The sequence below is a fragment of the Lytechinus variegatus genome, chromosome 13 (assembly GCF_018143015.1).
Source record: "Lytechinus variegatus isolate NC3 chromosome 13, Lvar_3.0, whole genome shotgun sequence".
Taxonomy (NCBI): Eukaryota; Metazoa; Echinodermata; class Echinoidea; order Temnopleuroida; family Toxopneustidae; genus Lytechinus; species Lytechinus variegatus.
In genome coordinates this window covers 22,857,727-23,146,084 of record NC_054752.1, presented here as the reverse complement: position 1 = coordinate 23,146,084, position 288,358 = coordinate 22,857,727, and the positions used below count along the sequence as shown (strand labels likewise).

The 288,358-nt window shown below is 36.8% G+C and overlaps 5 protein-coding genes across 6 annotated transcripts; 3 read left to right on the top strand and 2 right to left on the bottom strand.

The window, feature by feature from the left end:
* Positions 1-149,485: 149,485 nt before the first annotated feature.
* Positions 149,486-182,619, top strand: LOC121425880 (PDF receptor-like). Its single transcript, XM_041621965.1, has 11 exons — positions 149,486-149,603; positions 161,490-161,617; positions 164,987-165,090; positions 167,361-167,514; positions 170,324-170,477; positions 174,256-174,322; positions 175,487-175,559; positions 176,666-176,751; positions 178,208-178,394; positions 178,995-179,090; positions 181,638-182,619. The coding sequence occupies exons 2-11, from the start codon at positions 161,504-161,506 to the stop codon at positions 181,683-181,685; spliced, it is 1,083 nt and encodes a 360-aa protein (XP_041477899.1). The 5' UTR covers positions 149,486-149,603; positions 161,490-161,503; the 3' UTR covers positions 181,686-182,619.
* Positions 182,620-192,965: 10,346 nt separating this feature from the next.
* LOC121426275 (autophagy-related protein 9A-like) lies at positions 192,966-226,608 on the bottom strand. Its single transcript, XM_041622515.1, has 23 exons — positions 226,549-226,608; positions 219,182-219,502; positions 218,496-218,539; positions 217,781-217,845; positions 217,024-217,164; positions 213,669-213,804; positions 213,184-213,286; positions 212,519-212,618; positions 212,031-212,080; positions 210,498-210,582; positions 209,198-209,338; positions 208,366-208,428; positions 207,442-207,516; positions 206,475-206,584; positions 204,198-204,238; positions 203,636-203,770; positions 202,981-203,160; positions 201,058-201,141; positions 200,421-200,487; positions 198,524-198,612; positions 197,899-198,119; positions 196,667-196,823; positions 192,966-195,029 (listed from the first exon to the last, which is right to left on the bottom strand). The coding sequence occupies exons 2-23, from the start codon at positions 219,282-219,284 to the stop codon at positions 194,829-194,831; spliced, it is 2,391 nt and encodes a 796-aa protein (XP_041478449.1). The 5' UTR covers positions 219,285-219,502; positions 226,549-226,608; the 3' UTR covers positions 192,966-194,828.
* Positions 226,609-227,116: 508 nt separating this feature from the next.
* Positions 227,117-248,833, top strand: LOC121426788 (aladin-like). 2 transcript variants are annotated; one of them, XM_041623190.1, is made up of 12 exons: positions 227,117-227,176; positions 235,145-235,271; positions 236,166-236,349; positions 238,856-238,947; positions 240,172-240,317; positions 241,240-241,383; positions 242,376-242,496; positions 243,531-243,655; positions 244,257-244,490; positions 245,493-245,642; positions 247,415-247,499; positions 248,152-248,833. In XM_041623190.1, exons 2-12 carry the CDS (start codon positions 235,146-235,148, stop codon positions 248,299-248,301), a joined length of 1,557 nt encoding a protein of 518 aa, XP_041479124.1. In that variant the 5' UTR covers positions 227,117-227,176; position 235,145; the 3' UTR covers positions 248,302-248,833. The 2 variants fall into 2 exon arrangements, with proteins under 2 accessions (XP_041479124.1, XP_041479123.1); XM_041623189.1 differs by lacking the exon at positions 227,117-227,176 and adding an exon at positions 233,433-233,733.
* A 16,343-nt stretch (positions 248,834-265,176) lies between these two features.
* LOC121426348 (aquaporin-11-like) lies at positions 265,177-270,208 on the bottom strand. The gene is made up of 3 exons (XM_041622622.1): positions 269,609-270,208; positions 267,813-267,948; positions 265,177-266,199 (listed from the first exon to the last, which is right to left on the bottom strand). Exons 1-3 carry the CDS (start codon positions 270,062-270,064, stop codon positions 265,943-265,945), a joined length of 849 nt encoding a protein of 282 aa, XP_041478556.1. The 5' UTR covers positions 270,065-270,208; the 3' UTR covers positions 265,177-265,942.
* A 7,182-nt stretch (positions 270,209-277,390) lies between these two features.
* On the top strand, positions 277,391-279,516 carry LOC121425968. The gene is made up of 2 exons (XM_041622098.1): positions 277,391-278,672; positions 279,479-279,516. The coding sequence occupies exons 1-2, from the start codon at positions 277,391-277,393 to the stop codon at positions 279,514-279,516; spliced, it is 1,320 nt and encodes a 439-aa protein (XP_041478032.1).
* Positions 279,517-288,358: the final 8,842 nt, after the last annotated feature.

The following is a 288,358-nucleotide window of genomic DNA, read 5'->3' as shown; positions in this document are numbered from 1 at the left end:
TGGCATTTATATAGACTAAGTGGTTATAGAATTATAACCCGGATATCAGACGAATGCGATAGTGATGATAGTATAACTGGAAATTAGAGCGAATAGTACATGACCTTGATGGCAATTGGACAAAATGATTATTACCCGAACTGGTTGTAGACGAAATAGAATAAGACCTTGATGAGACCGGTAGTACATGGGTGAAGGCTGGGTTTCACGCGAACCCTCCCGCCGGGGTAGAGGAGTTCCGACACTGGCAAGCAAAACGACTGTTGTATCCCTTCTTCTGCTTTCGACAGCTATTTTTTTTCTAAAATTTTTTGCCACCTCCCAATATGTGTACCCCATACCACCTCCCTTACCCATTCCACCTCCCAGTATGTCCACCTCCCTATGCTCAAACGAGCCTACGCCTTTGATAGAGAAGAATCAAATGCAGACCAATTTTCAATTTACCAGTTTATCTTTGCACCCACAATCAGATTCCGCCTCCCAAACTCAGGTGACACACTGTTATGATAATTCAAGTCTGAAAAAAGATGTGTATCGTGTTCTGGTTCATCCACCACTGTTGACATTATGATGAAGACCCCTCCCCCCCCCCTCCCACCATGCCTCAGTCTTCACTCCTTTGTTGGAACGAAGTGAATGTCCTACTCACATATTAACCATGTCTTTTCGTGTGCGAGAAGCTGTCCAAAACTTTATCAACTTTAACATGAGAAAGGACAGAGAAGCTATAGAACTTGGCTCGTGCTCGCCCGGGGCTCTCATTATTAGGGTGATTTTCATTAGTCAGTCTTCGTCTCAATCTCTCCATCCCCCCTTAAGTATTGGAAAGTCGATTTAAAGTACATGGATACATAACAATGTAACATAGTGTAAAACATGACGGGATTGAAAGTACATAGCCATCAGATCATTATTGGCGTTGTGGGACAGGAAGAGGACATCGGGGGTCACAAGCTTGTCAACTTTGTCAACACTGAAAATAAAATTATTTACCTCGTAGAGCATGATACATAATGATTTATTTTCAATCATTTTGGGAATAAGCCTTTTGGATGGTGTGTGTACGCTGAGATTTCAACAAATATATTGTACGAGCCAAGTAAATCATTTTTGTATATGATGTAATTGCCGAAGTGATATTAATAAATGAAACAAATAAATATCACTTGAATTCAATTTTAATCAATTTTCGTATGTTTGCTTTTTCTTAGAACTTTAGCTCTATATGCAGTTTACCAATCTAAACTCGTAATTCAATCTTCATATTCTGTATACATGTACACCGATAAACAATCACCATAACACCCCCACAAATAATAATCATGATAATGGTAAATGAATGAATGAATGAATAAATAAATAAATAAACAAATAAATAGAAAAAGAGAGAGAAAAAGAAAGAAAAACAAGAAAGAAAGAAAGAAAGAAAGAAAGAAACGAAATAAAGGAAGAAAGAAACTAAATAAAGAAAGAAAGAATCAAATGGAAAAGTACGATTAACAATTTTTCCCTTTTTAAGGCAGCAACAAATTTTGACCGACTGTTTTTTTATTATATGACTTTGTAGTTGATTGAGTATGAATTTATTTTAACATAATCATGGAAACTTTAAATACAATTTAAATACATGTGTGGTTTTTCTATCAAGTGTACATGCAGTTTCTCAGTTTTCTAAGGCTTTGGCGTCCATGTTATTGGTATAATTATGTGCATGGAGAGGGATGTACATGTATGATTAGCTAATTTATACATTTCCTTAGATTAATCATTATCAAGCCATGTAGTCGATAATGGATCTGAAATTATTACTAATCGTTCCATACAAAATAATCGTGCTGTCTAGGACAATATAAAGATAAAAACAAGGGGGGTACAAAATAGGAAGGATTGGTCTCCAAAAATATTCTCAAAGTAACTTCGATTGTCTGTAATAAAAGCAGCAAACAGTGGTGGGTCCATGTGCAATTGCTGGTCACCGATGGCCGCTGTTCATTATTTATGATTTTCATCTTCATTTTCGCGCCAATATTGTATCGCCAGAAGGCAAACAATGGTCTAGCAACCTACCAAGTTCACATCATGCTAAGATTGCAGCCTGCATTCTACGACGTCATTTGCCAAACCAAGCCTGACTGCTATAAATTGGTAATAACCATCTTGGCCTTTAGGAGCCATCTTCTGATGGCAAAGATGGCCGGACCTTTAATATTGGAATAGCTAATAAATGATTCCCAAATCGCCGGCTGAAGATCGCAACGCCCACATAATTGGAGTGGCGAAGACCGCGCGTACTACTGAGCTTTGTTCGGGTTGGTTCGGCCTCGGAGAATACCGCAGGCAAGGTGACATTTCATCCGGAAAGATCGGCGGAAATCCAATCTCCGTACCCAGACTTTTTTTTCTTTAGAAAGATGCAATTCGCGTGCTTCGTCTCCCGTTTCATTGCGTTTTACTTCTAAATCTTTAATTTTCTGTGGGTATGGTTAACCGAGTGCATAATTCTATCAATGTTCATTCACAGTCGACATTCGTGTGCTTTTTTTTCGATTGGGAATGTGGTAATGGTTAGAAAAGGGCTGAGAATGCTTTACATTCGGTGCTTCAGAATTATTACAGAAGTTAAAGAACACGATGCAATGTGGTTTTACGTAGGATATTTTTTTCTTTAAATCGTTGTCATATTCAAACTACAAGTACATCGTCAGCGATCGCATCATAATACATTCATGGGATTAGTCTGAAACCTTTATAATTTCGAGGTCGGTTTAAAGAAGGGTCATTAGTGCGCATTTCATGATGTAACTATGAACATGGCCGACCTGAAAAGCTCTTCATGGTAGGTTTTGCTATTGATCTTCGCTGACTAATCAAGTTGCACTCAGCCAATCCGAAACAAGGATTCGCAGTAGCTTACAACAATATTGATTGGAAATCACCGACTTTTTGTTTCATTCAATGCTCCCCAGACCTTCTATTAATTCTAAACGGATATCGGTAGGCCTTAGGTGTAAGAGCCCCCCCCCCCCGCCCCCTTGTGATCCCGATGTCTAGAAGCGCAATAAGCCATTACTGTCTATCAGAAGAATTGAAGATCATAAGATATAAGAGTGTTGTCCATTACGTGTAGCTACCTGATGAATGGTGTCCTGTGATCATGTGCCAGTCCTCCTATCCTCAACATTGTATAACAGAGAGGGGGGAAAATAATGACAAATGAGAGGTATCTGAGCAATATTGTCGGCACTTTTGTGTCGGCCCATTAAGATTGTCCGCCTGATGAATGACTCTCCGGAATGGTTCCACTCGTTTCTGTGTGATCCAGATTTTTCCCCCTATTTTTTCATGGGTATGTCATTTGAATAAAAAAGTGACGCTCTAGGGCGATGATTACTCCATTTCGAATCGTAAGGTTGATATACATGAATCTACAGGTTATCTTGGACGTGATGTATACCTGCTATTTGGTAAGGTGTCATGCAAATGTCGTCATTGAAGATGTTCAATATTACGCAGACTTGATCCAATTTAACATGATTATTATTATTGTTGGTACATTTTATATTCTGTGCACTGCAGCAGACCATAAGGATTTGAAAAAATTGGTTATTCTAAATCGGCTTTAGTTGTAACCATGGACCTTGTAATAGGTCCATGTTGTAACTGACCAATCAAACTTAATTGATTTAGACGAAGGGGCTGTTGACCGATTGACAATTTGCTGTTCCTAAGAGCGCTGGCATCGATTTGTTGTCAGTACTTGTGCACCCGACGCGAGAGGGCAGTAGGAATGATGATTTAGTAGGTTTTACTTAGACTACGCCTCATGAATATTCATAGCATGAAACGTTCTGATGTATTGTTTTTCTGAACCATCGTGCTCGAATTGTGTCAGTGGCTCAATCAGAAAGCCAATCCTGCACTTGAGCCCATGCTGGACACAGGTTCGACTCTCACCTTGAACGATTTGTCAAAGATTGTTTTTATCAAAAGTAAGGCAAGACTCTAAAAATGCAAGTCAAAGATGTGTAATCTGATTCAAAGCCTCCAAAAAAACACATCGGATGCATCAAGTACTGACAAAAAGAAAAAAAAAATCGCGTCGGGGCAGTAACGAAAATACCCCTCACCCATCAACATTACCGTCATCATCGATATACTAATATTGGCATTACACCCATAATTCATACAAGTTATGTGACACGTATTGGACAGCTGAGAATTCGGAGTGGACAAACTGCCATGTTGCGTCTAACTGAATTCAAGGTATTTTTGTTATGTCATCACCCCATGACACGAGCGTCTTAACAGATTATTAACATTTGTAAACCAACGGCACGCGACGCCTCGAAATAGCACCCTTGCTGATACACGCATCTCCGGAATCCCGCCTTTGCTATGTTGGTGTTAATGGTCTCCCGATTCGCGATGCGACGTGTATATCAACATTTTATAGGAAGTTTCATTGCTCCAATATCGGTTAAGATAGACCAGTGATTCGAAAAACTTTTGGGGGTCGGTTAACAAACTAATATTGCATGGTGTGTCGAATTTTACCTGCTAGAATAAAGAAGCTCTTCGGATTGTCCGACCATGGACCATCTGCCATGGTCCGACACTGCGTGGAAGCACCGATTTTTTTGTTTCTTTTTCATTTTTTTTTATCTCCCCCTCATTTTCCCCATGGGAAGAACTGCACATGTTCAATATTTCATTGAGCATGCGGAGTTCTGCCAAGCATCAATAATGAAATAACCTTCTATCACGTGGGCGCCAACTTACCATTAATATACTCATGATTATTCATGGAATAACATATATAAAACAATAATTATATGATAATTCTTCGCTATGGGTAATCAGTAAAAATGTATTTATTGACACTGTAATTCCTTATCCCTCCCCCCCCCCCCCGATCCTTATTTATTATTTAGTCATACACCAGTTTTTTTTTTGTTCATTGTTTTCTCCTCGCTCTTCATCTTCTTCCTAAAAAAACAACAACTAAATAAATCATACATAATAGCCTGTTGATGGGCATCACCCTTTTCTGTCAACGTTTCATTTCTTCCAGTTTTGTACATGTTATAATTCAATGTTATCAGAGCTTGGATAATCTCTTGTCGGTATGGTTTTTTTTCTTCTTTTTTATTACAGAATAATGTATTCTCCACTTAATTTCCTGTATCCCAGTGATGAATTACTTCCTGTCTCCCTTTATTTAATAATTATGACATTTCGGTAAAAATTTTCCTGTCACTTTCTGCGTTAGGTTTCGAGTTTCATATTAAATATGAAAGTTGGCTTAACTTGTAAATGTCACCAATCGACATGTTTTCATTTCTTTGAAAAAAACAATGATCAGATGTTTCCTATATTCCGCTGTGCCTTCCTCTCTACGAATTTCAAACGTCTGAAAAGGTCGATATTAATAATATCGACCTTTTAATATTCGGCTTCCAGAATAAAATAACATTTTCTTTATTTTAACATTATGAAACCACTTTATTTTCAAACTTAATACAATTCAAAACAGATACAATACCAGAAAAAGTATGGATATTTTTACAATTGTAGTCTATTATCATATTTACGGTGTGTTGATAAACCATGTACCGTAGTAAATGTAGTCGGGATGTCATTTTTTTTGCTTCTGTATGAGAATAAAAAACAGAAAGAAAAATTTGTAAGTGTCCCAGTTAACGATGTGTAAAAAATATTTTACTAACATAAAGTGATTTTCGTTTCATCTCTTCAGAAGTTTATTTCATCGTCTATTATGTCAGCCACTATGGCTGATTAACCTAGACGTAAAATGTTTCCAAGGTAATACCAGCTTGGCGTTTACCAGCAAAAAAATGCCTACGGGAGTTACCACAAAAAAAAAACAGAAACAAATTGTATCCTTGGTTCCTCTGTGTTTTCTTTGTCAACCTATCCACATTGGCGTGATGGTGTAAACCTCCCAAGAGTATTCATATATGGTAAGGGAAATGAATAATGAAAAAGAGGGGTGATTTAAATATTCAACTGTCAGATTATTTTCGATCAAGCGGTATTTATCGATATAAAGCGTTGGACATAATCTACAACAAATTCACATGCATGTAGCCTTTCTGCCATCATATACATATGTCCATGTGTAACCTTGGTCGGCAAATGAATTTAAAAGGCAAAGTAAATGTGTTGACCACCCCCCCCCCCCCATGAAGCCACTTGATCGTTGATAGGTCACTAAATCACATTTTCCATGTTACTACAACACATTCATCAGACTTCGATATTGCCCGGCGCATACTATGCGATTCGTTGCGATACGAATTTCAAAGAAACTAATAACATCTAAAATGAACATTCCAGCTAATAAAGTCTTTAAATAATGGTAAGAATTACTGAAATCGAAACTCAGTCTAGTTCGAGCCTCCTAGTAGAAATGAAAGCAAATTCAATTTCAAATCTTAATGACGTCATCATCGGCTGCGACTTGGAGCCGATTTAAACTTTACTCTGACCACAGGGCTTACCGCGAAGCAAAATTGTGATTTTATTATCCATAACGTAATGCCGAACTTCAAAAAAAAATACATAATGCAAAATGTGATTTTTTATTGCGTCCCATCGGATGCAAATTTGCCCACCCCCCCCCCCCCGCCCTAAAAAATAATAAAATAAAAACGAATAGAAAAAGGGCATTTAAAAATCAAGAAATGAAAATGAAATAAATGAATCAAAGATAACATAGCAAATGATTAAATTACGAAAATACAAATAGGTAATTAAAAAGTGAATCAATAAGTAATTAATGATATACGAGAATGATAAGAATGAAACAAACAACATACTGACAATGAAAAAAAATGATGACAAGTTTAATGTCGTCACTCCTAAGCAAGATTTCGATTATCGGAAATACATTTCAAAATTTCGTTATTGATCCATGATGGAGAATAGTTCCTATAATAATCTTTTGTTTTACTGTTTGAATGGAACAGCGTAATAATCTGACTTTATCGTCAATTCTGCTTGGACTGATAACTGTATTTCATCATCTTGATAGTACTTTGATGTGTAATGATTCTGGTTGAACAGTTACAAAATATCACGGGAACGGTAACGATTCTGGAGATAATTTTGGAGTGTAGAAATAAGACGGATACGGAACGGATCGACTTGAGTATTCTGAGATTGGCAGGCTATTGGCAAAAGCAGGTCGCCATCTAAGCTAAACGAATTATCGTTTCTTTGTCATTCTTATTGACCTCATATGGTCAAGTGTGTAAATATGCCTTCAGGCAGACTTTTTTAAAGTGAATAAAAGTGGGAAGCTATGTAGTCTTGACAATCAGAAAACATTGTTATGGTTTGTGTAGAGATAGACGAGCACCACTATACAGTACAAAAAAAAACTACGACGAAATGAATATATTTTTTGGTTAATAGGGGTAGAATATATTATAATGTACTTCTGAAAAGAGAGGAAAGGAGATGACGGGAGCAGGAAAGAAAGCAGACGAGAAGGATATTTCAACTTTGTAATTGAGAAAGAACGCACAAATTCGAGACTGGAGAAAGATTGGGAGAGAGAAAAAAGTGAAAATCAGATAAAAGCATCATTTAATGTAAAAGGGTTGGCTGATGGGGAAAATGCTCCTCAATCATGAAACGATCGCTCACATTCTTTGGCACCTTCTAGATAGAAATAGGTTATAACAATACTACCAAGACCAAACAGTCATGACATTTAAGGATAAACTGTTAAGGCTTCGGGCTGCTTATACTATCATCTTTATCTGTTCATCGTAATGTTCCCCTGTTACCCGAAAGGGTTTACACAGCATGATTGGTATACATTTTAAGTCCTACAACTTGGGCGAACATTTTATTTTGTTTCCTCAGGCGGGAACATGGTTCTTGATTTAAATTTGGCACGCGAACTCTTTTTTTTTTGTCAGTTGCATTTCGTATATGCTTACAAAGATACTAGCATGTCTGCTTGCTTTATTGATGGCAGATTATAACCCCCCCCCCCCCTCTATATTTTACTGTTACTCATATTGTGTTTTAAAGACATGGCGTATTCGTGTAAGCTTATCATCAGTTGCTCGCAAAATCCTTTCATTATCTTAATTGTGCGGTGTCAGTTTTTTCTAGCTGGATGGGGTTACTGAAACTTTACTACGATGTTTATCATTATTTAATAAAATCAATGACGACTTACAACATTTGGGGGGTTGTGTTAACTATGAATTGAGAATGTATTTCCATATTTTTCTGCTGACCGTTAGTAAACATGTTTGTTATGGTAAGTGAACGTGAAAAGAGGGGGGGGGGGGGCTGCGGCTTCCCTATGTTTAATTTGAAAGGCCCGTAACGGTGTGAGATTCCGCTTCCTCCGCGGTAATTAAATAAGTTCCGGGTATTAAACGTAAATGGATACAGTGTGAATGGATGCCTTGGAAGAATAATTGAATTGGAATCGAGACAAGTGCAAACAATTTGGGATCCAATGTCAAATATTTAGCGGTAATACGGCGCAATGATTGTTTGCATTGCCGTTAAGGTATGCTGCGTGTGAATCTCTCACCCTAGAACGTCTCGCCTACCGCTGCCTTCTGGGTGACTTCAAAGACATCATTTTCCTCGACTTGCGTGCAACAGGAGCAATTCTGAGATTAATGCTGGGCGCTGTTATTGATAGTAATAAGCGGAATTTTCATTTTTACGTAATAACAAAGGAGGTGAGTGCCAAAGGGATGTGGCAAATACAGCCCTTCTTATAATGTTTTAGTAGTACTTAGAAGGGGGAGAAAAGGTGGGGAAATGGTATAAAATTGGTATGAGAGAAGATTATCGAAAAGTCATAACTTTGGGCCGTATAAATTTATATTGTTTATTTATTTATATAATCTAGAAACTTTTGAAAATATATACATGTATGTATGTGATACTCTGTGCCACCTGACAATAATAATGATTAATTTAGAAATATTCTAATATAAAAAGACAATCATCACAGTGTTTATCGATCAGGTTTTGGACATCGAATCTTTGTGTATTGAACAAGGATTTTTAATCTATCATTTTTACCCGATGATAAAGTAAACCACCAAAGAGGGAAACAAAATCAATTCATAAATAAAGAAACAAAGAACATTGAATTAAAAGTCAATATCTTGCAAAACAACAAGTAATTACAGTTATACACGGAAAGGAATAGTATAATACAAACAATTTTACAGTATTGCATCAAATCAATTCAAATTTACAAACTGGTTTTCCTTTCGAAATGACTATTTAGTCTCTTTATCGCTATAGAAAAGACGCCACTACCTCCGCATTCAGTAGATCTGCTCTGGCAGTCTCTTAATATCTAACGTAGATAGCGCCATCTTCTGGTAATTAATCGAAAAAGTTATTACGACACGGTTTAATACAGTGTGTAAAGTGCAGAGTCGGTTGATCATGTTTTCTAACGTACAGCTAGAAGCCGGGTCCTCTCTAAAGAACACAAGAATAAAGAACATTTTGAAGGCGCCGGATTCACTTGGGGCGGGAGGTACGGTCTTACCCCTTAAAATCGCATAAAAAATCAAGAGAGAGTAGGAGGATCCTAAAATGCCTTTATTTGGGAGTGGTGACATTATGAATTTCGCTTGTCAATTTTGTGGGAAGAAATGAACCCATTATGGAAAATTTTTGATCCACGCCCATTTTGCAACATAGAATGATTGAGCAAGAACGGCGTACATTGTTTATAAAGACTCAAACACACGGATACCTGGCAGGAATTTATTCCTTGAAACGCCGAGCTCTGGAAAGGCTGCTTGAGCTACAGCAATAAACTTCAATTCCTTTGGAAGCGCATATAGACGTTATTTGTAATGTGGTTTGCACTTTACAAAAACTGGCTATTATTATTATCATAATTATTATTATCATTATTTCACAATAAGAAAGGTTTTTTCTTCATTTATGTGCATGTTATAAAACATGGGGCAAGCCATCATGATCATTATTTTAAATATACATTATGGGCCTTCGTTTCATTTATTTCAAATACAGGAAATTTCCGATCCTAGCCATCTCTGACTTGTGTTGTTTTTTCATTTCTGTTATGTTTGTCTCCTTGTTGACCTTCCCCCATTATTTGTAAAATCATATGAGCTGCACTACCTCCCAGCTTCACCCATATTATAACGGTTACCTAAGGGGTGTGGGGTTCCTGAAAACCGATGAAAATATTCAAACAAATTTGATTATTCTGTCTGAATAAATATATCCATGATTGAATTTAATTTCATCTACTTCCAAAACAAGTACATCATAGACCGTACAAAATCACCCCTATTCTATAGAATATATCAAACATGACAAAGTCATATTAATGAAGGTCATCGATTTCCCAACACAATATTTGGGAAATTAATATGTAAATATTACCGATCTATCGAGCTCGTAAAGCATCGCAGTATGCTTTGTGTGGTATCACGGATGAGTACATATTGCCAGTTTTATGATGATGGATGACATGCCGTCCTAGCTATTTGGCAGTTCATTGGCGATAGTCATTTTCTATTTTGGGAACGCAAAAGTTGAAACGGCCCCACAATTCTGATAGTTTAAATGAGCATACCACAAATTAAAATTAGTTATATACAGTATGCATGCATAGTAGTTGAAGCAATTTATTGATTGATAGCAATAGAGTGGCGTACCTAGGGTTTTTCACAGGGGGTGTAAAAATGTCTGCCCAAAAATTTGACAACCAAAAATGTAGGATTTCGGACCAGAAAAAAAATTGACAAGCAAGTGTAAAAATATTATTATGGTAAGTTGCCGTTTTCTATTGTTGTGTTTTTTTACGTTATGCATACCCATATTGAAGGAAAGGGCAAGGGCAGTAGTATTGCATTTTTACATGTTTTAAACAGAATTTATAACACAGAAAAGCATCATTTAACAATCAACATGCCCCATTGCACAAGCAATGAATTATTTGTTTTACTTTATTTTATTTGTTCATTTTCTGTCATTGGGTGGATAGCCCTTTCAGCAAAGGGGAGTAAAAAAGAGATTCCCGAACATAAATATAATGTATATGTACAAACAATCATTGAAAAACAAGTGTAACATTAATGAAGAAAGATATTAACATAAAAACTGAACCAGTAATAAATTGATGCGGACGCATCATAATTTTCAATACACTTTTGTTTCCAAAAACATGGACTTCAGGCATATCTTGTTTAAAACCATGTAAAAATGAACGAGGAGGCGATATTCCGGATTAAATGTTTATTTGAACAATAATCATTTTGTCAGATAAAAACGGCAGAGTGGCAAAAAACTTACTTTTATGTAATTAAGATCCCGCCATCAATACAAAATCTTTAAAATGTCCATGGCATATTCTTACCCCTTCACGAAATACGAAATTTAAGAAACGTAGATGGAGGAAGAAATTAAATAGTTTAGAAAAGGGACTATTATTGGTTTAAAAACCTGTCAAAGTGCACAATAATTACACCACATAGGACATGGCACATGGGAATTTAAATGTTGGCACATTGCATGTCCTCACCAGAAAGACCTTTTAAAGAACACAGACACAACACACATAGTGGGGTCTATTCATGGTTAGATTCAACGTACTTAGTGTGCTTAGTAAATGAAATGATATAAAGAAATGCAACATTTAGAGAACGCATAATACACAAGGCCCTATCCACGGAGGATTATTCCATTGTGACTGGGGGTGCTGGGCATTGTCACAGGACCCCCAGTAACAAAAGATCATCCTCCGTGGCAAGGTGCATGAGCCTAATATGAGCCATGCTTTACCCATATTGGAAGCTCGAGCATCCACTGTGGCGTAATTCCTTCATATCGGGTACTCGTTTACTACACCTGTGTGGCAAATGTAAAAAAAATCATTTATTTATTGTAACGTATTTTTCATTAAATAAAATATGATAAGCCGAAGGCTGTTTTACATCATGGTCCTGACACACTCACAACGTATATACAAAGCACAATATTATCAAAAGGAGGTCATGTCAATGTAACAAAGATAATGATTCACAATAAAGAAAAAATGGTCCTTAAATCGTCTGACCTAGAAGGAATATCAAGAGAAAAGCGAAGAGAAGAAAGAGAAGAGAGAGAAAAAAAATATATATGGAGAGAGAGAAAAGAAAGTAAAAGAAAGAGAAAGAAAAATAAAAAGGAAGAGGAGGGGGGCTTAAGAATAAAAAAGGGTAATTAAAGAATAAGCATGTTTTATCATTAAAGGACAAATCTGAAATAATTGCTTTAATACCGACATTTAAAATTATCGAGATAATTTGCATTCTGAATATCGCCTGCATACTTGAAACAACTCTTAAAACGCCTTGCCAAAGGACACGAGCGCTGCAGTTGGATTTGAACCCCTGACCTTGTTGTTTAAACTGCCGGAACTTATCCACTGATTCACTACACCCATATGCAAAGGTCGGATGATGCGATCACCGGGTTTGAACTCGGGTGGTTAGACAGTTTTGACCTTAATGCCACTCAATAAAATACCAAAGCAGCGGTGAACATCCGACCATGTGTTTCGATTCTGTGGCAGCTGGACGTCGGGTTAGCATAAAGAGAAAAAAGAAGTTGAAGAGGAGCAGTCCCGCTGTGATGGTCGCATTGCTATCACGGTTCGTATACCATGTATACCATGAAATGCCATAATTATCGCAGGGGTGGTGGGATTTTATGTTCTTGACATCGAAAACAGAGCGATTAAAAAAGAAATCAAGAATTTTGCATATGCCTGCAGATGGTAACGTAAGAGATGCACAAAAAAAGTAACGAAATTTATAAAATTTTGAACTTTTCCGTGCATTTGCTCGTGAGACAACTACTCATACTTAAAAGTCCACCAGTGGCGTGAGAAGCGAAAACAGTTGAGGGGACCAGATATGGCGTATAGGGCAACAATTATAAAAAGCTGCGAGTGAGCGAAGCGAGCGAAGAAAAATTTGGACATTGTGTCACAAATATCAAATTTTGTGATAAATTTTTACATAATATTCAGGTAAAGAAGTATCATAATTATGGTCATGAAAAATGGAGGGAAAGCGCCCATAGACAACCCCCCCCCCCCCCGTCTGTATGACACTGCATAGAGCCAAACATTAACCCGAGGTTCAAACCTGACCTTCACCTCTATCCTATTCATGACCTTACTCTGAACCGAACACAATACACTATCACAACCTCAACCCTTGCCATTTATTGTATTTAGAGAAATTAGCGGATGAGCAATTTCACTTAGGGCAAATGTCGCGTAAAATGTGTTATTGTGGAATGCGATAAGAACTTTAAAAAACATGAAAAGTGAAGTGAAATGTAGAAGTAAAGCAAAGTAGCCTCGCTCGCTGGCAATGTCATCTAAATGCATCAGACAGGTGAACCTTCTTGGGAGAAATCGTTCATCCATACGACAACGTTGCAATCAAGAAGTAGATACTTCGGGGCCCCCCCCCCCCCGAAAAAAAAGGTTTCCATTACAAAATGCAGATCAAATTGGTCCCGAAGAATTTGAAAAGCAAAAAAAAAAAAGTTTTCACTAGAGATTTAGGGTCATTGTGGTAACAGTTTTCATTTTTGTCATATCTTCTAAAATACCCGGGGGTGCTGCCTTGTGAAAATAATACACGTTGCACCCCCCCCCCCCCCGCTTCCCAGGGCCATGGCCCCCAGCCTCCTTCTTCCCAAGCTCTAAAGGAGTCTCCTTCAAAATCCTTGTTATTTTCGTGGTCATAGTAATCTTGATTGTCAAGGATACCGAGTGTTAAAACTGATGCATTATTGGTATCTTCAGGAGACCTCAGCCTGTGGTTTTATTCATAAACACACTCAAGAATGGTAATACCACCACAGAATGAAAATGTTACAACCAAAGTTTTTAACACCCACTGAAATTACTACAAATTTAATATCGGAATAAAACGTTTCTTATTGGATTTCATCCATATAAAGCGGTCAATATCATAGATTTTGCTAAGCTGTGTATCAAGTAATGTCAATCACAAATTACCTCGTACGAGGACATTGGACATGTTGAATAACCAGAGATGGTCCTTGTACCGAACACCGAAGATGCATGATCACTTTTATTAAAAGATTAATTGCAACGTTAACCTACCTATTTTTTTGTTTCATTTATCAGGCCACAAAATAATATGTTTTCAACCTTAATTTTATTACAGTCATACCAATAAAATTAACTCCAAACTGGCCGACGATTATCCCATTCCAAATAGCGTAATCGGTCAGGAGTCCGATTCGTTACTGTGACTGTGGCATCGGACTGACCCACTGACCTACACGGCCAATAATCACGTATCCGACATCTAGATTAAAATCGAGTGCTTTCATTCTGTTAAGAAGTCAGATAACCTGAAATAGAACGATGCATCCCGGGATATCACGGAAGATTGCTCGAGATATAGAAACCCATTTCTTACTAAAATATATCCCAACTTGCATTGCTTCATCGAGTGAATATGCCGGATGAACAGTATGCTGAAAATCCTAGTGAGAAGGGCTTTCTAGATTTTTTTTCTTCAATGTCTCAGTTGAAATAATTTTGAAGACACTTTCGGTTTATAAGGAATTAACACAATACTTGAGACGGAGTTGGAATAAGAAGATGAAAAGGGGGAATGCTAAGAATGTATCAGATTCCCCCTCTTATGATGAGAAAAAATATTCATATCCTTTTCCTCCCTTTTACAGGTTCATGATGATTCTCAGTGACCATGATTGAGGTATCATTTTTATTGCCTATACAGATATAATGTAACCCCTTTCAAACGATAGGAGATTAATGAAAAAGGGATGTTTTTTCGCATGGAAAAAAGGGCTGTCAAAAGACATATGGGATCGAGGGTTGACAGATGTGTGTGGGGGCTGCGAAAGTATGCGTGTGTACCGGAAACGTGCACACAAAAGGTTTGACTACTAATAGTATGGGAACGTGAACATGAAAGGGTGATTCAAGGGAGAGAAAGCTGTACAACTTGTTAAAGAGAGAGAGAGAGAGAGGAAGAAGAAACCGGAGGAGAGCGGCGAACGAGAAAGAAGAGAGAGAGAGAAGGAGACGAGAAAGGGAGAGGGAGGCAGAGAAAAGAGGGGGTAAGCGGGGAGGTAGAGGAGGAGGGGAGGGGTGCATTGCGAGAGGAGATATATTCGGAAACAAGACTGGTTAAAAACACGTGTCAGATCACCGACTTGATATCCGCCTTTGAGTCGGGCGGAGGGTGTCATATTTAATATGGCCATGTGTATAACTATACGATGAAGTAGCTTTTCCCCGGAACGAGATGGTCATTTAACCACTCAACCGGTTTATATCAGGATGTGATGCACCAATTACACGCTTCGCCTAGTTTGCCGCCGCGAACAACCATAAAGGACTAAATAACCTTTTGACAGAAAATATAAGTGGGCCTATTATTCGGAAGGTGTTATTTGCATGTTTGTTAGGTTTCTTTGTTTTCCACTTTCACGTTCGTTGTTTTCAGCTGCTCTGTTGTCTTTTTAGAAATAAATACTGTATATAGATATCAATATCAGGGGCCGTCTAGTATCAGCAGTGAACATGACAAGGGGCACGTTTCGTGATGCTGTTCGGCAGTTTTGTACGACGTTACCGCACTGTAAAAACTGCGGTGTTAAAACTGACACCAATTGGTGTTAATAGAGGACAACACACTGAGGTGTTAAAATTACACGCTAGAGATTTAACATAACACCAAACAGTGTAAATGTAACACAAAAGGTGTTGTAATAACACCTATAGGTGTAAAACTAACACCACCAATTTAACACCGTGTAAAATAAGTGGTGTGGTCCTCTGTGTACACCGGTTAACACCACAGTTTTTGCTGTGCGGTAGCAAATACTTACGGTATATTAGACACACACCCACTTTTTTCCATTTAAGATATTCGGAGTGCATTTGTCATAGTTCATAACCTTAAAGATAAATGTCAGTTGTAGTAGTGATTGTAGAATTACTTCATTTAAATTACATTGAAATTACCACCCTGGTGGCTGTTTGTAAAGGCACTTAATGTGCAATAGGACTTTGGACGAAACCAAGTGATTGCTAAGAAATTCATGAAATTTGAGCACAATGTTAAGTCTTTTTGTCCTAACAGTAATAATGATCTGTTAAGCTGTAAATTTTGCGTTTAATGTTAAAGTTATGTGGTGGGTGGGTATGGGTGTCTCGGGTGAGAAAGAGAAAAAACAGAAAGAGGGCGGTAATTTGAGAAAATAGGACTAGAATGGGTCAGAGTAGTTATAGCAGTGATGATGATTGGTAAACGGGGAGCTATATCTTTTACAGGCACATCAAAAGTATTGGCAATCATGAACAACCACCGTCCGCTCTGCACATTACCATTTAACATCCGCGCGTCTTTGCAACGAGCGTACACCTCGCGGCGCCTCGGCGCAGCGGGAGGGATTGAAATAATAATTGGCGAACCAAGTGGCATTCAGCATTCGTAACGTGCTAGCTAGCGCAAGGAATAACACACAGTAATGCTCACGCCAGTTCGTAACCGGCGACTTTGCTATATGGTGGTTTTACGGAACGCCAAGTCGGGTTTCTTGTTCAACCAATATCGTCTTAGCAGCGTGCTTGCAGGCGTTTAGGAATCAATTGTCGCTCAGAGAGTATTTTCTTTACATGATCTATCGCTGGAACACTGTGAAATCGGATCGCATCGGGAAAAATAACATCATAGTATTTCTTACGATCTGTCATCTTCTTGTCTCGCTCTCGTACCAAAAGAAGTGAGTAAAGTAAGCCTGTCTAAGAAAAATGCAGATGACATTTTAAAAAGCATGCTTTGATAGCACTCTTCCCGCATTGCTTTACTGTGTTCATGGTATGTTGATTTTCTAAAGCAATTAGTGAAAATGTTTGGAAAAACTATCACCAAGAATCAAGAAAATAGTTTTTGTTTAAAAAAAAAAACAGATAAATTTATTCTTACCCTGTAAATCAACTTTGCCGGGTAGCAATAAAATTGTCTTTTACTCAAATCTCGTAGAAAAGAAGTGCAACAAAAAAATCCATACCAAAGTATGTTTCTTTCAAACTCTTTATAGTACGTGCTATGTTTTTTTTATATCAATTCCTACCGAGATTATTCTTCCAGTAAATTACAGTTACATGTAAAAAAGAAAAAATTATGGTCGGCTTTACCTCCTGACTTGATATATTTATTTGTGGGATACATCATTGCAATTACTTGAGTTTTCATTCCATTTCTGACACTTCCAGATTATTTCTTACTTCTATGCTACATAAAATATGTGCATGATCTTAAAAATTCCTTGATATTTTTACATTATTTAGACATTGCATTTGTAGAAAGATTCAGTTTGACGATTTATCAGTGTTCCCTCAGAGATAAAGTACTTGAAATAAAAATAGTACATCGGCTACTTAACATCACATTGCAACGTCTACACAATTATCTTTTTAAAAAAGTCTGCCTACCAATATGAAACAAATATGTTATCAGTAAATGTATAAGAACTGCAATATGGAGGTATATTTACGCCTAGACGATTTTTGAGTATGTTTAATTAATAAATAATATTTCATCGTTATATTGTGTTTGTATCTTATTGTAAAAAATAGTTGAAGCAAACATTATTTTTTGATATTCTATTCTGACCATTTGAATGATTGTAGGGGTAGTTGTACCAACGTCTACATCCACGATCGCGATGTAGTTTAAAACAAGATATCCCTTTATCTATATTAAAAAAAATATTCTTACTGGCCCTTTCCACATAATGTTGGCGTCATGACACTGAAAAGCGGGGGTGCTGAAGCTCCCCCAAATTTCCTTTGGAGTGCTGCGTGTATCATTCTCCATAGGCAACAACCCAGGTATTTTGGTAGATTTGTAAAAAAAAATATGTTACCAAAAAGATCTTCATTTTGTTGTGAAAACTTTAATATATATTTTTTTGCTTTCCAAATTTCCTCGGAAGCGGTTTGACCTCGATTGTGTCGTGATTTTTTTTTCAAATATACATCAGCACCCCAGTTAAAAAAAAAGATCGTTCCCAAGGCCCTGGCATGGAAGTATTCTATCAATGGGCGCTCCCTGTACATGGTAATCAGAATAATTAGAGTATGTACACTCTTAAAAACAAATTAGTCAAATTGACTAGATCAGTAGTCAGCTGGGAGCAACTGATATGGCAATTACTGATATTCACATTTCTGACATATATTCTAGTCAGAAATAATTTGTTCTGGTAAAATATGACTAGAAAATAGTCAAATATGACGAGAATAACAGTTGAACCCAGATGAACCTATTAACTAGTCATTTTGACTGATTGTTTTTTGAATTTACAGTATCATATTCTATACATTTTGTTATTTTCCATAGTTAATGATTATTCATAATGTATTTTTTCAATATTAGTGTTTGTGTTCTATTTTTTGTTTATATTTGAATGTGTCACCGTGTTTTATATTTGTGTTTGTTTACGAAGGGCCCCAACGAAAACCAGCTTGTCGCTGATTGAACTAACCTTCTTTAAATATTTGAGATATAAAAAATAAATAAATCAGAAATGATAATTAGTTATTAGAATAACCGAAAATTTAAAGAAATCATTAACTATCTCGTCAATTTTACGTCAAACGCGTCAAAATTAGTGAAAAAAAAAACGTTGGAAATTATGGATTTTCTTCGCTTGAAATCAAAATCAACAAAATTGACTGCCATAATCAAACTCGCCCCTTAAAATCCTCATTTCATAACGCCACTGGCTTGTCATTGCTCTTGAATATCCAAGTATCACTCGATGGAATCAATTAATTTCTTGGGCAAAGAGCGTCAATGAGGGACCTTAGGCTGAGATCAGTCAAGAATCAGTTCATTAAGCCCATCTCCAACAGAATGTATGTCAAACTAAAAGTGGGATGATGTTAGAACAAATGACCATTTCTTGCTGCAAAGGGTCGTGCCGTGTAATACAACGTGTTTTAATTGACATTGGACTACGTGAAGAATATTATGTGATTCACACAGTTAAAGGTCAAGTCCACCCCAGAGAAATGTTGATTTGAATAAATAGAGAAAATCAAACTTGCAGAATGCTGAATATTTCATCAAATCAGATGTAGAATAAGAAAGTTATGGCATTTTAAAGTTTCCCTTATTTTTCACAAACAGTGAAATGCACAACTCGGTGACATGCAGATGAGTCGGTTGATGATGTTCATCACTCACTATTTCTTTTGTTTTTTTATTGTTTGAATTATACAATATTTCAATTTTTAGAGATTTGAGAATAAGGACCAACCTGCCTGAACCATATATTATTAAATAATGCTAATTCCACATGTTCAGGGAGGAATTAATCGTTGTTTCACTTGACAATGTTTAGAAAATTAGAATATTTCATATTTCCTATAATAAAATACGAAAGAAATAGTGAGTGGGTGACGTCAGTCTCCTCATTTGCATACCGACCAGGATGTGCATATAACTGTTTTGTGAAATTAAGCGAAACTTTAAAATATCATAACTTTCTTTATTTTACATCCGATTTTGATGAAGTTTTCAGTGTTATGTTTGTTGGATTTTTCTCTTTTAATTCAAATCAACTTTTTGTTGGAGTGGACTTGTCCTTTAAATTGCTCGATTCTAAAAGTGTACATGTCCACACTGTGGATACTTCAACACTGAGTTTTTTCAAGGAGAGTTTCTTAAAAAAAACCGAGGACAAATCTAATAGATTGGAGCATTCATTGCAAAGGGAATATACATGTATATCAAAGGTAATATTGCATTTAATAATCTTTTAACATTCTGTTGAAGCCATTATCAAAAAGGGCATTTTTAACATTCAATACAATCTAAAATCATGATACCCTACGAACATTTTTTTAAACGACTCCGGGTGTTCGAACCTACAAGCTCTTGACTAAGCTTTCACGTATATAAACCACTGTACTACTTCGCATGTTCACGTAATAAAATAATCATCAATGAATACTTAACATTTTTGAATAGCCACACGTTGTTTATAGCGCACACACTCAGACCATGGCTAAACCGTAGCCAGCGTTCAGAATACGGCCACTTATTTCATATCTTCCTGAGATAGCTGTTGTGTATGCGATATGGATTTGTAAAAACACGGCCTACTCATGGCGAGGGGCAGTTTCATAAAACTGTCCATAAAGTTGTCCATTAAAATGTTTATGTCGATTATCCACAGGAATTCGACATGCCAAATGTTTTAGATTTCTTGATTGTATTACCTTATACCCATAGCGCAAACCATGGGAATTGGAAGTACGTTTTAATTTTGCCTTTAATTGTACATTGTGGTAAATGCAATCATTCGCGTAATGTTTTCTATAATCACTGCTGTGCTTTGCGGCCTTGCGCAAACATACATAATTGTCGCTGGGCTGTAATAACCCCGTAACTCTCAATGAAATTGAATTGAAGGCATCTCAGAAAGCAAATTTGATCCTTTTTCAGAAGTATAGCAATGCTGGCACCTCATGTTATTTGATTATGGTCCCCTAATTCATGCAGAAAACTTATGTGTCTAGGAAAAATAAGGTTTCAGTGTAGTCATATCTCTGCAATCAAACTTTATCTGAGCAGCACTGATGCCCTCATCCTTATTTTTTTCACTATTTTTATTTATTTTACATTTTAAGATTCTAAGTATTTTAACAGCCATTATGTCATTATAAGAAACATATACCAATAAACGTCATGGTTAAATAAATGTTATTTAAAAATTTGAAAAAAAATGGAAAAGGGATTTTTTTTTCATGGTCACAAGATTTGAAAATAATCATGAATTAATGTTAAATGCATGTTGACGGAATTACAGTACATCAAGCATAGCTTAGGAGTACTTATGAATGTGAAAAAAGGCATGGATTACCTGTTTTATCGGAATTTAAAAAATACATAACGTTGTCTAGTATTAATTGTCCAAGATTTGTCTAACTTTTTTTACTAATACACCTGTTAAAGGGATCTATTTTCATTTATTTATCCAACTTTGCTTTGCTTTTCTGTGCTTATCTCTCTTTTCAGATTCGGTTTGTCCGTGACAGATCAGGCATAGACTTGGACGAATTGCACAGTCCTCTTTCTCAGATTTCACCTGAAGCGGCTTCACAACTCTATCCGGACTAGCTCTGGTGTCCACTCCTGTCGTTTCAACTCTCCTGTAGGAGAACACCAGAATTTGTCTTCGTGTTTTTTTATATATATATACTGGATTTTTGTGTTGTTATCTGTTTTGGATCGTGGCGTAATACCTACACCAAGTACTTGAGGAACGATGGGAAAGGGCGAGGAATGCCTGAACAGCGTAGATTTAAATGGTAAGTGCCGAATGAAGTTTTATATATACAATCTTGTCTGACTGGTTGTCGTCATCAAGTTATAAAGAGCGCGAGCTCCCTATACCCCCCCCCCCCTCTCTTTTTCTTTCTCTATTTGTCTATCAATGTATTCTACTTTTGATGTAATGTAAGGATGCATTCTTCCAAATGTTTTGTTTACGTCTCATACAGTGTCATAGTTTTGACAGAAACCCAAAGGCGCGATATTATCCCACCGTAGACTGGATGACTACTGTTTCATTGGAGTTGTATATCAGCCACCGACTATGATCCTTTATCGCTCTCTTCTCCTCGTGTGTCTGTGAGTGTGTGTCTGTAACGGCTAATGTAGGGAGTATGTATCGGAATTCTCTCTATCTCCAACTCTAATACTCTTATCTCTCTCCCTATCTTCCTCTCACTCTCCCCCTCTCCCCCCCCTCCCCTCCCCCTCTTCTTTCTCTCTCTTCATCTTGGTATCTGACCCTCTCTCAATCTCTTTGTGTGTCTGCCTCACCATCTCTCCCTCTTTCTTTTTCATTCTCTCTGCCTTCCTCGCACACCGAGAAACTGAGGTCTTCTCTCTTGTTTTTGTTTATTTCCGTCTTAATGCTCTTCACTCTTCACGAGTGTTACTCGAATTTCAGCTCGTGTTGCTCTTTTTTTTTGGAGGAACGATGACATAAAAATACACACTGCCTACAGTGATTTGCCGGTGCACGGCATACACAGTGAAAATGCTGCTTAAAATGGTATACTATTCTGTTGAACTTTTCAGTAATTGTTTACCAGAATAAAAAAGTTTATTTATTAACAATTGAAATATTAATAGTTAAAGTCTGTTGTTGTTTTTCTCAATTTGTAAACATTATTTAAAATATTTCAATAACCATTTTAATGTTCCTTTTGTAAACTGCGTTGTATGACAATGTCAATCAGTGGTTTTACTGTGTAAATTGTCCAAAATGAGGAACAGTTGTTTGTTGTTGGGATATATTTAGTCCAACCTATTCGTAGTACATTGATAAAAATGTTATGTAAGATTGCAAGGATATTGTTCATAATTACTGTGATGGTGGAAAAACGTTTCAGTATTCTGTAAATTTCCAACATTTGTGGGTTTCCGGAGTAGAGCGATTGCCGTGCATTTTAACAAGTACCTCTGACAAAGTTGGTGTATTCCTGTTGAAAAGTGAAAAAAAATGTTGCGTGTGTGTATATTTTCTTGTAATTCTCTCAGGATGTTGACAGTGTCTGCATATAATTTCCAAAGTGTGATACATGCAATGATGTCAAATTCGATTATTTGAACATTTCGAACCGTCTATCACTTTTATGAGCAAGTGAATTCACATTGTGAAATCGAACATTCACGTGACTGATCATGTGCATAATTGCCTGCGCTTTGATGCTGTCTATCATATCATCACTTAATCAGGTGTTTGGACACACTGAAACAATAGTACTTTCTTTGCATCCTGAGACGTCCACTTAACACGAAATTATGCGTTTAATCAGTCTGTGCGATTGGTATTCGAAGAATCATTGTGGTTGAATGTTGTTTTACATAATAGGACATGACGTGCGTTCAATAAAACAAAATACGACCAATTACTAATTTCTGTCTTTGAGGGTCCAACTTATTCAATGAAATATAGATAATAGCAGGACATTTTTCCCCCCGAGGAGTGTGGTCGAAATCAAATTTGCATAATAGGACAAGCTACCTCTGCCCTGTCACGTCTGTGTTTGAATTATGCGGCTGTCTTTCGGTCTACTCAATCTTAATCAAGGCATTTCAGCCATGTTGATTTCTTTATTTCAATTATTACCACACCGCAGCGACCACACACTCGTAACTCATGCTCTTGAGTTTTATATTCACCATCTCGACTGTGCGGTTTCGAGAATGTCCGTTGTGAATAATAATCGCGTAACCGGAACCGGCTGCGAAAGAGAGAAAGACCATTTTTTTCACGTGTTCGAAACAAGTGAAACACAATATGGCAGGCATGTGGAGCAAAATAATGTAGGGATCTCCATATATGATTCTGGTTGGAATTTATATTTGATGGTAATCTTTGCCCTAGATGTTTCAATTACAGTTACCTATTTTCCCTTTTTTGTCACTCTATGTGCTTTTTTTTTTATCAAAATTCAATTAACATATATTTAATGTGATTATTTAATTTGAATAATGTAAGATCTATATGATAATGGTTGAAATTTATATTTGATGGTAATCCCTGCCCTAGATGTTTCAATTACAGTTGCCTATTTTCCATTCTTTTTGTCACTCTACATGTATGTGCTCTATTTTTTATCAAAATCAAATTAAGATGTAGTTAATCTAATTACGATACCGTAGCAAACGTTCGTTAAATTTCTTATTGTTACTGCCCTAAAGATGGTTGCGACGATTTTTTTTTGTTCAATGTTGAGTTAGATTTTTTGTATAAAAATTTTGAAGGGATGAATATGATTTCTCAGTTTGGCAAAGATAAATTGAGTAGCACTCCTTGATGGTAGGCCGCTAAGAGAAGAGAAGAGAGAAATTAGTGACAAGTAAAATCCAGAAAAAATATCGAACTGTGTTTACTGACTTGCCTTCCCGTCCCAAGTTATACAAAACCTTTTCGGATTCGTGAATGAACTTCAAGGCATGGGTAGTATTACATTTCGTCATGAAAAATCATTTTCCAATAATTAGCATCGAGTTGCACATAAATGAATGTATTCTTAAAATAAGATTCAGTGAACGTGATATCCTCTCTGCGTGAAGAAGAGGACGGATTATTTGGTAAAGGAACATGCCATTTAATATGTCTTTCTTCTCCAAAAGAAAAAAAAATCGAAGCAGAGATGAAGGTGGTTTCCTAACCATGCCGTTGTGGTGAAATAGGTGTCTTGATTCGTTTCAAATGCAGAGGCAATTTGAATGACGATATTCAAATGTCAGCAAATATCAGAAATATTCGGAAGATATACTGCTTACTGACATCCAAATCAAGTTACATCGTTATCTTAAAATTCAATTACATTCCATATTTTTGCTGGCTTGCTTACTTAATCATTATTTTTTTGGTGTATTTCTTACGTACTTGCTAACTTAGTTACTTAATAAAGTACCTACATTTTAATTCTTCCATGCCGGACCGAATACTGTGTCACACGTTGTGTTCAGGGAATGGACTATCTAAAGATGTGATTCTCACTCTAAAATGCTCAGATTTAACAGAGATGGCAAAGCGAAGATACGAAGACACACTTGGACACTTCGACAGTGTATATGTGCGTGTGTTTACGCATGCTCATAATATTGGACCATATGAAAATAAATATTCACTGTTACAATATTCAGATTCAACAGTGTCAAGCTGATTTCGTAATGTTTACCACACTGACACTATGTGAACAGATTGTGGGATACAGTTTGGGACACTTTATTCCATGTATGCAATTACTCACTATCTCAAAACTTATTTGCATAATTACTAACCTACATAAATTATATTTACTTTTCCAATCGATTTGTGAATATTCTCTCTTTTATTAGGTGAATACAATGTCTGTACTCTTTACGTTGTCCGGCGCGCACTTATTAAATTTACAAACTAAAATGAGTAATTATCCATGTCTTGTCTTCTGGTTACCCGCTTCCATCGATCAATGTTGTCAAATGTCTGGTTCAAAAACCCTTTATCCATCTTAATGCTCATCTGTCATTGATTGAATATTGCCCAGTTGATGCGTGGGATGAGAGAGACCGAGACAAACAAATCCGTTTAATGTCCTCCGTCATTTATTTCTAAACTTCATTTTTTCCCCTGAAATGTCAGGTTACATTCACTTCACGAGTAGACTGATATATAAAATAGAGGTATTTTACACAGTGGCGTACCTAGGATTTTCCAAGGGGGGGGGGGCGAGACTGGTCGAAAAATTTGAGAAGCAAAAAAAAGGTCTTCAGTCGTACCAAAAAAATTGACACAAAAAGGGGCTTCAAGCTCGTCAAGGGGGGGGGGGGCAAAATAGGTTTTCAAGCCCGTCAGGGGGGCAGATTGCCCCCTCTTCTCCCCCCCCGTAGGTACGCTAGTGATCTTACATGGAGGAGAGGAGGGGTGCGGAGATGGGGATGGCACCCTTCTTATCTTCCCAATGAAAAAAAAGAAAACTGAAAGAGGGCCAAAGGGGCAATAGAAAATAGAAAGCAGAAGCAACAACCGATTAAGACTGTTTCATAAAAATAATGCAAAATAGATTTTTCTTTAAGGACGCCCCTCTACACCCACCCCCCCCCCCCCTAATTCCCAATGAGACATCATGTTTCCGCACCTAAACATAGGCATTTTGATGACGGAACGAAACTCTTCATCTGCATGATGATAATTTGTTGGCATTTGATTTGCGATTGCGCCTGTGCCACTTACTTCTCAGGCTTGTAAGAACCTTACATTATTTTCATTTTTCTCGTTTGTCGTTTCATCTTCTGACAATAGCTGGCAGTCTAAATTGAAGTATACAAAATCATAGAAAATACACAATGTATAAAAACGGTATGACGCAAATGGCTGGTCAAGGCCAATAATATAACAATGCAATTCCTTCCTGTCTATCATATTTTCAAAAAATAATCTCCCTCGTTGGCCTTTCAGAATTTTAAACACGCAACGAGAATTTTACTTTCTATAGTTTCATTATTCCCCCTTCGTCAGTTCATTTCATTTAGGATTTATTATTGCATCACTATTGCTCTTAGAGCTCTTCGCTCACCCCCCCCCCCCCCCCCCTCTCTCCCTCTCTCTCTCTCTCTCTCGTCTATAACTGTCTTCCTGACATTTTCCCCTTTATCGGCAAGATATTACACTTTTGATGTTGTTTTCTTGACTATGTGGGTGTGTATGGATGTATGTCCGTCTGCCATTTTGTTCACCCACCCTCCCCCTCTCGCTACTTACATGTATCCCCTTCCCTTCTTTAAAGGACAAGTCCATCCCAACAAAAACTTGATTTGAATAAAAAGAAAAAAATCCAACAAGCATAACACTAAAAATTTCATCAAAATCGGATGGAAAATATGAAACTTATGACATTCTAAAGTTTCGCTTCATTTAACAAAACAGTTATATGTACATCTCGGTCGGTATGCAAATGAGGAACTGATGACGTCACTCACTATTTATTTTGTATTATCTTTTATGAAATATCTTTATTTTCTCGTCATTGTCATGTGAAATGAAGTTTCATTCCTCCCTAAACACGTGGAATTCCATTATTTTAACATTTTGTGCTTCAGACAAGGAGATCGTAATCGTCAAATTCTTAAAAATCGAAATATTGTATAATTCAAACAATAAAAAACAAAAGAAATAGTGAGTGCGTGACATCATCGACTCTCAAAAATTTGGATGTAACTGGCTCGTTCATATAACTATTTTGTTAAAAATAAGCAAAACTTTGAAATGTCATAACTTTCTTATTTTACATCCGATTTTGATGATATATTCAGCATTGTGCTTGTCTGATTTTTCTCTATTGATTCAAATCAACATTTTTCTGAGGTGGACTTGACCTTTAATAGGCTTTCACAATCGCTCTTGCGATCGCTTACGATCATTTGACCACAATATACAAATTATGTTGCACATAATCGCAACGGTTGTAAGTAGTCGCACTACCGATTTTGAAAGGGGCTTGAAATATCTTGCTATCTGCTACAGTATGGGATCTATTGGTATGTTATTTACCAAGCCACTTCGATCTTGTTCGGTTTTACAAAATATAATTGAATTTCCATGTTGAAATACGTTAGAGCCGGACATATAGCTGGATTAACGAAAAAGGATAGCAATGCATTTTTTCTCCTCTTTTAATTGTCTTCTTTCTTTTTCTTCTTTTTTTTCTTCTTCTTCGTCTTCTCCTCCTCTTTCTCCTTCTTCTTCTTCTACTCCTCCTTCTCCTTCTTCTCTTTCTTCTTCTTCTTCTTCTTCTTATTCTTCTTCCTCTTCTTCTTTTTTTTTCTTGTTTGCCTTCTAATTGTACTCTAATTTCACCATACTATATTTTGGTCTACCCAAATATTCAGTAAGAAAGCGTTTACTATTGCAACGCCAACACCATGTGTTTACTCTAGTTACAAGATGTTATGTTAATGATATTGGAAGTCCTTGTAATATCGGCTACATCAAAGAAGATTCCGTGAACCTTCAATATAGAGATAATTACTATTGAATATGTTGTAATTGGAATGCGGATTCTCATCTCCCTTTTTTTAACGTAGTACTGAGTAACCTTCATTGTATATGCCCTATCTTTATTACGTCGTTACATTGGAATTTTTTATATCTTAGTATTCTGAATTTTTTATTACATCAATATTGAGTGATTCTGATGATCTTTTTTTACCCAATACCTGTACAATAACAATCAATACATGTTTAAAGATGGGACACGCATTAAGCCATGAAATTAAACGTCCTTCTAAGAACTATTCCTGTGCTCTAAATTTTCTTCCAGAAATCAGCTCTTTTGAATCGTCGGTCTATTCTAATTTTCTTCAACCTCTCTCTTTCTTTTCCTTTCACTCCCTCTCTCTCAATCTCGGTTCCTCGGAGAGGACTTTAAGCCGTCGGTCTTCTGATTGCTTGCTTACAAACATTCACGCTTAATTAGCAGTCAGGTAAAAAAAAATCACAAACACCAAAACCACTCTCAACCAACCTCTAGTACACGTTATATTGGGTTAGAGTCCCCCTTTAAAGCTACTTCCCTGTGAAATCTACATTTTCCCAAATCTCCTTTTCTTCTATCCTTTCGGCGTTCCCCTCATACACAAAACCCCTTTCCTTAGCATTATTTTGCGTGTGTCTGCACAACGTGGAAAGCTGCCCTAAATGAGCTAAATGCGTCACATTACACAAGATTCTGGCGGTAAGACCATTTCCCGTTATGTACCAGATGTGGTGAAGGCATGTAGGTCAACGCTTCCAGTTACAGGCCCCTGGGAAGTGGTATTTCATTCAAATGGACCTGTTTTGCGGAAAATTCCATTTTTTTTACGTTGCGAAGTAATCATAACAGCATATTTGTAGGACAGTTTCATTCTTAAACCATGCTTAATGTGGCCATTTAGAGGAATGAAATGGTAGAAATTGATGTTCTTTTTTTGACTGGATGTACTTATAGATCTTAAAAATCTTGTTGCCGTGGTTAATAACATGTTTAGTTGTTGTATTCCCTCTTATCAGACACGGTATGAGGCAGGTAAATGAACTAAGAAATTTCCAAGAATTCAAAACAGCTCAATGTAGAAAATTCAGGGAATGAAGAGAAATAAGGGACAAAAATGCATATCAAACTATTTCAGAATGTCAATAGAAAGACGAATTGTTTTTCTTTTCATTTTACATTTCATCATCTATGTGCTAAGGTTCAGCACGCTGTATCCTTATCAAAGTTGAGTCCAGCTAATAGTCAAGTTAATAGTCAAGGTTAATCAACGTTTTACTTCAAATGAATTCATGAAAAAAATATATATTGTAAAAATGAACATCATTACAATCGAAAATATCGATTGACAAATATACTTTACTAATCACGCTGTTCGTTTTATTACTTGATTTACGTGCAAAGTTGATTCAAATCAAAGCATATACATATTTTGCATTTTTGATAAATCATTCTGCATGTATGTTGAGTTCATTGATGTCTTACCCTTGAGAGATGCAGAATATCGATTGATCTACTTTCTTAATCTCTTTGCATCGAGAAAACATCTTTGGAAATTCATCAGTCAAAGTATTAGTGCCGAAGGTGAAAGCTTGAAGCAAAAACATGTTCCATTTTTACTAGAATTCTCTTCCAAACTATAAACAGAAAAAGCTTAAAGGTATTGTTTAACTTTGTGAGCAGCCGATTTAAAAAATTCTCAAACCAAGATGAAACATATGTACAAGTGCATTTATTAGAACTAATAAACCCTGAAAACAACCATTATGGAGAATGAAAAGCTAAAACTACAAGGCAAACCCCGATTATGTAAATAGGCGTCTTATAGACGCCTAAATAGTACACATAAGTGTATGGGATGAAATTAAGATGGTGTTTCCGGTCACTTTATATTTCATGAATTTAGTATTCATCATTCCCATGGGATGACCTCAGAAAATTGTCAGAAAGAGATAAAAAATAGAAGGAACCATACATGATCTAATGATTTCAAACTTTCCAATGAGTGATATCACGGATCTTCTCTCTCTCTCTCTCTGTATCTATCTGTCTCCCTCTCCCACTGACTCAGAAAGAAGTTTTATTTTAGAATCATCACCATTCTCATATTCATGCTTTCAATTTTATAGGTATTCCCCAGATTGCCGAAAAACACCACAAAATGAGTAAATGCATTCATTCTTTTTATTTTACTCTTCCAAGAAATTGGCGTTGGCACTCAACATTTCTTATCACTGAAACAGGTCGATCGATCTTGACTGAGAATTCTTTCATAAAGAAATGTTTTCCCTGGAGAATTCAAACGTCACATTTGTTCTTGTCTGGAAAAAAATACTTGCCTGTGTCTACTTAATGAATGAGAAAAAATCACTCTTCATCGAAATGATGAGATTGTAAAATAACCAGAAATTATTTCAATGGGGCATCTTACATCTAGGTCAGCTTGAGAAAACGAAACCTCCAAGGGAATATTTCTCTAGTGGGGATATAAATTGCAATGTTATGAATGACATCCATGACATCCATTCATTTACAAACAAATGAATACTCTGCGAAAAAAGACAAATGGCATTCCAATTTCTTCGTAAGCAAAATTGTATACTACTGAACATGTTGAACAAGCAACATCTACATGTATATCCAGTATCATCGAGATGTCTATGGGCATAGCACGTAAAATCTACTCTAGATTTCACCTAAAGTAAAATATATATATTCCAAATATTTTGTTGTTCTCCTTCTCTCATTAAGATCAGGAAATTGGGTGTTTGTTGAGTAGGAAATCACCAAATAGCCAAGAAACATATTTTTGCCTTTATCTTTAGCCATTCAAACTTCGCTTTCTCCGTTGACCTAATGTTGAATAATTTTCACTTCAGACTATGCTAGAATGCAGTATCTGAAAGTCCAGCCGTCATATCAGAGTTTGATGACAAATTTGGGAATCTATAAAAGACATTTTTGTATAAAAATTAAACAGTGTAATAGCAAAATGTGTACATTTCGGCATAAGTGCCCCATCCTGATCATGCTATCCTTTGCCTGATTACACCTGAAAGTGCCTATTTGGTTTCTAAATCTGATATACATTGTAATCCGCCTGTAAACTGAGGAGGAAGTGTCCAAAAGAATAGAAATTGCCATTATTATTAACTAAATGTTGATAAATTTCATATCCGAGTAGGAATATATGCTTGAATGTATTATTCCGCCAAAGTAACTTCTGGGGAAAATTCCAACTATCCTCATAAGCTGATGAATAATTGACACCAGGGCCCTGTCTTACAAAAAGTTACGATTGATCCGATCGATCGTAACTCTATGGAAATCCATCAGTGTCATACTTTTTTTCTATGAAAAATTTGCACAATGCCATTTTTATGCAATGAGAAGCGCAGTGAATTTTCAAGAAAACAATGGATGCATGAATATACATAACAGCTGGAAAATATTTTGAACAAACGTGCATAATAGATGTTGATGTTGCTGGCCGTCCATATTTGCGATTGATCGGATCAATCATAACTCTTTGTACAACAGGGCCCAGATTTTCGAGTGGGATGTCATTTATCATTTAAAAGCTGTTCGATATCAGTGGCACCCCTGGACACGATGAGACAATTTCAAGTTGATTTTTGCGAAGATATTCAAGCTTTTGTTGAATATAGATTGAAAAGGGAGAAGAAAGGCGGTGGTGATAGCGACAAACTCTTATTAATCTCGCCTTTGGGTAATGAGAAAATGGTAATGATGGCTTATCGAAAACGCAATCGTCAGGACTCTTGTCTGGCACCTGAGATAGGAAAGCGATATACATGTATACAGAACGTTGCGTGATTTAACGCGGTTTTTTAAGAAATACTTTTTCATAGGAAAAGAATTAAAAATTAGGACAAGGAGGAGAAGAAATGTGCTTAGTAAATACATAAAACGCACATTCGTCATCCAGCTTAATCACATAACGTCATGTTTATTTTGTTCTGTTTGTAATTACGATTGCAGTTTGTAATTACAAGCTAACACTGAACGCAGGAACAATGTACATTTCATGCGAGTATTCATTGAAATACAAAAATAGTAATGCTGTTGCCATTGAATATTATGTCATTCGGAAAATCGTGCTTTTGCCGTGCAAAACTAGAAGCCTTTCCTGGGATTTACATTCTGTAGCGAGGATATCAGGTATCACTGGAACGACAATGGCGAAACTTTGCTTTATTTCTACATCTTCGCCAAGTATGGGCGGCGAATGGGGTATCTGGAAAAGACAGGGTCCGAGTATGTAACCCTGTGAAACGCCTCCCATCTCCTTGCACATTGAAGACGTAATTGTGCCTCGGACATGCTTCATGTGTGCATACACAATGTAAACATCAGCATGCCATTTATATCTGAGGGTGCAAAATATTGTTCCACATCAAAGATCCACCCTTTAAAATGCTACAAGCACACCAACGAAACCAACTCTAGACCGATACAACTTTTACGCAATTTCTTATGACAAATCGTCGGTCGTGTTGGGGCCCGCTAAGCCGGTGTGACTGTAGTATTCGGACTTGTGAATGCATGCCAGAGGGAGAATGAAATAGTTTGAAAGGGACTGATGAGTAGGAAGAAAGCAGATCAATGATATGGTATTATATGGAAGCCGGTGCAGCAGTAAGGGAAGCATTGTCTCAGTCACGAAGGAGAAGGTAATATGAGATGAGCTTAGGAGAATTTGGCTCCATCGTGCACCGACTTCATCAAAAATGTATACATTTCTTTTCCTCGTTTTATCTTACATTATCTCCTATCTCCTCCTCCCCCCCCTCTCTCTCTCTCTTTCTGGTTCTCTCTCTTCCTATTCCTCTCCCAAGTGTGGGTGCGATGGATGCTAGCTATGCATTCATGTGTGTAAGCAATTAAAAATATAAAATCAAAACAAGGGTTTCGAAATATGTTCCTCTATATTGTCAAGAGCCTATCACTTTTCTGCAATATGAAAGAAGTCTCATAAAAATGATGAACTAATATATATTTTAAATTCAAATAAAAAAGGTTAAACAATATGGATTCTATTAAAAACAACAACAACAATTTCAGATTTTACATTCGACATTGTTGCCACACCAATCTTTGCGGGATCAATAAAACATTCATCTGAGTAACGAATGAAACGTGTGCATCAAAGGTAAAAAGCCATAGTCATGGCTTATTCATCAGTATGCAAATAGCGATATATACCAAACTCAAAATCTGGTTTTGGTATCAGTGCCCATATATTGTAGTCTAATGCAGGTAAAGTACCTTCCTATTATTGAGTTCGATTCTGTTTTGTAGATAATACCTTCTTTTCGTATCCACTTTCAAGTAGATACTAATGAAAAGGACTCTTTTCGTCAACCCTCAACTGAACAGATGTAGGTCAAGAACTTACAAATAGAAAGGAAACGTATTTGTATTTGGATTATCTTGGCTCCGCTACACTGTCGTTGTGTAATATCGGTGTCTTTCATCAAACGTAATATCTTCTGCTTGAAGGATGTCGAAAAAGCCGTGCATCCTCTTTGTATTGGTAATAACTTTCAGACAAACAAAATTTATTCGAAAGAAATTGCCACAGGCACACCGGCAAATGTGTTGCCAGAACGACTAGATCCTTTGTGCTATTTCCAGCGAATTACCTTTGGTCGAATTGGAGTAGATCTCATGGTGTTGCCATATCACATTTGAGATTTTCTTGGCACGAACGTTCCTTTAGCTTCGTCAGAGGAATACATGAAACAAAATGGCAACCTATGATTCAATTCTATGATTGAACAATATTGTTTTCCCCCCAGTCGCCGATAAAAGTAGGTCAAATAGTTTGAAGGTTTAAGGAATATTGACCGATGAATATATTCCATATACATGTAACTCCGAAGACCACGTTATATTCGCAGTCATTTTTCGTGAACAGAAGTTGTTCTATAATATATATGATTTTCAAAATTGGAAATAAATTACAAAGAACTGGAGATGGCAGCGTGAAAGCTTTACTATTTAAAGAGAGTGGAAGCGAGGGCATCCTGGCAGGAGGAGAAAACGATGAGGAAATAGCAACGGTGGTGGGGAATATACATGTAAGTTGTTATAGGACAATTCCTCCGCTGAATATTTGTCTTCCGAGTTGGTTGGTACCTCTCATAGCTGTTCCCCCACCTAGGCTTGCTACCGAGGGAGCTTTTATCCGAAGACACATGGAGTATGTGTTTTAGGGAGGGTCGTCCTCATGGTGGGTTGTCGTCCCGGCCCAATGGGGTTACCCTGTTTCGGATGAGCATGATTCTGCCGTCCTGGTTCACCACAGTTCATCATGATGGCAAACTTTGCTTCTCTATCTATTTGAAATGAGACAGCTCTTTCAGCATTTCTCCTGAGTGAGGTGGAACTATGTTTGAATAGGTTAGCACACTGTTGCCATCACAGTTGGAACATGTACGGCATGTTGAACATGCTGAAGGTCAATTGCAGCTGATCAGAATTTCCCATAAACGCTACAGCTTTCTTAAGCTTTGGTTTAAACTATTTTATGAAAAATTATGCTCATGAACACAATTTGGTGATGATCGAGCACAGAGTGAGGCACTAGATTGCTTCATCTTCTCCGCAAGAGATTGATGGCACTGAGGTCATTGACTCATTGCGACCATCAGTAAATGATGCAGAAAAGTCCAGGATGAACCTGGTAATCAGCATGAGAATTAGCAATCAGTGGAGATCGTTCTGTTCAGTCAATCCAGAGAAATTCTGCCAACGAGCCTTTTCTGAACACCCATTTTAGAGCACCCCTGGGAACTGAAATTCAAGGATGCCTCGTCCATTGTCGTTATTCTCGTCACGTATTCTCTTCAATGTCTACATTCGGGGGCGGGGCGTAGGAGCAATGTCACCAGTAAATGCTACGGTCACACCAACGAAACAGACGAAACCGTCATTCGAAATAACGCATTACCTTTTGGTCGGTTTGCAGTCGGTGTCTCTGCTTCATGAGAGTTTACACACTCTATCCCCCCCCCCTTCTCTCTCTCTTTCCCTTTCTCTGCATCACCCCCCCCCCCCTCTCATTTCTACCCATCCCCTTTATACAACTATTTCGCTTGAAATCGCATAAAGCATTTGGAACACTTGTAATGTAAATTTGGGTCAAGTATTATGTCAACACCAATGTATGTGGCTGAACTGGAATATTGGTCATCAAAGGCGCCATCTGGTCAACTGAAATAATGGAAAATCAGAGACTGACAGTGTGTGACCTAAAGTGTCGAGAATGTACACACCGACAGACTCACACCGGACGACCGGACACATTTCCGTTACAGTGTCCGTCACGTGTTCTTTACATGTAGCCATCCTGCTGGACAGAACACACTATGTGGACCCAACTACAGCAGGAATTGACCGAACTCTTGTTCAGGTCGTCGGGGTTCTAGTTTCCAACAATCCCAATTCCTAGACTCTCAGCAGGTCTCCTGATTGCTAAACCAAAATAAATAACCTCTGTGAAGTTACATGTTTCAAAGTGAAAAGACGCAGTTTACTTCTGGTTGCTACTCTACTAACCTGTAACTATTGCTCTCCTATTATCAGACCTCCCAGACATGCCGGCCTCTATTACATAACACCCCAGGCATGCAGCTGAGTGCAAGACTTGAATCCCTTCTCCGTTCTGAGATAAGCCCTGATTTCCCCATGATTTGTCAATGTAAGGTCGCTTTAACGGCATGACGCTAATTTCAAATTGTTTTCCACACAGTGAACACAGTACTACAAGATACGATGTGTGACACACTGAGGTACATAGTGTTTTCGACAAGTCGAGTTTACGATTTCGTGTGGGATGCACCAAACGAACCTTGAGACTTGACTTTCCATACCTGTAGAACAATATCTAAGGTGGCCTGGTATGGCTGTTATAACTTCACGTGTTTAAAATTTTCTTTCTATTAAAGGTCAAGTCCACCTCAGAAAAATGTTGATTTGAATTAATAGAGAAATATCAGACAAGCACAATGTTGAAAATTTCATCAAAATCGGATGTAAAAAATAAGAATATTACGACATTTCAAAGTTTCGCTTATTTTTAACAAAATAGTAATATGAACGAGCCAGTTACATCCAAATGAGAGAGTCGATGATGTCACTCACTCACTATTTCTTTTGTTTTTTATTGTTTGAATTATACAATATTTCAATTTTTACGAATTCGACGATTAGGACCTCCTTGCCTGAAGCACGAAATGGTAAAATAATGGAATTCCACGTGTTCAGGGAGGAATGAAACTTCATTTTACAGGACAATGACGAGAAAATAAAAATATTTCATATTTCATATAATAAAATACAAAAGAAATTGTGAGTGAGTGAGTGATGTCATCAGTTCCCTCATTTGCATACCGACCGAGATGTGCATATAACTGTTTTGTAAAATGAAGCGAAACTTTAAAATGCCATAACTTTCTTATTTTACACCCGATTTTGATGAATTTTTCAGTGTTATGCTTGTTGAATTTTTCTCTTTTTATTCAAATCAAGTTTTTGTTGGGGTGGACTTGTCCTTTTACAATGAAACGGGAAACATATAACCAAGATTTGGTTCCTTGAACCTACGGGATCTTCGAACCTTCTGACGAACGGTTACTGGAATGTGGCAACTGTTCCCTCAACAACTTACCTGGTGTTTAGATCTAGAGGTGAAAGGTTCTCTGGTCCTCTTGAATGAAATCAGAAATGAGCCAAATAGTTGTTTCTCTCACAAAAATTTTGAGAGTATGGTGCTTTTAGGCCGCAAAGTAGAATTATACATCAGCTTCACAGCACTATTTAGAATACTCTTAATTGATCTTACTGAGTGTTTCACCTTGAAAATAAAGTTGAGTGTTATACACAAGCATTTACGTAACAAGATTTTTATGACGTTAGAAATGTTTGATAACTGAGTCATTCTGTCGAACACTTTTTCACTTTGATTAGTCATTAACAGTTAAAGATGTCTTCGGCAATCATCTGTAGATTTGTTTATGTTATTTCGTTTTCTTTATGTTTTCTTTAATGTGATTATTCATTTGGGTAATGCACCTTCAAGGACGTCACGTATCTCGCGTAGCGTTATGGAAATGTGTAGCTCAATTATGAAACATACGTGGCCTTGTGTCGTTACGTCTTCGGCCATGTTTCTTTCAATGAAAAAGAAATGTTACAAAACAGCGAATGAAATCATATTTCAGCCATTATGGACTCCGAGGTCAGGTAGACGACTACTTTACCATGATGGAATTTAGATTTGTCAATGGAAAAGGAAAAAAAATATAATATAATATAAAAAATAAGATGGAAAGAGAACAGAGTTTACGTCTTGGCGGTTTACGCCTTTTGCACGAATGTTTCTAGTCGAAATTGAAGTTGAAGACACGAGGTTGGCCATTCAAGAATGAAACTGAAAGCCCAGCCATTAGCGAATTTCCTGCTTTTGCGGGATAATGGGTCGATGAATGTGGTGTACTCAAAAACGTGGCATTTAGGAGCGAAATAATAAAGTAGAGACTGCCCAACGCAACTGACCTAAGGAGGTGCAAATGAAAATGAGAATATGTAACATGCGTGGCTGTAATCTATGAATACAAAAGAATTAACAAAGGAATAGATTTAAATCTGGTTTAGTTTTGCTTACGTAAGCATTTTTTCGGGGTTTTTTCTCCCCCCCCCCCTCTTTTTTGTACGTTATGCGTATTTTTGTTCTTCTATGTAAACAGAAAAAAACTTGAGTAGAACTAGGCAACTTTTGGATTTTGTTTCTCGCAGTATTACACTTGAAACCACAGCATTCTATTTCAGAGTCAATTTGACCTTGACCGTGTCACGGCATAAACTCCATTTAAAAAAGGATATTGTGATTGATTTAATTCTGTACAAGGGCACTATTGGCTTGTATCTACAACTAATTTAATGGGAACTTATATTCCATGTGATGGCTCTAGAACTGAGATCGCAGGCTTAAATGGTGTTGGGGTGAAAGAGTCAATTCCAGGACACGTTTGGCCTCAAGATGTTTGAGAATATAATGGATGTGAAATTATGAAACGCAGAAACATAGAGGCCAATCGACTGGTATATGTTACCGGTGCATAAGCGTTATCAAAATAATCTTCATGGAACGTTATCAAAATAATCCTCACGGCATATTTCAACTTTTGACAGTGATTCACATGACCCTTTGTGGCTGAAAGGGAGAGAAAATGAACCACAAAATCATGGCAGACGTGAGATGGGATTAGTGGGAGAAGTCAAAGATGACGCACGATTTCTGTCAAGTGTATAGTTATTTACGACAGAAGGCTAAGGTTAACTTACCTGTTTATTGTTGAGGAAAACACCCAGCGTGTATCAACAGTATCATTTATCATCGTTGACAATTGGTATTGTTTAGCAAGCTCCGTAGATATATTCTCTTTTAACTTGTTGCATGATCAAAGTAGAACGAAGACATAAATATTCTATATATGGAAGGTTCTTCACTCACCGTCCAACAGTTGGTAAACAATTGTAATCTACGAAGAGTTAAACTGGGTTACATCGGGTACGGTGGTTACATTTTATTTTATTGAGCTACATACATGTAAGAACGCAATATGATCATTCCCTTTATTTCTCGAGTTTGTGACTTCAGGTTATACCGTATTGTCCCGATATCGTTATGTTCTTAAGTGTTTAGTATTGAGGTAGTATGTAAAATGTTTCACGATGAGTTTGCAATTAATAACATTGCAGACGAAATTCTCACTCCGTATAAACGAGCGGCCAAATCAATAAACCTCAACAGGTGTTTATTTTTGTTTGCTTTTTTCACTGCTCTTGAGGGTGGGTTTGAACTGTCTCGAACTTTTGTAGCTTTTTTTTTAATAGTTGGTAATATAGGCTTACAAAACATCCCCCCCCCTTCATATATTATGCAAATTAATCATTTTATGGAATTGATCTAGCCACATTTCAATAATATTGAACAATATTTTTTGCATCACCATTGTCTGTTGTCCCGAATGCATTACATTTCCCAAATCATCGATAATCTTCCATACTGATCGTTTATCGCATCAGTCCTCATAATTTTATTGTCATCCTCCACAAATTGCTCCAAGACAGATCGTTCTAAATGCAATCACACGGCCGCTGCTCGTGGGTCCAGGGTAAAAAATGTAAAGGAAGGCAGCTGCTGTTTAAACTCTAATCTCCAACAAATGATTGCAAAATCAATTTTGTTCTTCTTCTCTGTATCCGCAAGGGGGATGATTCCACGGTGTGCATTTTAAATGTCACCGGTATGGGTGCTGGTAACATTATACAGAATCTTAATCAAGATGCGAGAGGATGATGAGTTGTTTGTTTGCCTTTTTTTGTTCCCGCCAAAAAAAAATTACCGTAACGATGATTGTTATGATTGTGTGTTATATTTGTTTCATCGATTAATGTATACTTTGAGAACAGTATGTAAAGGATCGACTGGTTGAGGATAACAAACAAAACATCCAATAATTCGTCAAGCTTTTTCGCTCAATATAACAATGAATAAAATTCAAATTGGACACTGAACTTAGAAAACCAGAAAAATATATATGATTGGGTATGGATGAAATGATATCAAAAATGGGAGGAATGGGAGTAGGGCGGAGTTACAGATAATGAAGAATGGAGTACCTTTCCAACTGAAATAGTCAGGCCATTCAATTTTGACTGATTGCCAAAATCGTTCATCATCATATAACATCATTTTGCAGAGTACATATTCATATTTTTGGAACAAATATGAATTGGACTGTCAGGTTTTATGACACGCGCACAATCAAGAACGCTGCGGAGGGGCATAGATCACATTAGGACTGTCATCGAGGACTTGATTGCCGCTCGCTCTTCTCATCGTACGTGAGCGTTTCGTCATCGTTATGAGTTAACTCGGCACATACACAACCTCATTATGGTAACGAAAACAGAATGGAGGCAGCTAGCCAAAACAAAGCTCTCTCTCAAATATATCGATCATTCATTCAAATGAAGTGAGATCTAGACGCATTAAAATATCCTTATTGGATCATTTTTTTAGTACTTTCGTGCTATGGTATTTGCAAATCCACCCCTTTACCCTCGCTCTCTCTCTCTCTCTTTCCATTTTTCTTCTTACATGTATTTTCTCTCACCACCTAGCTGCGCAATCTTCATCAAATATCACTTGAAAATATTGCAAGTTTCGTTTACTCTATGCTAGGAAACGTTAGAATGGGATTCCCTTTTGAATGTTTGCTTGTGACTTATAGTGGACTATGTTTGTGTGTTGTGCCTTACGTCAATGGTGGAAAACCATTGCACAACGACTTTAAATTTGGACCGAAGACACACAACGCACCACGGGCGTCCTCGGTACGCGAACTTATTACAGTCCCAAAGTAAGCCTATATGCTTATTTATATGGTGGTAAAGTCAAAAGTCGTTGATTTACATAAGATGTCCTCGGTTGTACAGTACAAGTTCATACTGATTATCGCTGTACGAGATTCATACTGATAAAAAAAAGTCCACGGTTGTGAACTGACAAATCATCTGAAACCATGTCCTCGATTTCAATCATAAATGTGTAGGCATGATGGCATGTGTGTGTCCGCGAAAATGAAAAAGTGAGAACGGAAGTAACATGCCTACCATGGTTTCATCTGCCATGAAACAAAATAAAGGTGAGCTCAAATTATGTTGTCCTTTCCTGACTAGCTTTTGAAGTGATTTTTGTGCTCATTCTAGCTAATATATTCTGAATTCGTTTTACCAAGGTTTGTGCCTTTTATCAAAGGCTTAATTTTTTTCTTATGCAATATGATGTATCACCTTGCATGGACTATATATGTAATGAATACGTCCAAGGACATTTTCTTACATACGGAAACAGGATGTGCATGATTCGTTTCATGTTTCGGTATTAAAGGTTATTACCTCTTGTTTAGAAGTACGACCTTTCCTGAAGGAAATAAAAACAAAATGCGATATGTGGTGAAGTAGGGCATTTAAGGCGGTGTAACATTTCTACTTCATTGATAGGTTAACAAAGAGTTTCACCCAATCCCCGAGCGTGAATCTAGCTTTTGCCATATTAAGGGGGAGGACAAAGTATTTTTAATCCACATTTTCGACGGCTTGAACAGCTAAAAGTTTCATGTAAGTGAACTGAGAGATTTTCTCATGTATTTCAGTTCAGATCCTTTATCCCTGTCTTTTTCACTTTCATTACGTCTCTTAACTTTCTTCTTCTTTTTTCTTCTATCCTTCTACTCTTTCCCTTTTCTATTTTGTTCCTTTTTTACGCCTCCGATAGGGGCGATCGCTACGTCCCCCTGGATCCGCGTTCGCCCCGCCCCCCCCCCCCCCCACCCCGCGCTACGGGCGGATGTGGTGGGAGTAGAACGGGTGAGGGTGCCCCGACGTACACCTGCTTAACCTTTACTGATTAGCATTATGAAACAGGACCCGTTAATCTTAAAATCAATGATTTGGATGTGTTGAGTGCGCTATTGATTGATCATAAAATTATTCTCGTCCTGTCCTCGGTTTCTGCGTACAGCGTTACAAGCAATGGATGGTGCTTGCTTAAACGCCATGCAGTCGTGTGATTCAGTGAGCAGCATCAATCAATTTCGAGATTTATTTAAAATTCGTATTTTCTTTAATACTAATCTATTTTTGATATGAACCAATCGGAAGCGCCGTAGTGTACCGGTTTTGACCGTTTCCTTGAAATCAGAGGGTCATGTGTTCTGATTCCATCATGGTACTTTGCCACTCTCACCCAGGTGCTAGTTGGGTACAGTTAGGAGACAACCGTCATTGTGGTTGGTTTAAGCAAGTATGCGCCTAATATGCAGACTTCTAAGAAAACCGTGAGTCCAATGACCGGGTAATAATAATTGTTAGCATTTTGAACATTCATAGATTGATATCGCGCTTTATAAAAGTCAATTATCTTTATCATTATTCAAGTAGTAGTAGTATAAGTAGTAATCGTCATTCTTTTTTAAAGACATTCTTAAATTCTTTTTTCTCCTATAGTTCCAATAATACATGCACGTGATAAACGTAGAGTAACTTGTTTTATACTTGTGTGTGACGCAACGAATCCGCATCATTCAGCTCTATCACCGTGAGCAGATTAAACACTTAAGTTTTTAAAAATAGAATGTTGAGAATTTGAAATGTTTGAGGCCGTTAAACCTTTCGCAAATAATTACTTGGTAATATAAGTATCAAATTACGATGTAGTCGCTTGGTATCAATGGTAACGGTCATGGTTGTTGGGCTATAAACATCAAATTATCATTTGAAAAATCTGGAGAGCTGCATAATGAAGGTTTTTCTCAAGCCTATGTTCGTCGAGAACCGAGCATGAAAATATGTAAATGCTCTTTATGTGTGATCACAGAAAAATTGATCAACAAAAATAGCAGTGATTCTATTACGACTTGTCTCATTTTAAACGTCATTGATCAGCACGGAGTATAGCATGATTTCCGAATTCATAACGTTTTTCCCATCAATATTCGTGCTCTCTAATACTTATTTATTCATTAATTTATCTATTTATTTATTTGTTTGTTTTATTTACCCAGGGTAGCCTGTTCAGTGATTGAAACACTGTTCCCAATCAGGGATTGGCACGAATGCCTATATCCATATAACAAAGATTATACACTTTATATAAGATATGTGAAATAGACATTATTACATTACAATATTATAATTAAATAATAGTATAATAATAATAATAATAATAGAGGTATATTTACCCAGGGTAGCCACTTCAGTTCCGAAAACTGTTCTCCCAGCGGGCCCTGCTGTTATTATTACCCGGCTAAGCTAGGCTACCTATTCAGGTGCACACAGCTTTTTGAGGATTACTTTATGAATAATATGAGAAAATTAATTAAAAACAGACTGGTATTCAGCAGGATTTCATTAGGAAATCAAGGGGGGATAGGAATGTAAATTTCTGATATATTCAGTTAAAGTTTCTGATGGGACTGCCATTTTGGAAAGAACACACTGTCCCACAATGTGTCACGTGATATGTTCACAGTGTGAGCCAGAATGTTTAAGGAAATCAAGGGGTTTGAACCGTCTGTGTTGGCTCATTTCATAACACTCTGAGCACAAAGAGTTCTTCTCAACATTGTTTTTATATGTCCTTAGAAATTTAAAGTAGAAATAAAAGCTGTCTGCTTTAATAGGATTTTGCTTTAATATTGGAAAAATCACATTCAAAGCTTACCTCACAAACGATGATTAATGCAAAATCGGTGTCGTTTACTGATCCTTATCAGATTTAACGCGTGGTTTGGGTTTCCATGATTACTTATAACGCGCAAAGAGAGTAGGGAAATCCCCATTTATTATCGGGTGTGACTCGCATTGGATTGTAATTTGGATATCAAGTAAGCTATTATTCAATCGAAATCTTATTGGTTTCTTCATAGGCACTTGACATTCTGTTTCATTCATGGAAATAATCGTAGGCCTGCTATCAATTCCCGGCAGCAAGTCGCAAAATTTAGAACTTATCCAGACTTTAAATGTGTAAATGCGTTTATTTCTATGAAAAGGATTTTTTGGGGGAGAAGTTCATGTAGAAGTGCGTATTGAAATAAAATCGCATGTACTCCCTTTTCTATCAAAATTGAGTTAGTTTTCGTTTAAAGACGAAGGTTTTGCAGACGGTTATTTGGAGAACGATGGAAATTGAGATGGGCATGAACTAATGTCACGCTCCAGAAACGTTGGTATGTGCTTACGGAGCACCACGCCAATCATTTTACATCGGTGTAAAATGCATGGTGCTATTTCAAATTCCATTTGTGTTTTTAAAACGCTTTGAGTTTGCTTTAAACACTTTTTGATATCGTGTTAAAACTTCAAACACCTGAGGAGGTGGTTCGCTCAACACACGGACCGGTCTTATTCTATGCGCCGCACACATACCTTTAAGCTACAGAAAAAATACTCCATGGCACATTGACAGTATTTTGGGCCATACCAACACGTATTAACACGCACACGCAAGATTAAAAAACGTGTGCCAATTTGTGCGCGCTTGACTTTTTGGGGGACTTTGAAGCGCTTCATTTGATTTTAAAAGAGTACGCTATTGCTCTATTTACCAACATGAAAAAACGCTATTCTTTTATTTTTGGTTAGTGTGATGTGTGATGAACGTTTGAATGTGTCAGTGATCTCTCGCCGATGTGGCGATATTTAAAAAAATGCAACGTTGTGACGGTAATATCGTTATGACAACTATACATGTAAAGAATGTCAATATATTTTAACATGTTTATTTTTAGGAATGAAATTTTAACCGGCTGGAGGACCAAATTACGTAGTTACGTTTGTGATAGTATTGTTGTTGTTTTCTGTATTTTCTAAATGATAATTAGCTGATAATGATTGGATGCCAATAGGTATTCGGAAACGAAATGAATATTTACGGAGCATGTAAAATTGTGTACACTTTACATGTATGTTTGTTTGTGTTTGTGTTTAACACTCAGTATACCCAAACACATGAAACTCTTTGAGATACGCTGTTTTATGAGGGTCCGGTAGCGGGTTTAGCACGTTAGCTTTTTTATAGAGGAATTTGAATGAAGGAAGGTGTTGAAAAGTGGTAATTCAACAGGGGCCAATATGCAATTGTGTGCACAGTGTTTTAGGATGCATGTACACGCTGATTACTATTCACGCCAGTGGCGTACGCAGGGGTGGTTAAAGGGGTTCAACTCCCCCCCCCCCCAAAAAAAAAGGTTGATAACCTATTTTTCTTTCTTTTTTGTCAACATTTTATTAGGCTTGCACCCCCCCCCCCTCCCTTTAAAAAATCGTGCGTACGCTACTGACCCACGCTTACACAAGCAGAGTATTGAATAAATTTGGGATACACATGAGGCTGTGGTAGATCTTGAAAGGAAAGAAAAAAAATTGTCGGGTTGTTTCATTAAAATATTTCCACTACAGAACACCAAGGTTTATCGATCGGTGCACCTTTTGATTTAAATATTTTCTTCGTTTAATCTTGTAATAGGGTAAGAGCGTAGACACGAACGAGCTCGGGTACATGCCGAATTGAATTATATCGATAAAACAGCGAACAAGACAAGTTTACTCAGAGCGCTAAGAGGTTGCGTATATCTCCTTCTTGAATATACTCTCGAAATATAATTGTTGTGTGGCGATGAGAAAAAAAAGCAGGGGAACCTAAATAAGAAGATGGATATGATCATGATGAAAGAGGAGAGATATTAATCTTTCTAGAGTATATTGTTCGATATTAATTGATATTCATTTGCATTACAAGCCCTCTCTAAAGTGCCACAGCTGGAATACACGAAGATAACTATTATGGAGCGCATGTTATATTGAGAGTGTGTGTTATTTGCGTGTGTGGGTGTGGGTGAGTGCTTGCGATTGCGGATAAGGGTGAATGCGTTAGCGTTGGTGCGTAAAGAGTAACAACATGAATGCGTGTGTGTGTGTGTGTGAGAGAGAGAGAGAGAGGGGGATAAACAAAGGCAGTGGGGTTATACATTCTGTCTTGTGTAGGTGACAGTTAAAAATGGGATAAAGTGTGTAGTAAATGACTCTAGAATTACAAATAAAAAAATGTACAATGATATAGTTCGACGATGGCCAAGGTATCAAAATACGAATTGTGGGGGGATCAGATTGAGCCATTGAAGCTTTTTCAAAAAGAAACATAGAGTGATGTCAGATTGGCAAGACGCGTGGTCTAGCCATGATTACGGAGTGGGATTATCATTCCATACATAGGACAGACATTTTGTAATCAAAACATTACAATGAGAGAACTAATGAAACAACTGCTCACTTCTTACACATCTAATGTACGTATCCCTTCTGTTGCCATGGCTACTACTAAAAAAGAAGAAAAGGAAACTCCAAGCATGTGTAAGGGAACGGTGCATTGCCGAAAAGGGTTCCAAAATGGCAAGACAACTGCTGCTCGAGGATGTGCCGTTGAGATAAAGAATTCCAATGTGGATTCGCAATAAGAGAGGAAAGCAAGAAAGTCAGATTGATTCATAGATTAGAGTTTGAGCGAGGTCCATTAGGATTCTAAAGTGCACAGTCTTAGCTATGGAATATAGCGACTATATCATTAGAGTTATGCATGCCTAAACGAACACATTTGCAGAGTTCTTTAGTCAGTGGCAGTTTGACCATCAAATATTAACTGCACGCACTACTACATCCGGCCGAGGCGCCGCGGGCGTAAAACATAGAACGGAAGCGTGTTCTTATCCATTGATACAATTTCGGAGGGAATGAAAGACTCCTATTAAAAGTTTCATCAACTTTACTTTCTCTGCTGATCTTTCAAGCAGGTTTTTTAATCCATTTGTGATATCTCGATGATAATGTAATGGCTATGTCAATACAGACTTTCTGAACAATGACGAATAAAGGCACCCTTCTGACCTTGTAAATATTTAGGACAACCTGTTTTAAGAGAAATCAATCGAAATATTTTACTATACCTCTCGTTATTTTCAAGGAACTTAAATGCTTAATAAGGATAATTACAGACTTGGATGCAAGCTAATATAGTTTAGAAATTACCCCCAAAGATGGTGGGTTCTCCAAACACAATTATGCCCAAGTTCGGGAGCATTTTTTTTTTCAGATGATAGATAACTTGTGTGGAAATCTGGAAGAAATCAAGAACTATAATTGGCAAACTATTTACCTGCCACGTGCTTCTGTAACAGAGGCGACGCCACTGGCAAGCAAGAGGTAATCACCACGCCTAAAACATTGTCAAGTGATAGATAAAGTAAAAGGAGGGAAACGAGAAAGAAACAAACGAGTGTGGTATGTATACTGCAAAAACAATACCAATTAGTATTAAAACGGCATCGGTTTAATTCCAAACTGGTGTTGTTTCAATACTTCTCTGGTGTGGACATAATAGATTCCGGGCACAATGTAAAACTATAGCATACTTTCAGAGATCAAAGCAAATTCTTACATTATACATCTGCACATTAGCCTTCTATCCAACGAGGATTTAATAGCATCTTTGACACTGTTGATTCGTCAATTTATATGCAAGATGTCTGCCTGGATATAGAAATATATTTATACATGTATATATTCATGAACATCGGGTATCGAGGTGACATGGTTCAAGAAAGGGTATGGCGGTTTCTTGTAGGGCATTCCAATGCATAATTGAATATAAATGTGCTTGATCAGAATGGCAGTATCATTTTAAGCAGGAAATCACGGCAAATTGGCATGAAGTTGTAATTGTGTTATCTGATCTGTGTTAAATCTATTGTTGAAATTTCATTGCATTATCATTTGCCATTATCAGTGGTGATTGTATAAACTTGAGGCATATTTTTACAGATCAATAATGATTCCAGACAACATGTTATTCACCAATAATAAGGAAAGACAGAGTTTCTTAAATGCTGTATCATTGAAAGCATACCCCTTTTCATATAACCTAATCTGACAAAACAACTAAATGTTTTTAGATGTTTATGTTAGAAAAACAACCAAACCATCTTATTTTTTACACTGCGACTTTCAGTGATAACATCTTGGGTGAAATGTAATTCATAGCGATTAGTACAAAAAAAATCAATATTTTATTTTGAGTTGAAACGTAAATTGTTTGCTTGCCTCATGACATTTATATTTAATAAAATATATCAGCCCTTAAATGAATGAAGACGAACGAAATATATTTACAGGAGCTTTGATATACATTTTAAAAAAGCCCTTAAAATATCCTTGAATGCCATTTCCTATTAATGCATACTAAAACATTACCTTGTGTTCCGTACTAGCCATGCTTGTGTCGCGCCAAGAAGTTGAAATGTAAGTTGGAAATGTGGTGCATGTCACAAAGTATTAGTAGAGTAATTTAAAGAAGACGTATGGTGGTAGGGAAAACAAAAGAAGGTATGTCCAGCATGTGTATTTACTTTGAAAGTGAACAAAATAACACGAGAATGTGATCGCATTTATTTTCATGATACATGACTGATACATGCGATTCTTAATTGATTTGGGCTTTTGGTTCCGATGGAAATGTTTTGAACGGTTGGATCTCAGTTGAAGTGTGTTTGTCACTGGGATAAAAAAAAACCCTCAAAAGTTCGCCAGAGTAGAAAGAAGGGGCGTTGATTTTAGACGGGAACGAGTCCTCAGCCCCTAATACTTTTTAGAAGAATGTTGGAGTGGTAGAGGATAACTAAACACTAAATCAAATGATGATGATGAGCCCCATCTAGTGAGAGAGGTGTGAAAGAAGCTAATTTCATCCAGGCATTCGAACCTTCTCTCAATAGGGACGGAGGGCTATGCTTCCGAGTGCCTACGACCCAATAATCGACTGCTACTTCACCAGGTCAAATCGGGCCACTTCGGTCATCGCTGAGGAAGTTTGCAAGTAGCCGCCGAAAATTTCGAGGTAGTTGTTTGAATCGGTTTTTGTGGGGTGTGTGTGTGTGTGTTCGAGACCAAAAGTTTCAGCCAGCACACTAGATGAGCTTTCACTTAAGTGTTATTTTGTCCTTGCAACGAACGTACTAGACCGAACATGAACCGTGTTTAGTACACTCTAAAAACAATTCAGTCAAAATTGACTAGTTAATAGGGTCAGCTGTGTGCAACTGTTATTCTAGTCATATTTGACTATTTTCTAGTCATATTTTACTAGAACAGAGTTATTTCTGACTAGAATACATGTCAGAAATGTGAATATCAGTGATTGCCATATCAGTTGCCCCCAGCTGACTACTGGTCTAGTCAATTTGACTGATTTGTTTTAAGAGTGTGTGTCTGGTCAGAAGGATGAAGACGCCTACTGAACCTGACTTGGCCGACTCTAGCCATTGCTCTTGTGTGAATCGCCCTTTTTAGTCGAGAGCGAATGACCTATTCTTTTCAAACTGTGCCATCGAAAAGTGGCATCCATCCACGCTGAATTATGGCCTACATTAAGGCATCATTTTAGACAATGAAACACGACAATCGAGGTCTGGAATGAAATATCTGTTGACAATTCCCAAGAACTACATTTGCTACTTATGATTAGTATGTACATCCGATGACGATTTGATGTCCTAGATACCTAGTCGAGGAGATATTGGACTTGAAATGTTGTTGTCATTCGACTTTGTGAAGTCAGTGAACTAGTCAGACCAAATATTTTTTTATTTCCAATTTTATTTTAAAGATTTACATTTTAACTTCCTAGATCAATAGTGGTAGTGGTAGAATGACACACTCGTGTTTCGCAGTTGGAAAGGGTTACATGGACGTTTTTACTCAATACCCACCCCTTGCTCTCTCTCTCTCTCTCTCACACACACACACACTCACACAAGCCTCTTCATTGTAAGGATGGAGGGGGCAGTTGATTTGGGTCTTTGATTTCTCAGGACCCAAAATAAAAAAAATAAAAAACGGAGAGAGTTTTTTTTTAACTGCCATTGATAGTGCACTTTGCATTATATGGTACTTGAACTGGCGTCCGAACCATAACTTGTCCGCTAGTTCACGAAATAGATGCACTGTTAATGCATCCTCATCCATCCCCCCCCCCCTCTTCCGGTTAGTAGGGTGAAATTTCCGCTTTGTCTTCCGGTCATTTCCAGTTGAGCAGCGTTACACCCCTGGTACCATGAAACAAACATTTGCTGATTTACTACCTCCACTATGTGTTCTTCAGTTACTCATCTTGCTTAGTTTGTCCGTAATTGACCTCCTGGCATGTATTCATTAACACGCACCTGCACAACGAAAACCGATATCGCTATCGATTATGTATCGATTTGGACAGCTGGCAGTTCCTTGGTATGGACGAGAAATCCATTGTAGCATGGCCAAGTGACATCCATAGTTTATGTACAGGAAAATGATAAGGGCCACGGGCATAAGCAAACTCCGTATTCATGGGATATGGCTGTCAAAAAATACGTGAAATTTTGACCCGAGGCAAGACTGGTCGAGTACGTTGTACTTTTGAAAATTTGGACGATGTTTGTAATGTGCAATAAAGTGTCATATGTCATATTTTTTTCAACCTCGTGTCATTTGCTTTTTATCATTAGGGTTTAGTTCTATATCTCTTGAAGATGTTTGTTAGATAGATGTTTCCCTTCCAGCAGACATGGCAGAAGGCTAAAAAGATTTCAGATTTTTACGAAAAGGAAAAAGGGTAGGGCTATTTTTAAAGTTTATAAACTTCAGTGAATCCCCCACCCTCTCTCTCTCTCTCTTTCCCCTAGTAATATTCAGGTTGAACTATCGGAAAGTTTCTTGTTACTCTTTGCGTTGGTAAAAGTTAAAGCTACAAAGCTCTCTGTACATGAACCTTACGATAAGATTAATATTCTTGAAATAACGTAAATACAACTTCATTAATGTAAATATTATGAGTAACATAATTCATATTGTGTCTTTTAAAGTGGGATTGCATTTGATATTGAGAATATTTATTTCTTGATGACAAGATATATAAAGTTACAATCAGATATTTCCCACATTAAGTCTGTTATGAAACCAAATTAACCAATCAAATTTTAACTCTCAATTTCATGGCTGTGTTTTATTGATGGTCAGGGATTTTGGAGCCGGCTGGCACGTCTATAGGCAAATGCCTTTGCTCTGCTCCAAAGAAAAGACACACTAAAAGACCCCTTTGCCTCGATGAAGTGCGCCACGACAAAGATCTATCAAGATCAATCAATGGACAACCAGATATTCAGAATTTGCAAGCAAACGAGACATTTCTGCCATTGCGTTAACCCTGATATGCCTGAAGACACACCAATAGCTGGTAATGATCGGAAAGTTTGCAGTGTCGCAGACAGTACCCAAGAGATAAGACCCCGGCGCCGCAACGGTGCCAGTCCACACCACTGACTTACAAACAGAACTAGAACGTGATACGGGTCTCATTTGCATTTTGGGGACATGTGATATTACCTCAATGACCACTAGCGTGATGCTGCACTTGTGTAAACCACCAGCGTCCCAGGATGAACCTCCTCCTGAGGAGACCCGACGATGTAGGCCAACTGGTTCGTTCCCCCAAGGCTGACCCAGATCGGCCATTTTGATTGTGTACCGAGTTGAAGGGGGTTTGTCAAGCTATCAAAAGGCTAATATGTTCGTAGATCGGGTAGCAGTCAAAACGGAATACTTTGCTTCCTGGGGTTGGGATAAATGAAGATGTTTAATAGCTCTGGCTGTCGGCGGTGGTGTGGCTGAGACTGTGCGATGACTTTTGGGCTTCTTGATGTCGGAGAAAAGGGCACATCAACATAAAATCAAATGAAACATTTCATGTCGTATTTGAACAGATTGTTGCAAACGTAGCTCGAGTGGCTAGGGTTGGGGCACACATAAAAAGGGGGTTTGGAGAGTAAAGATAGAAATGAAGGATGAGAATTATAAAATATTGTAGAAGAATAAGAAGATCAAAGAAATAAAAAGAGAATGACAACAAGAATTGCAATAATAATAATGACGACGATAATATTTTGCTTTTCAAACTAACATCAGCACCCCAGACAAAAAAAAATCTTCCCAGGGCCCTGCACCTCATTGATAACAGATCACCAAGCTAGGTTACAACTTACTAGAATATGCGTGGTCTACACTACCAGCAAAAGGGTATCAAGATATTGATTTTATGTCATCACTGCTTGTAATTTCATTTATCACATTGATTGATGAAAACAATATTTTGACATGTAACGGTGTAGCTTCTGTTGGTGGTATCAATGTCATGGAAGCGTGTACACAGTTAAAAATAGTTTAAACAGCGCTGTTTACTACGAGAATCCACAGGTGTGGTTTAAACATTTTAAAAAAATTATCTAAAATCTTAAAGTTTAAATTCAAATGTTTAATCATCAATAATTTACGCATGGTTGTTTAAGATTTCAAACACTTGTTTAAACTGTTTAAGCAACTACTGTGCGATTCACATAGTAAACAGCGCTGTTTGAATTATTTTAAACAGTGATAGAAGTTTCGTTTTTGTATTAAACGGGTGAACCAGAATAAAGATTTAACCGTCAAAAATTTATGCCCATATTTGAACTAGTTACACTAAAAAAAATATTCAAAGTGTACTATAAACCGTTTACTATTTTTGTTAGCCATAAAAATTATAATGAATACAATTCGAGAAAATTGTCGTCATGATTATGAAATGTATATTAAATGGTCAAAGATTATTTACATATCAGCTTGACGTATGGACGGATGCTATTGTGAAATACAAATCTACATAGTTCCATCGAAACCGTTATCCTTTTTTTACTTTAATCTGAGCTGACAGGCGAAGTCTGATCAGATTTCGTCTGCATAATTGCCAATCATTTTGCTCATAACACTCGCTTTGTTTGTGACCGTAGCCATAATACTGCGAGAACACGAGTCGATATTCCCCAGCAATAAACACAAGTAACATTACTTCAAAAGTCAGCTGCTTCCGTAAGGCTGATAAACCTAATTGACATTGGCAATCGATATCTGACAAATTATCGAAGATTGAATAGGAATTATCATTTTATTGAATTTGATTTGAGGCAGATTTCATAAACAATCTCATTGCATTTTAAAGCTGGTTGTTGTTCTTCATTAATTTTATTTCTTTTTCTGTAGAGTTATCTCTCAATTCGTACTTAAATAATACCATAAATTGCTCGCTTCGTATTTTTTTAGTAAAAATGTTTAAGCGGTTGGAATACTCAAGGTTTTTTTTTTTTTGGGGGGGTAAGTTGAAGATGTCTGCATTTGTATTACTTTTCTGTGTAGCACAACTAGCGGCTGAGATCTACATGTATGTGACATTGACATTACAGCTGTTCATAATGTCAAAACAATGTACATAATGTATAGATAAAAATTTATAGCATGCTTTCAATTATATCACAATTATTCATTAACTGATCCATGGTTAAACTCCTGATATAGCATCACTGCAATGTTTTGTAAGTGCCGGCAGATGACACGTGTTTTACGTCTAAACTTAGTATCATGTCTCATGATTGTTAAGTTGCTTGAACCCGATATAAAGTGGGACTCTGATATCAAAGGCTAGCTCCTCCTCTGGGGTACAGTCTGATTAGTGAATCATTGTGCTTACCTTGTCCGGGCTCTCGAGGATATTTATTCCAATTACCTCTTCAAGGAATTTACATCTCGGTTAATTAGTCCTTATTCCCGTCAGGTCTACTTGCCAAATTGCAGTCCACTACCTGAATTGGTACAATTAATTCTAGGAAACCGTAAGCATGGTTAGTATCGGGTCGAGCTCCTTTGAAACGCTTAACATTGACTGAAATATTCAAGGTGCTTTTGAAATGTGTAGCGAATGCTAAATGTTAGCGTTGAAATTGCTAAGGCGTTTATACCCCATTCGCACTCTCGGGTCTTCGGGTTGGGCAAGGTGGGGGTTTAGTTCAGACCTTGGCCGCTCAAACCAAGGTGAGAAAAAGTAGACAGCTTTTGACCCGCTAAAATTCAAGTTTATGACTCCCTGGCAAGTGCGTTTTTTAAGTGTTCTGTCATTTTGAGTTTGCAGTAATAGACATTCCCCCTCCTCAACAGCATACAGAGTCGTCATTATAACATGATGGACGTTTCAGTAAAATCTTACAGAGTAATCCAAACATGGTGATGACATTATTCAAATAAATCGTTTCATCTATCTCCTTATTGGATTTGCCTCTTCTACAGAATATTGATCTTGTATTGTAATCTTATTTAAAGTGATTGGTTAACATTGGTTTGACTTTTAAAAAATATGAGCTAGAAGGTGACACTTGTCACCTGTGTCTGTGATATGTTACAAAAATGAAGACCAGAAAAAATTGCGTTCGAAAATAATTATTTAGTGCTTCAAAAATTGAAATATAAAGTGACCGGAAACACCATCTTAATTTCATCCCATACACTTATGTGTACTATTTAGGTGTCTATAAGACGCCTATTTACAAAATCGGGGTTTGCCTCGTAGTATTAGCTTTTCATTCTCCATAATGGTTGTTTTCAGGGTTTATTAGTTCTAATACATGCACTTGTACACATGTTTCATCTTGGTTTGAGAATTTTTTAAATCGGCTGCTCACAAAGTTAAACAATACCTTTAACCCTTTACGATGTGTAGACTGTGAGAAAAAGTGTCGGCGGACTCTCTTAGAATCTACTTATAAATTCAAAATCACAGATTCTTGGTACATCCCTCCAGCATTCCCTAAATACAATGGCAAAGAGAAGGGGCATTTGATGTTCAGACATTGATAAGTACTACATAGAGGGCCTAGTTTCCGTGTAAACGTCCTTATCCTTTGCATCAAGATGACCACGAAGGAAGTGTCCCAACCAATAAATATTAATAAGATGTCTTGGTGAGGGACCGTCGGGGACTTGCGGGCGACCAGATTAACCGCACAATCTACCAGTCAGTGGGGTGTTGATCTTGACTGTCTTTTATCTCACCTGACCTTGAACGTCACAGGGCAGACAAAGTTGTCTAGGGCATGTAGGAGGAAGAGAGGTGAGGAGTGGATGCGATTGGGGAGGAGGGGATAGGATAGAAAAGCAGCTTGGAAGGCAGGCAAAAGAAATTAAGATGAGAAGAACAAAATATTGCCCTCACCCACTTTTAACAAAGCCGAAGGGATTTTAAAGCAGATGTATTTAAAGAAGATGTATTCAAAAAGAAATTATTCGATTTTAATCGTTTATTTTCTGCCTTTGTGTATCATTCATTAGTTCATATCGCACTCTAAAAAAATTGGATAAGAGTGCTTCATGAGGGTAATATTTGCCCAACCAACATTGGGCTTTTTGTTTCCAGTGTAATGACAATTTTGCCCATTCTATAGTAATTGCTGCGTACATCTATTTCTAAACCTTGATGGATAATAAATTACGCTTCCCGCATTAGGTAAAACACTTCCCCAAATCCGTTGAACAAATAATTACCCTCTTGGTGGTAAAATTTTTACCCAATATTTGTTTCAGTGTTTGGAATCGTAACCATTTACCCATACGATACCATTTTTTCAGAGGGGAAGGGGATAATAATAGTCCTAGATTAAAATATAACCTTTGAAATAAAATACATACACAACTTAACCTGCAAATTCCTTATGTTTATCTGTCTATCATCCATACCAAAAAAGGGACGAAGTTATTATTCAAAGAATAGGCAACGAAACTCCAATCATCCTCGACCTCACTGAAGCCTCCCAATTTATATATCTGGAAACCAAACAACATGGCGACATTCCGCTGATAAAGAAATTGAGTAACATGTAGTTGGATTAAAGTGACTATGATAGCTGGCCTCGGGTGAATTCAAGGAAAGTAAATGATCATGCACATGATGAAGATGGCAGGAGCCCTGGGATAATGGATTGAGTGATCAGAGGGCGAGGAATTATTTCCCGTAACCTTGGCCAATTAGTGACATTATATCTTAGTAAAAGTTACAACGCGTTCCAATGTTTTATTAATGTTCCCTTGACGTTAGAAAAAAAAAGCAACATGCATCTTAGAGCAAGTGTGACAGAGTTCAATGTTGAAATGTAGGTCACAACTTAGGCTATAACACGGAGTGAGGTAGGAGTATTAGTATTTTTGAGGGAAATCATTTTATACCATATATATAAATGTCACATTTTGTATTTCAGTTCTTGAAATCGAGTACCAGTTAGAAATTGTAACTAAACTAGTGATATATTTTAGGTATTTACTTCAAGGTAACAAAACCTTTTAAGCATTTCGACACATCAAACAATCATCTAATTAAAAACAAAAAGAGGAAATCTATGAGACTTTTCGGATTTCTAGAGACTGGATCGCCTTTCATTGGGAAAAACACATGGATAACAAGTCGCCATTAAGAGATGGCGGATCTTAAAAAAATATCAGAAAGAAGGCGAAGAAACCTATTACAAAGATTTGAATAAATTTAATAAGTTTACCGAATTTTCCGAAACTTGGTAAAATTTTGCTTTTCATTTCCATTAATATCTTGTATTATATATTCACAATGTTCTTTGCAGACGAACATAGCTTGAACGACAAAAACTTTTTACAAGTTTCGAAAGTATAGTTGCTTTTAACGTCTTTTTTCGCTGTAGGTTAAAATGCTTCATGTTTTCGTTCTTTGTTTCATAATGTTGTTAAGTTTTCTTTACATTTCTGTGCATGAAGCATGTGAAAAGCACCCTTTCTTTTTAGCTAGTTACCCGTGCTCGATTAAGCCGCTGAAAAGTTGGGGTGAAAAAGAACACCCTTGGGGCACTTCGAGACAAAGAGCGAGAAGTACTTAGAACATCGTCGATAGCTCAACATGCCGATAGCGCATCATTCGAAAGGCGAGGATTTTGAGTACATGCGGCCTTAAATACTCCCTCGATCTATCGTATTTCATTTTAATCACGTTTGGTTGGTCATAATGCGGGCTGGCATCTCACCATCGTTTATGTTAACGTATTAACGTAAAGTCGTATTAACGGACAGAGCATGTTCTTTCAAGATGTTTAATGCTCTTCCAAGAAATCAGGACCTATCATCGCAATTTCTGGGGGAAAAAAGATTGCATCATTTGAGGCATACATTGGGTGATAAGTTTATCAAGATTTCACTGCAATCACTACTTAAATCCGAATTTTATTGAATTTCGGTGGTGATTAAAATCCCTTTACTTTATTGTTATACACTGATGTCGATGATCCATGTAACCCAAGTTTTAATTATAGTACGCATTAGTGAGCAGCTTTCAATTTCTATAGGTCACGTTGACATGGTTGAGTTAAATACGCATCTCATCTAGGTCCTGTCCTGACCCTTCTTCTAAACGCATTGAATCGTTTCATTCGCTACGCTTCTCCTGTAAATTGTAATACCAAATCGAATTACGTGTACGGGAGTGCAGCCTTAGCCCTTTGCCAGTCTTTTCAAAGAATGGCAAAGGGGAAATACAAAGGACGAGAGTGAATTGGGATTCGATCCTCTATAACATTCCGGTAGATTGCAGTCGAATCTACTAGGGTTTTTTTTCATGATTATATCTCATATCTCATCGATGAGATAATGAGCAATATCTGCCACTCTTTAAGCTGTGAATAGAATAAATAATGAAATATACTGCTTACTTTAACACTTGGGGGAGCCCGTGTAGTGAGTGTACATTGGGGTATTACTACTTAGCACTTCTGGTGCTCAAATCACTGTGTGTCATTCCTCATTACACACGATTCTGTTTTTAGAATCCCGTGCGCCTAAAATCAGCACCCGAAGTACAGGAATTATCCTGGTTCTTTTGGTGCTGAATCAAAAGGTTTCATTTTTTCGAGTGTATATAATTTGCATTTGCTATCTAAAGTAGATATGGAATGACTCGAAGATAGGTCATCTTTCTTTTTTTAGAATGTTTTCATAATGTGATTGTTCTTAATATAGTCATGCAAAAACTTGAAATCGAATCCGGAAACAGACCTAGGCAAAATAAACAACACTTCAAGTGTCTGAAAAAAAAAATCGTCCTTGCTTACTTCTTTTACTTTAGTTTATATTACTGTTGATACGTCTTATACTACAAGTGATTTGCTTCTACTTCGTCTTGTACTTCTACTGCCTCCGTCTACTGGCCTCTGGCTCCTACTACTTAAACCACTGCTGCTACTACTACTACTAATACTACTATTACTACTTACAACAACTACTACTGTTATTACTACTACTACTACTACTATTATTACTTACTACTACATAAATAATTACTACAGCTAATTCTACTACTACTACCACCAACACTACTACTGCTAACATGACTACATATTCGTTGACATTCTCTTTTTTTTTCTCTCTCTGCGGCGATTATAAGGCGGATTATAACATGTATGAAGAACTTATCATTCTTGCTTTTGAAGTAGAATTGTGTCCCAGTTGGCAAAATGCTCGCTTTCATTAAGAGAAGAAGACGGGCCTATCTGACAAAGCACTCATTTAACAATCGGAATAAACAATAAATGAGACATTACCCTTGGCTCCGGATTGATGCACTAATGCATTGAGACGCCGCGCTAATGATCTCTGCGTGTTTTAAAGGAGCGCAAATTCGTTGTCTACGTCAGTACCAATTTGATATGATTCATCGCTGTGTGACTCGAGTCGAAAGGGTGCTTGGATCCTCTCAAGATGATGTTTTCAAGTTTATACCTTGAGGGGTGTCCCATCACCACGCCATCACCAACTCCCGATCAGCCTTGGCGAGATCGAAACACGCTTGAAAGGCAACAATAATATTTGTAAGGTGAGCGGAGAGGGACGGGGATGGGTAGAAATTTTTGATTTCTGCTCAACATTAGTACTAGTTGCACGCTTACGTATTCAACGATAAACGATTTTTGCTTTCTTAAGAAATAGTCCATTTTGTCAACCTTGAATGTTTTATACCTCAGGGAAGGCGTAAATTGACAATCGAAAAGCTCACGTCATGAGTTAGATTCGTGAAGTTTTGATCACTCCTGATATTTCGCCATTATCTCAACATTGCTTTGAAGAAAAAAGTTGAAATGTATGTATTCTATTTCTGCAAGTGCTTATAGGTAGGGAGTCACATTGCTTTTGACTCGTTAGTCTTTGATTAATTCTCCATGCCATTCACCTCGATTTTGCACACCTTTCCCTTGTTCTTCACGTCCCCATACCAACGAACCCGCTTTGCCTCCAGTTTGGAATGAAATCTTTTATATCTTTCAATCGTCTCACGTCCTTTGCCCGACCCAACAGTGCACTTTTCCTTCTGATCTAGTTGCCATCAGATACCTCTCTTTGCCTTGAACAGCCGATATCAATGATAAGACAAATCAGTATAGTTCAGCTTCCAGGAAGGAGGATTTTAAATGCCCTGGTAAACGGTGACTAAAGGGTCTACATCTAAATATTCTAGCTTTTCTTTCAAGTGTAAGCTTACAGGAGAATATCAATTTAAGTTGACGTTATGTGTTTTCGGGGTCACTCAATGACATGACATCTTTCACTAAATCTCAACTCAATACTCTTTGGACTCTGTAGTCTGAGACACCAACGCGCTGTCGACTGCAGGACTCTAACGCTACAGCCACACCTAATGAACCGACCCCAAACCTACCTATGGTATGTCACCAATGTTCATGTTAGTAATCACGTGATACCTTTTGTCGGTTTTGCCGGTGTGAATGTAGCATGATATGTCCGACGTTTAAAAATAATCTGGGACCCAGTAACACCAATGTTAGCGATTATTCGCTAGCCTTTGTGGTAACAATTCTGATTGGTTCCTAGTCAGTCTACTCAGCAAATTGCACATCCAAGGATGATCTTGATAGGCCATTTCATTGTACGATTAGTTTCTCACTTTTGTGTTACGGGGCCCTGGTGTTCTAGGCCGAGGACTGAACAAATCAACTCTTTCCGTCGTCTTTTTCTTAGACTGTTAAACAATATCAGAAGATGTCAAACATAAACATCTGTATTCCATTTGGAATACAGAATACAGTGTGTTTAAGACGAGGCAAAGGTGTAAGCTCTCAATCTATACAAAGATGTATGGACACTCTTGCGACACAGGTCCATAGAAAGTATTTCTCATTCGTTTCCAGGATGGGACCCTGCTGGCAGGTCGCCGGTTCCTTATTTGTCAGAGGTGTTTTCAACTGTGAAATCAACTTGGGGTTGAGGGCACTTATGTTGATTTCAGTTATAGGGGAACAGTGCAGACCCTCGCCCATGATGACAGAGAAAGATTTCGAGAAGTCGGGAAGATTTGTAGCTCATTCGAATTCCTTCCTCGGGACAGCCACAGCGGTAATATGTTAGCAATGTTTGTAAATGCATGTCGGAATACCTATGAGCATAGAACCATGCTGTACATTTCATCTGGTTTATATCACTAGTCACATTGAAAATGTACGCTATGTTTATGTGTCGCCATATTGACTTTATTTAAAACAGGTCATCAGTGCCAGGTGTCATGATTAAGCAAATCACACGTTGATATTGTACCGCGTGGCGATGTAGCAAATCATGTCCTGTTCCAAATGTTATAGGATAAACGTTTTAGTATTCAAAAGAATACTTTATGCAAGGTGTTTTAGGATGGACTACACGACGTATCTCATGCAAACACTGATAATTTTGAAATTTTTACTTTTGGAATTATTGATTTCAGTCTTTAGAATTATTGATTATAAAGTATTCGAATAACATCCATGAATGGTATTATATCATAATTGCCGATTTGCCGTTTTAAGAGCAAAGTAACCATCTGAGATATATCCCTTAATATTTTTTTAATAGAATAATAGAGCGAGATATACATTCATGTTTCTTTTTTTTTTGGCGAGGGCAGGAGATATGGCAAATTGTCAGAAAATACTTTCTGAATTGCTTTAACTTTTTCCATTATCGTGTCGCGACCATTCTGGGATAAGTTTGAATTTCTTGCATCTTTTTTATTTGATATTTACTAGATTACCATTTCGAAAACTTCAAATTTAAGACATGGTCTTTAGCCCCCAAAAAAGGAGATCTTAGCAAAGATCAACCGAAAAAAAATCAAATAACAAAAGCTATTCAGGATCAGAATAGTAATTATTCATTCGTGCCTCAGAGCCCGAGGAAAAAAAATTAATTTAATGGTAAAATAGAATCGTGACGTTTGATCTCCATATTTATCCTGTTCACGGGCTAATTTTTTTTCTTTAGAACATTGTGCTTCAAAGAAAACAAGAAATTTTTCGCATTAAAAAAGCGATTTAAACTACAAAATTCGTGATTTACTTGCGTATTGAAATGTAAGCCAGCGAAAGACATTAATATTGCATGTTGCTTTTGATCGCTTTATATCTGGTCGTCTAACCATTGAAAACAAAGAATCGATAACGAAATTTCTGCAGCTGGCGTTATGAAAAATGGATGTTAAATCGATGCACCTAAAATGATTCGAGGCTTGATCACTAGTAATAAATACTTTCTTGCGCTACAATAAGGCTTTAGAGTAATTGAACTTAATAAAAGGAATAAAACCTTAAAAGGGGCTTCCAAATTTGTTTCGAAAGAAGTTGTGAATTTCCAACTGTATTTTCGAAATCGATTGAAATAAGTTTTGCTTGTACATGTCACGTATATATGATAATATGGCATCATCCTTATTCTTCCTCATTCTAAAACACTCTACCTCTCTTTTCCTCCCCCTCTCTATTTCTTGTATAAAGTTTCGCTCTTTGGGATAACATTCATTCAGAACTTTTAATCGAATTCAATTCAAATCAACGTTGAACATTCCAGGTTTCCTGAAATATTTTCATTTTTACAGTTAATGCTGATGGAACTCTAATAAGATTATCTTCTTAGAACTGTGACAACAGTGGATGTACTTTTCATTTTGTATTTGGCAAAAAAAAATGAAATATTCGTTTTGTTACCGTTTTGAAGAGCTGGGGTCCGGGTGGGGGGGGGTCCAATGGCAGAATTGTAGGTTTGTACTATTTGACCTGACAACCCAAACCAACTTAAACCTTTTAAAAACACAACCCACACTAATAATCATCAAAATGAAATAAAATTATAAAGACTTGTCGAGACTGACACACATATAATACCCTTGATTGATTGCAGAAACTATGTGATGAATTTAGCTTCAAAGAAGAAGCAGAAAACAAATGTCGAGGTCTGGGATCCACTCAAGGATAATACGTCCCCGCTGAGCGTTCGCAGTGAACTTTCGAGCATTCTGAAAATGATTTCAAAACCAGATTGCCAGTTTGGCCTTTTTGTAGATAACCTTCTTGGACGATTTATAGTTGGTTTGGGAAAGGGTAGATGAGATAAAATGTTGGTGTTAACCAACTAACCTGTTGCTCTCGTTCAAAAAACGCATTAATTTACTAGCAAGGATTTTGCCAGGTTCTGTTCACCTCAGATCTTCTATACCAAGGTTTTATGAGATCACCATGCTATACCTACCTCTAGTATCATCCATAATTCATGCACTTCGCGACAAGTTATCTTGCCAGTTTTTGCTTGCAAAGATGGTGAATACTGCCGGGTGCTTCTCGTTGTGGGTTTATCTGGAATTTATCATACTGTATTACCGCCATATAGCTTACGGAAAATATTCGCTTCTCTCTGCAAACAAAGTTATATTATTCAAGGTGTAAATAATGAAAATAATAGCCACTTAAGCTCTTTTGAACTGTTCTCCAAGCGGTCCCTGCATAACGTGATATGTTATTATCACCTTTCTATATCATACCTCGAATACCCGACAAGGCAGACGGTAGTATTCCCGTCCATGATTCGGGCGCTCTACCACTGAGCCACCATGATGAGAATATAATGCACACATTATTTCAAAAGTGGGATGTGACAATTAATGAAGATACTGGTTAATAACAAAATGCATTTTGATGGGAGAGTGATTGCAAACATGATTTAGATAATCTTTAAAAATATTAAGCATTACAACATCAAAACAAAATACACACTGCAATCGATACATTGTATACGCACACACACCTACCGATAGCGTTTAATTACTTGTTTAAAAATGCAAATGAAGAGATTGGCATGTGATATGCATTTGGTGAACCCTTGACATTTAAGTGATTGAACATTTCGGGTTCACTTTTTTTCACCGGGGCGCGGTGGTAAAGAACTTATCAAATTAGCGATTCACAATTACTCCTTGCCCGTAGCATTCATTTAATATTGTATAGCTATTTTGTAGGTAGGGGGAAAAGTTGATCGTTATACGAATTGAGATACATTTATATTGAAATCTTAGTTTACATGAGTTGTCATAGAGTTTACATATCTAATTACCTGGAGATTCTTTGGGAAAAGACGGTACAAATTGTTATGAAATAATTTGAATGCCATTGAATTTGTGAAATGCTTAACAAAGTTGTGGAGGCTGCATTCCAGTGACTGACCTTTGCAAACATGAAGGTTGAATGAAAAGGGAATCGGCCTTTAAAAAACAATGTTACATTTTGCACGTCCGTATACAGATGCCAACAAACCTGAATCATCTTATGGAAAACTATAGTGATGTCTTCTGTCTCGACCGATGGTACACTTTACCAAGGCCTAACCAATTCCCCTCCCCTTCCCGAACTTTGTTTGTTCTTAATTATGATTTTATTTTTTGTAGTGTTATTAATATCATTATCATTTCATTTTTTTGCAATTTTGCATCTCTTAAAAAACTAAAATTAACATTTTGAATCAGCTTTAGACAGTCAAAGGTAAATATATATTCATTTACTAACAACAGCTTAGAAATAAACATCCCATTACTATATACCGAGGAATGCATCGTCCATACAATTTACAGGGCAGACAGACTACGACCTGTAAGCATCATTAGGAAAGTCCCAAGCACCATGATCGCGGTCTGTACGTAGAGTTAGCAAAACTCCTTCGAGTTCACTGACCCACCTCTCTGAATGTAACCTTCTTCTCTCAACCTACGACCATGCTCCAGTCACGGAAGAAGTCATGCACACATATTACATTAGTGAAAGGCCCCTGGCCCCATGACTTTGATTTTCTTTTCTATTTTGCGGCATTCAGGCTACGTTTGTGTTCTTCAATTATGAAACAAAGGGGAAGTATATAAGAGAAGGGGCATCTCTTTGGTTGAATCTGTTCTTATGACCGTCTGTACACGTGTCGTTCGTAACAATGTCAAATAATCCCTTCAAAACTGACACAGTAATTGACTATGTTTGATAGAAAGAGAATTGTTGCAATGACTTCTTGGTATAAAGACTCATACATGTAGAATATCAAGGAAAAATACTGTATGAAAATGATAAAAATATCATCGTCAATCAAAATGGAATTGAGGACTGCGACGGTTGAATCATTCTCCAAGCATCGATTGTATTCTAGCAGATTTGAAAGTCGCCTATACAATACGTATGAAACATTTGTTGAAATGATTTCTCCTTGCTGTATAATATCTTGACAATTGGGTCAATAATTTATATCCAAAATAGAAAATAAATCCCTTCGAAACTTTGGATTCGAATTAATATCATTATTGTTATTTTCATTCTGCATGTTGCACCGGCGCCTTTGTGGTAAATTAAAAACTAAAACATATATTCATATTCCGTATTACATTGCCATGATCATGATCGTTCGAAGGTACGCCTATACGGGCATTTCAGCCTAATGAAACATAGCTTGGTTTTATATACCATCTAACAAAATAACAGTGCACACAAATTTACAGATATAAATGCGAAGTTGTAAATAAGTAAAGGATAATGATGGATCACTCTATTCAGAGACATTGATATAATTGCTCCATTAATCATTGAATTCGAATACGCTGACTTAAAAAAAAAACAAAGAATTTTCTTCCTACTCCTAGTAAAATCAAACTCCCAAAACACAAGAAAATGCATGAAAGTAATTACTAAACAGATTTAATTATCACACAAAAACAAACGTTCTTAGTGTAGATGGTTAATCGTCGTGATAGGCCGGCACACACAATTAAGATTAACTTCTGCTGAAAAAAACAGTCCGTAAGATCGAATGCATCATTATATGAAGAGACAATATAAAATGTCTTGCTGTGTCAACCTGTCCTTCAAACATACCGTGTATATTGGAAGGATTACCAGGTGCGCTATATTGTAAAATTAGAAAGGAAAACGTTGGCGGATAAAAAATCAAATATCTTGGCATCCATGAGTTTTTACGACTGGAACACTAATCAGACGGGCGATAATGAAAAGAAACGAACAATGTTGGCCATGTTAGAAAATAATAAATAAATTCAAAAGTTAGAGTTTAATGCACCCCCTCCCCCAATCTCTCCCCTATCCCGCACTCTCTTTCACACACTTACATATACACCCTCGTATATATACCATGGACCTACTACACTGAAGTAGGTCCATGTATATACCTACACACTCGTACTATCTCTTTATCCTTCTCCTCTCTCTGCCTCCCCCCCCCCCACCTCCTCCCACCTTCTGTCTCTTTTTTTTCTCCGCCTCCCTTTCCCCCTCTCTCTCTCCCTCTCTGTCCCTCTCCCCCGAGATATGATATACTCTCTATTTCTAGATCTTCATCGGACGTATCAAGATCTCGACCTTTGAGTATACCTTAATGAAACGGAACGATATGTGACAGTTCCTTTCCTTGTTTGTCGTCTAGGAAGGAAGATATTTTTGAAGATCTAGTCGTCATTGTCCGATAGCCAAGATCCCCTGCAGCAAACCCCAAATTGATTTTTTTTTTCTAAACGGGGACCTAAAAATCCCTGACTTCTATTGGACATATTCAATGAAAGTCACATGCAAAATGTCAAGACGTGGCTTGGGGAGGAAAAAATCAAATAAGTGACATTCAAACTATTTTTTGTTCAATGTTGTTATTATTATTGTTTGATTTATAAAGCCTTATTCACTTGCTGACATTTTCATTATTTCCCCTTGAGGCAGTATTTGAAAGATATATATATAAACGATGATATTTTGTTGGTGTCTTATGCGGGAAATACTTTCGAATATGTTACTTGATTACAGGTGCAAAGATGAAAGCTGACGCTAACTAATTTTTTAAAAATGTAAGGTATATATATTTAAAATCACAGCTTTATTCGCATTCTAATCATTTCTGAGACATTTCGCTCATGTTCTTTGACATTTTTTTTTCTGATTTCTTATTTACCCTTCAAGTAGTGTTTGATTTTTCTCACATATGCCTGACATATCAAACAATATTGCAAACATAATTGTTTTGGGGGATTTTTTTTCCATATTTGCATATTCAAAAATTATGTTGAACGACCGTAGTTCTAAAGTTTTTATTCATCCAGGAAAATATCAAATAAGCAATGGAAATAAATTCTTGGCATCTTTAATTTGCGACAAAATGACTAAAGTCCAGTCGTGGACGATTATCAAGCTTTCCGAGGTGGCCCTTGACCACGTCTTCTGCCACTGGCACAGCAGTTTTATCATATTGAGCAAATGTATATTTTCATTCAAACTAGTGTGCTTAGCAAATTATATAGAAATTTATGTCATCTTTAATTAGCGACATAATGATTACAGTCCAAGGGTGGACGATTATCAAGCTTTCCGGGGTGGTCACTTGACTACGTCTTCGACCAGTGGCGCATACTTAATATCATGTTGAACAAAATAAGGTGTAGATTCAAACTAATGTGATTAAGAAATTACAAAATAATTAACAGATAAAAGAATGCCGACACATAAACGTGTGAAGAGCTGAATTGACATACGAAATTCACTCTCTTTGTCATTGGAATCCACTTGTTCATAATGTTATCGACGTTTCGTCCCTAGGGTTAATCCAGCTTTTCAATACAGCCACACCGGTGGAATAAATTCCAATCCTACCGATACTATATACAATTAGACACGTTGGAACAAACGTAAAAGCTACGGTTCTCCTAGTATCGTTTTCCTAGGTATGACCGCAGCCTAAGCCATGCTTACCCCCAAATTGAATGCAAATATTCTCGATCTAAGTGCACGGCACGGTCCTAATGCAAATCCCTTACATTAGTAAATCATTCTACCTGTTTGCCCAATGTAGGACGAATACTTAACTAACCTGGTCATATAAATAAATCAGTCTGTTTCACGTAATTTCTTGATCGAGTTCCCCCTTTTTTCGGGTCATAGGCTGCGATTGAAAGGAATGACCTAATGGATTGTACGCACCCTTATGATAACGAGAAGCTCAAACTAGGTCGGACTTGCCATTAGTCGCTTTCAACCGATAGAGTTGTCTCTTGGTGTTTCCATACCTTAGGCTTGAATCATATTATTCGAACTTGTGAATGAAATCAGCCCTATATACCTATGTCGACGTTTATTTGAAGAAATGAAATGTCCAATATTCACCAATTTCTTTTCGTTACATTGCTTCTTTACCGCTAACTGCAAAATTTTGTCAAGTTTATAACGCATTGCAGTGTAACATATAAGATATACGAGATAAATCTTAACATACGCACACGCACGCCGATGTATGTACTCCCCACACGCACACACAACCGCACCCTCACAAATCTAGTTTGATAAATATCATTTGACGCAGTAACGTTGTTTGATCAATATTTCATTCATTTTCTTTTTGAAAGCTCAAGCGCTCACACCCACACACACATTCTTATGTCTTATACTGTCATATACACTCATAATCGTACCTTAAAATTCTACCCGTATGTTTTAGTGAAATTATCTTTTGATGATTGATTGATTGATTGATTGATTGATCCGATTGAGTGATCGATTGATTGATTGATATATTGATCGATCGATTGATTGATTGATTGATTGATTGATTGATTGATTGATTGATTGATTGATTGATTGATTGAAGGACTGAGTGAAACAGAATTGCGCAATCCCGTGCTCCTGATTATAATGTTTGGCACATATATGCCAATGCTCAACTAATTGCTTCTTTGAAAGTTTCAAATTGTTATTATTTTGTAAGCCCTTCTCGAGTCATCCGTTTATTATGGAATGTATTTTTCTTCATATATACTACAAGCTTCCTGCATTGGGGCTTTTCACAACTTCTTTATTTGTTTATTATTTCATAGTTTGTACATGAATGTAGTCCTACCCTTGACCTTGATAACAGCCAGCGTCCAGAGCTTGTAATCCCCGAAACGAACTTAGCAACGTCAAGCAAAAAGCCAGTTAGTGATTGAAGAGCTTCAGCCATATCCCGACCGGCAGTTTCAGTTTTCAGGATTTTAACAGCCTCTGGACCGCACCCCTAATACCATTATCTCATAATGCATATTAGACGTAACGGCATATCAACTTTCCTGCGCCATAAGTGTCCAATTTATCACATATAGCCTATCTTATTATACGCTTCCTTAAAAAGCGGCAGCAGTGGTCCGTATTTGACGTAAACATGTTTTTGCTAAGAGAGTATGAGATATACGGTATCTATTTTGCGACTTCATTTGTTTGTCATTTCGTAAAAAAGCGTTTAAATGGTTGTAATTAAATATTTGCTCACTTTGCGAGCAATGAACTATAACACGCGTAGATAAATAGCCATAATACCCAGCAAGTATTGGATTACGACTCACTTTCCTTCATCGACCACACGCGCTATTTATTGAATGATAGAGCAAAAATACACTTTGTTTGTGACATCTTGTCAGCATCCATATCACCCCACCCCCACTCTCTCTCTCTCTTTATATATATATATATATATATATATATATTGTAAAGAAATGGATGAAGAGAACAATGGTAGACGTAGCTTAAATCAAGGTTCTCTTCATCCATTTCTTTACAATATTTAAATAAAAGAGTTGCCAAAGCTGTTGTACATGTATAGCTTCACACATTTATATATATATATATATATCCTTTCTTGCTGTAAATGTTCATTTAAATACCATTCGCCATATTTATGATTAATGGCTGTGTGCATTTGCAAGCTATAAAGGTTGCAACGCGGTTTAAGTGATCGCCTTATTATATTTATGGTAACCTATTTTATCTCTTTATTTCACGGTTTATTGTTTGATGTAGTAGACATGGTAGAAAATCTTTTTTTTAATCAATATGATTTCACTTTTCAAATTGCGAAATTCAAATTTAAAGAAAAATATCATGAACGTCGAGAAAAAACCTCCCCCAATATCGCTATATAGACGTCACAATCGTGTAGGACTATCGAAATCTCCCGCCTTTATAACCTATTCTACATCGTACTAATCCCAGGTTCGGTGGAAGTAATACCTTTCACTTTCCACCAATTTGGCTGCTTTCCTTGTACACCTCTCCTTAAATAGGCGATCCATTTATCCTAACAAATCTTGTCCCCATCGAAAACTAGTGATGGTCCTACTCAGACGGGTTTATCGCTTTCTTTCGTGTGCCTAATTCAAAGAGCGCGGCTTAAAATGCTTAAAAGCTTTTGGCGGACTGCCCCTTACAAATTGGATTTTACCTTATTTTAGTCGAGTTCGATGTGGAAAAGTAATAGTGACAGTTAAGTCTCATGAGGACCGATTTGCTTATGTTTTGAGTTTGCGATCTACTTTGGTGAGAAATTCCGGTTTTCACAAATCGACAGAATGAAATCGAAATGGATTGAGAATATCATTTTGGACTTTCGAATGCGAAACATCTAATTCAAGTCACTGAAGTTAAACGTCTTATCAAGCAATCAAGGAGATGAATATGTCAGCACACTGAGTATTTGGTTCAAATAGAAGAAAGGAGAATGAGCGACTGTCATTGATGAGGTTCGAGGTTCAAATTCTGTTCAGGTTTTTGGTATGGTGACGTTTAAAGATCTGTCACATACATAGATATCCATGTTTGATTGATAAACGTCTGTTAAAACTCAATTACGCACACACACAAATACACACCCATTCCCATACCCAACTAACACAAATAAACCATGTTTGTACAGCTACTTAGAAATCAAAGGAATTGTTCAGATTTCCGGAATTTCGTTCGGCGAACTGTAAGGGCAATATTGTCTGACTTTTATAAATAACTTGCAATTAACTTTTTTCAAAGATGCAAGGGGGCTGTGAACACTTTTATACCAAACTTACGTTTTTAATACGTGAGAGCAAAGTTCTAAATGTAAAATAGGAATTCGCTCAGTCAGTCATTTCTGGTAATGGGCATGCCCTTTATATAGCTTGGGACCATCTAAATACTTTGACACTTGATATTGATGATGGATTTTGTCAGCATCCTTTTACCTGTCCCGACCGTGATATTGGGCGGCGACTCGTCGGCAATTTCGGCTAAATCTCAAACGGCCCTAGCCTTTGGCATGGATATGACGAAAGCAGAATGGAGTAGCTGTTTTTATATATCCGAAGAAAGGAGGTGGAATGGATAAAAAGGGTCTAACATGCTTTTATTTAAGATGTCCGAATAGACTTCCATAGCAGTCATCAAAGGTTAAGTCCTCTGCTTGCTACTAAGTGACGCTTCAGTGTGTTTTTGTTTGTTTGTTTTTTGTCGAAACCACTATTTTATATTTATATCTATAAATACATATATATATGTATATATATATATATATATATATATATATATATATATATATAATAAATATATATATATATATATATATATATACCAGACTAATTACTGTGGATTAACGTGGATTAACTGTAAAGTGTGAACTAAGACTCGACTGATTTATTGAAATCACATTAATCGCCACATCACATCGTTAAGCCGTCTTATTTGTCCCATTACAGGCAATGTTGTAACTCTACCCCCGTAATTACAACGCAGCTTCATGATTTTTGTACGCGGATTACTGTGGTACTCGGACTGACCTTAGACCAAGGCTTAAAGCCTGTGTATAGCTTTGGTAAAGGGTCAATAATGTGATTGATAATCGAATATCATCTAATATGACAGTCTTACTGAAGCGTAGAGACCGTTAGATATTTTTCCAACTGCTCTTCTCTGAGAAAATTTCAAATATTCAAATCTTGGATATATAGCGCCCTCTCACGGCGATGCTTGTTTTAAATTTAAAAATGGGCATTCAAGCACTTATCTTATCAATTTCGTGATTAGATATCCAAAAGTTACAGGCAAAGAACATATCTTGAAAGTTTCAGCCCATTCCATGATTTGGAATAGGATTTAATTGAAAGACAAAAACACACAGATATTTTAATTTGATCGGGTGACCCGATCAAGTTAAATTTCCATGTAAAATCGCAAAATTTATCCTGTAAAACACATTTTCATTTCATATCCTCCACATCATAACTGTTATAGGGCATATCCATTCATATTAGCTAGCAATGAATTGGAATAGTGATAGGTGCATTTTGGTGGATTTACCAAAACTATACACAAGCTTTAATGATTTTCCCCCTAAAGTCCTTTGAACAAAAAAATCTACGCTGTTCTTTTTTTTTTAATAAACAAATAATGTTTCTTGTAGAAGCTAGAAAACTTTCAAAATAATATTTGTCAAGCGAATCAATCATTGTTTAAAGAGAAATGCCAGTAGTTGCAGTAAACACTTATTTCATGAGAGGTCTGTAAAACCAGGCTTAATTGTCAGAATATCATCGAGGATCTAGATCTGGTACAGTTACATAAACTGAACTTTGTGAAATCTTTAAATCTACGCTGAAAAATGTTCACACTGAAGATCACCAACCCAGATAGGCACACGTGGGACAGTGTATTATTATTGCTGGAATAAAGACCCAACGGAAGTGACCGAATCCGCGCTTATTTTGCTTATTTCTCAGCTATTACACAATTTCTTCCAGAATCCTTTGGCAAATATTTTTTATTCATACAAACAGACACTTGGGTTGTCATTATATTAGATTCTGTAAAAAGTCATTTTGAGATCGTTACCAAAACTGGAATTTATCTTTAAGCTTGTAGACAAAGATGTGGAGGATGTGTGAGGGTGAAACATTTATTGAAATCACTGGAGCAAGTTAAAAATGTACCGTCTTTTGGGGAGGATATGTTGATGAATTTCAATGAAATTTCTCGGTTTTAGTACACATTAACTTGTAAGTAAATTACTACATATATACAACGGCTTGCATTTTTCATACTTTAATAGAATTTCCGTTTGTCCAATAAATGGATCTGATAAAGTAGCCTCATAAAGTTATTATTAAAAAAATTTCATATTTGTTATTAGTTTATTTGGGGGGAAATGGTTTGAAAGCCCCCTCTCACCTGATTGGATGTAGGCGAACGAACGGTGACGAATGGGAAAATGTACGAAATGCCCGCGAATTCAACGAATTTAAATAAAATTTCCGTCAAATCATGCGATCAGTGATTATTGTCAAATTTTGTTAGCGAACGGTACTTCTTTGAGCAAAGTGTTGATAAAACCCAATCAGACGAACGAACAGTGAGCAATGGTTTGATATAGCGTGCGATTAGAAACGAAGACGAGGGAACAAACCGGTCCACTTGGTAAAAGCGCGATGGGGGACTATGCGCGACAATAACGCACAAACGATAAACGAACGCTTACCGCAGACTAAATAAGAAATGCGAATTCAAACAGATACATGTACAAAATTTCCGTGCGAATTTGAAAAATGACAGCTGTTAGTTCAGAAGGTGTACGAACCCAAACACGGAGGGTAAATGATTTACTATCAGTTACCACTGAAAACGATTTTTTTTAAATGCCTTTCGCCAGTCATCGCAAGACATATTTCAGACGATTCGGTTAGTTGCGAGAGGGCCTAAAGGTAGTTTTGCAACCGTGTTCTTTGAACGTAAATGATTAATTTCTAGATTATCTTATTGCTGGATTGTTTGAATCAGACTATGTAAGTGCTCCCATGAAAAAAAAATAGTTAAATGAATCAATATGAATTAATTAACAAAAAAGTATGAAAAATAGAGTCAAAATATCTCAACCAATTGTTTTTTTTTACAGATTCTAATTAAACATGGTTTTAATAACTTTGCAAAACTTACAATGCGATTCTACATCTAAATAATTCCTCGTCGTAACCACCAGATTTATTGCTAATATAATTCGAATCCGCTGATTATGAGATATCATAGTTACAAAGCCTTTCGTGATTACGATCTCAAGTGAAAAAGAAAATTGTCTAGACGTATCTTGGCCTTCAGCTGTATTGAGTGGATGATGCGGTTTTCACGCACGCCACCTGGGCTGTGAAGACGATCCGCCCCTTGTCTGAGTACATAGAATGACGTGATTCTACCGACATTTTAGGAGCAGACGATGCCGCAAGATGTCCCCGCGTTCCGCAGTCAACTCAGATAATCCCATGCAAACCGCGTAAACTTTAAAGGTAGGATCGTGGTCATTGACACCCTCGGACTACAACTTATTGAAGGTATTTTATAGTTAGTTTGTTTTTAGGTCAAAGACGTATGATGTGAATTTCAAAAACTTGATTGGATTCTATTGTTGAATAAAATGGAACACTAAATCAGTTTGCAATCATTGAAATAAGTGTGCAGAATCATTAAATTTAGAAATTTCGCTAAGTATGCAAGTTGGGCATGGTAGGTCTGTACTATGACATGGAAAGAAATGGTATTTTTTTTTCTTTTTCTTAGGATATTTTTAAGTTAATTATACAAGTTTTTAATGACATTCCACTCATCATTACTTATCTTTATTTTTCATATTCTTTACATTTTTGCTACTTGTTCCCTATTTAGTCTGTGATCAGGAATTCCTAGCTTTGAGAGTACTTGTGTTGGTTGCAATATATAATTATACTTGCTTATATAGCGCTTAATACTTACTTTGTCAGAAGTCTCTAATCGCTCTACAGTATATGCAGCATAATTAACCTGGCTTTAGCAGTGCAGCTTTTTGCGCGCTGCGTTTCAAGGAATAGATTCCTGCCAGGTACCCATTTACCTCACCTGGGTTGAGTGCAGCACATTGTGGATCAATTTCTTGCTGAAGGAAATTACGCCGTGGCTGGGATTCGAACCCACGACCCTCTGTTTCAGAGTCCGGAGACTAATCCACTGGGCCACAACGCTCCACTATATTTACTTTTTATGGATTTTTCATTAATATTCTTTAATTCCACAATTATTGTCGCCAAGCAACGCTGCCTATGTATTTTTAATATATTATTTTCGTCTCAGTCATTGCCTCAGCAGGCCAGCAGCTTTGAGTCTTTCTCAATCTGCATCAAAACTTTTACTTGATTGCTGTCTTACCACATTTTTCATCAGTATACATTGCATGCATGCATCGTGCATATATTAGGGAATAGCGAAAAATATTTCTAATGTAAATTGCTGAGTGGGAAAATCCCTCGTACTTTTTCGGGTTTTCATTATTATTTGGGGTTATGCATTATCCAAAGAGCGATGAAATTTGAGTGTTTTTAGACGTTTCCATCAATCACATCTTTTATTACTTCTCTTTAGTTTTTCAAGGCTCACATTATTTATTAAGTATTGGTTCATTTTGAAAAGGTAATCGTGATAACTGTAGGTATGCCCATAAAAAAGACGTTCTCCTATTAAAGTGATTATCCCCGATAGATTTCAATCATGGTTGAGAGGTTTCTTACTGTCTATGATTAGCGTCACGTTTTTTTTTTTTTGTATCAATAGGTTATCTTCTTTTGAATAGATCTGCCTTGAAGGGGGTCCCATTGGCGTCAGGTGGGCTTTAATTGAAACAGAAAATGAGAAAAAGATATCAGCAAAAGTTTTGACCAACATCCGTCAACAGCTGATAAAATCATTGTATTACAGTTTTAGTTTTTCCCCACTATTTTGAAGCATGCTCTTTATTTTTAAGAAATAATCAATATTTCAATGGTTTCATGATGCATGAATTGACCATGTTCGTAACATTATAAAAATGTGTCTGAAAATAAACGTGATGTTATTGTATGACAGTTGAGAACCATTTTCGCTACCATTGGATAGACCAATTCATTTCAATAAGCATTGTACAGGAGCCTTCCATAACCAACTGGCAGTCGGCTAAGTCTTATTTCTCATCACCCTATATCTCAGTTTTTGTCAAGAGTGAGAACTTCCCTTAGTGAAGAAAATATACATACATACAAAACATGATCGATATCCCGCGTATGATTAAAAAAATAGCTAAGAAATTTGAAAATAAGGTCCTTGAAAGCGCCCCTCCCCCCCAAAAAAAAATATATGTTTTTCTTTTTATAGCAACATGCATATATCTTCATGACAACGATAAAATGATTTGCGTCTAAAACCCTTAATAACACCCCTGCCATTCTGCTCGTTCAGTGCCAAGGCCCGGAACGCGATCAAGGGGCACCCCGCCTGGGCCCCGGGGGCTGATCGATAGCGCCACGGCGATATGGGAAATACGTGGGGATGTATCAATCAGAATGTGCCATCTATTATGCAGAATGATGTCCCTGCCTTGCCCTTTTAGGGGTTGGTTTGGGGATAAAGATAAGGAAGAGACGAAGAGCAAACATCTTTTTAACCGGCTGGTCTACTTTTTCCATCCATCCTTTACTAAAAATGCTAAATGTGTGAACAGATTTACAAAATACGTGAAATATGGTTAGCACTTGGATGGAGCCAAATAAATTTGTCTGCATAAGAATATTGTTCTGGTAGCAACAACCGCACTTTGGCAAAACATTTGCACTTTTTGTCGCTTTTTTTACAAAGTGGTGCGATTAATCCGACCAACCGCAGCTAGAGAAAGCCAACAACGTCAACCAATGCAAAGCGTGTTTGTTTCAAATGTTTTCTAGAAAATGTATATTTTTACATTCATAATTTTCTTGACAGTTCAATGTGCTTTTCTTCGTTTACGAAAAGAATATCGTGCCAATTTCCATACAGTTGAGGTTAATAGGATCAATCACAACTTTTGTAATACAGAACCTTGAGTATCCTGAATCTATCGTATACTTAAAGATAAATTCCAGTTGTGGTAGCGATCTCAAAATGACTTGTTACATAATTTGATATAATGACCACCCAAGTGTCTGTTTGTATGAATAAAAAAATGTGTGCCAAAGGGTTCTGGAAGAAATTGTGTAATTGCTGAGAAATTCCAGCAATAATAATACACTGTCCCACGCGCGCTTATCTGTGTTGGTGATCTTCAGTGTGAACATTTTTCAGCGTAGATTTCAAGATTTCACAAAATTTCAGTTTATGTAACTGTACCAGATCTAGATCCTCAATGATATGTTGACAATTAAGCCTGCTTTTACAAACTTTCTCATGAATTAAGTGTTCACTGCAACTACTGGCAATTCTCTTTAATTAGGGCATGAGGACCTGTAAACTCGTCAGATATTGGACAATATCCATTGACAGGTAAATATATTCATGACAGAAAATGTCAATCTAATGTAATGTAATATTGCTTAATCTCAGGTAGTGTTTGTAGTAAAGTCTAATGTAATGTATGCAATGCAATGCAAGCAATACAATGCAATGTAGTGCAATGCAATGCAATGTAATGTATCAGCAAACGTTTAGTGGTGTAACTAGGTGATAAAAGAACATTGTAGAAATTCATGCTGAGAGTACTTCTGGGTGAGATTATACGCTCCTGAATTATGATGGTCTCCTAAGACCCCCCATGTTGAAATGAAAATATTCTGAATGTAATATCCATAACATTAATGATACTGGGAACGCCGAGAACGGTCCGAACATCATGAACGTGCTAAATACAAACCACAGTATGTCCACAGCCGTGGGCTCATAATCCACATTCCCAGGTCTGTAAATAACTGATATACTTTGCTTCGAGAGTGACGCATCTTGTCCATGTTACAACCACTGCACTTGATGCGTAATGACTGAAATTACCCCTGTGCGACCATCAATTCATCTTCAAGAGGATATTCCAAAGATCATAGAAGATGAAGATAATAGGACCTGGGGAAAAAAAAGAATGGAAAATACAGCATGGCAGAATGAAGGGGAAAGCTAGAGATGTAAAAGAACACCCACAGAGATGAATAGACGGGGAGACATCTGCATGCATTGAGATGTGGAAAGAAAGAGGGAGAAAAGGGAGAGCGAAGGTAAGGCCGGGGTGAAAAGGAGTCAGGAACGTGCAGCACAAAATGCATGCTAGGAATGCCACAAGAGAAAAAGGGGGTAAATAATAAATCGTTTCTTCTTTATCATTCATATCCACTTGGTGACGACATTCGTCGTGGATTTATCACGCTTTTTCCAGTCATGTTCGTGCCATCTATACGTGTGAGCATTTCTTGTAGCCATAACTATTTGGAAAAAAGCACCGTGTAAAATGATGTTATCGTTGTACTGTTCTCGTGGGCCGAACATTGCAGTGGGGGGTTAATATAATATACAGTTTTTTTACCGTGTTTATATTGTCATATCGCAATTTGCTTTCATGCAGAAAACAAGAGGGTGCCGAAGAATAGAGGAATACTTTGTTTCCCATCGTTTTTGGATTATCAGCTCGACAGATTTCACATTCAGAATTACCGTTGAAGATACGTGTTCATTTATCACACACGCACGTGGGCGCGCGCGCACATACACACCCTCACACACACGCACTCACATAAAGATAACTTGATGTTATACCACCATACTTTTCCATACAACCCCAATTTGAAATTTGGATATGTGAAGAAGGCTTAAATCATATCGTCTTGCCCTCGTGTTAACCAATGCATCCTAGAGCTTCATCTGCCAAGTGCGCAACTGCAATGGACATCGGGCAAACATTGATTGAAAAGGGAAAACGTCAGCGTTCGGTGATCTCCTGTGATCAATATGGGCCTTGGATTAATAGAGGGGGATGCGGATTGATTACAGACTGTAGGGGATTAAAGGTGTTAGATATAATTTTGATAACTTTGGGGGTACAATAATGGGGATTAGTGTGGTATGCAATCACACAGACACATGAGAGTTGGTGGCGATTCATAAGCATATAGAGCATTATTCCGACTAGCCAAAGACAAAAAAGGGGAAACTGGGCCATTATTGTGCAATAATTTGAAATTGCTGAAAAAAAGGGAATTGTTATGTTTGTCAACTAATGCGCATTTTAAATATACTTATGTTATACAACCGTATTCGGCTACAAATGTATATAGTAGAGAAATCTATGAATTTTCCTTTTCGAAATGATACATGTAGAACCTCCCCACGGCACTTTCGCCCTTTGATAATATTGCCTCTCTCCATCCAAGTCTTCATTTGTACTAGCAGGAACTAATTTCTTTTTATGCATTCATCGATATTATACATCGACCTACTGCTTCGTATTCCACCTCTATCGCTAAGTTCACATCTAATTGAGATCGGATTATTTTTATTGTAACTTTTCCTTTTCACCTCTCAGTATGTTTTCTGCATGAAATTAAGAATATTGCACTTTTCACTACAGTCATTATGGTCAAATAACTTCCGCCATAATTTCTCTACCAATATGAGAAACGTCGAAAACGTAGCTGTCCTTCCAACTCGCTTGTTTCACATCTTGCATAGATGACACATACTAATGATCATACATTTATTTATCTTATTACACAAAGTATTTTATTACATTGATATTAATCTCTTTATCTTGGGTATCAGTGGACCTGAAAGAGAATGACAGGTACACTTATAATTTTATTTGCACGGAGAATCATACATTCGTCAAGCTCAAAACCTTGCTTGCTTGAAATTTATTTCTACGTTCCACATGTTCAACATAATACAACATAATCAATTATTACATAGATTTTACATATATATACATTTTAGACACACGTATCATTTACAATCTCTTTCTGAACATAAAAAAGTATATGAAAAATATTATTTATCTAAATTTCAGAACGCAGGAGACCGTCGTCATGAGCGACCTGCTTGAGGCAAGGATAATTTTTTGTAATTTTTTTGTTCCTACATTAAAAAAAACCATTCGTGCTTTCATTCACAATTATATTTGTTGACAACTTTATCACAAAAATATTAATAATATGAGGCATTGTCAGTAGTTTTCTTGATTGTTCGCTTAAACATGAATCCTTCTTGTCTCAGAAACAAGCAAAATGCGGAATCCTGCCCCAACCTCAATTCCTGGCTGAAAAAATAGAAATGTCATCACTGATGTGATTATTCCTTATGACAATTCAATCAACCATATTTAGTCGCTAATGATTTAAGTATTTGACAATCCAGGAATTGCAATTTATTGTAACTTCCATAAATCACGAATGGAAGTTATTGAATTATTTCATGTGGCCAGATAATAGATAAAACCAACTGATTGCGCGACGAGAATACGAATTACCCCCATAAATGTCAAAAATCGCATTTAACTGACTGATCCAGTATATCGGGAATACCAGCACTTTGTCAGCAATAAATCGAAATGACAGATTAAATGATACAAATGGGGAATTATTTTACGGTGTCAAATTGACGAGAGGAATTCAATAAATCATTTTATGGAGGAAATGGGAAATGGAAAAAAAGTCGGTTGTGCTGTCGGATTACGTTTAAGTCTGTAAAATTGGCATGTTCAATTGTGGCTACGACACCCGACCCATTGTCGATAGTTCTCCCCCCCCCCCCTCACTCTCTCTCTCCCTTTCTTTTCTGTCGGTCACGTTATCGATATCTCTCATCCTTATGATAAATTATTTTTATAACTTGAACTATACTGTACATTTCAAATGTCATATTCACTCAAAATCGCATTCTACAATGTAATAATGCACATTCATAAACGTTAATTAAACGTTAATGGAAACACCTTAGTCATTTTAAGATTGCTATTTTGTATCACGTCTTTCATTTTACTTGGGGGTGATATAATTCTTTTAAAGAAGTCACTTGCCAAAGGAGAAAACGGTATCATCTGAAATTATGTTATTTCACCATTCGTCTGCTGCTTCTGAAAAATCTCTCGATGAATTATACAAAAAAAAAACTCTTCTTTGATATCATGGTTGTATATTTTACAGTATCATCAGATCATTTTACTCGATAACACTTTTTTAACGTTCTGCCGACGTCTTTCACCGACCGTTTTGTAGAGGCAGCACTTGCGTTGTCCATTTGCAGTTAGCAGTATTCAACAACCTGCTCGAATAAATCCTTCTCGCTTACGAGTAATACGATTATACTTCCTTATTCTTTCTTTCAATCTTATATTCATTCCATCGAATGAATACCAATACATTGTGATAGAAAAAAAACTGTTCTCAGTGTCTGTTCCGAAGTGGCGCCAGGGATGCACTGGAAAGGATAGAAAGCTAAATAAACGCGAGGTGAGGAAAAGCGTGCATGGGCTAGATTTTCTTGAAGATTGGGTCGGATGACGCGCGCGAGAATATCGGAAACAAATCATTCTTGGTAATATTCATGTCACGTGACATTTCATTCAATACGACCGAACCGGTGCGCATTACACGAAGAGAAGCGCCGAACCGTCCAAATCCCGTTGTGCTCTTGGTTTAAGCTCGTTGATAGCCAAAACATGCCTGCTTGATAGTGTCGATATCGAATGGGATGGGGCGAATCGTCCTTTGTTTAATTGTTTAACTTTGTTTCTAGGTAACAATCCTCATTTCGTACACCATGGGGCTTCTCTCAGCCCCTCCCCCGTCTCTCTCTCTCTTTCTCCCTTAAGATCTGTTCTGAAATCGATCATATTACTATAAGAGTTTTGAAAACTTCTTTGTCCAGGAATCTTGGCAGAAAATATGTACACCCCATTGCTTGATTTCCTCCCCCGGGTAATGATGGATCCGCCTCTATATCCCCGTAAGATGCTTTGTTCCCCTACTTTAAACATCCTGGTCCCGCCACCGAGTCTTAACCTTCAACCACTATTGGGCCTACTGCTTGTTTTCTCGGCATCGATTGTTTCCTTTTTTTGCTTAGGATGGCCCTATACCTGGAATCACACCTGAGCTGTTTCTGGAATATTTCGTGTTCATGTGATGATGTACATGTAGTCACATAAATGTCTAGACTCCGCACACTTGGTTTCTTTCTTCTCAGACGAAGTTCAGATGATATCCTCTAACATTAATTGAGGTTATACCAAATATCTACTTTTTTTCACTGAGTCGACATATCCTTCGTATGATTTGGTATAGCCACTAATAATATCTAGAAATCTATATTATATGTAGTACCCTTTTCCAGGTGTTTTATCTGTAAAGGATACTCGCATTAGGATCATGACTGGAACGGTTTTAACATCTATTTCCAGGATTCATTTTTTTCAAGAAGGCCTTGGTTTTTCAAAAGTTTCTTAGAGTTAAGCAGAATTTTTCATATCCTTGTGATACATTTTCAATCTAACTTCTTTAGTTCGGAAAATATGCCATCAAATCTGTAATTGAATTCGAATCCGGAGATAAAAGTAAAGCATTGGTTTGCGGTTGTATAATCTAAGGTGATTACATAACATGAATACAAGATCGTTTCGCGATGACCTTCAAGAGTGTTAGGTGTATAATGAACAGTGATCTGATTAAGAGATTAAATCAGGCAAATGGAGACAATGAAAAGGTTAATGATGCTTTTTGTAGATGCATGCAATGGCTGAGAAGGTTATTATCTTCTAAGTTGAATGTCTGTTGCATTGTCTTGATCTTTGGCTTCTTTCGGTCTACCATTGTCAACCAAAACGAGCTATATTTCAAATATTTTCAAATATTATAAAACATTTCTTTTTTGATCGACCTTCCTTTTTCATTTTTAATTCGTCGTTAATTGCAACATTCATTTTATTTTAAAAAAAATCACTGACTACATGTCTGGTGTTGTCCTCATTAATTTATATGTGTATTAGGTACTATCAAATGTGATTCCCTTTTTTTACCATGTCTTATCAGAGGCACACCGACAATACCGGTTTTTTACGTTCTTTATTCAATTTTTGGGGGGTTAACAAGAGCACTACAAGTTACCAATAATGCATAAAATATTTCCATTTATTTGAAGGCAGGATAAAAGAGAATTGTACATTAAATGCCTTGATCACGGGCATAGGTGCCGCGGCCGGGGATCGAACCCCGGACTTTCTATTTATAAAATTGAATATAACACAATCGGACACATCTTCTTGAGTACTATCGTTGGTGTGTCCGTTACATACAATAGTTTCACGCCATGACCCCGTAACACAAAGGTTAGCGATATATCGTTTGATGAAATGGCCTATCACGATCATCCTTGCATGCGCATTTTGCTCAGTAAACTGGCCAGGAACCAATCAGAATTGCTCTCTCAAATTAACAATTAATCGCTAGCCTTTGTGTTACGGAGCCATGCAGGTCGCTTCATTCTTCTTTAATTTGTTTTACATAGTCCATTCCAAGGTCGTTTTTAGTTAATTTTTCTAATCCTATTCATATACTTCTGTTAATAACCTTGCACAGTGTGACGGCCAGGGGGTAATCATAGTCTTAATTGAATTGATTTGGCTGCTGAAATTAGTGTGAAGTCATTAATGTCTAATTGTGTTATGGGAAAGATGGCATTTACTTATGTTAGCATAGAATTGTAGTGAAAGTATCTTGATCGGGAGACATTGGATAAGGGTCATCATTCCATTCTCATTTAAAGCTTAATTCACGTGGACCGAATGCACAAAGTGTACTTTTAGGGCTGTGGTGAAATGACGCCTTGGATTTTGAATGATTATATCGCGTTCAAACGAAACCATTTGTTTTTAGAGTGTAGTCTTGTATTTACTACTCGTCTATCTTATTTGATCCAATCTTGCCACTCCCTTCTTTTTCACATTTGATTTGTTCTAATTTTTGTCAGTTAAAAACCATGTTTCCGAACAATAACACTTTGAAATATCAAATCGACCCATGACTTTAACTTAAACCTGATAAACCATTACATAGGGTACTAAAAATGTGTTCTCTTATTCAGGAAAACGTCAAAACTTGGGGTGATTCATTATAATTTAAACAAAAATGAATTTCCTGTCAGCGCCATATCATTCATTAGCTTTATCCCACCATCAAGAACTAAATAATGATAAATGCTAACATTAACATCTCTTTCACGGCTAACGCCGATTCGAATCGCCTTACAATTTAATCACAAATGGCTGTATTTCTGTTCGTTGTTTAATTGTAATAAAAGTAATCGTACGGGATGCATATCCATACACTCTACTTACATGTTTCAATGTAATAAGGGCATGGCGTTGTGATGGTATCCGTATACGAGGGATTGATTGCGTCTGAGCTTGGGCTAGGTGGTCGGATAGTGCGAATTGCGTCTACAAGCCTGATACGATCTGTTCAGTGTTTATATAGCAGGAAATATACACTGATGGAGAACAAGATTGGGCTGACTGACAGATTACACTAGTTCGGGAGCGGGAGAGAGAGAGTCTGAAAGAGGGAGAGGAGAAGATAGAAATAGAGGGGGAGACGGAGTACGCGTGTGAGGGTGTATGTGGGGTGCTTGTGTGTTAAACAAAAAAAATGTGTAAGAGAGAGAGAGAAATAGAGTGCACTTTGACGACGGAAAAGGACAAAAAGAATGCCCAAAAGTACCTAAGAAGATATGCAGCAGGTTAAGATACTAGTAAATGAAAGAACAATACAAATTAAATATTTTTTTAATGAAAAAGAAAGGAAAGAAAATAATAAATAAAGTAAAAAGAAATGAAGATAGAAAGAATTTAGACACTATACAAAAAAGAAAGCAAGAAAGAAAGAAAGGAAAGAAAGAAAGAAAGAAAGACAGAAAGAAAGAAAGAAAGAAAGAAAGAAAGTAAAAACAGAAAGAAAAAACGAACATAGAAAAAAAGAAAGTTAGGTATATAGATAGACAGAAATAAAAAAAAAGAATGAAAATATAATTTTACAAATACAGACAAACAGAATCAAAAGAAGAATGAGAGAAAGAAAGAAGGGAAACATTTTCGATCAAATCTCATGAATGATAAATCAGAATTGACTACGTTCCAGGATACTTCATGAAGAATTCAAAAACCAATATCCACTCTATTATTTTTTTCACCGCGTACATGGGGCAACAAAAGATTACATGCTTTATCTCTTGTGATATAATACAAATTGAAGTTTTAAGAATCTAACTTTCAGTAATTCCAATATAAGGCAAAATCAAATCTCTTTTCAAAGAATAATCGCTCGTGATAGGTCAGAAAAAAGTTCGTGATTAAGCTTAGCTTCAAAGATCAATCGTTTGCTATTTTTCTATTTATCAGCTTTTGCACAGATATCTGAAATGATAGTTTATCTGCATTTCTCTGTTATTGTCTTTATCTACATCCACTCTTTTTTTTCTTGCATTCATCCTTTCCTACATTCATTTTGTTTTCTTTCCATTAGTGTGAGATCGCCCCCACATGGCACATAGCCACAGGCATCGATTTTATATCAAGCGTTGTGGCGTATTTCATGAAAATTATTTCATAGAAATAATATTTATATTAATTGTGAAATATCTGAAAGTATGTCGCACACACATTTTTGATCTCTCCCCCGCGTTTCATGATTCTTTTTTTTCTTCACATCCATTAAGAAACATTGAAATATAAAGCATTCCATGCATTTAAATGGGCTTTGCATTTTCACTTGGAATCTTCTTGTCTGTTAACCACCCCCCCCCCCTTCCCCATATCCAATGTAGATTAAATGCAAGGTCGAATGATATCGTTACAGATTAAAAAAGAAGTGCCATATTATTTTGGGGTTGCCATGGATACTATCAACTGCTAAAATGGAATTCACGAATTATCACACTTTGTAGTCCAACTATCATTCGGCTTAAAAGAATAACAAATTCAAAGTGCCAGGAAAAAGAATGCATTGATATTTCAAATTTGTAAAACGTCTCATATATAATTAGCGAAAAAACGAAGAATATTGTTTGTGAGTATATTGAAAGAACATGATTTAGGCCTATGTAGCCTTAGGTTTGAAGAATTTTGAAGAAAAAAAATTGCACTGACGATACTACGTCGACTATTACTTTCACACCCGGGTTGTATATATGTTGGCGATGCATGGATATCATTATTATGTAAATGTATTATTAATACATTAAATGCACGTGTGTGGGTATGTCGTTAGTGTATAATACAGAAACATTAACATAATATATACAGATTAATTTATCTCAGCGACTGGAATTAAGCCTAGATTTCTTATTTGCCATGTTTACACGAGCATGCAAGACGATCGGAAAGTGTAAGTGACCTTTTGATAGCGATCGATACATCATGAAACGGTTTCCTTGGCAACAACGCTACAACTTTTGTGGTTTTCCCAATGCAATCCCCTGCTCCATTTAATGCTGACAGTTGATGGAAAGTTTAATCATCAAAATCATATAATTAAGATATTATCAATGAACGAATCTAATTATTTTTTTCTGACGAGCATTCGAATCTCAGGAGTGTTAATTGTAAAGTGAAGCTGCTTTTATACGATACGATAACTTACTGGGCAAAATAAGTTATCTCTGTTTATAAAAAATAGAAAGATGAATTAAGAATAGATTAAGTATCCATTAAAATATGTAACATATGACGAGAAATCCAATAGAAGTATAAATATATACATATATTAAGCAATAAATATTGTATATTGCACCGAAGTATATGCCTTTTGTACACATATATTACACAGGTTTCGAATAGTGAACATTGCATTTTCCATTATTATCATGTAAATTTGAGTAAATGAGTTAATCTGTACATATCATATGTTTTATTAGCCTATTTGATGGTATTTCTTTATTCATGATCTGGTTTCAATTGTAATATTAGTTTTGATACATTTTGTTGTGCAAGGTATTTCTATTTCCTTTATACTTCATATTTCCTTTCTCTTAACCGCTTAGAGGCAATTTGCGAATTTGCGGTATATAAAAAATTGTTATTGTTATTATATTATATTATTGTATGTGTGTGTGTGTGGGTGTGTCTGAGGGCGGAGTAAGTGGTGTGTGGGGTCTTGTGCGTGTGCATGAGTATGAATGTTTAATAAATATGTCCTTTTTCACGAGGCCCGGGTTCAAACAAATAAAGATGCTCAATTTATTGAAGTATAACTTGATAATGATGCACAACATTTGTATAGCGCCATATATCTGTCAAACTTCATTTGTCGTTTCTTTGATATCATTTCAGATTATATTTTTCGACAAAAACAAAATGTTTCCATCGAATGTCTCATCCTAACTTCACGTATCATGGTTGGAAGCTAGTATTTGGATACAATCGGGTCTATTCAAGAATAAACACTGTTATGAAATTACTAATAGTTTTCGAAATTGCAGCTAATAATGTTACAATTTTATTTTTATTTTTAAGCCTTTCATAAAGAAATGGCCAACATATACGATAAGACTCTAAAATTATAACACCCTTAATAAAGGAAAGGCCTAGACATAACATGTCAAACATCCCAGGTTAACTTAGAAAACGTGTAGTGTGTACCTGTTAAGTGCTAAATATGAGATTAATCTCCATTTTGTGACTGATTAGATTCACCAAATCAATTTTATGGTATCAGTCTCACCAAATATACTGACTGCGAACCAATAAGTTCTATTTCAATGAAGTAATGCAATAATTTTGATGGGTCTGGAGTCGATTTCTTCAGTGTGACTGTAACTTTGGAAGAGGTCCTAGTGATTTCATATCTAATGGAGATAGCTATTGTTTTTTATAACAATATAACGCTGCTGTGTGGTATGCAGGCACTTCTCCTACTGGCAGATGGTCTAATTCTTAACAGGTTTGGCATCATCTTGGCTTTGGATTTTGATACTATATTTGAGATGGTCTAATACTAAGAATGTATAACATTATCATGGATAAATCAACCTTGTTTGCTATTTTAGTAAACCGTTTTTATCCAACATTCCCCCAATCACTTTTTACAATACACTCTTGGTATGTCCTTTGGTGTATTTCACAGATATTCTAATTTCGCATTCGTCTTATTAGATCGGTTACTCTTGAGACTCGTCATTATCAACCTCATAGCAGTGATCATCATAATAAGCGTCATCACCATAATGGCCATCGATGTTATCATCATTGTCGTCATCATCATTTACAACGCCGCCATCAAAATCATCATTGTGTTCATCATCATCATCATCATCATTTTCATCATTATCATCATCATCATTTTCATCATCATCATCATCCTTATAACCAAAAAAAATCATGCACCATCCTCGTTCTATTTGTTCCCCGGTCCTGTGTTTGATCAGGAGTCTCAACGTGGGTATCATTGACCCCACTACCTTAACCACAAAGTAAGAAATTTGAACCACGTCGGTGAAACACAGGCTCGCGAATGGGATGACAGTTTTAGCCTTTCATCCAGGTAAGTATTCTACCCAATCTTAATGATATGTGGTCAGAATTATATCAAACGTCGATATATTTTACCAACTCTTTGATGTAAAACGCCATAAATGGTTTCAACTGTTTTGATCATCGTCCAATCGGTCCATTATCCGGAGTACCGCAACGGATGCAACCATAGCAACGATGTTTCTGTCAAGAAGTGTTTGATTTATTTACTGCGATCAGTTGTGATGGCTTTAATAAAAATTATAATAGCAATTGCCAGCGCGGGTATGGTCATTTTTTATGGCACGCTAAAGGTATAAGATGATTTTTTTAAGAACAAGATAGTCATTGGGCATTGTAAGTGGTGCTATTTAGTTCGACCACTTGGATGAACCTCGGACAGAAGTCAAGTCGGCAACTGACTGAAATACTCCCGCATGGAGTGGGGAAGGTGCTAACAAGTTTTAATAATGTTTGCGGGAACCCTGTCTGAAGAAACTAACAATAAAATATATATTTCACCACAAGAACATTACCACACCAAGTGTTCTGTACCAATGTTTAAATTCATGACGTTACTCCGGCACCCATCGATGTCTTTATAACCACTTTATAATGGATACCACGAAAATTTGGGTGTAATATTCATATATCTCTCTTCCAAGAAAACGAAGAAGTGTTATTCACTTCTTGAAATCAGATATTGTTTGACAAAAATATGAAGTATTTATGATACCAGGGGGTGTTTCACAAAGATTTAAGTATGACTTAGAGTCGCACTTAAATATCTAGTTGCGCGCAGTATAAAAGGCATAACCAACGAACGTAGAGGGCAGCAACACACAAGCGTGTTGCTCTAAGGAAGGTCAACTCGATACGCGCATGCAACTGAGCTGCGCGCATATTTTATTGTTCATGACAACGAAATCAAATGCCGATCAAATACAACAACAAATTAGTAGTGATCAAGAAACGAATATGAAAGAATATGACTACAACGATATCAAAGATAACATTAAAAAATATGTTGAAAGATATACATAAATATGAAAACATACTCTGATATTTAAAACCTTACAAATGCAAGTTTCAGAAAACTAAAATCATTACCAAATCGGCGATTGTTGTTATCAGCGATTTCACCAGACGGCTGAATTAGGTGATTTGCGCCGAGACGATTTTGTGACCACTCGCAAAGCATTTCGGGATTGAATATGTCCCCCTTATTTTCTCTGGGCTCTTCGCTGAACCCATCATCATTCTATGCTTAAGCTACATTATGATCCGTCGTCTGCTTAGATTTCAACCCCTAGTCTAGCACTGGTACTTGTTCTGCTAGGCGTCGATCAGCATTTATCTGCAGTCCATATAGGCCGTGACTCATTTATTTATTTATTTATTAGAGCAGGCAGCAATGCCAATGGGTATTAAAAAAATAATTCACGTATCTATCAGTAGTATGTTATCATTTCTTTTCACCATTTTCCCCAAAACTTATAAATTTAGAAATACATTCCAATCAGTAATAAGTGAAGTCTACATCTAACCTAGATCTTGATCATGTTGATCGATAGACCAAAAGCTTCAATCTCTGTATTTTGGTTGCTCTGCTGAACTGCGCTGGCTCACTCACCGATGGAGATTATAGTAAAATGTCAGAAATTGTTGAATAAATCCCCAGAAACGACGGTTATTCCGGTCTAGTTGATCGATAGACCCAAGTCTAAAGCCCTTTTCTAAAGATCTAACTTTATTTGTCTAACTAGACAAATGCTCTGACCAGTCTCGATCTGTTTGTTGAAGATGTTGTTCCCCGTGTTGTTCCAGACTGGATATCTAAGTAGATCTAGAATATATATAGATCTAGCACGACTTGTTGGTATGAGATAGTCTATGCAACAATAAAAAATACTAAAATAATAATAAACTCAAAACAGATGAATTCCACAGTGTCTTTATAGTATAGGACGCCTAAATCTAGACCATTTGAGGGTTGGTCCATGCAAGCTAAGTTTGGTTCAATTAAGGCCAGCCTGCATGGGCTAGCCGCTAGGAGGTTATGATTTTTTTAGTCCGTTAAATGCCTACACATACAGGATAAAGTCTAGATCTAGAACTAGAAGATTAAATGGTTGACAAGTTACCGTTAGGCCTTACCGTTAGCCATGAAATCTTTAAAATTCAGTTAGAAAATGCATAAAAAATAAAATCACGACGAGCTTAGTCACTTTGCTTTTTCACTTTCGAAATTTCTACAAAAAAAAAATACGCGTTCTGCCAGCCAAGCCCAGGCCATGCAGGCCCAGGAAAATTTACCAATTCTTGCAATATGGCAAACAAATTATGTAAAAGTCTTTGATTGCACAGAATCAATGGTCAAATTAAGATATGGATGCTATCTATCAAATCTACTTTCTGCCCAAAATCATAAATTAAGATGGTGTAAAATCTATCTAGCTCCCATTTCTTCTAGTCTAGTCCTAGCCCTTAGATCTAAGTATAACTAAGGTTAAGTCTAACGCAAAACGATGATGGCACTCTGCAAACGATGTAACATTGCAATCAATTTCCCAGAATTGGCTGATTTTTCTTAGAAATTATTGAAGAAAACCAGGGAAAATGTGAATAGGTGGCCGTTCAAGCTTTAATTTGGCTTTGGAAGTTTGGTTGCTCAATGATTATCGACCTTCGACGCGACGCAACGCCCAGCTGTGCAGCTCAGCAGCGCGCAGCCAATGCAATGCATCCGATGCATGGTGTTTTTTTCGCCGTCCATATTCTCGGACTCGAAGTTGAAATTTATACCCGGATTTCGGGGTTTCGGCGCCTTGTATTAAGATTTATAGACTTAAAAGTCAAATGCAAATTAAAATTTGAAATCTGACCTTGAACAATCATCGTTGATAAACATCAGCCCTGAAGCAATTGCACTTCAAATCAGACCAGGCAAATTAGACGTCATTGTGTATGTTGCTAGAAGATCTATGACAAGTCGACTGAAGCCCCAGCGCATCATCAACGTTACTAGTAGCTACGCGACCGGCCCAGACTCGGCGCACCCTGGCCAGAAAAATGACCTCTATTATTACGGGGGTTGTCTATGCATTTATTAGTGGTGCAGCGAAATTCAGCAGAGGAAAATAAGAGATAAGAGGTATCCTCGTCATAGACTTAATATTCTAAAATGAGAAAAAATGTCAAAATCATGATTATTTAAGCTAAATAATTTCTTTAAAAATAAAAGTAATATTTTTAATATTTCTACCTAGAATAACCGACCTAATAATTGTTCATTAAAAATATTTAAAATTAACAAATGAAAAAAAAATCAACTCGACAAATTTCCGAAAAGTCCCCCTTATTTTTTAGACTGGTCACAAAATTCGAGCGGAGTTGACCTTCCTTAGAGCAACACGCTTGTGTGTTGCTGCCCTCTACGTTCGTTGGGCATAACAGCTTTGGTCAGATCATGCCAAGAGGACGCGCACTTCTGCGTATTGATCAATACGATTGCGCGTTGCATATCATGTACGCGTCAACATTTAAGTGCGACCTAAGTCATACTTAAATCTTTGTGAAACACCCCCCAGAAGTGCAAGTTCGGCAATTTTGATAGAGATAGTTATGAAGATGTTGAACATGGTCATTGATCATGATGATGATGATGATCAGTAGTATGTACCAGTGTTGAATTCATGGTGTTAGTTCTGCACTCATTGGTGTCTATATATCCCCTTTAAAGTTGTTACCTCGAAATCTTTGGTGTAATGTTAAACTCTATGGTTTATATCAACACCTGAGTGTAAGGTCGACCGATGTTCTTCTCAACACCATATACAGTAGCTCTAACAAGGCCACTTAATAAGTAGGTAATGATTTGAACTTGAAATAAAAATTAGTTATTACTTTGATCATTGAAAATAATATTAAGTGTTACATAATTATTACGTCCTAAATGAGATACTTCTAAAGCATTTTTTAATATTACCTAGCCCCTTTGACTAAAAAAACAATAAAGAAATTGAATAAAGAATGGCAAAATTGTTCTAGGCTTCTCACGCTCAGTAGACGCAATGCAGCCCCAGCAACTCAAATTACAACGCTCATCGGTCTCAATGGCAAATTATTTTAACTTGAAACAGATCGTGTCCATGCAAATAGACTAGAGTGTACTTAACACACATTCAAGCATGACTGCATCACTTGCAGCGGAGGGTTTCTTACCAGAGATGTCGAGATGAGAGGAGTGCTATCTAGAAGCAGCTCCTCAGAGAGATACCACATAGGTGAGAGTGTCAGTCACTATTGTCTCTCGTGTGATTTGTGGTTTAAACGGTGGATTGTTTCCTGTATATAATCGTTCTCGACGCTCCCCCCCCCCCCCTTTCTCTCTTTCCAGTTCTTTCTTTCTTTCTCCTTCGCTCGTACACAAATAAACGCACACTCTATCACACACACCCACACGCCCATATCTTATTTTATGTCTGTCATTCTCTGTTTTTTTCTGTCCATCCCTCTGTTACCTTTTCTCTGCTATTGTCTCTCCCGCTCTTATCCTTTTCAAAATGACTGATATCACCAATGCCTCTTAGAACTCTCCGTATTTTTAATATCGTCCATCGATCCATCTCTCTGGCCATAAGGTAAATGTGTTTTATTCACTTGCAGTCATATATTAAAACTAAAATGTATTTATGATACCATAAGTGCAAGTTCGATAATGGTAATAGTGGTAGTGTTGATAATGATGATGGCAATGGTGATGATGAGGATGATGATGGTGATGATAATTCGTATGATGTCGATTGTGGTACCAATAGTGATCATAAATACAGTGATGAGGAAGAGGATGACCACGAGAACGGTGACGACAGTGGATGAGTGGTTCTTAGGAAGGCGATAGACCAACTCTTCAATCATCATCATAATATAAATGAGTTAATTTTGCCAGTTTGATCATAACGACAAAATAGTGATTGATAAGGACGAATTTGATGATCACTATCGTGACTATGTTCATGTAACCAAAACACATGCCAGCCTGAACTCTCAGTAACCATAACCAACCGCCCATAAAATGAAGATGAAGCACGTGGCTATGAAAAGCGTGAGGAGACCTCGACAATCAATTTAACGATGTCATCGACTTCGGACCGAGTAGAATTTTATTTCATTCCAAGCATCACCCAACTGTCGCAGCCTTCCTTTGCTCTTTATCTGCAAAGGAGTCATGCCCGCGGCCCCCGCTCCAGATACGTCGGGTGGAATCAACGGTTTACTCAAACACGTTAGACGGTATTCATCCACTGAGTCCATTAGTGCGTTTACCTGCTTTCATCCCATTCAGGTTTTTCATCGCTCTCACCTCTGCCCTAAACTATTCGGCCCGGGCAATTCGACCCCTTCACATTACACAATCGGTCTATTTCGTCATTGATGAGTTCTGTAAAGATAATTCCAATGGATTGGAATGGCGGCAGAATGGCAAAGTTTCAGTTTTTATGCAGAAGTCATCCCAAGGATTGAAATGGTCCGTTTGGAAATAAAAGTGTGACGAAAATAGTGCACATACAAAAGGATGTATTGCATAGCGGAGGAAGAAAAAGTGTGTGTTTAGCATGGTGAGAGAAATAAAAAAAAAACATATTGAATCTACAATATGAATAAAGCGTTTTGTTAAATGAGGTTAATCTGAAAAAGGGGGAATAAGAGGGGGTTTTAACCAGGGGCGTCGATCCATTTTTCAGATGGGGGGGGGGGCAAAATCATGAATCAACTTTCCAAAGGCGCTCGGCTCGATCACACAAAACAAACTCACACACACATATGCATATATATATGTGTGTGTACATATATATATAGAGAGAGAGAGAGAGATATGATATTTCGAGCTGAAAAAAAATAAGTTTAATGGACCTTTTTTATAATAAAGAACAAGCTATATATATATCCAACAAAAGATTATTGCCATTGGAATGGGAATTCTTTTGAGGTTTAGAACTCGCGACCACATTCACCTATTTACTCATGAAAAGTATAGTTTTTTGCGAGCGCGAAGCGCGAGCTGAAATTTTTTTGTAATCCAATCTGAAAAGTGGATTTTGAGCACGATTTTAGACGAAGAACGAGTTGTGTATCTCAATCTCGCTTGCTGATTTCTGTGTAACATTACAATCTTATTTTATTTTTAGCACATGCGGAATTTTGCCCCCCAATATTTTCATTGGTGGGGCGATCGCCCCCCCCCCCCCCCCCAGGATCGATGCCTCTGGTTTAAACATTAATTGGAAAAAGCGGGAACTGCACAGAAAGGGAAAATTAGTATACAGTAGAGTAGACATTTGTCATTGATAATGAAGCGAAATGAAAAGCGGGAGGGATAAGTGAAGTACCATTAGTATTACTGTATACACAAATAACTCACATACACTGTTGTTTGGAATAACTAATAGTTTGTGGTCAGTATTGCCATGGAGACCGATTCTTTAACAAATAAGTGGCAAAGAGAACACACGGATGTATTCTCTCATGGTTAAGGATTGTATGCAAGTAACAGATACAGATACTGCACAGAAAGGGAAAAGTAGTATACAGTAGAGTAGACATTGATAATGAAGCGAAATGAGAAGGGATAAGTAAAGTACCATTAGTATTACTGTATACACAAATAACTCATATACACTGTTATTTGGAATAACTAATAGTTTGTGGTCAGTATTGCCATGGAGACCGATTCTTTAACAAATAAGTGGCAAAGAGAACACACGGATGTATTCTCTCATGGTTAAGGATTGTATGCAAGTAACAGATACAGATACTGCACAGAAAGGGAAAAGTAGTATACAGTAGAGTAGACATTGATAATGAAGCGAAATGAGAAGGATAAGTAAAGTACCATTAGTATTACTGTATACACAAATAACTCATATACAATGTTATTTGGAATAACTAATAGTTTGTGGTCAGTATTGCCACGGAGACCAATTCTTTAACAAATAAGTGGCAAAGAGAACACACGGGATGCATTCTCTCATGGTAAAGGATTGTATGCAATTAACAGATACTGCAAACAAAATTAAAACGATTTCATATTCATATCAATTGTATTTATTCTTGGTACATGTTGCACTTCAGACATTTTATATCGATAATGTTCTGATTCTCAAATTATTTCAAAAACAATTCCAAAGATACAACGGTCAAAACCCCATAAACGTGATAAAAACCAAAATGCTATCAGACTCGTTATGCCAAATCAGTCTCCAAAAAAGAGCCAGTTAAAAAATAAAATGAGCTAGCCCATTTGAAAACAGTTTTTAAAATGCATGGTTTTTTTTCCTTAGTCCGGGTAATAATTATCTAACCATGATTACACGTTTCATCCCCATATTATTCAATTGTTAATATCTGATATCATTTATCACTGCATTAGATTCTGAAATACTTTTAACTGTTCAAATAATAAAAATGTATTTTTAATATTATTTTTGTTTCTCTCTTTCAAACTTTCTGTGTTAAACTTCATTTCATAATTTACACACTTCATTCTTTAGGGACTCCCCTAAACTCCATGATCTTATATCTATATGATATATATATATATATATATGATTGAGTGAAATATACTAAAAATGAAATGGAAACAAAATCCTGCATTTTAGTACCATTATTGACTGCGTCATAATCTGAAGACAACCAGGCACTTGTTTGTATATTTCGACAAAATTTCTTCCAATGACAAATCTGTATGCATTTCTTTTCTATTTCTGCTATTTTTCTGTATTAAGAAGGCTATTACATTTATTTGTGCAAAATGATAGACTTGTTTAATAAAGTTTTAATTTTAATCAATTTCAAATGTGATTTTTTTTCTGTTTCTATCAGTGTATCCTTTACTGAATACGTAACCTCTTTGTACAATTACATTTTCAAATTATTGATATCAGGATAATTTGATTTTTTCTGTTTCCCTCCCCTCCCCGTACAATCTCTCCCCTCCTTTCCTCTCTCTCCCTCTGTCTGTCTCTGTCTGTCTCTCTCTCCTGTCTTTTCAAATTATTTTTTTTATGAAAATGTGTTCTACTTTTCAGTGTTTTGCTCCATGGTACAAGTACTCTATGGTTTTTATTTCTGAACTAATCTAGCCACAAGTCCCCGTTCTTGCTCCCCCATCGAAATGCATAATTAACCTATCTAGTTTCCATAGACAATTCAGGCAGCTAGAGGGTTCAATTAAGTAATGGCCGAGAAAACGGTTAAAATGTCGGTTTATGTGGTGATAATGGTTTTTGCTCTTATCATATACCTATCCATAGAGCGAGTTGTCTTTGGTGAGTCCGTGTAGTGACGTGAGGACCAACCCTTCCCTTATAGGAGAAAAGTTGTGGGAAAAGGGCAATAGAAAAGTGTGTCATGAAACCCCTTCTCCCTCTTGAGTCAAATCAGGATGATATTAATGATTTTATTCGGGGTGTCTCTGTCGGTAAATTGCCAATTCGTCTACTGCCAGCTCGTCCACTCACCACATTATCTACCTTCATTTAGTCTTATGCCATTCCGTCCATTAACTTTTCGTCTAACAACCATTTGGTCCAATCATCACTTCGTCTAATCACCATTTCGTCTATTAGCATTTCGTCTAATAACCAGTTGGTCTAGTACCCATTTCCTTTCAACTGATTTTACTCAATTAACGTTTAAGCTTAATTAGACCATATGGTATATGGACTAAAGGGCTATTGGACAAAGTGGTTATTAAACGGAATGGCATGAGACTAAATGAAAGTAGACCATGTCGTGAGTAGACGAACTGATGATGGACCAAATGGTAGTAGACGAGTTAGCAATAGGACGAATAGGCATTAGACAAATTGGAAATAAACCTCTCTGTCACTCTTTAAAAAATACCCTCTCTCGTAAATCCTGCCCAGCACTTTATGGGGCGAACAACTTACCGCCGCCATGTGCCGTGCTTGCAATCAACTGAACACGTATCTCGACGCAGTACTTCTCTCTATTCTCTACAATCAGAAACGCCCTTTACCTAATGAATCTGCCCTCTTTCCAAATTACTTTCATCAAAGCACTGGATCAACCCACATTAGCATTTAACATGCCTACGTCCAGCTTAATTAGCAATATTAGCGTTCGAAATTGTATCCACAAACATAGAGAAGAATAACTAAACGTCTATTTTTCGATCAAAAAAGATCATTGGGGCTGGGGAGGCGAGTTAAATGATGATTGTTTCAGAATTGCTTACAAAGCCCATTAGTGTACTAGTCGAGAGTCGGGGCATAGCCACCCCCTCCCCCTCCCCCTCGAAAAAAATATAATGATTTTTGCAGTTGACATGGTTAGGGCTACTGTCTAATGGACGACACATTATAATGTGTGCCAATCGGCTTACATCGTTTACAAGTTTGCAATCGCATTTATCAATCGCATTTTGAAATAGTGTACACAGTCTCCTTTTTTCTTATTCTTTTCCCAATTGTTTGAAATTATCATCGAAAATCAAATTAAGTGCAGCAAATTCATTCTTTGTCCTTGACGTGCTGATGATGGCCTGGTGATTCAAAACAATGGCCTTCCAAGGCACTTAAGATAATGTAATTAAATTTGCCATTGTCGTTGTCCAATACGGTGATAACGGACGGCGGAATTCCCTAATCAAGAAAAGACTTCAAATATGATGATACGATTGCGATGTTCATCAATTTCATCATATTTATACCGCGAGGGATATTCGAAATAAAAAAAATGGGCAATTCATGCTAGTCCTATAATCGTTTTAAAACATAAACAGGGCTAAAGATATAGAGTTTATAAACATGGGGAGGTGTAGTAGAGGTACAAGGCTACTTTGACAGGGGCAAGACAGCGTGTCCCCCCCCCCCCCTCTCAATAGAATAGTATTATAATAGAGAGTATCTACCGCAACGATTACCCCAAAACATTTCACTTCTTGTTTAGTCTCATTTCTTATTCCTATTCTCTCTTTTTTTTTCTTTCTAGTCTTTCATTTAAGGGATGTTTTACATAATATGTTAACAGGGTTCGCCCCTTCCTGTCTTACTGGCTTATGAGGGGGAGAGGGTCAAATTATTGTGAGACAGATGGTAAAGAAGGGCAGGGACAGAGGCACCGAGAGAATGGTAAAATGTATATATATTCAACAAAAAGACTTTTACTATTACAGTGCTGTATCATACCCCCCCCCCCACCTTTCCTCGCGCCATGCGGCTATATAGGATGTTGCCATTTTGCGAGAGTTTTTAAAATGGATCCATAAAACGGAGAGTCAATCTGCGATGCCATATTAATGAGGCCGACCGGCAATACTCGCCCGTCGTTAGAAACTGAGCAATTATTTCTTCACGCCGACCATGCCAGGAGCCCCCGTTGACATTTTTCGTCATCGAGGTGATTATCTTTTTCCCCCAAGGGGCAGTATTCTATACCTCGCACGGACGCATTGTACGTGGTTTTCTTACATAACAAACATTCTGCATTCATACAAGGACTTGTTTATATGAAGCAATTATAATTGTGATTATGTAGTTTCCTCTGTAAAGCACTTGTCAAATGCAGCTATGAAAAGTTTAAACCATAAGAATAATATACCTATTAAAATGATTATCACCAACGTTTACAGTGTGGAATAAACTGCACGGTGTGCCAAATTGTAAACAACTTTTAAAACAGCGTTTTAGATGTGTCTTGACCTTTTGTAGTATCATTTTTCCTTTCCTATTTTCTACATATCTCTATGATGTTGGCGACATTTTAAATAAGAGGGATGTTTCATGACAATGCGTACACATAACCCCTAAATATCTTTTTTTTACCAGGGTATGATGCCATCATGATACAATGTGCAGGGGATATCACTTTCAAAAAATGCACTCCGAAAAAAATAGGGCGATATTCACGCATCCTGTAAAAATAATAATGAAACATCTTTAAATTTTGCGTCTATATTTCCACATATATATTTTTTTCTGTTTGGATAACGCAGTATCATAAATCTCCACTTAAACCGACTGCGTGTAAAGTGATACACGACATTGCATGTAGAGCCCTGATGTATTGCCTAGCTAAGGGTGTGATATTTGCCTCCTGACAAGTCTTTAAGTCTTCAATCCTCAAAGGAGTTCTCCCTCCCCTTCACCCTCTTCATTATTAAGCTTTCTCTACCTGTGTTTTTAGCACTCCTTCTCCCGTTCTCTCTCTCGGACTCTCCACCTTTCCTCCCATCCCCATCTTTTTTCACACACATCCCCTCTCTCTTCCCCCCTCTCTCTCTCTCTCTCTCGCGCACGCACATCCCCCTCTCCCCTCCCCCATCAATCCCTATGTACGGTCATGAATCATACAGTTCTTCGAAGGGTTAACGTATGCTTTTAACACCTAATATACTGTATCATTAACGTCATTTGTGAAAAGGTGTTTCCAGAGAATAAACTTGCCCCAGAAACAAAAACATAATGGAGGATTTTTTGTTCGTTCTTCTTGTCCATCCTGACACATCTCTCTTTCTCTCTCTCTCTCTCTCTCTCTCTCTCTTTATCTTTCTCCCTTTCACCTTTCAGTCAATTCTGCCTCTCCTCCCAATGCTTATTTCATAAGTTACCTAGGTTAACCGCCGGTGACAGTTTACTTAAGTGATCGATGCCTCGTAAGTGGACATGGCGATTTTTATTAAGTATCACCGAGGTACCAGCGGCTCTTGCCGCCGATCTTGCCTCGGGAGGATATTATTAGACAAAATGGGATCAAATGGAAATATAGTGACCTGGAGATCGCATTCGAGGGCCCTTTGTGTTACATATTCGCCGTCAATAGCGGCTAAATCTGAGTGGTCATCATTTTTTATAAAACAGTCAAATCGCATCTACTTGAACATGCCTTATATAAACGCTGTTGAATGCTTTATAAAGGAGATGACATTGTTTACATTATAGACATATCAAGAGGATATTGTCAATAATTAAAGGGGTGGTCCGGGCTGAAAATGTTCATAGCCTAATAGATAGAGTAGAATTCACAGAGCAAAATACTGAAAATTTCATCGAAATCGGTCTACAAATAATAAAGTTATTGAAGTTTAAAATTTAGCAATTTTTGTGAAAACAGTCGTCATGAATATTCATTAGGTGGGCTAATGATGTAACATCTCCACTTTCCGTTTTCTTATGTTATTACATAAAATCATATTTTTTCATTATTTCATATTTGTGTAGATAATATGTATCCCTTATAATAAAATAAGTTGCAGCAATAAATATCTAATGCATTAAATCAGTTGTCAATCGAATTTTTTAGTTCTTGGAGGAAAAAAAATGAATAAACCTATTTTCATGTAATGAAATACAAAAGAACAAGTGGAGATGTGGCATCATCAGCCCACCTAATGAATATTCATGACGACTGTTTCCACAAAATAATGCTTAACTTTAAAATTCAATATCTTCGTTATTTGTTATCCGATTTTGATGAAATTTTCGGCATTTTGCTCAGTGAATTCTACTCTACCTACTAGGCTATGAACATTTTCAGCCCGGACCACCCCTTTTAGTAAACCATTTTTATCATAAACAATTTGCTTATTCATTTTCAATTTGCAGCAACAGAAGTACTGTACAACTATTAATAGAGCTTGCAAAAAGTAAAAACAATGATGACCCGGATGTAAGAGGAAGACTGCAAGACTATGTTAAAGTGGTTGGTTAACATTGGTTTGACTTCTAAAAAATCTGAGCTAGAAGGTCACACTTGTCACCTGTGTCTGTGATATGTTACAAAAATGAAGCCCAGAAAAAATTGCGTTCGAAAATAATTATTTAGTGCTTCAAAAATTGAAATATAAAGTGACCGGAAACACCATCTTAATATCATCCCATACACTTATGTGTACTATTTAGGTGTCTATAAGACGCCTATTTACAAAATCGGGGTTTGCCTTGTAGTTTTAGCTTTTCATTCTCAATAATGGTTGTTTTCAGGGTTTATTAGCTCAAATACATGCACTTGTACACATGTTTCATCTTGGTTTGAGAATTTTTTAAATCAGCTGCTCACAAAGTTAAACAATACCTTTAAGGGGAGAGGTCGAAAAGAAAACACGTCCTCTCATTATCATTTCGATCTTGCTGCCGTATCTGGAAAATACACAACGCCACAAGAAAAAGACGAATTGAATAATAAACAAAGATATTTCTATTGAAAGATCCAATAAAACCGGAGCGCATTTCTTGGCTAAATGAGGATTTAATGAAAGCCATTTTCTATTCTCCGCCCCCCGTTGAGAACGAAAGCGTGTGAAATGCAATATTACCACTCCTAGTCTGGATGTCTTTTCACTTATCTATACCGAGGATAAAATCGACATATATCATTGGGAATTCACCATCAATATTGATGCAACGCCTGGTTGTCTCACATATAGCGCTTTCATATTTCATGTCACTGCGATATACATACTGTTCACACTCCAACAAAAGGTTAAACCGTGGTAAAATGGGTACATGCATGTTTGTTTGGTAAAATATTACCAAATATTTTGTAAATCTCAACGGAATGTTACATTGACTTCAAACGTGCATTTTGCCCAAAATAGAGGGCTAAAATACCTAGCAAACATGCATGTTCCCTTTATACCCAAATTGGGTAAATTTTTACTCTCTGCACTCTTAAAAAAAATCAGTCAAATTGACTAGACCAGAAGTCAGCTGGGCGCAACTGATATGGCAATCACTGATATTCAAATTTCTGACATATATTCTAGTAAAAAATAACTCTGTTCTAGTAAAATATGACTAGAATAACAGTTGCGCCCAGCTAACACTATTAACTAGTCATTTTTGACTGATGTGTTTTAGAGTGTATTATTAAGCCCTATTGTGTTTTTCTTTTTCTATACACTGCAAAAACTCCAGTGTTGATTAAGCACCAGCCCGGAATCTATATATGCCCACACCCGAGAAGTATTGAAATAACACCAGTTTGGAATCAAACCGATGCTCTTTTAATACTAATTGGTGTTGTGTAATCACATATCTGGTGTTAGACCAAAACTAAATTGGTGTTGTTTAACACTTCACTGGTGTGGATATATATAGATTCCAGGCTGGTGTTAAATCAACACCCGAGTTTTTCCAGTGTAGTTCTATCTGTCTATTACGTCCTTCAATCTATCTATAATCGTGTACATCTTGTTGACATCGTATTTCATTCCCATAGACATGTACAATCCAACCTTTGCATTGATTGATAAAATGTATTCTTTCTGAATATGACATGTCATAAAAACACAAGGTACGTCCAATGTTGACTTTGGGTCGTTGTTCGTTTATTTCGGGTATTGTTAGGTGTAATATCGGGATGTAAAAATAGGTCCATGTATATACATTTTAAAGAAACAATTTAATTATAAATTCAATTTGGCCAAGAGGTGAAATTCGGTTGGTCTTATTTTTTATATTCTTAATCATTATTTCATTTTTATATATTGAATAAACTATCATACAGTCTACAATGCGGTAGAATTTGGAATATATATAAATGTATAATAACCAATCAAATTATTTGTAGATAGATAAACCGAGATTTGGGCTCTTTCATGTTTGCTAGACCTTGTAATTTGACGTCACAACAAAATACGTGGCCTGTAATTATGATTCACTCTCGATCAAAAACGATCAATATTTTATTTCCGTGATCGAAAGACTCTTGCCACTTTACAGGAAATGATTTATGACACTCATGCACTATGATTTCCGGCATCTAACAGACACGTCATCTCATCTACCTGACATTTAGTCATATTTCATGCAACCGGTCATGTTTACAAGTTCTTTAAGTTTGTGTGAGAGGGTGGGTGGGTGTTTAGGTGTGTGTGTGTGTGTGTGCGTGTTTTTTTTTCGTCTTTACTTGTTTTTGATTAAGATTGTTAGGTTATAATATAATAGCTGTTGTTGTTGGTATAACTTTCTAATGGTCCTAAAACGAAACTAACGTGTACTATTTGACCTGTTTGGGGATCCTCGCAACCGTAAATCCTTATTTCTTACCATGTAATCCACTATACACTGAAACAGGTAAAACGTAAATAATTTTAGTAATAAAAAAACATATATGCGAATCATTATACTATATTTGGTCAACAAAGAACACACATATTCGTTCATTAAAATTATCCATCCCCTTCTTCATATTTTCTCCCAGCCCGTTTTCTAGCCTTATTCGTTTCTGTGTACAGGCATATGCCTCCACTGGTTTTTGCTTTTAGGAACTGACGACTTCTTCTGAAAACATAGCTTGTATAAATTCATATATTTTTTTTTACAAAATATACAACAATTTGCTTTTGTCTGAATTTGTTTCTAAAATTGTGAAATGTGTGAGTTGGGAGAAAATTAATATTTATATGAATAAGTATCAAACACATTTTTTATACCTAAGTATTGGTCAATTTCACTCGACCTTGCGTAAATGTAAATATGGTTATGTGGGGGAAAAAGAACGGGCACCTGCAGAAATTATATTTCATAAAAGTGTCGCTTCCTTTCGTAAAGCACCATCCAAAGTATCTCGGTGCACTTATGTGGCTCTAAATATCTAACTACAAGGTGTAACGGAAATTCTCAGATATCATGTTCTTGAATGAAAATTAAGCCTCGAAGCATTTTGAAGTTGGGGATAGGTCCAGAATTAGGTATGAAAAAAATGTAAATGTCCTGAAAACAGTAACCATGGTCATAGGAAATTGAAGATGTTATTGATGGTGTTATTTGACCATTAACCCCTCCGGGTTTTCCGCTTTCAACGTTTCCGTTGCCAAAAACAAGAAATAAAAATGATGGTGAAAGAAATGAAATGTTTTGTAATCGTGACCATGAGAGTGAAGGAGTGGCAGAAACACTTGGATAATGAAGGTTTCTTTTTTTCCCTGACGGCTATTTTTCATTCCGTATATTTTACGGTTTTCTTTTTTTAAACATTTTTTTATATTATTAAGCATAAGGGGATGATGATTTCTTTTTCCATCCTCATCCGCTCTTCCCAGTTAATCAAATAAGAAAAGAGAATATTCCCTGCTAAAAATATGTCAGTTTCTCATAGCGTGTTTTTTTTTTCTCAAATCAATTTCCACACTTTTCAAATACTGACATTTTAAAATTGAATAATGTGAACATCATATTCGTACAGTCCGATATGTGGACACACTTTAAGTACATTATGAACACACTATTAGTACATTTTGAACACACGGGGAACACACTGCTAGTACACTGTGGACACACTGTCAACACACTGTTAGTACCCTTTTAACACACTGTGAACACACAGTTAGTTCACTGTGAAAACACTCTGAGTACACTGTGGATACACTTTGAGTACACTGTGAATACACTTTGAGTACACTGTGAATTCACTGAGTACACTGTGAATACACTGTGAACACATTGGGAATACATTGTGAACAAAATTGAATGATGTGAACATCATATTCATACGAACCAATATGTGGACCCACTGCGACTACTCTGTAAACACACTGTTTGTACACTGTTGGTACACTGTGGACACACTGTCAGTACACTATGAACATACTGTTAGTTCACTGTGAAGACACTGTTAGTACACTATATGCACACTGCTAGTACACTTTGAACACATTGTTAGCACACTGTACACACACTTAATACATTGGGAGCACACTGTTAATTCACTGTGAACACACTGCTAGTACGCTGTGAACACACTGTTAGTATACTGTGAACACACTGTGAATACATTTGGGAACACACTGTTAGTACACTGTGAACACACTGTTAGTACACTGTGAACACACTGTAAGTATATTATGAACACACTGTTAGTACACTGTGAACACACTGTAGTACACTGTGAACACACTGTTAGTACACTGTGAACACACTGTTAGCACACTGTACACACACTGTTAATACATTTGGGAACACACTGTGAATACATTTGGGAACACACTGTTAAATCACTGTGAACACACTGTTCGTATACTGTGAACACACTGTGAATACATTTGGGAAACACTGTGAGTATATTATGAGCACACTGTGAACATGCACACTTTGCAGATGTCCTCATGAAGAAATGGTTTCACATTTTATAATATGGGCATTTTTACATTGTAAATCGTAATCACACATTGATATAGTCCACACTGCAAACAGACTGTGTGAAACTGAATGGAATCAAGACTGCCTATTTCGAGTAACTTAACTAGGAAATATTAAACTGATTGAATCATCACACTGCCAACACTGCAACACACCGTGTGAAACCCTAATGTTTCTAAATTTATTCTTACTTCTTTCTAGTAACTTAACTAAGAAATATGTAATCTCTTGAATGATATTAATAATAAGAAATCAATGTATTTGTTTTTTTCAATTACCATATTGCCATGTTCATCCTCGGCCTGCTGGAAGAAGCGCAGTTTCTCACATTTTTGTTTTCATAACGTGTTTACAGAGTGGATTACATGAATTTTTATTCACACTCTGATGATATGCTCGTATTTTAACAGTGTTGATGATGATTTTACACTGTGGACACCTCTACAATGTGAGTGTTTAAAGTGTATTCACGCAGACTGTGTGAAAAATGTGTCATTCACACTATCACAATTCAACAATGTAAAGGTGACTTTAAGTGTGTATGCTCACATTGTGTCCACAGTCCACACTGTTAATACACTGTGAACACACTGTGAACACAATATGAACATACTGTGAAAAAACTTTGAACACACTCTGTTCGACGTTCTGTGTGATACTGTGTATTCTCGGTCCAGAAGGTCGTATCAGTGTTAGAACAAAGCTTTGTATTTCATGTGAACATTGTCTATGTACTCCGTGAGAACATTCCCTGCAAATTGACTCATTTTCACGAAGCATCTTTGGAGCGCGCTATGTGTCTTGTCAGTATTGATTTTGTCATTGTGTTTCATCAATCTCATTCGGCCTATCGATCCGAAGCTCCAGTGATAGCCAAATCTGTGTTCATAAAGAATTTCTTTTTTTCATCAACGCGATCGTTTCGATGAATAAAAAAGAAAGAAGACATGATGGTGTCTACTGCATTATGAACATCATACCGAAATTTTTGACCTATATTATTATTATTCAGAATTAAGTATGTTGTCATTTCTTCATATATTTTTTTCCTCTTCATCGAATAGATGATATAAGATTTTTTCCTCTTCTCTGCTAAACTTGTAATCTGACGAAGAGTCGAAAGAATTGCTTAACATATGCGTTATAAATGTAATTTTCGATCTTGTATTTTTTTTTAAGTGAAAGTCTTTTTGCCATCGCGTTAGCGCTTCGCCCACTTTTTTACCAATGCCAATGCACTTCAATGAGACGAAATCCACAATTTTGTCCACTCTTCCATTTTCACGCCACATCGCTTCATAAACCCACAAACCACCACTCTCCAATGCACACTTGAACTATTCGAATTTTTCTGCCACTCTGCACCCCGGTCCCACCTAATCAACCTTATGTCATGTTCTTTCCCGTACCTCAAACTTGAACTGTAACCGTCTCGCTCAGATGCCAGTAGATCAATAGTTTTACCTGTATCGATCTGAGCTGGCATGGGGAATTTATTTCTCCATAACTTAATCGATTGGAACATAACGTATAAGTGGCCCTGTTAGATGCCACAAGAAAGGGAAAAACCTTGGCAAGCGATTTAATTTGACCTTGTTTATTTGGTTGATTGGTTTGGTTTTTCGAGGATAACTGTTGCGCGCTTCCTTCCTTACACTTTTCGAGGTTGGACAGGGATCATGCACACTAACTTTCTTAATTAACAAGTGTTCTTCACGACTTTGCTCTTCCCCAAGTACCCTAAGTAAAGTATAAACACGCGTCGATTAACGTGTAGGCCTGCTGCAGTTGTATGAAGTCTCTGTAATCAGGTTTGGTTCGAAAAGTCATTCCAGGGTGTGGCGACTGTTGGTCAAGATAAATAGATTGTGACATGTATATGGTGGCGCCAATAAAAGAGGCGCCAGAAAAGTCGATTGTAGTTTTTTACTTATTTCTTATTCAGTTACGATATATTTCTGGGGCCCCCTTCGTAAGGGGTTACAACTGTTGTTACTTTGCCGTTATGACAACTATCATGGTAGCCTTGATTTTGATTGGCTGCTGAGCCCTCTTGCCATGGTAGTTGCCATAATGGCATAGTTACAACAGTTGTAACTCTTTATGAAACGGGCCCCAGGTTTAGCTCTCTTTTGTTTTATAACATCATGATATCGGTTTATACCACTCTCTTTTCTGTTCCATCCTTCAGTCATCCAGCCCACCCCCTCCCTACCTCAGTCAAATCTTGCTCTCAACAAGTCTTAATGGCGTTACACACCGACGCACACGGTGCGATTACGCAGTCTTTTCGTCTCAGGGCAGGAAAAACACATTATAAATCTCGATGACGCAATATTGGATATATTAAAGAACAGTTTAAGGGGTATTGACACTGGGACGCCACAAATGATGATCGTCCGTCGTACAATATTTACCAGATATCCCAGAGGATCGATCGACGTGAAGTCGTGAAGAGAATCTCCAGGCTATTCTAATGTCTGTATTTATGCTGTCTTTGAAGCAGCAACCGTTTCGTCTATGAGAGTGTCCCGCCATTATAATATGTATTTTTTCAGTTCTAATGGTATTATTCTCATTAATGAATGTTCACGTTAAGTGTTATTATGTAGCTAAAGGCCATATGAGTTCAAATAAGTGTTATGAGGACAATGGTTATATTAGTTATATGCAACCCATTTTAAAATTATCAAAACTGCTTTCATATACCTACATATTATGAATCTACAGGGAAAATTCAATCATGGGCCATTGATAATGTAATTTCATTTATTTCAAATGCCTATAACAAAGAAAAAAGTACCGGCAAACCGTGTTGCTCAACAAAAGGCTACTCCATGTATTCCGTACTCCCACGCACCCACATAGTCCTTACACCATCACGACCCGGGCAAAAAGCAATTTTTCAAATACGCTTTACATCTTGTCATTGGCCCCTATTTAATTTTCCCTCGTCACATGAAAAACATTCACTCTCAATCTTACCCAGCAAAATATTGATTTAACTTGGAAAGACTCCATCATTTGATGCGAGTAATTAACCCCTGAGCACACACATCAACGGTGAAAAAAGAAGACTAGTTGAAAGTGTAAATATTGCAGTCTCCAATGCAAGAGAAGTCACCTGTTCGCCTTGCTCTGAGTGAATAAATGTTGCGGTGCACAGCCAAAACATTGTGCATGTATCATTAGAACATGCTACCTATTATTGTGAAGAGCACGTGGGGTATGACCTATATTTGGCAGTGTGAATGTGTCTGTCGTATGAGTCGGTATGTTTACATCAGTACTAGATCGCATGATTCTTTGTTTAGTGTACATGACGATACATTGTTTGATTCTTGTGTCATAAATAGGAAATGTCGCGCACAGGAATGTCTTCTGTTTTTTCTACGTTGGCAGTAGCAGGTAGCATGACTGTTTTGGAATGCATTTAAGCAATGGAGCGGGACAATTGAGTTTATGGGACTTTATAAAGTGAGGTGTTTGGCATATTTCTGTGTACGCCTACATTATATGAAAGATGTGGTATCCAATAGATTTTTGTTAGAAGAAATAACACTTGTTTATTACAACAATGCCCCCACCCCAGCACACCCTCAGCCCGCCTCTTTTAAAATGGAGATTGGTACCAAAAAGAGTATCAATCCGTATTTTGATGAAACTTAGAATATTCTGCGCGTTCCCAGATAGAGAAGTCATAAAGATTGCAATAAACTTGTTCATATTGTTTCTTTATAAGTGTGTTGTTTTGGAGAGGAAATGAGCGAAAATACTTCTTTGAATATTATTCCTATTTCTTACGTTTTTTTCGGAATGTAAGTTTTATATCTAATATCACAACGGATCTATTCGCTATTTCATAAGCTGTTATTTATTTATTTATTCATGTTTTCTTTATAAAAAAGCAGGGTAGTCCCATTCAAGCTAGAGGCCTGCTTTACAAGGGAGCTCTGCTCGTTCGTTACCTTATACGCGCTAATCCATCGCCAATGAACAATTTGGGGTACACCATTTACCACAAGAAAGGATCACCAGTCGTTCTTAAAGTCGCTCTTTAATTTACGAACAGCTTTATGAAACGGCCCCCTGGTAGAACAGCTTCGGTCTTGATGTCTGTCTTACGGGGTGTTGCAAGACACTTGTAATCGGTTGCAAGTCAATTTTACGTCATGAAATCAATCATAACTCTTACAAATTAATTGCAAACTTGGAAGGATCACTGGTCTGTCAACAAGAATGATTTTATTTGTTATAACCACATTTGATCAATTGTAAATCTGCAACTAACATTTTGCAATTGATTGCAAATATTTTTTTCCTGCAACTCACCCTTGCACAAGGGAGATTGCAGTTTGGGGTCAAGGATCCACATAGTCGTGTCAATGCATTGGATCGAATCATTTTAATCGTAACGTATAGTATTCTCCCACATATGGTAGGTCAATTACATCGACCCTCGCCCATTCCTACTATTGCCTTGGCAACGGGTCGATTTTTTAAAAAAAGGAAGGAATTCCATTGGTCAAATCAAGAACCTACCAGCTCTGACAGGTCCACGTTTTGACGGTTAAATAATGATTGGCTCGATGTAGTCTCATCGCTGGGGGAATTCTCATCCGACTGTTGATATACTTTTTCTATGAACACTGCATGCAGCGGCTGTTTTCGTTAGTTTCCTCCTTTGAATTGATTCATCTGAGATTCTTCTGCAATTAAGTTTGATCGACACTACGTATAGAAGACCAGGGTCCTTTCATTGCCAACTATGAAGACATCTTGAGACATATTATCACCTAAATGAAAAATTATTGAAACTCTCAATCAGAATGTATTAAAAAAATGACGGAGGCTAAATAAGAAACCTTTCAAAAGGGGCAATAATTTGTCCATATTTTATCAATCTTTCATTTTCAGATCAACTTATTGTGCAATCCTAAAATATATAGGTACATATTGAGGGTTCATATTATCGTTTCTATGAACGTATGGTTTAGAGGTCAAAGGCGCTTGACCAGACACCATCATGGAAGTCTATCAACGTTCGATCCGCCCGCTGCACTAGCCACGAGTAAGGCATATAACCAACAGTACTCCTTTATCCCACATCATTATGTAAATTAAAATGCCTTACGCACTGTTGGTAACTATATGTGCGCTTGTTTAAAGAAAATAAGATAAAATTGAGTGCGAATAGAAACAAATCTTTCTGCTTTGTGACGGTTGGTAAATCATGTCCGCCCTCTACCCTACACCTTATGAAAAAATGTGGAAAGGCTTTGGGTAAATATCAGACATGCGTCATGAAACTACATTTACCTTCAAAGGTTCATTTGGATTGCGAATGGGCTAGTATTACAGTAATAGTGTTAGTGTATGTATGTTGGTGTGTGAGGGCAATTCATTTATTTTAACTTCCTTTTCAGTTTTCACTTTCCTGTATTATTTACCAGGGTAAGGTATTACAAGTACACCTGTAATTACCTTTCCCCGAGTATCTTGACAAATCCCCTGCACTCTGCATGCATATCAATATACACCACCAGGTTAAAGCTCGGAGGATTATTGCTGCCAAATAAAAAAAAGAAATGATGCAAACGGGAAAAGGAGACAGGCATGCCTTATAAATATTACACATGTACTATTTTTCCTGGACTGTTACGAAACGGTTGCCATGTCAACCAGAGGCAATCATTTCGGCGAGGTGTTTTTGTATGCGATGAGTGACAACAAGTTTCTGTCATGGTCGGTTTTTCGAAATTGAATTAAAAAATTGATGAAGGCCGAAGTCGTAATTCCTGGAGAAGCATTGCAAAAAGTAGGAGTGGTAAGCCAAAGCCTATATGCTCTTGACAAAAAATGTAAAATTTTTGCAGGAAAACGTACACCAACAATCGAATCATTTGGCATGATGAGTACTGATTAATGGTATTAATGAAAAAACATAAAGTCAATCATTGATGACATTATTACTCGTAATGCATATTTTGATGCAGTGAGGAGATGCTATCATAGTTTGAGAAATTAATTATGTAAAGTGAATGGAAATTTATTAAATTAAAATTATCTCAAATAAAAGACGATTTTACTGTGCAGCGATTCGTATATTTCGATTAATATGAAAAAGCAATTTATCTATGAGAGGAATCATTCTAACATTTAACATATCCTTATGAATAGATGATGCACTGTCAAGCTTCCGTGTTGATGGTATGGGGCAGAAAATGGAATAAAGAAAGAAAAGGTGACACAGATTAAATAAATTTACATAGATCACGTAGATCAGGTAGAGATGAGATAGAGTGATGGAAACATTCAGCAGTTACTATCATAAAGAATTGATACGACCATGATGGCATGTTCCACCCTCACCATTCTGAGGAACACAAATCAAATACAATTTTACAAACGAGTATTCTTACTTCGTAAAACAAAAAAAAAACAGTATAAAATTCAGCATAAATGGAAATGAGTCCACTAAAAAGCAAAGCTTGTGAAGTGTAGATCCCCCTTGGAAATAAAGAAAATATAATCGACTTAATTTTATTTGCGTTTATATGCAGGAAAGAATAAATAGAAGGAACAAAAAGGTCGAAATCATATTGATGTAAACATAATTACAGAACAAGTGCAAAGCTATTAACACAAAGAGATCACCCCAAAAAAATAATAATAATAATTATAATAATAATAATAATAATAGTAATAATAATAAAATAAAAAAATAAAAAAAGTAAATGAATAAAATATGAAAATATACGCTGAGACGACGTCCCTCTCTTCCAGTGTGTTCGGATTGAATAGCTGACTCGATATTTGATGAAGAGGTATTATATAGTAATCAATTTCCGGAGCCGTTGATGAGCACGCTATCACTATCTTCAATTTATTATCGGTTCTTACCTCTATGTTCTCGTCATAATCCGATGAGTTTGGCTCTGTTTTTTTGCCTCAGTTAGACCAAAAAGAAACGATACCTGACCGATCAAAATGTATTGCGTTAGTTGCCATGAAATTATATCTTTCAGTTTGAATGCGGTTTCGTTGGGTTGACTGTAGCATTATCGATCCGTAAAGTAATCATCTCCGACCTCCGATGGATGCGCTTTCGTGCTCTTCTTCATTCCTTTAGCAACGGAGTATCAGGGTCGGAAATTACATTGCTCAAGTGGTAACGACCTCTGGTGGACGCCAGCTGACCTTCGAAAGAGAAGGGCGGTGGATGGAGCAAGTCACCCGAGAGTAACCCGATGGACACCCCTCTCCGACCGCATACTGTTTTGCGGTGAAGATGGTGATGGCAAATGACTTTATCAGTGATCGGACGTGTCGGGGGTTAAGAAAGAGGTTCTTGAGGATTATCGAACGAATAAAGATTTTTGTAACGTCGTTTTACTTGTTTATTTCATGTTTATTTCGAATTACTATACTAGAAGATATTGTTTTCTTATTTTATAAAAAAAAATGCTTTAAAGTTTTGAAACAGACAGGCTCAATTTGTATTTTTGTTATTTTAAGTATAAAACATTACTTAAAACTGTTGATACATTTATATATTTTAGCTGGTTCAGAATTACCGATCATAATAATTACTGGTTGTCCAGGCTTACAATGGTATTCATTCAAGTCTCCCACGCCCCCCCCCCCCCCCCCCTCCCTACAAATGCTGAAAATAAAGCATTCAAATCAAATGGTGCAGGCAAAACCTTTTAGTTTATATCAAAGCCTTTTCTCTCTTTCTCTCTTTTTTTCTTTTCTAGATTTCAAAAGTGTTTAGAAAGACTGCTAGCTGCTTTATTCCTCGTTCCTTTTCACCACTTCCCAGTCTCAGACTTCCCCGCTTTTTCCTCACAAGGCTCCTAGTCAATATTTTCTACCTTCATGTTTATTCTTAGCCAAAATCAGAGCGTGGTTAATTCGTAGAGAACATTTTTCCTTCTTCGTTTTCATTTAACACAAAGCTCCCTGGTATGAAATTCGATTAGTCGCTTGAATTTGGCCTTGATGCTTTCTCCTATAAATGTATATATAAAAAGAGTTAAGTCGCTGTCACACCTAAACTTTTAACAGCGTTTACCGACGTACGTAGGCTATGACAAGACGTTTTATTTCTCCCAATTTTTTTTTATTAAACAATAATTGCATTTTGATGGCAACACAAATGTTCTGTTATTTGAATACTGATGTTTTGTGTTATTAACAAAATGCAATTATCGATATCAAGAATGGAGTGTTCGATATCAAGAAATAAGAAACGGAATTAAAGGTGAAAACGACTGGCCATACGTATAGCACATCGGCGTGTGCTGGCTAAAATCAATGTGTGACTGCGCCTTCATAGAAGGACGTGCTGTAGAAATACGAGCTACTTCGACTTTATTCGCTTGCATAATTTGCATGCTCTTGCTATAACAAGACAACTCTCCCTTCGTCTTTTTATTCGCCACTTCTTCTACTTTTGTCACGTTTTTCATCGACATTAATTCAGTTAGCCATTCAAATGAATGAGTTGATTACTAAATAATATGCATACATTCGCGGTTGGAATGAAATTAATCGCATTAAGTTAAAACATAGTATTGTCGCCATATTGCATAGCTGCCATTAAATGTCTAGCTTTATAACGAATTTGATATTTTGTTGAATGGGTGTGCTGACTCTGCAAATAGGGCAATTGCTTGACGAGTGCTTTTAAGCTTTAGTTTTTAATCGATTATGGTGACACGTTTTCATGTTTATAACTATGGGATATACATGTATAGACTTTCTTACATATTAAAAAACACACACTTTCATCAATCAATCAATTAACCAATCCAAATTAAGGTTAGATGCACTGACTGCATTTGATATATATATTATTACAAATATGAAACGACAATACCGATTGGTTGCCGATCAGTGTTTTAAACAAAATGCGCATGCAACAGTAATCTTGATACTCTTTTCTATTCATCGATTGATTGCTTGTACACCTTTTATGTGTAACGGAGCTCATTGTACAATGTAGATTCGGAGAAAGACTTTTGGGCCACTATTGCCTTTACTATTACCTCTTGTAGTAATGTGGTGCTTTAGATCAGCGACGCACTACACTACTCAAGAACGCGGTAAATGCATAAAAAATACCCGTTAAATATCTAATAAGAACAGCTTGAGATCTTTGTCGAAAATTAGTGAATCGGAATAGCTGTCTCGTTTCGGAGCTGACGAAAAACTGAAAAAAATCGTTTGTCCAGCGTCAAAAACAAAACTGCTGTTTCGATTCACCAGGCTGGTTTTCGACAAAGGCTCATGGGGTGTTTTGGTCATTAAAGACATTTTACAATGCATTGTTTTCTTTGTTCTTGAGTTCGTTGTGCGAAGCAGAGCAAAGTCTCTTGTTCATAACAGCACGAGAGTTAAAAATAGTGTACATTACATGACATTGACAAACAACGAAAAAACCAGCATAGCCTATGCACCCTGATTCGAGAGTGGCAAATGGATAGGACGGCTATGCAAGATTGACAACTTACGGGTGTCATCTTTTTGATGAAGTCGAACATTCAGTGTGTATTCAGGCTCCCGGTTAGTATTAACTTTAACTTCAAATGGCTCTATTTTATTTGATTAGAATCCTTTCCACATTCAATTTACGGTCACGACCTAATTCCCCATTTCTCGTTGTCTCGCTTTTAACAGAGCTATATAATCTTCCATGAAGTTTCCCCCCACATTAACGAGGTGAATTGAATGAACCCTGGAGTTATCTGACCTAAATCTTAACAAAGGAGAAACTTAGTGCGTACTCGGTTTCTTCTTTCCTTGCAGAAGATGGCGTCTTTATCAAGTCTATCTGACGACATGCATTCGAGGTTCGTCAAGAACTTAACACCGGCTGACGAAACTCACACCCCAACGTACTTTACTTTGGACATTAATACGCACACAAACGTACATTAACCATCTAATGTGTCTCGATGTTTCAATGGTTAACAGGTCTATGCATTAGATAAATTGATGGAGTCGGTAGTAAGGAGAGTTGCAAGTTTTGATGCGAACGTTCCTTTTTCTTCTTGTACTCTAGTTTCGTCCTGAACCATCAAAAAGAGAATAATGAGTCAAAACCTGATAGTCCAAGAATCAAATAAAAAAACTAAAAACAAAAGATGGGAAGGGCAGAAGGACGACTTATTTCACCTTGAATGTAAATTTATTGAAAGTTTATGTAGGCATATGTTTTATTGGATCAAATAAAAAATCCAATAGGAAGGACGCCTTTACAACTAAGTGTTGGTGTCCTGTTGTTGTTGTTGGAGTTGGTGGTGGTGGTGTTGATGTTGTTGTTATCATTGTTTGTTGTTTCGTTATAACCTGTACTATCTTACAGTAAATTATACACCTGAGATCGTCATGTCTAGTCTGTGTGATTTTTTTAAATAAAAAAATCTAGATTCCAAGCACTGCGTGAAAGCAATTTTAACTGACCAGGATATATATGTCCCTTGAGTTGGAGAATAAATGAATAGATAAAAACATTAGACACTTGACATTAAAGACGGATATTGAAAATATCGCATTTCGACGCAGCGAAAGGTAAGCAGCCAATTTATGATACGAAGTGCGAAGGGTCTACGTTCCAAACGGTGGGCGACATTATGCCACTAAATACCCTAACCCCTCATTCGTACTTTCACCTGGCATCATGTAGTAGCATGAACTAGAACAGTGGACATCCAATCACACCTAACAGTGCAGAGGCACGTGATCGCCCTCAACTTGATCACCTGACATATTAGGTAGTTTTCGCACCAAGACGCAGAACGGCTTTAAGAACATTGAAAATGTAATGTCATAACCCCTTCATGATAAGGGGCAACGAAAACGTCTTTGACGAAAATAGGTGAATCAAAGCACACGAGTTTCGAGCTGGACTCTGGATAAACGACACATTTGCACTTTTTTGTCAGCTCTTAAACCAATCTTAGGTCTTAGGGCGAAAGTGTCCCCCCCCCCCCCCGGCATATGCGGCGGAAGCGGGGGGACGTGTCCCCCCCCTATTTTTTTTTGTTGATAACCTTTTTTTGTTTTTTTACTTGTCAAAACAAAGTGGTGGTCCCTCTGTGTGTTTTTTTTTTACTTGGGTTGTTTTGGGTTTTTTGTTATTTGACGGGTATTCCCAATGTATTTGCTGTATTTTTTATCCGTTCAGCATCATGGTAAGAACAATCTCAATTATGAAGTATCTGCGCCGCAATTAACAACCGGTACCTCAAGGCTGGCACGGAAGGGGGGCAGTTGGCGATCGCACCTACCCCCTATGACTACTTTAGTGTTGGAAAAATAGGGAGGAAAATAAAAGTGGAGTAAAAAAAAAGACAAATGAGTATAAAAAGAGAAGTACGTGTCGTGTAACTTTGTTACCCCTGTAATTCAATAGAAGGGAGCAGATGATGTCACATTTTAAACCGCCCCCTTCTACCCTAATAAAAACTTTCTAACGCCGCCCTTGACAATTAATTAAACGTATGTTGTACATGAACAAAAATGATAAGTCGAGACTAATTTGGGGAAAAGAAGCGGTCTGAAATAGAGTAATTTATCTCTTATGATACAAGCATAATCATTCCACAGATGGTTACAAGTCATACAAAACATTAAGTGCATAAGGATTACATGTATCGGTTAATTGTTAAACCAGTATGTAGTATTGTAATTTTCAATTTGAGATATCAAATTATATTCATCTAAGTTATCATTTCTGTATTCCACGTTTCTGTGCGTTGTAACGATCATTGTATTTTGTCGTGATGGGTAAACTTGTTTTTCTTAAAGCTTCTCATATTCATTTTTAAATTTAAAGATGCATATGCGACTTCGATCAAAAGTCTCGCCAATTGATTTAATGGTATCCCATACCTTCTCCAAATATCAGAGACTACACTGTACAGAAAGTTTGTTTGTTTAATATCTAGGTTTACGAAGAAAGTAAAGATCAACCCTACAGATATGAGTCAAAATTAATCAACCTAAAAGCTTGCTTTTCTTGTTAATAAACAAGTGCAAATGTTGTTAGAATTTATAGCTTCGGTGCCCTTCGATGCCTTCGTGTCGAAACCTGATATGAAAGATGGCCCCCAAACATTGCCCAGTTCTGCGGAACAAAATATGATAGCAATGATAATTTGTAAAATGAGAGGAATGGGATGAGTTGTTGCTTAACTAACCGAGAGTTTGACATGTCACAAATATTAGCGCAGCATCACAGGGGCGACACCGGAATAAAGGATAGGGGGTCAAACGGTGAGTTTGATATATTCAATAAAAACAAGGTATCGTCACCCTCTAGCCATTTACTCTTTCCTCCTTGTCTTTCTTGTTTCTGTGTTCTTTTTCTTTCTTTCCTGCAATTTTAGTATCGCTTTGAAAATCATATGCCCCCCCCCCCTTGCTGCATTCTCCCGAGGTTTTTTCTTTGTGGATCGACGCCAAATAAAAGGAGGTGATTGGGTGACAGAAGGGAACAAATAGGGTTGAGAAAAGCGGTGTAGATTACGGGCACTAGATGCAGGGGGTTGAATTAATGAGCTAAAACTTTTGAGGGCGGCTAGACCTGGCGAATAGGGGGAAACTTCTGAGAACCTGCTAGCGAGCAAGAGCATATGACCTTTTTATTACTGAAATCTATTTCTATATTTGTTTAATATCATCTTCAGAAAATAGTACCATATATTACCCCTTTTCTTTGTTTTTTCTTTCCTTTTCTTCGTGTGTTTTTCTTAGTACGCACGTGGTACAACTACCCAACAGTGGAGAAGAATTGTTTTTAGCAAAGAAGACGCATCAGCGAAGAATTTTTTTATCCCCGAAAGTTAAATATTAGATTTGTTTCAATCCCCCTCATGTATGAATTAATCAATCTGCCAATATATTTTTACCTTAAGGCCTGTTCCCACTTACCGACGGACACAAAACGTATTCATAAGGGAAAAGCAAAATTTCGGGGTGGCTGCATCCGTTTTCATCTACTCAAGACAATGGACAAAATGAGCGAACAATGAAATCATAGTGGACGGATGCTCGATGGATATAGAGCATATGAAATACGTATGCAAAGAGTACACTACGAATACAGAACGTTTTCCAAAGGATGCAAGATTCTTTTTCGCTTTACATCCTCTCTGCATCCGTAAGTGCAGTGGGGCCAAGCCTTAAACCACTACATTGACAAGGTTTAGACACATTTTGATTTATGAATGAAAATGTGGGAAAATGACGTAGCTGTAAGCGTGAACGTCGAAAGTAAGTGGTTATTATAAAAGATGCGGATTGCAGGGGAGCAGAATGCTGAAACGGGAACAGGGAGAAAGTGGGGTTGAGAGTTCAAATAAAAATGGGGAGATGGTATAAAAGAGGGGGTGCAGGGCGATGAACGTTATACTAAATGCGACATTCGGATTTTAATCATTCTGAAACAAGTCAAACTGAAATGAAAAGTCCTGACAAAGAAAAAGAAATGCCCTATAAATCCCGAATGATCAGACTGATGCATTCCCTGAATTGCAAAGATGACAACGCTAAAAGCTACGTGAATGAATCCTTAACCTACATTTGAAGTGGATATGTGGGACAACGCTGCGGCTTTCTGGGGGACTTTCAACATGAAAGGTTGAACATGTCCAGGGAAGCCGCCTTACCCTGAAATCAGAGAGCAAAGGTACTTAAATGAAAGTTAAATTTACCTTTGATTAGAGAACGTTTGCAGCCATCAGGTATAATGGATTGCGGTTCAGTATGAGTCGAGATGTCTATCATGATTATTACACGTAGGATCAACGTGGCTCTGAATTTTCTTGAACTGAATTGATATAACTAGCGTGTTATTATTTGATTGGAAATATGCAAGTAATAGTTATTATCCATAATCCACAAAAACCATGATTTATTGTTCGTTCGAAAAAGACATGAAACCCTGTCTGAACGTCAAACAGGGTAGTAGCAACTCCCATCTTTAACGTCTTTTGGTCTGACGCGGCCGGGTTTGAACCCCCGAGCTCCCGGTTGTGAGACGGACGCTCTATCAACTGAGCCAACACACCTGTATCATGCATGGTAATGGATGAATTGCATTTATAATACCTCAGTCACACCAACAAATTTGTCTCCAAATCAGCCGGTGGTACATCATTGGTAATAATTTAATTGTTGTGGTCGGTCGGGTTATAGTTTGACCGGTGTGACTGTGTCATCCATGATAAAAATGGCCATCATGTTGATTATGGTCATTAGAAAACTTCAGCCTGTAGTACACTAACAAACGTCGAAACTAAAACAAAAGGATCATTTTTTGTGAATACCCTATTTCGAGATTGATTCGTTTAATAATTTTAATCTAATTTGTATTGATCCCTTATATCGTTGTATTTATTTATGAACAGTATCAGTCTTTGGTCAATGATTCATAACCTCTTCTTCTGTTCCCCTGGCCCGTATTCCGAAGTCAGGTTTAACTTAAACCACGGTATAACTCTGTGCTAAAATTATACGGAGCCAAAACTTCTGTTTATATTGTGTATTTCTTATGTTGACTTTTTGGCTTCCTTTAGCTTTTATTATGAAGAAAAATACTTCAAAATACTTCCAAACACTTGAGTTATCATTCCCAGACAATTGTTAACAATTTGGGTTTCATACGAGTTAATAAATTGGATGTATACTGATTTGTGCCCCAGTTGGCTTTCGATAGTTAAACCACAACTTTAAACCAGGGTTTAATTTGAACCCGAGTTCAGAATACGGACCCCTGAGTCAACAATTTGAGAGAGAGCGTTTGCCCCGCGGTGCAGAACGCTTTTAAGAACATAGAAAATGTATTGTCTAACGCCCTTCATGACAAAGTCCAACCAAGAAGTTTGTCGAAAATTGGTGAGTCAAAAACAAAAGTTTCGTCCTAGAGGGTGTTTCATGAAAGTTGCCAGCACTGACTAAATTGTCGGTGCTGACAATTTCAGTGAACTCCTTGGTTTTTATAGGCTGTGCGGCACTTGCCTCTGACTGTACTATGGTAACTGTCGGAGAAAGCCAACTTGTCAGTGCCGACAACTTTCATGAAACGCCCCCCCGGACTCTGTATAGACAAATTACTTTATTTGCGATTTTTGTTTCGGCGACTCTGAAACTTAAGACGAAACTGCTGTTCAGGCTCAACAGGTTTCGATAATGGTTTTCTAGCTGTTCAGTGACATTGGACGGGCATTTTTGATAATTAATTGTGTTCTTGAAAATTACTCTGTGCCGCGGTGCGAATATTCCCTAATAACTCCCAATGTCACCCGGGGTTTCACTCCGCACCTTATAAGGTTGCCCAAACAAAAGTCCAGTGAGAGTCATGATTGTTTAAGTTTCTAATTGCCGATCTTTTATTTCAGATCCTCTTACATGTCTTCAGGAACCGATTCCTGCATACTACACACACATTTCAGCCATTGGGAATTTCCCTTGGCAGGTTGAAGGTCATGTCTACATGGACCCGAAGATAATCGTTCGATAATTCGCTTTACTTTCGATGAATTATTCTGCTTTTGCTTACCATTCGGAAGAGTGCAGGGACATTGCATTTGTACAAGGTATGCGTGATACAGTCACACTGTCAACGAAACCAACCAATGATATGCCTTGCGAAATATGCCATAGCTGTGATCGGTCCGGAGATGGTTTCGTTGGTCTGACTGTTGCCATTGAATAAGCCAAATGTTAAAAATATGATCGATCTATCGTTCCCTGTTCGCCTGCATTTTTGAACCGCCTTGGATTATTAAAAGTTTCGTAATGTTTTGTTTTTTCGACCTTGACTCTTTGCCCATAGGTTTACTTGATCGACACTTGAAATTGCGTGGTAATCCCTTCCTCCTTTTACTTTCTCTCTACTCTAACCCCCCCCCCCCCTTCAAGACATATAGGCCTATCTCCTTGCATTCACCATGTTCACGTATATGATGCTTTCCCCCTCTTCGGCTCCAACTCTGTCTGCACTCCCCCCCCCCACACACACACACACACACCTTCCATTCCTCTCTCTCTCGCTTTTTTTCTGTCCATCACTTTTATTTGCTTTTGTTTTCTTCTGTCTGTCCATCTTCCCGTTCTCGCCATAACTAAACGGCCTCACCAATTCCTCACCAGCCCTTATGCTTTTAATTTCAATCAATTTACGCGTTCATTGATAGATGAACCACTAGCACCTACTCCAGTTTCCAGGTGAATGCTCCATGATTGCTTTCTTTCCTTTTACTGGTTAAGTGATATTACTGACTTTTTTCATATATATAGGTTCTGAACCAATTCCGCTCCAATAATCTTCTTAATTACACATCGACCGCTTTATGCCAAGTTTTCATCATATCCCCGATTTTCCAAATAGGCAGGGTACTGACCTACTTTGCAATAGAAAATTCACCTAAAATGACAGCAGGCTTTATTAGTGTTTGATGAGGTCAATTGGGAGTGATAAGGGTATCAATGGGTAATTTACAAACTAAACTCGTCCTATGTTTGTTAACGTAGCGTACAAAATTAGAGTCATGAACTTCATAATACATGAAAGTGCAGTGAAAATTAAAAGGCTTTATCCTTGTCTACAAATGTAGACCCACATCTGCAGAGTGTGTGTCACAGCTGATTCAAGGAGTCGGCATAGCAGAGTAGGTCTACCGTGACTGCAAATGGCTCGCTTCGCTCGCGCTTTCCCACCTCATGATCCATTCAGAGTCTGCATAGAAGGCTAGCGTTATCCCACTTTAAATCTGACCCCGCCCCCATCCCCTCCATCCCTAACGTGAATTGGTTATTACTCATTAAAAGGTGGGCAAGTGGGGGCACATTTACTAGAGGAAGTATCTCTTCCATTCAGAGCTTGGCTTTATCTCGAAAAGATGGCAAATATCATGCCAAAGGCATCACGTGGATAATGAAAAAGACAATCTATGTTCTAACCAGTGAAGTTTAACGGCTTTTTAAAGGGGTGGGAAACGTTGCTAGGGTTGCAACTAAAAGTGGGAAAAGGGGGCTTTAATTTACAAATTGTATACATCGTGTTGACGAAGAAATACATTTGCAAGACCATTATAATTGATTGCAAATAGTTTTGTGAAACGTTATATCATGATAAACTGCCAGATCAGAATTTATTATATCATTGTCGCTTTTTTAGATTAGAGTCTAGATTTAAAAAAGGATTTCCTATGCCTAATTGTAGTATCCTTGGTCTTATTTATTAATTCAAATATTGATTTCTTAACCCATATTCTGTTGATACTGCATCGTATTGCTTTAATTGCTTTGTCGGTCTTTTCGTTTCATTATTTATTCTGTTGTTCTTGTCCTATTTTAAAAGGTAATTTATCACGCAAAGTCAAACATAGAGTACCTATCTATCTTTCTATCTATCTATATCTATCTATAGGTCTGTCTATCTATCCATATATAATTATGTCCGCCTGAGATCTGCATGTGTGTCTTTCTATTTAAGTCTTTATCTACAATATAGAAATTTATCCATGCATGATGTATCTATCTAACTATCTATCCATCCATCCATCTATCTATTTATTAATCTATCTCTCTAATTATCTTGCCGGGCATTTTTCAACATCTATATATTTATCCACCCATCTAGTTATTTATGAATCTATCTCCCTGATTTTCTTGCCGGATATTTTGCCTATTTCATCTCTCAGTTTTATCGAGATCTAATCCTACGCAATCATGAATAAATCTTTACAAATGACAGGTCGTAATTGTTCTGTCAATCTCCGAAAGTGAGCAAAGTTATACCTTGGGGTGCACTTGATATTTTAATCAAGACAGCACTTAAGGAACACTCTTTTTCAGGTATTATTAATCATAAATTTTAAGCTAGAGGCAATTTTCTATTCTTGCATAATGTTATTTTTACCAAATCCTCTGTGGGTTTTTTTTTCCAAAGGTCGACAAAAGTCAAACCATTTCATTTCTTTTACTTCATTCCGTATGTTCATTAAGTTATGCAACTTTAATAGTGTAAAATTGATGTTAATCTGTGAATTTGAAGGCGATTACCTCAAGAGTATAGAACAACTCAACAATAAATCTTTTCACAACTCAAAGATTTTTGAAAGATGAAAATTATATCATTAGAAATTGTGACAAATATAGGGTAATCAGCGGTCGTGGTAAGGTAGCAGGAATGCCAGTTTTCAGGCAAAAGCCTGAATTCAGGCTCTGGCAATTTATTTTCAGGCCATAGTTTCAACATTTGTGTGTACAAAATATTGTATTCTAGGCGATTTTCAGGCCCTCTGTTCAATTCCAACTGGCATCCCTAAGGTAGGTAATCCTAAAGCGAAAAGATTCGTGTTTGCACCCTACATGCACTATTGGCAGAGCCTTTGGTATGCAGTCTGGCACCCTTGTAGAAGGTTGTGCACACATGCACCTTTTAGTTCCTGTCTTTATCCAGGAATGCCATTCTGCACCACGAAGGTGCAAATACTCACCCTGTACCGTGTGTACGGTGGATCATCTAACCCTGCACCGTTTAAGGGGATCAAAAGTCACTTCAACCTGAAAGCTCCTGATTGCTCGAAGTTCCATCCAAAGGAATTCCCAGTACGTAAATTTATTTGAAGGGTGAAATATTGCACCATCCTATGTTGGTTTCTATTCCTACTCCGATTAGTGTTATTTCTTAACAAATGACTTAGTCACACTGGTAGCGTTGTGGCCCAGTGGATTAGTCTTCGGACCTTGAAACAGAGGGTCGTGGGTTCGAATCCCAGCCATGGCGTAATTTCCTTCAGCTAGAGATTTAACCACGCTCTGCTGCACTCGACCCAGTTGAGGCGAATGAGTATTTCTTGAACGCTTTAGCGCCTATCAATATGGCGGCTTAGCTACAGCCGGGGTAATAATATGATACCAAGTATCAAAGCGCAGTTGAGTATATATGCACATAGTAACTGCGCTATATAAATGGACATGTTATTATTATTAATGGGTGCATTTCGCGGAAAAACGTTTAGGGTCGAATTTAAAGTCATATTCTAATTCTTACTTAACTGGCATCTTATAATGGAGGGGTTAAAACAATATTTTGTGGGGGGCGAGAAGAAATATACACACAAATTATTCACAATTTTGAGAAAAAAGTAATATTTCATTCATGCAGAAAATATATACAGGTCAAATTATTTCAGGTCAGTTTGTTTGCAGCAAGAGAAAATTGGACCGTGAAGGAGTGACTCTTCGAGAAATATGTTCATCTTTCTATAATCTTAGCTTATAATGAATGTTGTATTCACCGAGAGTGTTGTGTAGTGGGGTTTATAGATGTGTTTTGATTTGGGGTATTATTCTTCTTATAGACAATGTTTCTTTTCATACAACTTTGAAAGAGTGCACCGATCCCATAAGGACCTTAAAACAACAATAGAGCGCATATTTCTACCGACCTTGGGAAAATGCCCAAACGCAATGCAGACATCGATCCAAAGGCAACCCCCCCCCCTCTCTCTCTCTCTCTCTCTCTCTCTCGCTCTCCCTCTCTATTACCTTCATTCTGTATTTTTATTTCCCCTCTCTTCCGCCTTCCCCTTGTGTAGAGCTGTTCTATGCCCTGGGAGGTAATGCATTAATTAAAGCTTTATTTACAATCCCAGCTATCAATCACGTGACGAAACTCTGCTTTGTGCTTCCACCAATTTGGCTCCAAGTACCCGCTCAGTCTACCTGTCTGTAGCGTCTCCCAGGGGCTCAGTGGTACCTGGAGGATTATTCATTAAAATTCTAAGAATAAATGGAGTTCATGATCAAGGGTGCTCATTACGGGTTTTACCGTCAAACCTGAAAATGCAAATTAAAAACTTGAACAAGTTCAGGGATTTGTATGCAGGTTTATTTTCCAACGTGATTCTCGGACTATATCTTAGGTCATTGAAAGGAGAACGGTGAGTATCAGCAGTTCAAACTGCAAAATTTATATGAATTTCTCCTCCGTTTCTATTCATCAATCTTCTTCTTTAACTGCTTTCATATTTCCTTCGAATTCTTCCCGAGTCGGCAAACGCTTGGTGGCTCCCATGACCTGTAAGTGGCATTGTTCAGTTAACAAACAAATAACAAGCTCTTAGAGAGGAATATTAAACAAAATAACAGAAGAGGATTACTTTTCTAAAAAGGGGAAGATACGCCCTACGATTGAAGCACTGCTCTATGTCAACTCCCCTGCAGTCATGATGGTTCTTTTGTTGTATGCAGTATTTTCATTGGTATCTTTTGACAGAAAAAAGTGTATCTCATTATATTCAGCAGATTAAGTTGTGTAATCTCATTGCTTTCTGTATGTGGGGGTGTGTAAGGGTGTGTTTTCTCGTACATTGCTACTTACACGTTGATGCTCATCATCTAAAGTAGATGTGAAGTAAGTACACATTTTTTTTTAACTTCGATCGAAACTTCAAATCGGGACATAGTCGATCAGTATTATCTTCCAATGATTTTTCACATTTAAATCAATTACTAAGGTATAGTACCTTGGGATTCATTTGAAGTCGGTCATTAATTTTCGTCGTTCTCTGAGACCAAACTTTTTTTTACATTTTAGTAATCATATATAACTCACACGGCAAATCCGGCGCGCAGTTGATAAATGTTGTTAGAAGGTCAGTCTCCTGGCAAAAGCTGTGATGAAGGCACCCTAAAATTCTAAGCTTCACTACATGATTTATACAAAGGCATGTGGTCATGTTTGATAACATTACGGACAAATTGAACGATGTGAATGTTTGGGAGTTCAATAGCCATGGCTATTTAAACGTGACTCCTTGGATATTTAGCATGTGAAGTGAGACTCCTCGCTGTAATGGAAAAGTCTCTTTAATCCCCATCACAAGCCTCGGAGTAGACATCCATTCTATATCATAATAATTGCGTAGGGGCCGGCTTAACAATTTCTGATATCTCATTTCACGCAGCCCGCCCCCTGGCAAAACACGTACCACAACGCGTCACCCTCATCTCCGAAAAATGTTGTTGAAATTATATGCAAACATGGATTGGTAATTGAAGATATGATTCCTATTTGCTTGAGCAAGGGTGTGTTGGAACGAAAAGGAGCAGTGGAAGCAAAGGAGACAGGGGCTGCGGGAGGGATAGGGGGTGATATTGAGATGAAAAGGGGAAGAAATGAAATAGAGAGGGTACTACGTCATGTCATCCCTTGTATAAAAGGCCAACCACGGATATGTATGAATTCCAGACCATAGTAACTTCTGGCAGCTATAACTTTGGGGAATCCATAGGAAAAAAAACAGTTTCATTGGGTTATGTAATAGGTTAGGTGAGTTGCTAGGTCAATGCATCGTTTAATGAACCATGCAAGCCCGTCCCCACAAGTAAGAAATAACCATATAAACAGAAACCGAACCCAATCAGTCTATAGATAATTATAATGGCTGCAATTGCAAATAATCTGAAAGAGAAGATAATGGGGAAATGAGAAAAAGCGCAGAACCGAGTACTTTGGTAGAATAGGACGGGCCAGAGCAAAGGAAATCAAACATATACTTTTTCGTGAGTTGAAGATAGCATTTCCACCAACATGGCTCACTTTCATTTTTGTAAGAGATCTGGAATGTCATATCCATGTTTTGATATCCTCTGTGAACGCATCGATTGGATCCAATGGATCAACAAGAGTCGGGATATTTTACATTTCACTTCACGTCCTCCCAAAATGCAAGAGTATCCAAGCAGGCGGCTATTCACCCTTCAATTTTGAAAACCATATTCGAATTCATTTATTCACATTTCATTTATTTCACATCTCTTTAAAACAGAAAACGGGGTATAGTACACAGTGAGTTAATGCAATAGAGTTAAAACAACCAAGACAGTTGTTCGATTTAAACCAAAAATAACAACAAAAACATAGAGTAATGAATGGGATGTGAGGGAGTAACAAAAAGCCATTGGCCTATCTAGGCTACTCCCTTTTGACATTCATTTCTGATGATAAAAATAACACTTATGAAAAGGAAATCCGAAAACACGGGGGTTTATGTATTTTTATGTTAGTACTTCTTGAACACTGTTGCCAGCAATTGGGGCTAATGAAAATCAGCCAAGAGTAACCGAGTAACTCACACCAAGATAACCGATTCCATACTGACTAAAGGTTCATTTATACGTTATATCGAATGGAATACCAACGTTCGGTTTCAACGATTCGACACGCATAGCCCTTGTGTGATTACCTGCTAAAATCCCCCACCGACACCACACATTACCAGCATAATATAAAACAAATTGTGATATCATAATGTTACTTGCCATGATTTAAGGAGAGGGGGTGAAGATCGATTAATGATTTTATCGATTACGTATTTGTTGAGGCTTGTAACGACACGTTTTGTATTAACTCATGGCGTATTCAGGTTTTTTAGTCGATTTTTTTTTACAAAGCTTGCTTTAAATCGCTAGGAAGGAGGATGTAAACCATTAGGAAGATTGGTCCTTATAGCAGATTGAGCCTGTCCCAAACAGGTTACTAATAAAATCTATTTCGCCCACTAGGACTCGGATAATCTTCATAGATCGCAACTACTGCTATCATTACGCAGCACTCTTAAGAACAATCCAATGCATTGTGATGTTGGAAGTTACGACGTCTTTTAAACTTAATACTCTTACCGTTATGAACAAATGCTTTCTAACACAAAGCAGTGCCATGAGCAGAACTCGACCTTAAACCATTGACCTTTTCTGACTCCTATTACTAGTGCCTATATAGTTTCTTAAATGCAAATTTTACCTTCGGTGCCAATTATACCGAGCTGGCTTTAATTGATGAGTTTGATATCCAGAGATATCGCAACAATAGTCAATTTCAGCGGTGATCACTGTCAGAGAAGATTGTATCAGTATTTAAGAAGTGGTGAAAAGTTCTGCTATTCTGAATGCTATCTTGTCCCTGTTTCTCACGAGAACAATTTAAACCATGTAAACGATCTTACCCAAGTGTGTGCTTTAATATATTGCCAGTTCGCAATGATTAATTGCTGTTCCTGTATATCTTCTATAAAGGTGAAACATTGAGGTACAGTCCCATTGGTGAAACCGCCGCCAGCCCGACGAGAGATATTACGTTATGACAAATGACATTTCATTGGTCGATTTGGATGCGGTGTTATTGATATGACTGTGGCATGAGTCGCCACCTGAAATCCTATACACTTACGTGTTACACGCTCCAGTGGGGCGGTATAGTGGTAACATCCCCGTGGGATGTGGGGTCTAAATCGTTTACGCGTTGTCGTGAATTCGTAATTTCTATCGACAGGTTACATCGTAATCACAACACTCTTCCGATTACATTGTCATACTTGTCACATGATTTAGTGTTCATTGTGATCTTCGTTGTTTGTGGGTGGCTTGCTTTATTTACACGAACTTTCTGTAAAGTTTCAAATTCTCTCTCTACCTTGCTCGTTGACAATCTGACAATTGAATTGGATTTTCGATTTGAATTTGTATTTCGATCTGAATTTAATACGAATTGGACTTTGAATTTGAATTCAATTTGAAATTTGAACATTAATATGAATTTGAATTTACAATTGAATTCGATTTAAACTAAAATTTTAGAATAGTTCCCTGTGTCTTGTATTTATTGTAATTATATAATATGTTGTGTATTCCTATGTGAAAGTGTATATAAATAGAATGAAAAAAAAGAATGGACGAGCAGCATATGTGAGAAAGCCTACAAGAAATTAGAAAATAGAAATAATGTCATTCCTTTTCTGGAATCAAAATTCATGATCGATCTGCATACTGGTTTTTTGCATCTTCGGGCCTCACTCATTATATTTCAAATGTTTTTGTATGATAACTAGAACACATCGCTTCAAGATCTATAAACCGACTGCCATTATCGCTTTCCGATAACCGCAATTACCACAGGAATCATTCTGTCCATAAACACCTTCTTTTCAAGTAGATCTCTCGAAGGAAGTAAGAAAAGTAGGTGGTCGAAGCACACATACGTGATGCATTAAAGTGCACATTCAACCACCATCAGAGATCCTGAAGAGGACTATAGCTCTTAAAATATATTATAAATACTGAAATCACGTCACAATTCTGTATTTGTCTCGTCAAATAATAATTCTGTTTCTGTTCCTGTTTATAGTAACTCCCGTAGGAACTCAGCAGGACAGCATTTTTTGCTGGTAAACGCCAAGCTGGTATATAACCAATTACCTTAGAAACATTTTACGTCTAGGTTAATCAGTCATGGTGGCTGACGTAATAGACGACAGATATCACTCTTGGGCCTTTTTATCAAAGTGGAGACAATGGCAGAGTTGGGATTCGAACTCAAAACCTTGCGATTATGAGTCCAATGCTCTAACCACTGGACCACCCGACCACACGAACATGTTTACGCATCCTGATATATCCCCCACTTTCATGATATGCCAAACAAGAAAGTCTTTATCTACAAGAAAGTCTGTACACAGTAGACAACTGTCCCATATTACTAAAAATTTGCATTCTCGTGTATGTTTTTTGCTCTGTATAAATCTAGGAGCAATGTGTTACGTAACCATTACAATTTAAAATGTTTAAAGTATTTCATAATTCTGTTATGTAGACACCTCTTCTAAAGTAACTTCACGAAGGTTATCTACTTGTTGTTGGTCATAAAATGAGACAATCTTCGTTTAGACAAGCTAAAGGAGAAGAAACTTAATTGGCTGTTCCTTTCATATCAGAACGAAGTGCCTAAAGATAGCTCAACACTAAAATGTTCGTGTGTTTATATTATGAATCGTTAACAGTTTAACCAGTAATGTTTAATATGTCATCGATAAACCCTTGTGTATTATAAAGCATGTCCCTTATCTAATATTTGCACAGATTTAAAGAGGTATCCTAGTTGAAGTTTAAGTACCTTCTCTTTGCCAACCATAATAGCACTCCTCACCATTTTCCCTTTGCAATCTTGTATTTTCACCTTCATTTATTCCTCTTCTCATATCTGCGTTGTCGAATGCATTACCCTATCCAATGAATTTTTCAAATCCTATTTCTAGAAAGTACCTTCTCTTTCAATCTTCATCTACATGATTTACGACCAAGACACGTGAAAATACATAATATATTGATATCACTGTCACGGTTTCTTTCACCAAGTGCATCATTTAATGTATTCCTTGGGTAAAAGATGAGCGGCCCTCCTCCTATTAGCAATGATTACCTGGTTAGAAGAAATCCAGGTGGACCACATATTGACCGGATGGGTTTCTTTGTTTTCCGTGGAGACTTCACTTCATCGATGTGATAGAATTTGAAATGGACATACCCATCATGGCCGTATTGTCATCATCGCTTTCGCCATCGACCCAGACCCTTCTCGGGCATGCTTTCGCATATCTATATTGCACATAACGATCAATACCTAATATTCTCAAAACATTTATGATTCATATAACTTGCAAGAAGAACATACAAAGGAGACATGTCAGTCAACATTTGTTCAGGAAATATTGATCATGGTGGCAAAGTCTTTGGGGTCCTTCTTTATGATTCAGTGTCCCAAAGCTGAAGTTCTTTGGTCAAAGAATGTTGATATCACGAAGTTAGGGATATGAAGGGGAAAATGTTATATTGTGCGTTTACCTCCGCGGTTTTCTCAGGAGAGGATTTAGGAAAAGTACACCCAACTTGAGAAGAAGTTTATATCACGTATTTGATATGCCCATGTTGGCCGCAATCCGTTAGACATGTTCGAAAGACGAGGGGATCGTTCGTGATCCATGGACACACACGGGGGTGGTAGGGGCAGGAAGGTGACATGTCTGAACTTCCCGCGTGTAACTTTAAACCGGTTTACATGGACATTTTATGACTTCCCTCCAAAATAGACTATTGCCATACTTAGGAGAACTCCGATCTCCCTGGTCAAACGTGCCTTTACCATGAATATCCGACACTTGACTGTTCCCCTGTCAAATAAAAATTAAGAATCTCTACCACAAAAGATGCCCTCCGCACGTGACGGTTGACCCGATTTTTAAGTATCCCAACTGATCCTTTATATTCTCTCTGGAAGGATTTTGGCGATCAAAGCGGGAAACCTGTTCCATGGACCAGCCTGTCCAAAATCTCATCTTACGATTATCCGGTAAATCAGAGAAATTTCCTCAAAAGCAAGTTTAAGTCAATGTGATTTACCAATACGCTTACCAATTCCAATTGCCAGCGATGCCAATAATCTTCGACGGGTCATTAACCTTACGCGAGATCAGTAACCACCTTATCGAGCGAAAGCAGACCTTTTGTGTCGTTTTTTCTGCTTTCGCACCTTACTCCTCTTGAAATGGGTTAACGAATAAGACATCTTACGAAACTATTTGCATGTAATAAATAATAACTGTCACTCTTGCCTATGCACGAACCAGAAATCCCTTTTTTACCAAAAACCTATGAAATAAAACTATCCCAGTGTAGCCTCTCAGACCACCTTTGAAAAAAGTTAAGTTATTTACTATTATGTTTCCATCACCTGCCTTCACAATTCATATCTCAGCCGAAAACATTAACCTATTATTTTCCAAGCTGATTTATCCATAGACACCTGCGGAAATTGTTGCAAATAGCACATACTAGCCTCAAGCTTGCAAAATACTACCGAAATTTACATACACCGGGGATCTGTATGAAAAAGTTATCGAATTTGATGATATGAACGATCTTGAATTATGAATTGAATTATGTTTCCAGATTGGAAGAGGAATAAGTAGTAGTGTATTGCAGTGTATTTTTTACATGATGGTCTGTCTAACATCTTACTTTGCCATAAAACAATTGGTCCAGCGTCTAAGTATAACTGCAACGAGAGAAAACAAGCGAAATTCATAAATCCATAATGAGCAAATTTGGGCAGCAGAGTAATAAACCCCGGTGGACTCCCAACAACTCTTTACGCTTTTCATCGATAGTTTTTTGGCACACATAACCACTTTCTGTCTTTCCCGCTTCAACCTGCTTTTACTTGGGTCTACGTGCCGAAGTCTAAATAGACCCTCCCTCTTGGGACATAAAGTGGGCGAGTAATGATAACGGATTACTTAGAGGTTTGAGGCTATTTTCCAACATTAATACAACCGTGACAGAAGAACGACTAGACAATTAACAGAAGAAAGGAAAGTGGCACAAGCTGGAATATTGGACTGTCGATCATCGAAAGCACGTCTTCTTCTGGAACCTTAATGCGTGGAATATGGACCAACGGCATGCTCAGAATTAAATCCGAATCCTTAACCGATATTCTCTGCTTGCAGATCGATATGCAGTCTCTCTCTTCGTCCTCCTTCATTTTCGCTCTTAGCCGTCTCTCCCTCTTTCTCTCTCTCACTCTCTCCTTTCTATATCTATCTCTCTCTTCCGTTCCGCCTTATCAGTGTCATCTTCATCCGTAATTCTCATTATACAAGTTATAGAGGTGTTTTGACTCAGTGGATAAGTCTCCTAACATTTATCCACAAGGTCCGGGGTTCGAATCCCACCGTAGTATACTCACATTCTTTGACTATGCGACGAGCTACAATTGCCACTCTCCATCCAGGTGACCGGTAGGAAGAAATTCATTGAATGCTTGAGCGCCTGATCAGGTAGCCGTGCTTAAGCAGGAGTAAAGGGTATAAAGCACTCGTAAATTCAACATACTTAATTTATAATTAATAGCCATATAAGGGTGGCACAATCGACCGTGGCCCACGTCTCCGCTTCGAACGTCAGTGTTTGTTGTTTAATTCCAGGTTGCTTTGTCTATTTTTCATTTTATTGCACGCCTCGCAATGTTTCTTATTTCCGTTCCCACTTCTCTTCTTTTCTTTCTCCCCTCCCTCCCCCAACCACATATCTCTGTCCTGTCTCATTCTCTATCTCTCTCACACACGCGCACGCTTTCTCTCCATCCCGTCCCGTCATGCCCTCCGCGCCTGCCTCGATTCGTTGCCACTGTAGTTTGATTACCACAATTTCCTTGTATAGCTTTCTTCACTCGTGGAGAATATAAACTTCGACGCGACCAAAAATAAAAACATTAAAATGCATTAGCCGCATTCCGTAATACGATACCTCGCCTCGATCGATATCGAGTGACTGGATCGTTTAAGACCAGGGCGCAGCGAGGGACTGTGTGACAAGAAGAATATGGAGAGTGGGGAAAAGTGCTTAGCATGTTAAGAATGAAAGCTGGCGCTTTTTTCCTTTCAGGTTGTGTATTTGTGAAAATACGGTTTTGCTGAAGGAAAACAGTGTACTATAGTTAGACAAAGGTGAAGACAAAGAAAAGAATATTTACTTTTGTTTGATATTATTGTAAGGTAACGTTTAAAGAGAGATGTTCAAGAATGCGGATTGAGAGAGGTGGGAAAAAATCAGGAAAACATGACAAGATATTGGATATGTTGGGCAGTCAGCACAATCTATTTCACATTTATGTTCGCTGATGAGATAACATTATGAACAAAAAAGTAGTCGTTATGCCATGTATACGCCGCCATTCTATATATGCGTGAGTTACCATACCCACGTGATAGAGAGGATACAACCAATATCATGTGAAAAAAAGGAATCAAGTGGAAAGTCGTTACTCCAAAATTGATCATGACATCTCAAACTAATTGGCACAGCCCCTGGTCGTCCCGGTGAAATTGTAATTTCGTATGAGGTTCATGCCGTTATTGCATGCGTTTACACAGACTCATGTATTCTTACTTTCACATGCGCACATCTACGGTGTCCTCACTTACATTATCTTCACCACGCACTCGTGCGCACAAAAATAGTTCATTTCTCACATCATGAATTAATAATGAGTTGACCCTACTCAAGTAGAGTGCTTTTCTTCAGCAAGAAATTGTGCTGCACTCAACCCAGGTGAGATGAATGGGTACCAGGTAGGAAGAAGTTCCTCGAATGTTAAAGCCGGGGTAATTATAGTAACAGGATCCGCTGGGGGAACAGTTTTCAGAACCGAAGTGGCTACCCCGGAGAAACATACCGTTCTTGTTATCATTATTATTATTGTTGCTGCTGCTGTTGTTGTTGTTGTTGTTATAAAATAATATTACCTGCTACATTCACGGTATTGTTCGGTCATGCTGGTAAGTTAGTACGCTGCCTTTGTCACATGTTTGTAGTCAACATGGTCAAAGTATGTTAAATACATCTTCAGACACATGTCGTGTATTATTGTGTTCAAAACTACTTTAAACCATGTCCCACATGTTATTATTAAGATGACCAAGAATTCAGCTGAAGGAGATAAAACCATATAAGTAAGCCCTTCCGTAACACCATTACTTTTTTACCAAAGAATTCAGGAGTTTACAAGTTTCCTGAATGTATCTTGTCGCCTATCTGTGGCACCAAGGGCCAAGAAAATACTCTGTGATTGGTTCCTTGAACAGGGTCTGGGGGGTTCGGTAACGTCTCAAATGATACTTTCCCTCTATCTCAAACAGTATCGAAGTGGACATCATCTTCCGCTTCGTCTCGATGACCGACGCTGCCAACATTCAAACCGCCCCTGAAGCGGTGTGCACTATTCGAGACCCAGGTCGTCAAGGGACATGTCCGGTGTTTGATGGCGGCAGAGAGGCCATGGCGAAGTGATACTCCGTACACTCTGGACCAAAAAGAGCGGTAGTCAATGAGAGCCCTTATCTAGGGATATCAATTACAACTTTTGATATTCCCTCCTTTCAATTAGCAGAACATTTAAGCTCACATCGACAACGTTTCCATTGTCCACATCAATGACCTCGTAAGAATTTAATGATCTCCTGCAGTTCCTATGTTCAAGGGCCACTTTCGAAATAAGCCGGTATTTTGCAAAATGCTACACTACTCAGACTCTTCAATATGAGCGTAATTATCCTCTCATCGATATAAAAAAAATCGAATGATATTGCTGTGGTACAAAAGGTTTCATCAAGATTGTACCTTCGTTTATAGATAATGTTGATTAAGGGGTATCACCCGTTAATCAGATATTAAATGCCAAAGCTTTACCCACGGTCTTTTTTGGACATCACATAAACACGGGAAAATGACAAATACATAGGTAACACACATGGGCATGACATTCTAGCACTCGATTCGCACTTGCATTCCTCAAGCCTAAGGGGTTGGGTTCATGTTAATACAATTAAGAAGACTTAAGTAACTCGTGCTGGTCGTGTACTTGAGGAAATATTACTACAAGGAACATTCGATCTGAAAAGGAATATTTGACCATGTTGACGTCGCTGTTCAGCAAGAATACAGTTTGGATGGTCGATTAAATTGTTAAACATGTAATACTAAAATGTGTGAATGGCAATCGTAGTAGGGTAGATGGAGTGCAGGGCTTGAAAGACAAGGGGCTTGATGTTGATCATGTTCATGATGTTGGTAATGATCAAGCGGACAGTGGGAATGTACCAATCTGCTTTCGGCTACCAACCATATCATGTCCAGATACATGTACCTCCTTGGCCCATTTATGACAGTCTAGGAGCCTTCCAACAACCGCTATCACCTCCCTTCGACCAGACGTCGGTCGTAACAAATACAGGTAGCTTTTCAATCAGAATGAACATTTTCTCCTTAAGGAATCCATGATCTCGAGGTACATGTATCTCTTTTTAAGATTTGTTTTCAGCTACTTCACGTCCCAGTTGCGCTTGAAATGTACCTCACTTGACTTCAATGTGGAGGATCTAGAATGTCAATTTACAACTTACTTGTTACTGACGGACTAAAAGGTGTTTGTAGACACCCGACATGCCAACATGTAGCCTATATCATACTCATTCCTAACACAAGAACTTAACAACAAACCTAAATAAACACCTTAGTTTTGCGCATGCGTTGAATACTATACTTGGTTCTGTTTGTTACATACCACGCACGCCAAGTTGTATTCAAAGCAGGACCAATGCGTGATATTCGTTCAAAGAGAAATTTCGCTTTCGGTATATATCAGTGGCGGATCCAGGCCTGGGGCACAATTTTCTAATGTAAATATGCCGTTTTTACACAAGTGTGCCCCCCCCCCCCACCTTTGAAAGTCATAGCATATTTGGGGATATGTCGCTCATACACAAGTGATGACCTCTTTCTTTTTTTCTTTTTTTTTACGTGAACGAAATGGCCTTCATATTTCCTCAAAATGCATGTTATAATCGCTTCAATGATTTGTATTAAAAATGAAACGATTCCTAGCTGATTGTCTTTGGATGTTCTTTTCCCGCCATTGTCAAGTGTGTAAGTTTAATCTTTAGTAGATATGAAGTAACTAGCATCATTTGGGTATGTCTGGCATAAGGGGCTTATTAGTTCTTTTACGTTTAACTTACCAATATCAAAAATTATTATTTCATTTACTGTGAATATCACTTTCCAATAGAATCTTTAAGTTTTGCCTATGAAGTTGTTCTTCACTGTTCCAGTTGTACACAAAAAAAAAGGCAGAACAAGATTGTCCAAAGGGTTTTCAAACCATGGCAGTATTATAATTAATGTTGATTGAAGTTTCATCGATTCTCAACACAAACAAATCACCTGTGTGAATGACCCCCTAAGACACGCTACACTTATGGCATGACTGGGTAAGTGTGTTAAGATTTTTGTTTGTTTCAAGTATGTTTTCGTAGCACCGCATCGTGGTAAACGACGACGTTCCCTCGGAATTTGCCACCTTGGTCTGTTTTTTTACTTAACAATGCACTTGTGTTACTACTGACTTAAGATAACCAATATCTCTTTCATTAAACTACTTCTTTGTAGTTTTTGATTCTAGAGAAGATTTTTTTTTCATTTCCAATCTTTTCCGCTTCATTTCTGTAATTTTTTTTTCATTTTTCCTCTCTTTCTCCCTCTCTGTTTTGTCATGATATTGTTTGTCGAAACTATCATTCCCGTTTAAACTTAGAAACCGGATCGTTTAACGAGGCAAGTTATCGCTATATTTTTACCAACAGATTCATTCCCTTTCGATAAGCATATCATATGCACTGGCCTTGCATATTACAGCAATTACGCATTACGTCAAAAATTAACTATACTAATTAATTATGATATAACTATGATATATCTTTTTTGGTTGATTGTAATATAGTGAGTAGGTATAAAAAGCTTGATCCCACTAGTATTCCTTTTCATCGTACAAAAGCTTTTTGATTTACGAATTGAATTTCATTGATCAAAGATATACTTTAACTATTTATTGCAGCGCAGGGAACCCATACTAAAAGCTTTGCTTTCCAGTGGTTTCCATTTTTTCATTTCTGTATATTATATTTTTTGTGTGTGTTTTGCTATACATTGTAACTTTTGTTAAATTTTGGAATGAAAAAGAATAAATGCAATCAATCAACTATAATTATGATAATTATCATCATGATAAAAAGTTGCTGATGATGTCGCTATTTTCATTCGTATTGTCCCCCCTCCCCCTCCACAAAAAATGTATTGGCTTCATATTATATCTCATTCAGTATAAACGGTATTTATGCTTTCCGGGGAGTTGGTCTGTACATGATTCGTAACTTACAGTAGGTAATGATGTGAATCAATCTTTTAAAATAAAATACCATTATTGTTTAAAAAAAATAATGGCAAAATACTTCGTGAAGATATCCTTATTGTTTCTAGAAAAATGCTGAAAGAAAATGCATGAGATCAAAGGAGAGTCAACTACTCCACTTAAGATCGGACTGAGATAGATTCTTAGCCCCCGCAAAAGTTAGAACCTTGTTAAATTGGCTACTGCCTCAAGACCGCTGAGAAACTTTTGTCTTTGAAGAATTACATTCAACTTTTGCCAGTGATGGACCACAAGTCCTGTTCATTGACTCCAGCATTCTGGGACTATGGATATGGGGCAGAGCTTTTGATTTCGTTTTGTGATATATGAAAGTGATATGGCAAGGAGCAATTGGGACCACCATGCCTGAGAATTGAGGATTTCTAGAATTGTTCTCGAGATGAAAGGCGGCTAGAATGTCATTGCATTATGAATCATTAGAGGCTTTAGAGTGTCACATTCTCTCAGCATGCACTTTCAATATCTTTTTCTTTTCTTCAAAGCATTTCATCATGAATGATTTAAATTACATGGGTGGTTACATTTCAAGCTCCATTTATTGCTCTCTTTCGCAAAGTTCTCAAAATAATTGACACCGCCATAGGTTTTTTTCCTACAGCTTTCTTGCCACCTTAAAGGCTTGGCTTGGAAGAGAACGTTCTTAGCGGTAGCGGCGTAATTCATCAGGTAGATGTTTAACTCTATCTTAAAGATGCCTTGTGCTGCTAACTCATGTTTGCTTGTTTCCTTTTTGGGGGTATCATGGCAACTTTTTTTTTTGCTTGAAATGGTTAAACCTCTAGTGCCGCATCAAATCTTTGTTTTATAACCTGTCACCAGATTAAAGAATTGGGGCATACTTTTGCTCCGCTCCACTTTCTATTAAAGCAAACGAATCAACAAGCAACAATACTAGCTGTCCTGTTATCTCTCAACATGCTCAAAGAACAGTATTACCTGAAGATGTTTTCTTTAAGTACATCTTTTTATGCCTTCAAGAGCAATGTAGCACATCTTTTGGACAGTGACATGTTTAGTTTCTCATTTTGTTTGATGGTCGAATGAGCAGCATTCACATTTTGAAGTTAAATACCTGGAGGTGCCATTAGACCTGTTGACACTTTGACAGAATTTTCTTCCTCGATGTGCCAATCTCTGGGCGTTTCTTTAAATGCTAAATGGTAAATGGAGTGCTTAGCATCCTAAAATGTCGGACGAATCAACTCCTCGACTTAATTCGAGAGGTGCTTTAGCATGACAATCAACGAGTCGGTGAATGGGTTTCCTTCTCATTCATGTTTTTGCACATATTTACGCATACTTCTTTATATTTTCTAATGCTTATTTCAATCAAATGAATTTTTGAAGATCCAGATTATGTTGGCCCACTTTTCTTATAAAAAACTTGCCATTATTTGTAAATTTGCCGGCAATGCCGATTAACTTTCTTAAACCTGTTCATTCTAGCTTTGGCCATACCTTGAACAGGTGGACTTGTGATCCTTTCCCATAGCAAAAAAGAATGTGATCAATCTTATTGGCAGATTGGCAACAGCAATTTTTGTTAATGCACATTTTATACAAAATTTTAAATCAATTAATAATGATTGGTTTTTATATAGCGCTGTATCAATCTACGACTGCTCAAAGCCCTTCACAATTATTTTTACCCGTTCACCGGATTCATAGCTTTTTGACAGCCTGTTAGGCGCATACTTGCTTAACCAACTACAATAACGGTTGTTTCCTACCGGTTCCCAATTAGCACCTGGGTGAGAGTGACAAAGTGTAGATTGGCGCCTGGCCAATGGACGCTAGGCCATGTTGGGATTCGAACACACGCCCTTCTGATTGCAAGGCAAGAGTCAGAACCGCTACACCGCGGCGCTTCCACAATCTGCCATATGTGCTTTTGGATGCCTATCTTGTATTAAAGGGCACTGATCTCCCATTTCCATCGTCAAAAAAAAAACAGTTTTATATCAAAGTGGTGCTTTATATGGTTAGGATTGGATTGAAAGTGTCCTTGTGACAATGTTTGTACCAGTCAAAAGTTACACACGGCGACCCGAGTTCCCAAGTAAGGGTTTTATTGTGCTCTCTGTCAACTGGATCATTTTCAACTTTTTGATTAAAAAGTATTTATTACAAAGCTCATTATACGTTTTAGCCTATGATGAGGAGGGCTCTCTTTTTTATTAGTGATTTCCGATAATATTAAACTTTGGTTAGGAAAATATGTACTTGCCATCAAACAATAAAAGCACTTTAAAAACGAGCCATCAATCTCCTAATATCATCTGAAATCGAGAAGATACAAATATTTGCCTGCACGTTGCTATATGGCGGTTGTCACACATCACAGAATACAGGCCGGGTATCAGAACACAAATTAGACTCATAAAACGCACCAAAGGCTTAATGAATCTCCACTTCCTCCGCCGTCAACATTAATTCTAACGCTGGTATCTCACATTTCATCAATATCGAGGGTGATTGGATGACGCGATGATGAAGGCTTTCGGTAGTGGCTGAGCTCGTGAGTAACGTGAGTGGGCACTAATCACTGTTGTGTTATTGGTGTATTAAGTTTTCATAAAGCCAGGTATGATTTAATCAGATCACTACGGATTGGATTTTAATTATGGTCCGGCCTTCCCGCGGGTTTTTTTTTTAGTAACCGCGCGCTGGCGTGCGGTTTTTTGCCATGTGTACCACAAGAAGTTGTGTGATTTATGGATGACACGGGCGGATCAGTACACTGTAGGGATGGGAAGGTGACCGAAATGATTCGGTGTGTTGGCATTTCTGAGTAATTATGATTATGGGAAAGAATGGGCGAGATAGGTATAGAAAGACTAATCATTTTTAAGGTTGGAGGAAGCAGGAGCAAATCTTCAATCTAAAAAAAGAATATGTAGTTGTTGTTTTAAGAAAGTTTCACTACCTTTAAGGACTTAATTAACTGCTTAGGGAAATTGTCACCCATATGCTTTAAAAAGGGAGCAATGATACTTCAAAAGGGGGCATTGTTCATGACATGGTAGTGAGAAAATATAAGACTTGTTGCCGAAGAATAGGGGCGCAAGCCCCTGTCACCTATCCCGGATCCTCGCTAAAACACAATGTCATATCGTCACCATAATATCGACTACTGCTACATCATTGCAATACAAAAATCAATTATTTCATCCCCCCTCAAAAGAAATAAGTAAATAAATAATAATGATGATAATAATAATAATTATAATATATAAAAAATTTTCTTGTCTACACCTGTTAATTAATTTTGAATAAAAGTGATTATATTGTTATTTGATTTTATGAAATAAAGTACCTTAGAAGAGGAAAAGATGAACAAATAATAATGATGATAATAATAATAATAATAATGAAAATAGTAATAATAATAATGATAATAATAATATTAAATATTGCATTTGGTAATCGTTGTGGAGTCAAGTTATTACTCCATAACAGTTTGAAAAGGGAAATGAATTAACAATTAAGTTATTCTCAGTTGTCTCTTCATAACTCTCCAAAAAGCAATTACATAGTCCACTGCTTGTATATCAAAATTCTTAAATAGTAAATCGATTTGGAGGTGCACCCAAGCGGAAAAACATGGAATTCTAATTTCCTGTATACACGTACATTTTCCTTCATTTTAAAGGTAAAAGACAGTAGTTACAGCAAACAATTTTTTCATGAGAAAGTCTTTTAAATCAAGGTTAATTGTCAAAATATTATCCAGAATCTACATCTGGTACATTATTGACAACCTATCTTTGTAAAATCATGATGAAATCTTGGCTCAAAATCAGTCATTCAGGAAAGCTTAAGTGGGACAGTGTATTAATACTGTTTTGAAAAATACCGGACATTCTGTGCCGATTTTGCTAATTTCTCAGCATTTACGCATTTTCTTCCAGAGCTATTTGGCACATATTTGCGATTTATACATACAAACACTTTCGTGGTAATTTAATTGGATTCTGACCGCACTCATTTTGAGATCGTTATACAACAACTGGTATTATCTTTCAGATTTATCTCACATATGTTGAAGCTTACATGTGCCTTTTGCAGTTTCTTACCACACTCAGTCCAAATTCAGAGCTAAATTTCCTCTCATAGCTCCCTCCTACACAAACTTGACGTGCAATTTGCGCGCCTCATTCGACGTAATGAAGATAATTTGACAAATCTGCGTTCATTATTTCTTTAATTGTCTCTGTTTCCTATATCATCCACCCATTACTAGGAGGAGGAGAGACAACGCAAACATTTATTATTCTGAGGTTGTAGGATCTATACTGTATCTTTAGATGCACCATTGCTGGCAATTTTCGGCTACAAAAGCCGCCTACATTTTCATTGCAGTAAAAGGAAATATATAGTACTAGCAGATCCATTCAAGGTATCATGTTCTCTTTTTTATCCTGAAGGCTCCATCACCCTCTAACTTTCTTTCTATCTTTCTATATACTTGTATTACTCTACCAATTCCATTTCCATATATCTATTTATTTATTCATAGATATCCGTCTGACTTCACACCTACTTATTCTTATTATCATTCAAAAGTATAATCTGTCTGAGGTGATGTTGATTACACCTGTGAGTGTTCAAAATATGTATTCTTCATTATGCTTTCAATGTTAACTCATTTGTTTGTTTAGTTCTCGTCTTTTCAAACCGCAGATCTGCCTGGTCTTTACCTTCATCTATCTCGCTTCAGCCATTCATCATACACCTAAATTTTGGGCAACGTAATGTCTACACAACAATTGGTTAAAAAAATCATCCAACTCTGGGTAGTTTTCAACCAATACTGTGTAGTTTTCACCCAAAGCGCGCATAATTGGTTTAAAACTATCCAGAATTGGATAAAAAGATTAACCAATTGTTGTGTGGACAGTATGTTGACCAACATTTTTAAGAGTGTATTCAATTACCCACTAAAACAAAAAGCACTTGCACTCCCTCCTATTTTCAAGTTGGAATCAATTATTCACGTCCCTTTCACCGGCTCATCGATATGAACGCGTCTATGCATGGATGATACATCTGCCTTCATAACAGAACACATCATAACTCCATCTATGTCGGGTGTGTTCACACACAAATTAATACTACATTCGTGACAGTCCAGATCGACACAACTTATTATGTTCATGGGCGGTTTCAGGATTATTTTTTCTAATGGGGTGGGGCATTTATGTTCAGAAAATGTTGGATAAGCAACAACAACAATAAGTCTTCACTTCTGATTGATGGTGATTTACGTCAGGAAAATAATTAATGAAAAGCAAAACATATGATTCACTTGCGTGTGCAAGACATTCCCCCCTAGACAAATATTTCTTATTGCTCTCAAAGGGGGAGGGGGTGGGCCGCGTGTGCCCCTGCCCGGATCTGTCACTGACTGCATCATTACCTACTTCATGTCCGTTTTGTGAGTGTAGGCAGTAATGTTCTGGCGCTCATAAACGAGGAATAAATTTGTCTCATGTACAGTGGAGAGACGATAGGGGATTATAACCTGCGTCAAAACTGCTTCTTTAATCTGCAATGCTCTGCATTTTATGATTCATTACGATGTGATCGTTCTTTGCATCTCGGATACAGTCATGCATGGGTTCATCAGACCTTTATTGTGCGTGGGGTGTGAGTTTGTGTGTGTGTTTAGTTTTCCTTTTTTTATTTTTTTATTTGCCTGAATAAATGCAAAATACAAAATACGAATGCTCCCTTTAATTTCTCAAGCAATGCTGAACATATTGGTGTTTGTCTTCTTTTGTTAGAATACAGGCTTCTTTTTGTGCGTGTATGTGTGTGTGTGAGGAAGGGTGTGTGTCTGATGTCCAAAAAACAATTTATCAGGATAAGTTATTTTCAATTTTTCAACGATGCTTATACATGTCATTACATGTATAAGCATGTACATGTCATTACATGGTGGAACTAACATTTCAGAGTGTAGAAAGAGTGGTACAATGTACCTCATTGCGCGTACACCCCCCCCCCCCACGTACCCCCTTCATACCGATACGCGCCTGGTTTAGTACTCATCTGAATGTTTTATTATTAGATATTTCTGAAACAATGATAATTGAAGGAATAATTGCGATTTATTTTTCCTACCAACTAGAAACTGTACATATAACTCCTCATATCCGACATTCACAAAGGTCTACATGCATGGTCTAGGCACTGGACTACACACCTGGAAATAAGAGGTTCGAAACCCGTTCATGGCACATGAACCAGAACAAAGCATTTACATGCATATTTCCATTGCTCTTTCGCGTCTTTCGGATGAGGGTATTAATGAGCAGTCCCAGACGTATATAATCGTGTCTGCAAAATCAAACCTATTAACATCTGCCACTGAATTAGTTATTAATCTACTTGCATTCTTCAAGTTTGGGGTTTTGGGGGATGTTGATCAAAAGTAGACCCAGATCGTTTTTAATGAAAATTATGATACCCGTCTGTAAAAATTTAAACTTTTGTATACATTACCCTCTCAGTTCTCTTCTCTTCATATGCCCCATTTCTACAAGATCTACAAGATTTGTAAACTAATTAAAGATGATGTGAGAAATTTCCTATGAGGTTTATCGAAGACGAGTCAAGGTCAAGGAGAGTTAAATGTTTAGCAAATAGCACTGGTTTTACCCCCCCCCCCCTCCCACGAGAAACCATGCTTAGAATAGTAGGGATAAGTTTCCTGAAGTCTGTTGTAAAAATTTCGTTTTTGTTTTTGACGCTAAAATGGCAGCCGCAGCAATTATTATTTCATGACAAAGTCTTTAATGAAGGTCATTTGTAACCGTAGCCTCATATAGTCTAGATCTAGTACGTTTACGTAAAACCAAGCTTTGTGAAATCATGAAATCTAAGATGAAAGGCAAGCACATGAATGATTTCCTACCTAGATAAGCACATGAGGGAGAGTGAGCATCATTGAATGCTTGGAATCAAGACATTCGCCAACCGCAAGGAGTGCCACCATCATTTGGCTTGTGTCTCATTACTTATGTATTTTTCTACCGAAATCATATAGACATAACTTGTCTCTATGCATATATACACTTGGTTTGAAATATCGCAGGATTCCACTTTAACTAATTTCGAGATCTTTCTCACAATTAGGAATGGAAAGTCAATGAAATAAGACATTGCAGTATGACATCTGTAATGTATAACCTTCCCGATAAAATGTATCGGGGTGAAATCGTCCGAAGTTGGCGCCAGTCACTTTCCCGCCATAATCTACGGTAGATCGCAACATAGTGGTCAACGGGCGAATTCAGTTAGAGGGGGATATCTAACCATGGATAAAGGCTGATCGTTCTCTGTAAATGTATCTCGTGACCAATGTGAATGATAGGGGGTCAATCAAAACAGTGTCGTATTCAAGATGTGGGATAATAGGGACCCTACCCCTCGACGACCCACCATTATATTTACTATGCAAGAAAATGTACTCAGCGTCCTCCCCTAGAACTGCTTTTTAGTGTATTTTATTGCTGGTCAGAATTTTAAGAGGGGATAAGTCTTTGTATTCCTTCTTTTATATCTTCCTTTTTTTTCTTAGTCACCCTACTTCATCATCATCATCTCTATCTATCTTCCTATCTATTTATCTACAGTTCTCTCTCTCTCTCTCCTTCTTTCTATTCCCAATCTTCTCACTCGTGTACTTGTTTATCTTCATTCTATCTTCAGTCTTTATGTTATTCTCCTCTCTCCCACTTCCTCTCTTTTTTTCTCCCTCTCTCTCTCTGATTCTCTTCTTTTTAATTCTCGCTCATCATCCATCACTAATGTCACTTCCACGCGTCTTTCCCCGTATCCCCGGCCTGCATCGGCGTGTATAAATACCCAGAGGTAATTACGAGCCAGCCGAAAACTTATTACCCTCTAACCCTCCTCGCTTTCTCACCGGATTGTTGCCTTAGCTAATCTTGCATGGACCAACACGGTCCATCTTCTTCTCCTATTATTTGTCCTACTCCTCCTCCTATTAAACTGTAGCATCTAAGCTTAAAGGCATCGAGTAACTTTCAAAAAATCAGAGCTTCGTTCAGGTCTCCACAGCCAGTGGTTTAGATATTGTGACACGTATAAGATACACAGCAAAAACTGTGGTGTGAACCGGTGTACATAGATTACCACACCAATTATTTTACACCGGTGTTAAATTGGTGGTGTTAGTTTTACACTTATATGGGTTATTACAACACCTTTTGTTGTTATATTTACACTCTTTGGTGTTATGTTTAATCTCTAGGGTGAATTCAGTTTTTACAGTGTATACAGATATACCATTCTACATTATTAAATGTAAATGCACTTCTAAGATTTCTACAAAATAAAATCGTTACCACTTGTCCTATATCGCCTGAAAAGTTCGATTTCATTTCTAATGAAGACGCACACGCTATACTGTATACTGAAACATTTCTCACACTATTATTTATATCAGAAATATGCTACATAATATCTCTGACAATGCATACGTTTTTGTAAAATACTTATGAGAATAAAGTGTTTATCATCATACCGTTTTGTTTTGTTTTTGTTTTTTGCCGTTTGGAACACAACTAATGAAAGGAATTAAAAAGTCCTTAATTCAAAAATACCATGCGTATAAACTGCTGTCATGTATGAAATTGATTATTCGTCATTATTTTCAAATGAATACAATTTCTTCCGGTTTAGCAAACTCAAAATCCTTTCCTGCTTTACGTTTTGCCCTCTCTTTGCATTTATTCAATTTACTAAGACATTATTCTAATACCAGATTTTTATTTTCGTTCGGACTAAAGTGAATGACGTATTTCGATCGATCATTGCCTGGCGATTGGTTCAGTGGTCTCTTTAACTTGAACTTTCAGTATGTAGTCATTGGTTAGCTGTTGAAATTGGACCAAATGATGAATGAAACACATTCTTGATCACTGTTTGCCCCCACCATGTTTTAACGTGAAAATTTTCTCCTAGTTTACGATGGAAGACTCAATTAAGACGGAGAACATATTTAACTCACACTTATAGATGCCCTTTTAAACCGGATTGCCAATAAGCATGATAAGTGCTGGGGAAGTACGTGCCATAGATGGGATCGTTTGTAAACTAGATCTGCTGTTCAGATAGTTTATGGTGGTCTTGTCATGCTGATTATGAAGCTACATTAGCTCCGAATTTTATAAGGTCGGGAAGCGTTCCGTGACGATTCTTGTGTTTAATTTCACTCGACATTTTCAATCAAAAACTCAGATGCGAATGTTTTAGTTGCTACCATCATGAATCAGCCACCCTAACTGACAAAACTCTCCAAAATATCGCGGGAGTGTCAATGGCTGAGGTGATAAAGAAAACGCCAAGAAGTGTCCGTGGCTTCTCTGGTAGACACGAGGACCTCCCCCCCCCCCCCCACCCTAATAGACACCCTCACACAACCATACCCGGACGCACTGACGTTATGGAGACCTTCTTAAAAAATAATGGGTTTATTACCAATCTATCCTCGCAGTTCGATTTCCGCAAAGGAAAATACTTTTGAAACCTGAGTACGTGGCATTTTGTGTGTGAAAGAGTTCAGGGTAGCAAGAAACATCCCTGGGGCACTCCAATGAGAAAATGAGGCTCTAATTGGGCGAGAGATGGGGGCACATTGCGTTCGACAATACCATCAAACTCCAGAAATTTTCCAATTAGAGCACTTTTACGCTTCCAGCAATCGATGGCTAAAACCGCGTTCACATTGGCACTTTAGTGCAGTAATCAGGGCGACCAGACGTCCCGTATTTCCCGGGATTGTCCCGTATTTCCCGGGATTGTCCCGGCGTCCCGACAAACCCTTCCCGGGACGCCTATTTGTCCCGTATTTCGAAATTTTGAACAAAATATAATTAAAACATTTGAAAGTGACGAATTTTCATCAAGGAACCAACCGATGACGAAGCACCAACAGCAAAAAAAATGATACATGTAATTAAACGTTTGCTAAGTTCAGCGGTGATTTTCTTGCCAGCCCTCCGGCCTACTGCATATGTGTGGTAGGCTACTATGGCTAGACATATAGGATCGGAACAGATTCTCAATGGTGCAAACAGTCCCTCACATGATAAACAGCTTTTCCACTAAAATAATCACAAAATCGGAGGGAATTTTTTATGATTACATTTACATAATGGATCCTCACTTAGATGACTGATTTGGTGATGTAATCGGTGGAGCAAGTTATTGAGTTTTCACAACTAGATCTTGTTGTTTCAGTTTGCCTTTTGAGTCTTGTGATCGGCGCGAACTTATAATTGGACGGGAGAGATGCCTTTGCATGATGCCACGAAGTTTCATATAATTTTTATTTCTTTAAGACAATGTTTCACTATTAATTTTTTTTTCTACAACATTCTATTTTTTTGATATGTTGAAAAAACACCAAATATAATTAGGATTTTTGTTAGGTAATTGGATTTTTTGTTTGCTTGAATTCCTTTTTCTTTCTTTCTTATCTATCCTTTCTTTACCCCTCTCCTTCCTGTTTGCCTTTCGGGGGTTCCTTCTATCTTTATTTCTTATTTTTCATTCCTGATCCTTTCTCTCTCTCTGTCCATTTTTTTATTTCTTTCTTTTTAATTTTCTTTTTTATTTCCTTCATTTTTCTTTCCTTAAACTTTATTGCTTCCTTCTCCCTTCCTCTCCTTTTTCTTTTCGTTCTTTCTCCGGCTCCATCCATTTTTTCCCCATTCTCCTCCCTTCATTCTTTCCTCCCTCTCTTTCATCCATTCTTTCTTGCATTTCTCCTTCTAATTCGTTTCCCTTCTTCTTTCTTTCCCTCCCGGCTTCCCTTCTTTGATTCCTTCCTCCCTTCCTGTTTTTCTTCTTCCTTTGTTTCTTTCTTTCAAAGAATGAAGAAACATTTTTTCTTTCCTTCATTCTTTCTTTCCTCTTCCTCCTTTTTTCTACTTTCTTTTTCCCTTTTCTCCCTTATTCTTTCACAAATTTATTCATCTTTCCTTCTTTCCTTTTTTTTCTTTCTTTATACATTTCAACGAATGACGCAAACCTTTTTTCGCTCTTTTATTCTTTCATATTATTTTATTTATTCCCTTAAATTTTCCCCTTCATTTTTGTATTTCTTTCTTCTCAATTCATCTCTTTTCTTTCGTCTTTTAATTTTCTCCTTCACTCTTTCGTTTTCCCTCCCTTCCAATTCCTTATATTTTTTTCACAAGTCTTACACTGTGTAGCCTTCTTTGTTGATCTTTTTATTAAGACCTAGCTCGGTCGATCCGCTCATGCAGCGTACTTTGACGATTGTCCCGTATTTCATTTTTTGAAATCTGGTCACTCTGGCAGTAATGCGAGTTGAATGGTCGAGTAGCAGCATTGTAGTAGACATTTTATATTATTCCCTTATTCATTTACTCGATTCATTCCTCTGCAAATATAAGAAATACACGATTTATTGAGGGTAAATGCCGTTTGAGAAGGGGCCAGGGTCAGTCACTCCGGCCTGATAAATATTTCAATGGCTTTCACTTACGTCTCGTGGTCATAGGGGTATCACAATGGTGTGATTATAGTCTTTGTGACCAAGGGATGTAACTATCTTAGATGACTTGTTACACTAGTTTTACCGTAATCTTTATAATATACTCTTGAACAATTATTATTATTTGAAACTTGAATCTGTTAAAATATAAAAAATGAATAAAAGACAAGCAAAAGTTTGTACAGTAATAACGATAATCAAATAATAAAGTTTCAACAGTGGGTTGTATATATTTCCAGTATTTGTCAATTAAAAGTCTTCTTAATGTGTACAATAATATGAATAAAACATATTGCATCTATATTATAAATTATTTGGGAATCTGACGAACAATCACATGAATTGGACTTTAATACTGCCACCTCTGATAAAATGTGCATTAGAATGTGGTATTGTTATGATATAAGTGTACAAAAAGTTAAATGCTATTTCTTGCTAATGGCTAATCATTTCCATTTGCATATTTGTTATTTCCAAACTGGGATTAACTTTAATAAATTCGGCTTTAAAATGTTTAGTTATGCTTGTTCTATCATCAGCATGTGTAACATTTATGTGACATTTACGATATCACAAAAATTTGCAAGAAAAAAATAGAAAGAATTTATTTCATGCCTAATATGTTTTACGATCGTTCTGCTTCATATGTCTCAGGCTATCATTTGATTCAACGGGGCTGACTTTTATAAAGAAGTTTGGATATTTTTGTTTTATCAAGTTCATGATGCTCTTGAGATTACGTGACAAACCATTATACAACTGAACGACCACGCAATATAGCACATAGTTAGTCTACGTAATCATGACTCTCGAATGTCTGTATTAATGGGATGCACGAGTGGGAATTGTAATAGCAAATAACTGCGATCGATCAGCGTTAACCACCGCTTTTTTGAAAGCCAGCAACGCCGATATCTATTAATGCATGTTCTTTCAAAATATTGTTTTAGATATGGTAAATATTCATACATTCATGGTTCTTTTGACAATTTAGTGTGCTCTACTTTGCTTACAAATGACATCGTGCAAATTTCCTGTAGGAAAAACTATAGACTGATGGCTTTCCATATAGTTGAGGATGGTTGGATCAATCGTGTATTTCTTAATATCGAAATTGTCTTTTCTTAAGTGCACAAATGAGTCATAGCTTAATGAATTCGAATTCTATGTATTTTGTGTTATAAACAAAATGCAATTATTGAATTATTGATGCCAAGAATGAAATTATAGATGTAAAGAAATCGAACAGATTCATAGCTAGAATGACAAAACTACAAACTGTACTCGACTGGGCTTAGATCCGTCAATAGATTGGAACACCATCCTCAGATAACAGAGTATATAAATATACAAATCTATAAGTGTATTAACCATAGCATTTCCCTTTTTTTCATCTTTGCACAGATGTACCAGAAGAGGGTTATTGCCTACCAGAATGGGACAAGACCGTATGTTGGCCTCTCACCGCAATCAACCAATCAGCAACCTTGCCATGTCCACCAATCTTTCCACAAATCGATCCAACGAGTAAGTGTATCTCCTTTCTGTCCCTGTTTTATTCTCTATGCAACAGTCACACCAACGGAAACGAATCCAAATCGAATAATGGTTGGCCTTTGAACTCCCCTCCCTCAACCCACCCTTTCGAAAAGCCCCCCCCCCCCCGTTTTCTCGATAGCGTTTGGCCACCCTTGCTCCACGAACGCAGACGATCGTCACAAGCCGTAGCTTATTCCGGCTTGCAGTCCGTTAAATGAATGTTACTAGCAAATTTTGGGTCAGCGACGAAGGAAGAATTCAAGAACACAGTAAATGTATCAGAGATACCCATCAAATGACAAGGAACCATGAGGAATAACTAATAATTCTTTGTCGAATATTTGTTAACCGGGGCTCCGTAACACAAAGATTGGCGATTAATCGCTAAATGAACTGACCAATCAAGATCAACATTACATACAGATAATGTTATTTGTTACCCACTTTTCATGTACAACTGTGATGTATGTTTTTGTATCGTTTTGTTTGTGAGTGTACCATATACCATTGTAAATGTGATTGATATCATGATTATTGTTGTACATACCGATTGTTTGATCAATAAAAAGTTGAAAAGAAAAAAAAAGATCAACATTACACGTGCATTTGGCGCAAAAACTGACCAGGAACCAATCAGAAGTTTTCTCTCATATATTCTATCCATCGCTAATCTTTGTGTTACGGGGCCCGGAAGTTTCGGAGCTGACGAATACGTGCAAATATGTCATTTAGCCAGAGACGAGGACGAGCATTCTCTTTCGATTCACCAAATCTAGACAAAGATTTTTTGGCTACTCTTTGTCATGAGGGACATTTGACAATAAGTTTTCTATGTTCTTGAAATCGTTATACGTCGCGGTGAGAAAACGACTTAATATAGCATTAAACTCCGTCAAATACCAATCCTTTTCTGATCAGATGATGTCGGTATATTGGTGTGGAATATATTCATTGAATATCCTTAATAAATAGAGTTTTCTTTATTAGGTATCCTTGTTTTATACGAACTTTTTACTGTAGAGTCTTTAGAACAAATACATTTCCTCGAGAACTGCACTGTAATTTTCGTAAACAATTCAAGGAGGGTAAATGAAAAAGAAAATGAGCTTCAATGTAGAAGTAAAATGTAGAAGGATATAGACGCCATCATTATCCATCTCAGCCCCTGGAAATTATTTCCTTTTTTTCTTTTATTAAGGATCGCCGAGTAAAAATACTGATATTGTCCTCATGTTTCTTAACTTTGGGCATGAAGTATCAATCTTCACGAATTCGTTTATCATACCAACGTGTTCATGACTTCGACACAAGAGAAAGTGTGGAATATTTTATTCCTTTAAACCCGAGGGCTATTTTACTAGTTCAATGGCTGGATCTTTGAACACATTGTTATAACTTAGAGATATTCCATTACAGCTTATGTGTCACTTTGAATAAATATGTGAGAACAACAACAATTAAATGAAAAGTTATCATCTGATTAATAAACCTAGAGCCATATTCCTTATCCTATTCCTGATCACCATCAGCAAAATACAAATAAGAGATGAATCTCGATCTCTCATTGTGTACGCGCCTCAAGCATGTCAAGCGTTAGAAGTGCTCCTCGAAACATTAGAATTTTGTTTCACTTAATTAGGTATATAATCACACTTCCGTCAATATCATTCGTCAAGTTTCTTCTCTTGATCGATGCAAATGTCTTCTAGTTCCTTGATTGATTTTTGAATATGTTGTTTTTTGTGTTTCTTTTGTTGGGTATGGGGACTGTTGCATAAAATAATTACCCTTGTTGATCAAGGCAAGTGTTCCCATACCATCTGACCTTTCTTCTTTCGAGTTGACTTTCGTAACTCCAGTACTGTCATACAGGATTAGATAAGTAGAAAATGACATCAAGAGGTGATTACTTTCTGAGTATTGCGGATAAAATAATTATCCCACAAAAAAAACGATCGAAAACACATTTCAAATATCAGCATTTTCGTCCTTCGCCCTTTCAATCAATATGGTAATGCATAAGGGTGAGGCTTTCCAGGACATATTTGTTAACTTTCGACTGACAAAAAAAAGTTTAATTTGTAGTCGCAAATCAAAAGTGGAAACTTTCTATCTCCAAAAAGACCGGCGAAAAGACAGGAATCATGTAATGAGGTTAATGAATATCACCAAATCGCACGAGCATCAATACTGTCTTCTTCTTTTTTCGGAAAAACGGGCCTAGAATATTTTGGTCTTGTTTATCACCTAGATTGTGCTAGAAAGTGTTGTTAGCTCAGGGATTTGTGATAGGATTGTTATTGTGACTATATTCAGTTAATTGCTCATTGGTCTGCACCCACTTTGTCTACTATCGGTTCGGTCTGATCTAATCTTATTTAATCTACAACCAGCATGACCAGTTCCTGTGATCGGTGATGTTTCTTTGGTCTAATTTCCAGTGAGACTATACCGGTTAAAGTGTGATACCTACTAGGTGTAACGAATCTATACTCTTAGAAGGACTGTTTATCACCACTTTTTGATTAACAATTCTGAAAAGTGCGAAAATGACGTAGACAAAGCTGAATTCAGATAATCTAGAAATTATGAGTTACAGACCAAGATGGAAGTAAAAGGGTTGTTATAATCGTGATGGTTCAGACCATGAAGGCAAACCCGACATCATTTTTACAAAGGATTTAATGGTTCGTGTGTATACTTGTAACTTTTTTTCTGTATTTCTTGTTATGTTTCCTTCAATCTTGCCAACTTTTAAGTGCAACTACGCTGTCGTCCTGTAATCCTGTAATCTGTCCAAATCTGTTAAGATTAGCTGACTCCCAGAAATGGCTTATAGAAGGATGTTTTTATTCATGTCTGTCGACAATATAAAGTTGTTTGTTGAGGATCATCGTTTCTTTGGCACCTGGAAACTAAATATTTTGATGGCTTGCTTATCACGATAATTTGTGGGTGCAGCAAGGCGTAAAAGTATTTTGAAAAACACCGTACCATTCCCAGTTTTATTTTTAAAACCATGATAACAAAAATAAGATACATTTACATATGAAGCAAAAGGGATACCTTCCATAAATTAGATTCAAAACTTTGTTGACCGAATTCAATATGGCAATAAGGTAAAAAAAAAAAACTTAGTAGTTACTTGGCGTTCAGGAGGGAATTCTCCATTCTGATATATGGAGAGAATCAAAAAAGGGTTGTGGGGTCTCTTGGTCCCGCAGTTTCCTAGAAGATTAAGAAGTCTTTTGTGAAAACCAATCTGTTTTATATACAGGTTAACAGTTATCCATCATGAAATCATAGAACAATCGACATTAAAACAAGTTGCTATTTAGAAGTGAATAGCATTCGGGGAATTAAAACTTCCTATCCGCCCTAAGCGTTTGGAAGTATATAACAATATTACTTTCAAAACAGATTTGGATGAACTTTTGAATGATTAAACGGTAGTTCGTAGAAAAGTAGGCTATCGCATCTACATCCCTCTTCGAATGTAGCTCCCATGGTCTTGTTTTAAACTCACTTCTTAAATCTTCTCAAAACTGATGAAAATCAAATAGAATTAGGAACTAATTGTATAATGATAATAAGTCATTATTACCGTCAGTGTCTACCCACTTTAGTCAGTGAGTGATCTTCTATCGTCCTGTATTCTGAGCTTGATATTCAAAGATGGAGAATGGTCTACTCGAATGGTAAAGTGAGATTTTCGTAGAGTTCTGCAAGTAGATCCGTGTCAGAACCACTGGATGCTTTGATTAGTAGCAAAGAGTTAGAACCACAGATAAATTCTGCGTGGGTTTTGTCTTTGTGATAGTTTCTAACTGGGGATATAATCAATCTACTGATACTGCAATGTACTTCAAGACCTCTTCATCTACATGTATGTCTTACACGAGTTACAGCACTTTCAAACAAAAACGTGGAGATAAGGGAGGACTAGTAGGTCTAGTCGGACTATTTTGAGGGGGGACAAAGTATGTTTCTGACATTCGCCATTATGAGAGTTACTTCTCGGCCAATCAAAATCGAGGAAAGGTGTGGCGTCCGACAACATGTCGTACGAATATGTTTATGAAACGCTATCATGTTATCTCAGGAACATCTTCGTCAAAAGAATTCAGGCATCTACTTGTATATGTATTCCAATGGATGGAAGCCGGCGTCTCGCACATGTCTTTACAATTTCCAATTTTCTTACCTAAAAATATTCTTGATCTTTGAAGCTACTGGAAAGAAATCAAGGGAGGAGGGCTGTCTTCAGAACAATAATCATACTTAAATCCTAGCTAGACATATTGATCAAGCACATCTTGATTTGTCTGCATCATGACGCCGAGGTGATTCCACAATCGTTTGAAAAACTATAAAATAGAATATCTTTATGATGCGTCAAGGCTCTGTTCTGGTAATCTGTAACTTGTTTTTGTTACATTCCCGTTCCCCGGCAAAATGTCATCGGCGACGCACTGATTCCCACAATCATTTTTCCTCAATCAAAGTGTTTACATGGCTGATGTTCTAATCTTTAGTTCCAGATGATGAGCGCCATCTTTAAAAATGCTCATGTAAATCATTTTTTTCTCCGTGCGTGATGCGTAATTTTATTTCCAGCATCGAACATTCACGTTCGATTTCTCGGTGTATTTCTTTTGAAAAATAATGCTCTTAATGAGATAAACAAATCTATAAGACAAAGGCGATATCTCCCCATGTCAATCCCCTCTCTCTCTCTCTCCCTCTCCCGCAATCACACACACACACCCTTACACATTTCACTACGCACACAAAAACATAAGCATACACACGCACACATTCACCAGGCATACACCATATGCACACTTTCTCCTGAGAACAGTACACACACGTGCGCGCACCCCACTTCCTCTTACCCCACAATCACTTTCTCTCTCTCTCTCTCTCTCTCTCTTCTGGAAGTGGGTCCCAATTCTCTATTTGGACACAATTTTTGTAGCTATGGCAGTTTAGCCATGTTAGTTGTAGAGGGCCCGCCTCACGAACTGGAGGCCATGGCCCGTTCTCTAAAGTCAGGTTTACTAAGACCATGGTCTAACTCTGTGATGAAATTATGGAAAGCCAAAAGTGTCAATTTTTTTATTAAGTTGTGTGTATCTCATGTTTACTGTGCTCTTTCCTGATTTGTCGATGGTGAAGACAATCATCTATTTATACTTCCTAGACAATTATGAACGATTTGAAAGTCGAATGAGCAGAAATATGATATCTCTACCGTTAGTTATTTATTTATTTATTGGCTATCCATACCAAAACCACAGCTACAACTTTATACAGTTTAAATCAAAGCCGACTTCAAAATACAGGCCATGAATTCGATTACAGGCTGAGTTAAGACTTTGAATGTGACCTTCTTCAATCCTGCCTGGCGCTCATTGCACCATTTAGACCTCAAAAAGGGCAATAATAAGATTATCAGTCAAATCAGTTATATAGCTAAAGTGTTCGCCTAGGGTAGATAGAATAACATCCTTGGTAATATTGAGGTGGGGTTTTTTATTCCATAATTCCCTGTTACTTCTACAAATGAGCCGTACACCCTTACACGGAGGACTGGCTAATTTTTACTGTGGAGGAGTGGTTACCCTGGTATTATTCATACACACAGGGTATACCTCATACAAATTGACTGTTAGTCATCGTATTGTCCTCCCGTCGTCATTTAGTCGGCATCAACAGATTCTTCTTCTTTCCATCTGAACACACTCCTCCCTGGGCCTCTATTGCCACACTTCACTGTTTAGGTTAAGGGTAAACAGCCTATCATGATTGCAAGACTTTCCACAAGGGATAAGAAGAAGGGGGTTAGACTCGTCTTTTATCAAGATATCATGTATCGTGCCAGCTTTCTCGGATAACACAAGCCAATTTGCCGAACAGACAAGAATAGGAATCTATCAACTTGGGTAAATTTCCCTGATGACTGCCTGACCATCAAAGATTGCTCATATCAATTACTTTCTTTTCCTTAAGTGGACATTGTCCGATTTAGACTTTTGCTTGGAAATTGTTGTTTTTTATTCATTATCATTATTTTTACGCTCGCGCCAGACAAATCCTGAGTGTGGGCGCCATTTGGGACAAGGACGAGCAGTTATTGCCATTATGTTTGGTTGCACTAGTTATTCCCGCTTGGGTTTTGGGTGTACTGATCTATCCATGTCTTCTACATCTTAGCCTCAATCTTCTCTCCCCACCCCCTCCGTCTCCCCCTCCCTCTCTCTCTCTTTCTCTCTCTTTCTATTTACCTATCTATCTATCTTTATATTTATTCATCTCACGCACACACGCGCGCTCGCACATCCCCACATTCACTCGCATACATACACAAACAAAAATACCCCAGTCACCATGCTGTCAAGTTAATTTCAAAAAGACCAAGGTGCTTCCTTGGAAAGACATAGTATATACACACTTAAAATGTTGGGCAAAATACTGTCCACTGTGCCTGGTAATGGATATGTTGGAAAAAAATATATAGATATATACATGTATATATATATATATATATATATATATATATATATATTCATGGCAATTATTATCCAATTGAGCAAATTCATTGCTCAATCATTAGTTTTTATTACCCAATCTGGGTAGATTTTAACCAATGGTTGTGTGGACAGTGTGTGCTGCCCAGTGTTGTTTGAAATTCGGGCATTTCTTGCCAAATTATTTTAAGAGTGTATACAGTAAATATACTATTGCTATCAGAGGGTTTTCCATTTTTTTAACCTGTCCTCTGGTCACCGATTTTTTTTTTTGTCTGATCAAAATATATGCGTCGAACGTTTGCGAACATGTTTCTCCCTGTTTTAATGCAGTTCGCAAGCAAATTTAGATACCGCAAAAATTGACAACAGTTTGCAACACTCGTCAGAAAAGTTCATTTTGCGAAAATGCATCAAAAATATGTTCGCAAGCGCTCGACGCACATTTCTAATCAGTGGGTCAATTTTGTACGGGATCAATGTGATCATTGGTCGCTATCACTGGCCAAAAATAGAGAACTTCACCGATATTGTCCTACAACCGTTTGCGATTGCGAAGGCAACTGTTTGTGGAAAAATAGATTTGCAAATAAATTTTGAACATGTATGAACATTTCTTTGCGTCGATGAAAATCATTTAGCTTACGAACTTTCTTGGAATTTTTAAAGAAAGTTTTGCAACCTTTTTTGCCTCGTTAAACTGGTTTTAGCGTGAGGACAGAACCGTTCTTTGGCATGTTTGGGAAGCGATCTTCGCTCATTTTGAGCGCGCTACTCAACACACTGTGTATAGAATCCCTACGCTGCGGTTTCGAAATTCGCGCGAAACGTGTCACCACAATAAGAGCGTTCCCGTAGCAACAAGATCGCTTTTATGCACGTGAAGTGATTTTGAAAACTACTTTCAAGTGATCAAATGGGAATGCTAGCAAAACGATCTTCCAAACTGGTTTCCTGAACCGGTTTCCAGTAAACTAGTTTTAGAAAGCGTAATGAGAACGGTGTCTATCCCTGGTGGATCTAAAATTCGCTACATTCACAATGACCATTCACCACTCAGTGAGATACTCTCCTTTACATCAGACATTCAACTGTACAATGAAGAGGGAAAAAACGTGTAAATTGGGGTAAATCTTATGGTTAAGACTTCATTCCAACCCGATTTGAATTCCGAATCTCCTCGGTCCTCTGGGGATTTTTCTTGACAAGTGAGTATTCTATAATTTCTCCATTCTTCGAGAGACGTGAACTCCAAGGCGTCCGGACATACAATGAAGATGGTCTTCATGCTGTGGGGGACAGTGAGTGACGATGAAAAATATCGTTAGAAGTGATGAAGACATTAAGACATTTGATATCTTTAATGGATTCCCTTAAACGAGTCTTACCCATATATAGGGAAGATCAAAAGATGTACAAAATAACGAATCAACATCTACGGGATATCTTGGGATAAGAATGAGCCTTATTTTGGAATATAACTGAAGCATGACAAATTTGTCATTTTCATAGATAATGTTCAACGTACTGCCTAAACTTATTATGGAAAGTAAGGTTTACTTGATATTATGGGAGAGGGGAGAAATTAAAGGTGAACGGACTTTAAAGTATGACATTTTGGCATGTACAGAAAAGTGGGAAGGGGAGGGGGAAGAAGGATGTGGGCCCATGCCTCCACCTCGGAGAATAAGTAGTGTGGGAGAAAAAGAGAAAGAAAAAAAAGTGACACAAGGAGAAAAGGGGAGATAAAGAAGAAGAAGGGGAGGAGGAGGAAGAAGAGGAAGAAGAATAAGAAGAAGAAAAAAAGAAGAAGAAAGAGAAGGAGGAGGAAGAGGAAAAGAAGAAGAGCAACAACAACAGCTGTAACGAGCACAGCAGCAGCAAGCAAACAACAACAAGGAGACGAAAGGTGACACAAGGAGAAAAGGGGAGACAAAGAAGAAGAAGGGGAGGAGGAGGAAGAAGAGGAAGAAGAAGAAAAGGAAGAAAGAGAAGAAGGAGTAGAAGAAGGAGCAGGAGGAGAAGAAGAAAGGAAGGAGAGGAAGAAGAGGAAAGAAGGAAGAAGAAGAAAAAAGAAGAAAGATGAGAAGGGGAGGAAGAGGAAGAAGAACAACAACAGCTGTAACGAGAACAACAGCAGCAAGCAAACAACAACAACAAGATTATTAAAGGTCAAGAAAAACCATCTTATATAAAAAATAAAAATTAAAAAAATCACTTTCACTTCGTCTTACCCCAGTGGCCCACTTTCTTTCCAACGTTTTTGTATTTTCTTTAATTATTAATGCCATTATGTATTCTGACGTGTTTCCTGTGTTCAAGTCCTATAAATCCTCTTTCGGAATAAGTAATCCTGACTTTATGCACAATATTAAACACCAGCAAAGGACTTTAACAGCCCCAGGCAAATCTCGTGATTAGAAATCTTAACTCCGTGACAGGTCTATCTCGGGGAAAAAACACTATTTGCGAAAAAAAACAAAACAAATCCATTTCCCCCCAGCAACTTTTTTAGAAAATCTATAGGAGAAAGACACGTATGTATTCATAAATCCTTGCAAGGATTATGTGTATACTCTATACAGTTTCTGAATCCTGATTGATGTGTGCATGCTTTCTTTATTACATTATACGCGAGGATTGAGACTTTAGGTGATAAAAGAAATCGCGAAATTTGATATCATGGAGGCATTTCCCCCTTCATGATTTTATCCTGAATAGTAGGGTTATCTATCAACATGGTGAGGATAACTTATCAATAATGAAATATAAATTGAAAATATTTGACATATGAGATAGGACCTATCTTCCCCATAACTCTTTATACCGTTTATCCCTTCACTACAGGCCAAAGCCCTTGTTTTTTACAATCTGTATAATTTTTTCGAAGTACAATAAATCAATTGTTTTGTTTTAGTGATAATCCTAGACACTTTGGCCCGTATTCTGAAGTCGGGTTTAACTTAGACCATGGTCTAACTCTATGTTAAAATTATGGGAAGCCAAAAGTGTCAGAATTTTTATTACGTTGTATGTTTTTTTTTATGTTTACTGTGCTCTTTCCTGATTCATCGATGGTGAAGATTATCATCTATTTCTACTTCCTAGACAATTATGAATGATTTTAGAGCCAAATGAGCTGAAATATGATATCCCTACCGTTAGTGATCTATGTAACAATTGGCTATCCATACTCAAACCACGACTTTAAACTTGAGTTTCAGTTAAACCCGACTTCAGAATACGGGCCATGGACTTTATTCTTGAATGATATGGTGTGCCATTCGATGATTCTCATTTTTGTTCGAGACACACTAAAGGTTGATGTAAAACGTGGTTCAAAGACATTTGCTCCGGCGACAATTTGCCCGGATGGAAAGTCCACACGCAAAGCCAAACATAAAACAAGAGTCCTAAAATTCCTTTATTCTGAACCAAAAACTCATTACAATCCACACTTTGTGCCTTTAAACCACCTGAGATATTAAGATCGGAGCAAAAAGATCGTATGTCCTTTCACCGGCACAGGTTACACTTTGCTGCATTTAATAATGGTAATAGTAATAATAATAATAAGCATTTATATTGCGCCATCTATCTAGAAATATTCTATTCCGAGGCGCGTTCTTCTTCTTCTTATTATTATCATTATTACCCCGGCTTTAGCTCGAGCTGCCTTCCAGCGTTCATGCAGTCAAGTAATTGATCCTGCCGGACACCCATTCACCTCACCTGGGTTGAGTGCAGCACAATGTTGATAAATTTCTTGCAAAAGGAAATTACGCCATGGCTGTGATTCGAATCCACGACCCTCTGTTTCAAAGTAAGAAGACTAATCCACTGGGCCACAATGCTCCATTTTGACCTATCATCGAAGTTATACTACACGCTAAAAAATGAAGTGCTAATTTTGCTCCTAAAGAGCGTGTATAGTGACTGCACTTCGGGGTGCTGATTTGTCTAGTTCAAATTTGAACTAGACAAATCAGCACTCCGAAGTGCAGTCACTATACACGCTCTTTAAGAGTTAAATTAGCACTTCATTTTTTAGAGTATACCATCGTGCAAATTTATCTTTAAAACGAAAAGCCCGCGAATTTCACTCAGACCATTAACCTGGGTTACCTGACGCCTGATGTTTGTAATAATGAAACAAACATCAAAGGCACACATAAATACAATATGATATTTTCTAAAACATTATATACACTCTACAAACACTGAGTAAAATTATACCCAAGATTGGGTAGAAAGGGAACAGGCATGTTTGCTGGGTATTTCTTTTTCCCCACATAGTGTTATTTCAACGCGACGTCGCGTAAGATTTTCAAAATATACCTTTTTACCTAACCAACATGCATGTTGTTATTTAACCATGATGTTAGTATTAGCAGGGTTAGCGAGGAATATAATTTTGATGAGAATGACCAAGACTAAACAACCTTTTCCCTCTATTTTTCTTCTTTTCCCTTTTAAATGCACCCACATATTCTTGGAAATCGCTCGAAATGCGATTCTTTTTCCCCTTGAGCTATGTCGAGATCGATGACGGCGAAAAAGAGGATTGACGGGAAGAAGGCGATCATAATCGGACTTTTGCCCCGTCAATCGATCTCCAGGCCAATGAGACGGCGCCGGTGATAGGGAGATGGAGTATGGGGATGAGGTCAAGAAACGAATATCAGCAGTCACTTTGTTTCGTCGGATTGTTGAAATAAAAAGGCATATATTACGTGGAAGAATTCGATGGTTAAAAACAATTGTTGGCAAAAAAAGACGGCAACATGGAATGGGTTGTATGCAAGCTTCTATTTACACATTATAAAACGTGTAGGCGCGTCGTGGTCTAGTGGTTCTGTGTCTCACCTTTCAAACAGAGGGTCGTAGGTTCGAATCCTAGCCATTGCGTGTTTTCCTTCAGCAATAAATTTATCCACACTGTGCTGCACTCGACCCAGGTGAGGTAAATGGATACCGGCAGGAAGTAATTTCTCAAAAAGCTGTGCGCACCAGAATCGGTAGACTAGCTTAGCCGGGGTAATATAGGAGCGCCTTGAGCACCTAGCAAGGTGGATACGTGCGTTATACAAATCCTATATTATCAAAATAAGAAAATACATAGTGAGTAAATAGGCTACACCCTCGTTTGTCATGTATACTTTGCCCTTGATCATGACGATGTGGGGTGCCCCCCCCCCTCAAAAAAAATCAGCTGAAGATAATGTTATCATCCCCTTGACACACTCACACACTGCTCGAAGTGGATTTACACTGTTTTTGCATTTACTCTTTAATTAGTTTACTAACATTTTTCTTTTCTTTCTTTTTTTCATGTCACTGCTAGAATCGTTCACTCGGATGTGTGAGAGTGATGGTACATGGGAAGAAGGACTTAATTACCGGCAATGTTTCAAGAATATAGGCCGAGATGACACATCGTTTACACGCAATGCAACAGAAGCACAATTACAGGTACGTTACCTATTTCTTTCATCAGTCATCATGTCTCAGTCACAACGATGAAACCCATTCCGAACCGACCGATCGTATGGCATTGGATATAGCGTAATGGGTTTGATCGCTTTGAAACGGTTTTGATCGCTTTGAAACGGTTTTGGTCGATGTGACTGCTTCACCGTAACTTTGTTCTCGTAAAAGCGAGTCTTTATCGCTCAGGGGAGTGTTTCATCAACATTTTTATTCGACAAGTTGTCAGATCTGACAACTTTCCTTGATTCTGATTGGCTTAGAAGCACTCATGCTATGGTAAATGTCGGATAAAACAGGACGTGTCGGATAAAACGTCCGACATGTCCTTTCATGAAACGCTCCCCAGGTATACGCAAAGTATACCCTTTAATGATGGCAAGTTTTGTTTTACAATATGAACTACACAACACATTCTACACGAGTAAGTTAAACTTTTTTTCAAATAACTATTTCAATATAAGGTGCTCCGTCCGTGGTGTTCGATGATTGTGTGACTGTGCCAGGAAATCCGACCGAAAATCAATAAACAGATTCCTCGCACTTTGCTTTTAAGTTCTGTTTTGTTTGCAGATATTTAAACTTTAAAGTGTTCTGAATGCAATCGGTATATTCTATTAGCTGACGTCGTTCAAAGCGTACTATTATTTGCTATTCGAGTGCGTTTTCGTTAAATGTTTTATTTGTTCTTAATGCGTGTCGACAATGAAACATCAAAATGTTTTAATGGGTCTAAATGAGTATCGGCAATTTTTTTAAGAACTGCATCTTCTAAAAGACAAAATACGAAAGTGTGACTACACGTACACCATACGTACAGCATTTCTCTTACTAGTTTCTTCCTTAAATGAAGTTTTAAATCGATACACTCGTGATGTAAAGAGGATGATTGTTGACTTACACAGGCGTCATGCTTATTACAGGACGATCAAATCATCGTAAAAATAGGCAATATCATATTTCGAGAAATAAAAATCATTGATTGCTTTTATCCGCAGCCTTGGTGGACTCACGATGGTTCGGTTTGTTTTATCTGGCGTAACGTTTAAACGTGATCTTTCAGACAGACATTTTTTTTCTTGTTAAACACGTTTAAACCTGCATGATCTTTCACACAAAGATGTTTTTACCAATAACCCCTCTCCTACATACACACACACACATTTTTGACAATGACGACGACGTAATATGACGTTCAGTTAATTCACCAGTCATATCGTTATGCGTTTGCGCAGAACAGGTCCACTTTTTTTCTTGCGCATGCGCTCATCAGCATTATTGAGCCAATTAAGTTCGTCGCAGAAGCTGCGTCGCAAAATCCAAAGCTGACTCAACTAATGATAAATCAGGAAATCAAAGAAGTCCTTGAAATCATGCTATAAAGTAAAACTCCTTTCAATAAAACAAAAGTGGTGGGTTTTCGGAGTTGTTAACAACTATTTAATCTTATCTAATCCCCGAAAACACAATATAAAAGTAAGGCTTCATATGATTTCACTATAAAAAAAAAGTTTACCTAATATTGGGTAAAATGGGAGCATGCATGTTGGTTGGGTGAAAAAAAATTGTAAATTTTACGCAATGTTGCGTTGAAATATCCCAATATGGGGTTTAAAAAAATACCCAGCAAACGTGCATATTCCCTTTCTACACCATATATATGGTAAAATTTTACTCGGTGTTTTATAGAGTGTGCAGAATTGGCTAAATGGTCAATAATTGCCTGTCTTGTGTTATTGAATTGTATTATATACCTAAGGATCCTTTCGACGAAAGCACAAAACTAGGTTAATTAATTTACCCACCATTAATGGAAAAACTCTAAACTCTATCATTTAGGAAATTTACAGAACGGACTAGAAGCAGACAGTTGGTGGCAAGAATGTAAATAGGTCAATATATTCTAATTGGAAAGTGTACGGTGTTGACGAATGGACAGTTTTCAATAAGGTTGATATGTACAAAAGAAGATCAGAGATTACCAGAATTGGAACGAGGTATTCGCGAACGGAAATGGCGAAAACTAAATAAATAATAATGGGGAAAGAGTGGAGTGGATAATGGGGATGATGGAAAAGGAAGGCGAATGGGGGTAGAGGGATATTAATTGTTAAACGAAAATGTTTGGAGAAGAAAACTCTTACCAAAGTATTACAGCAGCAGAAGAGGGTTGCGATCAGAGGCGTCGATCCTGGGAGGGCAGGGGGCGCGATCGCCCCACCAATGACAATATTGGGGGGGGCAATCATTACAATTGTTCCCCCCCAAAAAAAAAAAAAAAAAAAAAAAATCCGGATGCGCAAAAATAGAATTAGATTATAATGTTACACACAAATCGGCAAGCGAGATTGAGATACACAACTCGTTCTTTATTTAAAATCGTGCCAAAAATGTCCGGTTTTCAGATTGGAATATAAAAAATTTCGGCTCACGCTTCTCGCTAGTATCATTTCTTTAGCAAAAAAACCATACTTTTCATGACTAGAAAGGTGGATAGAATGTCCCATCTTAAGTTCTAAACCTCAAAAGAACTCCCGCTCCGATTTGAAATGATCTTTTGTTGTATATATATAGTCTTGTTCTTTATTAAAAAACGTTTACTATACACTGTCCTTTTTTCAGATCGAAATATCAAAATTTTCAGCTCGCACGCTTCACGCTCTTATCTATTGTTCTTTTAGATACCCATCTTATCATTGGTAGCAAAAATGCTTAGAAAATAAAGCTTTCAGGTCAGAATATAAAAAAAAAATCTTAGCTCTCTCTCGGCACTTGCATTGTTCGTGTAGTGAGATATGTGTCCTCCCCATGGATAACTAGTCCTAAACAGGTACCCTTTTCCTGTTTCAGGTCAGTATATTAAAATAAATTCAGTTCGCGCTCCTCGCTCGCATTAATTTGTTGGTAAGATATGTGTCTTATATATATATATATATATATATATATATATACATATATATATATATATATATATTTGGGCCTATATGTGTGCGGGGGTGAGTTTGTTTGTTTTGTGTGATCGAGCGCCTTTGAAACGTTGATTCATGATTTCGCTCCCCCCCCCCAAATCTTAAAAATGGATCGACGCCCCTGGTTGCGATAAAGGTGATGCTAAAAGATGAGGAAGAAGAAGAAAATTAATATTTAACAACACCCCCCCCCCCCCTCCCCTTCCCTCCCTCTGTTATCACACATACTTCCCGTTTTGCATTTTACCCATTGAGAAATAAAAATAAAATGTTTTTAAATACTTTTTATATGCTTTTATTGGTTTTTATTCAATGTCATGTTCTAAGTTATCCATTCGCTGGTCATTTTAATGCAACTCTGGTTTGTCATTTTATCATCCTGCAGTTTTATAACAGTGTTATAAATGGGGCAAAATTAATGGAATTGATTGGTCTCTTCTTGTCGTGGACCGGACTCGTGGTGGCGCTATTCATTTTCTATTATTTCAGGTAAGACTTTTTTCTTTAGTGTTCTTAGTTTCTACATATAATAGATGGAGTTAAATAATTCCTGTGTAATTTTATAGCTATTACATGATTCTCTAAAAAATGTTCTGGTTACAAAATACGAGGTGTGATAGACAGTTTATTCCTTACAGCTTCAACTGCAGACTCGAACAAATATTGTATCATCTCTTCTTTGAAGTCATAATGTTCAAGATGTGTCCTTCCTTCGTCGTAAATAGTCATCATTATACTAGGATTCATTGGCAGATCGTAGAACAATATCAACCCTTCAAAGTCAAGGACAAGCAATATGTTTACTACTGACATCAATATCGCTCCTAACCTTGCTCGTAAAAGCCACGCGAGCTATACACCCTAACCAAGCCCTGTCGGTGACAGCCGTGCTCTTATACTCCTAACTAGACATCAATTCCACTCTGTAAAATGTTTACCACTTCCCGCGTCGACGAAACGCTACACCGAAACGTATACGCGGGCTTACGGCCATAGAAGGGAATCCGAAGTGAAAAATCAATTGGCAACTGAGTTTAAATTTGTCTCCCTTTTTCCGTTCTACTTAGGAATAGGGCCTATCGCAGAAATAGGGGTAATTTTTCTTTCTATCTTTCTCTTTTCCTCTTTTGCACGTTTTATGACCTGTGGAAACACTTTGTCAATTTTTTTGTTTTCGCTCAATAGGAAGTTTACACAGCGCAATGAAGAACGCTTTCAAGAACATAGAAAATGTATTGTCAAATATATTTGATGACAATGAACAACCAAGAAGTCTTTGTCGAAAATCGTTGAATAAAAAACTGTAGCTTCGTCATTGACTCTGAACAAAATACATATTTGCAATATTTCGTCAGCTTCAAGACTCTCAGTAAAACGAAAGAGACACCCACCCCCCCCCCCAAAAAAAAAAGTGTGATCAACAGATATGAATAGAAGGCAAGAAGGCTGAGAAATCATTCACATAGAGGAGAGAGATGGGAATTGAACATAAGATTAACTAAAATGTGTGAAAGTGAATTAGAAAAATAAGATTTGATTATACACGAATTTCCGCTCCCCAATCACGCCTGTTAGCTACGAGATAATACAGTTTGTATGTCCACTGTGGAGGTCAGAAGAGTTTACACCTTTGAAATCTTAGAAATTATTTGCATGATGAAGTATTAGTACGTATCCGCTTTGTTTCCTGTGGGTAATCATAGTCAGGGAGACACAAAACACATATAAAAGACATAAAATATGTCCTGGAGAAAAATATCAGCTTACTAGTATTAGTCTCGTGAATGTCATAATGTAAGGCTTATTTGCCCGAGGAAAACACTCTAATCATGATAATTATTTGACTGTAAAATTCGATTCGAAATATTGATACGCTCATGTTTAACCATTTGAGACAAATTTGAAAGTGTGGACATTTCTTTAGTACAAGCATTCTCAGTGTGTTCACGTTACTCTCTGAAAATGAGATTTACAGTTATTGAACACTTTAAACAGTGTGAAGATTATTGCATAAATGTATTCCACATCGTGAGTCCTACTCTGGGACACTGTAAACTTTCTAACAGGGTGCACACTGTAACACTGTAAAAAAAAATATTGGGTAAAGAGTTAACCAGCACTAGACTAATTATGTGTCCAACCAATTTCGGGAAGTATTGTACAGGAAGCATATTGTCCAGTTAGGTTAACAAAAATAAGCTGCAATTACCTTAGAATGGGCAAAATTTTCATAGCAATGGATAAACAAAAATGCCCAAAAGAAATGCCCGATGTTGGCTGGACACATAATTACCCTCATAGAGCACTTTTACCCAACACTTTTTAGAGTGCCGCCCCCACCCCCTCCCCAATCCTAGCACAACATTGTACATAATTATTTCAAACCCAATTTTCATGAGATGACCCTGGCCCCTCCCCCATCCCTCCATTTATTTAGATGATAACTTTAATATGTTGTCTCCTTTCTCATGTCTGGGTATTACTTCATTTGCTTTTCCCTTTATCTATTTTTGTTCTATATCTTATCATTTAGAGCAAAGTGATTTGGAAAGTATTTTATTTACATTTATCAAGAACAGACAATGAGGTTGAAAATGTACCCCCCCCCCCTCCCCTCCTCTCCCACACGAACACACTCACCCTCCCAACCAACACACCCCGGGTACATACCTATACATCCCACATTCATTAACAATTACCATGTTATTCTGGATCCATCCAGCACTACTTATAAGGACTTTGTTTAAACAATTTTCTAGAAATCTCCGATGCCATCGAACGAAGATCCATCAGCATCTCTTCATCGCCTTCATCTTCCGCCTCACCATCGAGATCATCCTGGGTGTGGACCGTTTCAACAGCAAACTTGCCTCATCGCAAGGATACGAGAGGCATAACAGTATTCAGAATGTGGTACGTAAAACCCCTCATAAAATGGAGAGGGGGGGTTTGATTGTGCCATTGCCTGTTTAAAGGTATTGTTTAACTTTGTGAGCAGCCGATTTAAAAAATTCTCAAACCAAGATGAAACATGTGTACAAGTGCATGTATTAGAACTAACAAACTCTGAAAACAACCATTATTGAGAATGAAAAGCTAAAACTACAAGGCAAACCCCGATTTTGTAAATAGGCGTCTTATAGACACCTAAATAGTACACATAAGTGTATGGGATGAAATTAAGATGGTGTTTCCAGTTACTTTATATTTCAATTTTTTAAAAGTCAAACCAATGTTAACCAATCACTTTAAATAGAGATAGTACCAGAAGCAGATCCAGGATTTTTCGAAATGGGGGTGGGGGCTCATTTTTCCGAGGAAAAATTCGACAGGCAAAAAAAAAAAGAAAAAAAAGGCTTTTATCCAAAGCTCAAGGGTATTTCGTCCACGAAAAAAATTGACAAGCAGGGGAAAAAAGTCTTCACTTTCAAGGGGGGGGCACAATTTTGTTTTAATGGCATTTTTACATTTCAAATTTTGATTTTCCCTCTCAAAAGGAGAGCATGGACCGGCAGTGCCCCCCCCCCTTTCCTGGATCCGCCAGTGGGTATTACCTTTGTTTTTTTATCGGCACAGAACTTTCAAAATCACAACCGAAAGGGGGGAAAATGATATGCGCATGCTCACTTCTGAGAAAGTTTAGGGCTGAGCATGCGCAGATAGAATTGAGCATACGTAGATCGATTCTGTTATAACCACAATCAGGTGTTGATTTTAAACATAGTAAGAAAGTAAACAACAAACAGACTGCTGGTTGTGTAGTTTTATCACTAATCGTTTCTGCAGTGTACTTGCTGTAGAAATGTGGGTACCTCACTTTTGCTTATAACGCAAATGCACTGGCGTTATAAGCAACCCAATGGAATACTGTTACTTTTTTTTCACCCGTCCTGCAATAATTTTGTTGTTAGCTTTAAGAGAGTCGCCTTACCAATGTTGATCCCCTTATATCATTTTGCACAAGAATTGCAACTGGTACTTATAGCAAGAATCGATCAAAAATATATTGAAAAAAGCTGGCAAACTTCTGTCTGCCAAACAGTGATATGTCTACTCTCCACGATTTTTTTTTCATATCCAAAAGGTTGGTTCTAAACAAGGCAATCCCACCCAAGTCATGAAAAAATAGAATAAGTTTATTTTTCACACCGACCTGTTTCCTGCCTACAGAAAATGTAATGCGATACATAATTTGATTTGGAGATTTGCTCCTTCTCTTTATTATCCCATGGGAACTTATACGAAGGTTTCATCTTTTAATGGGGTTGCGTTTATAAACTTTTATATTACATTTATTTTTATATAAACGAAAATACAATAATCTTGTACCCAGACTAAAGTTATATTCCCAATATAATCATGATAATCCCATTATAATGTGTTCGTACCAACATGTTCTGAGGGATATATCCGATTAGGAATTTCCACGAAAACCAAGCAAGTTTTTTTTTAAAGTACGAGAAAAAAAAACGGAAATCACAATTTCTTAATGGTCTTTATTGTTTCCTTCAATATTCCACACACGATTTTATAAAAATCCGCTTCAGGGTACGCCTTATTGGGTATGTGTTAAATCTTTCCCGGGTGAATTATTAGACTTTTACAAAATGAAAGAAAACAAACGAAGTTGTTTTGAAACATGATACTTCTTGAGAAAACGTTATTTTTAAGAAATTGCTCCATCAGGGATTGTCTCTGGCCGTGGGCAGACAATTATGTTATGAAACACAAATCACACTTTTATACAAATAGTTACAGAGGCTTTTCTTTAGATAGGGCATATTTCTCAAGAGAATGTCTTTCCCTGGTTCCAAAAACATGTTTATATCACATAATTGATCGGCTTTTTCATTCATGGGTCGTTGGCTTAGCATGTTGAAAGGTTATTCCGTATCACTCTAAAAAAAATGGGTAAAAATGCTTCATGAGGGTAATCATGTGTCCAACCAACATTGGGCATTTCTTTGGGGCATTTTTATTTATCCAGTGTGATGAAAATTTCGCCCATTCTAAAGTAATTGCTGCTTATTTTTAACATTATTGGGCAATATGCTTCCCGCTTTGGGTAAAATACTGCCCCAAATTGGTTGGACACATAATTACCCACGTACTGATTAAAAATGTTACCCATTATATTATCACAGTGCGGTATCCCTGGTAATTTAGGTAGACGAAAACTCATTTAATCAATTAATAGTTGATTACTAAGTTAGTTAGTTGGTTAGTTAGTTAATCAGTCAGTTAGTTAGTTAGTTGGTTAGTTAGTTAGTTAGTTAGTTAGTTAGTTAAATAGATACGATAGTAATTGGTGTAGTCTGACATTTAGTTTGTGAGTCATTCAGTTTGTCACATAATCAGTAAGTTAGTTACTTAATTTTTTACTTACTTATATACTTACTTACTTTAGGCACATAGGTTAGTATCAGTCAGTAGGAATGATTTAGGTCTGGTTAAATAGTTAGCTGTTAAGTTAGTTACTTCGTTATTTAGTTAGTAACATGATTAGTTTGTTAAGTAACCAATTATTTACTTGATTAATTAGATTCGTTAGTTTGTTAGTAATACGTATAAAAGGATGTGACAATTTCGATATGTTGCGACATTTGCTCATGATTATATTTTGAGGTTTTTTTTTAGTTTTCGTTTCCTGTCTGCTTACTTGTATACACCGTCATACATTCTGTAAAGTTCTATTTCAATTCATTCTCTCCTATCACCGCAGGCGCCACTTTGTAAAACTTTTGAAGTTCTGCGGGAATACACAAGAATATGCACCTTCGCTTGGATGTTCATTGAGGGGATCTACCTCAATACATTACTTTCTTCTGCTGTATTTGGAACGCCCAAGTTCGTCCTCTTTTATATCATCGGATGGGGTGAGTCAATTCGATTTGTGCATCATTGATTCATTTCAATTTACTTTTTATTATTATTCACTCCTTTCTCTTTTTTGCATGCACCCATGCATCTATTAATACCTTTTCACGTAAAGCAGGAACAGCAACATATCCAAATATGTTTTCTTCTTTAGGACGCGCGTGGGGTTTTCTGTGGTTATGGGGTACAATTTACTTATTATATATTTATGATTATATATTTTAGAGTGGTAATTAGTTAAGTGACTTGATATCAGATGAAAAAATGTTATTGATGTTTATTTGTTATAACCTATCCATCTTTGTTCGGAAAATTTTTGTTAAGTAACAAAACGTCGACCGTTGTTTGCGTGCGTATTTTGTTCAAAGGATTTTTTTTGCCAACCAATAAGGGTGGGTGATTGAAACTTTGCAGATTATTTCCAGATACACTGTTAAAAAATTTATCCTTAAAATAAAAGAAGTTCCTGCAGCAGAGTCTCGAGAACACCTGTAATCTTACCAGATTGCGTAATCTTACAGGAAATTGGTATTTGGTGTATGACATCTTACAAATTTCCTTGAATAAAACACCTTTTTGAACAGACCTGTTCTGTTAAATTGCAGAAAAAAATCATGTTTTATGAATTTACAGAATGATTCTGTAATTGCTTTCTGCAAAATCTTCTTTTATTTCTCTGTAAAATCACGGGTTTTTTAACAGTGTAAGTGAAACAGATATCCAGAAGCCAATATAACTTTTCCTACTTCTTTTTTAACCTTGTCCATAAGGGAACAGACTTGAAAATGCATAATCGGAGATTTCCGTTCTTGTAGAAAATAAGATTTTTTTTATTTTGTTGATATGGTATGACTTTCTCCTCTTGGGCCTTTCTGACCACAATCGTCAAGAACTGAATATTTAAAGACTTAAGACATCCGTCTAGACTGTCTTTACAACTCCCCCGGAAAAAAAAGAAGCAGGCTTTCGTCATTACGTCATTTTTCGTCATTTTCGTCATTAGTTTGATTTAAAAAAATCGCGTTCGCCTAAAATAAATATTAAGGTGTTTATTTCAGATCAAGATTTGCAAGCATGACATTCGTATTCCCCTCCCACCCCCTCACCGTTATTACATGCACAGGATTGAGATGTAGCTTATTACATAAAGGCTGCATGGCAACGCATGACTTCTTAGATTATATATACAAAATAAGTTTATCCAATATTGGATATTAATTGAAACATGCATGGGTTTTTTTTTGGGGGGGGGGTAAAAGATACCAAATATTTTGTAAATGTTGTGCAATGTTGCGTTGAAATTTGCCCTTCAAACATGCATGTTTCTTTTCTACCCAATATTGGGAAAGGTTTTACTCTCTCTTCATGTGGTTTATTTTCTTCCTTCCGGATAAACTAAATTATTTTTCTGTTTCATGACTGTGTTTATTCGTTTTAGGACCGGAGAACACTTGTGTAATAGAACTGAAAGTTCATGGAAAAATACATCTGTTATTTGTCCATATTACAAAGTTTTGATAAAGATATTTGCTCTACACCCTTGTCATTCTCAATATGGTCTAGTTGATTATGAAAGTACTATTGCTTGCCTATATGCTTTTAATTTTTTTCTAGGTCTTTATCGTTACATTTCATGAAATTGATGTTCGCTTTAGCTAGCTTTGTGTCACATTTACAATGGAAACTACTCATCAGTCGTATACTTAGCATGATAAAGCTAGATTTATTGCTCAAAGCGAATGTATATCTCCTCAAGCCGGATGAAGTGTAATTAATATGAAAGCTGTAATCTAGTTCATGGTCGAAAAATATACTTCTCTTACCATGAGATAGTGAAAAATATGCCACGCACACCCTTGGGTTACGGCTGGTGACACCATGTCTTTGAAAACACCCACCAGAAAATATAAAAGAGATAGGGGCATCTGTATTCCGCAGTCCCCCGGGGCGAGCGGCGTTCCTTCATGAAAGGATACCGCCTTGGTCACGTGACTTGTTCATACTCGCTGGCCGATTCGCATAAAAAAGTGTATTCATTCATAACATGGACACGCGTCCATTTTCATCATCTGTATGTAAGATGAGAAGTTCATGTTATTGGTATCAGATGCACTCAAGTTCTTGCCTGTACTATTTTTCCTAGATTTTGATACGATTCGATGAATTATGGCAAACATTTTGCAGGATCTTCAACGTTTCTTTCTGATATTCACGTTAATTCATGTTTTCCATCAGTTTGCTCCATTGTATCTTATTGAACTGTTAATACCATATAAACCTGACAGAATGCTACGTTCAAGTAAAAAGTCATTAGTACAAACTGTGACAAAGTCATATGGGGAAGATCATTTTCACATGCAGCTGCTATTCTATGGAATAATCTGCCAGAATATCTTAAAAATATACAACCATACGAAAAGTTTAGAAATAGCTTGAAAACACATTTATTCACAATTTTGTAAACAATTAATGTAAGAACCCCTCCATCTCCACTCCTAAAAAGCGCTTAGAGACATGCAACTTTGCTTATGTATTTTGCGCTATACAAAAAGATTCATTATTAAGAGCAATGATGATGATGTCAATAAAAAAGAAAGGAAAAGCGAAGTACATCTAGGTGAAAACAAGGAAAATGAATAAGAATTAGGAAAATATTGAGATGGAGAAGGGGGAAAGATACTTTCCTTTGTTATTCTTCAGAAGGAGAAAGACGTTTATTTTTCTTTTTTTCATGAATTCTATATTTACTAAGACGATGAAATACAGAAATCATTACAACAAAAGAGGGAAACGGGGCAAAAATAAAGACAAGCGTTTCCCAGTTGAATGTTCTGCTGTGGACCAATTAGGGATGATTACAAGATGAGTGTTATCACAACTTGTTCATTGATACCTTCTTCGACTCTCGTCCCGACATCACGTCGCCCACCTAGCCTCGGGGTCGAAACTATAACATACTCGATCCTTCATGTATAGAGTACAGTCTGTATTTAGGTCGGGGCCACGAGCTCTGTCTCTTAAAACCCCTTTCCTGGCTCACTGATATGATACAGATGTGAAGTTTGGTGGAACGGGGGGAACATAAATGGAAGAGAGCTTAATAGAAATTCAGATCGAATTCATTGTATGAACCTTAGATTTTAAAGAAGCGAGACCAATTTTCTCAGGATTATTCCTTTATACATCGCGATTCTCTTAGCCATGTTATAGCGGCCTGTGCGCATCCTTATCCTTATCATTTTTTCTCGGCCATTATAAATATATAGACATTTTCACATGAAATGCATTTCGTATAAATCAAGTAAGGCAAAGTATATTTAGACCCCCTCTCCCTCCCTCTTATTAACTCTTTCTCCCCTCCATCATCACTCTCCTCTCACTGTCACTCTCTCTTCTCCACCCCCCCCCCACCCCCCTCGCCCCCCTCCCTCTCCCTCTTTTTCTCCCACTCTCTGACACTCACTTATTATTGTCTCTGTTGAGAAGTGATCATAAAATAGTTCTCTCTCTCTTCTATATGCATCATGAAAGTGATTTCACATCTACCCAAGATTTGCGATAATCGTACCATCCAAATTGATGGTGCCTTATATACACACATTCATATCTACTGAACAATAAGCCAAACCCATTTAGCGGTTGATGTTGTGTATTTGTGGCATAATTATGCCGATAGCACTTTTTTTCACTTCTGTTGCATTCCTTTTGTCAATTAAACCCAATCATCGTTCTTATCACATCCTTTCTCTCTCCCTCTCTCTTTGTTTATTTCCCCAGCCATCCCGATAGCGTTTGTGATCGCATGGGCGATCGTTATGGATCTCACCGCAGCAAAGCTTTCTGGGTAAATAACTTTCAGCTTTTTTTGAATGAGAAATATCGTGTAATTGGGCATATCGATACATCTAGCTTCCGATATATGTTTTCAGTGTTTGCAGTGCAGTAATATTTAGAGACGTTTTAACGAAGCCCCGATCCTCTACATATTTGGATGAAGGCAAATAATGATCACACGATTAACATTTATATGTTTCATATATCACAACAAGGAGGTGATCCCACAAGGTTTGAGCCAGGGGAAGGAGTCCCATCCATGCCCCTATTGTGATTATTCATGACTTAGTAAAAGAACGAGACGAAAAAAAAGAAAGGAGGCAAAAAGGGTAGTAAAATATAAGCCTACAGGTAAGAAGAGTATCAACAAGGGAGATCTGAGTTACGTAAATATTAACCCTATGATGCAACTAAAAAATGACGTCACATTATATACTCCCCCCCCCTCCTGTGAATAAAAATGGCATTGCCTCGCCCTTGATAATGCTCTAAAATTAAGTACGGTCAAAATAATGTGAGGTTGTATATTGAATTTGTATGATGATTTTTTTTATTGCTTCTCTTGGATGCAGATGTCACGTAACATTGTATAGTTATGAATATAATTATGAATATCTAGAATAATATGCTTTTCCTGACATTTGTCTTCATATCATAGGGCATAATTAGGCAAAGCTATATACATGCATCTAACATGAAACGTTAATACTCGCCAGGATGTGAGGCCCCCACTCTCGGTTTAAATATCTGGCTTAGAAACTTGACCATCTCTGACCGTGTTTTAGTATTAAACTGAACCTTTATCTGTATTCCCGAGACACAGAAAAATCCGGGGTCCAACTAGATTTCTGACCTTTCAACGTGAGAAGAGATGTTGAGGCCCCAATTCCATGACATCCGGTTTCGTGAAACAGTTTCTTGAAATGAGAATTTCTTCTGTTTTGTCTCTTATAAACGCTACATGGCGGGTCACATTGACTTGAATTAGGCCTACATTAAGGGAATCAAAGTACTCAGCTCAGATTGATATTGCTCCTTAATTTCTCAAGACTTTTTTACTTATTAAAGCTTAAACCACATGAAAACGTCGTGCGAAGGGTTATCCCGGCGTTCATGTTTGTAATTAACATTATTTTGCTCTTTACTCTTTTTTTCAATTGATGATGTTTTAAAGATGTTGGCATGGTCATGTTGATTCTATCTGGTACTGGGTCTTCATTGAGATTCCGCGCAACCTCATGCTTGTGGTGAGTTTAAGCCCTTTTAAATTTACACCCCCCCCCCCCCTTCCTTTCGTTTTTCATGTTCCATATTAATTGCATGCATATTTCTCCTGATTTAACATTTTCTACTCTACATCTGACTGGTTCTGTTCGTGCTATTTTTATCTCAAATATTCCTTCCTTTGACTTTTTTCACATGACATTTTTACTTTTAACAATTTTATCTAGACATATTTTCTTTTGGATTGACGTTTTTCAAAGGGTATTTCTTCTGCTGTTTATCCTTCATTTATTTTTTATCAATCTGTAATAAATCAAACCCTGACATTTCTTCCTCTAATAGTCTTTTATTCTCTGATATTTGTTTCAAACTATAATTTACTTTTTTTCTGATCAATCTCCCTCTGGATTGTGTTTTTCTCTCAAATGTGACTTAAAGGGGAAGTTCACCCTGACAAAAAGTTTATCGTAAAAATAGCAGAAAAAATAATAAAAAATATTGCCGAAGGTTTGAGAAAATTTCATCAAATAATTAAAAAGTTATTAGAATTTCAATGATTTGATTTGTGACGTCATATGCGAGCAGCATTCCTACATAGTGAATGGTTAAAAATCAATGAAATGTCATTTTCTCAGAAAACTGATAATGGTTTTCACTGTACCTTTTGTATATCAATAGACAAATCATTTCACACCCGATCATGAATAGAAAACAAAATTAAGTCATCAGGAACCATACAAAATTTGAAATTCATGCATTTTATATTACATAACAAATGGGGCAGCTGCTCGTTTATGACGTCACAAATCCAAAACTTTGAACTTTCTTACTCTTTAACGGATTTTCCTCAAACCTTCACCAATATTTTTCATTATTTTTTCTGCTATTTTTACAACAAAGATTTTTCAAGGTGAACTTCCCCTTTAAAGATAAATGATGCCGCACTGCATAAATTGAACGGGGAAAAAACTCAGTCCGTTTACTCATAAAAACTCTCCAAAAAACATCTTGTTCGCGGCATCAATACTTAATTGTAAGTAATATTCAATATGTATAATTTGGCTGCTTTCATTTTGATATACATTACAAATCTCATGATTTCTTTTTTTCCACTTTTGTCATATCTTAGGCAAACGTACTGTTCCTATTTAACATCATCAGAGTACTGGTGACCAAGCTTCGGGAGAGTAATACCAGTGATACCAAGCAAGTCAGGTGAGAAATATGGTTTGAGTCAGGGAGAACTTGATCTTAATTTCGCCGACTGGCAGGCACACCAATGATACCGACTCCAAAACGACCGATAGTTTGTTGTTGAAAATAACGCGAAAGTTTTGATCTGTCTGGAGTCGATTTGCGTCGGTGTGACCACGGTTCTCACTGGCGTAAATCCAAGCGATGAACTTGTTGTTCGGGGGGATGCTTAATTGTTTTATCCCCCCCCCCCCTTGAATTATATGACGTCACGGATTTACACCAATTTACACATTACGCCAGATTCAGTGGTAACTACCCAAATTATGAACCATTAATCATCATAAGTGAATTTGAATTTGAATTTATTTATTACCAAATATCACTGTCAGGTACAATTATTACAAGGAATAGTACATCACATATAACAAAACATTTGGTAATTGGAGCTTACATAATAGCAAGATGCTAATCGAGGTTAGCCCAAAATAATGTCATTATGAGTGACGATATAATCGTCGTCGTCGCCTTCATCTCCAACTCCCACCACGATTCCCTCAATCATCATTATAATCCTCTCTTTTTAATATGATGATCTTCAGTTTTTAGTACCATCACCAACGCAGTCATCATCATCGTCGTCACCATTATTAACACCAACATAATCAACAACAATACCTTAATCACTATCATCGTGGTTGTTATCACTACCATTAGCACCATCATCCTCACCATCATCATCCTCATCATCACCATCATCATCCTCATCATCACCATTATCATTATCATCATCATCATCATCATCATCATCCTCACCATCATCATCCTCATCATCACCATTATCATTATCATCATCATCATCATCCTCACCATCATCATCCTCATCATCACCATTATCATCATCATCATCATCATCATCATCATCATCATCACCATTATCATTACCATCATCATCATCATCATCCTCACCATCATCATTCTCATCATCACCATTATCATTATCATCATCATCATCATCATCATTATCATCATCATCATCCTCATCATCACCATTATCATTATCATCATCATTATCATCATCATCATCCTCACCATCATCATCATCATCATTATCATTATCATCATCATCATCATCATCATCCTCACCATCATCATCCTCATCATCACCATTATCATTATCATCATCATCATCATTATCATCATCATCACCATCCTCATCATCATCACCATTATCATTATCATCATAATCATCATCCTCATCCTCATCATCATTATCATCATTGTTATCATCATCATCATCATCACCACAATCACTACCACCATCATCCACCATCACCATCATCATGATCGTCACCATCACCGTGATCATCAAGCCATTAATTGTCATCATCGTCGTTATGGTCATCCCCACCGCTTCCACCGCCATGGCCACAACCGTCATCACCCTCTCTTATCATCACCCTCTTCCCCCTCACAGGAAGGCTCTCAAAGCAGCAATAGTTCTTCTGCCGTTGCTTGGGATCGCCAACTTGGTGTGGTTGATCCCTCGACCGAAGCCTCAAGATGACAAGTCCTTCATCCTCATTTATCATTATCTCTTCCTCTTCCTCGATGCCTACCAAGGATTCTTCGTAGCAGTTCTCTATTGTTTTGTCAACGCAGAGGTGAGTTTATGAGTCGAACTTTGACCTTGTGTGCCCCTTTTTCCAACGGCAGGTCCCGGATTTACTACTAAGAGGCACAAGGGGCCGCTTTTTCTTTCCAAAAATTCTGACAGCCCCCCCCCCCAAAAAAAAAAAAAAAAAAAAAAAAACGAAGGTCAGTACCATTCTCATTTTCTCTACTCAAACCTTTTTTTTTTACAATCAAATACAAAATACCACAGTTTTAGCAGTCACAAAACAAAAGAATTTCCACTTCTGCCCTCACCCACCTTTTTCAGTCATCCTTTGCTAAAGAAGTGGGGAAATCAAGTCTTTACTCTACCAATAAGATGATATATGTTACCTGATATGCATTATTACTCATCTACAATGACCATCATGATTTTTAAACAAAATTACAGAGAGGATAAAGAAAGAGGAAATTCTAAGTAAGTTTAAGGTGGTATTGTGGAAATTTGATCCCCATCCCCTCTCCCCCCCCCCCAAAAAAAAAAAAAATAGCAGCAACATAGGTAATGAGTATTTTTATTATCTCTCAATTCGTTTTATGTTCAAAGCTTTTGAGAGAGGCCAAAGATTTTTCTCTAATTTGTTTGTCAGGTGAGAGCCACCTTAAGACGGAAGTGGAGTGCTTGGAGGAACAGTCGAAGTCCTCACCATCACAGAGGTCATTCCATCGTTACCACGGCAACAGACGTATGTAATAACTTTTAACCTTGTTAAATTCCATAAGCATGCATGCATTAACAATTATTGCGGAAAGAATTATCGAACCACAGTATATCAGTAAGGAGGATATAACTGTTTCGTTGGGAAATCAATAGATCAATTTTGTGAGGTGTGGCAATTTTCGAGAAATACAAATAAGCAATTGATTTGTAAAATGAAATTCATAAAAATGAATCTGAAGAATTTATTTTAATATAAGTATATCACCCAAATTCACAGAGAAGATATTCCATCGTGCGTGTTTTAAGAAACGCCATCTTTCGCCATGTTTGCGAATTCAGACCGAAGTTGTGCCTTATATTCACGACGAATAAAAAAAATATTTTCATGACAATGTATAACATTGTATAGTTATATAATGTGGAATATATCATCCTTTGAGGAGATTTTCAGATAAGATATCACCCACTTCAAATGACATTCAGACATTTTCTTCTTAGAAAAATATTCTAATAAGATACCATAATTTGTTTTTACAGAACGCGTTTACTAGGTAAGATATAAATGTGATTAGATATCAGTGTTTAAAAGTGATCAAATATTACTGTGATTAAATATTTATTTCGTTACATTCTCATTCCATCTTTCAAAAGGGCAGTTGACTGTTTCCTTATCGCTTTTCCTAAAATCCATGCATGTGAATATTCAATTTTTGTTTTTTTATCATGAAATGAATTAATATCACTCTTGATAAATGTACTTACGATATTTTGTAATGAGAATATTGCTGACGACTGTGCATGGATGAGTATGAAATGTTGTTCGCGACATTCATCGACTTGTAATTTACTAAAAAGTGATTTTCTGGAGATATTTTTATTTTATTTTTCTTCTATTTAAGTTTGCACTTTGTTTGAAAAGATTTAGAACCTGAATGCAACAGCAGTCAACGTGTGACATTACGCAATAAAGCAATCTCTGCATTTATACACAGATGTATTGTGCTTTATTTGAAGAACTGTTTAAAGTGCATTGGAATTATTAGAATGTGGTCAGTGTCACGAAGGAAGTATATTATCGCATCGCTCTTTCTTAATGAGTAGCAAATATACGACCTTTTTTAAACCCAACTTCAAAGTCATTTATTGATGGAGTTATGATTCACCTATTCCGATTCCGTACAAATTATTGAATTTTCTCAAATTGTGAAATATACTATAGTACTTTCATAACAAATTTGGAATGAAATCGAAGAGCTTATCACCTTTTTCTGCCTTATTCTTGCTTCCGTGATTGAACCTGTGGCAATGAATAACATGAGGCTTTTCGGACAAATGTTATATTGAATATGTTTCCAATTTTCCTTGGACAACCCTTAGCCTCCCCAAAAAAGGGTATATCAACGAGGATGATTTTGAAAAAGTCCTCGGAACAGAATTGGGTAAACGATATACACTGTTAAAAAAACCGTGATTTTACAGAAAATAAACAGAAGATTTTGCAGAAAGCAATAACAGAATCATTCTGTAAATTCATAAAACAGGAATTTTCCTGCAATTCAACAGAACAGGTCTGTTTAAAAAGGGGAAAAGGGTGTTTTATTCAAGAAAATTTGTAAGTTTCCATACACCAAATACCAATTTCCTGTAAGATTACGCAATTCGCTAAGATTACAGGTGTTCTCGAGACTCTGCTGCAGGAACTTCTTTTATTTTAAGGATAAATTTTCTAACAGTGTACATAATTCAAGTTGAATTATCTAATTATTGTTTACCTTTGAGAATATGAATAAATTACCTTTTTTGCTACTGACGAATCATTAGTGACATATATTATACAAATGAAGACTTGTTCATTTTATGCTGCAAACAAAACTTTATTATTATTTTTACTAAGTACTATTTTAAAGAAAGTCAAATCTTCGCGCTCACCCCCCCCCCGGTCTGTCTCTCTCTTTCTCTCTCTCTCTCTCTTCCTCCAATCCCTATGATTAATTTGGTATTAATGTTCAGATGCTAATAACCATTTGGGGTACCATCTGTTGTTTGGCAGGGAGCATTCTTTAAGAAGTGCTAAAAGATTCGATTTTTAATTCAATTTGATTGAATTAAATATATAACCGTATTAAAGTTTTCATTGCAATTCCCAATTCTGCATTACTCTTTTCTCAAAGTGGATACATATTTTTTTTTCGACCTAGCCCATTTTTGCAATGTTGTTATCAAAGTTAGCAGAACACACAATTTTTTTGTAAGGATAGACTAGAAGTCCGAAAATATACTTAATAGAAGTTTTACGTTGAGAAATGGTTCGCCGCTTGGAAGACACCTGCAGTGTATGGTAGTGTGAAGAAGTCTCAGTGTGCTGCGTGTCTTGTAAATAATTATGATGTATTAATGTGATAATTTAGGGGGGCAAAACAATTGGGCACACAATACATAAGCTAACTGTAGATATTGATATTTTTTCACGTCGGTTTCGTTTCAATTTTTAATCATATTGTTTTCATTATTCCAATTTTTTTTTTATTTCGGTCGTTTTATGTTATATTTTGTTTGGGTTTTTTTTCTACAGATCCGTATGTCTCTGTTTGACAATGGTCACGTGCCAGCGGAAACGTGACATGACAATGGTTCAAGACAACGGCACGACAAAGGTGGCAGTCAATAACGTGGTCGAACTCTGAAACTATAACGGTCTCTTTCAGCGTGCGAGAATTCCCGACGGTGTCGAGAAAAGCAGAGGAGTTGACGTCATTGTCATTTCGGACTAAAATCGGAAGAAAAAACGATGAAGAACGTCTTAAGCAGAATTGGTACAAAAGTTGGAGAAATAAAGACTTTTTCGTATGTATTATATTTTGCTCCGAGGGAAGCAACAGTTGCATATGTTTCTCACAAAACATCTAACTGGGAACATAAACAGATGCAATCCAAAGACTTCAAAAGGATTGAGAAGGGACTAGTCAACTAAGTGTTGTCGCAGTGAAACGAAAGTGGCAAAATATGTTTAAAACCAGAGCATTGCGTAGACGATTTTTTTTTTACATATAACTTATATAGAAAATATATGTACATGAGGTTGCCGTGATTTTTTATGCACTTTATATGAACTGCGCTGAAGCTTTGAGGTCAAATTTATTCATCCTTGGGACTTTTCCACAAATTTTTGCCGAATTTTGCAGCTTAGAGTTGAAATCGCAGAATTCTCATGGTAGTCTAGGAAATATTTCATTGGACAGATATTTCGCAAAGAAGCGATTTGGGTTTATAGGAATATTCAGCCGATGCATTCATGGGTGGGGTGGTGTTGTATAATATGGGAGCATGCCAATGACAATAATGAGGCAGTGCAAAAATAATAGTCAAATGAATTAGAGGCAAATTTTGGAGTATGATTTAAAGTTTTCTCTAATGTTTAGGATATGGGAGTTAGCTAGTTTAATGAAGTAACGGAATACTATCTATGATGGTCTGATTGCTGTTTGCATTATGACGATGACGATGATGGTGATGATGATGATGATGATGGTGGTGGTGGTGATGATGATGATGATGATGATGATGATGATGATGATGACGGTGATGATGGTGGTGGTGGTGGTGGTAGTGGTGGTGGTGATGATATGGATGATGATGATGATGGTGGTGATGATGATGTTGATGATGATGGGGGATGACGATGTTGATGATGATAATGATGATGATGATGATGATGACGGTGATGATGATGACGGTGATGATGATGATAATGATGATGATGGTCATGATCATGATGATGATGATGATAATGATGATGATGATGATGGAGGTGATGAGAATGATGATGTTGATGATGATGATGATACTAGTAACGATGATGATAATGATGGCAGTGGTAAAAATGGTAGTGGTAGTGGGATGGAAGTATGGGTGATGATAATTGTGATAGAGTGTATTATTGATGATGAGGAAAAGTAAGACGTAGTAATGGATGAGAAAGAAAAGTTAAAACGATATACATTTAAGGGCCTAAGCATTATTGAAGCGGTCATATATGATGTACAAGATAATAGGGCAGAGTAGTGACCATGATGACGGTCCAGAGGAATATGCCTATTTTGAATATCATAATGATATTGTAAGTTTGTGAATAATGATGGTGGTTGCATAACTGGAACGACGGCGATGATGATGATGGTGATGATGATGGTGATGATGATGATGGTGATGATGATCTTGATGATGATGATGAGGAGGAGGATGACTACGACGACGATGATGATTAAAAGGGGTGCCGTGGTTGAACTTGTGGTGGTACTCATATTCAATGACGTTGTCAATGATCAGGACGTACAGGAGCAGGATGAGAAAGTAAATGAAGGATATATGAAATTATGGATCATCATGTGGTATATTTGTGTCATTTTAATGGTATATAGGAACGGTTACTGAATAGAAGTGATGTCATGGTGTGCATGATATTGCTGGCAGTAGGAGTGGTAATTGGTTGTGTTAATGGTTCAGAAAAATGATTGTTTTCATCATAATTCTAAAGTAGCTTTGGAATTGTTCGTTGTGTTTGTATGATGGTAATTGCCACCTTTCGCAAACCTCAGGAACAGTTAGGTTAGGGCACCCTAACACAAAAGTTTACGATAAATCATACACTTGATTTTTAAGATTGATTGTACATTATAGTCAATAGAATCAAAAGTAGAAAACTTGGGTAACTTACTTACCCACTCTTTCCCACTCTTTCGTTTTTACGTGTGGTCGCGCCTGGTATCCACTCTTCAATGGAAGTGGTCAAGTGGGCCCCCCGGGCAGCCTCTCGAGGGAGGAACCAAATGTGGATTTGGAAAGTCGTCCTAAATCGGATATATCGCTGTTTATAGTAGCAACCAGAATTTTGCACACGAAACGCAAATTGAATGTTTCCGTTCCAGATGCGAAACGAAAAAAAAATCTCATGTCACACAATTTGCATTGCAGGACAGAGTTTTACGACCATGACGACGGGCCCAAAAGTCTCTTCCAAAATCAACTACCGTCGTAAATAAGCGTTCGCGTTCTTCCAACGAAAAGTGGGGAATGACGAGGATGGTTTGGCGGTTGAGGAATGGTGGTTCGACTGATTGATTTTAATGATGATGAGGAGGAGGAGGATGATGAAAATTGGAGTGACTGCCAGAAACTAATGAAACATTAACAAGTATTTGCGGTGGTTCATTTTTATCTGAACGATTTGATGGTTGATGTCCCAGTCTAGTGGTGGATGGTTGAAGGATTAGTGATGGACCCCATTTTTTAAAGTAAATTATGAATAAACAGGCGTACGTGTGTGTCATGTAATTATGATCATAGCCTGTTGATATGGTAATCGTGTGCTGCAATTTCTTGAGATTGTTGATCCCTCTTGGGGAGGCAAGACAACCCTCGAAAATTTGAAAGGGGACACGCCCCCCCCCGTCCCCTGGGAAAGACGGCCATGATGTTTTAATTATAGTAGCAAGGGTGGTAGTCAATAACTCAGGGGTACTTAGATGAGAAATGCATTTGAGAGATTAAGATTTGGAATGGGTGCATTAATTTTTTCATTGATGAGTGAGCTCGGTGGTAAGTTAAAAGTTGTGAAAAGTCGAATAAATTGTTTATTATCCCCTCCCCTAAAATATCATTTAGCGCATAAGAATGAGGGGTAGTAGGAGCACCTACCCCTCCACCTACGCCAGTGGTGGAGGTGGATAGTGACGGCGGTGGCGGTCGTAGTGATGATGGTGACGGTCATGATGGTGCTGGTAATGGAGTCTGTGATAATGATGGTGTGAGGACGCTGCTGATGGTAGTGGTAGTGGTGGTATTTGTAGTAGGGCTTGGTGTCGATGGTGTTAATGGCAACGATTACGTTTGTGGTAGGCATATAGTTGTGTGATGATGCCGATGGTGGTAGTGGTAATGATATTGGTGCTTGTGTGTGTGGTAATGATGGTGTTCGCATTTGTGGACATAGTGGTGTCAGTGGTAATCCTGCATGGTGATGGTGGTGCTAGCGGTATTAATGACATTAGCAATTGTAGCATATATTTTACAGATTTTCTGGATGGAAAAGTAATTGAGATTACCACGATTAATCTGCCATTCGTAGAGTTGAACAGGGTCATGATAAATAGTATGATGCTATGGCGGTGCTATGGTAAGGATGGTGTTTTGTTTATTATGAGAATCATCGAAGTGGCGGTGGTTGTGGTGATGGTGGTGATGATAATATTGATGACAAAATGCTGATCGTGCTGGTGATGATGACGATATCCATGATGAAGGTGATAGTGGTGGCGCACCGTAGCGGTAATAATGATGATAATCATGATGATTGTGGTTCTGGTTCTGGTGATGGTGGTTGTGGTGGTGAAGATGATGATAAGCAAAGTGGTGTCGATAGTAATGGTGATGGTGGGTTCACAATAGTTATGATGATATTGAAAATGATGACGATGGCAATGGTTTTGATGAGGAGGAGGGGGGATGATAGGGGTGGTGGTGGTGGTGGTGGTGGTGGTGAAGATGATTATGATGATGATGATGCTGCTGCTGCTGATGATGATGATGATGGTGATGATGATGATGATGATGATGATGATGATGATGATGATGATGATGATGCCGTGATGATGCCGTGATGATGATGATAGATGCTGTTAGTGATAGTAGTCCTACAGGAGATTGATCATAATGTCGTTTTGCTGCTGCCTTTGATAATGGTTCAAGATAAAGGTAGTGGTGTGAAATGATATAATTGAGTAAATATATTGTCCGTTTTAACAAAATTAATGCAAATTGAAATATACAATATGGGAAATGAGGCGAACACACTTTCCCTTAATTCTACGTTAATCACGATGTAAACCTAAATTCTAAGCGTTCTAAAAGCACACGTTGTTCATAGAAAAGAGTGTATTTGTGTTTTGTAGTATAAAGGCTTTGATTTATACATCTGTCTTGCATTAGAGCGCTGTGTATAATTTGTTACGTTTTTATTATGGTATGTAGAAAATGGTACTGTTCTTAAGATAAATAAACGGGTCACATCGTAAAGTTCTGTGCGGTTTGCTTAAACTTCTTCTCGTTTGTGAAATAGCGTTTTATGAAAACAATTTTTATATCAATTTACCTTGTTTTTTATGCTTTTAACTTTGCATTGTATGGTTTGTCTCATATGCATGGTCATAGTTATGTGTTTTAGTTTTGTACCAAGATGATTTTAATATAGGGAATAAAGATGGTCATTAGTGTAGATTCTATATGTGCTTTACATTATGAAAATAATGATATAATAATCTGGTTACTTATAATAAGGCGCTCAAGACATACTTGCACGTATCTATTATAGAGATTTTTTTTTTGTTAATCATTACCCCGGTCATCGGATTCAATCAACGATTCCTGCGCACAATGTATTCACATCCTCCACTCCCTGGGGAGTATTCCAGTTGATATGGGAGCGCACACAATACCGTAATGGAGAAGCTACAATGATAACTATATCCTCCCAGGGGCCTTTCATAAAACTGTTCGTAAGTTAAGAACAACTTTAAGAACGACTGGTGAACCTTTCTTACGCGCTAAACCAATGCCAATGAACATTTTTGTGTATACCATGTACCACAATTAAAGCCGCTCTCAACTTACGATCAGCTTTATGGAACACCCACCAGGTACCTATTTAGCATCTGGGCTCCGTAACACAAAGATTAGCGATCAATCGCTAAATGAACTGACCAATCAAGATCAATGTTACAGGCGCAGTTGGTTTAAAATTCTGACCAGGGACCAATCTTTCATATTTGCAATCCAACGCAAACCTTCGTGTTACGGAGCCCAGGTTGGAGAGTGGCAGTGTGTGTTGATTGACGCCTTGCCAAAGGACGCTAGGTCGGGGTGGAATTAGAACACACGACCCTCTGATTACAATCCATGATTCAGAACCTTTTCACCTTTTTTTATTTACATGGTAATGTTAATCCCATGCAGAGTACAGGAATAAGAACGCAAATTCATTGCGATTAAATTTTGTAGTTCGGTCTTTGCAATGTAAGCCTTAGTGAATGATCGTACGGTGATTGCAAAAATGTAACATCAAGCATATTCACTCCTGAAATCCCTGCATCTGATTGGCTGAAAGCGAGTTTGTCAGTGAAGACCAACGGCCTATGCGTTTATTGAACGCACCCTCATGCTGTGTTCTAGTGTACGATCCATGGTTCAATGACGGTTTTTTGTGAAACCTGGGCCCAATGTTACGAAGAATACAAACTAAAATTGTGAAATTTTGATACATTCATCTATGAAAAAGAAGGCTGTATACTGGTTGGTACCACAATATTGGTGTGCATATATATCACAGTGAAAAGTTTCATTTTGTGAATAAGGGGGAAATTATATTTTATATTATGGTATCCTAATTTTTTGATAATTCTGACTTTTCCATTGAATTTTTGACAGACAGATTGAGGAGAGAATTGATATGTATATATTCTCTTTTCACATCAATAAAACAGACTCTCATTAGATCAAAACAGGATCAAGATGAAAGATTGCAAAAAAGTGAGAAAGCGTGACTTTGAAAATCATGACTAAATATTTTTTGTCCATTCAAAATACAGAAAATGTACTTAGAGCTTCTACACTGTAGATAGTAAGTATGATACTCTTTAAAGGATTTACCCAACATGGGATTAACAGGGAACATGTGTGTTTGTTGGTTAAAATATCTCCCAAGTACTGCGTAAACTGTACGCAATATTGTGAGAATACAAATGCTACGGTCACTGGTTCGTCACATCGGCAGAACGGACTCCGGACTGAACATATTACATTGTTTTCAATGACATAATTATTGGTCAATTTAGTCCGATTTAATGGGTCTGACTGTTGCACGACTTATTTCTTCTGAGAGTATTAACCAACTAACATGCATTTCTTTCTTTTTATTCAATTTCACTGTTAAAACATTATTTTTTAAACACGTTGTTCAAGCGCGTCACTGTAACAATTACTTGTTTAAACTTTTAAACAATTGTTTAAATTTTTTTAAAAATGGTTAAACTTTTTAGACTATTGTTTTAACTTCTTTTTAACTTGGTTGAACTTTTTAAACATCTTGTTCAAAACTTTAAACAATAGTTGTTACAAACTGTGACGGGCTTAATAGCGTTTTCATAGTGATCATTGGGTAAATTCTACTCAATTAATAGAACGTTTGAGTCTAAAATATGTATATATATATATTATGTACATACTGAGATGATACTGCTGATTTTGGTAAGCCTATTAATGTATACACCCGTTCTTCCTATATTTGCAGTGAAAACTGTTGACATATTGTATCATAGTCGTTTTGACAGAAACATATATTACTACTACTGCAAATTACCCGATCATATAATTTTTGTGATAACATATATGTAACTATATAAGATACAGTTGTTTAAGTGATTTTGGCATGTACAAAACCATATATGATTAAAAAATTGTCATTACGAAAAAATGTTGAATTTTCGTCTGTTCGTTTGTGCTTTAGTTTAAGTATGTGGTTGATGCATTCATATTTTCAATGGACAGTGCAGATACTCCCTAACATAATTTTGTGGAAAAAAATAAGGATATCTCAAATTTACGTATTGTATAAAAAAAATGCCCTTAGCTTGTAAATTTTATTGATTTTGAGTTTGGCAAAAGATAACCAACAGTTTTCATGATTTCCCGAAACGTATTATCCAAAGTCAATAAATTATGCAAATTAGGCTCGACATTTATTTCCAAACTTGTCTGAACATTCTTAGTCAGAAAATAAGGAAAAGAATTTGCTTATTTTTCAAAAATTCAAAACCAATGCTAATTTTGCCAAACAGTAAATAGCAGAAGTATCATAGTAGTGATGGTATCTTCTTTTCTATTGGCAAAATGTGGTCATCATGAATCTCCTCACATGTTTGGTAAATTTTCACGAGGACATTTAAAAAAAATGGCTTTGGGGCACTTTCATGAGTAATCCCTTTGCAATCTTCCCCTGGAACAAAAATTTTCTTAATTTTCCTAAAATATGCAAAAGGGCTTATCACGAAAATACAATGAATATGTTTTTTAATATACCAACTTCACAATCTAAAATGTCAACAAGTTCACATTAATGATTAACAAAAGAAAACCTTCAAATTTCAGGCATATCATACTGTTTTAATAACAATAAATAATCAATATGCAACAAAATAACTACATGGCATCATTCATATAAATAAGTTTTGCAGAAGAAAAAAAGACGCAAAAAAATGGTAAAACAGAATTTTATAAATATTAGTCATTTAAGTTTTACAATATGGCATACATATATTTATGTGCTTGTGAATTGAGAATACAGATAGGATTACAAAGATCACTTCTAAAATGCTACAAAATGTCTCCCCCCCCCCCCCAAGCTGAGACAGCACATCTAGAGAATTAATGAAAAAGCAGAAACTGAATGCTAATGAGCCATCCCTTTCTTTTGTAAGGCCATCATATCCAAAGAAAAATATTCAACAGTCGTTCTACACAATTTCAGTCTGACATTGAAAGTCTCATGACTCGCCTGTTTATGGCCCATTCATACTGTACCCAGTATCGAAAAAAAAATATTGAACTTTGAAATGATGAAACAGATATTTTAAATCATTTGTCAATAATGGAAAAACGTTACTTAGATTCACTACTATATGTATGTTTTGAGTATGATTAAGAGCCTTACAGAACAACAAGATTAAACTTAATACACTAATGAATTACAGTTTTATCACTTTACCAACGGATTCCCCATCAATTCAATGAATGTAAATAAAGAATTATGATTCTTTTTATTTGTGTGTGTGTGCCTAATAAAGAAGTGATCTGGGTTAATATTCTTGAAGATCTAAACATAAGAAATAACATTAAATATACAGTATAACTAAACAAAAAAATCATTAATAACTTAAAGAAAAATCACTTCATAACCAATTATATAAAACTGGAAGAAAGAAAACATTAAAAAAAACTATAAAGTGGAAGTATATATCAGAGGGTTGTTGCACGTAAGAGTCAATTGTGATTTGTGAATAAAAATTGATCCTAAAATCCATGTTACATGTGTTATGCAAAACTTCACAACTGTGGTCAGATTAGCACTCAGATGATGCATCAAACATTTTATTCACTAATGAGGTTACAAGTGGAATGAAATGTGTGTGTTGGTGCTTTAGGCCTGAAGCACATGTAACACATATGCCTATGTTCTGAATCCAACAAGAAGAAAAGAGTCCTCAGCACAAATTCCATTACTTTATGGGTTAAAAATGAGGTGAGCATTCTCTTTGCAGAAGTTTATCATCACTGTACAAATGCTATAAAATGTTCAATATAAGAGACAAGCCCAGAAAGTGTGTTAACAGGGGATTCCCGAAAATAAAGGATTTAGATACTATAAGGTCTACAACATAGACTGTATGCATTGACGTCATCGTGCCGCCATCTTAGAGGCTAAATCCTTTTCCCTGCATGCATTGGTAATCTGTAGAGCATCTCTAACAACTCCATTTACACTTATTCCTATATCCTCTGAGGGAGGGCGCTACGATATTATGATGTCATATGCATAAGCTCTATAGGAATTATTGGAGGTTTTGAGTTGGATGGTCATATTTGAGATTTTTTGGGGAAAAGCCATCCCTCAAATTACTACATGTACATATTTGGAAAATAATAATAACAAAAATAATATTCCGCATTTATATAGTGCTTAATACATCGGAACGACGTCTCTAAGTCCTTTACAGACATATTATTACCCCGGTCATCGGATCCGTGCATGCCCGCATACAAGGAATGCACCTTCTCCACTTCCTGGGGAGCATCCCAACAAGAATTCCAAGACTCAAAATAGTCATGTGAATTGAATAAAAACTAATAAAATCAAAAACACACAAACACCAATCTACAGTGTATAATATGAAGCAACAAACTGTGTTTAACTTCTACTCTAGTATTAAAATTAACATCAAATCATGTGCTCTAAATTCATCAAGGATAAAAAAAAAGGGAAGGAAAATTATAATCCTATAAATCATATTTCTGTACACTGATCAAGAAATTTACAATCAGCAGAGTTTCAGTACGTATTTATAACGGAAGAAAAAAAATCTGATTCATTGTGCATTTTAGAATCACACAACTTACATTTCAACTGCTACTTCATATGTACATGAATTTCATTTTCTCTGAAATGAATTGACATTCCATTTACATTCCATCCACCTTCTGTTCCGGAAGTTACACTGACTGCCTGGAACATTTGCTGCGTATATTTCAGAATTTATATCTTACATGTACATCATTTATACAGTAGATTTTATTATGAATAGAAATTCATACATGTTGCTATTCACAAGCATTGCACTTACATCACTGAAAACAGAGTTAACAGATTGATTACGATACATATTATCCTATGGTACGCCTAACCATAATGTATCCATTGCTGCAAAGGGCTAAGTACATATTCTATAAATTGATTTTGTGATACTCTTGAGGTAACTGTACAAGAAATGATTTATTTGAAATTATAATGTCCAACACAGCTAATTTCCCACTATTAAAGCTATTAGGGTATGTTCCTGTATTATTTCTAAGGCAATTCACTCTATACTCCCACAAAATGCACACACTTAACCATTACTTTGAATATATTGCATAAGATTCGATACCACATGCATACTGTACAAAATTCATATGAGAAGTTAAATGATATTATACATTTAACAAACAAGCATTGTAAATCACTTTATACAATACCAATACTCCACACACAATATATACATATGTTTCCAATAAATATACTTCACGATTAAAAGAACAAAGTTAATTTGGTATTAGCATGAGATCTACATAAAGGCATTGACCTGCTACATATGATCATATTGGTATGTGTTTTACATGAAGCTACATGTAATGTTGAAATAATGTGCTTATTGAATGTGCACAAAGTAGTTTATATATATATATACTCCTTAAAACTTGTTCATTGTGAATGAATAAAAAGCTGAGTAGCCACCACAGATTTGGATATTAAAATAAGCTCATACAGCAATATCAAAGACAAAAAAAATATTGTTTGTTTGGATTTTTTCTGTTCTAATCTAAGTCAAATTATAATCATATATTTGTTTATGATAGGCAGTAAGCAGTGTAATAAAAAGGTTGGGAGTCCTTCAATTTAAGAGATGTCCAAGAGTATATACACTTAGGTTGCATAGGATGAAAATCAAAAAGCAGCCAGATTCGGTACTAAAATTATGAATGTGACAGCATGAAAATAAAACACACAAAAAAAAATATTGAAAGCTTGTAAGAAATTGGGCAAGGAATGAAATAGTTAGGGCTGTCTGAAAACTGAAATCAGTAATACTATGTAAACTTCGAATTGGCAATTTAGTATAGTACATTGTGATGAAAAGTAGGGAATACTATCCTTTTTGTTCCGTTATCAATTATTGATTATTGTGGTTTCAGCTCCAGCAAAATGTCCCCCAAGAGCACTGCCGTCAGATGGTAAAACGGTCTAACTCAAAAATTTGACTTTTTGAGGTAAATTCACTTTCCTTGTAATGTGAGGTCGCTCTTTCCAATGATGCTATCGAGAAAATCCCATCACATCTTGATTTAGAGATAATTTCCGCTATCTTGGTACTTTTTTGTATTTTTCCTTAAGATTTGATGGTAAAAGGTGCGATAGCTCAGTCGGTAGAGCGGGGGATTCGTATTCCGGTGACCCGGGTTCGATTCCCATTTGGTGCGCTAGTGCCCTTTGGTAAGGCATTAATCCTCAGTACCAGGTCCTTCGAAGAGGACCTTAAGCCGTCGGCTCTCTGGTTGCTTGCTTACAAGCATTCTTGCTTTCTTAGCAATCAGGTAAAAAATCACGACCAACCACCAACTTTCTTTGAGTTAGACCAATTTACCGCCACGTCACACGGCCGTCAGATGGTAAAACGGTCTTGAAAATCGCTGAAGAATATTGTGGATTGGGGTAAGATTGTAAAATGGTCTATCTAGAAGATAGACCATTTTACCATCTTATGATGTGTAGTATGAGTGTAAACATGTGCTGTGGTTAAACAGTCTATCTACACAAAAATCTCATTTATTTCATAATTAAAACCCCAAATAAGCTAAAAATTGTTCAGTTATTAGTGTTTATTGTGCTTCTTCTTTTCCCATTGCTAATAATGCATTATTTCTGTCTCATCAAAAAGCTCAATCCGCTAAACTTGAAAGTAATTTTTCTCAGAACAGCGATTTTCGTTTTACCACATGACAGCCGAGCAATAATCAAGAGTAATATAGATTGCATAAGTACGTACTTATGCAATGAAAATAATAGTTTAAGCAAAAGTTTTGAAAAAGGCAACATTTGAGCAATTTTATGAATTGGATCAAACAGATATTTAGACCTTACTTTACATCACAATTACATCACCTATTTGGCCAATTTGAAATCCCACACACATAGTGACCACAGTTGCTGTTGCTTTAAATCACAATATCCTTGTTATTTGTTGGTTTTATCAATATTTCATGTTGACTTTTTTTTCTTCTTGTTACTTTATAACAAATAATCCATTTGGGTTTCTTTACCTTTAATGTATTTTTTTCAGCAAAACGTACAATAATCTAGTTCAAATAACCTAATATATCTAGGGTTCTACTTTGTCGGCTAATCAAACACAATATCATTAGCTTTTAATTTGATTGCAATATTGTTATTGCAACAATTTTCATGAAATCGGACCCCGATCTGATACGTACAGCCAAGACTCCGTGTTGGTATCTACTGTGAGTGATCAAAACAAACCTGCCTTCCTCAACCAAACAATAGTTCATTCCATGAAACATTCAAGGGTGCTACATAACTTTTAAGAAGCACTTTCCCTATCACGCAAGTAAATTTTTAAATAGTTAGAAAATACTAGCCCAAAAATCTATTTTGCTTGCCCGAAAAAATCTTTGGAAACAACCTCTTCAAAAATATATATATTGTGGTTTTATAAACCATTGACCTTTTAGCTCTCTTTTGACTGATGTACCTTGTTCTTGCATTTCTTTTTCCAAAGTGATTTTATCTTGCCCGCCATGAACAAATTTAGGGTCATTATATATCCTATTGACCCTAATATTGTAATTCTACTGTGAGAATTTTGCTTGCCCAATACAGCCAAAAAGTTTTGGTCTTTACCTCATAACACTTGCCCGACTTTAACTTATACTTGCCCAGGGCAATTGGGCAAGTGCTTATGTAGCACCCAGCATTCTCAGAACAAAGTGAAAAAATACAAATAAATTATTCAACATGCACTCTGCATCTTGAATGCTTCACTAGAAAGGCTGGTTGTGTCTGGATTGGACACTGTATGGAACCAAAAATAGTAAAATACAGTCAAAGGAAGAGTACCTAAATGATTTTGTTTTTTTTCTGACCACTGTCACATTTAACTCTCTCTGGAACAGGCCCCAGGAGATGCTTAAAATTTTACATCAGCACACCAGGAAAAAAAGCTTACACAGCCATCATAACACTTAATATTGATTACAAAAATGATAGAATCATAGGACTTATTTGTTCTCATCCAATCAATAAGAAGGAGTTCAGCAGCTTATAACAGTATATTGTGACTTGCCATTGACCACACGTTTGGTGAAACCAGGCCCAGAGATTTGAGTCTCAGACATTGATGTCATCAGTGTTAATGAGCTGCCCCTCTGTTGCTAATGGCATGTGCTGGGGTGGCTGGTCGTCATCATCAGACTCTATGGAGTCTGCGGGAGGTTCCATTTGCCACGGGGTGGATTGGTTCATTGGCTGCTGAGGGGGCTGCATCTCAAAGGAAGTGGAGCCAGGCAAGATGACGCTCCTGTCGTGGAGCTGGAATGTAAAACATGAAAAGAAATTATTAGCAAACACTGGGCTAGAAACAAGTGGAATGCCTCTGGCTGTCTCACCTGCATCACGCGATTCAACATAGCAGCAGTGCTGGCTTTGAAAACTACTATAACTCACACAAGATGTTCAGTGATACTTGGTTACTCTTATTTCCACGTTTTATGAATTAGACCAATACACTTACAGAGATAGGATGGTAATTCAACAAATACCCCCAATGCGGCCAAAGTTCATTGATCTCACATGACCTTTGACCTTGATCATGTGACCTGAAACTTGCACAGGATATTCAGTGATACTTGATTACACTTAGGTCCAAGTTTCAAAAGTCAGATCAATAAACTTGCAAAGTTATGATAGTAATTCAACAGATACCCCCATTATGGCCAAAGTTCATTGACCCTAAATGACCTTTGACCCTGGTCATGTGACCTAAAATGTGCACAGGATGTTCAGTGATACTTGATTACTCTTATGTCCAAGTTTTATGAACTAGACCAACATACTTTAAAGTTATGATGGTAATTCAACAAATACCCCAAATTCTGCCAAAGTTCATTGACCCTAAATGACCTTTGACCTTGATCATGTGACCTGAAACTTGCACAGGATGTTCAGTGATACTTGATTACTATTATGTCCAAGTTTCATGAATCAGTTGCAAAAACTTTTAAAGTTCTGATTATAATTCAACAGATACCCCCAATCGGCCAAAGTTCATTGACCCTAAATGACCTTTGACCTTGGTCATGTGACATGAAACTCGTGCAAGATGTTTGGTGATACTTGATTAACCTTATGTCTAAGTTTAATGAACTAGATCCATATATTTTCTAAGATATGACGACATTTCAAAAACCTAACCTCAGGTAAAGATTTTGATGTTGATTCCCCCAACATGGTCTAAGTTCATTGACCCTAAATGACCTTTGACCTTGGTCATGTGACATGAAACTCTAATAGGATGTTCAGTAATACTTGTTTAACCTTATGGCCAAGTTTCATGAACTAGGTCCATATATTTTCTAAGTTATGATGTCATTTCAAAAACTTAACCTCAGGTTAAGATTTGATGTTGACGCCGCCGCCGTCGGAAAAGCGGCGCCTATAGTCTCACTCTGCTATGCAGGTGAGACAAAAATGGCTTTCATTCATGATAAGAAACAAAAATCAATGAAGATTGTGTGACAAACAATTGTTCGCATAACAATGTCGCCTCTTTACCACTAAGCACATTGACTGTAGATAATTCTAGTTATATGTTATAACAATCTATTCTGGTATCACTTTGAACCATCATCACTGAGGGGTGTTGCAGGAAACTATTTAAAATCAATCACAAATTTATGATTGATATATCAATTTCAAATAAAGTAGATTAAATTTTACTGACTTTTGCAAGGAGTTGACCAGCAATAAAGTGTAAATTTGGAATTAATTGTAAGACTTATGATTGATTTAGGGAGCTAGAATTGACTTGCAATTGATTGCAAGTTTCGTGCAATGCCTAATTAGTTGATCTGACCATATCAAATGAATAGAAATGAATAACAGGCGGGTGGGCTTCGCCTAATACACAACAAGGATACCACGATTAATCATCCATGTATCATGTTTACCTGGTGCATATAGAGGGCGCTAAAGTTCATGTCGGCAGTCGTGACGTTGGCAGGGGAGGGCCCCGTTACCACTGGATTGGCCGTTGGTACGAGAGACTGCTGCATTAGACCAGGACCTTGTATGCTGGTCAAGAAAGCACCATCAGGACTCTGCAAACTGGATAGAGAAGGAAGAACAATATCTTTGTATTGTATTTTGTGTATTGTATATATTTGTCCACAGGCGTATCCCGCCACAAGCATATGCTTCTAGGGACATACGCCTTCCTCTTTACACATAAGTTGTTTATATTTATATTCTTTATAGAAATTGATTTGAAGTGTATCTTTGTGAACAATAATGAATGTAACTTTGTAAAATGGAGAAAAATAAAGGTTTATTGAATTGAACGCATGGTGCTTTCAATTTACAGCCAAATTCCTAATTCCATGCATTAATTAGCATAACAAATTTATTATAATAATAAATGATAAATTTGTATAGTGCAGCCACTATATATATATATATATATATATATATATATATATATATACTCTACTGCGCTTTGGTTACTCCTACTGCTTATACATTACTTAAAAGCTTCCTTAAAGAGATGCGTCTTCAATAATGCTTTGAAAGAAGGAACAAACTGGGTCATTCTAACGCTAAGGGGAAGTTGGTTCCATAATTTCGGAGGTGCGTAGCTAAGTGCACAGTCTCCAAGAGTAGCCTTGGTTTTAGAGTAGAATATTTCCAAAGGAATCTATCCTTCGCACTTCGCAGGTTGCATGAGGTTGATGGTATTTTCAGGGAAAGCAATGCTGAAAGATAACTAGGGGCTTGGCCATTCAAAATTTACCCAGTATATGAAATAACGTTTAAAAAAAAATAGATTTAGTGACATTTAACTCAGAAACCATGCAGATTACATCGAGGGTGACTTGTGCACCGATTTTTAAAACCAGGATTGAACTGCCGGTGGCTGGGACCAAAAGCCCCCCCCTCCACAAAAAAAGTAATAAATAGAATAAAAATACTAAAAACAATTATTATTATTATAATAAATAAATAGTTTTCCAAAAAATCTAGAAAAGATATAGATAACAAAACTTTACGGCAGCCGAGTTCAGAAAGGGGCCATCATGCCCCCTTTGCCCATCTTCAATACTTTTGAAAATAACCCAGTCCTTATTAGATTTGAACTTTTGCAGCCACAAGTCGGTAAAAACAATGGTAGAAAATAAGACCTCACCTCGTAAGAAGACCAGACCCCTCGGAATCCAGAGGGCCTTCCGAACTAGTGATCCCGCCCATCACAAGCTGGCTGGGGCGGGGGCTTGTTGCCCCCTCCGAGATGGGGGATGTGATAGGGGATGAGAGGGGGGCAGGGGGCTGGAAGTGGGGGGTGGGGATGGCACCAAGGGAAGGCGGGTTACTGTGCTGGACAGCTAGACTACCTAGAATACTGTTTTGCTGTAAGAGATCATAGAATGGAAAAAAAAGTTACTATTAGAAGATACTATGTGATCACATAGGAACATAAAATGTTTCTGCTGCTGGGTTGATAAATGTCCATGTGTAAACTATTTTTACACTCCAACCTTCACTTCGAGTGTTAATGTAGCAAACTTGATGAAGTTTCTCACTAAATATTTCACTGAATTTTTTATTCATGTTGTTGTACTGAGAAATGAGTTGTGGTTCGACGTTTGGCTACAAATTAATACAAATAAAGACAAATACTACTTTCCACACATATATGTAATAACCTCATATTTCCAAGATAATCCATTTTATTTTCACAATATGCAGCACTGATATGGAGAGTTTTATGGAGGACTGTATGACTTCAGAGAGGAATATATTGATTTACATACCCCTTCCAATGACGTAATAGACCTCATCGATGTCATCAGAGCATTGTTTTCAGCCTCAAGTCTGTTACATGTTTTTATATCACGCTGAGCTGTAATTCAATAAAACAAGTTAAAATCACACCAAAACAGTGTTTGAGTGTTTTCAGACGGCAATACACTAGCAAGTTGAACACTTAGGCCCATATTCTGAACTCTGGTTTAACTTAAACTGTAGTCTTAAGCTGTGGTTTAACTATGGAAAGCCAAATATGACATTAATTTCTATCATTAAATGATCAATATATCATCACATTTGGCATTCAAATCATAAAAAAAATTCTTCATACGATAACAATACACTTCTTCACATTTGAACCATGGGAAGCATCCTAGTAAACACATTAAAGATAAATTCCAGTTCTGGTAACGATCTCAAAATGACTTTTTACAGAATCTAATATAATGACTACCCAAGTGTCTGTTTGTATGAATAAAAAATATGTGCCAAAGGATTCTGGAAGAAATTGTGTAATTGCTGAGAAATAAGCAAAATAAGCGCGGATTCGGTCACTTCCATCGGGTCTTTATTCCAGCAATAATAATACACTGTCCCACGTGTGCCTATCTGTGTTGGCGATCTTCAGTGTGATCGTATTTCAGCTTAGATTTTATGATTTCACAAAGTTCAGTTTATGTAACTGTACCAGATCTAGATCCATGATGATATAATCATACTTAACCTTGGTTTTACAAACTTTCTCACGAAATTAGTGTTTTACTGCAACTACTAGATAGGGTGCGCTCATTTAGCTTTAAGCATTAAAGTTTAAACATTTTTTACATTCGTACTTTCCATATTTTTAGACCAGACTTAGACCATGGTTTAAGTTAAAATGGAGTTCATGATACGGGCCTTATATTCCATTAATACTACAGTCATGTAAATAAACTATACTGGGTGATTCAAAAGTTCAATGTCTGTGCAAGTGTTGGCGTTGGAAGCACAATTAGGAGTGCCTTCCTTTTCTCAGCTTTAAAGGACAAGTCCAGCCCAACAAAAACTTGATTTGAATAAAAAGAGAAAACTTCAACAAGCATAACACTGAAAATTTCATCAAAATCGGATGTAAAATAAGAAAGTTATGGCATTTAAAAGTTTCGCTTCATTTGAAAAAACAGTTATATGCACATCTCGGTCGGTATGCAAATGAGGAACTGATGACATCACTCACTATTTCTTTTGTATTTTATTATATGAAATTTGAAATATTTTTATTTTCTCGTCATTGTCATGTGAAATGAAGTTTCATTCCTCCATGAACACGTGGAATTCCATTATTTTAACATTTTGTGCTTCAGGCAAGGAGGTCCTAATCATCAAATTCGTAAAAATTGAATATTGTATAATTCAAACAATAAAAAACAAAACAAATAGTGAGTGACATCATTGACTCTCATTTGGATGTAACTGGCTCGTTCATATAACTATTTTTTAAAAATAAGCAAAACTTTGAAATGTCATAACTTTCTTATTTTACATCCGATTTTGATGAAATTTTCAGCATTGTGCTTGTCTGATTTTTCTCTATTGATTCAAATCAACATTTTTCTGAGGTGGACTTGACCTTTAACACCTCATCTGGGTTTACAAAAATGGTCCACATAACAACATTGACAGTTCAACATCAAGTGATACTCATCCTACATGTAAGACTGATCTAATTTTCATTTTGGTGTTGGGCCGATGTAAATTCAGCCCAACACCAATACAACATCAAAAGGTCAATACCGAACTTGAAATCATCTATTGAATAAAACTAATAATTATTATAATATAGGGGTTTAGAATGCACACATATATACCGTATTAATCGAGTCTTAAAGTTTTGGCCTATTCGTCAATTGACGTAATACTTGCCTTGTGACTTTAGCGCACTAATGAAGAACTTGCTGCTCTGGGGTGGCGTCCATTTAGGGTTGGTTACCTGCAGGGACAAACAAGGAAAGATGACCTTGGAACACCTCCTGAATCTTCATACTTTCATATTGGCTAGATTTATTATACATTTTTAGAAAAGATTGTGATATAATATCAAAGTGATTCTCACTACAATACAAACTCACATAAACATGACAATAATTTTTGCAGTTTTTTTTTATTTGTTGCAAAGGAGAATTTCAAAGCAAATTAAGATATACCAAATATGGGGTATCTCATTTGAGTCAAGTGTAACTAACAAACAGCTTTATTAAGAACTAAGCAGGGTTTGTACCTGGAAATGTCTAGGTATTCCATGACAAAATCCGTCTTTTTGTATATCTAAGCCCTATTTTTCTCTATTTTCAACTCACATTATTAACTTATCAAACCATATCAATTAGACAGTATTACTGGTACACCTTTTTTTGAATGAAGCACAAAGCACATACACGTAATTTCCAGAAGATCCCGCACATAAGGAGTTGGACGTACATATTTCATAGAATTGGAAAGGGGTAAATAAATATCCCATGTTTTTTCAATTTCCAATTTCACCCAGGAGCTGTATACTTACAGTGAAATGCATGAGTGATAGTTCTGTTTTGCCATCTTCAGCTTGGTTGTATTGGTTGGCATCCGTGTTCCCACCAGTCATCCACTGAAAAAAGCAAGCAAGACATTCATTAAAGCTACACGTATACTCAGCAAACACTAGCAACTCTGATACCTAGGGTATATATGTTCAGACCTGCTAACCTCTGGGAATGAAAAATTGTATTATGTGATAGAAAAAATGTGTTTTCCTCCTCAAAACGGTACTTCATTGGTTCTTTTTTTTTTTTATCTGTATGCTTAATGAGTGCAAGGTGTGAGGGGTGACTGCTGGGTTGGTGGGTGCAGTTGTTTGATTTAACGTGTTTATGGTTGTTGGATGAATGAGTGTGCTATGAATGTGAATGTGAATGTTTTTTTTTTTTTTTGTAAGAGATTGTTTGTCGGTCCTATTAATGCATAGCTCCAGTGGGGTTAGCTGACCCTAAGTTCCGCCTGAGCGATGGATTTGAATAACCAATTCCATTGCCCAGGTTGAATGGTGTTGTTGAGGGATTGGCATTCCCTGGCTGGAGCTGTGCATTGAACTTGACTGCTCGCTCGTCCCCGGACACCCTCCTGTCTTTAGTTCTTTTGTTACTTGCTTAAATCTATGTTTTTATTGTTTGAATTTGAGTGGCGATGTTTGTCAATGGGCATTCTTCCACCACCACCACCTTTCAGTCTTCTAGTTGTTCTTTTGTTAAGTTGCATTATATTCTCTTAATCATGTCAAGTTTTGATGTTTTTAAATCACCTATTTATACATGTATATACCTATAAATTGTACACAATTCAGCCTTTTGGCTGCAACGTGCAATTATTTTGAATAAAACCTTTTCAATTCAATTCAATTCATAATAAAATACGCACTGCTATGCAGATAGCAGGCCTGTCAACATTTGAAGGAAAAAGAGGAGTCCCAATCGGGCCACGCGTGCTCATCGCGGTGCTAAAGCTGCATGCAAGCTAAAATGCGCACTGCTCTCGCAGATGGAAAAAAACATTGAAACATGTGTTTATCTCACCCCGGTTTTAACAAAATGATTGAAAAAACTATAAGTTACCTGAAATTACATTCATCCAATAACCACATATGTGTAAGTTTTATGAAATAGAAACATATAGCATACAGCGGTTTTTTTTCATCATATTTTTTAGAGAAAAAAAACGTTCTGTTGTATTTTGGTTGCAAAAACATACTAAATATGCCAAAAACGTACTGGTTGGCAGCTCTGTATGTTGCATTATTATAGACCACTGAAGAGACTTGGATAGGGAGTTGCACATTACTTGATACATAATACACTTTTAATATCATAATCATTGTTGTTTCATCATTATCATAAATATCCCTATTGTTATCATTATTCTTATTATAATCATGATAGTTACTATTTTTGTTATCAATTACATCATCATTATAACAATTTGTGTTTATGATTATGAGGATCATTAAAATGATGTCAATATTATCAAAATTTTTATTGTTGTTTTATTATCATGTTTATCAATATTATTATTATTGTGGGGGCACCAAGATCTAGTGGTTAAGACTCTCGTTACTCAATCTGAGGGACATGGGTTCGATTCCCAGCCATGGCATGTTTTTCTTCAGCAAAAAGAAATTAACATTGTGCTGCACACAACCCAGGTGAGGTATACATGTATGAGGACCCGGTAAGAAAGAATTCCTTGAATGCTTCATATGGCAGCACAGCTAAAGCTGGGGTAATAATGATAGCAGCACTTTGTATCCTCAGCCAAAAAGCGCTAAATAAATCGAGCTATTACTATCATTATTACCATCATAATTACAATCATTGCAATGTTTATTATATCAATTTAAACTTATTTCATAGGGTTGACATAAAAAAAAAAAGAAGTATATGATTCTTTGTCTGACCTTGGGATTTCCATGGGTCCTGATGTCCATCTGAGCAAAGGAGCAGACATCCCCCACACCGATGACATCCACTGTGAAGTTGCGATAGAAGTCAACGATGTCCACAGCTCGTGATCTAAGCTTGAAGATAAGGACGTATGGAGTGACGATGGGACTCAGGAGCTCCTCGAGGAAGTAGACCTAAGACAATAAGAAAAAAAGATAATACTGATAAAAGGAACATTATTTCATGAACATCATCAATAATCAATTTACTTACAAGATGTGTGACATTGCTGCCCCATACATTGGGACCTAAAAATGACATTTCCATTCCCTAAATTTTCCATAAACCCAAGCCTATCTGTAACTTTAAGTAAGCTCAGCTTCTGATGGGTTCATGTGAAAAAGCGGACCGAGAACGTCATTAAAAACACCTCTACAGACATTCTCAATCATCATCACCATTATTAATATCTCCTCTTTTATCCCCACCAAAATAATCCTCATCACCACCATCAAAATCATAAATAATAGCCAATGTCACCACTCTAACCACCTGTTATGATCTCCATCATCAGCCACCATTGATCAAGAGCATATCATTTTACTGCTTCTCTAAGAAGTATTAAGACTATACCAACTTTATACATATGGTCTGATCTCTTCAACTTACCGCTTTGTACTGGAAGAGCTGGGAGAACTCGTCCCGGACCTTGTAAGTGTGGGCCTGGCCTTTCCAAGAGTCAGGGATGTAGTGGATCTGGGCTAGTATACTCTGGATCAATGTCTCCGGGCACCAGATCAGGTTCTGGGTCGACAAAGATGTTGAAAAGGCATTGGTAAGAAGCATGAAATGTGAAAGAATTATTGACAAGTCAATTCTGAATCAGGATTTATTTTACCGAGTATTGCAGTGGATTGGAAATGACAGAACCATTCTGCTTGGTTCCTGCTCAATGATCTTGATTGGTCATTTAGCGATCGATTGCATATATTTGTGTAAAGGAGCCCAGAGCTCCCATGATACAAAGATGTATGATCAATTACAAGTTGATTATAATTGTTTGATACTGAGTATAATGCACAATAGACACATGCTATAATGGTCTTAATAGGCCACTGTCGTTATAAGATTTCTAAAAATTGTGCCTTGTTCCATTTCAAATACTTGCAGGATAATGAATAACGTTGTGTTAATTAGGAATTAATGCCAATCAACCCCAAAATATACTAACCTCATCTGGTATAAACGTTCTGCATATTGTAACAGCAACTCCTATAGTGAAGAAAGAAAGGGATTTTAAAACATGATAATTTAGGATGATAAAAAAACATGCATTATAGTGACTTTAGCTTTATAACCTTTTGACTGAAAAATTGGATAGAGCTATTAAAACAAGTGGAATGCCTCTGGCCGTCTCACCTGCATCACGCGATTCAACATAGCAGCAGTGCTGACTTTGAAAACTACTATAACTCACACAAGATGTTCAGTGATACTTGGTTACTCTTATTTCCATGTTTTATGAATTAGACCAATACACTTACAGAGATAGGATGGTAATTCAACAAATACCCCCAATGTGGCCAAAGTTCATTGATCTCACATGACCTTTGACCTTGATCATGTGACCTGAAACTTGCACAGGATATTCAGTGATACTTGATTACTCTTATGTCCAAGTTTCAGAAGTCAGATCAATAAACTTGTAAAGTTATGATGGTAATTCAACAGATACCCCCATAATGGCCAAAGTTCATTGACCTTGGTCATGTGACCTAAAATGCGCACAGGATGTTCAGTGATACTTGATTACTCTTATGTCCAAGTTTTATGAACTAGACCAACATACTTTCAAAGTTATGATGGTAATTCAACAAATACCCCCAATTCGGCCAAAGTTCATTGACCCTAAATGACCTTTGACCTTGATCATGTGACCTGAAACTTGCACAGGATGTTCAGTGATACTTGATTACTATTATGTCCAAGTTTCATGAATCAGATCCAAAAACTTTTAAAGTTTTGATTGTAATTCAACAGATACCCCCAAATCGGCCAAAGTTCATTGACCCTAAATGACCTTTGACCTTGGTAATGTGATGTGAAACTCATGCAGGATGTTTGGTGATACTTGATTAACCTTATGTCCAAGTTTAATGAACTAGGTCCATATATTTTCTAAGTTATGATGAGATTTCAAAAACTTAACCTCAGGTTAAGATTTTGATGTTGATTCCCCCAACATGGTCTAAGTTCATTAACCCTAAATGACCTTTGACCTTGGTCATGTGACATGAAACTCTAATAGGATGTTCAGTAATACTTGATTAACCTTATGGCCAAGTTTCATGAACTAGGTCCATATACTTTCTAAGTTATGATGTCATTTCAAAAACTTAACCTTAGGTTAAGATTTGATGTTGACGCCGCCGACGTCGCCGTCGGAAAAGCGGCGCCTATAGTCTCACTCTGCTATGCAGGTGAGACAAAAATCATTGGGCCTATCGCATTTATTGTGCAATTATTTTTCAGCCAGTCAGAATGGTTCATGGGATACTTGTGTTTGGTATAATTAAGAATTGCATACAAAAGCATGGTTTATACAAGGTCCCATGTGCAAGTCAAGCTCGGTGTGCACTCATAAACAAACATGTAAAGGCCAGCGCACACCTTACGACCATACTGGTCGCCAACTCGCTTGCGACTGAGTGAGGGGAGATGTGACGTCACAGCTCTTGTCAGCTTGAGAGTCGCAGACCGGTTAGAGACAAGTCACAAGGAAAATCGGAAGGATTTGGCATGTCGAATCCTTATCACTGGATCGCAAGCTCAATCCAACTTCCAGCCAATCAGACAGTAGAGTTGCACGACGCGTGTTATGATAAATAACGCACATACACAGTAGTAAGCGCACTTTCTCAGTTGCTATGCCAAAAAGCAACAAGCACATGCGTGAGTCGCAGATCGGATCGCAAGGTGTGCGGTGTCGAGGCTTATGAATACCTTGCGATTCATCTCCCCTCACTCAGTCACAAGCCAGTCGCAGACCAGTCGGATCACAAGGTGTGCGGTGGCCTTTATACAAGTGGAAATGGTGTTGTAGATGTGGTGGCTTTGTACCAAACTGCTTACAGGGTTGGATGGTTGTAAAGTAAGCAACCAGAGTACCGAGGGCTAATGCTCCTCTAAGAGGGACCTGGTAATGATGATGGATGCCTTATCGAGGGGCACTGGCAAACTGATGGGAAATCAATCCAGGGTCACTAGATCTTGAGACCTCTAATCACGTCTCCTCAATGTGAAATACCATTATACTGAAATAATAATATATGAATTTATAGAGCGCAGAAAATAATCCATAAAGTATATATTCTACTGCGCTTTATGGGACTCCTAAATTGCTTGTTATAAATTAAATAGACGTGTTTTGAGCTTTGATTTAAAGTTGTTTATACAAACACGTTGTTTCAGACATGAGGAAGGGAATATGCATGAGTATTGTTTATACCTAGTAATGTGACGGTAGTGAGGACGTGTTCTACTGTCAAGACGTCCTCGTCGATGACGGTGAGGATGATGAGGACTGCTAAGATAGATCCAGCAAAGAAGGCTATGTTCCTGTAGGATAAAGAAATATGAAATAAATCAACCATCTCCATAGCCAGGGTTTTCTACTAGGTTCAATCTCTTCTCTTCCCCTCTAATAATATAGAATTTGTATAGCGCACATATCCACCTTGCTAGGTGCTCAAGGCGCTCTTATACTATCCCGGCTAAGCTAGTCTACCTATTCCAGTGCGCACAGCTTTTTGAGGAATTGCTTCCTGCCAGTAACCATTTAGGGGTTTAGTGCAGCACAATGTGGGTAAAGTTCATGCGTTAGAAATTCTTAGGGGGTTCAAATCCCTGAACCCCCCGGCTAGGGGCTTGTAAACCATCCCAGTTTTCATCAACTTGGTCTACTAGCAGAAGGCTTGAGCACCTAGGCAGCTCAGCTAAAGCCGGGGTAATAATAGCAGGGCCCGCTGGTAGAACAGTTTTCGAAACTGAAGTGGCTACCCTGGGTAAATATACCAATATCATTATTATAAGGTCTAATTACCATTTGGTCCAACTACCACTTCATCTAACTGTCAATTAGTCTAATGCACAGAAAGTATAAATTCTACTTCTTCTACTTATTATTTTGCACTTTGTCAAATGAAATTTTGGTTCACATATTAGACAAAACGGATATGACTATCGAACAGGCCCCAGATCTGAAAATTTATCATACTGATGTGAAAAATGTAAAGGTCATTTTAATTCAACATCATTCCTGTGTCTTGTCTATGCATTTGCTTCCAAAATCAATGAAATAAAGCTCAAAAATTAAGAATCACATTCAGCTCTTTGAAGACAGCTCACCACTGCAAGCTGTGAAGCAATTCATTGATCATTTCAAGAAATCAACTTAAAACAATGAAATGACTCACTGGCAGATGATTGCAAGCACATTGGATGTGAATGCATCCAGGTACTTCTTAGCTGGTTTGTAGCCTCGGTTCAGTCTGAAGGAATAATCATTTAGGGAAAAAAAAGAATTATTGGCAATTAATCAAACTGCATTGATGAAACAAAGTATTAATGTTTTGTGCAATTAAATAAAATCAGGATATGACTACAAAGTCAATGGTTCTCAATAATTTTTTTAATACCTCTGTATCAAGTGAATAAAACTCGGGGCGTTTTTTAGGTCAAGTGTCCTGGCTTTTAAGCCTTCTTTAATGGGGGCATGATTGTTCTGGATCCAATTTCCTAAAACCTCAGGAAAAAGAGAACTGTTAAAAGCTACTGAAATTGTGGCAATATGATTGGTTAACAGCATTTTTATCGTAAGACAATGACATTTGTTTCTGAAGACAAGCTTTATCAAATAAGACCACCCGTGATCTTTGTGAGAGAAGTACTCCTATTGTTACTCAAACTGATCAAAATATTCACAATAAACGTCATGCGAACGTCTTTCTAATGCAAGATTTGGTTAAGTATCAAGTTTTATAATTTGCTACTGATTAAAGGGGAAAAACATGGTAACCATGAAAACTATACTGAATGGGACTATGGGATGTGTTTTCCCTTCTATGTGTTTCCAAAATCATTTTGGAGATTGAGAATTTTTCATGAAATTATCTACTCGTTGATACAAAACAGAAATTTTCATCAAAATTGAGATATGCATCCTTGACAGAGCAATGATGATATGCACTAAACAATCAACTGACTTATGTATAATCAGAAAAGGTCACAGAGCAAGAATAGACTAGGCCCTTGAAAGAATTTCCTAAGTATCTCGGAATCAGTCATCAAGGTCTATAGATTTGCTTGATGACTACTTGATCTATCTTGTTTTTCTTTACCTTGCTTGGAATTCATGATCTAGTTCGTTGAAGTGCCGTAGGTACAGCCGTCCATACTGCGACCTATAGGAGAGAGAAAATGTTAAAAATAATTGCAATATTTTATCATTCTTAATGGAAGTGTATGTGAATACACTACATCAATATAAATCATTTGAAAGGTAATAACGTTTTTTAAGTTGGAAACAGCTTAATAGTTTCTTCCTTCAAAAAGACCCAAGACTCCTTTCAGGGCAGGCTTAACAAACTGAAAAAAATATTCTACCTACTAAAAAAAATCCCAGCCATGGCGTAATTTCCTTCAGCAAGAAATTTATCCACATTGTGCTGCACTCGACCCAGGTGAGGTGAATGGGTACCCGGCAGGATTAATTCGTTTAATGCATGAGCGCTGAGAGGCAGCTCGAGCTAAAGCCGGGGTAATAATAATAATAACGTGCCTCGGAATAGAATATCTCTAGATAGATGGCGCTATATAAATGCCTATTATTATTACTAAAAATACCAAAACACATTTAGATAAATAACTAACAATATATAAATTGTTTTCAGCATTGTCCATGAATAGGAATCAGAATATGAGCCAGAAGATGCATTGCAGGGGTACTTTAAACTACTGAATAAAAGTAAAACCTGAAGACATAACTGTACAATTGTGCGTATGGACAGACAACCATCTTTGTATTGAAAGCTATGCTTGAATACTTTAACCTTGCAATGTTCTTCTTTTTTTTCAGTCTTTCTGTAATTTGCTCTGAAATGGCTTGAACATCTGATTAAGATGGAAAGTGCATTATATATGTATATTTTTTTTCATTATTTATGGTTTTACCATTTCCTGGCTCCTAAAGTTGAAGGATCTCTCTTGATGAGCTCTGCATAGCTGAAGAATGAGTAGAGGATCTGCCAAAGGAAGATGAAGGGACTCAGGACCAGGTTTGCCAGACCTATCCACAAGATATGCTTTGATAACCTGCAAAGATTATAAACGAGACAAAGGTTTAATAGGGAACTACACCTATTATTTCAAATATTAGTACATTGCATAATTTTGTGAAAATTAGTCTTTAGAATATATCAAAGAGCATGCATCATGCCGACATTGTGCAACCCACAAAATTCCAATTGCAAGGAGAGAATTACCAATGAAAAAGAGGAATTTCTCCACAAGACCTTTAAGCCCAGACTTAAAACCTCTGAGAATGAAAAACTGTATTCAGTTATCCTTAAAACTGTATATTGAAACATTGACCCACAAATTGGTCAATAAAGCAGGTGGGCGTTTCATGAACATTTTTGTCTGGCAAGTTGTCAGATCTGACATCTTTCCTTGATTCTGATTGGCTGAATGGCATTGTTACTATGGTAACTGTCGGATAAAATGGGACTTGTCGGATAAAACGTCCGACAAGTCCTTTCATGAAATGCTCCCAGATCCCCAAGTGATATATCAAAGAGGAGAATGTATGCATATTTTCATTGGTCTTTTAAAAACCCTCTGAAAATTCTCCAGACACATAATTTGGGGGGGGGGAGTATGATATATTCTTTAGATGGCAAACCTGCCAACCTCTAGGAATGAAAAATTTATTCTGTGATTAAAAAAAACTGTATTTTTCCCCAAAAAGTGTCATTCATGATAAAATGCGTGGCGCACTCACTCATCACAGCGCTGAAGCTGCATACAAGCTAAAATGCGCACTGCTCTTGCAGATGAAAAAAAAACCATGGAAACATGTGAATATCTCACCCTGGTTTAACAAAATGATTGAAAAAAAACAAGTTACCTTAAAAAGTTTTATGAAATAGAGACAAATAGAGATGATTTTTCTCAATAAATTACGATTTTACAAAAACATATTTTATAAAGACAACACTTCCTGCCGTATTTCGGTTGTAAAAACGTACTAAATACGCCAAAAATGTACTGATTGGCAGGTCTGTTAAATGGTTATAGTTTTTCACATTGTGGACCATGCACTAAGTGTTGCATTAACAACTCAGGAAATCACACAAAAAAATCATAAATGCTCGCTTCTGATTGGTTTAAAATCAACTAGCGTTTGATTTTAAGAGTTGTGTTTGACTGCTTCCTTTCTGAAACAGTACCAATGAGGTGAGTTCATACTTACTGTCTTGCTAGTTCCTCTCTCTTGGATGATCGTTTGTATTCATCTTTCAAGTGCCAATAGTTTCTGAACGGGGCCCACGGACCCCCTGATTCAAATTCAAGAAAGATAGAGAAATGGTCATTATTTACAAGGAATAGGAGGCTAAAAATGTAGACATGTACATATCACTATCATTTATACGCACATTGTCAGAGAAATGTACTGAGTCATATACACTTGTTAGCCACTTAATAACAACTAATCTAGGCCAATTTATATTCACTTAATGCCCATTCCCCTCAACAACAATTTAACAAAATACTTAAGTTACATAGTTCTCAAACAGATGCAGTCAAATTATCCTTTTCACATCTTAAAAAAAGGAAGTTTAAATAAAAATGTATGTTTTTCAAGAACCATGGATTTGGAAAAATCTAATACAAATACATAGGAATCACTCTTAAGTAGTAGGTCAACATATTTCATATCTTAAATGACTGTAGAGATATGGGGATCGTTGTGGAAATAACGGAGGGATGGGAATATGGGAGGAAAGAAGAGAGGGAGGATGCGAATGGGGATGGAGGAGAGGGTAGAAGGAGAGGTGGAGGAAGAGAAGAAAGGGGTAGCAGACCTGCCATTCTTCTACAACCCAAAAAAAGTATTCTTAGAAGGAAAAAAAGTATTTTTTGACAAAAAAGATAAATTTCTAAAATTTGGCTCAACATAACAATCGCCAGCCTGTTGTAGTGAGATCGGTGAAAAAACCATGTGAAATGACTCTACTTGAAAACTTGATAATTCCCCCCTTTTAATCATGTTGCTCTTAGGCAAGAATTTACTAGTTCTTTTCATGCATCAAGTTTCTGGCCCGACAGTGATTTTTACTGGTCTGGGACTGTCGGACCGTCGCTAGTGTCACATGCTGTGTATAATACATACTCCATGAACAGATTTCTTTTTTTAAGTAACAAATCACACAAAAAAAGTATTGGTGTATTCATAGCAAAGAAGAGGTATAAATACTCTAAAAAGGGAATTTTTGAAGCTGAAAATCAGTATTTCGGTGAGGAAATAAGTATTTTTAAAAAATACCATAGGACCACACATACAACTGAAACTTTAGAAATCAGTATTTTACATGAAACTATAAGTATTCTCACTTTTCAGTACTAAGTACTGAAAAACAGTACTACTTGGCAGCTCTGTGTCAGGGGTAGGAGGAAGGGGGGAGAGGGAGGTAAGTCGAAGGAGAAAAGAAGAGATAGAAGGGGGGAGAGGGGATGAGAAAAAGAAGGAGAAGAAATAGGAGAGGGGGGCGGGAATGGGTGGAAGAGGAAAGGAGGATTGGGATGGGGGTGAAGGGGGGAAAGAGTGGAAGGGGAAGGAGACGGAGAGTGGAGGGAGGAAGAGAGGAGGAAGGGAAAAGGGAGAGGGGAAAGGACAAGGAAAGAAGAGAGATGAATGGTAGGAGGGAAGAAGTGGGAAGGGAAGGGAGAGAGATGGGGAGACAGTGAACAATTGACTAGACTTATCAACATCAAATCAACTCACAAAATAGGATCATCTCTAAGTTGTACTTCAATCCATTGGTGAGAAAAACTCTGCAAGAATGAAAAGTAATACAAAATAAATATCTTAATAATAAAAGAAAGAATCTGAATTATACAATCATCAAATCAAACAGTTGTGTGAATATGTAAGTGGAGATTGTAGTGCCAATTTCCATAACATAAATATGCCAGAGAGAAAAGTGTCCTTGCCCTAGAATTTTTTTTTAATCCAAGGCTGCCATATCTTGACTTTGGATAAATGATATACTTCATAATTCCACATGGGACGGAGACTGACTTACTCATGCAAAAAAGGAGAAGCTCGAACAGCTATCACGGCGTATAACAGAGACCCTTCCCTGATATGTTAATCTGAGCCGCAAAGTCACATATATTATTGATATTGATAACAACTTACATATGTTATTGATAACTTAAATATCTTATTGATAAAAATAACTATGAAACAGGACCCCGGGTGATACTTACACATCTCCTAAGAAAGGCGGATGATGATGTAAGGGCAGTAAAGACTTATTCACCATGGCAACCATGTAATTCTTAAACCGCAATATCCTGTGATATATATCTGCATAGTTCATAAGACAATACAATCAGGTTTAGAGTGGTCCACACGCACATCAAAATGTGAATAGAGACAAAATATGGATGTTACATTTAGCTGTAAAAGGGGTAAACAAAAAGTGAAGGACAAGCCATTATGCATTGAAAATGACTTGCCCCTCTGAGCAAGGGGAGAGGGTTGCTTTCACAAAACTATTCATTAGGGTCGGGCTCGATTACAAGGTTACTGATCAATTATGTAAGTAGTTACATTTTTTTTGTAATTATATTTGAAATTTTGAAAGGAAAAGTAATTGTAATTGAAAAAATGTAATTGACTTCAATTACTGTCAATTACAGTCAATTATTTACAATAAACTTCTGAAGGTTTCCATGGCGAAGTAGAATAGTGTAGTGGGTTTCACGGTACACCATGTATCTTTCTTGGGCAAGTGTTGATCCTGAAAAGGACCACCCAATCTCGACGTTTCGACAAGTATGTTCTTGTCGTCCTCCCAGTTTAGCTCCCAGTATGAGCTGCAAAAGGGATTATCATTTCTTCAAGGTTCAAGGGACCAGACCATACTTACCCAACTCTGTCAGCTCTGCCTTGTGTATACACATCCTCTGTTCCCTTTGGACCTGCTGAACTCTCTTGAGGACATCATGCCATGTCAGATTCACAAGGTCTTTCTAAAAGTTGGAGGGGGGATAACAAAAATCTCTGCAATTAATGGGTGGAATCTTGTTCATGGAGAGGAAAATTAATCTCATCTTTATAAAAATACTAATGCTATAATGAAGGTATCAAAAAATGTGTGTGTCTATCAGAGGCAGCAGCACGGAACATTTTCCTTGGAGGTCATGGCTAGGATTCGAACCAACGACCCTCTGTTTGAAAGGTGAGAGTAAGAACCACTAGACCACGACGCACCCACAGGGATTGAACAGGGGTGACCAATTCACCTCACACTCGCGACAATCACCCTTAACCCCTCCTTTCACTCTGCACAATTCAGTGCGTTCTCAATCGTCGAACCAACCCAGACCATCGGTTAGAACATGCCATACTCACCGATGAGATTTTGAGTGCTTTTGTGTAGAATGATCTGATCTCCCAGAAGTGGAATGCGTTATAGAGTACCCTTAGAAGACGATGAAGCCAAAAGATGCCGGCGATGATCAGACAGATCACAATCACGCTAGACGGACTGAAATAAATATAGTGTAAAGATATAAGAAAAAATTGTCAAGATATTGTAAGAAAAAAAGTAACTAACATGTTTAATATGACCTCTTGACTTCTAACAATAATGATATTTGCTTAAATCAAATAGCACTCAGGGGGAAAAAAAAGAAATATGAAGGGGCTCAGGTCAAAGTTGCCCTCAAAAAGCATCCAAGCATCAAGAGCCTTGAAAAAAAAAAACAGAGCCCCTAGAATTCCCTTTAGGGTCCAATGTAAACTGTAATACAATACAGAAGTTTTGGGCTGGTGAACTCTGAAAGTAGCCCCAGAATTTTAAAATTTGATTTGTCCCAGAAGTACCACTTACATGTAAAATATTGAAACAACATCTAAAGTGCTTTACAGATGTAATACTCCAGTCATCATATTCTGCATACCGGTATATCACACACGCAATTCATGCACTTTCTCCACTTCCCAAGGGGCGCTCGAGTGCAAACTCAATGGCTAGGCATCAAGGACGTCAGAGCAGAGGATTCCCTTTAATGTGTGGGGGATGCAACAATAGATGCCCCCCCCATGAACAAAGGATAATCCTCTGCGCTGACTCAGCTCCCATACTAGGCGTACCACACTCATGTAGGTTTATGTATCCTACTACATGTATGGATCATTAAATGCAAAGCAAAATCATGTGCAACTTGTATGACTGTTAACCATGGCTGGTAAAAAATCTCATTTAAAGTTTGTACATGTAAACCAGATAAACCAGGAAATAAACACCATTGTAGATTGTCTACCAGTGAAACCCTATTGACATACATGTACAATTTCACAATCACAACTAGATCAAAAGTTTAATTGATATCAATTGACTGACCCATACATGTACATCACTGACTGGGTGTCTGCATTCTTAACTAATTACTACTGTTTTCTTACATTGATATGTATACAGTGTACAAAGAGAAAAAATAATCTTAGTTCAAATAAAGGAGACTTACACACCCAAGTAAATTGTTTTTAGTTCATTGAATCCAATATTCAATGTTTGTAAAAACTGATCCATTCAAAATCATGTTGGAAGATAAACAGAAATTCACTGTGCCATGGATTTACAATGTACAGTGTACATACAAATGAACAATACATTTATTTCCTGTGTATTAGAATCAATTTTGCACAGGAATGAATGGCTTATAGAATGTGATCTTCAAACCTGTTTTTAACTTTCTCACTCTCCCTTTTTATTTTATTTTTTCTTCATTTTTTACAGAATAAAGCAAATATGGCAACTATCCAAGGTAAATTTCATGAGGTTAACAAAATATTGTATTTCCTCTTTATCTTCATTGTTTCAGGTTTTTAATACATACACCACTGGCCATTACAGACCAGACAATCAGACATCTGGAACACATTGTACAAAGGCAAACAATACAACAGACTTAATCATTGTAAAAAAGTAATGGTCCAATTGAAATCAGGCCTATATACATGGAGGACAGCTTTACAATCTTACATTTTTACCATTATATCAGTGAATTTTGCAACATCATGCACCTATATGTACATATACTTTAGTTTTAATGATAAATGTCAAGTCCACCCCAGGTAAATGCTGACTTCAATACATAAATAACGAAAAATAAAACTAGCATAGTGCTGAAATTTTCATTAAAATCGGATGTAAAATAAGAAAGTTATGACATTTTAAAGTTTCGCTTATTTTTCACAAAACAGTGATATGTACAACTAGGTGAGTCAGTCGATGCTGTCCATCACTTGCTATTTCTTTTGTTTTTTTATAGTTTGAATTATACATTATTTCATTTTTTATAGATTTGACAATAAGGACCAACTTGACTGAACCATATAGTATCAAACAATGTTACATGTAATTCCACATGTTCAGGGAGGAATTAATCGTTGTATCACTTGACAATAAGGGGAAAATTAGAATATTTCATATTCCATATACTAGTAATAAAATACAAAGAAATAGTGGGTGGATGACATCATAGTCTCCTCATTTGCATACCATCCAGGATGCGCATATAACTGTTTGTGAAATAAACCAAAACTTTAAAATGTCATAACTTTCTTATTTTACATCCGATTTTGATGAAATTCTCAGTGTTATGCTTGTTGGATTTTTCTCTTTTTATTCAAATCAACTTTTTGTTGGGGTAGACTTGTCCTTTAAAAAATAATAATAATCAGAAGAATTGCTTTTAATTATTGTAAACATTTTTTTTTCCACTGCACTTTCCTTGTACTTTTGCATGTAGAACTCTTCCTTTTGATGAGGTAGTAGTCTTTATACAAGCTTTGCCTCCAATTGATCCTCCTCCTGACATATTTCCTATTAATATCCTTGTACGAATTAAATTCTTATTCAACCTTATTCAATTGTAAGATATTGTATCAAATAGCAAGAGACAATAAAAACATCCAAATCTGAGTCTTGATATTTCCACACATGTACATGTACTCATCAAACTTTACGACAAAAAATGTAATGATTAGCAGAGCTACCAAGTACAATGCGTGAGACTCACGCGTTCAGGGTCCGTCTCACGATCTCACGCATGGCACCCATTTTTCTCACGCATCAGGACCCGACAGAAAAAAAAGAGAAAAAGTAGCATTCTTCGCCAGATTATACATGGCCGACCGCCTTCGCGTCTAGCCCGGCACGCGAGACGAATCGAGAGTGCAGTCAGCGCACAGCTAGTTCATGATACGATGAATCGCGTGCGTGCATCGCATGGTTTTGAAGCACATACATGTATCTCATGCGCTCGCGCGTTGCGCGCGCGCCTTTTCGCAACGTACGAGTGTAAGTACAGAGACATCGAGTCATGAAAATTTCACGCATAACATTTTTTTTAACTTGGCATCTCTGGATTAGTCTACTGGGTCTGGGATAGTTTATAGGGAGCCATCACTTTTGAAGACAGATACCTCTCTCATGATGCATCAACTCCAAGGCATCATGATCATCCAGTTCTTACGACTGGGGATGAATCAGCATTGCGTTGAGAATACTATATGGCACTGAATTTTCATCAAGCGATAATTTTTCAATATGTCCTGAAAATCGTAACAATTCATTTGAGGATGCAAACACTGTTGCACCTAACAGTAAAGATATACTATTGTTGTCGACTAGTAGCCACTAAAGCATCTGTCGTCCAAAATGAAAGCTCCTTATCAATACAAGCAAGGTAAAACTTACTTCTTGGCACACTGTTCTAGTGGTATGATAGCATCTGGAATGGTGACCTTTGCCCCTGAGATTTTGTCATCTTGAAAAAGTACAGAGTAGTCGACACATTGTAGCAAGAAGAGGGAGAAAAAGATGATGAACAGGAATTGCCTGCAAAATGAAAAAGAAACATAATATCACATATTTGTTCCACATAATTTCATTTGAGTTCAAACATTGCTATTTGTTATCAACAGTAACCTGTGAGTTTGAAAGTTTATGAACTGGTAACTTGCCAAACATAAAGTTGACTCTCTATATTGAACGACAGAAATATATTAAGTGGCACGACATTCGCTCTTGTGCTTTGTGTTCAAATTTCACGAAAACATACTTTCATCAAAATGGACCTTTTTTAAAGCGATTTAAAAAGGGCGAGGATTCATCATGACTGGCAGTGATGCAAAACCATAATATAAGCAATGTGTGTCAAATATAATGAAGGTATTCAGCATTCTTGTTATTAAGTTGGTATGTTGTCATGGTTGTATAATGTTTGGGGGAGGGGCTCAAAGGCCAGGCTACTGAAAGTTACATGCACTAATATGCTCATTATTATAATCATTGTCTATCTTTGAGTCGAACAAGTCATATCATTTTCTGAAAATTTTGTTAGGTGGGCCTCGAAAAAAATTTGAGAGTCAAAGTGGTCCTCGAGTAAAAAAAAAGGTTGAGAAGCGCTGATGTAGAAGATCCTGGGAGATATTGCAAACTGAATCGTACTTACACTAGTTCCAGGAGTTGGGCAAGCATCATACACAGGTATCCATTCCTCTGATGATAATGGTAGACGTGCATAATGTGGTCAAGGAGGAATTTCATCAATGAAATTCATTCTCAAAACATACCGGTAAACTAAGAAATGATACATGTACATGTACACAATATGGACCATATTCTGAAGTCAGGTTTTCTCTGCTAAATTATGGGAAGCCAAAAGTATTAAATTGTTTATTAAATTGTATGTTTACTGTGCTCATTCCTGATTCATCAATGGTGAAGACAATCATCTACTTATACTTCCTAGACTATTATGACAATTTTGAGAGCCAAATGAGCTAAAATATGATATCTCTACCATTGGTGATTTATGTAACAATTGGCTATCCATACTTAAACAACAACTTTAAACCTGAGTTTAAGTTGAACCCGACTTCAGAATACAGGCCTATAAGCTAACTTGTTAATTTGAGATTTACATAGTCTTTGGTAGTGATCCCTTTCAAAAACACAACAATAATTTGCCATTAACTTTCATCCCTGACCATGATTTCTTTTTAACCTTCACCTGTCTAATATCATTTTCTCCTTTCACACACATCGTTCTAAATTATCGAGGTTGGATCCCCCTTAACAAGATCTTTATCGTACTCCATTTATCACGAGTGTAATCAGCACATCTGCTTAATAAAGAAAATGAGAAAAATTCTCGCAAAGGATATTCTTGTGAAGAATTCATCTAGATTCTCGATGTGATTCCAGCGTGCTATAATGAAGAAAGAGAAAGAGGGAATGAGAGTGACAGACTCAAACAAGGGTTATATACTCTACACACTACACAAAATATTCACTGATATTTATATGAATAGGAATATGTGACATGAACACAAAATGGGATCATTACATTTTAAATTAATGAACTGCTCTACTAAATCCTTTTTTTTTATTCAAAACAGCTTGAAGTAAGACAAAAGTTTCAGTTTACATGCTTACATATCTTTTACTTCAAAACAGCAAGGATACGACTTTAAAAGTTACTTGCAAAGAAGGAAATCATCTACAATGGGTTCTTTTGTACACAGAAAAATGTTATGGCCAAACTCATGCTTCAACGCATGAAAATTGCTACTTTTATCTGAAAAGGTGACATCTTTCATCCCTGTACAGTATTTCATTGGTTTTTATTTGTTTTCACTAATGCGAGCAAAGCTGAATACTTTGACTAGAAATCACATGGAAATTTGAAGAAAGAATGTATATATCTGGGCCCTGTGACACAAAGTATAAGGATTGATCATAGGGCTGTTTATTATGCTTGATTTCATTGTCCATTATGTGTAATCAAACTTGCAAATCAATTGTAAGATCAATTGCTAAAGCTTTGTGATACTGGTCCCTGGTACTGTACCTCTTCCAGAGTCATGCACAACGTGGAGCATGACGTCCCTATCCTCCTGTGCGTCGTCCTCGACAGTCTCCAACCGTCTATACTCTGTTTGAAGGGCAGCCATCTTGGAGGGCTCCCTCTACGGTTCTCTCCTTCCGCGCAAGATTCAAGTCTCTCTGTGTTTCTTTTGCACATTCAATTTCACAGGATTCAATTTATTATGTTGATGTTGATGAATGCTTGAAGGTTTAGCTTAGAATCATCCTGTAGTGTAGGCTCTACCCTGTCATCTCATCTGGACTTGCTACTCAAAACCTCAGGCTCAGCCTTGCATGTGCAGGTCTGCACAAAAGTAAAAAAAAAAATAAACGAGTGGAACGCCTCTGGCAGTCTCACCTGCATTACGCAATTTAATATAGCAGCAGTGCTAACTTTGAAAACTACTATAAAATAATCATTCACAAAAACATCATTCATATAATGACATAATACCACGTTCATTGACCATAAATGAAATTTGAACGGTGAAGACTTGTCAACTACACCTGTCCACATTTCATTCACTCTATCCATAAACTGTCAAAGTTATGATGGCAATTCAACAATTACCCCAACATGGCCTATTAAAGCAATATTGACTGGCCTCAGGGCGATACGACATATATCGCCAAAACTAGATTTATATCGCCCGAGTCGTAGATGAGGGTATTATCAATTTAGTGAGGACGATATATGTCCTTTCGCCCCCAGCCCAGTCAATATTGCTATTATTAACCAAATCACACATCTAGATCTAGAGCAAAAATCGTTACAATTTAGATATTTTACATTTTTAGAATGAGAATCTAGTTTATCATGTTGAGCAGACTGGGCCTCTGAACTTTACCATTGTGACGTAATTGAAATGATGCGTTCCTGGCCTAGCAGTAGAGGCGCATGGCCAATATGGGAGACTCTCTCCAATAGGGGAGACAATCTCCCACATTGGAGACTTGCTTTGCAAAAGAACAAAAGAAACAACACCAACAAAAGTGTAATTTTTTCCACCTAAAATTTTGTCTCACTGAGGTCAGAAGCCCATTTGTTTTGTGTGTGGTTGACAACAAAATCCTTATCAAAACAAAAGTAGACGGTGAATTTTTAAAGTAGACGGTGAAAAGGGGTAATTTTACATGAGGAATCTGCCTATATCACATTTTTATTTTCCGCCAAGGTAAATGCAGCAAATGTAAACAAAGAATGTAAACAAAGAAACTGGTTTCCAAAACTGGAGACTGTCTCAGAAATTGGATACCCAAATTATTTAAAAAAGTCTCTGATATTGGAGATAATCTCTCTCTTGGGAGATAGTCTCCCATATTGGCTACGCACTCGATTTATCATGCCAAAAAATAATATTTCCTGTGCCTCAATTTTTAAAAGATGCTCAAATTATGATAGGATAATATGAAATTAAATCGAATGTAACTCCAAAATTCGAAACAATTGTGGGTTTTCTCTGCATTTAGAGATTAACTGCAGCCCATGTAGAAAAAATTGAAGAGGATCGTTCGTCACGCTGCAGTCACAGTTCCACACACAGACAGAGTGCGCATTTGCCATTAAAAACTGCATGCGCGATGAGTGGTGCATAGCTTTAGGACCCCCGACCATACAGGGGACTCAATGGCCATATGTTTATGTATTAACATCGGATAAAACAGGGAAGTGAATTTGCGCGACAGCCGAGGTAAGTCACTGTTTTTGTTCCATTTAACTTGCTTTTTCCCTGTTTTTTAGCAATTAATCCCAGAGGTAGGCCTAATATTTATTTGCATTTCGGTCGCCTTAATTTTCAACATTTTTATTTATTAAAGAAAAAAATTGGAAGAGCCCCGACGGGGGGATTTTGCATTGCAAGTCCCTTAATGGTGGCTGCACGATAGCGAGCCGTCTTTGTAGTTGTACAGGAGAAATAAAAAAATAAAATGTTAAAAAACTCCTCGAAACAGACGGCTGCCAGCTGTCTACGTTAGTAAATGATTTTTACTCTCTAGAAGCCTCCTGGCTACCCGTGGTCGTGGATAAAAAATTGGAATTTTATTGACCGTTCGTTTGATCCCAGGTAACATATGTCAAAGTTGCCCTGCTCAGATGTCTGATACGGTTAATAATTATTGACCGTAACTGACCTTTGAGTCTGACCTTGGTTTTGTGACCTCACAGGGGATGTTCAGTGATACTTGATTACAGATTATGATATGCCTAGATCTAGGGCCTAGCCCTACTCTATTAATAAGTCAAGATCAAGAAAGCAGTCATTAGACTAGTAATTACTAACTTTTAGGCCTAGTCAACAGATTTACAGACATGACAGAACAGTCAGTAGATCGACGTCTACACACTCTTCAAGTTCGGCTTACCTTTAGAATCCAATGTCATGAATCGATTACAAAAATCTCTAGATTTTAAAACGAGAAAAACAATGGATACGACGTACTTTTTCAGAACTTTATACTTAATAAGTCTTTGAGACAGAAGTGGATACATGGATACACATGGATACGAGGATACGTGGATACATGGATACGAGGATACGCGGATACGTGGATACGAGGATACGCGGATACGTGGATACGAGGATACGCGGATACGTGGATAGGAGGATACGAGGATACGGCCGGGCATCTGGGATATTTGTGGAAAAGGGGGAAAGGAAGGGAGAGTCCAGGGTGACCAGATTTCACAAAATGAAATACGGGACAATTGACAAACGAAGATCAACAAAGAAGCCCACACAAAGTGTGGGCTTCTGAGAATCCATAGTATAATTATAAGACTTTTGAAAAAAAAATATAAAGATTAGAAGGGAAGGTGAACGAAAGAATGAAGGAGAGAAACAAAAGAGATGATTGGGAAGGAAAGAAAATAAAGGAAAACAGAAAAAATAACAGAAAATTAGAATAAAAGAAGCCGATGAAAAAAATAATAAAAGAGATAAAAAAAGGTTTCCGTCATTCTTTGAAATGAATGTAGAAAGAAAGAAAGAAAGGAAGGAAGGGAAGATTACTTAATGTCTGAAAGACAAAATAAAGGAGGGAATTAAAGGGGGAAAGGTGAGAAAAAGAAGGAGGAAAGAAAGAATGAAGGAAATAAACATGTTTCCTTCATTCTTTGAAAGAAAGAAAGAAAAGAAAGAAAGTAAAAAATAAGGGAAAAGAATAAGAAGGGAAAATAAAGAAAGGAATAAAGAGTGGAAGGGAAGAATGAAGCTAGGAGGAGAGAACGAAAAAAGAGAAAATAATGGAAGGAGAGAAAGAACGAAAAGAAACAGGAGACGAAGAGAGAAGGATGCCAAGGTAATTATAAGGAAAGAAAGAATGAAGGAAATAAAAAAGTATATTTGATAAAGAAGGAAAGAAAGAAAAATGAACAGGCAGAGAGAGAGAAAAGAAAATGTCTAGGAAAGAAAGATAGATGGAACAAAAAAGGCAAGCAGAAAGGATAGGGTATACATAAAATAAAGAAAAAGGGAAAGTTCAAACTTCAAGTAAACAAAAAAATCCAATCATCTAATAAAAATTATAATTTTATTTGGTGTTTTTTAATGTATTTTCAAAATTTTAAACATAAAATGTTTTAAAAATGAATAAAATTTCAAAGTGAAAAATATTGTCAAACTTAAAAATTAGATGAAACATCGTGCACACCAAGACTCAAAACGAAAGCTGAAACAATTAACTAGATCTATGAAAAGTCAATAACATGTTCCTCCGATTACATCTCCAAATCATTAATCTGAGAATCCATAGTATAATTATAAGAATTTCCCGCTGATTTTGTGATTATTTTGGTGGAAAAACTGTCATGTGAGATGTTTGCACCATTGAGAATTTGCTTCGATCCTCCATGCCTAGCTAGTAGCCTGCCACACACAGGCAGGAGGCCAGTTCGTTTGCAATGTATTAGGTTAGCAAGAAATCACCGCAGAACTTGCAAAAGTTTACAGTTATCGATTTAATTGTTGTCTCTGCTTCGTCAGCTGTTGGTTATTTAATGAAAATTCGCCACTTTTAAATGTATTAACTACATTTTGTTCAATATTCTGAAATACGGGACAAATAGGCGTCCCGGGAAGGGTTATTTGTCGGGACGCCGGGACACAGGAGCAAAATACGATTTCCACACAAAAAACGCGCTTCGGACTGATTGTGTATATACAAAACGTGATTAAAATATGACATTTCTGATCGCAATAGGCCCTATAACATATTTTTATTCGCGCTTTGCACTCGAATCACTAAGTTTAGTCAGATAACATTCCTCTTCACCACTTCAAATAGCGCTAAGAAAGTCATGTCTTTTCATAAACCGGTCACTTTATTCAATTTTTATCTAGGTATAAATTCATGAAATATTAGAAATTACATTTAATAATGAAGAATTAAGAATAAAACGAGTCATATAGGACTAATACTTATTCGCATTTATAATCAGAACGAGACATTCACATAATAACCAACCAATGAAAGTCAAATCCAATTTGTGCTCAAAACGAAATATTATATCAAAGGCGTCATTGCATGCCGATGTTCTGTTACAAATGCAGTTCTAGTACTCCATGCTCTTTTGAAAGTCTTCTGGATGTATAAGTAGGAAGATAATTTTTTTTTTAAATAAGTAACTTATATGCCAATGATGCAGTATCTCATTCACAAAAAGTTTATTGCACTCCCTTACTTCTTATTCCTATTTTTCTTCATTCTCTTCTCCCTCTTTTCCTTTTCTCTTCATCAAGTTCATTCTTTCTATAATTTTTGAAAAAAAAAAATTATACAATGTATGCCATTCATGCAATAACTCATTCACAAAACTTTATATTCACATCTTTCTTAAAAAATCGGACAAAAAACAATTTTGAACTATTAAATCTCTAGTTTTAAGTTAAAAATGATAAATAGAACGACTCATATTAGATAATTCATAATCAGAACGAGACATTCACATTGACGAATGGCTAAGATACACCCAGGGAGTAGGAATGACTGCTTAAATCCGATGACCGAATCTGTAAGTGTTTAAGTAAAATTGGTTCTTTAGCGCTTTTTAAACAACGAGATAAAAGCGCAACAAGACATAGCCCTGAATGAAATTAATTTGTTTAAAAAAGGGATTGTGATGTAGGCCTTATACGATGTGTCTCGTTGCAATCACAAGCAGGACGGGGTGAAATTAATCGTCGAATTGTAACCATGTCAAATATGTCTCTATGCGACATGTTTTGAAATTGATTGGTTATTTCAATATAACCAAAACGTCTCAGTGTGGTATATCGTTCTTAATATCCCCTTTCTTACTATTTTGTTGTTATCTGTTGCTCGTGTCTTATTACTGATCACTGAGCTGTACATGATTGTAATTGGTTTGCGTAATATATGCAAAAACTTCAAAAGGCATAACTTTCTTATTTTACATATTTTTTTGATGAAATTGGCTTGTTACTTATTTTTCTACTTATTCAAATCAATAATTTTTTGGGTATAGACTTCACCTTTTATAAGCTGCATATTCGTATATGTTATTATATTAGCCTTTACTGAAAAATCTATAATAATCCAAATAGTTTATTTATGTTTTGTTTACTGAAATCAACTTAATTAAATAAAATCAATTCTAAAAAGGATTAAAATTTATAGGTCAAATTGTAATAATATGGGCTTAGGCAATTGATACATGTTTCGCTATAAAGAGAGCAGCCAATTTGGAACAATTCACTAAAGTACCCTTTTCTATCTTTCCGAGAAAAATACAAATTAAAAACGATGTAAATTATCTGGCAGAAAGGGTAATTAGGGTGTGTGATATATATGCTTCGTTCTAAAAGTTCTTTTAGTATCATGTACTTCTTTATGTGCCTTCCATGTTCTAGAGTATCAGGAACTCCTTGATGTTCCTTCATAGTACCAATTAAAGTATCCACGTATCCGCGTATCCACGTATCCAAGTATCCATGTATCCAATAGTATCCGCGTATCCACGTATCCAAGTATCCATGTATCCAATAGTATCCAAGTATCCACGTATCCGCGTATCCACGTATCCAAGTATCCATGTATCCAATAGTATCCAAGTATCCACGTATCCGCGTATCCACGTATCCAAGTATCCATGTATCCAATAGTATCCACGTATCCACGTATCCGCGTATCCAAGTATCCATGTATCCAATAGTATCCAAGTATCCACGTATCCACGTATCCGCGTATCCACGTATCCAAGTATCCATGTATCCAATAGTATCCAAGTATCCACGTATCCGCGTATCCACGTATCCAAGTATCCATGTATCCAATAGTATCCAAGTATCCACGTATCCGCGTATCCACGTATCCGCGTATCCACGTATCCAAGTATCCATGTATCCAATAGTATCCAAGTATCCACGTATCCACGTATCCGCGTATCCACGTATCCAAGTATCCATGTATCCAATAGTATCCAAGTATCCACGTATCCAAGTATCCATGTATCCATGTATCCAATAGTATCCAAGTATCCACGTATCCACGTATCCGCGTATCCACGTATCCACGTATCCATGTATCCAATAGTATCCAAGTATCCACGTATCCAAGTATCCATGTATCCATGTATCCAATAGTATCCAAGTATCCACGTATCCGCGTATCCACGTATCCAAGTATCCATGTATCCAATAGTATCCAAGTATCCACGTATCCAAGTATCCATGTACATGTATCCATGTATCCAATAGTATCCAAGTATCCACGTATCCATGTATCCAATAGTATCCAAGTATAAGTATTCATATCCATAACATAAAATTCTCCCAGTATCCCTGTATACATATCAACGGGGATTCATATCAACGTATATCATTCCTTAACCAAAACATAAACATCATCAACATGATTATATACCTTTGCACATGTCCTCCATCACGCGCCCCCTCATTGATCCCTTCATAAATCTTCCCTTTATAAGTCCTCTCATTATACATCTAATATTGCTGCCACTCTCTCTTATACATCAACCCCCGGGCATCAACCATATTGGACAAGTCGTGTACCCGTACTCCTTACGGGGCTATCCCCCCCCCCCCCATCCTTTATCCATCTCCCTATTAATTCGTTCACGAACGTAGAGGGCGACAAAATTGCTATCATTGCACAACGGCAGCAACAATTAGGAATAGGAGGTTGCTCTTGTAATCGATTCATGACATTGGATTCTAAAGGTACTCCTCAAGTTCAGTTCGACAAACGATTCAACTCAACATGCTCAGCCTCAAGAATCAGTTGTCAATGTTATGAGTTCAGTACTTTTAGAGTACAGGGATATACCGTATAGATCTAGATCTACTTGCCTGTGTATTTAACGAAATTTACAATGGAAAATCCAGTCTGTTTAATGCACTGTCATTCAGATAGGGCGATAAACTTCCCCGATCGAGACGGTCGATGTTTTTGTTTTGGTCTTCAATCAAGAATAGAATTCTTGCTCAATCTGTAAAATAATATTAAATTATGTAATATTAAATAATTTATAAAATTTATTCATACATAAAAATATAAAATAGAAGTATTTAGTTTAAAAATATATTTCCATGATTTTTTTGCCCATTTTGAAACAAAACATATTAATAAAGTGATTACAAATAAGTAAAATGAACGAGGTGAATTATTTGAAGTTTTAGATTGATTTTAGTTTACTTTCTGAGCAAGGATCTGTATACAACTTACATGTAGTAGTAGTATTCGATCCGTACATTCTTGTTGAAATTCCAAATAAATATAATCCTTGAATATTTCATGAATATTTTTAGTATTTTTATAAATTAATTTATTTATTCTTTTATATTTAGGAAAAAATACTTGCAATTTTAAATAGAATTATAAAATAAAGAAATATCTGGAATCAAATTGGCACTTATAAAGCTGGCAGGATATTTATCAACCCTAAATTTCATTTGTCGGCGGTCAAGTTGAATGCTCTTCTTTTTCGAAAAAAAAACAGGTAATTCTTGATATGTTTTGGATTTAAGTTCATATTATCAATCACTGCATGCCTCAATCACATAATATAGACATCCAATAGAAAATTAGGCAGTTGGGGTCGACTTCATCTTTGGAATAATGAGTTCGAGAATTCAGTCATTTGCCAAATTATGCTTGGCTCAGTCCCATTCGTCTGTTTTGGCGTCGATTATTTTGGTATGTGCTATCTAGTCGGTAGACCAAAACTAAAAAGCTTCAGTCTCTGTTATTTTGGTTGTTCCACTGAACTGTGTAGGCTCCACTCACCAATACATAAAATGAAGAGCTTGGAGGCCCATACGTACAGACAACGTATAGGCCTAGATATATTAAGGTGTCTGAACGACTGAAGCCACACTCACTCTAGGCGACACCGCAATACTTACCCGTGTTAAGAAACTGGGACTCCACTCACGCGCATTTGGGCCGCCCTAGCTTAGAACTAAGCTTTCTTTCCGTAAAAAAAAATTATTCTTATGATTAAATAAATATTAATTAATACATGAATACTGTTAAATCGGTACTCACCGGTTCTCTTCTTGAATTTTCTGCCAATTTCCCACGCTGCTGGCTGCAATTCCGCGGTAAATTTCGTCGCCATAGAGAGCTGTTCATGCAACGTTATTTATAAATGGAGCGCCCTTTACGAGAGTTGTTAATGCCGCGGAGAAATCGTTAGGCATTTTGGCCTGTGTTCAAGGCGTAGCTGTTCTATTTTTTTTTATAAAATTATGTGTGAGATCGAAATCTCAGCGAGTAAACACTCTTCCAATATGGAAGAGTGTATACTCGCTGTGATATGATCCCGATAGGGAGGCGCAACACCCCCACCCACATGGGCGCAAACCCCAGGGCCGGGGGACATGTCCCCTCACCCAAAATAGTAGGGGGCACATTATGAAATGTCCCCCTACTATTTTTGGTCATGTCGTTCAAATTCGAAATGTATTTTGGAAGAGACGATCTTACTTTTGGCATGCCCCCTTTTTTTTGCTTGTTTGCTTGTCAAATTTCTTTTGGTCAAGATGACCTTCTTTAGAGGGTGATAAACCTTCTTTTTTTGTTTGTTTTTTGCTTGTCAAATTTTCCAGCCCCTGGTCCCCCTACCTTTGGGGAGAGATTTCCGCCCTTGCAAGTAGACATATACTCTTGATATTGTTTGCGAATCTGCACGGGCGTCGATCGAGGGCTGGGGATGAGGAAAAGCGGTGAGACGAGAAAAAAAAATAGAACTTAGAAGGGGAAAGGCGACAGAAAAAAAGTGAACGAAAGAAAAATTAATGGAAAATAAAAGGGAAGAGTAAATAGGGAGAAATGTGATGGGTAAAATAAATTATGGGAAAAGAGGACAGAAAAAAAGTGAACGAAAGAAAAATTAATGGAAAATAAAAGGGAGGAGAAAATAGGAGAAATGTGATGGGTAAACAAAATTATGGGGAAAGATTCTGGACGCACTATTCATGTTTTATCATGAAAAGGATAAGTTATTTATCCGCGAGCAGACACTTTTTGATATTGTGATCTGAAACTGGATAATGATTTAAATAGAGAACAATCTGCGTATCTGAATTAACGTGTGTTTTAGATTTCGACCTAGAATTTGGGTATTCTAAGTAACTTTCTTATCATGAAAATCAATAAAGAGAGCGCAAAGCGCGAGCTAAAAATATATGATATAACAAAGGGTGAATTTAAGCTCTGTAATGCAAACACTTTGTGGGAAAATTGTGAATTGTGATGGATCACAGTTAAAAAAGAGCTGATGTATTTTATTTTTATTACTTTGAGTTTTTACATAGGACCGGAACATGCTATGAGGGCATTATGTCATCATATGAAATTGATGACCATCTTCCTATTTCTCTCGCATGGGAGCGCGAAATGTGTTAATTTTATGGCCTGAAAACTGGACATTTAAAGCACTTTGTAATTATGCATAAGAGGCATTATATATCTATCAATGCGAGCAGAAATCGCGAGTCGAAGTTTTTGATAAACTGTCATCAAATTAGTTTGATTTAGAATTAATATTGGGATATACATAACCGACTAATCCAAATGCTATAGCGTGCGGCGCTAGCTGATACGTTTTAACAATCTGACCTGAATAGGGAACTTTTTGAGAACTTTATGGAATACAGGAAAATAATACGTACCTGAAAATTCAAATTTTGCGAGCGCGCAGCGCAAGCAGAAAATGATAATGTTCAGATGATATCACAGACATTTTTACAGAGCACTTTTTAAAAATCAATTTGTAAATGAAACAAAATAATGAAAGTTCAATTTCCCAGCTGAAATATGTTTTGTATAATGACTTCAAAGTTTGATTTTTCAAGCTCCATATTGAGCAAGATATGCAAATACCCTAAAAGACAATAAGGCGCGAAGCGCGAGCGAAATTTTTTTATCCTAACAAATAGATTTAAAAAAAAATTATTTTCAGAGTCTTCCCCTAATGTTATTTCATTTAATCATGTTCCTCCTCTTATGTTTGCCTTTCTTCTTTTTTCCTCTCTTTTCCCTTCCTTTTCTTTTTTCCTTTCTTTTTTTTTCTTTTTTTGCTCCGCCAATAGGGGGGCCCGGGCCCCTCGGCCCCCTGGATCCGCCTATGTTAGCGGTTGTAGGTATAAATCGCGCTCTAACGCTCTAAAACTGTGTTCTTTATCAAAAAGCTGTCTTTCATATTCATTTTGTTCGCAAAAGAATATAAAGTTAATTTCAATCATTGTATATAGTTATCCTGTTTATGATAAAAATACTTAGAAATTGGGTTAGGTTAGGGTTATCAAATTATCAGGGCAGAAAATATATATTTTTTTCTCATTTTGCGCGTCGAGCTGGCACTATTTGATCTGTGTTATTATGTTTTTGATGACATTCATTGTATTCACAACAATAATTATTAAACATTGCGCACGCGCCGTGCGCCGCATGAATTATGTAGATCAGGTGAATAACTTACCGCTACACACGAGCAGTTGCTCTATATATTCTATGTAATATAATATATAGAGCAACTGCCCATTTTTAATGGTCCATAATATACCCACTTTCTTCTTTTTTTGGAACGAGTATGAATTTATCTACTGATATACTGAATGTACAATAAAAGTCATTATCATGTATTTCTTGGCATTTCATTTACTTTTTTTACCATAATTATATCACACAGCTGTTCGCATAGGCCTACGCCGTCACAAATAACAAAACAAAATCTCACTTTTTTTCTTTTTTGGTGGGGGATAGATTTTCCATACGCATACGTACAATTTTTCAAATTATTTTTTTCTGCTATTTTCATAATAAACTTTAAATGATTTCGCCTTTGCACTATTATTTTTTTAAAGACAAAATTACATCATCATCATATCATCGTCACCAACTTCATTCTCATCTTTATCACCACTACCACCATCATTATTATCATCATCATCATCATCATCACCGCCACCATCACCACCACTATCATCTTCACCAAGATAAATCCTGCTTTTTTTCCTTCCTATTTTCCTCTTTTTAGAGGGCACACCACCACGCCCCCTTACTGGATATCCGCCTCTAACGTTTGTTGTTGTATATAAGTTGGCGGATGCCTCATGAAATGAAATAATATAAAATAAGGAAAGGGAAACTAATTAGAAAAAGGACTGAGGAGAAGAAAAAGAAAGCCAAACAAACAAGAAAAAACAATATCAAAATTTTGTTGTAAAGTCTTCTACGTCAGTTTAATAATTATGTTTTCAATGAAATGAGAACATAAAAAAATGAAACAAGTAAGATGGGCTATACATCGTAGCAAAGAAATAGAGGGAAGCTCCGAGACAATAAAAAGGGTGAGAAAAAGAAAAGACTTTGAAATACTCACAACACGAGCATAATAAAAAAAATTGGAATAAGCAAGGACAAGTAGCTGAGGGACACCCCCCCCCCCCTCTCTCTCTAGTTATTTATGTATCAAACTCGCATACACAAGAATTTCTTACTAATCAAAATATTGCGAGCAAAAAGCACGAGCTGACATTTTTTTAAATATTCAAAACTGATAGAGAGACACATTTTAAACAATTCATGAATCATAATAATTATACAACTAGCTTACCAATCGAATCATTCGATTGCGACAAATGATCTGAGAATTAATGCTTTTAGGAATTCATTAAATTAAAGCAAAGTATCTCAACATTAAAATAATTAAGGCGGGCGCAAGGTATCAGCTACTACACCGATAATTTTTTTTTTGACATTTGAAGTATTTTCGGTAATCATGAAAAAGATCGGATATTTCATGAAAGCTCAAATCCCGAAGAGCGGAATATTTTTATTAATTGACTTTTTAAAAAAATGTTCTAAGCCCCATTTAATATTTGATTATAAGTCGATGCATTAAAAGCTGAAAAAATAAAGTATTTTGTGTTCCTCTATCATAATTGTCTTTCTCTTTAACCCTGGTTCTTTTTTTCTGGGGGGAAGCATTTTGGTTAAAAAAAGAGAAAAAAGATAATTGCTGGCTTGTGGACGCCCGGTGTGGACGGTGGTAGGGACACCCCCCCCCCCCCCCCCCGTAGTTACGCCAATATGGGACCAAATGATCCTAAATGTCCGAGGCGAAACTTGTGCAATCAAACGTTATTTCTGAATAAATTAAAGCTTGCGCTGTTCAACTTCAATCTCTTTCAGCTAAATTTGCGATGAACGCTGCGTTATGAAATATATAATTATCAACATCTGGCGAAAAGAATAACCGACCGATCACCTGACGAGAACGCGTATACGTGATCTGCATATCAGGTCCGATCGAGAGTCAGAAGTGAAGGACAACTGCCAAGAAAATCAGGAAAAAGTCGTCAAAATGTAAGTTCCCCTTCATTTCTTTCAATTTTTTGTTACTTATTGAAGCATTAATGTATCATTAAAGCAAAATTTCAACAAAAGCCTCAAATTTAGCTAGTACTTTTGTTGAAATTACAATAAATTTAGATCCACATAAATCTCTAACCCAATTTTAGCACTGATGTCGCCTATGAGGTCCATACATGTAATGTTTGGACCTCATTGGTACTAGGAGTGGCCACACTGAAAAGTGAACGTCACTCGTCAGCATAAACAGGCTGATTTATTTAGGGGGAAATATGGCACATTTTTTCGGGAAATTCAGGCTGCTGAAAAAATGTGATCTGAATTGATTATTAACTTTTGTTTGGCATGTATGGAAAGAGAAATTCAGCGGCTTCTTTTCACACTACAGTAAGGACAATAGGATTAGGCCTATTTTTAGCTTCCGAGAGCTGTTATAAATTTATTATCAATGCCAAAAACTTGTCAATAAAGTGTCAAATAGGAATCTTTATGCTCTTTCCAATGGTATGATTTTTATAAAGATTTGGAAACCAGATAACGATGAAAAATTATGACAAAGTGAAAAAAATTGTGCAATGCAAAACAGAAATTTCATTTTCCCATAGAAAACACTTGGGGAAATAACAATCTCAACACACACACAAAATTAAGAGTTTGCAACTTATCTCTAAATCCTTATCATAAGGATTTAGAGATAAGTTGCAAACTCTTAATTTTGTGTGTGTGTTGAGATTGTTATTTCCCCAAGTGTTTTCTATGGGAAAATGAAATTTCTGTTTTGCATTGCACAATTTTTAAGGATTTAGAGATAAGTTGCAAACTCTTAATTTTGTGTGTGTGTTGAGATTGTTATTTCCCCAAGTGTTTTCTATGGGAAAATGAAATTTCTGTTTTGCATTGCACAATTTTTTTCACTTTGTCATAATTTTTCATCGTTATCTGGTTTCCAAATCTTTATAAAAATCATACCATTGGAAAGAGCATAAAGATTCCTATTAGACACTTTATTGACAAGTTTTTGGCATTGATAATAAATTTATAACAGCTCTCGGAAGCTAAAAATTAGGATTGTGTGTGTCCATTTCTTAACTACAAAGTCTATGGCAGGGAAATGCTGAAAATCGATCTAATTTAATTCTTTTTTTCATTTTTGCAGCCAATAATTGGATTTTTTCAAAAAATATTACATTTCTGTCAGTCTGAATGTTTTTTCTCTTCAAAATCACAAAGAAAATGTGATATTTCCTTGAAATGAGAAAAAAAATTCTCCAGACACCCTAGTATTGTATTAGCACTGTAACATTAGATCTACATTCGGCGGAAACTTGATTTTCAGATTGTTTTTTTTTTTTTTTGTAGTTTGTACATAAAATGTCACATTATGAAAAAGAAATTACATCCAAACCCGAACCGTACGAAGAAAATAGGGGGGCCTATATAAAATTAAGAAATATTGTACCTCAGACCACAGTTACCGCTAATTCCTTTCAAATGATGATCAAAACATAGTCATTTTCAATCCTTTTGTTGGTCAACATAACTTAAGTTGCCATCTTGGATGACGTTACCTCGTGCGAAGTTTGTGCAGGCTCCATTCCACTTCACTACCGCTACACTACACTCCACCTACCCGAACTTCAGAATTGTGAACTCGTTCGGATACTCCTAGAGGCAAAGGTGGGATAAAAAAGAACTTTTTTAAAATATTGTAGAAATTATAGAAAAAAAATAACGAGAAAGAAAATAGCTTAATTTCTTAATACTCTTCACACTGTTTCACTGCTACCATCCTGCCTGTGAAAAATCTACAGGTAGGTCACTATATGGTATGCCAATGCTGTACAGAGCACACACTTTAAAAAATCATTAAAATATCATTTTTGTGGCCAAAATCATTAATTTCTATACAGTTGCAATTCAATATTCATTAGTACCGGTACATGTAACTTAGAATAATTTTTGTATTGACCAGAGCGCTCAAAAAATTGAAATTTGGGCATATTTTTTTGTATATATTTTTATATGATAACCTTGTTCATTGAATGAGTGACTCTACACCCGTATTTCAATCCGTGTCCATCCTCCGGTTATCCTCAAAATTGGTGATTTTGGGCCAGTATCTAATTCCTCACACATATTATTCACGGCCGATTTCAAAACATCGCATGCGATCGGTCGCAGGTCAAACAGCATAAATATTTATATTATATTGGATGGCTCAGAAAATACCAGAAATATTCTAAGAGTTTGGGAAAATATTCCACTGATTCGTGGAATACAACCAAACGTTGGTAGATGTACTGAGGAGACCTGCACATGGCGCAATCAGAGGTCACATGGTAAGGTCAAAGGTTATTTTGAGCTCAATGATATGACACATAACCCTGCAACCGCAAGTCACTTTTATACCAAACTTGGGGTGTAGGTGTACTTAAGGAGACCTGCATGTTATTGTGTTCGGAGGTCACATGGTTTGGTCAAAGTTTATTTTGAGGTCAACATTAGATTTTACGTTTAAGACTCTTATGACAAGTGCTATTCCATCCCAGTCATATCACAATGAAGTTTCGAAACAATTCTGTTGCGTGCCCTCGCAAATCACAATATTTCTGGTTATTTTCATAGATGGGCGAGACACAAAATCGCTTTAAATGCCTTGTTTAATTGTATTTGCTTTTGACAGAAATTATTGATAATGAATAAATAAATGAATTACTAAACAAATGAATGGATGGATGGATGGATTAATTAATTAATAGTAGAAATTTGACTGTACTAAAAAATAATACCAATATCGGACATAGATCTACACGTGTACTTTCCAAATATCAGACACATTTAGCATTGCAGCATGATCACTTCCAGCAAATTAAAAGCTGAATCATGCTCTAATTATATGAATGATTGCTTTTCATGCCGCTTTTTTTTTTGCTGAAATACAACGTCATCTTTACAATTGCTAGTATGGAAAGTAGTTGCACAAATGATGGGCCAATTGCTCTGCATGGTTTCAATTGTCTTGATGCTAGAAATTAAAAAAAAATCTCACTCTCTTTCGTTTTATTCTTCCTTTCAATTCTTCACAAAGCATGTGCTCCCTTGCTGAAGGACCGCCCCCTCCTGCAGACGGATGTATCACTGTCTGTGAAGAGAACGGAGATTTGGTCACCATTCATGCCAGCAATGCCCCTGTCAATTATACACCACGGATTGCTGTAAGTTAGAATACTATGCAATTATTCAGGAAAGTTGGACATAGACCTACCTGTTTGTTATCTGCATATAGATGTTTTCAGTTGCCCATTTTATTTCTCATATTTTGGTGGTTGTTTTCCCCCTCTTCTTTTTATATTTATAGGGGGTGGACGGTGAGGGAGATTTTTTTTCTTGATTTTATGTCCTACAGCTACAGTAACTTATTGATATAGCCATAATGCTTTTGTATTATAATGAATATAGTCTGTATAATTCATTTCTAACATTTTGTGGTTATCATTTTATTTGGAAAAGGAGACTACTCTTTACAAGGAATGATTTTGATTTTCAAATTCTATTAGTTGCTGTTGGTTGTTTGGGAATGATTGTAATCAGTTTCTGTAAATTCTAATGTAAAAGCAAACATTTTGACTAATCAGTCATCTAAACGATACATCACATTGCTTGGCGATACCAGGGCCCCGTCTTACAAAGTGATGCGATTGATCCGATTTAACGCAACTATGGACGGCCAGCAACGTCAAAAGGCTTTATTCATGTTTGTTCAAAATATTTTCCAGCTTTGATGTACATGTATATTCAGGCATTCATTGTTTTCTTAAAGATTCACGGTGCTTCTCTTTGTTTACAAACGACGTGCGAATTTCCTGTAAAAAAAATTATGACTTTGATGGATTTCCATAGAGTTACGATTGATTGGATCAATCATAAGTTTTTGTATTGGTCCCAGGAAAATGGTTTCCAGGTATTCAAAGAAATATTCAGAATTAATCAGTTGAAAAAGAGAAAAAAATCATTGTTAATGAATGATTTCATGAGCATTTACAAGGTGCCATCAATATTTTGTTTTTAAAAAATGTATTTTTTGAACATATTTTATTATTTTCCCCTAGGGTTTTGAGTACCCTAGCATCAGCACCTCAACCGAGACCCTCTGCTCCCTGGCGACAGATGAGGCAGCCCAGTCTGCCTTTCAACCTCATGTTGATGAAGTGTCGCTATGGAAACAAGCTTGGTACACTTGCCGTGTTCATGGTGTGACAGAGATGCTGGACGAACTCTCTAAAAATGACTCAGGTATCGATGTGTTTTGAAAAATGTTTCTTTTAAATTAAATCATTTATATCACATTCCCTTTGAAGAACATCCTCCAAATGGCCTGGAGGGGAAGTAGTCCTCTGGGAAGATTTCCTCTGGGGAATCCATACTCAAGGGAGAGTTGTTCTAAATGGGAGCTTATCATTTCTTACATGAATCTCATCAACTTCTAAGGGCACACTAGGGAGTTGTCCTCTTTGAGGAGTTGTCTCCTCTGGAACCTGTGCTTTGGGGAGATATATTCTCAAGGGAAGATTTCTCCCAGGGACAGAGTTCCCTGCAATTATTAAAGTTATGAGTTGGGGATCATGTGTGTGGTTGTCATCATTATAAGATGTATATCAGGGGTTGTATTCTGAGCTCCATTTTATCTCAGATAAAATCAAATATTTTATCTCCGTTAAAATTAGTGAGATAAAATACCCTTAAAATCTCTCTGAATTGGTATTCTGAGAACAATTTTATCTTCATTTTATCTCTGTAAGACACGCCTATCTTTCAATCAATATCCAATTAGAAACATGCTTTTATACATGTAGCTCTCTCATATCACTCAACCAATGGAAATCCATACCGCTAGGAGGTGTGGCGAAGGAGTGAGATTGCGTCAATGTATTGACTTCAATACACTTGCGCGTCTTTACAGAGATTTCTTTTTAACAAAAATGGCAATACTCTAAAAAAATTTTAAGTCTATATCGCATCTTTTCAAGCATCATTTCAAGCATCATTTCAAAGACAATATTAGTCAAGAAAAGTCTTATGAAATGCTTCCTGATTGTACAAGTATAACTTTAAGATGTTTTTCTCAATGAATATACAGTGCGTATCAAAAAAAAGTTTACACTTAGAAAAAATCCTGTAAAATCATACATTTGTAATATCCTGAAGATTTTTCCACATTTTAACACTGGTACAGATCCATTTAAGCAAATGACGATATAATTGTCGAAAATATTTCCGCTTGAGTGAGCACCACCCACTTTTGAAAAGTTAGTGAAAAATGATTTGCGCAGAACTTTGAAATAGTTATGCGAATAAAAGTAGACCTTAATCATGAACAATACGTGGAATTTAGCTAGTAAAAATGATTTGAAGATATCTTTCACCTTTTCAAACTTGTTTCCTTGTCCAAAACACTTCGAAGAGTGCATTGCGCCCCACTCCACTCCCCCACACACCGAGGCCAAGGTGACAATATTTGCTTTAAACTGAGCTGTGATTTACATGAAATGGCTTAGGCTTGGTTTTTATTTTGTTAATCATTGTCAAGCTTGGGAAAGGTGTGGAGAAATAAGTATTAAATGAAAAACGAAATGAAAACCCACTTTAAATTATGCAAACTTAGTGAAAAAATGCTGGAGATGTGACTTTTGTTCAGATTCAGTTTTGTCGTTTTATTTAAACTGACAAAAAGTACAAGGGAAACGGATGAGAAATGTTTAGCAGGGTAAGTTTGATTCGCCCATCCCCCTTGACACAGCATGAAAACGAGCATTTCTGCGCAAACAGATTTCTGCGAGCTTCAAGAAAATAGACAATGCTCACTCAAGTGTAACATTCTGTCAAAACTTTTACATTCATTGGATAGATGAGACCCAAACCCAAGAATGTATGTGAGAAAATTACCCACATGTTGTATGTTTTTTAATTGTCAGGGCTTTTTCAAAGTGTAAAATTTTTTTTGATACGCACTGTATAATTTTTCTTCATTTTCCTGTCAACATTTGGAGCTTATTCACCTTGAAATATTGACGAAATTAATGTCGCGTAGATAAAATAGCCCCTACCCTCTTTTAAGTTTATTTTATTTTTTCTTCAAAGTATCTTGGTCGCAAGCATATCACCCGCGTTGCAATGGCAAGATACGTGATGGGTATGTCTACACAGCCTCTGCTCTGTTGCGTATCATCATAGATACGCAGGATGAAATTTTTAATTTTATCTGAAGGATAAAATGTCATCTCAGAATACCAATTTCATTTTAAGAGATAAAATGAAATATTTTAAAGATAAAATGACCTCAAAATACCACCCCAGATACTTATTTTTTTGGTTTAATGGTAATGTGCTGAATAATTTTCGCTTTGAATTAGATCGGCCTTCCAATTTCAATGCAAAGTATTCCTTTTCCAATGGTTTGGTTGTATCTACACAGAGATACCAGTCCGCAGGGTGTTACCCTATTTCAGGCCCTGACAATTTTCCATGTTAGGAAAACATGTTGTGGGACGTTTTATCTGACGATTGCTGTAATAACTGCTTCTTAGCCAATCAAAATCAAAGAATTTGTTGGATCTAACATCTTGTCGGATGAGAAATGTTGAAGAAATGCTATCCTGGCTTCTTTTCAGGCCTAGTCAGCAAAATTGATTGGCAAATTATATATTTGGGTACAGAAACTATGTATTTTCATTAAAGACATGGTCCAAGCTTCCATTAATCATTTAACAGAGTTTTTGTCCTCCAATTGTTCCTTTACTAGCTCCTTGGCCTATCACCATGCTTGCCTGTGGATGTCGTAATACAGTGACCTGGGCCAATTCTTTCAGAGGCTCCCTTTATCCTCATTTGATGGTAAGGTTGTGTGAATGGTAAATTGTTGCTTGGTTTGCACCCAATTTGTATACTTTCCATTTGGTCTCATCCTGCATGGTACAATCCTAGTTCATTTATAGCCAGTTTGTGTACAAGCCATCAATGATTGGTGTAAAGCCCTTTTACCACTTTGTCCAATGGCACCTCCCCCTCCTTTCGAAAAATCCTAGATCCGCCCCTGACTTTGTCTAATTCTCATTTAGACTGTACATGTCTCATCTATGAATTTCCACTTGGTCTAACACCCTAATAGTCTATAGGAATATATTTGAACCAAATTTTCATTTGACAAAGTAAAAAATGTGTAAATTAGACCATCTGAACACGGGACTTATACCTCAGTCACATTTTCCCTACGGTGGCCATACAGCGACTCGAAAACAGCCCTTTTAACATTTTTTTGTACCAGCTACAAATGGTGGATTGAATCAAAATGAATAAAATGGCTGTCTTCGACTCGCCGTAGGGGAAATATTACTGAGGTATGAATGACAGTTTAAGAGTCTAAGTAATGGTTGGACCAAACAGATATTAGACGAAGTAGGTTTAGGTATGATGGTGTTAGATGATCTGAGAATTAAACCATCTACCTGTAGTCGAAGTGGATACAAAGTTACAAACCATTTGAATTGCTTGGAATAAAGTTTCATTTATTGTAACTCATCACCCAATTCCTTTTTTTTTCATAAGGCGGACAACTTGCAAGGGTAATATTGTCAAAGTGTATTCTTGTTTTTCTGATAGAATGCACATGATGGGAAATTGTAGTTCATGCTATTAAAATTTGTCAAGGAATAGAAACTTAAAAGGCCTTCTTATGTAAGAACAATATTTCATAAGCATTTAATGGATGAAGTTTATGTTTGTGTATTTTAATACACAATAACCTGATGCAATTGGATTCAAATATTATTGAACATTACTGATTTGGTAAAGAGACAACCAGTAAATTTATCTGTGTGTGCGTGTGTCTCTCCCCCACCCCTGTCCTTTTACTTTCTCTCTCTTCCTCCCCACTAATCTCTCCCTCCCCACTAATCTCTCCTCTCTCTCTCTTCACTTTCCTTCTCTCCTCCTTTCACACCTCTCCCTTTTTCCATTCCTCACTGTGGCTACTCTGTTTATCTCAATCTGTCTATTATCCCTTATGCCCCTCTCTTTCTCTCACTCTGTCTTTTTCTCTCTTTCTCTATCTTTCCTTAGCTCTCTCCTGATGAGATGATCAATGAGTTCAGTGCAGCCAAGGACTGGGAGGAGAGTGAGATCAGAGCCTTTGCATGGCATCAACACACCAACAAATGTGCTGTAGCCTGGAAGGATAATACTGTTAAGATATTCATATCAGGAAGGTATGTGGTATATCATAGATGGGCCAGTAAAACCTTGTATGTCAAAATTTACAGATTTTGATGGCAGTTCATCAAACACTGTATTTTAGAATTATAGCAGCGGTGGCAACCCTATATTGTCTGAAAGCGGTCTCCTAATTCATGTAAGGAGCTATTTAATAAGGTAAAAGAAGATTGCCACTCCTGAAATAATTCTAAGTAAAGCTTTACTGAGATGTTCTTAAAAATGTTAAATTTTGATGAGATATTTCTATCCTTTAAAGACAACTATTAGTTCTGGGGCCCGTTGCAGAAAGAGTTGCGTTTAAACGCAAGTCAAAAAATCAATTGCAAGTCCCAAATGCGCGCTGTTGATTGGTTGAAAATCAAGCTTCGCATGATTTTTAGAGTTGCGATTGATTGCAACTCTTTCTGCAGCGGGGCCCTGGTCATGTGATTGAATTGCTGTGGAAAGTACATTAACTCAAATGTTTAATTACAAATTGTAGACTTAGTGTATGTTGTGAATTGTGAAATCACCAACAATTTCCTTGGAGGCACATGCACTACCCGCTGAAAGACATACATGCGGTTATAAAAAAATAATCTGCTTGATAATTTCAGCTGTCATTTGTCGTATTTTTATTGTAAGGGTACCCGAAGAGCAGTCCTTTCCAGTGAATTTCTTTTCCATAAATACCGTCCCAGACAAGCTATAAATAGTCTCACAGGAATTTCCTTTCAACCCAATGGACTATCTTTATCATTCATGGTTCCAATCCTGTCCAGCAACTGTAGATTCTCTTCTTTGGGCTTTAATTCATCGCCGTTAGTGTCAGTTGAAGGTATTAAAGCAAAAATGGCCCAATGATCTATAAATTGTTTCTAAGATTTCCTACTTTGTCTGTTGCTAACGGTTTACTGTTTCCTCTCTTCTCACCAGTGATGTAGTCCCAACACTGAAGCACCGTCACCAGAGGGGCGTGTCTTGCCTTGCATGGAAACCCTTGTCCGCCACGGTATTGGCCGTCGGTTGCCACGGTTGCATCCTGATATGGCATATAGATCCCAATTCACAATCTACCAGGTAAGATATGAAAAGAATTTATAGAAATGTCTCTTTGTAATGCTCTCAATTACAGCCATGCTAAGGACCCAAGTGAATAAAAATATTAACCACATACATGGTGTTTACCGTAAAACCTTTCAATATTCTCTCCACCATGGAAACCTTCAAAGATCAAATATTAACCCATTGTAGACTGATTGATTTCAACCAAAGATACTACAAGGGGAAGATCGGACAGTACATAGAACGCGTAATGAAACGCTTGGGAAGAGCGCCCCACAGCGTTGAGTAAGTAACAACCTTTTTTTACCTTTGCGTATCGCAAGATGGTTGTGTACAAAACATATGAGAGAAAGGTTGAAGGGATCAACTATTTTTACATTTCAAAAAAAAAATTCTTCAGTTTTTTTCCCCTTACATTTGAGACGAATATATTTCAGATTTTTCTTGGTAAGAAAATGTGGAAATATGTTCATGAGCCACCCTTGAGCCCTCTCCAAACTCCACTTTCTCATTTCCCCCATATGTTTTATACACAGTCGCGTGCCGATATGCGAAGGTTTACTTACTCCTCGCTGTTGGGCGCCCTTCCCTATCAGCATTTATCGAGCGTTTCAAAAAATCGCTGAAGTGTCCAATCTTCCCCTTGTAGTATCTTTGTTTCAACATGTATTCCTTAGACTCCATCATGTACATGTATATATGCAGGCTTAGCCTTCAGAGGGTTAATGATTACGCTGTGAATTTTATATGTCCCACTTTGAATAGGGTTCAATCAATATACATGTAAAGTGCCTAGTTTTCTGAGATAGAGAAAATAGAAAAGTGTCACAGAATTTTACGGGATTTCACTAAACACACAACTTTTCGGGCCAAAAAAATGAATTCAAACAGTACAGTGAAAATCATGGAATACAAAAGCAGTAATAGAAACCTTTTCCATTTCACATTGTCACAAGAAATGAAACCTGTTCCATAGCAATTTGATTTTGTTGTGCGTTGTCTTTCAGGCCAACAGCCAGTGCAGCCCAGGTTCTATCCCACAATGGTCATGCACCAATAACCTGTCTGAGTTGGGACCCTAGAGGGCGTCTTTTGGTTTCATCATCTCCAAGTGATACTGCCATACTGGTAAGGCCCCCAAAAATCTGTGTTTGTCTTTAAAACGGGGAGAAAAATTGGGTTGGTCTGTGTTTTTTTTTATTCTTCACATGCATAAGCTAATTTAGGTTCAGTCATATATGAATCTCCCTGCTTCTGATGAGGACGGTGTACTACTGCACAATTCTCCAGTTTTTATTGAGCAGAGTGACCTTATTATTTTTCCATTTCTATTTTTCTTTCATCCCTTCTCATATCCTTGAATTGTCAAGGACAAATTTATTCTGTATCTAAATATTTAATTACCCAGTGCAATGATTTAGATCAAATAAAGGGGATCTCCATTACACACGCCATCCCTCCACTTCAAGTGTATTCATTACAAATGTTTAAGCCTGTGATTTTATCTGTGTCACTATTTTTGCACTGCAATGCATGTAAATATATGTATTTATGTCCTACATAAATTAAATCTTGTGTGCTGATTGGTTTGAATAGCATCATGTGACAAAATATATTCTCACTATTTTGCGGAACGATGGAATAGTGCACTATTCCATCATTGATGTCACAGATTATGATGACGGTGCAGGGACTAATACGCGTTCCGCGCACACGCTGAGCACATGGCTTCAGGAAAAGTAGATTACTCAGCGTAGCGGGTTATCTATATTTGGTTCGGATTTTTAAAAAGAGTACAATAACTAGATTATCAAGATCTATTGCTCTAACTTATTAAAGTAGGATATAAAACAAATATGCCAGGCATTTATTTCGAAACTATAGATGGAATCATGCATCCTCGGTTGTACTGGCAGAATTACTGTTTTCCTCGCGGCTTTGCCCCTTGGGAAAAATAGTAATGCCAGTCCAACCTCAGATGAATAATTCCTGCTATACTTACTCAAAGCCTGGTATATTTGTATACTATACTATGTTGTGAAACTGGCCTACAAGTAGTCCACTTGCTAGATAAGCAATATACATTATTTACCTGAAGAAAGTACTTGTATTCAAGGATACACAAAACCACACTTTCAACCTACTTTATTCCCCCCTTCCAGGTTTGGGATGTCCCAAGAGAGGCCTGTGTGCCTTTAAGGCGGGCAGGTGGAGGTGGTGTCGCCCTCTTGAGGTACTCTCCAGACAGCTCCAAGCTCTTTGCTTCCTCTCCATCTCAAGTATTCAGGTAGGAGAACCGTTGTTTCATAAAACATAAAATTTGCCATAATCTTTGTTATAAGCTACTAATATACTGCAATTCTATTGGTTGAGAACTTTCAAATTTTTTATATGAAATAGGGCCCATAATGAGGGGCAGTAGCACAAAGCTTAGTGATTGATCGTACAGTTGATTTGTACTCTTGATTTCACATAATGATCATTATGATCAAGCATAAATATCAACCCTACGATCAAACACTATGCTTTGTGTCCCGGGGTCCAGATTATTATTATATGAAGATTAAAATGTTTTGTTTCAAAATTTACTAAGTAAGGATATTTTTAACTTTGTTGCCACAAAGAGGAACAAATTTAGGTTTCTATGAATCAAGTGATGGAATTTGGGAGATCAAGATAAGAATCTTATTGTAGTCAAAACAAATTAGATATGTTAAACTGTAAAATTCCACTTGTGAGTTGATGGAATTTGCGACTCTGCAATGATTCACTGAACTTTTGTCAATTTTAAGTGCTAGACTGGTTGACCTGACCAAGAATTTTGTATAAACTTAGTTTCTTTATAAAGCACTTATGCACTTTTCTTTTAATAAACCTCCTCCCTGTAGAGTTTGGGAAACCAGAACATGGACGTGCGAGAAGTGGACACAGTTGTCGGGTCGATGTCAGAGCGCCTGCTGGAGTCCTGACGGTCGGTTCCTTCTCTTCTGTACAGAGAACGAGCCAGCCATCTTTGCCCTGAACTTCATTCACAGTGGAAGTAAAACGGGCGGGGCCGAGTCGGCCATCAAGTGCGCCGATGTCTCAGAGCTTGCCATTGATCGCGATGGGCAGGAGACAAGGTGAGACATTTTGAGGGGGGTTCAAAAGATTGTTAAAGATTAGATAGGAAGTGTCAATAATCAGAAAGAGAGTGCAATGCTAAATTGTTTTCTGTTCAAATTATTGAAGAGGTTTATATGATTTGGAAAATAGAATGAGAAAATGTTTTATAACAAAGGTCTTATGATTATGATACTTGCACATTAAGAGCGAAAGCTAAAATACCATAAACAGGAAAATTTTGTGATTGTGAAAGAAGGGAAATTTTATTATGTTATTTGTTGTAGCAGAGGTATGAAGAAATATTTGTAAATATTCATATTTTAATATAATATTGTATTTCTGACATTGCTATTTTGTTTTATATATGTAATATTTTCCAGCTCTATAGGAAATTATCTTTAGCCAGCATTCAATTTATAAAATGCAAAGTCACAACTTGAGAAGGTCATGTTCATTTTCAACATGACAACATTATTGATGAATTTTAATGTGACGATCAGTTAATGATGGAAATTTTTTCACAACATCTCTATATAATCTAGTGAATAAGAACTAGTTTGAAAAATTTGATCATATGATGTTTGAAGGTTTGTATGGTGATATGGATAATCAAGGAAGTGATTCATGGTATGTGGAAAGTCCTGAAAAGGACTAAGAAAAGTGGGTAGACATAGAGGCGAAGTGGATAGGCTAGAAAGTGGAGGTTAGAAAGTAGAGTATTTTTAAAAATCGAGTTTTGTGCTTAAAAGCAGAAAGAGTTATGAAGCTTGAGTAGATGAAGAGATGAAAGGCTTGAGAGGTTGGCATAAGGCTGGCTTGAGTTTGAGAGATGAGACGAGGCTTGGCTTGAGTCAACGAGTGGAGTTGTAGAGAAGGAGAGAAGGCTTGACATTCTGGGCAGGTTGACTGTCTGTCTTTCAGACTGTGATCATTTGATCAAAGTTGATCATTTTTTATTGATGACCTATAGTTATTTGCGACAGTTAGAACTATGAAACTTTTCTCTCTCATTATCTTAGGGTTGGTGGTTTGATCCAGGACATTGTATGGGATAACACGGGAGAGAGATTGGCCGTCCTCTTCAAAGGCAACCCAGAAACGGGAAATGCCGGTGATCTCATTGCCCTCTTCAACACCAGGTTAACACCTACGCTGCAACTCATTCCCAGGTAATCATGAAATGCGATTCATTCAATTTTCAGAATAATCTGCTAGATGTATTTAACAGAGCTGCCAAATAGTACAGATTTCTCATTTAGAGCTGGAAAATGAGAAGAGTACTGATTGTTTCATGCAAAATACTTATTTCTAAAGTTTCAGTTTATTTGTTTTGTGGTATTTCTTTGAAAATGCTGATTTCCTCACCAAAAGACTGATTTTCAGCTTTAAAAATACTGAAATGTTCTTGATCAGGTTGGCAGCTCTGATTACATGTACATGTATCAGAGTTGCTAATTTTCCGGATTTTTCCGGAATTCCGGATTTTTTCCTTTGCTGAAAAATATTCCGGGAAAAAAAATTGATTGTCAAAGTGAAATCCGTAAAAATTTCCCCTCCAAATCTTGTCACGGAGTTCGCTACGGAGAGCGCAATTTCAATTTTGGATGGCCAATTTGCGCAGACGGAAAATTATTAGCGTTGTGCGCAGTATGAAGTTTAGCTGGTACTGTACTTGCACGGTACGCGCGAGCAATACACTGTAGCAGTTGCAAACGCCGCTCTATACCCTGCAGGGATACGGGTGTCAGCGCTATCCCAGTCGGGCGATCGCCCGGTAGAACCGCTCGAAGCACGGCCCGGTGTGGCTGCAATTGCCTGCTGCTGCGTGAGTGATTGGTTGTCTGCCGCGGGATTTCAGCTGAAAACCTATTTGCTACCATGAAATATGTGTTCTCTGGTGCGTATTCATCAATTCATATGTGTGAACTATCCATCATTTTGATAGAAATTGTGATTTATGGATTTTCAATAGTACCATATAGGATTGTCTTGATGAGTACAGTGAGTGAAAAAGGGCACCCCAGCTGCTACATACACCCGTCCCGAGTCGCACCCATTGGCCGCAGCATATTAACCCGCAGCAGGTTAACCCGTACCGTAATGAGTACGGGTTACATGATTTTTTTTTTTTTGAGCACCTTTCTTGCCTATGATATGAAGTTTATTATGTCATTAATTATTTGTTATGTACTACTGTAGATTAATGATTTCAGCCCTCTAAAGAATAAGAAAACGTTCCAGCTTCAGGGGGCTTCGCCCTTGACCCCGCCAGGGCCCCTGGACCCCGGCCTGGGTTTTCAGGATTTTTTTGAGCTATCAGTTAGCATCTCTGATGTATGCTCCCTACATTTTACATTTATTTTCTGTTCATATACCAAGAAATTTAGTACTTATCTGTTTGAGCTTCATACTAGTTCAGTTCAGTTTTATAGTTCAGTTCATTTATTCAAAATTCCATGCAAAAATAATGCAGAATCGCCTGCATCTGCATACAATAGAAATGAACTGCTTACAATCTCTTGGTGTACATATAGTATAAACCAATAATTGAGTAAATGCATGTATATGACATTGATGAAAAAATGACAATAAAATAGAAATTTTACCCAGGCGGGACTTTATTGGCTGTAACATGGCTGATGGGGGTTGAATCATGATCTCGGCCGTCGATCTCATGATTACCGTGAAAATTGGAAGTGTGAGGCATAATGTACAAGACTGCATTGTCTATTCTGTCGAAAATAAAAATTATAAGATTTATATTTGATTATGCTTATCATTGCATAATTACTTCAATTCACCAAATAAAGCTCATAGAATATTAATAATTTCCGGTTTAAGTATTCCTAACAATTGTATTTGGGGGGAATGGTTTTAAATCAATTTCTTATATATGTTATTATTTAATGAATTTCTTGTGTTTTTCTTTGTTTTTCTTCAGTGGTTTTATACGAGGTGAGCCAGGGGAGGTTCCAGAGCTGATCTCGTTCAAGCCTAACTTCAATCGTGGTGCCCTCCTTACAATTGTAAGTAAATGTAGATAGTTATCACAGATCTGTTATTAAATTTCAGTATTTATTACTCATAAATGAGAAGAATACTGATGGTTTCATACAAATTACTTATTTCTAAATTTTCAGTCTCATGTGTTGTATTGTATTTCTTTGAAAATACTGATTTCCTCACCAAAATACTGATTATCAGCTTTTAAAATGATGAAATGTTCTTATTCAGGTTGGCAGCTCTATTATCTATGTGTTTCCAGTCTTGATATTGCATATGTATGGAGTTTATACATTCTCTCGTTTTTTATACATATGACTTTATACAGGTCTCTCCATTTTCCTATAATTACTTTGAGTGGTGAGATACATGTTATGGAAAAACCAGTCTTCAGGCTTTTGCTAGATTTTAAGCCCTGACAACTTTCCATAGACCTTATACATTGACGTCATCCGTGCCGCCATCTTAGAGGCTGAAGCCCTTGCCCTGCATGCGTTGGCGATCTGCAGCTGGCGCCTCTGTGACAACTCTGTTTATGCATATTCCTATATCCTCTGAGGGAGGGCGCTATGAGATTATGACATCATATTATGCATGAGGGCTGTTTCTTTTTCTGTAGATTTCTGTAGTTACTTCATTTCATTCACAATCTTTCCTCATTTATTTTTCTCACAGTGCTGGCACAGTGGCAAGGTGACCTTTGTCCCACTGCTCTTCATACCCTCGTTTACAATGGCCGAGAATGGAGCGATTCCGGCCCACTTTACACAAAAGAGCACCCCACTTCCACAAGAACTATTCTCAGTGTCAAACTCAAATAAGTGAAACTGATTAGCTCGGTCTTATGTGATTTAATGAGCGATGCAATGCCAGTCTTCCCAGATCAAAGCCAGAGGTAATGTGTATGGAGTATGCATTCATTCATGATGGACAAGCGATAGAAGTCAACTGTGGCAGTCAGCGTGTCTCAACGAAGGACCATAGGATTTAAAACATCTGCCCCAGAGTGAACTTCGTAGTTAATATAACAGTGCATTTCAAGAAAAAGGTAATCCAAATCTAGAGGGCCGTTATTCGGATCAAATGTAATTTTGTGAAATTATTCTGCATGGGTATGAATGACAACCTTGTTATGTTCCTAGTATATATGAGATATTTCTAAAAATTCTACTAGAATATAGCACGCTTAACCCTAAATCTCCCGGGGTATTTTGAGTCTTGTCATTCCCAAGGAGGGCCAATATGGCCCCCCTTAAGATCTCAGCTGCGGATTGTGCGATCACAACAAAAATTTGCATGATGGTAGAGAATGATGTAATCTACGCAGTTGCATTGGTAAATTTCACTGAATTCATATATTTTTATTTTATATGAATTAATTATGCTAATGTATTCATGAAATCATACTTTTTGCTCTGATTCACGAAATAAAGCTCCTATAATGCTTTTTTTTTTGGTGAAAATTTTCTTTATAGTATTCCTAACAATTGTGAATGAAAAAAATTCTGGTACAAAGACCGATTTCCTATGTATTTTATTGTTTTTTAAACTTCTTATGTATTTCTTTGTTTTTTTACTGTTTGTAAATCGTTCCAGACTTAATTTTGATCATAAACACGGCAAAATTGATTAAGTTCAATCAGTAAAATTAGAAATAATGATACATTTATGAATTTTGGCTAAATACACCATTTGCATTTGATTTGTACATGAAATCACGTTTATGAGCAATTTTGGGTATAACATGCACTTACATAATTTTGCAAAATGTCGTACCCGCGTACCGGGGCGTCACAAATTTGGTCTCAAAATTTGTCAATTTTGTGTCCACAGAAGACAATCTCGTCCTTCGCATTCGCATTTCTTCAAGTTAGTCCGAAGTCCATACTCATCTATTCTTTCCAGCACTTGCGCAAGATTTTCGAGGTGCTCCTAATCGGTGATTATCATATCATTGAGCATACATTAATTGGGTATTTGGTATACCCTGTAGGATTTCTTCCATAGTTCTCTGCCAAATGGACGGGGCAGACGACACTCCGAATACTAGGCGATTGTATTCATACAACCCCTTATTGATAGTTAGTAATTTCCGTGATTCCTCTTCAAGTTTCATTTGATGGTAGGCCTGCTTCAGGTCAATTTTGGTGAACTTTTGTCCATCTTCAACATTTGCAAAGATATCTTGTATCATTGGCAGAGGATACTGCTCTTCTTCGAGAACCGGGTTTATCGTGACCTTATAGTCACCACATAATCGGACGCTTCCGTTTGGTTTCATAACAGGAACGATCGGTGTTGACTAGTACGAATGCGCAACTTTTGTTGTGACACCCTCTTTCTCGAGATGGTCAAGTTCTTTCCCAACTTTTTCCCTCATTGCATATGGGACTTGCCTAGCATGCCAGAATTTCAGAATAGCCGTCTCCTTCAGTGGCAGACGTGCCTCCATGCCCTTGAGCTTCCCCATTTCATCCTTGAAAACGGAATCGTATTTGGTGAGAAGCTCTCTGATTTCATCCTGAACAGATAGGGAGGCAGCGTGTACTTTCTTAATCGAGCTCCAGTTTATTTTGATTTGCCGTAGTCAACTCCGACCAAACAACGAGTTGGTGCCTGTCTTGGTTACGTACAGGTCAAGTGTTGCACTCTGTCCATCAATTTCAACATTTACCCTCGCAACACCGAGTGGCTTCAGGAGCTCTTCAGAGAATGTCTTCAATTTCACGGTAGTCGGTTTCAGCTTTGGCTGCAATTTTATCTTGTCGAATGCAGATTTGGGCATGACGGACACAGCTGCCCGTTTCCAATTCCATCTGCATTGGTTGACCGTTAATTTCTGGGGATATATATGCGATAATTTCAAAGAATTGCCAATATTCTCAACCACAACAATCTTCGACATCTCTTCATCCTCGCTAGTTGAGTGTGGCTCCACTGCATGAACATTTTTCTGTCCTGCTTTTCAGAATTTTCCCCCGTCTCGCTGCTTTTGCTTTGGTTTATCCTTTGAACTACGACATGCACTCCGAATGTGGCCTACTTTGCCACATCCATGACATTCAGCATCCTGGAAACGACATGTATCTGATTTATGTCCGCTCTTTCCACACCTAGGACATGGTTTTGTGCTTGCCTTTTGCAGCTTATGCACACTGATAGGCTTGCGAAGCTGTTCAGTATCCTGAACTGCCATCTCCATAGCGACCGCTGTTTTTACTGCCTTCTGTAAAGTCAGCCGGGCCTCTGCCAACAATTTCCGTTGAATAGATTCCTGCTTCAATCCGCACACAAATCGATCACGCAGTGCCTCTTCAAGATACTCTCCGAAATCAGTGTTTCACAAGTTTCGTTGATCCCGCTTATGAAAATGAAATCTCTCTGCGATCACGAGAAGTTAAGGTGAAAGATGCTGTTGTAATATGTCAAACAGCTGTTCAAATGTTTTCTCTGCTGGTTTTGCTTGAGCAGACAGCTTCCTTAATAACTTACAATGTATATGTCTCTCCTCCAATTAGACTGATGAGAGCTGACACTCTCATATCACCTCCAATGTTGTTAATGATTAAATACTGTTCAAGTCGTTCACTGTGTGAAGACCAGTCCTCCTGTTGTGGATCAAAATGTCCTATAGCACCCACACTCCCTGTGTGTTGCTGTTGCTAAGGAGCTGCCATAATTACTGCTACTTTTCACAGTAGAATTTCACAGTAATATTCCCTTTTCCACTCTGTTTCGGTGAGTAAATCGGAGTCCAACTTAGTACACAAAAGTTCCAAATATCCTCGTCGCCAGTGTTATGTTCCTAGTACCAGTATATATGAGATATTTCTACTAGAATAGAGCATGCTTAAATATACACTTGTGCACTCAATGATTGCATTTTAATACAAGACTGATTTACTCAGGACCAATTCAGCATCTTCCATGCAGTATCTACACAGTATACTATACAGACAGGGTGCTACATAAGCACTTGCCAGATTGCCCAGGGCAAGTAAAAGTTAGACTTGGGCAAGTGTTTTGAAGTAAAGACCAAATCTTCTTGCCCGAATGGGCAAGCAAAATCCTCACAGTAGAATGACCAACATTAGGGTCAATATGATATGATATTGACCCTAATTTTGGTCATGGCAGGCAAGATAAAATCACTTTGGAAAAAGACATGCAATAACAAGGTAGATCAGTTCATGTCAAAGATAGAAAAAGGTCAATGGTTTATAAAACTGCAAAACTGTCTTTTACAGAGGTAAAACTATTTTTTCAAGGATTTTTTCGGGCAAGTGAATTAGATTTTGGGGCAAGCATATTTCAACTATTTAAAAATTTACTTGCCGATTGGACAGGTGCTTTTAAAAAGTTATGTAGCACCCTGTATACAGGTGAATACAAAGAGTTCTTTGTCAAGGGAGATAGTAGGGAAGCAGTAGAATTTGAAAGATAAGAGAAAGTGTAGTCTTAGAAATGAGACCTCATAAGTTGAATATCTCACAAAGCTCATAAGCTTTCCATTGATACCCTATTTGTACCATCTGTGTCACACACGACCGAATTAATTGATGTTGAAGACAACAGGTGCAGGTACCTCTTCTTCCAAGTTCTGGTAAAGTTGGTAAAATGTGCGCTTGATAGAATAAAATGTAAAAAAGTAATTTTTTGAATGAAGAGTCAAGGCATTCCTCTGAAATTGTGATTGTAAGGTTAATGTCTTATTCACCATCACCTATTTTCAACATTTCATCCTCTCCTTTGCTCACAAAACTGGTAATATGGAGGAATTAAAGGGGAAGTTCACCCTGAAGAAAACTTTGTTGTGAAAGTAGCAGAAAAAATAGTAAAAAATATTGGTGAAGGTTTGAGGAAAATCCGTTAAAGAGTAAGAAAGTTATTAGAGTTCAAAATTTTGGATTTGTGACGTCATAAACGAGCAGCTGCCCCATGTGTTATGAAATATAAAATGTATGAATTTCAAATTTTGTATGGTTCCTGATGACTTAATTTTGTTTTCTTTTCATGATCGGGTATGAAATGATTTGTCTATTGATATACAAAAGTTACAGTGAAAACCATTTTCAATTTTCTGAGAAAATGACATTTCATTGATTTTTTACCATTCGCTATGTAGGAATGCTGCTCGCATATGACGTCACAAATCAAATAATTGAAATTCTAATAACTTTTTAATTATTTGATGAATTTTTCACAAACCTTCGGCAATATTTTTTATTATTGTTTCTGCTATTTTTACAATAAACTTTTTGTCAGGGTGAACTTCCCCTTCAAGGATATCTTGGACAGTATGTCTTACCATTGACGGATCATTTCACAAAAAAAAACCTCCACCTCGGGTCAAATTCAGCCATGCTTATCATTAAGATCTTGAGGAGGAATTACAAATGCCCTGTTTTTTAAGTGTCCCCAAAGGAAATAATCACAGGGCGCGAGGTCAGGGGATCTTGGTGACCATTCTACGTCATGGTTGAGGGCAACAACGTGATGTTCAATGAGTTCTTTGTGTCTATCTCAAATGATGTTGGAACGAAGGACAGGAGTGCTAGTACTGAATCCACCGAATATGCAGGTTCACTCCTCGTATCTGCCTCTCAAAATGTTGGTCCAACGACTGAGGCCGATCTGCTCGTTAATCATTTGTAATTACATTTGCCCACTTAGACATACACTCCTTCATAAGAAAAGGGTCCCATGAAGGTTTTTGCCAGCTCAGGTATCGATGAAAGTATTTACATCTGCATCTACCCTTTTATCAAGTTTTCAAAAACTTGGAAAAAGTGGTATCTGTACCTGTTGTCTTGAACCTCACTTAATTTGGTCATGCGTGGCACAAATGCTACAAACAGGGTATCAATGGAAAGCTAATAAGTTACTCTTTCACATCCATGCACAATAATTCCCCCAAATTATATGTAATTAGAATACCAGCCCTTTAGATTTGGATTACCTTTTTTCTGAAACACACTCTATATTAATTAGGTATAGAGGAAAACCCAATAAATGTGGGCTACTAAACCTGTATCTTTATCATGCTGTGTACTACATGTACACTTAAAAAAGAAAAAAAAATGTTTACCATATTGTACCAAATATTGTACCAAAACATAATATATGTCAATGTAATTTACTGCATCATATTGCCCCCTCCCATTAATCATGAAATTCAATATTTCTGTGACAAGCACCTTCTGGTTCCGAGTGATTGGATCAATCAGAACTCTTTGTAAGACAGGGCCCAGTACAGTTACATAAACAGAGCTGTAGGAATTCATGAAATCTAAACTGAAAAAAAATGATAGATACCCATCTTGCTCAAATTTCATGCTTGTTTTGCTTATTTTTCAGCAGTTTCTTCCAAAAATAATTTGGCAGGTATATTTTATTTATTCATGCAGAGACACCTGGGTGATTATTTGAATGGATTCTGTACAAACTCATTTTGAAATCGTTACAACTGGCATTTATCCTTACATGTAAATGCATGAAATCTGCTTGAAACCATATGCTTTCAAACCACAGATTAAAAATCACCTTTGTCAATATGGGCCATTCGGGTCTGTCTCGATTTCAGTTAACCCATGGAATAGAGAACCTAGATGATTCTTTATTTAAGCAAGGGCGATTGGAATGAGAGAAATGCCTTTGTTTGTATTGTCATTGTTAGTCTTGTTTTCATGTTGTTTATTTCTGTATTTGTTCACATTTTGTCAGAGAGACGAAAAAACGTGTAAACTTGAATCAGTTGATGTATATATGAATATTTTCAATAAAAGTAAACGATGAAAAACTATAAGAATTGGTTAATGGTTGATTTGGATTGTGAAATTTTTTATTTTATGAAAATCCCATACAAGATGCGTATCTGATGCAGCAGCACTTGGCTGACTTTTTTGTGATAAATATGAATTAATCCTGTCATATTTAGGTCACCTTGCTGCCCCACAACCAATCCCTCCCCCCCCCCCCCCCCCCCCCCTGTTAAAATACCCTGATGCTACCCATGTGGGTATTAGAATCATAGATATACTACTTGCATGTAAATTTATTCAACTCCCTCCTTTCATTGCATTGTGGGCATTTTTGTGAAAATGAGTAATGTTACTACAGTGTTCGTCATTCAAATGGTGAATTAATAATTATAAATTGCTTATAAATGCTTAACATTACTTTATCAGAAGTATCTAAGCCCTCTACAATAATTCAGCATAATTACCCCGGCTTTAGCAGAGCAACTGCTGTGCGTGCTGCGTTTCAAGGAATAAATTCCTACCAGGTACCCATTCACCTCACCTGCGTTGAGTGCAGCGCAATGTGGGTAAATTCTCGCTGAAGGAAAACACGACATGGCTTGGACTCGAAACCATGTCCCTCAGATTGAAAGACAAGAGTCATAACCACTAGACCACGACGCCCCAAAAACCCATTGAACTGATCTGATTACAATTTATAAATCCTTTAATAAATCATCCATTCAAAATCACAAATTTCAGTCCAAAAGTAGGTTGCACAATTATGTCCAATATGGGAGGTTGTAGAGTAATTTTACTCATTGAACTGGGATATGTTTCAGAAAGAGTTACAACTGTTGTAATCTTGTCATTATGGCAACTACCATGGCAACAGGGCTCAGCAGCCAATCAAAATCAAGGTTGCCATGGTAGTTGCCATAGTGGTAACGTTACAACAGTTGTAACTCTTTATGACACAGCCTCCAGATCTTATTATAATTTTCAAATCATTTACCTAATCATCCATTCAAAATCACAAATTTCAGTCCAAAAGTAGGTTGCACAATTATGTCCAATATGGGAGGTTGTAGAGTAATTTTACTCATTGAACTGGGATATGTTTCAGAAAGAGTTACAACTGTTGTAATCTTGTCATTATGGCAACTACCATGGCAACAGGGCTCAGCAGCCAATCAAAATCAAGGTTGCCATGGTAGTTGCCATAGTGGTAACGTTACAACAGTTGTAACTCTTTATGACACAGCCTCCAGATCTTATTATAATTTTCAAATCATTTACCTAATCATCCATTCAAAATCACAAATTTCAGTCCAAAAGTAGGTTGCACAATTATGGGTCATATGGGATGGGGTTGAGTAATTTTGCACACAATTTGTCCATGTACATGTAGTGCACATCACACCAAACATACTACATTGAGACTTGCATGTGCCATGTATTGCGTTATCTTTAATTCAAATTATTAACCAACATACCAAATACATTCACTGGTGTACAATATAGTATTCAGAATAAGAAAATAAAAATTTGACATATCAGTCAATATAAATAATAAAAAAAGGGGAAGGCATTCACATTACTATGAATGTGGCAACAAATAGAATGAAAATATATTATTTCTGTTCAAATAACATATTGATACATGTAGATTACTAAACAAGGTAAAGATGTTGCTTTTAATGACACTCTGAGAGGAAACATATATTTAAAAAAATAAATATATACTGCTTCATTATACAATGAAAATTTGAGAGGTAATCTGTAGGCAGGCAATGATCAAATGAGGAATTATTTCATTAATGACAATGAATACATTTACATTTAATAACGGATGGAAAAGAGTACATACAATGTGTATCAATCTTTAAAGGAAACCAAAACCCAAGAAGAGAAGTAATCTTATTGGAAAGAGTAAAATGAGAGGAACAATTTTTATAGTTTCATCAAAATCGGTTATGAAATAAGCAAGTTATGAGAGTTTGAAAACTCTTGTTGTACTTTCCAAGGGCATCCTCAAATTGGCAAAGTGCTTCAAAATGGCTGATTTTGTGGACAACTCTCCATTTTTTTTGTACACATATTTTCAGATTTTCCCCTTTATTTTACATATATCACATTATCTCCTCCTGACCTTGACATATATGTTGTGGATTTTATATTCCCATGACATATGTTGTGCTCAGAAGGAGGCAAGATGCAATTTGAAAGATAATGAGGAAAATCTGAAAATTTGTGTACAAAACAAATGGAGAGTTGTCCACAAAATCAGCCAGTTTTCAAACTCCCATAACTTGCTTATTTCATAACCGATTTTGATGAAACTTTTTTAAATTGTTCCTCTCATTTTACTCTTTCCAATAAGATTACTTCTCTTCTTGGGTTTTGGTTTCCTTTACAAGCATGTCAAGCTATAAAGCAACATCATGGTTGGAATGAATAGGGGGGAATCTTACAAGTATACTGGTCATGTTGTGCAAAAAACACTGTGATATAATGGATAATTTCATCACACGTTCTATTTTTATATGGTTTTATTCCTGTTTGATTTTTCTCATTTTATAATCAAACCCAACCTGCTATAAGGTTGGATACGACCTTTAAAATAAATGTCAATCACCCTTGTACTGTTAGGTCAAAAGTATAGGTATGTCTACAAGATGTACACTGAAATAACTATATTTCTCATCAATTCGTTTATTAGACAATACAGGTGAACTCTGACTAATGAACATAACATGTATATCCAGCCTCATGTACATGTATATTGCACCAATAACCATTTTATTATGACCAGTCTGTTAAATTACAGGCTCATGAAAATTAAATTAATACTCAAACACATGCATACAGTAGATTCTATTCTAAGTGCAATATTCTAAAATACAATGAACGTCTATATTAGCATTCTAGAAAGCCTCATACAATAAATATATTTTCAAATTGTCAAATTATAGCTTTGAAGTTAGATCTACTCTACAATATTTTTTTAAAAGATGTTTAATTCCACCCAGGAATGCTTTCAAAATAAAAAAGATATGTACAAAATGTAGATGTTCTTTTGAGTATAAAAGCAATGATAATATGATTAAAAGTACTTTCAAAAATGATAAGAAAATAAAGTACATATGTGATGAAAAAAATGTTTATCCCTGCTTTCATTATTTACAGTCGTGGAATGTTGTAAGTCAATTTACCTTCATTAATAATGTCAAAGTCTTCTTGAATGTGTTACAAAGTTAGTCTGTACGCCCAATTGAGTATATCCACTTGGAAGTTGTGCAATATGAATTTACAATTATACTATGCTCATATGCCTAATTACATTCATGTGGTTATTTGACCAAGCAAGGGTTAACATTTATCAGAAATAGCTTTAAAAGTACAGAACCGCCATGACTCACACAATTTTCTCTCATGTTCCCCTGAGCATAGGAGAATAAAATTGTATCAGACACAGGGCGTTTTTCTAAAGACTATTATCTCCTCATAGGGACCTTCTTTTATACCCCCCCCCCCTGCAATTCTCCTTCAACGTATTGAGAAAATTGCCTTCACCTCCATATTACCCTCAGTTTTAATAAGGTTCACTTTTAATAGCTCTCAAGGCAAATTTGATCCATGATGGGGTCAGTAATTAAATCATCAGGATAAGCAAAAATTAATTGGAAGCAGAGGTTACACCAATTAAGGAGGTTTAATAACCACAATTTCTGACCAATTAAGTGACCATCATCAATATGCAGTACATGGAGCTCTCTAGAGGCGTATTGATGAGCATACTATAATTATACAGGTACAGGTATCAAAAGGGTAAGGCTACATGTATAGGTCTACGGCATATCATTATTTTTTATTCAACATTACTGTAGCATGAGACTTTTAAGCATATCTACCAACTCTTACTGTTAAATATAAATATTTTTTATTAAAGGGAAAGGAAAAATTGTCATTTTAAGCTGTGTGTTCCTATTTCTGTACAAACTTTACATAGTATTGAATAGGAAATTTAAGAATGCTCATATTTAACTTCAAACAAAAAAAAATTATGTACTTCATAGAAAATGTACTTAAGCAAAGTTTTTAGTAATTTTTCCCCCTATTTCTTGGCTCTCAGTGTTGACAGCTATCTTCAAGACAAAGAGCTTTAACCTAACATGTGTACTGCAAAATTGTTGATGTTAATATTACACCAACCAGGGGCGTTTCATAAAGCTGTTCGTAAGTTAAGAGCAATTTCAAGAATGACTGGTGATCCTTTCTTACATCCTGAATAATCCCCGGGGGGCCACTTCCATTCACGAGTGGATACCATGCGCGACCATGGGGTCTTGAAAAGCACCCTAAACACGTAATTTCCATTTTCTGAAAATGCACCCCTTAACAAGTATTGGCGTGTGAAACCCTACCCTTAACAAGTATGGGAAACAAAACGATACTCTTGGCAAATATTCCCTGAAATGAACCCCTAAACAAGTACATGAATGTTTTATTGTTACGGGTCCTTCGGTCGTCGCGGCTTTACCTTATTTGGTTTAGTACGACCCCACTTCTACACCTCGCGCAAATCGGACTCTAAACACGAAGTTTTGGGGCAAAAAGGACATCCTTTATAAAACATTTTAATTTTGTTTTATCATCCCCGCATATTCGACCCTAAACACGTAATTTTCCTAGCGAAATAGATACCCTTTTTTCATTATTTTTGTGTTTTTGACACCCTTATCACGTTACGTACGTAACGTGCCCTATCGTGAAAAAGACATCCTTTTTACGTGTTTTTTTGGTCGCGCATGGTATCCACTCGCCAATGTAAGTGGCCCCCCCGGGGAATAATCACAAATGAACATCAAATGATGAATATCAAAGGATCACCAGTCTTTCTTAAATCGCTCTTAACTTTATACGAATAGCTTTATGAAATGGTCCCCGGTATCTTTCAGGAAAACACCACAATTTTTTTTTGTAACAAAATCAATTTAAAATCAAACCAATATTGTTTGAATACTGACTTGTGTTGACATCCAAGGTTATGAATAGCCTAAGGACTGATTGGTGATACTCCACTACCATATTGGTGGTAAATTAACATTGGTGTTTTTTTGCAGCATAATCATAATAATTGGCAATCAAAATAATTGGCATTTATATAGGGCCTTATCAATCTACGACTGCTCAAAGCACTTCACAATTATTATTACCCGGTCACTGGATTCATAGCATTCCAAGCAGCCTGTTAGGCACAAACTTGCTAAACCAACCACAATGACGGTTGTTTCCTACCGGTACCCAATTAGCACCTGGGTGAGAGTCACAAAGTGTGGATTGATGCCTTGCCAAAGGATGCTAGGCCATGGTGGGATTTGAACACGCGACCCTCTGATTACAAGGCAAGTGTCAGAACCACTACACCACAGCGCTATATGATATATATAATCGTATAGCAATTGTTTTCACTCCTACTGAACAATCTGAAGAGTCATACATGTACATGTGCTTTGATTGAAATATCAATTCCATAATATTTAAATGGATAAAGCAGTAATGATAAATGAATGAACCAGGGTAGGAAATGAGGGTTACGGGTAATTTTGCCCTCACGGCAGCCTAAATTGCCCCTAACAAATGTACGATTGGCAAAATGGAAAGCTTTAGGGTGATCTTCTTTTCTAGAGTTGCTCAAATGTCTGCCACAAACAGTACATTCAAGAACATTTAGAAAAGAAATTTGCTTCATACAGAATGATTAGGAAATCATTAGGTATGCTTTTTACAGCACAGCTGCTCGTTCGACCAAGAGATATTTTAATTTATCGTACACCGGGACATATATACATGTACATTTGTGTTAGAAAGTCTTATAAATATAAGTAAACTGACTACTAATACCCAGTACTAGCATTTTCATTGGAATGAAATTATGCATTAATTACATGATAAAGAAGCACAACCAATATAAAGTACATGGAGTTTTCAGTCAAATCACAAACTAAATGATCAATTCCATACTACCTTTAAAATTTAAATTATAAAAATAAATCACTGTTCAAAATAAAATAAAATAACATAATTTTGTTCAGTTCACACAGTAGTCACTTAGAGAAAAAAAAAACAAGGTGGAAGCATTCTATGGAAGGCTTGAATGAAGTCCAGAAGAAAATATATGACAAGGAAAAGACTTTCCAAAAGCAAAAATGGAATGTAATTGATACCAGGGGCCCTGTTTCACAAAGACTTAAAACTTTAGTAGCTTTGCCATTATTGCAACTACCATGGTAACAAGGCTAAGCAAATCACAATCAGGGCTTCCAGGGTTTATTTTCATTTGGTCCAATGCCAATTCGTCCAATTGCCAACTGGTCTACTATCATTTGGTCTACCATCAGTTCGTCCAATATCCACATGGTCTAACTGCCAATTTGTCCACTCACCATTCGTCTAAGAACCAGTTGGTCCAATAGCCATTTAGTCCATATACCATTTGGTCGAATTAGAGTCAGTGTTAATTGGGCAAAATGAATGAAAATAAAACGAGTATTACACCAACCAGTTATGAGACGAAATGGTCTTAGACCAACTGGTGATTAGACGAAGTGATGATTGGACCAAACGGTCATAAGACGAAGTGATGATTGGACAAAATGGTCGTTAGACAAAGCGATGACTGGACCAAATGGTCGTTAGACGAAATGTCGATGGACGGAATGGCATTAGACTATAAAGGTAGACCATGTGGCGAGTGGACGAATTGGCAATTTACCCTTCCAGCCAGGGTACAGTTGTTACCACAATGGCAATGCTACATGTAATTTTAAGTCTATCATTATGAAACTGACCCTCGAGATAAATATGGCAGGTCATGCCAAATTGGCAGGAAGCACACAAGGCATGATAAAAGAATGGGGGACCATTTCATAAAGAGTTTATACAGCTTAGTATTTTTGCCATTATGGGAACTACCATTGTGATTGGCTGCTGAGCCCGGTTACCATGGTAGTTTTCATAACGACAGATTTACGTTAGTAGTAACTCTTTATGAAACAGGCCTCAGTACATATTGCCATTTAATTGGAATTGGTCACCATGATACAGAGAGGTCATCCTGAGTTGATAAAATTGATCTAATCACTTTACTAATTGATATCTGATGGCCGAACCAGATTGAGGAAGTAAGCCCACAGGTTGCAACAATTTCTGTCAATTCATTTCAAGCACAGAAGTGACACTGAAAAAATCTCTATGAATACAACGTAATCAGTGCATGCATAAATGATAAAAATGGCTTGGTTGTTTGTTTTCAGCAATGTAACTCTGGCTACAACAATAGGTCAACTTCACAATTCACGTCAGTTACCGGTAATCTAATATTAATGACTTACTAATGTCATCCTGCACATGTACACTTCAGGATGCCGTGGCCACAAAGGCATGCAAAACATTAATTATAGCACATGCAAAGCAAGTGAAATGATCTCACTATTCAATTCCATGATATATATAAACTTTATATATTACAAAGTTACAAACATGCACACTTCACTGGATACAGCACATCTATCGTGCAAGTTCAATTAACTTTTAAAGGAAAATGAAACCTTTGGAACAAGATAGCTTGTGTGAAAACAGAAAAATCACAGAAACAGATCAATGAAAATTTGAGAAAAATTGAATGAATAAAAATAAGAGAGTTATGAGCATTTGAAGTTGAGATCATTATTGTAATGTAGATCCTAAAATTGGCAATGCGACAAAGATGTGTGATATCACATGTGAACAAATTTCCAATTGCTTTTGTATACATATTTCACTTTATAAAACGCCTCTTTTATCACATCTATCAGTAGATCATGAATCATTTCTATAGGAGGGCTTGTAATTATCAAAGAATATATTTTGGATAAAAAGTTTTTATCACCATAAGAAAGAGCAAAAAGAGACATTTTTAAGGTATTTTATAGTCCATCAAAGGGAAAGTTGTTCACATGTGACATCACACATATCTGTCGCATTGTCAATAGGAGGATCTCCATAGCATTAGTGATCGCAATATTCAAATGCTCCCAACTTTCTCATTATTTGTCTGATTTTTCTCAAATTTTCGTTGATCTTATTCTTTGATTTTTCTCTTTGCACACAAGCCACTTGTTCCAAGGGTTTCATTCCCCTCTAAATAGGTGTGAGCGCATAAAGTCCACCGTTAAATAAACATGTACTGTAGATGTAATATACATTCAAGTTCAAGGTTTGTAATCCTGATGATTTGAAAGCTTTGTTTTACAATAAATGTAAACAAGGTCTTCTAAGTACTAGTATAGGGGAATACTAGTCTACACTCGGTATATTGGGGATGCGCCATTCACAGAAGTCAAGGGATTGCCCCTTTTTTATATCATCATTAGTTAAAATATTAAGTAAATGTACATATTTAAATGCTTAGTCAACTAGTCACCTTAAAGTCAATCCAATTATTCACATCAAATTTTGGAAAACAAGTTATCCATTATTATTATTAAATATTCTAAGGGCCTTTTCACACGTGAATCTTGAATCATCATTGTAATGATGATTGCAATTCGTCTTTAGAATCATCAGACCTTTCACACGTTCACTCGAAAACTGTGATTTGAATTTGAATTCCCTAGCAAAGGCGGAATGTGTCCTTGGTGACTCCAATTAAAGCACTGATTCAATACAATGAGTGCATGACAATTGTATTATCTACGGAAGTGCTTGAAAGGACACGTAAGCTCCGCCCGCCGCCGCCATCGGAAAAGCGGCGCCTATACTATAGTCTGGCTCTGCTATGCAGGTGAGACAAAAATTACAATAACATTGTCATGTCAAGCTGGGTATGTTGGGAGAACAGTTTTTGGAACTGAAGTGAACACCCTGGGTAAAATAAGATCTTATTAATATTATTGTTATTACTATTATTAGTATTATTATTATTAGTGTTATTACTATTATTATTATCACAGAGTCAAAAGGGGCCTAAGCTTTCGATCCTAGCAGAATCTTTTTCGGAGGTCATTTTGGTCATTTTGCCTCCGACGAAGATTTTGCTAGGATCGAAAGCTTAGGCCCCTTTTGAATCTCTGATTTACTCCATTGGCTCTTTTTTTAGATAAGCAGTTTTAAGCAGCTATTTTTTTGCCTATTATTATTACCATTATCATCATTATTACTATAGTTCATGTTGTTGTCGTTGTTATTATCATTAAAAATCAAAAATACTCCAGAGTAAACCAGAGACATGATGTCCTCACTAATAATGCCAGATCGCAAATGGAATTATCATCCATGGAATAAACATCAGACAAAGTGTCGGAATGTCCTCGCTACATGTTTAAATGTAAGAAGTCACATTAATATACAGGCACCTACCAAAAGTCTGTGTCACCAAACTCACCATTCATAAGTGAGGGATGCCACTCTAAATTTCAAATTTGCCAAATATCAATATATCTCATGGAATAAAATCAGAGAGAAAACATCCTAAACAGCAGATTATAAAAACTTCATAAAATAGACATGATAAAAAAAATCATCCTTACATACAAGTGATATGACATAAATTGCCTGAAGATAAAAGCACATGAGACAATTATAAAAGGTGCAGCATAACTTCACAGATCTGCATTATAATGGAAATTTTCGAAAAGTGTCTGGAATTTCTGTATAATTCATAAAAATATCTGGAAAATATCATTAAGATATGAGCATGTCAATTAGTAGCATGATTTTGTTATTTACATACTGTAAATGTTCAAGTACTGAGTAAAATATTATATATCTTTCTCTCTCACACAAACACACATCCCTCCATTATTCCTCCATTATTCAACACCTCTCTCTCCCTCCCTCTCTCTGTTATCTCTATACTGTATAAGATCTCTTTGAAATTGTTCTTTCTTTCTTTTCCTCTCACTATCTCTATCTCCTTCTCTCTCCTCTGGGTCCCCCTAATTTGTGAGTTTTGTTTTCTAATTACATCAAGCTAATACTGTAAACAACTCTTATATACCCGGTTCACTATAAGATGATAGTGTACAACTAATATCATGGATTCACTAAACATGTAAGATATTCAATAATGTTGCCATGTCATGACACACCTCTACGCAACCTACATGTATCATACATGAATGCCTAAAATATGTAATGTTCTGAGCCCTGCTACATACAGATACATTCATGGTAACTTTGGTATTATTGCAACTACCATGGTAACAGGACTCCCCAGCCAATCAAAATCAAGGATTCCATGAAAGTTTGCTTAACAACAAAGTTATGATAATCACAAGTGTTTAATGAAATGAGCCCCTGGAATTAATCTGTATTCAAAATGAAAACAACTCATAACGCTAGAGCACTGTTAGATTACCCGTATCATGTACAGTGAATCATGGAATTTTGTTGTAAACACAAAATGTCATCATTAATACTAAAACGTATGGCAAGACATGAGCTATGGAGGGGTGTTTCAAAAAGAGCTGCATGAAAGTGTGACTTAAAGGACAAGTCCATCCCAAAGAAAACTTTCTTGAAAAAAAAACACAAAAAAATAATACAAAATATTGGTGAAGGTTAGAGGAAAATCCATTAAAGATTAAGAAAGTTATTAGAAATCTTAAGTTTTGAATCGGTGACGTCATAAATGAGCAGCTGCCCCATGCTTTGTAATACAAAATGCATGAATTTCAATTTTTTAATGGTTTGTGATGACTTATTTTTGTTTACTTCTCAGGAACGGGTGTGAAATGATTTGTCTATTGATATACTGAATGAACAGTAAAAACCATTTTCATTTTTCTGAGAAAATGACATTCCATTGATTTTTTTACCATTGGATATGTAGAAAAGCTGCTCGCATATGATGGCACAAATCAATCAATTAATATTCTAAAAACTTTTTCATTCTTTGATAGATATTTCTCAAACCTTCGGCAGTATTTTTTCTGCTAATTTTTACAACAAACTTTTCTTGAGGGTGAACTTTCCCTTTATAGCACTTACTGCTGACATGCAGATAATAAAATTCAATCCCATTAATTTGATGACCAAAGCACATTCCTTAAGAAGGATTTTCACCAATGCAGTGAGGTGCTTTATAATGCATGATATAATGAGAATTGAAATTAAATTTTAAGACACAATTTGTGAAACAAGCCCCTGCTCTATTGCAATTTTGTCTTGTTCAACTTTTCTTTTTTGGGTCTTTTAAACATAAAATGCTCAAACATGAAGCAAAAATTTGTCCAGAAAAAAAAAGTGAAAGATATTTCTTGGTTAGTTTTTCAAGATTTTAACATTAAATTATGATATTAACTGAAAATGAAGCTGAATGAAAAATATATACATGTAAACCCATCACAGAGTATTTCTACATCAGTCTAAAAAAAAGCCCCAGATAATAGAAAACCTCAAAACGTAAAAAAATATCTGTTTCCAAAACACACATATTTTAACTTTTCAAGAATAATAGAGGATAGAGAAAAGATATGGACTGGAAATTAAAATGCATGTGATTCCACAATGATATGTTGAAAGTGAGGTTCAGTCTGTTGGTATTTTCAACATAAGTCAAAATTGTGAAGTTTAGACAATCTCTCAAGCAAAAAAGATAGAGCCATAGAGGAGATAAAGATAAAAAGGAGGGAATAAACAGAGGCACAATTGGGTAGTGACAAACAAGGCGTATAAAACCTTCAATGAATTTTCTCATGATTTCCATTCTGCTCTAGTACTACTCCATTCCGCTCTCTGGACTTCGCTGCCGATGTCGTCATCGTCCTCTTGCCGTCGGCATCCATCAGGTTGTCAACGACCCAGTCACCGATGCTGATGCCCAGGAAGGGGCCCAACCAGAAGACAAAGAGGTGGGAGGGGACCCAATGATCCTTGCAACCCCACCCTGATGCAAACCCGAGAATGGGGTTCATGGGAGCTCCAGTGTATTCCAAACCTGTAGGAATTGGAAAAGAATTGATGGAGATATAATGGAGATGTAAAACAAACATGCAGTTCAGTCGAAAAATCTTTGATAATTACATATTCCTCTGTACAGGTAGTTTAAACCAGTAACCACATGGTTCATACATGTATTGCAGGCAAAATTATACTTAATGTTCAATCCATTTGGAAAAATGTACACAGATATCCTTGAGGCAAATTTAAAGGACAAGTCCACCCCAGCCAAAACTTGATACATGTAGGATAAAAAGAGAAAAATCAAACAAGAATAACACGAAAAGTTTCATCAAAATTGATTGTAAAATAAGAAAGTTATGACGTTTTAAAGTATTGCTTAATAAGCACATCCTGTGTGGTATGCAAATGAGGAGACTGATAATGTCATCCACCATTTCTTTTGTATTTTATTGTATGAAATATAAAATTTTCTCCTCATTGTCAGGTGAATCAACAATTAATTCCTCACAGTGAAATTAGCATTGTTTAATACTACATGGCTAAGTCAAGTTGGCCGTTATTGTAAAAATGAAATATTGCATAATTCAAACAAAAGAAATAATGAGGGACATCATCAACTGTCTCATTTGCATGTCACTAAGGGGGTGTGGCATTAAATATTTGCGATCAATTGCAAATATTCGCAACCAATTGCAAATATTCTGTTGCAATTTTACAACTTTAGATCAACGTAAGTGTAGCAAATTAGGTTAAAATTCTTGTTTCAAGGAGCAGATAAGCAATCAATCACTAATTTGCAATTAACTACAAGACAAGTGATTGATTTAGGGATCAAAAATAGACTGAATTGATCGCAAGTTTCTTGCAACACCCCATATATTGCGCATATCACTGTTTTGTGAAAAATAAGCGAAATTTTAAAATGTCAGAATTGTCTTATTGTACATCCGATTTCGATGAAATTTTCAGCATTATGCTAGTTTGATTCTTCTCTAATTATTAAAATCAAAATTTTTCTGGGGTGGACTTGACCTTTAAGGGTGTATTTAAGAGCCCCTTTGGAGGAAAAAAAGCACAAAAATTAAGACAATACTTTATAAATGCTTTTCTATTGTCTTATAAATATTATACAATATACAACAGCAGTTTTACAATAGAGATACATCTGGACCTAAAAAAAACATTACCCCCCCCCCCCCCCATTTCCCGATGCATGTAATAATGGTGTGGTTAGAGAGAAGACACTTCCTCTGGACTTGCTTGTCATAAAATTTCCCTCCTTTTTTGTTAATCCTTGATCTACCATGGAGTGGGACTCTTGTTTTACATAAATTTTGAAACATTTTATGATCTCTAGCATGCAGGTGGGGGCAGGGGTCAGAGTCCCCCAAAATCATTTTGTTGACCCCATTCTTTTTTTGGGGGGGGTCAGAAAATATTTGATAGGAAAGTACATATGCAAATCACCCCTCCTGACAAGGTTTTGTAGGAGCCTATTTTACAAAGAGTTACAACTATGGACATTTGTCATTAGGGCAAATTCCATGGTGAGCCCTGTTACCATGGTAGCTGCCATAGTGGCAAAGTTTGTAAGTCAGAAAGTTGTGAAACAATCCCTAGGTATGTCACAATCTCCATCATTCCTACCAAATAGAATGATCGCAACCGAAATGACGCCATTGATGATCCTCCAGAACCTCCTGCCTCCGTGGAAGTATCCTGCGACGAGCTTCAAGAACGCAACAGAAGTCATCTCAAAAGCAAAACCGAGCAGTGGTGAAACCTGCAGAGAATTGTAGATGAAAGATCAGAAAATACCATTGTAGGACTGTTATTTTGACATTTTGTTTCCTTTAATAGTTTAGTTATTTATAGTTCAAGCTTTGGTATTTAGTTCAGCTTTGTTCAAATTCTCCATGCTTCTGTTGTCAACACTTGTCATCATTTACATTTGACTTTCAACGTACTTCTGTCATTCCTTTCCTATTCAGATATGTTCATTCATTACATTCCCACATCTGATTCTTTTGTTCAACATTCTTATTATGTAATCATCCCAACATCTTATTCATCTCCATCCTCTATCTCTTATTGGTTATTTTTATGAATTAGACTTTTTCACTTTCAGTTGGTTTCTCCATTCTCTTTATTTTCATTGGTTGATTTTGTGTAATTTAAATATGCTAATTTTGTATGAGTTTTACTGAGGCAAGGAAGCCCAGCAAATATAGCAGTGCACAACCAGACTCCTTTGGTTTAAGTTCTCTTTATTTGCGTCTCAGTTTCACTTATTCCCCTTCAGTTTGATGATTTAGAACTTCATTTATTTTCAACTATTCCAAACTTATAATTTCTTCAACCCTACACCATGTTTTACTTTATAAGAAGAGGAATTGCCAGTCAATTTTCATGATGAAGTTGTAATTTTCTCTGATACTTGATAACTGAAATTCTCGCATCCGATTCACTAGACAGGAATAACCGTCGTTTTGGGGGATTTATCAACAATTTCTGACATTTTACTATAATCCCCATGTGAGCCAATGCAGTTCAGCGAAACAACCAAAATACAGAGACTGAAGCTTTTGGTCTACTGATTCACCAAAATAAAATATATCAATAGCATTTTAACCAGATTGTTTTTTCAATGCTACGTACCCACTTCTTCACTTAAACCTTTATGGGCTTATTCTAATAGTAACAAAGATGTTTATAATCCAGACAACACACATCTGATTATGTGCATAAAAACGAGAGATGTTGTTGGATACTGAAGAACATTTGTAAAAAAAGAAAAGAAATTTTTTATATATATATATATATATATATAATATATATATATATATATTTATAATATTGGCAATGGCAATAGTTGGCTTTGCTTATTGCAGGATGGGCAAATCTGAAATTGCAATTATTCACATTGATCTGGTTTATATTTTTATAGGACTTATATATCATTCAATTTGTTGCTATTTAGAATTTTTTTGATATACATATTTTTCTAGTTTTAAAACTGCATAAATATTTAATCATGATAAAAATTCTAAAAGTGTTAATGTTAATCTATGTTTTTAATACTCGCAACTTTGCTGATTTAATTTTGACAATGATAGTTTTATAATGTTATAATTTCAATCAATTTTAATCTTTTTTTGAGATTGCCCAAAATGAATTTTTTCTGGCTTTATTTGTTATTTGTCTAGCACTAGAATTGTGATATATTGTAATCTTTTAATAATATAGATCTACCTGTACATTTTTACTTTGTAAATATGAGTCTTTGGACTTTTGTCATGTACCATTTTCACAATAACCCAGAATTGAATTGAATTGAATTGAAAAAAAGTGCCAGGCAGTGATGTCATAATTATACATTTTTATATTCTTTTCAACAATCATGGCAATATAAATGAGGTTTAAATTAGATCTATTAAACTCACATTTAATCCAGTACTGCAATTTTCCGCTAGCATCTCTACTGTCGCTGCCTGGTAATGCCTGGAAGATGGAGCAAAAGTCTTCCACACGAATGTCGTGTATCGGTAGGCAACAATTGCAGCAATCAATTCCAACATCACACGAAAAACACCTGTCAAAAAGCTCACTTTCCTTCTTAAAACATAATCGAGAACAACTGCTGGATTTGCAAAACCCTCAAATAAAAACGCATAAACGATCGATAAGGTGAAAAGGCACACGGCAAAAGGCAGGAGTCCTAATTTTAGCACCATCCCATTTTCGTAAAGGCAGCAAATCATATGAAAAGTGTCGACGAATTCTGCGGCGTACGGATAGGAAGCCCTCGGGAGAAGTCGGCGGAGGAAGAAACGGAGGACGTGGCATAGTACAAATGTCGATGCATAGCACAAAAGGGAAATTCCTAACTCTGTAAACATTTTTCCGGCTTTGATGAGCTTTAAATTGTTAAAATGTATTCTCACAGCCTGTCGACTGCACTTGTGATCGATGACACTCACAATTAAGCTGCAGTTTACAACTTCACCCTACCGGAGCATTTGCAACTACCTGTACCTCACAATAACATCCACCTGTTGATCAATCATATGCTCTATATTAGCTGGCTCGGCCGCCGGCGAGACCGGCCAGGCCGACCGCGTTCGCCGGGATCGGCCGGCCGGATGTGGGACGCGGCCAAGCCCATTATTGGAAATTTCTCTCTTGGCTGTCCGAGATCTACCAACTTAATTCCTCTGTTTGGATGACCCCTCTCCCAGTAATTATGCAGCCCCCGGCTAGTTTTGAAAAAAGGGGGTAGGCCTACAGGCGCCTATAGAGTCTATTAACGTTCAATCCGATTATGCGCGCCCCCAACATTTTATTTTTTATTTTGAATTACCACAGTCTGGGAATCCAGTTTTATATATTTATACGGTGTATAATTAAAGTGATCCCATATTATACCCCCTCAATCTATTTTACCCATATGCATGATTGCTGTACTTTCTTGTATGAAACACCTCCCCCCCCCCAAAAAAAAAAAAGCAAACTTGTTTGCATTATATGGGTCATGAGCTGAGGATCTCAACGATCAATAATCTCACCGAGGATCTCACCGATCAATAATGCGAGAACGAAGCGCGAGCTGAATTTTTTATATCCTGAGATGATAACAGGATGTTTATTTAAGCACTTTTTGTAATCATGAACTGGATGGCTATTATTAAACAATTTATTCGAGCTCGTAGCGCGAGCTGAAATTTTTTATTTATGAAAGTTATGAATACGCAGGATGTGTATCACGCTAAAACGAATAATGGATATTCTAATCACGAGAAGCATATTGACTTGAACATTGGATTTTTAAGCCCCATGTGAACAGGTAATGTACTTATAATCTCAGTCAACAAGCAGTTACTGCAAGCGTGCCTTATTTTGAATTGTATCGAAAGTTTGAATTGTATGTAATGACTTGAAAGAAGTTATGTTAGTGACAAAAATTGTTGGGAGCTAACAGTGAATGAATGAAACTTTTTTTTTAAATCGACTATTTGAAGCACTTTGCAGCTTTAGTAGGATGCTTTATGATAATGACAGTATAAAATAAACATTTCTCCAAATTTCGGTGGGAGCATTGGGGGGACTCACAGGGGCAAGTACCCCCCCCCCCCGTGCCTCTTGGTGCCGTCACTGGTCAGGGGCGGAGCCCCCGGAACCTCGTGATATTTTATAAATTGAAGAAGGCCACTTTTTTATCAAATCGCGGGTGCATACACAACACACAAAATAACTTTAATGCAGATAATTTAACGAAATATTTTGATGCAGAACAGCAAATGTGGATAAATTTGTAAAAAAAAAAAAAAAATCGCCAGCGAGCGAAGCGAGCCAGAAAAATATGGCCTTTTAAAATTATTTTGAAATTATATTCTAATTGTGCGACAGTAGCTTTGGAAATTTACCCAAAGTAAGATGCAGACATTACGAGATCTAGATCTTGTCATCTCTCTCCCACGGCGGGATATAGACATGACGAGATCCGAGATCTTGCTATTCCCCAAGAGATATGAATATCTGGGTGGCACTTTAAGCTTCCATTAAGAGTGTCTTTTTTCTCACACGCAGAACTTTGCCATTCAGCGGTAACTACCATGGTAATGCTGATCATCAACAGCCAATCAGAATCAAGGATTCCATGCAATATAATTATTACTGTTATTATTTCATGTTTGATATTATTTTACCAGTTGTACTGCTACGAATGTAGGTCTAATTTGTACACAATTCAGCCATTTTGGTGCAATAAACCCTATTCAATTCAATTAAGTTACCATTGGATAGCAAAGTTTCCATAATGGTAACTTTTCTGCATCGGAACGCAGCCGGAACGGGAAAGAAATTTCGATAGGGGTACTGACTTTGAAAGGTAAAAATGGCACCCCCCCCCCCGAAAAGAAGGATTTCCACTAAATTCATCTCCATGGCCTTGTGAAGCGGTTTTGCTTTCAGTTTCTGAAGCACCCCCCCCCCGCCCCCCCCCCCCAAGTTTGCCTGGGGAATGCTTATATTCAGCATGCATAGACAGCACCCCCTGAAAATCAATTAGGCCTACTTGCAGTGTTGTATGCTAAAAAATAAAAAAATAAAAAATCACCTTCTTTTTGTAGTATAATGATTTTGGTTAAATTTCTAATTTTTAGCATATATACCTCCAGGGGGTGCTGCCAACGGTGAATAACACACTGTGTTTCAGCCACGGCTTCACTTCCCAAGGCCATACTTGTGTGTGGATGTGAAGGGTGGGAGGGCAGTGATGAAATTAACGTTTATATTGGACTGCTAAAAAACGAGGCACGAGTGACGGTGACTAAAATAACGGTTTCAATCAGCGAGTCTGACGAGTCAAGTTCCAAAGTTTTCCCTCTTTGTCATTAGGCCTATACCGAGTTTCGGAATTACCCCATCTTCGACATGTTCAATTAGATTTCATATAATCCATTTTCCGCTCCAAATTTTCTCGTCTGTACGAATAGTTTTCTCAAATCTGTCTCCATTTTGCATGTTCCAACTTCTCCTCAATTTTTCCATGTCAGCCTCGATTTTTTTATTTTTCAAAATAAAATCTGCCGTTATTATGGACCTTAATATTTTAACATGTGGGTAAAAAGGATGAATTGACGACGAAAATGCAAATAAATTCTGGTAGTTTTCAATTTATAAAGAAGCACTAAAGAATATACGTGTATCCTGTAGCCTTTGAGTTTGATGGCGATCCGTGCCAGTGATGCTGCTATTCATTGGAAAAATGAAAAGTGATTTGTGTTGAAAGTACATAATTGGAAATATTTCCAATTTTATTTGACAATTATAAATGTTGATATTAAACTATGACGAAATATATTTCAAAGCCTTATTACGTTTTGAAATTGGGCGAAACAATGTGTGATAATAAACAGTTTCAAAATCTGCAAAACCAATAGAATTTGACAATTTTATAATCTTACACATTTCCACACACTTCCACATTACAAAATTATTTAGATTAATTTGAGGGAACATAGCTGTTTGTGATGACAATTAAGTGTCACTGTTGCATGCGGCCACATGCGGCAGTCAAGTAATTTGAAATCATATTTCAATAAATATCGCAACATTAATATTTGCTTTCCCCGTCTACTCATATATATCAGTCCAGTGGGCAATGAAAAGTATTATACCTAGCCAGTGTGTCTGAGTTAGGTATGAATATTTTGTCCACAATCTGCAAGAAAAAAGATCCAATTAAGCATATGTCTGATGTATTTTTTTTCCTTGTGGCATCAAAATTACTTTAAATGAAATGTGTTGGATGGTTCTCCATCTCTCAAGCTCTTTGGTTGAATAGAAATCACACAATATTCACTCGTTTCTCTCTGCCTGATCGTATGTATATTTTGTCCATCGGTGCCATATGAGGCAAGGCTGTAGGGGGTGGATGACACTCCCCCTGTGATTTGTCAAGTAGTGGGGAAAGGCAGGACGTTGGAGGAATGACTAGAACGAATCGGGAGCTAGCGAAGTTGGCTAGGTCGGTAACGCGTCTGCCCGTCGAGCCCGAAGATCGTGGGTTCGAGTCCACCCCGGGCGGATGGCTAAAGCCAGTGCGTTGTGTGTGAATTCTCTCATGATGCAGGCTATGTTATTCAGTGGAAAACACTCCGTTCCGCGGATAGGACGTTAAATGGGTGCCCCTCATGTTGAGGAGAGGGGGGAGGAGAGTCACCACGTTGCACGTATTCGTATAAGAGTAGGGGGAAACCCCGTGTAGGGGTCCACCTGCAGCCCCCCCCCCCCCCCTCCCCATCAGTTATATCGGGATGAAAGACCTGCGGGTCAAAGTGCTTCAGCTCGCTTTTTGCCTCCCAGGCACAGGTGACGCAAAAAGAAGGAAAGGAGTAGGAAGGAGCAAAAAGAAGGAAAGGAGTAGGCTAACATTTTTGTAAATTAGTCAAAGGCAAATTTCCCGTCAGGGGATAATAAAGTTCAATTCAACTACTAGTAATTAATTCAATAAAATTCGTTTCAACTCAATTCTATAGGCCTATCTCAAAAACTTGCCCCCCCCCCCCATCAATCCCTATCAAAATGCCCTTTACATCAACCCTGCATCCCCCCCCCCTAAAAAAAAAACTTTTACCTCAGTGAATGGGTTTCTTTGACTCTTTCAATCTTTTTAACATATCCATTAATTATTTGTTATTAATTTTGTTTGCTTCTGTGTGTTTTCATTGCCTTGGGAAACGATCACCGCTTCTATGTCCTAGAAACAAATTGCTATCAAAGAAAAGAAAGGGGCTAAGAGAAAATGAGGGATTTAAAAGATGGAGAACCGTGCTTGAAATATATAGTACGCAAATGCGTGAGATACATAATTGACATATCATTCTGGAATAAGAATACATAGAGATAACCAATCGAGGAGCGGAGGAGATAAGGATGAGCAATAGAGATGTATTATATTACATCATGTGATGAGCGAAGAAAAGGCAGAGTGAGAGGAAATAAATAAACGGATAAATGACAGAGTTAATGAAGAAAGAAGGTTTAGCGACAGTATGCCGCTGTTGTTCTTGCTGATATTATTACTACTAAAACTGCTGCTGCTGCTGCTGCTGCTGCTACTACTACTATACTGCAGCTGCTGCTGCTACTACTACTGCTACTATACTTCTACTACTACTACTACTACTACTACTACTACTACTAATACTGCTACTACGACTACTACTTCTAGGTCTACTTCTACTAGAAGCAGGAACTTACTAAACAAATAACATTCTCCTATCTGCATGTATTACTGTTTATTATAAGTTCTGAATATACGGCAAAATTGTTATTATCACTATAACTATTTCTGTAATGGCGATTCTTCGATCTTCATTTATTTTTTGTGCTGATTTGCTATAATTATGCAGATTTTGATAAAAATGTACCACTCGGGGGTCAATAAAATAAGTATTTATATTACATTGTATATTAATATTAAGAGTTCATCCTTTATATTTTTCTGTCAGGTCTTGTTTGCTACCTATGATCATGCACTTTGTATTTTCTAAACGTCTTCCCATGTGCGCCAAACCAAATAACACAGTTGAAGAAATTGTGCTATTGACAATAGATTTATCTAAAAAAAGGGATGGATTTATCGACATTATAAACAATGGTTAAACATTCTTGCATGATCTTCCGGCACGACAATGATAATCATGATAAAGACAATAAGTCTTTAAATAAGTCTCCATTAGTTACACCACAACCTTCAACCTTCAACATTGTTCTCATCATCATCAATGATCATGCAACCATTCTTTATATTTTGGTAAGGCTTTGTGAATAATATTTCTCCATAGGGGTACATCGGCTGAAACTGATTACACCTTAATAAAAAAAGTAAAGTGCAATGAGCAAAACGCTGAAAGTGTCATCAAAGTCTGATCGCAACGGTATTGAATTTACAATTTAGCAATATTTGGTTTAAAAAAATAATAAATAAAAAAAAATGTAGACCATAGTTGAGCTGATGATGTAATGTCCCATTTCCAATTTAAGTTATACATGAAATTATAATTATTTCATATTTTTATAGACATTTGTATGTCTCCCTTATGTTGCACCATTGATACATAGTCACATACATATAACATATAACCCTTTAATGTCAACAAGAGCGGGGCATTTACACTCTAAGAACAACCTAATCATTTTTTTTATCAGATCGCCTAATGATATTATTATGAATAGAAACTAATCATTCTGAAACGGTGATTTATAATCATGTGTGACTAGTACCAATCCTTACCGAATCAAACTCGATGTATAATTTGAAGCGAATTTCTAATCAAAACTTTTCTTCATTACGATTGGTCAAGATACACACGTGATGAAAATTAGGACAAGCGATTGGCCATATAGTCTTTCGCGGGCCTTATTACTTTTTCGATCTCTTCACCGCAACTTTTCACCGACAAGCATTAATGGAGACATGTATTATCGGATGAATATATATCAAGAAAAAATAGTTTCATGAATAAAGTCGTCAGTGGAGCTTCTTCTTTGAAAGCGTGGTATGGATTATGGATACTCCTGCCAAGCATGCGAAGATAAATCCCAGAATACAAACGAACGTGATATAAATCCATTAACAAATCCATTAACATAACGGTTTATGACAAATAGGATGTGTTTTGCATTCATGGTCCATTTCACCAGCAAGACTTATTAAAGTTTAATGAATATATATTTAATGATCCCCAAATCCCGACCGACAAAAAGTAAAGGTCAGCTATAGATTTATTTTCCATAAGTTAGGATGCGTTCCAATGGAAGAGAGATGGAAATTCTATCTAATCAAAATAAGTCAAAAATATCTTTATTCAGACTAAAATATTACAAGTTATAAACTTCGGTCTTTTTAAGGACTACCCCCCCCCCCCTCCTAGCTGTCTTAGATATTATAGACTTGGGGCCATAGACCCCTCCCGCACAAAAAATAATAATAACATATTATATCAAAATATGAAACAAAGTTAGATTTTTGTATGAAAAAGATTAACATTGTGATCGCTTTGCTCTTCGCAGCTTCAATTTTATACTTTTATGCCATGTCTGGCTCACGTTACGCCACTGACCCCCCCCCCAAAAAAAAAAAAAGAAATCTCTCATAAAGAACACTTTTTGTCAGTCATCCGCCCCAACCATGAACACCGATCCACACCTATTGGTTGGTTGAGTTTAGTGTGGAGGTGGCGCTATCCATCGATATCCGATGATTTCCGCCAGGTTAAGCGAGAGGGATTCCACCCTCCCCTGTACAGCTTCGTCATTCGATTTTGCTATTAATTGCACTGCGTGTGAGATATAGATTCACCGAGGAAAGGCGTTGTGTAGTATTCAAATCTTATGAGTATTTTGTTTAAACATCGTTTGTTAGATTTAACAGTTAGTACTCGTGCTTGTGTTTTCCTTTCATGGATGTGGGTGTTAGTTTATTGGTTTTAATAATGTGTCTTTCGAAAGCATTCATAAGCGCTCTTTACTCCATTATACCTTTGGTTTCTTAAAAGACCGAGTAAACACCTATGCCTGGTGCCGACCATTTAAGCAGTGAGTTCACTTCTTCTTTTTTGTCCACTGCGACGCAACGCTTTCTCTCGGTGATCGTCAATTCGAGTGGGTGCCGGCAATTAGTACGGAGCTTCGCTAAATCAGTTCAACTTTGACGAGCCATGGATGCAACAGCAATTAGCATACTTGTGTTTTTCGTTCTGGTGTTTCTCTTAGGTGTGCCCGGGAATATCCTGACGATTCGAGTCAAGACGAAGCGCCGTCGCAAAACCAGTACCCAGACCTTCATCATCATCCTGGCTTGCGCTGATCTGTTCCTCTGCGTCTTCGCTTCGACAGCCGTCGTCGGCCTATCAATCACCGACGAGCTCTTCTCGGCCAAAGCTTGCAGAGGAGTGTACGCTATTTGCGTTGCCTCGGTGGTGCAGTCGCTGTTGATGATGACGTCCATAGCTGCGGATCGGTGTGCCATCATGTGCTATCCACATCGGAAGAGACTTGATACAAAGTATACGTGTTTGGTTGCCGGGGGATGTCTCGTGATAGCGACGATTTTTGCAATTACCATAGGACTCAACACAACGATTCAGAGTTACGGCGGCCTTGTGTACCGTTGTAATGTGGATTCCGGCAGCTGGGGGATGCCTTTCCAGAAGGCCATGGCCGGACTGGCGGCCTTCTGTGTCATCGTCATCATTCTTCTTTATGCGAAGGTCTACTGCGCGCTGAGGAAACACCGCCGTGTCCAAGTAGCTCTCGGACCTAACTTGTCTCAAGACAATTCATCTATCGCCAATAAGCAGTGCTCTTTAATTCACCAATCCCGGATGGGGCCACGTAGTGGTAGAAAATCAGATATAGGTGCATTCGATCAGAGGAGGACTCCGAATTCCGGTGGCTATGTCGCTACTGTTTCAAGTAAAGTACACAACCAATGCCACGACGAAAGGGTAGTGAGGGAGGCATGCTTTAACGATCAAGAGGAATCTTCAAACGTTCTAGTGCCCGAAAATCCTGAAAGAAATCAGACCCTTGCCTACAGGGAGCAAGGTGGACAAGATGGTAACAATCTACCCGACACGTTAGCCCCAAATCACGCACATACTTCGAAGGACACTGATAGAACTCTCCCTGGGAATCCGGCTGGGCATAGAGCCACCAGAGAACGCATGGTAAACGAGTCAGAAGAGATCCGAATGAAACAACTCTGTCGCTCGGAAAGGCAGGCCACCACAATGATGTTGGTGGTGACAATCATTCTCATTGTATCGTGGTGTCCATCAGTTGTATCTTTTGTTGCACCTGTACAGGACATGGTCCACATCGCCAAGAACAAGCCTGCCCTCTACGTCTTGTTATATCTTCTGAAGTTAACGGTGTTCATCTCCAACGCCACAAACCCGCTCGTGTATACGTTAATGAATAAACGGTTTAGAGACGAAGGTTGGCAGGAAATAAGACGGTTCTGTTGTTTTTTGCACTGTAGATAAAACTTTTTCAGTTCAAACACCTTAATGTATATTGAAATTATGGTAAATCAACCAATAGGTCCCAGACCCATCTATGTTTGTTGTACCGTGGTGTCGTCTTAAAGAGCATTGTGACCTTTCGATCAAAGATATAAATCTTGGATTTTAAATGTTGGCTAACTGAAATCTATTATATTATTTGTTTAAACAAATATCCTTTTTCTTCGTATCTCTTGTCCAAAAATCGTATTGGCAAGAGATCTACATTTTTATATCATATAGGGCTACACCATAACCAGATTAACTGGATAAATAATTATCCCACGTGAACTTTTGATAGATCTAGGAAAAAAATAATCCACGAAATGCATCCGTGAAATGCATATCAATTAAAGCGAAGGAAAGTAATTTCATTTGACGTTCAAGACTGAGATTGATATGACTGATTTGTAAATGGAACACTGACCGTCACTTATCATCAACAGTTTATTAGAAATATATTGTAATGATTTTTGTGGGGCGCATTTCGCCTGAAGTATTAAGTATATTATAATTAATGGTAAAGGTGAGGTAATGGAATGCTAATGATACTTCGAGTAGGGTATATAGGGGGGTCGTAAAGTGCGTCCTAGAAAAGATATTTGATGTATTTGGTTTTAGTTTCAATCAAATACAGTATTAAAAACAAATGGCACGTATTCGCCAAGCTTATTTTCCAATCCTCCCTTGATTGATTAATTTCTATTTTCAGTTTCTGCCATTTTACGATTTATACTTCAGCAAAGAAGATGAAGGAGAGAAGTCAAAAGGTCGCTTGAGCTCAGTAACGATATCTGAATTTGGAAGAAATACATCTAAATATACAATTTTGGCCCGTCTTCTTCTAGTTTATTCGTTACCATGATCACGACGTATAGGCAACCAATTTCAACTGAAGATTTATTCAAGGTTGTTATGGTTAATTTATCAAGGACTAACTAAAAATCCCCTGACTTACAAACTAAAAATGTTGGACAACATACTCTCCACTGTTTTGGGTAATGTATGTTGGTAAAAAACGTATATTCTGGGAAATTATTATCCAATTTAGCAAATTCATTACCCAATTATTGGTTTTTATACCCAATTTTGACATATTTCAACCACTATTGTGTGGACAGTATGTTGCTTAGTGATGGTTAAAATTTGGGCACTTTTTGCCCGTCCTTGTTTTAAAAGTGTAATGCTGGTAGCGACAACGAGATTTCGTGCGGAGGTTTTTTCTTTATCAAGAGTAGGTAGATGTAGGTTCAGGGACCATGGCCATAGGATGCACGACTACCTCATCTCCTCTTTGATTTTTGACGTAAATACAGTACAAGAATTAAATGAAGAAAAAGGAAAATGAGGAATAAAATGTCATGTGAATACTTAATTGCTAATCTTTGATTTGTCTAATGAGCAGTCGGGCTGAAACAATTCAGTCTAATTTCCAGTTGGTTTAACGCCACTTGGTCTTATTTTCATTTCGTCATAAGGCCTCATGACCGTTTGGTAGTAATTTACAGTTACACTTGGTCTTATTTCCATTTAGTCTAATTTCCACTTGGTCTTATATCCAATTGGTCTAATGACCACTTGGTCTAATAGCCAAATGGTCTAATGACCACTTGGCCTAATCGCTATTTGTTCTAATGCCCAATTACGCTAATCGTCTCTTGGTCTAATTTTTATTTGGTCTAGTTCACACTTGGTCTAGTATGTCCATTTATTCTAATAACATCATTCATTAATGTTTATCTGATCTAGAACCAACAAATATGGTAATGGATGAATAAATACACTATGCATCAGTTAATACATGTCGCCAGGATCCGGAGGAATAGAGCCGGGGTAGCTGGTGATCGCAAAACCGCACCGTGAAGGACTCTCGATGACGAGATAGTCGCTATTCGAATGAATTATTAGACCAAACTTAAGAGCAATGGACTAATTGGGTTTAGCCCGAATCTTGTTAGCCGATCTGATGGTTAGACCAAGTGATATATATAGACCAACCGTCAGTAAGCCGATGAAATAATATATGACTATGGTTCTCTTTTCTTACACAGTTGAATATGACTCTGAACAAGACTAAAATATTCGAACGTCTCCATGGCTAAATAAATACTAATCAATCATAAACAGATGAAGATAAAACAAATTTTCTATAGTCCGTTGTTTCTCTCTCTTTTCAAGTGATAAACACGAACGCGAACTATACGTGTGCATACATTTATCATTCTGTCTATACAGTGCGTATCAAAAAAAAATTACACTCAGTGAAAATCCTGTACAATTATACAATTGTAATATTCTGGTACAGATCCATTTAAGCAAATGACGATATAACTGTCGAAAAATATTTTCCGCTGGAGTGAGCACCAGTTACTTTTGAAAAATTAGTGAAAAATAATTTGCGCAGAACTTTGAAATAGCTATGCGAATAATAGGAGACCTTAATCATAAAGAACGCAAGTCGTGGAATATAGCTAGTAGAATTGATTTGGAGATATCTTTCACCTTTTTAACGAGTTTCCTTTCCCGAAACACTTCGAAGTGTGCATTGAGCCCCACCCCACTCCCACACACCGAAGCCATGGTGACGATATTGGCTTTACACTGAGCTGTGATTTGACTTAGGTTTGATTTTCATTGTGTTAAACATTGTCAAGCTTGGGAATAGTGTGTGGAGAACCAAGTATTAAATGAAAAATGAAATGTAAACCCACTTTAAATGATAAAAACTTAGTGAAAAAGTATTGGAGATGTCTGATATAAACTTTTGTTTCATTCAGTTATGTCCTCATAGCTGGCACAACAAAGTGTAAAGGTTGTGTTTACTAAGTGTTAACATTTCAATTTGGGTGGCGAAATCGTTACAAAATGCATGAATGTATCCGTGTTATTTCAATTGACTGAAAGTGCAAGGGAAATGTATGAGAAATATTTCACACGGAAATAAGCCATCTCGGCTTTCATGGGTAATCCTGTCAAGGTATATACTTTCTGTTCATATTTTCTTGTACTTGTTCATAGTTACCTGACAAATAAAATCAATCAATCGAAAACGAGCATTTCTGCGCAAACAGAATTTTGCGAGCTTTAACAAAAATGGACACTGCTCATTCAAGTGTAACATTCTGTCAAAACTTTTACTTTCATTGGATAGATGAGACCCAAACCCATGAATATATGTGATAAAATCGCATACATTCGTAATTCCGAAGGTTCGTAATTCCAAAGGTTCGTTAGTCCGAAAACGAAGTGAGGTTCGTAATTCCGAAGGTTAGTTAATCCGAAAACGAAATGAGGATCGTAATTCCGAAGGTTCGTTGGTCCGAATACGAAATGATTAACGAACCTTATTTCGTTTTCGGACTAACGAACCTTCGGAACAACGAACCTTATTTCGTTTTCGGAATATCGTACTTTCGGAATAACGCCACAAATGTTCGGATTATAACGAATATCGAGGTATAGGCAATTTACGTGTTTCGGAACTACGAACCTTCGGAATATAGAACCTTCGGAATTACGAAGTGCAACCCAAAAAATTATCCACATGTTGTATATTTTTTAATTCCCAAGTTTTTTTCAGAGTGTAAACTTTTTTTGATACGCACTATAGCATACAATGGAAAAAGATTCCGGACCGATAACGGTAAATACATGTAGGTTATTTCGAATGACATATCATTCGAAATCTGCTTCGTTTGTGTGATTGTAGCTTTATGACTTTTTTCGTCTGAAAGGTCATCATCGCTTCTTTTCATCACTCAGTTTATCTGCATGTAGTGATGCGAGAATACTTATAGGAGATATGATTATTCTCGCGTATGGGTGAATACAATAGCAATGCTACTAAGAGGCTTAAGATGTCTAAAAAGGCCGCGACTGCGCGTGTGCCTGCATTGACTTAGGCCTTTTTATTAATCAGATTTAAAAATCTTGTTCTATATAGGGAGAGGGGAGGAGGTGGGCGATCCCCTTTGATTTTATTTGAAGTCGTATAACCGAAAGAAAATTGATAGAGGATCAAACTTGAATGGGTGAAATAGATGGGGATACATCATTAATGATAATTACAATAATTGAAAATATTAATAATAATAGTATTGATATAACAACAGTAATCATAATAATAATAATAATAATTATGATGATTTTGACCAAAAAAAACATTCTTAAAAAAATACCGAAGGATGTTAACGAAGATTATTAGTTACTATAAAAATAAAAACAGTAGATAAATACTTCATATGCAGATTAAACTTTCTTTCTCTTTATCTTTTAATGATGGTAAGGATGATGATTATAATGACGATGATGACGATGATGATGATGTTGATAATAGTAATGATAATAATGATGAAGATAACAATAATGGTAATGATAGTAACACAAATTAAAGTTATAATTAATCACCAGCAACAACTACAATAACACCGATGAAAATAATAATACACAGCAAAAACTGTGGTGTTAACCGGTGTACATAGAGGACCACACCAGATGTTTTACACCGGTGTTAAATTGGTAGTGTTACTTTTACACCTATAGGTGATATTACATCACCTGTGGTTGTTACATTTACACTCTTTGGTGTTATGTTAAATCTCTAGGGTGTAATTTAGGCACCTCAGGGTGTGGTCCTCTATTAACACCAACTGGTGTCAGTTTTAACACCACAGTTTTTACAGTGTATGCGCCAAAGCCATTCGGAAGAATTCTCATTATAAAACTGAAGGATATACTCTACTAAATGATTTTCTGATAGAAATGAATAGATACGAGTCTTAATTTCACATTTCATTTAAGGCTGTAAAACAAGATCGTTGAAAATTAAAAAGAATGGAAAAAGAGGCGATTATTAGCAAACTATTGGCCTACGTCAAACACGGGTAAATACAAGGCAACACAAATTGAAATAACAAGAGGAATTTCATCGATTCAACAATACTCTCTATATACAGTACGGTCTCATGAAAAAAGAGAGAAAGTTTACTTCGTTATAATTACACTGTAAAAACTGAGTGCTAATTCAGCACTTACAGTGCTTGTATAGTGACTGCACTACAAGTGCTGATTTTCAAGTTAAAATTTAAACTAGACAATCAGCACTCGTCGTGCAGTCACTATACAAGCAATTTAAGTGCAAAAATAACACTTTTTTACAGTGTAATGAATTACAGATATCAGTTAAACGTGTAGATCCCCATTTTTTTAATTTGTATCCGCATATAAAAATGCCACATAGAAAGTACACATATATCATATACAAAAAAGATGTCCGTCAGGAATTTGAAGTGTATAAGGAAGATAGAATAAGTGAAACATACTGCTGGTAACTCTGTCCCATTGATGCTACTCTTGTGATTCATTTGTACACAAAAAATGAACGAGTGAAATGAAACAACAATAATATAAGACCTATTAGAAATTCGTTATATGAAGCCATACAATTTTCTGTGTTACCTTGGAGGTCAGAAAAAACGCTTTCCAGATTTTTTTTTTTCATTTTATCTTCAGAAGCCTCGAGAAGAATGAATATAGAATACACTCTCTTCATATTTTTATTCCTTTTTACCCGATTTTAGTCTTATGGTAATTTTTTTTTTCCTGGAACATATTTATGAAATCGTTGCAACAATATCATTGTTGGTACGATGGGTAAATCTGTAGATGATACTGTAATCTCTCATGAATATTCTGTCACAAAAGGACACGAACATGATTCATTTGGCGATCAAGCGGGCGACGTAAACGCAGAAGGCGCTTGCAATCTTATCGTTGATGTATTATTATAGCTGCCTATTCTTATTTCGTCTTATTGTACGTATTACCTTCCGGGTATTATGAAGAAAAGAGACAGGAAATATCATCAGCTGCGATATGTCTTTTTTAGATCAGTATAAAGGCGGAATGAAAGGTCTGTGTTTACATAGATCGAGGGTTTCAGAAATTGGGGTGCAGGGCAGAAAGAACACAGTGCCCGCAGTGTGTTCGTGCTGTGAAACACAGTCACCAACAGTGTGTTATCAGTGTGTTCGCAGTGAGTTCGCAGTGTGTTCGCAGTGTGTTCACGGTGTATTCGCAGTATGTTTGCAGTGTGTTCACCGAGTGTTCACAGTGTGTTCACAGTGTGGTCACGGTGTGTTCACAGCGTGTTAGCAGTATGTTCATAGTGTGTTCGCAGTGTGTTCATAGTGTATTCACAGTGAGTTCGCAGTGTGATCTCAGTGTGTTCGCAGTGTATACATAGTGTGTTCGTAGTGTGTTTGCAGTGTGTTTGCAGGGTGTTCACAGTGTGGTCACGGTGTGTTCACAGTGTGTTAGCAGTATGTTCATAGTGCGTTCGCAGTGTGTTCATAGTGTGTTCACAGTGAGTTTGCAGTGTGATCTCAGTGTGTTCGCAGTGTGTTCATAGTGTGTTCGTAGTGTGTTTGCAGTGTGTTTGCAGGGTGTTCACAGTGTGGTCACGGTGTGTTCACAGTGTGTTCGCGGTGTGTTCACAGTGTGTTTGCGGTGTGTTCATAGTGTGTTCACAGTGAGTTCACAGTGTGATCTCAGTGTGTTCGCAGTGTGTTCACAGTGTGTTCTCAGCGTGGAACTCAGTGTGGAATTTAGTGTCCTACAGCATTGTGTAACACAGTTTCACATAGTGCGTTCACAGTATGTTCACAATGCGAAAGACAATGTAAAATTTTCTTCACACTAAAAAAACAGCGAGCATTCGACTGAATGAATCACAATATAACATGGTCTGCAATGAGAACATCGTGTGATTGAGCTTTGAATGTATTACATCAGACTGGGGTGATGGTAGGTCGATGTTTGTACTTTCTGCATGCGACTATATTTTTCCCAACAAGGTTAAATGCATTAATATCTTTTTAAAGTTATACATCTAAATGTCAAACAAAAACCAACAAATCTCCCATTATGATAAATATTTAAGAAAATCTACAGGGTCATTATTTGAAAAATAAGCGGTAGGGGTAGGGGGCTGCACGGGCACACTACCTTTTTAGGCATCAAGATATTACCTTTTGCACTCCCCCCCCCCCCCCCCCCCCGATACACACACACAAACACACCTCTGCCTCCGGACCTCTGTAGAATTCTTGAATACGTGTTTAAAGAGAGAGAGAGAGAGGAGGGGGAGAAAAAAAAGAGCAAAGGAAAGGCAATGAGAGAAGAATAATGAAAAGAAGTATTAAAAATAGAAACGAAAAAAGGAAAGAAAGTCATTAAGCTCCAATACGCTTCACACCACATTATCCATAGTATATCCGCCGATACTGGTAATATTGAGTATTCTCCTATTACACACAAAAAAGGTCCTTGGTCTAATTTTAGACATCCGGTTTTTTTTAAGTTATTGTTAATTCTCAATTAAATAGTGCAAGGGATTGAGCAGAAAGTTGACCTGAAAGTAATATCACGGCCTGTGATCAGTATTACATTATATTTATACCATGCATATTGCACAAGAGCCAATTATTATGAGATTATAGTGTGTTGTGCTCAATGCATGGAAATAAAAAAAGAAACGAGAATTAAAAACCTGTTTTCAGCATTGATTTTCTGTAGTTGTATGATCCAGTGGCATTCACCCACCCCCACGCACACACACACACATCTAAAGCTTTGACCGGAGTATATACATCAAACACCACACCGGGCATTTCACTCTGGTGTTAAATTTATGGTATTAATTCAACAGCACTCGGTGTTACTCTTTCACTCTATGGTGTTATGCTCAATTTCCAGGGTCTAATATCAACACCTCAGGTTGCAGTATACTCTTTCTTCTTCTTCTTCTTCTGTGTAGTCTACTTCCTTCAATCCTGAAGATTTTTGCAGAACTTACTCTTTGTACACCAACTGGTGTCAGTTTTAACACCCAAGTTGTTACTGCGCACACTCCCGTCGCCACCCTACACCATTTTCCAGCCCGTCACCACGCCCCCCCCCCCCCTTCCAGTAAGTTTGATTTACATGAAGTCAAAAAATCTCCCACTTCTCTGCATAGTCTACACAATCCACATGCACACACAAGAAAAAACAAAGGCGTAGATTGAATTGAAAACTGTTTTTTTTTTCAATAGACATCAATGTTTCACATGATAGCACACGTATCAAAATTATTATCATATACAAATACATATAACAGATATAAACCTTAAATACTATCTACATTTTTTAAAGATGGCAAACACGTTAAAAGCATGGAAATAATCGTTGCCTGAATTTAATTGTTGAACATTATGGACTCTTCTCAAGGAAGTTTCCTTAAGATACTTATAATCATAACCACTCTAAAAATGACGATTTTCCTTTTGATAAAGTATATGGTATTTTCTTACATTGCAGTTTCATACAATACAGTGGAATTGTTAACCTAATTTCAAATAAAGTTATTGAATATTTTTCAGAAAAATAAAAATTAATTTCAACCATTTCCTAAAAAGCGCCTTGAGCACTCTATAGAGTGGAATTGGTGCGATATAAGTCTGATTATTATTATCTACTATTATTATTCAACATTTTATCAAATAAAATTACTCAAATAGAATTTTTTTTCTATTCTCCATTTGAGATTGAAAGACGCTGAAAGCACGAAAATAACCTTTCTCTGATAGACTCTCTTCCCAAAACAGTTACCTAAACATGAATCACCATTCTAAAGATGCCAATATCCCTTCTTGGTATAGTTCATGGTATATTTTTTTAATTTCATTTTGTCCAATAAAACTGAGTTGTAAACCTAATTTACATTTCAAATAAAGTTATCGAATCATTTTCTAGAAAGAATAGAATATCATTTTAACATTTCGTCATTGCCATTATTTATAATTAGCAATTTTCTGCACTCACCATGTGCTTTTAGTTATTGAAAGGCTTACATGAGATAATGAAAATACTTGGAGGCGTTAAAAGTATGAATGCGGTCAAATACTATTTTTAATTAATATTTAAAGTTGAATGTGGAATGATATACTTGATATTTTAATCAAACTCTTGATGTTATCAGGCACAGCCTACGACTTAGTCGAAATTATAACATCTTATCCATGTTATCCTGATGAACAAGTCTGCGGTAAGCGACACATTAAAAAAATAGCACACATAGATTGAGAAGAGACGAAATCAACAAAAATGGCAATTGCTTGCAACATGACAAAAGTAATTGTTTTCAGATCCAGCATATACTCGAGAAAATATACACAAAACTTGCATTTTCCATTGATGTTTAAAGCATGCGACCTAAGGTCATTCTTTAATCTGTTTTTTTAATTCCACAGTTGTTGAACATAGTTTTGTGAAGGGAGTCAAATCAATGAATGACGCGGGAAAATCTGTTTAGTTTGCTGAGCTTTTGTGTTTAATAGAAGAAGTTAGATACACTGCTTCTGAAGAAGTCTGTTTAAAGAGATGAAAGTTCAGGCAAAGATGTCTTCTATACAGTATAAATTCCATGGTTCCATAACAATGAGAATAAAATATCACATGATTCTTTGTCCTTACACAAAATAAAAGCCTGGTGTTGTGGTAGGACCCTTACCAACGATGGGTAGGCCTACTTCATCCATATCAGTTTACGATTGTCCTGTTCCGAGATAATGGCGGCGCAAA

Coding starts and splice junctions, on each gene's coding strand:
- LOC121425880 (XM_041621965.1), top strand. CDS start 161,504: ATGTGTGAGAGTGATGGTACATGGGAAGAAGGACTTAATTACCGGCAA. Junction 174,323..175,486: donor ACCGCAGCAAAGCTTTCTGG/GTAAATAACTTT, acceptor GATGTTTTAAAG/ATGTTGGCATGGTCATGTTG. Junction 178,395..178,994: donor ATTGTTTTGTCAACGCAGAG/GTGAGTTTATGA, acceptor TTTGTTTGTCAG/GTGAGAGCCACCTTAAGACG.
- LOC121426275 (XM_041622515.1), bottom strand. CDS start 219,284: ATGGCTGCCCTTCAAACAGAGTATAGACGGTTGGAGACTGTCGAGGAC. Junction 201,142..202,980: donor GGACCCATGGAAATCCCAAG/GTCAGACAAAGA, acceptor TGCTTTTTTCAG/TGGATGACTGGTGGGAACAC. Junction 200,488..201,057: donor TATCACTCATGCATTTCACT/GTAAGTATACAG, acceptor TTGTCCCTGCAG/GTAACCAACCCTAAATGGAC.
- LOC121426788 (XM_041623190.1), top strand. CDS start 235,146: ATGTGCTCCCTTGCTGAAGGACCGCCCCCTCCTGCAGACGGATGTATC. Junction 235,272..236,165: donor ATTATACACCACGGATTGCT/GTAAGTTAGAAT, acceptor ATTTTCCCCTAG/GGTTTTGAGTACCCTAGCAT. Junction 238,948..240,171: donor CCCTTTATCCTCATTTGATG/GTAAGGTTGTGT, acceptor ATCTTTCCTTAG/CTCTCTCCTGATGAGATGAT.
- LOC121426348 (XM_041622622.1), bottom strand. CDS start 270,064: ATGTTTACAGAGTTAGGAATTTCCCTTTTGTGCTATGCATCGACATTT. Junction 267,949..269,608: donor ATTGCAGTACTGGATTAAAT/GTGAGTTTAATA, acceptor AATTCTCTGCAG/GTTTCACCACTGCTCGGTTT. Junction 266,200..267,812: donor GGTTGCGATCATTCTATTTG/GTAGGAATGATG, acceptor CAATTCCTACAG/GTTTGGAATACACTGGAGCT.
- LOC121425968 (XM_041622098.1), top strand. CDS start 277,391: ATGGATGCAACAGCAATTAGCATACTTGTGTTTTTCGTTCTGGTGTTT. Junction 278,673..279,478: donor TAAACGGTTTAGAGACGAAG/GTTGGCAGGAAA, acceptor TTTATACTTCAG/CAAAGAAGATGAAGGAGAGA.